Raw genomic sequence first — 243,793 nt, 5'->3', positions numbered from 1 at the left:
CAATTTAGAAAAGCACATCTGCACACTGGACTCTTGTTGCACCTTGTAAAGTAGTTTGGAAACCCAACCCCGGTTTCACGTACGTAGAGAAATTTGGAATGCCTAAGATTTTGAGTATTTTCAGTTACAGGAAAACAGGACTCTTCCTTATGCCCAATTCTGACATTGTCAAAGGAAAACTGGTTGGCTGAGTTTGAGACTTATATAATTTATGTAATGAGGCCTTTGAATTTATATAGAAAGAGCCTGCACTTTTATTAAACTGGCTTTGCACAGCTACTAAAGGAGTGATGGCTTTTAAAATCTCTTCTGAAATGGCTTGATAGAATTTAGGGTAGAATTATTCTTCTACGCTTGGAATAATGTTCTTTTGTCTCTAATACTCAGGCCTTGGAGAATTAGAATATGGCAGTTCAGTAGGCTGTGGTAGGAGGACCCTTGATCTGGGTGCCTGGCAATCACTAACAGTGATGTGTACTCAGAAACAGTCATTGGGAGAGCAGGCTGACAGTCGACCTGCTAAACACTAGTTTGATACAAAATGTTAATTGAAAGTTACAATATATTTTATAATATATCAATATATTTCATATTTAAAATAAACTGTTATGCTTTCTCCTATCATTAAAAAATAGCAAGCAGTACAGAGGCAAGATGCAAATTCATATTAAAGCTCATCTGATTCTGAATATAAACACTTCAGTTTCTGAGCTTGCCATGAAAATGTTTCCTCCATTAACATCCTGTCATTATCTTTTGTTGTTCTCGTGGCCAGTGCAGAATGGAGAGTCTGGGACCAAAATTGAGTTGTTGCGCCATTAAAAAACGTATCTGATGAAGGTGGATCAGTCTTGGGTCAGATTCAAAAATTGAGACAATATGACACAGCTAGAGAATGTTGTTTATTCCTTGTCCTTCTTGTGTGAAGCTGGACGTTGGCTGCTTCGATCCGATTCAGATATATATTTGTACTTTTTCTTTTTGGCTACAAATGTCAGCATCTCTTTGGGATCCTAACTGCAGGTTGGTGTTGAATTTTGTGCTTTTCCTCCACCAGTTTGGTTGGTCACGATATCTCTTTTGCTTGTTTCAACACATAGCCCAGGCCCAAGATTACAGCTTCCAGGATACATTTTTCAGGTGTGTAAACAACTGTCACAGGGCACTTGGCACCTAGATTTGGAGGTCATATGTTGAAGATTTGACAATGGTTTTGTTCAGAGGGAACTCCAGTTCATGTTTGGGTGTTTCCAGTAATGGCGTAAGACAAAAAGATCACAGTTATATTTCTTCTATCTGTATATATGTATATACCATTGCGCTGAGTACTTTTTAATAAGCTGTGGTCTGTTTCAATAAAAATCTACATATTACTTGTTTAACAGGAGTTTAACGTTAATTTCTATTCATGCAGCCTGACACAAGCTTTCTACTACCACAAGCAGACAGTTACTATTGCTATCCCTGTAAACTTCTTTCTCAGTGGTGTTAATGATCCCATTTCCCTAATGTTGATTTTGGCGGCAGTAGAGAAGGAAAGGATACTGTCTGGGGCATCATCAAGCCCACTGACTGCAAGGGGAGAGAAAGGGCTGTTCGTGCCTACTGGGAAGTCACCAGATAGCTGTCTAAGGTACTGAAATCAAGCCCTGCAGAGTCAATAGGGATCCTTCCTCTGCTTCTAGCAACTCTTGGGGAAGAAGAATGAATGTAGAAAACTGAGAACATATTTTAGGATTTAAAAACAGTAACTTAAAAATAGTAGTAACCTACTGGTAGTGCAATGACTTCACAGTATCTCAGTTGTGGTACTGTGATGGGAGCAACACCGTTTGTCCTGGGATGAAACACTGATTCTTAATTTGGAGTGTACTGTTTGTTGAGTTGCACTCTGGAGGAGGAGGAAGGTTCTGGAACTATGTGCTAATCCCATATTTCTCCCTGCTGATTTTACCACTATTTAATATGCACTAATTACTTTTTGGTAACAATTGATTGCATTCAAACGTAACATCGAGGTGTGAACTAGACACAATCAGTCTGGGTGGCTGTTGATGACAAAGGTGATTTCATTTGTTCTGTATTGAATACTTTGTACTTAAGAATATTAACTATTCTCTTCGTTTTAAGTACAGAGAAATTGATGTATGAGGTGCTTATATGAATTGGCCAAAGATGTGGATCCAGTCTTAGATTTTTATTTATTCTGATTTTGTATGACTAGGTTTCTTCTTTTCCATGATTGTTTATTCATAAGGAAATTATAAAAATTTAAGGGGGAAATCCCCCAATATATTAAAATCATTACTTCTTCAATGCTCTTCCTTCTTGGCTTTTAATAATAAAAATAGCTTGTACATGCTCAGCGCTTGGAATTTACTTTTGCATGCATTTTCTATGTCTCCTAATTCACAAGATTGTTGTTCTACCACTGGCCCCTGCTGAGGTCGGTCAGTGGTGACTTGGGGCCTTCCCCCTCTTGTTCTTTTGGATTGTATTAAGCACTTCTAGAGACATGATATCATGAAGTTACGTATTAGGAAGATGGCAAGAGCGGTTTGTAGACACTTTATGACAATTTATTATGATGATCATATATATGTGGCCTTTGATCCAAAGGTGAAGACTTTTATTTGGACTTCAATCTAAGGAGGAGTGAGCCCCTAGTCTGGTGTAATTTACCAACTAATGCTATGTCCTGAAATTCCACTGAGTTTAGTGGTCTTAAAGTATCACAGTACATCCCTGACTTTACAGTACATGAAGCTAAAATATGGCTTAAGCAATGGCGGGGGTGGGGGTGGCTCCATATTTCTAATTCAAGTGTCTAGATATTTTAGGGAATATTAGAGTGATTTTACCTGTCACTGAGTTGTCAGAAAGATTATAGTAGGGGATCTGCCATTGGGTCAGTCATCTAGGAGTGGGCAGATCTTGATCGGTACAGTATTGGAGTGAGGTTACCATAATTAATAGTTTTTACATATAGCTGATTTTTTTTTTTCGAGATGGAGTCTTGCTCAGTCACCCAGGCTGGAATGCAATGGCACGATCTCGGCTCACTGCAACCTCCTTCTCCGGGGTTCAAGTGATTCTCCTGCCACAGCCTCCCAAGTAGCTGGGACTACAGGTGCCCACCACCACAGCCAGCTAATTTTTGTATTTTTAGTAGAGATGGGTTTTTGCTATGTTGGCCAGGCTGGTCTTGAACTCCTGACCTCAGGTGATCCTCTCACCTTGCCCAAAGTCCTGGGATTACAGGCGTGAGCCACCGCACCTGGCTATGTATACCCAGTTCTTGAGCAGATAATTAAATCTCCTCCACCACAAAATGTGAAAATAAGGTACCAGAAGGCATGACATGAGAATCCACCTGCCCCTTTTCCCATCTGACTGTGATGCTGAGGTGTGGTGGAATTAGCCAAAAGATGTAGGAAGAAAACTTGGGTGAGCTACACCCAGAATAATTAATACTTAAGTCATCAAGGGTTGATTGTACTTGCAGGAGAACAGGTAACTTTCCCACATAAAGCTAAAATGCTAATACAGAGAAATAGCCTTCCATTTGCTGTTACAGGATCAATGTGCAGGTTCGATCACTTTTTTTTGGAAGCATAAGTATTCTTTTGCCAAGAATAAAAATCATGTATAGCTATTGCACTACCAATAGGTCAATTCATGCTACAAATGTCCATGTGTTTCTAGGATGCCAGTGGCCACTGCTACCAGAAATAACTCCAATCACTCCCTTGACTAGTGTTGCTAGTTTGGTCTTTAGGGTTTAGCTAAGTGAGAGTATCAATGATGGGTTAAAGAAGAATTATTTGCAGACCACAATGAATAAATCACAGTCGATGCGCACTTTTGGCCAGGAAGAATGGCAGTGGAATCTTGCATGTCATCTGGTTGAAATTAAGACTAAATCTCTATATGTGCACACACCCACACTCACACCCCCACACACACATATCACAGGGTTACAGCAGAATGAAAACGGTGAATAGGAATCACTAGTTGAAGGCTGCCGGTTTAAATCATCAGGATTGGCATACTCAGATCAGCCCACCAGTGGTCTTCACTTTGTGAAATGGAACTAATGCCACAAGGAAACTGCATGGTTATTTCATCTGTTTACACATCTGCTTATATGTTCAGCTGAACTGTCACTGAAAACAAGAGCACCATTCTTGGGACATAAAACGAGGAGGGGAAACGTTCAGATAATCAACAGTTAAAAGAACAAGTAAAAAAATAAGCCAACAGCAGGTGTGGCATCTCTGGTATGCAAAACAACTAATGAAAGTGTTCAAAGGAATTATCAAGGCAAGCCATTAAGACTATAAACCATCAAAGGAGCAGCAGCAATAGCAAGAGACGGAAGAAGAAGGTGAGCAACAGACTAGATCTTCCTGAAAGAGTGGCCTTGGCTCGACAGTTGTCTACCTTGTGCTGTCCTTAGAAGAACAGGCCCAGTGCTACAGAAGAAAAATCTCCATGCCAAGCCACTGCCTTCAGAATGGTGATGATGTCTTCTTACAAAGGTAAACCCAAGATGACAACCACAAGCAAAAAAACCACTCTTTTGTTTTACCTTCAACAGATGAAATACTCCATACAGTGCCATTCAATTTCCCATAGGCAGAAACCAAAGACCTCAGAATGAGAAAGTGATGGTTTTCACATCACAAATGTTACATGTGGTCAGATTATGGAGCATTGAAAACATTTTTCAGTGCCTCTCGCTACACTGAATCTTGATGTTTCTGAAGTCTCTTGGAGTTTGAGATGTATTGGAATAGTTTTTCGCACCAAGATTAACATGGCACAGTAGGAACAGTCTACTGACAAATCCATGTGCTCTTACCTTACCCATAAGGTTCCCTAAGGGTTCCCTTCATTCTCACAATATTTCATTTTGAGATGACTTAAGGTCAGGTAGAAGGGACCACATGGGCCACTCTTCATCACTTCTCCTCCTAGCTCAGAGGCTCACAAGTGAGGCACTTGGCCCTTTTGCACTTCTAACATCTGGGGCTGGAAACCTGTTGCTGGATAAATACAGCTCAGCAAATCCCCAAACCATACTTCTATTCACTAAGGTGTTATGGGGTTGCTCCTGTTTGTGCATGTCTGCACACACACGCACAATTTCTTGTCCTCTCCCTCCACACATACAGACATACACCTAGTCATTGTGGTCCATCAAAACACAGCTTGTTTGGATGGAAGAAGAAAACTCTGCAGATGCTGTTATTTTTAGAAGCTTGCTTATCCCTCCTGAATGCCAACAATTTTGGCTTGGCATCCATTTCAAATCAAGCAAGGTGCATATCCAGGACAAAGCAATGTGCATTATGTCTGAAGGGACCCACATCTTCAGTGAGACTCAGAATGTGGCCAGAACTAGCTAACTACCTGAACTGAAAGCACCCCATGTTCAGATTCAAACCAACTCAACACACATGTAAGGGGTGCCTATTGTGTGTAGGGTAAGGTGTCAAGTCCTTTTTTATTTGGATTAAGCTCAAATAAGAAAGGACGTGAACCGAATGTGGGATGTGTATGTGTGTACATGTACATGTTTGCAAACACACAGGTTTATGTGGGTATTAATATTGAGTGGAAAATCTGGCTTTTTATTTGTCTGTGTCTTTTTTTTTTTTCTTTCTCAGTCTGATTTGGGTATATCTGTTTTGGCAAGTTGTGGGCAGCTCTCTTTTACTTTTGTCACCCAGAGGCTTCCGTAGACAAAAGGAAAGGAGAGAGGTGTGTTCAAAGACCCCCATGGTGAAGAGCCCATCCCCCAAGCCTGACACGACCCCCTCTCCCAGGGGACCCCTCTTCTGGACTGGCTTCACTGTTGGCTACTTCAGTGCATCTGACCCCCACCCCCCGCGTGAAGACCTGAGATTGTGCGTGGATTTCTGTTCTCCACCAACTCTGCAGCAAGGGCCCTGCCAGAGGCGTCGCTTCCTGTCATCTCCTCTTCCCGCTCCTAAGTAGAGGCACCTAAACAGAGATTAGATTTCTGGTTTCAAGGCATGTCGGACCAAGCACGCTGAATGAACATGAGTTAGTTAATTAGCTCGGTCTCTCTTCTTTCCGTTCCCTGGTCTGAATGTTCCTTGATGGCAAAGCGACCAGGAGAGAGTTGGTTTGCATCTTAAGACCTATGGGTAATGCTTCTGGAGTGGGGAGATTTATTTAGCAACTGCTTGAACTTGTGTATGGGGTCGGGAAGGAGGTGGAGCTGACCCCAATGGGGCTATCGGAGATTGGGGTGTGGGTGGTGCCCACTGCCACGCTGACACCCCGGGCCTCGATGATGGCAGACAGGAGCTGCTGCTGCTGCTGGCGCAGGGTGTCGGCGATGAGCAGAGGCAGGGAGTTGAAGCTGGCGGTGAGATGCTCCAGCTTCGACTCCAGGCTGCCAATCTGCTTCTCCAGGTCTTCGCTCCGGTCATTGAGTTCCGTGATTAAGTCATACATGACATTCTGCATCTGTGTGGAGAGAGAGAGGCGAGAGACAGGGAGATGACAGGTCATCACAGAGGAATCTGCAATGGGAGAAATGAAATGCCCTCCACAGTATGACAGGAGCCACTTCCACACCAGTTGATCTGGTCAAGGAAGGATACAGGCTTCTTTCCTGGGGACAGGGAGGCTGAAGTGTGCACATTTGCGTTTTCTTATTACAAAAATAATGAGTATTAATGACAGCATTTTATTAGAAAATATGCACCGAGAGGGAACAAAGTGGCCCCTTTTTTTCTTAAATAAAGTCTCTAAATTGTCTCTTTAGAGACAGGGCCACAACCTCTCAGCTCACGTGGCTGCTGGCATCTAATGATTGCAGAGAAGACACTGGTGGGGAATGGACAGTGCAATGGGTGTCTAATTAGTAGGCCAGGGCTCAAGTACACATCTGCAGCTCACTAACAATGTGCCCTCTGCCAGGCGCCTGGCCTCTCTCAATCTCGACTGCTTTATACAATTGGAGTTAATAATAACTATACACAGTTAGGAGTTATTGCACATCTCCCAACCTCTATTTTAACACAGCAGCCAGGAAGTAAAGTGAATTAACTCTCAAGCACAGTGCTTAGCCAAAGGGGCTGCCTTGCTAAGGTGTGGCCCTTCCCCTGTCTGATCCACAATGCCTCAGGGTGGGACATCCCTGAAGGGCCACTCTGAAGGGCTGAGGTCTTTGTTGACTGTATCCCAGTTCAAACCCTCCCTCTGACCGATCCTGCTTCCCTCACTCCTTGGCAGGGGTCCTGAGGGTGCTCCCCGCAGAGCTCCCCAGTACCCCTCCTGCATTCAGCACTGACTCTCCGTGTTCCAGGGGTGCCGACCGATTACCAGTGCTCCTTCCCCAACATCTCGTGGCCCCCTTGTTGGTCTGCAGGGTCTCAGTCTATGCAACAGATATTTTTCTCCCCGCAAATTAGCAAATGCCACCTTGGCTGTGTACATCAGACTTGGGAACAAGATTCATGGGCGTCTTCAGCCTCCCACGTGTCAGGGAGTGAGGCTCCTAGGGCGGCAATGCAGAGGGCCAGGCTGGTGGTCGCCTAGTCATCCCTGAGGTACTGTGGCTCTTTGGGTTTCTGGTGATCTGCCGGTGAAACCCCAGTCCTATTTCACCTGAAATTTCAGGTTACTCTAGGAAGACGTGGAAACGACTTATGCCCCAGGGACCAAAGCAGCAGCAAGTAAGGTGAGAGGAAAAAAGAGGAGTGAAAGAAGATGTGAGAAGCTAGAGAAGAATGAAGGGGAGCAGGGATGCAAAATGCAGTGAGGCCTCCCCAGCAGACTCCAGGCCCCACGGGGAAATCACTGGGGCAGCATAAGGAAAGGTCACGAGGTGGCATGGAGATGGCCCTGCCCCCATGAGCTCCGCTGTGACCAGAGCAGGACACCGTGTTGTGGATGCCCTTGGAGGGCAGGACGACTTTAGAAGTGAAAGTACTCCCTTTATTAATCAACATGACAGAACCTCTTCGAGGCGCACATTCTTCCCGGAATGTGCAAAATCACCCATTTCATTTGACCACAGGGGTACCCTGATGAGCTCTGGACTCAGAGTCCAAGCCTCTGGGTCGTGGCCCCTGCGCTGGTGCTCACCAACTGCCTGTCTGTGGGATGGTCACTTTGTTCGTTTGGATCTTGGTTTCCTTATCTATATTGATAATCAGAACTACCATTTGCAAAACCTTTATAGTTTACAAAGCATTTTCACAGATATCATCCTATTCGATCACCTGAGCCTCCGATGGTAGGAATTATTTTTATATTTCAGCTGAAGTAATTGAAGCAATCGGGGAAAGACTCCAAGCCCTCGCAGCTCTGCCAGCCTATAGGACAGCAATTCAATACAGACATAATATGTGGAGGCCACATGCCATATTCTTAATTTAGAGAGGACCAAAGGGCAGGAGTGGGAAGGCGCTGAGTTGGGAGGCTACAGCACAAAGACAGAAAAGAGAGAGAACACGGCGTTATCGTCTCCCCCTGTTCCGTTGCTTGGTGACAGGATGCCAGGGGGAATATGGACCAGTGTGAAGTGTGCTAAGCTGCCGCCAGGACCTTGGGTGAGTCTCCTGGGAGGAAAAGACAAAGACTGGGCGAATGTCAGAGTTCACCTCCTCCCCAGATCTCCCCATGGGGGTTCTGCAGATTTTTTCCCTTAATCCTTTCCTGCACACTCTTTCTTTCCAGGTAACTTGCTCCTGGGTTATTTACAGCTTAGTTCCCCCACCCAACTCACAGGAGTGTCTTTCCAGTTCCCTGAGGGGTTCGCTTCACCCAGTCTGCTCTGTGGGCCCCATCTCTCCGAGAGGCCATGGGTGGCACTGCAGAAATGCAGGTTTGAAAGTTGGGTTTGCCCGATGTCCCCAGGGAACATCAGTCACAGTGTGTCCTGCAAGGTGAGAGGAGAGACAGGAAACACTGCTCCTCATAGAAGAAACATCCTGGGGCATCTTGTTGGGCTGTTCCTGAAGCTCACAGGTGGGCCTCTAGCCCTGTTTGCTCCATATGACCCTCTTCCTGGCCAATGCTGATTGGTCCCAGGGTGGATACATGGCCCAAACTGGCCAATCATTTCTTCTCTTCTGAGAATTTAGAATTAAGACTAGTAGGGGGCCAATTAGTCTTTACCTGTGGCTAAAACTATCATATGTACTCTCTGAATTGGAGCCTGTTACAGTCTGTTGTGGGGACGGGAGGCATAGAGGGAGAGAAAGAGAGGGAGAGAGAGGGAGAGGAAGAGAGAGACAGGGAGAGGGAGAGAGAACTGAAGCAGCCACTTGTACAGAAAGAGACAGAAGCGATGGTGAGAGACCTCCTGGTTGTGGGGGCTTCCCAGGTCTGGTTCAAGTCAGTTCCTTCCTGCAGTCTGGCCACATGTCTCCTTTGAGGTTCTGCCTGGAATGAGACTCCCTTATATCCTTAGAATAGATTTCTCCATTTTTAAACCTAGTCCCTGCAGGTTTCTGATATTAAAACCAACACACCCAAAAACCTGAGGGAGTTCTCTCCTGCATGCCCACGTTCCACTCCCACCGCAGGCTCCTAGGAACCACCCTGCACTCCACGTGAATGCCCTCCTCCAAAGGCACGCAGGCCTGGAGGCTTCTCCCCAACTGTGCCAAGCCGCTTACTCCCCGACTGAAGTCCTCACAGGTTTAGGAGGCCCTTTCTTTTGTTCAATCCCTTTATTAAACAAGGCGCCTGCACGTGGCCCGACAACTAGTGATTTCTCTGATTGCACTCTTTTCAAAGGGTGCTTAATGTGCCTGAGGGAGTTTCTCTTGCTTACCCAGGGAATGTGTTCCATTATGATAATTGACATCTGCTGGAATGTTCTGCCAGCCTGGCCCTGGGCTGTCCGCTTAATATACAATTCCTATCAAGAGGCAATGAGGAGAGTGGGCTGAGGTGGGGGAAGCCCTTTCTTCAGTGGCACCCACTCTCAGCTCTGCCAGCAGTGTGGCCTTCAGCTCCCTCACCTGGGTGATTTGCAAGAGGACAGAGTTTCTTTACAGTATTTATGGCAGCTCAGGGCCAGAAACAGAGTGGCAGAGTGATGGCGAGCCTCACGCCCTAGGACTCTCAAAGGAGGGTTCTCTCTTTGGGTATCTTCATGTTCCTTGTAGGCTATCTGCCTCTTGAGAAGTAAAGAAATGCACCCCGCCACACACACCACTGCCACCAATTTGAGGCCAGAAAAACTGGTTGTTAAGGATTGGAGGATGCACAAAAATGAAGTTCCAAGTATCACAGCAAACCGGTGTGACCTGGGCAGTCAGCATGGCTATCGTCGCCGTCTGGTCCTTGCTAGCATGCTTCACAGCCGTGCAAACTCAAGCCCAACCTCAGGAGTCCCTCAGTGTGCAGCTCATAAAATGACACGGGAAAGGTTCGGTCAGCTCATTAATTCCACGCAAAGACACACCTGAGCGATTTCACTTAAAAAACAAATGCCAAGTTTTAAAAGACCACAAGACATACCGGTAGATTGCAAATGGAACAAACTGGAGCATAGGTATTTTTGAACCAGGCAGAAATTTGTCTTTGCTTGCCTGGTCCTGCTCTGTCCAGTGCAAACCCAGGCAGGACTCACAGGTGAGCCTGAGAAGACTCGGTGTCTGCACGTTCTAGGGGATGTCTCCAGACACTGCCACTCACCTTGGAAAGGTCCACCAGGGTGTTGGCTTGGTCACTTAGCTTCCTCTGCTCCATCTTGACGCTCCTCAACCTGTGGGGAAGAGTGATAACAGGCAAGCCCTTCAAATTCATGCAAAGGCTTCGCCTCACCAGCAGATCCTCTAGCCCTTCCGCTGCCTCTGATTTTGGAACCCAGCATGGGGACCGTGAACCTGGGGAAGAACTGAGGCTTTTACTTTCCAGGGGCTTGTCACATCCCCCCAGGGGTCCCAACGCATGCTCACCTTCAGTCACTGGTTTCTTGCTATTCCCAGATCATTTCCCTGCCTCTATGCCTGGGCTGTGCCTTCCATCTTGAGTGCCTTCTTCTCAATTTTTCAGGGGTTCCCCAAACCTCTCCATCAGAATAAATGTTTTCATCCTTTGCTTTTCCACTTTTAAAAACTCCCCCATCACAGAAAGCATCAGCCACAGTTTGTTTTGATTTGAGTTGCAATGCATGGGGTGTGTGTGTGTGTGTGTGTGTGTGCGCGCGCTGTGTGTGGTGTGTGTTCTGTGTGTGTGTGTGGCATGTGTGTGTATTTTGTGTGTGGTTTGTGTGGTGAGTGTGTGTTATGTGTGTTGTGTGTGTGCTGTGTGTGGGGGCGTGTGTGTGGTGTGTGTTTGGGGGCATGTGGTGTGTGTGTGGTTTGTGTGTGTGTGGTGTGTGTGGGGGGGCATGTGGTGTGTGGTTTGTCTGTGTGGTATGGTGTTTGTATGTGTTGTGTATGGTGTGTGGGGGCGTGTGTGTGATGTGTGTTGTGTGTTGTGTGTGTATGGGGTGTGCGTGGTGTGTGTGGTGTGTGTATGGGTGTGTTTGTGGCATGTGTTTGTGGTGTGTGTCGTATGTGTGGTGTGTGTGTGTGGTGCGTGTAATGTGTGTGGTGTGTGTGGGGTGTATGGTGTGTGTGGTGTGTGTGTGTGTGTGGCGTGTTTGGTGTGTGGTTTGTGTGTGTGGGTGTGTGTGTGGTTATGTGGTATGTGTGGGGGCATGTGTGTGTGTGGTGTGTTTGGTGTGTGTATGGGGTGTGTGTGCGGTGTGTGTGGTGAGTATGTGTTATGTGTGTTGTGTTTGTGTGGTGTGTGGGGGCGTGTGTGTGGTATGTGTATTGTGTGTGGTGTGTGTATGGGGTATGTGGTGTGTGTGGTGTGTGTATGCGGTGTGTGTGTGGTTTGTGTGTGGTTTGTGTATGTGGTTTGTGTGGTTTGTGTGCTGTGTGCATGCTGTGTGCGGTGTGTGGTGTGGGGGTGTGTGTGTGTAGTGTGTGGTGTGTATGTGTGTGGTGTGTGTGTTGTGTTTGTTTGTGTCATATGTGTGGTGTGTGTGGTGTGTGGTGTGTGTGGTGTGTATGAAATGTGTGGGGGTGTGTGTGGTGTTTGTGTGTGGTGTATATGGTGTGTGTGATGTGTGGTGTGTGGTGTGTGTGGTGTGTGTGGTGTGGTGTGTGTGTGTGGTGTGGGGTGTGTGTGTGGTGTATATGGTGTGTGTGATGTGTGGTGTGTGGTGTGTGTGAGGTGTGTGTGGGGGGTGTGTGTGGTGTTTGTGTGTGGTGTGTGTGGTGTGTGGTGTGTGTGGTGTGTGGTGTGTGTGGTGTGTGTGTGGTGTGGTGTTTATGTGTGGTGTATATGGTGTGTGTGATGTGTGGTGTGTGGTGTATGTGGTGTGTATGGTGTGTGTGGGGTGTGTGTGTGGTGTTTGTGTGTGGTGTGTGGTGTGTGTGGTGTGTGGTGTGTGTGAGGTGTGTGTGGTGTGTATGGTGTGTGGTGTGTGTGGTATGTGGTGTGTGTGGTGTGTGTGAGGTGTGTGTGGTGTGTATGGTGTGAGGTGTGTGTAGTGTGTGGTGTGTGTGGTGTGTGGTGTGTGTGGTGTGTGTGTGTGGTGTGTGTGTGTGGTTTGTGTGTGGTGTATATGGTGTGTGTGATGTGTGGTGTGTGGTGTGTGTGGTGTGTGTGGTGTGTATGGTGTGTGTGAGGTGTGTGTGGGGTGTGTGTGGTGTTTGTGTGTGGTGTGTATGGTGTGTGGGGTGTATGGTGTGTGGTGTGTATGGTGTGTGGGGTGTATGGTGTGTGGTGTGTGTGGTGTGTGTGTGGTGCAGTGTTTGTGTGTGGTGTATATGGTGTGTGTGATGTGTGGTGTGTGGTGTGTGTGGTGTGTATGGTGTGTGTGAGGTGTGTGTGGTGTTTGTGTGTGGTGTGTATGGTGTGTGGGGTGTATGGTGTGTGGTGTGTATGGTGTGTGGGGTGTATGGTGTGTGGTGTGTGTGGTGTGTGTGTGGTGCAGTGTTTGTGTGTGGTGTATATGGTGTGTGTGATGTGTGGTGTGTGGTGTGTGTGGTGTGTATGGTGTGTGTGAGGTGTGTGTGGTGTTTGTGTGTGGTGTGTATGGTGTGTGGGGTGTATGGTGTGTGGTGTGTATGGTGTGTGGGGTGTATGGTGTGTGGTGTGTGTGGTGTGTGTGTGGTGCAGTGTTTGTGTGTGCTGTATATGGTGTGTGTGATGTGTGGTGTGTGGTGTGTGTGGTGTGTGGTGTGTATGGTGTGTGTGAGGTGTGTGTGGTGTTTGTGTGTGGTGTTTATGGTGTGTGTGATGTGTGTGGGGGTGTGTGTGTAGAATGTAGAAGCCCTTAGAGGTTCTTACTCTAGTTTTTACCTTCCATAACAGCCTGCCCAATTTCTGGCATGTGGCTGGTGCAGTGAGTGAGTGATCAGACCCACTTCACCACTCCACTTGTTGAGTGGAACAGAATGGATTTCTTCTGTGCCTCCGAAGTATATGAGAAGCTACTGACAGAGTTGTAGGAGTCCCACTGCTCCCAATCTGGTTATCTGATGGCTGAACCACTCTGGCATACTCACTGGTGGATAGCTTGGAGGAACTTCCTCTGGTGTTTCCTGACTTTGGCATGGTCAATCTTCTTTAGCAGCTTTGTGTGTTTATAGATTAACCATGTTTCCCGAAGGACATTGGCTGCAGCATTCTTGATCTAAGGAAGAATAAATAAAGTAGGCTGCTATCAGGTTCATTTTCTTAGGTTCACATAATATTTTGTGTGTGTGTGGTTGCTACTGTAGTCTACCTCATAAGGAAACGATTTTGCAATGATCTATTTTCTTAACCAAAATCACGAAACTCCTAGAAAAGATGATTAAGGCCGGGCACGGTGGCTCCCGCCTGTAATCTCAGAACTTTGGAGGCCAAGGCAGGTGGATCACCTGAGGTCAGGAGTTCGAGACCAGCCTGAACAACATGGTCAAAGCTGTCTCTACAAAAAATACAAAATTCGCCAGGTATGGTGGCTCATGCCTGTAATACTAGTTACTTGGGAGACTGAGGCAGGAGACTCGCTTGAACCTGGAAGGCGGAGGTTGCAATGAGCTGAGATCGTGCCATACTCCAGCCTAGGAAACAAGAGTGAAACTCCGTCTCAAGAAAAAAAAAGGAAAGAAAAGAAAGGAAAGAAAAGATGATTAAAATTCATCTGCTATTAATCTTGTGTTGGACACTGCAGACTAGAGCTAAATTGAAGGGTTCTTTCTTTCTTTCTTTTTCTTTCTTTCTCTCTTTCTTCCTTCCTTCCTTTTCTTTTTTCTTTTCTTTTTTCTCTTTTCTCTTCTTTCTCTTTCTTTCTTTCTTTCTCTCTTTCTTTCTTTCTTTCTTTCTTTCTTTTTCTTGATTATTTCAGTACTGTCTCTTGAGTGCTGTTGCTGATGCTATATTTAGACAGGTTGCATGAGCAAGACCTTGAGTCCCGGGGTCCCCTCGGAAAATAGCTAGCAAGATACCACTGCTGCCCTTACATGCAGACTTCCGAGTTTCACCTGAGATTGCCACTTAGTGTATATGGTACATTGCTTGGATTCAGAGAGTAAACAGATTTCCTATCAGCTGGAGATTTTAAAAGACTTCTTTGAGAAAATGTCTTTCCCACTAATTGGAACTATAGGTACCAATAAGCCCATTGTCTCCTTTCCCAAATGGCCAAAAACATTTGCGCTGCAATTTTACATGTAAATGTAATTGGCACAAAACGGAAATAATTTCAAAGCAATGTCTGAAAATCAGTGAAGATATTTAGGTGTGAAACCAGAGCTTCCTCTTTCCCAAAGCTGGCTCCTTCACTGTGCACTGCAATCACACGTTTCAACATATGACGCTGTCATCTGTTGACATGGAAACCACTGATATCACCAGGCTCACGACTGAGCTGAGACATATCAATGGCATCCAGATGGCAGGGGACAAAGTTTTAATCCAAACACAGACATCCTCAGCAATTAGTAACAAGAGCAAGAGAAAACATTCCTTATTAAGCACACGCTAAACAGATTTTTGATTAACCATCCCCATTTCTGTCAGTCATGCAGATTGGCACAGGTCCACAGGCCTGGGGCCTGGAAATAAGTAGGCCAGCCTAATAGAAATCAGGTTACTAGCCAGAAAGGATTTTAATAAAATTAGAGACTATAGACCTGCTTCTTCAGACTGACATCAACAGATGGGACGTTGTTAAAATACTGAGACGTGTGGGAAGGCTAGGAAACATTGTTTTGCAGGCTGATAAATTTTGTGTGTGTATGTTTTAAAAATTTATTACTAAGGCTGGATTATATTTTTCATTGGCGCTGAAGTGATGTTTTTAAAAGAACAGCTAAGTCTTCTCAGAAATGTCTAAGGGACATAAATATTGCTTTTTTAAAAATGCAGTAAAGATCCACCATGAAAATAGTTATAAATGACTTAATTGCCCGCCTCTAGTACTTTCTTGCCTGAAAGGAAGCAGGTTGTGGTGAGAAGTTGGAAACGGTGGATGTCCAGGAGAGGACACTGTGGTCTCTGGGGTTCTGCTCAGGGAACTAGAGTGAACAGCAGCCTCCTGGGAAAAAAGGCGGCGTGCGAGGGAAGCCTCGCTCTCTGCAGAGCACACACATTGAATACCACTGCCCTCCTCTTGCGGGGAGAGGGGCAATTGGATGTGTCATTTCTTCAGTTTCCCCAGGCACTTAGCCTCTTAGGAAAGCCTCGAGGAAACGGGAAAGTCTGCAGGTGAATCCCTGCTCTGTCAATTATTAAGCAGTTTAGGAGCAAATGCTTCATTATCTGTAAGATGGGAAAAATAAAGAGGGCTGCTATGAGGCAGTGATGATGGTGCTGGGGGCAACAGCTAACATCTACCAGGCGCAGCCACAGGTCTGAGTACTTCATATGTCTAAGCTCCTTTAATCCTTACCACAACCCCATCGGGGAGGTGCTAACATTATCCACATTTTTCAGACAAAGAAACCGAGACACAGACCAAGACTAGACAATTATAAATGGCAAACTGAGTCAGTGTGGGTTTGAATGCTGCATAAAATGTAAAGCACCGTACAGATATTAGTTAATATCATCTAGCTCAAACCCCTCATTGAACATATGAGGAAACCACTTCAGAGATGGGATGTGAGAGCCAGAATCACACAGCTAGCTAATGGCAAAGTCAAAACAAGAGCCAGGTCCAGGAAGAGCAGAAGGTTTTCATGTGGACTGAAGGAAAGACAAACAAAATCATTTCCTGTTTTCCAGGATCAAGGAATTGGAAAGAACATTGGATTTTTTTTCTTTTTTTAATCATCATGGCCCTTACTTAGCAATGTGACAGAACACGGAGTCCAGGTCCTGCACTTAAAGTCAGCCCAAATGTAAGATACTGAAGTCACAGCACAGTCCGGGTAGCTGACAGAGGCAGTCACATCATCTTTATGAGTTTGGAGGGAGGCCGCTGTGCATTCGGGAAAGTGATGTTAACTGCCAGCCCTTGCACTGACTCTGAAATTAATTACCAGCAAACAGTCTGGCACAAAGCTAAGTAGATCAATATCTGCGAGAGAAAAAGAAATAGGCTTTTAACTGCACTGGGCTTTCCCAGGTGGACGGTAAATGCTATTGTGGCCAGGGTCTCCCTCCAGTTCACCTGGCTGATTGATCTACGCATTGCTGGGGTCAGGAGCAGATGAGGTCATGTGCCTTTCCTCAGATTTGCCGAGTCTCCGAAGGGCTTCATGCACCCTTCCTTGATGGAGGCTTGGGTACCTCCTGACCTCTCCTGGTGGGCAGAGGCACCAGGGCCAAAAGACGCTCTTAGGGTGCAGCAGTGCGAGGGGGCAGGGCTTAAGATGAAAGCAGCAAGCCAGAAAGAGTGGCTCAACGTTGGCCACAATCGGGTGGGTTTGGGGATGGTTAGGAGAGGAAGTGAATGGCAGTCCAGCTGTCCTGCCTCCAAAATGGGCTGATTGTTTTCTGCAAGCCCAGAAACTCTCCACCAAAACAATTGCTTTCACTCTGAGTGGGACCAGAGAATGGGCTCTATGATCCACTTTAGGAAGGGCTCTAAAATTAATGGGCCTGGACAAGAAAGTGGTCCAATGAAGACCTTGAAAATTATTGTGACAGCTAACATATACTGAGTGCTTATTATGTGCCAGGATCTGTGCTAAGCATGTATGTCTGCATGGTTTCATTGACCCTCAGAAAAACTTGACAAATAGATGTGATCATGAGCTCTATCTTGGACCCACTACTGAACTCTATGAGACTCTCTTTATTCATACATTTGAGGAACAATTAATGAGCACCTATGATGGGCCAGGCATTGTACTAGCAAGTAAGGGTACCACAGTGAACAGATCAATAACATTCCTGCCCTTATGGAACTTACAATCTTGTGGAGAAGATGGTATGCAGTTTATATTATAGCATCAGGTAACAAGCATTTAAAAAACCACAACAACAAAGCAGGGTCCGGAGCTAGAGAGTGATGCAAGTGCTACCTGCATCTGTGAAACAGGATTACTGTGTTGACTAAATGAGAATATACTTAAAACATTAGCACAGACCCCGGCCATATGCCTCAATACATGGTATCTTTGTTAATATTCTCCTCTTCCGATAAACATCAGCTTCCTTCCCTCTAATTTCCCCAGCCCACAAGAAAACATACAACATAACACACATCACTTCCTTGAGCTCTTGGCCATAGCATCCCATGTCAATGACTTGCTCTGGCCACCTCTCTGCCCAGGTAATCTGCTACTTGCTATTACAGAGGGGCTGTCGGTTGCGGCAAGAATGCTTGGGGCAGGAGTACAAGGGGGATGAAAGGAGCACCTTTCTTGGGCACCCTAAACCTCCAGCAGCCCCAGGAGTCCTGGGAAATTCCAGGAGTCCCATTAGCAGAGCCCCCCCAGAGAAGAAATCACTAGCATGCCCTTTACGCTGCCAGGAACCCTTGCCAGAGAAGTATTCTACTTGGAGATTGGAGACGGGGAAAGGGAGGCCCGGCCGGTGGGTGTGATTTAAATACATGCATCTTGGACAATTTCTTCACTGTGTGAACATCACAGACTGTACTTAAACAAACCTAGATGGTACAGCCTACTACACCCCTAGGCTGTATGGTGTAGCCTATCGCTCTTAGGCTACAAGCCTGTATGGCACATTTCTGCACTGTAGACAACGGTAACACAAATCACTAGGGGAGAGGAATTTTTCAGCTCTGTTAGAGGCTTCTGAGACCACCTTGGTATATGTGCTCCATCATTGACTGAAACGTTGTTATGCAGTGCATGACTGTAACTTGAAGGAGTTACACAGGTTGAAACTAGGCTGAGTGAGGATCAGATCACTATCGGAGAACCTGCAAGCCGGCCCTTGACTGAAGGTGTCCTTTACACACAGGACTAGAGAAGGGGGCCGGTTCCTCTTTCCCATTTGCCAAGCCCACTCTCCCCTCATCACCACCCCACAGACTTGCTCTGGCTTCCCCGGTTGCCCTCTCATCGCCCGGCTTGTACCTCCTCTTTTTCCCCCCTCTGTTCTATTCCACACTCCCTTTGCAGGCTTCTCTGCCTGCCTGACCCGGAGGCCCTCACTGACCACTTAGAACTGGGAGCTCCACCTCTCTGGCTGGCAGGAAATTGGGTGGAGCGAGAGGAGATGTATTTCCGTTGTTCAAAGTTGGAGCTTGAGGTTCTCCCTGTAGCAATATGGTAATGGGTGGTGGATAATTCAATAATGCTATTTATGTGATACTCAGTTAGGGTAGAGTTAAGCTGGCTTTTCTCTTCAGCAGGCCTGGGACCCTAACCCCACGCTAAGGAACTAACCACCCTTAAGCTGCCTGCCTGATGGTCTGAGAGCAAACTGGATCTTGCATAGGCCCGGGGCCCCCTCACCCCTTTCTGGGCCTTCGTCTTCTCATCTGTGTTGGAGTGGCTCTTCCCTGAGGGTCCTTCCGGCTTAAACACACAATATTTCTGTGACTGTTGCTAAAAAAGAAAACCTGTACCCACTCTGTTTGGAACAGAATCTTGTGTGTGATGTAATTTATAATCCTCTTCTGGGGAGAATTAACATTCCTGATAACTGCCCTATTGATTATCCGATCAATTATAAAGAGATAAAGACTTGTTCTGGAAATCCACTCTTAAGCCCAACCAGCTGTCCATTAGCAGTCCTTTAGCTAAACCTTCTATATCTGGCATAACAATGGCTACCATTGTTTTTCCTATGAAATACCACTACTAAGAGTAATCTCTGAATTAGGCTGCTGAAGAAAATTTTCTTCTAGCAAGATGATGATCAAACTTTGGCATATGCCTGTAATTAAAGAAAAGTTGTCTTTAGTGTCATTCAGGAGATTGTAGGTGGGGGAATTACTTAAAGGTTTTTGAGCAGGAAGTAATATGTAGGTAAGCCCGAGAGTCTAAGGAGATCCATGGGGAAGCAGAGTGCAGGATGACTGGGGAGAGGGAGGCCCAAGTGAGGAGAGCAGGTAGCAGGCTGCTGTGATAGTGCAAGACAGAAGATGGCGGCTTCAAGAGTGACGGGGCAGAGGCCCTGGAGAGGCGCGCATGCGTGAACAGCCACGGCAAGGTCGAATCAGACACAGAAAGTGCTCAGACCCCTGTGGGGTTCACGGCCCAGAGGAGTCAGAAATGGGGCTAAGTTTTTATGCCTGGAGTCTGGAAGAACACCATGTCAGGAGCACACTAGGGAAGTTAGGAGAAGGAACTAGTTTAGGGAAGTTGTGGGTTTCGTTTTGGTCTTACTCATAGAATTCATGGGGAAGTGTACTTGGATGAGCTACTTGGGGCAAGAAACCCTTGCAGCAAGGAGATATGATCCTCAGCACACTGTGCTGTCTGAAGGTTCTGCTTACTGTGGCTTGATGTGGAGAGTAGGTACCACAAAGAAAATATCTCCGGTCCATGGTGCCTCTCAAGCCAAGGGTGTCCATAGCAGCCCACTCTGCTTTTTTTTTTTTTTTTTGAGATGGAGTCTCGCTCTGTCGCCCAGGCTGGAGTGCAGTGGCGCGATCTCAGCTCACCATAACCTCCGCCTCGTGGGTTCAAGCAATTCTCCTGCCTCAGCCTTCCGAGAAGCTGGGATTACAGGCGCCCACCACCACGCTTGGCTAATTTTTTGTATTTTTAGTAGAGATGGGGTTTCACCATGGTCGCCAGGCTAGTCTTGAACTCCTGACCTCAAGTGATCTGCCCACGTCAGCCTTGCAAAGTGCTGGGATTACAGGCGTGAGCCACCGCACCCGGCCCACTCTACCTCTTATAAGAAGTGCTCTCTGAGGGCAGTCAGCCACCAGAGGTTAAGGATGGAGGTAAGGACCACCTCTTACCCATCTTGGTGCCCCCAGAGTACAGAGTGTGGCACCCAGGAGTGACCTCTGTGATGGACCTGTTTAGTTACATAAAACAGAATGTTGGGGACATGGAAGCACTGAGTGGCAGAAAAAATGGGGCTCTAGTATCTTTCTTCCAGTCCCTCTGTGAATCATGTACTTAAATATATTTATCTAGTAGCCCAGAGGTTAGCAATAAGTTATAATTATAGAATAACAATGGCAGCGACACTGCGAAGTCAGTGTGGGAAGATCTGATTGAATTAAATACAGAAATGACGTTGCTGCCAGAGTTGATACAAGGAAAGAAGATAAGCACAGGATTCAAGAAAACCAGAAACTGAGTTCTTACCCAATGCTGTCAGACCCTCTTCCCTCCCCACAAATAAATAAATAAATAAAAATAGTGCTGGCTCTCATGGCAAAGGCTAGGCTGCAGCCTTTAGAGCAAGACAGGATGAATAAATACTAGAACAATGTGGGTATTTTTTTATGATTAATACCTACAATTCCTTTTTCATTTTGCTTAGGTGTTTGAAGCATCAAGGTTGCATATACCAGTAAGAGGCTGCTTTTATCTGTCTGTCAAATCTGTGAATTGTCCACTCCGAAGAGGTTGAAATTATGCCACAGTAAACTCCTTCATGTTGGATCTTTCTCTGAGAATTCACTGAGATGTTATGAATAGACTGAGCTTAGCATCTCTTTTTTTTTTTTTTTTTTTTGAGATGGAGTCTCACTCAGTTGCCCAGGCTGGAGTGCAGTGGCGCGATCTCGGCTCACTGCAACCTCTGCCTCCCGGGTTGAAGCAATTCTCCTGCCTCAGCCTTCCAAGTACCTGGGACTACAGGCACGTGCCACTACGCCTGGCTAATTTTTTTTTTTTTTTTTTTTTTTTGTAGAAACGGGGTTTCACCGTGTTAGCCAGGAAGGTCTCATCTCCTGACCTCGTGATCTATCTGCCTCAGCCTCCCAAAGTGCTGGCATTACAGGTGTGAGCCACCGTGCCCGGCCAAGAGTTTCTAAGGATCATGTCTGATCTGAGAGTATTTCTTTTTTTTTTTTTTTTTGACAGAGTCTTGCTCTGTTGCCCAGTCTGGAGCACAGTGGCAGGATCTTGGCTCACTGTAACTTCCACCTCCCAGATTCAAGTGATTCTCCTGTCTCAGCCTCCTGAGTAGCTGGGATTACAGGTGCGCACCACCACGCCCTGCTAATTTTTGTATTTTTCGTAGAGACAGGGCTTCACCATGTTGGTCAGGCTGGTCTCGAACTCCTGACCTTGTGATCCACCTGCCTCGGCCTCCCAAAGTGCTGGGATTACAGGCGTGAGCCACCGCGCCCAGTTGTTTAGCATCTTCTTGACCAATGAGCCACTCCAGCTGGACACAATGGGCCATTTGGAGAGGACAGAGGGCAGGCCAGGCATCCCCAGGGGAAGAAAGGTGGGGTTCTCTTGGGAGCAGTTCAAAGTCAGCTCAAACCAGAGCAGGCCAAGGATGCACACATCCAGTTTCGTTTCAATTAAGGTTATGTAAAAGAACCTTCAGAAGTTCTAGTCCTGCCAGCTTTGAAAATCTTCTCTCTGTAAGAACCATCCCTCCTGTGTTGTTTATTTCCTTGAGAAAAGATATTAGATATTAAAGGGACATTTCAACAGATTTAAGTGTTCTCAGAAAAAGGAGATGTTATTCAATTAAAAAGCTACCTTACATTCATGGATGAGCAATAAATATTTGTTGATTTGATTTTCAGTCCTACTTTTCAAGAAGTAAGTGGAATTGAGGAGGATGTTAGGGAATCATTTTTGAAAGATTAAAATTAGCAACCACAGTCTCATCTTCTACAATTATATTGCAGAAAAATTGTTTATTTTCCTGGCATACAAAGGAGCTGGCTTTCCTCAGCTTTATTTTCCTTTAGCGTCTGATTTACTTGGTGAAAAATGGAGAGGACAAAGGAATAACACCAAATACAAAGAATATACTTGGCTTCAAAAAGAAAACCAGAATAAACAGAGAAACTGCTAATGTCTCTACTCTTGGTAAACAGCTTATGAGAAGGCTTTGGAGGCAGAACAGCTCCCTGCCCTCACTCCAGCATGTAGTTTCAATTCAGTGAAACCTCAGTAAATTGCTTCAGGAAAATAGATGCAAGTGGATTTGCATTTGGGTGTTTCAATAACTTGAGTAATTTCCTCAATACTGAGCATGACTTTTGCACCCATTATTAGAGGGGGCTGAAAGAGAGTGGCCAAGTGGCAGAGTTCCCGGCAGGCCTTACTGTGGTAACAGCCTTCAATCACTGCCATCGTGATGTGACAAATCATGGCTTTTTTTGGTGCAGCTGATAGCTCGGGGCCGTGATGTACCAAGTACGAACACTTGAATGTCAACAACATAAGAATATTTGCCTGTACCAGTTCCTTTTAACATCTGTGAAGGCTCTTTACAAAATCCAATAAATGTAATCAAAGACCAAACAATCAAACACCATAAATCATTCTGCTGAGAAACTGGAGAGGCCTTGGCCACTGCACACTCTCCCACTGCCTTCCCCGAGAGCTCACTCGCGGCTCCCTCTGTCATTCTCTCTCTCTCTCTCTCTCTTTTTGTTCTTCCTTCCTGCCTTTGTCTCTATTTCTAACACATTGTTGCTGCGATGCAACATTAATCACTGAATATTTTCTGTAGCTTTCAAAAACCCAAAGCAACATTTGGTTGCTCATGGGTTCCTTAACCTACTTTAGTCCTAAATGAAAAAGACTATGGAGGCCAAGACACGGACACAGGGTTTTAACTCTGCCTCGTCTCAGAAAGAGGACAGTCTTGCAGGAAATCATCTTACTCACCTTCCTTCAGGCTGTAGTTCTAAAGAATTTTCCATAAAAGCTGTCCTTGAATAAACAACTCCTGCCTTGCCCATTTGGCCTGCTGTTATTCTGGAAGGCTTGTATCTGTCTCTTCTAAATGGGCCTTTTCGTCTCTGACATTTCAGTGGGGTATCCAACTTTCAGCAGCAAATTGGTCTACCCATTCCTGCATATTTTCAGATTTTCATCTTCCATAACTACTTTCGTAATGGTTCAAGTGAGAAACGTTACCCGGAAAACCCAAAAGGGAAAAATTGGATGATGACGTTTTGATGAACAATTTTATTTAGGAATGTGGGCTCTACTAGAATGATTTCTTTTTTTTTTTTTTTTTTTTTGAGATGGAGTCTTGCTCTGTCGCCCAGGCTGGAGTGCAGTGGTATGATCTCGGCTCACTGCAACCTCCACTTCCTGGGTTCAAGTGATTCTCCTGCCTCAGCCTCCTGAGTAGCTGGGACTACAGGTGCCTGCCACCATGCCCAGCTAATGTTTGTATTTTTAGTAGAGACGGCATTTCACCATGTTGGCCAGGATGGTCTCAATCTCTTGACCTCGTGATCTACCTGCCTCAGCCTCCCAAAGTGCTGGGATTACAGGCGTGAGCTGCTGCACCTGGCCTAGAATGATTCTTTAAATGATTTTTTTTAAAGGATGAGACTTAGGTACATTTTCAATATACTTTTATAGTTTTAGGTACATTTTCAATATAGTTTTGCCCTTCCTAATGAGAATCCTGAAAATATTTGAGCATAAACAAAAAACATTGCCTCATACTGGCTGATTTTCATCAGGCAAAGGGGCAGGTTATACCATTGTAGGCTATTAATTAAATTACCAGGAAAATTATTTGGCTGCCTGAACCATGCACAGCGATCGAACAGAAGGCAGGAACCCATCGTGTGAAGATGCTGTTTCCATTTTGTGTCTGGGGCTCCCTCAAACATGCCCTTTAAAAGCCTGGTGCAAACCCATACGACATGACCATTTTCTTTCTCTTTTTCTTTCTTTTCTCTCTTTCTCTCACTTCCTTTCTGTCTTTCTTCCTTTCTTTTTGAGATGGAATCTCACTCTGTTATCCAGGCTGGAGTTCAGTGGTGAACTGAATTTAATCTTGGCTCACTGCAACCTCCGCCTCCCGGGTTCAAGCAATTCTCTTGCCTCAGCCTCCTGAGTAGCTGGGACTACAGGCACCCGCCACCATGTCCAGCTAATTTTTTGTAGTTTTAGTAGAGATGGGGTTTCAGCGTGTTAGCCAGGATGGTCTTGATCTCCTGACCTTGTGATCGACCCACCTCGGCCTCCTAAAGTGCTGGGATTACAGGCGTGAGCACCTGGCGGACCATTTGCTTTCTCATTGGCTTCCACTGTGGTGTTAAGTCCCCCATAAGACATGGCTGTGTAGCATCTTACCCGCTTGGTGAGCTGAGTGTCCATCATGAAGTTATGAACGTGCTTCTCTGCTTTGGTGAGTTCCAGCTTTCGGGCCACCACGGCCACCACAAGGGCAGTGCAGCCTGCACCCTGTGGGGGGACATCAAGAGGACCAGAGGGGAAAGAACACATCATTAAGAGGCAAGACGAGAGACTCAACACGCCTGGCGCCCACAGGGGTAGTTTCCTGGGAGTGGAGTGGGAACTCAAGCTCTCTGGCTGGTCATGACCAAGCCACAAAATCTGTCGAAATCTGTCAGGACTCTGATGTCCTGACCCACAGAGAGGTCGGCAGTGCCCCTTGGGTTGTGCTCTGCAGCTGACTTCTGGGAGGCTGAGCTAGCCAGTTTCAATGGAGAAGGATGCTGGGTGGTGCTGAGACTTTGGGGGGTTTAACCAACAGATAAGCACCTGGCCACCTGCCAAGCTGTGTAGCGGAAGACAGAGGGGCCAGCACACACGGGCCCTCTCTCCCTCAGGCAGGTCTCCATCCCACTGCCAGCTCTAGACCAGCGGGCCCGGGAGGAAGGCAGGCAGGACATCAGCTGGGTGCAGATGGAACACCTGTCAGTGGCTGAGAGTGTTCCTGAAAACAATCTAATGAAGAGCCAATACCTTTCCCCAGGGCTTGTTTCACAGAGGGTACCCAGGTTGGCACGAACACATGCACTCAGTGACTGTGCTTGCTCTACGGTTGGGCTTTTTCACCTGAGGGTTTACGCTATGACTCAGCACAAGGAATCGGTTCCTTCCTGCCTTCACCAGGAGGCTCATGAATTCACCACCATGCAGAGATTTTAAACACAACACCACTTCTGCTAGATCAAAACCAGGATTTTAAGTGAGCCCGCAGCAGACCCTTGGGATTTTCCGGAACAGCGATCCTAGTCTGCTCGGTAGGTCCATGCCAGGGGAGCCCGGGAAAGGGTGGGCAAGGAAGCAGGCTCTGCTGAGCCCCAAGAATGGTGAGACTCACTTTTTCTGTCCTAATCTTCTGGGTGCATGCTTGACTGTCTGGGAAATAAGCAGGGAATTCCCTGCACATTCCAACATTCTCCCGACACATTTTAAAATCATCTTCGCTGGGCTTCTTGGTTGGCTTGTGAGCACAGGGGGACGTCGAAGACTCACTACTCCCCTGGCTCTTTGGCAGGCAGCTGGAATCAGCCCCCTCCTTCTGCGAGCGGACTCTCATCAGAGACCATCGCCCTCTACCTGCACGCTGTGCCCTGCGCTGCCCTGACCACCACTCATGGAAAGAGATGATGAACTTACTAAAGCCAACAACTGAATCCTAGATGTCAAACAGTAATTCTAGTTGCTACAGAACCCAGTCTAGCAGATGAGGTCCCAGACTGGAAGGAATCTGTCAGTAACATTTTTGGCTCATCAGGTCTTACAAAATGTGTGAGAAGCAGAAAAGAATGTTTTTCAAAGGTACTATAATCTATAACCGACTTGGAAGGAATGCATATGGGTGGATCCATTCCCTACTCTCTCTTTTAGAATCTCTTTCTCTCTTTATCCCACAGGCTGACAAAGGCTAGCCTGTGTGAAGTTTCGATGTGGTTGAAGTTCACAATGCTTTCTCCTCGTTTCCCGCAAGGGTCCCCATTAAAACAATCTAGTGTTTCTCAGTACATTGGTTGGCCTTTTCACAAAGTGAAAAGAACCAAGTCTGTGTGAACTTTCCTTTTCTGACCTCATTTTCCTCTTTTGTTCAAGGACGGCTGTGTTTTTTCAGCTTCTGTGACTTACAGGAGACTCTGTGCCCAGTTTTCAAAGGATCTGGGCAGTTGCACAGCCTGGTCTGTAGCTGTAATCAATCTAGCCAGGCCTCCAAAAGCAAAAAATAGCTTAAAAGAAGCCATCCTAGAGGGAAGATGTGTGCTCCCTTCCCCTCGACCGGACAGAGTGTCATCCCTCTCCTTTATATGGAGTTCCAAAAGTACTTTGGGCTGAAAGCCTAAAAAGAGGGCTATATCATAGCATTAAAAATGGAACATCAGATGGAGAGGGTTCTCCCCAGGCTCCATTCTCCCTCCTCTTGCTGGGCCCAAGCAAAACTCTACTTAAATCATCCCTGAAAGCTGAGGTCCAATGGGCCTGAAGAGGGAGCTTCCCTGCACCATGCTACTTTGAGAATGTAATCACAACAATCAATCATCCACCATTCCAAATTTCCAGGGTCTAGATGGGGTGTTTCACAGCTCCTGCCATGGCCCGCACTTTAACTGGCTGAATGCAGGGGGCTTTTAATTAGAAACTACAGTGTTTTATCTAAGGAACCATCTGTCTCACACGAGGAAGATAAATTTCTCTCTGGAGGCAGGACAGTGGACTAGATGGCACTTCCCAGTTTCTTTCAACATAAAGATGTCATGACTCCCTTGTGAGTACCTCTGTAGAGGATGCTGCATTCTTAACCCTTAATTCCAACTTAAATGGATGCTCTCAGCTTCATTTTTCCATTGACTGGATGTAATTGGGGCAGTCACCAGTAATGACACCTAACCTGGATTAAGAGGCAACCTCATAAAGATGGGGCCAGACATCAGCAGCCTTCAGAAAGTCGTGGAGGAATGCTGAAGCCTACACTGCTGAGCCTCTGCAGACTGTGCGGCGTGTGGAGAGGGAAAATGAAGAAGGGAGAGAAGACAATGGGAACATGAGAGAAGAGGAGGGGAGGGGAGGGAAGGAGAGAGGAGAGAGAAGAGAAGGGGAGGGGAGGGGAAGGGAGGGGAGGGAAGGGAAGGGAAGGGAAGGGAAGGGAAGGGAAGGGAAGGGAAGGGAAGGGAAAGGAAGGGAAGGAAAGGGAAGGGAAGGAGAGGGGAGAAGAGAAGGAAGGTGGCTGCAGGGAGAGGTCAAGCTGGGCAGAGAATGAGATGGGGAACAAGTTGTGTTGCATCCTAAACAGCAAGGGTCAGGGGGGTAAAGAGAGAAGGAGGAGGCTGAGGAATAAGAAAAAATGATGGGCTGATGGGATTGAGAGAGGAAGGAAGAACAAGGAGCCTAAGGCTTGAGCCAGAAGTCAATGGTCCATTTTGGCCCTTTAGAGGACATGAAGGAAGTGCCAAGGGATCCCACCCTGCTGTGTCCATCTTCAATTGGTATAAGACTCGCCTGTCCCCTGGGTCCCCTTTGGGATGCTGGGCCCTTTCACTTAGGTGAGTTAATAGTCTGACAGGCCACAGGGGCAGCCTGGCAGTGCTGTGTCACGTGGCAGTGATGCAGGTTAGTTTTAAGAGACAAATCGCTGAGGGCCTGGCTAACCGTGGAATCTTGGAAATGGCTGGTGGGCAGAGGGGGTGTGTGAGGAGGGAGGAAGCAGGACGGGAAAGGGTAAACAGCTGCTGCTATGACTTCCCTGGGGTCAGACTCGGGGGAAGAGCCATGACTCAGCCTTTTGCTTTCAGATATGCCAAGTCCTGAACCACAGGGGACAACACTAGAGTCCCTGGATCTGCGCTGTCCGACTTCCAGTTCTGTGGGGAGAGGGGAGGAGATGGGGTCTACTTCTGATGAGCTGGAACTTCCCAAGGCACGTGGGCGAGCAGGGAGCACCGAGTGCACGGAGGGAGGGTGGCTGGGACGGGGTGAACACGCCTAACTCTAGAGATTCGGACCCAAATCGGGACCGAGACTCCTCCACACCGGTCCTCCCACCTCTTGTTTTCAAGAAACATTTTCCAGCTGGAAAACCTTAGAAGCTGGAAAAACAAGTATCCCAAGGGGAAAAGTATGAGGTGTTCTTAACTAAAGAAGCATAAAATAAAATAAAACACAAATGAAAGTGACAAATGGAGGAGGGAAGCCTGGAGGATTTACAGTTGGATTCTGTTTCTGCAACAGATTCCATGCAACAACTAAAATAACATCAATTGGTTTGAAACCAAGGTGTTTCGGGAGAAGCTCATCTTCTAAAACTGACATTAAGCAGATGTCTTGCTGAGCCCTCTTTTTGCCTCCTCCCAAAATGACTCAATTTGTGCTACCTTTTACTTCATCATCACTTTCCCTTGGCAGTTCAGACGCATCTCTCATGAGGCCACTGGGGAAAAGCTCAGCGTCCCCGCAGACATTGGAAGCTTTTGCCTGTTTGTCCATAACTCATGAAGGGTCTACAGAGTGAGTCCAGCTTTAGAAAGAGGCTAGATTGAAACAAAGTTATGCCAAGCAGCCTTGAGGGGCTCTGGGGTCTTCCAGATGCCTGCAGAACCAGAAGGTCAGCATTGCACATATTTTACGTTGCATTGTCATTTCCAATTCTGGATACTAAATATTGACAGCTTTCTCTCTACTGTGTTGTCACTGTGATCATGAAAAATCCTTATGGAAAGATGCTGGACTTTAATGTAGCTGCTTTTGTGGGTGAAATCTCTCAAACACACCAGGTCTGTGCCAGCCACGGCAAGTTGTTCAGACAATTATATACCCTGCTTAATGGCTGATAATTACATCGTTACTGGGATTGCCAAGAGAAAACAATGATTAAGACTATTTACAGGCCACACACACACACACACACACACACACAAATTCTTCCTTTCCCTTCCCAAGCAGGCCTTGCCTTGGCCTTCATGGTGTCCATGGTAACCAAACAGGAAGCCCTACCTTTAGTAAAGGCACTTGCAATAATAATTGGGAGCTATACATAGTGTTGGGAGGTTGGGAGGAGGAGGGGAAAGGATCCTCAGCAAAGTGAAACCCTGGCTAGGAGTGACTCAGCTAGAAAAATCACATTTGCTAGAAAAATGCCACCAGGGTTCCTCACTGTGGCTGACCCCAGAGTGAGGCGACTGACTTTAATTTGGGTGAAAAACACTGACAATGAATAGAGGAAACCTCCCTGTTCCCGTATATAGAAAGGTATATATTTATGCACAGGGTTTTGTACAAAAAGAGATGAAAGGCCTGGGCTGTATTTTTCATATGGAAGGTGGGGATTGGATTGGGTCCTCCTCATCCATTTGTTCTTTCCACTTTGATCACACCTCAATCCACAGGGAACGGAACACTCCCTCTGGGGGAGCGCTGCAGAGCCAGACAGCAAAAGGGGGTGCTGAAAGACAAGCAGCCCCCGGACCCCAAGGAGAGGCAGGGGTCGGGCAAGGGTCTCGCCTGTTCCGCTCAGCTGTGCCAGAGTAGAGCCAGGAGATGCGAAGTCCAGGAACCAGGAAGCCGGGTCCTTAGGGTGCTGCTTCTTGGATGGGGCACAGCTATGTGCTGAGAGGGAGAAAGTCTGGTATTTTAAAATAACAGAGGCTCCCCGCAGGGCCCATCCGTCTATTGGCAACCCTGTTCTGTACCAGCCCTGGCTGACAGCTGGTTCTGAGGCACAAAGCCCACACCCCAGGAGTGGCTCTAAGAAGGAAAGCTTTGGCCTTTGGTGGCATTTCATTCTTTTCTGGTAAGAAGCATCTTTCCCTGGTTTCCTCATGACAGTTGGTGCTATGCCAAGACAAGCTCCTACTAACCGATGGAAGATATTTGTTCTAAAGCCTTGCACTTACCCATGATTTATCACAACCCCAGCGCTAAGCTTTTTGTCATTAGCTGCTGTCGTAGGACCTGCTTGCTAATAGGGACCTGCCCTGGACTGGAGTCAGAAAGGAGGAGAGAGCCTGGCCCCTCTTGCTCAGCAGGCCGACTGCCCCAAGCCTTGGTCTGACTGTCTGGTCCACCAATATCAGCCCCAGGAAACCAACGAGGCAGACTGGGGTGGGGAGTGTGGGCAGCCCCCAGACCTGCGGCCCTCCCTTTCCACTGCAGAAAGCGGTCACTGCCCTTCCAGAAAGAGGGTCTTCATCTCTCTGGGAGCAATGGGGGTGACGAATGGAATCTGAGGGATCACTGCAAGGAAGGATTTTCACAAAGGTGTGAGGGGGGCTGTGGAGCGGGGGTTGTCCTTGGGAGGGCTGCAGTCTCCAGCCATGGAGACCCAAAGCCACGCCACCAATGGCCTGTCCACTTCTCACCCCGCCACCTCCCCCAGCACTACCCAGGCTTAGATGTGCTTTCCTCTTTCAGCCTCAGTTTCCGCCTCTGAAAAAAGTGTCCAACCCTGCTCTGACACTGTTCTAGGATTCCAGGATGAAGGCCAAAGAGCAGTAGCTGCCTGTCCTGGACCCGAAGTGCAACAAGACCAAGGGAACACTTCACTAATTTGCAACTGAAGGACACTGAGGACACCACCAACACTGACCGGTGTGTGACCGCTTCTCGTTTTCAAAGCACTTGAACATAAATCATTGCATTTGGTCCTTGCACAAGTGGGGAGGGCAGGGCAAGCCCTCCATCTCTACTTTCCCTGGAAGATGCTCAGGCCCAATAGGCAGAGTGCCTGGCCCAGGGACCACAGTGAGCAGAAACTCAGACCCCACATCCCTCTCATAAGGCACACTGTGGTGGCCATGTGACAGGCGAGAGCGTGTGCCTCTGCGAGAGTGTCGAGTGTGGGTCGTAGGGCACTGGGCAAGAGAGATACACCTTGAAAGGGCACAGCACACCTGCTGGGCACCTGGGGATGGGATCACAGCCTTGCCGAATGCCAGTCCTGCAAAGCACTTGGCACTTAAAGCCCAGCCCCACCATAGGCAGAAGTGGAAGCAGAAGCCTGGGAAAGGCAAGAGCCAGCCCAGAGCCACATGGCCAGCCCCGTCCAGGACACAGGTCCCAAAAGCCAACTCAGTGCTCTTTCCCCAGTCCCTGCTTCTGTGAGTTCCAGCTAAATATGATCAGAAATGGTGCCAAGGTCTGTGGGACCAAGGGAACAGGAAGGAGGACAATAAACTGCAAGCCCCAATGCTCACTGGAGGTGAGCAAACTGGGGGGCTGCACAGCAGTGCAGTGGGCATCAGAGCATCGGGCCAGGACCAGCTTCACCCAGCTGATTTTGAGGGAGCTGTGAATAGACCATTAACTGCCAGGAGTCCAGGTCTCATTCTTACCTTAGAAAAGTCAACTGAAAAGTGAGAAACCATTGCAGATTTCCCACCTGCCTTTTTATGTATAGGGGACACACACGCAGGTTGGTTAACTAACAGCCGCCCCCCACGCTGTGGCTAGGAAGGCCCCTACGTGCTTGCAAGAAAGAGTTCTGCTCTTTGCCACATTTTGAGGGTAGGGAATGGGCAGAGGCGGGTACTCACCATAATGCCAGTAAGGAGACAGACACCTTTCCCACAGTATGTGTGGGGCACCATGTCCCCATAACCAATGGAAAGGAATGTGATGGAGATGAGCCACATGGCACCCAGAAAGTTACTAGTTACGTCCTGCTGGTCATGGTACCTGCCGAGGGGAAGACAGGAGTTAGTTGATGAACAGCCATTCCCGGGAGTAAGGGCTGTGGGCAAACCTAGAGGGGGGAAGGAAATGAGATATTTGGCTGAGGAAGAGGCAGCAGTGACAGTGGCTCACACAGAGCTCTTTAGGCTACTGAAGGGGCTGCGACTGTGCCCACCCAGGTCCCACCTGCAGCCCCCCCATCCCGTTGGCCTCCTGCCATGAGCTTGGTCCCAGAGATAAAATGTTTTGTCATGATTTGCACCTCATTGTAGACACCCTTTTAGTGTTGGTAAGATAGCTTTGGATGAAATCATGCAGTAATAAAATTCAAATTTTCCCTTCCAAGCCGACAGTCTAAATGTATGTGGATGTGATTAATCTGAAATCACAAGCTCCTGAACAGGGAAAATGTCAAAAAAAATTATCAAACATACTCAGCGATTTCCTCTAAGAAAGTTGAAGCATTTCAAAGACTGGTATCTCCCGGGGGGTCTAGAGGGAAGCTGTGGCGGCTGGGGCTCTCGTGGAGCTATCTCTAGAGGGGGCCCTGGGGTGTCCACAGAGACCTGCCTTTCTGAGTCTGACAGGGACTTGTACTTGCCCCACCCTGAGACGAACCAGCTGGAAACATCAGCACCATTTCCTCTCCGGATGCCTATTCCACCTCATCCCCTTCCTCCCTCCCTTCAACCCCAACACCAAGGCCTGCTGCATGTCAGGCTCTGTGCCAAGTACTGAAATACAAAAATGAACACCATACAGCCCCTGCCCTCAGAGACTCAGCCCAGGAGAGGGGTTTGTCAAGGAGGCAGGCATCTGCAGAGGGGTGCAATCAGGGGGTGGACAAGGTGCCCTGGGGATAGAGGCAGAGGGCAATGACCTTGACCCAAACACATGAGGGTCCACAGAGGTGCCACAGAAGAGCAAGGCTTGCATTTTCCAGGCAGGCCCAGAGGAATGGGTGCTCTGGGCAGAAGACCCTAATGAAAGCCCAGGGCTTATACAAAGTGCAGCAAGGGAGCTGGTTGCAGGCTGGGTGGCAGGGCTGGTGAAGGTGGATCCTCTTCCAAACCGTTCTCTAATGGGATCAGCCTGAACAACACACAATAGACTCTTCATTTTATAATGTAGGGCTTCACTTCTTGATAAAATCTCCTCTTAGCCACTTGGAGGCCACTGGACGGGCAAGCTAAAAACAAAGGGCCAGGGAGACCAAACCAACTAGGTTGGATAGAGTAGAAAGTCATTTAGGAACCTGAATCTATGGAAGTCAGTTACCATCAGGGCTTCCATGAGTTAATGAACACAATGTGCCGGGACAGGCCTAGCACAAGGAGGCCCCTAGAAGGATTCGCTGCCATCATCAGGGATCTCCACGCCCCCACAGGGTCTGTGCCCAGCGAGTGATAGGCAAACGCTGCTTTTCCTTCCCTTGCCACCTTAAGTGAGGCGTGCAGGGCAGGCTGCATGTATAGGTGCATCGAGAGATGGACCTGGAAGGAGGCAGGAGTTCAGCCAGTCAGAAAGGAGACAGGGCCATCAAGTCAGGGAGCAGCAAGAGCACAGTATGATGGATACTGTGCATGTGTTGAGCACCTGCTGTGTGGCTGGCACTTTGTACGCGAACATTCTAATCTCACAACAGCCTTTAAAGTATTTCCCAGGTAAGCAGCAGGAGGCACAGAGACACTGGGTGACTTGCCCAAGGACACACAGGAAGCAAAGCCCATGCTCCTCTCACTGTTTCACTCAATATCAGAGGCAAAAGCGACTGGCATGTGTCTTGGGGATAATGAGGAAGCTTCGGTGAGAGGAGATTGCCTGGGCTCTAGTAGCAGGCGACCAGGGGGCTTCAGAGACCAGGGGTCAGATTTAGGAAGGCCTGGAATTCTGGGATAAGCAGCTTGGATTTTGCCTTAGAGGCCTTAGAAGAGACTCTGGGTTCTTGAGCACAGGAATGACAAGATGACACAGCTTGCTGGGAAGAGTGGTCTGCGGGTGGCGAGCAGGGTATTTGAAGAGACAGGACACAGAGGTGGGGTGGCCAGGCAAGAAACAGGTGTGCAAAGCTGGGACAGAGACGCAGGCCACAGCCTTTCTCACCCACCAGAGCCTGGCCCCAGCAGATCCCTGTGAGCACATCAGTGGTGGGCTCTCCAGCCCACTTGAGCCCTTGGCCAGCAACTGGGGACCCGGCGGGTGGCATGGCATTAGCCTTTTTGTGGCTGTCTGCACAAGGACATAGGTGTCTGGTACTTCTGGGGACATCTGAAGGAAAGATACCCCCTCCCCAAAGCTCTGCTGATGAGATGGCCTTGCCTGCCCTCTCCATCTGCTACACTTGCTCCCCAGGGATGCTCTGTTACCACCCTGAGGGCCCCTGGCTGGCTGCATGGGCCTCATGTCCCCTGGCGGGGCCTGCCTTTGCTCCCCTGGCTATCTTTGAGTAGCACAGGCTGGTGGCTCCCAACTCGGATTCCCGGGATTCATCTACCCCTGACTGTGGCCCAGCGTGGCAGCCCCTCCCAGCTCTGCTGTGGCCTTCGACAGACAGCTGCCTCCCTGCCTGCTCGCTCTGCCCGCTAGGCCTTCAGGTCAATGCAACCCCTCCCCTCCCAGCAGGCTGCTCTCTGGCTGGAGGGATGGCGGCAGACGCTGACCCTCAGACCCTGTGCTGAGACAGTGGTGAAAACATCAGACTTTAGCTTTTCTAAAGCAAGACTTCAGTGACTGTGGGAGGGGACACAGAAGGGAGAAGACGTAAAGGCAGCTCCATGCCACAAGCCGGCAACACATAAATGTAGTAGAGTCACAGCCAGGGTCCTCAGTTCTTCCAAAAAACATTTTCTGGAAGACAAGTCTTGGGTAAGGTCTGAGGAAGCGTGGTTGAGGCAGTTTAGCAGTGAGGAGTTGAGCTGAGCCAGTGATCTTGGGCTGGGCTGGGCTTGCCTGGCTTGGAGCTCCAGCTCCAACGTTTAGTAGCTCCATGGCTGTGGGCAAGTGACGTACCCTCTCTGTCACTCAATTTCCTTATCCGCTGATGGGAGGATTAAGTAAAATAACCCACAAGCAATACCAGCACAGTGGCTGGCCCAAAGTAAGTGCTCACTAAATGTCGGCCATTATCGTTGCTGAGAGGGCGCAGGTGTTATCAGTCTGAGAAACAACAGACAGAAAAATACAGGGGCATGGATTTACACGTGCAGTGGAGTGGTGAGGCATTCATGAAGATGTCTTGAAGTTTAGGCTGGAGAACTATTTGATACAGATACAAAATAAATCAACTGTAAGTTCTTGGACAAAGAAAGGACATGAGACACTTGGTATCTGAAAATTCTTCTACATGCAAGACTGACTACAGAGGTCAGGCCCCAGATAAGGAACGCTGCTAGAAGCTTTGCAGGTGTCCAGGGAGAAGCAATGGAGAGCCTTGAATACCTAACTATGAAGTTAGGGTTTAATCTGTAGCCCATGCTCTGTCACATCATGGGTTTTGTTGTGCACACGGGTCTCCACAGTCCTCTTTTCCCTGCAAACCCTGAGGATTAAATTCGCGCTCCCTGGCTGTTTGACTGCCCTTAGGATCATGGAGCATCCTATTCATATGTGGGAGGATGCCAAGGTAAAGAGATTAGAGACCAAAGTGGAATTACATATAAATTATATTCTTGTGGGTTTCTTTTTTCATTCACCGTAATAAATTTCTGTGGGTGCTAACTGTGTGTGCTAAGCAGAGGAGATGAAGGTCTTGAGAGTGTCCTTCGTTGTTTGTCAGCCTTCAGTGATCGCTCCTCTGGTGGGGGCTACAGAAGACGCTGAGATGAATTGGACATGCACCCTGCTCTCCAGTGGCTTGGAGCATCGTCATGGAGATAAGACATGCATGTAACTCACCAAGCAGGAAGTGATGAGCCAGAAGGCTGGGCTGGTGATTCAGGACTGTGGGAGTAGAGAGGAGGGAGAAAAGGTTTCTAAACCTATTCACAATTTTAGAGCGGTTTACACATGTCACAAATTCACATACTAATCTCGTGCTATTTTTTGCAATCGAAAATTGGGGGGCAGGGATAGCTCCATGTTTTTCTTTAAAGGCTGAGGAGGAAAAGATACAATTTTTCTTTGAGCTCAAGGATAGTTATTACAGTTACTGATTTATCTTTCAGGGTGTGGACTATGGATTTTTTTTTCACCTCTTAACATGAAATAAATGAGAGATACAAATGACTATATGACTTGGCAAAGATGGTAGAGACGTATGTCTACTTTTGCTCCCTCAAATCCCTTACAGCTCAAAATTGTTAGTCCCCTACTTTTAAAAATAAACAGGCAACCAGGAATCCCCAGACAGCCAGGAGTCTCTAACATTAAAGACACAGATCAAACCAGTCAATTAAACAAACAAAAAGAAGGAACTCTGGATCAAATACAGACCATTCACAGAGAGAACTCTTGAAAGAAAAACCCTATAATTAACGTAAGAGAGATAAAATAAGATACTAGACCCACGAGACAAGAATGGAATGCTGTATGAAAAAAGTCTTCCTAGAGGGGCTAGAAGATAAATCGAGGAAGTCTCCCAAAAAGCAGAAAAAGACAAAGAATGAAAATGAAAGAAAATATGAAGTTGGGCATTGTGGTGCGTGCCTGTATCCCCCAGCTGCTTGGAGGCTGAGGCCGGAGAATTGCTTGTGCCCAGGAGGTTGAGGCTGCAGTGAGCTAAGATTGCGCCCCTGCACTCCAGGCTGGGGACACAGCGAGACCCCCCACCATCTGTTAAAAGGAGAGAAAGGGAAAGAAAATATGAGAAAATCAGTGAATCAGTCTCCCAATTCAAATAGTAGGAGTTACAGAAAGAAACAACTGGGGGGAAAAGAAGGAGAGAAGTAATTATTTTAAAAATCATTCAAAAATAAAAATCCCCAGAACTTAAGGGCATGAGTTTCTAGAGCAAAGGCTCACTGTCCCCAGCACAGCAGATGAAAATAGATGCACACCAAGGCACATTATTGTGAAATTTCAGAACACCAGGGGAAAGGAGACAATCCCACAGAGCTTTAGGGGTTTTGAGGGAAGGTATAAAAGAGGCCAGATACGAAGAACCAGAAATTACAACAGCTTTGGACTTTTTGACAGCAACACTGGAAGCTAGAAGGCCATGGAATAAAGCCTTCAAAATTCTGGAGGAAAATTATTTCCAAATCAGAATTCCAAACCAGAGACCAGAAATCTGAATCGGCCAAAGTATGAGTTCAGTCTGAGGGTGGAAGGAAGACATTTTCAGATATGCAAGGTTGTCACGGGTTTGCCTCCCAGGCACCCTCTCTCAGGAAGCCACAGGAGGTATGCTTCACCAAAACAAAGAAGTAAACCAAGGAGGAAGACAAGGGATAAAGGCAATGAGCTCAGGGTGATGGTACCGGGAGGTCCCTGTAGGACAGGTGCACACCAGGCGCGGAGGACAACCCGTCCAGGCTGGAGCAGGTCGAGAGGCTCTGGGAGACACTTCCAAGGAGATGAAATTGATAGAAAATCTAATGTGCCTGAACATCCTGAAGAGAGATTTAGACAACTGCCAGGGTTTGCACTTGATTTAATGACAAATACATAGAAAACTAAGCAAACGCACAAACATGATCATTAACAACTCCACGAAAAATGAAAAGTTCCGCAGGAAGGGAAAAGTTATATTTTACTACAAGGCGGCTCAACTATGAATAGAGTCAAATTAGTGTTGACTGACTAATGTAAACACTGATTACTGCTTTAACCAAAATTATGATATAATTATAAAAGGAAGATGAAGGGTGAGGAAGAGTTGGAGAAGAGGAAAGGGAGCTGAATTTTCATCTCTCAGAGTGGGAAGGGAATAGGTAATACCTAAACAAACCAAAGCATCAGAGGATAGCAATACACACATATTACTCACAGACATGGAGGCAAATACTAAAACTAATTAGCAAAAGGAGGTAAAAGTAGCTGCCTCTGGAGAAGGGTAAATGGGAAGAGCTGGTGGAAGACAGCAAATACCACAGAAGGACTGACTCTGCAGTGTATGCACATGTAACTTTGATCATATCAACAGAAAACCAAACCAAAGAGAAAAAAACAAAACTACACACAACACTAAATGACATTAAGAAACACAAAAAGAAAATAAGCACCATGAACTCACCATCCAACTCCAACCTGTGGAATCTACTTGTGTGTTCTCTCTATTCTCAGCGCCCCCCACCCCAGGATCAACATTACCCTGAATGTCATGTTTATCATTTCCTCTTTTTCTTCATAGTGCTTCCACATAGGTAGGATTGCCTAAGCAATATGTAATTTCATTTGTCCTATTTCTGACCTTCATAAGGATGAAATCATACTACAAGAGTATGGTAGGAAGCTTCTCAAATGGCCTCGATATCCCCCCTCCTCTTGAGGTCTTCACACACTTTTGCAATCCTTTCCTTTTGAGTGTGGGCTGGACCCAGTAACTGGTTTTTAACACATAGAGTGTGGCAGAAGTGATAGACTTTCATTTCTGAAGTTAGGTTATGGTACGATCATGGTTTTTGTCTTGGGTGATCTCTCACTAGTTCTCTTTTGGATTGCTCTCCCTGGGAGAAGCCACTGGCCATGTCGTGGAGGCAATCCCGTGGAGTGCCACATGGCAAGGGACACAGCCTGCCAATCACCACATGAGTAGCTTAGAAGCAGGTGCTCTTTAAGTGAATCCTTGAGGTGAGATGATAGCCCTGGCTGACAGCCTGACAATCTCATGAGAGACCTTGAGCCAGAGGTACCCATTTAAGCTGCACCTGAATTCCTGACCCACAGCAACTGTGAGATAGTAAATGTCTGTTGTTTTTAGCTGCTAAATTTTGGAGCAAGTTGTTATGCAGCAACAGATAATTAATACAGTGAACCCTTCTATGAATTGCTTCCTTTCTGTTCAACATATATATTATACTGACATATGTGGCTATAGGGTATTTTTATTCCTGTATTGTATTTCATCGTATGAATATGCCATGATTTATTTATTCATTCATCTATTGATGGACATTGGGATAGCTTACAGGTTTTTCCTCTAATCATAAATACTGCTACAAACATTGTTTTTATTGACTTATTGTTATTATGTTTTTAGAGACAGGGTCTTGCTCTGTTGCCCAGGCTGGACTGCAGTGGTACAATCATAGCTCACTGTAGCCTCGAACTCTGAGGCTCAAGAGATTCTCCTGCCTCGACTTCCTGAAATGTTGGGATTACAGCTATGAGCCACCTCACCCAGCCCAAACATTCTTAGTCATAGCTCCTGGTACACTGCATAAGAGTTTCTCTAGGACACATACCTAAGACTGGGTTTGCTGGTTTGTAGGATATGTACATATTTTACTTCATTAGAAAATGCCAAGTTGTTTTCTAAGATGCCAGTGCCAATTAGGCTTCCACCAGTGGTGGAGAAGAATTCCTGTTGCTCCATATCCTCATTAATACTTGCCATGATCTGACTTTAGTCTTCGCCAAACTCGTGGGTGAATCGGGATCTCATCGAGATTTGACTTCACATTTCCATGATAAAAGCTTAAGTAGCCTTTCATATATTTCTGTGTCATTCATACTTTCTCTTCTGTGGCATGTCATTCATGACTTTTGTCCACTTTTCTATTGGCTTGTTTGTGTCTTGTTCTCATTTTAAAAGTTATATATTCTAGATAACAAGAATTTCATCAGTTTGTGTGTTGCAAATATCTACTTCCAGTGTGTGCCTTGCCTTTTTATTTTCTCTACGGTATTTTTGATGAATAGAAGTTTTAAATTTTACTGTAGGTGACTTTATCATCCTTTAATTTATAATTAGCAGTTATTTGGTTTCTGCAATAATGGTTCCCCCCCAAGATTGTAACATTTTTACATGTTTTAAAATGTTGCCTTTCTAAGTCTTTAATTTGCCTGGAATTGATTTTGCATATGGTGCGAAGCAGGGATACAACTTCATTTTTTTTCACATGGGTAAGCAATTATCTCAGTTTCACTTAATATGCAGACCATCCTTTCCCCCACTAGCTTTCAATGCTTCCTCTGTCTCATGAATTATATGTGGAAGTGGTACAATTTCTTGGTTCTCTATTCTGTTCCATTGGTCTATTTGTCTAACCCTGAAGTTATATTACAGTATTCTCTGTAGCCTTTCCTTGGTACATTCTCAGGGTCTAGCACATAATAGGTACTCACTAAAATGCTTGTGGGCTGAATAAGGCCTGCATGCTGCTTTTCCTGTCCCCCTACACAAGTGAGGCTTGCTTCAGTAATTCAGCGAATCATGTTAAAATGACTTCAGCTGTTCTCTTCGGCAGACTAAACCTTTGTCAAAGTGGCTGCCAAATTCCTTGAGCTTGGAGTCAGTTCTCACTATTAATAAGAACTCAGCTTCGTGACACTAGCTGTGATCTGTTACAGCACTAGGGTGACAGAAAATAAGCCAAAGTGAAATGACTGCCTCTTCTTCCTTCTTCTCCAAAAGAGTTTGAACACTTTTTAAAACCAGTTTTGTTAAAAAAATAAAATAAAATAAAATAAAATAAAATAAAAAGGATTATTTTCACATGGATCTACATGATATGATGGCTCTAGCCATTTGTCCTGGGTCTGATTTGTTGGAAATTTGCAGGCATTGAACCAGACCCTCTGCAGAACTCCAAAGCAGCCAAACGGACTGCTTTGTCCTTGCCTTCCAGTCAATCCTCAGAGCCACACAGTCAGACCTGCCCACTGAGCTGTGAACCCTGTGCTTGAGAATTTCTCCAATGAAGAAGCCAACAACACATACCTGGCTTGGCCCCCTGGTGGCCTCTGACCCCCACCGGTGCCTCCCTCCTCGGAACACGGCCCTCCTCTGGCATCTGCAGCGGCTCACCGGCCTGCTTTCCTCCCACTTCGACTGTGCCTTCTTGGCTTCCTGCTCTGACTGCCGCTTCAGCGTTGCTGTGCTCCAAGCTTGCCTTGCACACACAGCTCTCTTGCTCCTGTCACCCTGCCCTGTCCTCCCTGATGTCTTCTAACTGGCCCTTCAGGGCCCACTTCAAATCCCATCCTGACCCACCCAGCCAACCAGAGCTCTTTGCCTGTGTCTCACACACCACGTGGCATCAGCAGTATCTGCCTGCTGCCCGCACACCAGCTTGCGGAGAGGTCGCCTGGCTGGCTGGGGTCACGGCTGAACTCACAGGTTCCAGGGCCAGAACACCTGTTTGAATCCCGGCTTTGCACCTTAATGTCTACATGAACTTATCCTCAGTCTTCCTACCTGTAAAAGAGGATAATACTTGTACCACCTCACAGAGAGTTACCGTGAGGGTTAAAGGAGCTGATATGTCTAAAATGATTAGAGCAGTGCCAGGCACATAGGTGCACTAAAAAAAAGTGCTATTTTCATCTTGTGTGTCTATGGTTAGCCTTGGCATAGCAGAAAGAACACAAGATCTGGAGCCCAGAGACTGCCTTTCATGCCAAATGGCTCTGTGACCTTCAGCAGATCACTCCACGGACTCGGGGCCTGCTGCTTCTCCGGGAAGCAGAGTGTAATGATGCCGTCCTGCCTGCCTCACGAGGCTGTGGTGAGGAGTGAATGTGCACGGGCTCCATCAGCCTTCAGCGAGTGATACAGACAGAGGCGTGTCACGGCCTCTGCAGGAGCCTCACACCTGGGGCTTCGTCCTAGCGACAAGGGCAGCCGCACGGAAAGAACAGGCAGCAGATGCTGCTGTGTAGGAAAACAGAAACTCCTCCCGGCTTCTCCTTTTAATCGTCGCTGTTCTTCTGGGTGGCTGCAGCCCCTTCTCTTCACATGGTGACTCGCAGCTTAAACCCCTTATCTCCATTAAATTGTCACCTCTGCTTTCAAAATATCTCCAGAATTGGAGCGCCTGTCATCCCTGGTCTGTGGCCACCCTGGACCAGCCCCACCCTCTCACCTCATCCAAACCCGCCCTCTCACCTGGACCAGCCCCGCCCCCTCACCTGGACCAACCCCGCCCTCTCACCTGGACCAGCTCCGCCCCCTCACCTGGACCAACCCCGCCCTCTCACCTGCTCCAGCCCCCCCCTCTCAGCTGGACCAGCCCCACCCTCTCACCTGGTCCAACCCCGCCCTCTCACCTGGACCAACCCCGCCCTCTCAACTGGACCAACCCCGCCCTCTCACCTGCTCCAGCCCCGCCCTCTCACCTGGACCAACCCCGCCCTCTCACCTGGTCCAACCCCGCCCTCTCACCTGGACCAACCCCGCCCTCTCACCTGCTCCAGCCCCACCATCTCACCTGGACCAGCCCCGCCCTCTCACCTGGACCAGCCCCTCCCTCTCACCTGGACCACTGCAGTAGTTGCCTCACTGGCCTTCCTGCTTCTGCCTGGGCGACCCTTGCCCCAAGCTAGTCCCGTTACAGCAGCCAGAGAGGCCCTCTAAAAAAAGTAAGACAAAAGTTCCTGTATCCCTCAGAAAAAAAGCCAAAGTCTCCTGGGGTCCCCAACCTGGGGGCCTCTCTGAGTCCATCTCACCTTCGCCCACTGGCCCTGCCACCTGGGGTTTCTGCAGCTCGTTCACCCAGCCAGCTTTACTCCTGCCTCAGAGCCCCTCACCTGCTGTTCTTTCCAGAGATGGCCCTGACTTACAATGGTGCCACTTTACAACAGTGCAAAAGCAATACACAGTCGGTGGAAAGTGTACCTCAAATTCTGAATGTTGATATTTTCCCAGGAATCTGTGATGCAACTCTCCCTCCCCATGCTGGGCAGCTCGCAGTTAACCAGGTGATCACCAGTACTCTACAAGGTCCTCTACAGGGCACTGTGCTGCCGGGTGATTTTGCTCAGCGGCAGGCTGACGTAAGCGTTCCCAGTACGTTTAAGGTAGGCTGGGCTAAGCTATGATGATCAGTAGGTTAGGTACATTCAGTGCATTTTCAACTTATTATTTTTTCAACTTACTGTGGGTTTATTGTGAAGTAAGTCACGGGACATCTGTACTTAGAAGGCTCTTATCCCAGATAATTTCAGGCCTTTGCACAAATGTCAGCTTCTCAGTAAGGTGTTCCCCGCCCACCCTGTCTCCAAGTGCACTACTGCCCCACACCCACCAGGCCAGCTTTCACCGAGTCATTCTTCTCCACAGCACTTATCACCACCTGACATAATAGATATGTGGCCTATTTTTGTATTTATTGACTGTCAACCCCTATTAAAATATCAGGTTCATGGAGGAAAGGACTTTTTCTGTTTTGTTTACTGCTATATCCCTAGTGCTCAATAAATATTTGTCCAGTGAATGAATGAATGAATGGCCCCACTTCGTCTTTCTCACAAGCCAGTGGGACAAGACCAGCAGGATAAGAGCTGTTACCCGATTTTACAGTGAATCAATGCAAAGCTCCAGTGTGTAACTGACCTAACTAACTTCTCACAGCAACTAAGTGAAAAGACTGGGACTGAAACCTGTATTTTCTCGGCTGCCAAAAATGGCAGTTGCAGTGAGCTGGGCACAGGGTGGGGCATGGAGGCAGCACCTGTGTGCCTGGGCAGGGACCATTCCAGCTTGGCAAAGTACCCGCTCAGCCACTGCCAGTAGGTGATGGCCGGGAGGCTGTGTGTGTGACTGGCATTCGAAGCTATTAGAAGCCTGAATTAGAAGCTATTATGAAAGGAAAGAGATTTTCATGGAGTCCTGGGTTTTATTCCCATTCCCAGCTCTGCCTTTGTCCAGGTCCCCAGTATAATCAACTTCTAATTATCAAATACCCTCAGCATGCTAGGGCATGTGATTCCAGCTTTATGGAGAAAATGGGGTAAAATCACCATTTCTTAAGGGTATTATGAGCTCCTTTAGGAGCATTTCAGAAATGCTTGAGGTGTGTGAAAGAATCCCATTGAAATTCAAAGCAGCTGAGGAATAAATGGCTTAAGGTGACTTCAGGGCTATTACTGCTTGTGCCAGTTGGTGAATTCACATCAAGGCAAAAACAAAAAAAAACAACAAAAAAAAACCAGTTCGTTCTTTTCTCAAAAACAATTTCCCTTATAAACATCTTAAAATATAAAATGAATGGCTTTGAAGACTCAGGGCTGATCACAAGACTATCGAACCACGTGCCCAGGACACCATATGCATATATAAAGTCACCCCTCCATCCACTTCACCTCTGTGTCCTATTTTTCAAGAATTGGCTTTGAATTTAGGAAAATAATGACGTTTTCCTCTACCAGGTAATTCAAGTTAACAGCCCTGGATCTTTCCAAGGCAACTCTAAATCTAGTCTTTTATTTCCAGCGCTAAGAACTAACAGCATGGTGCAAGGCCTCCAGTTATTTTTAAAAGGAGAGAAAACCAGCACCACCAGAGCACAACGGCTCCAACAAACAAATGCGACTTGCCGCCAAACAACCGCAGCTTGCTCTTGCTCTGTGAACACACGGGTTTGGTTGGTGTGGCTTTTTTTCACTGAGGTGGTGGCATCTCTGTCTCCATTAGTGGTTTTCTGTAGAAGCTTCTGAGCAACTCTGGAAGAGGTGGGACAGCTGGCTGGTGTCACACAGCTGGATGCAACCTCCGCGGGCCTGGGTGGGGAAGCTTCAACACCAGCATCGGCCAAGCTTTTCTTGGAGTGTGTTTCTCTTCTCTTGGGTCTCTTGGTCTTGCTCAACTTCTCCACCTTGCAAATGGATGCACCACTTGAGGGAAGCCAGCTGCCATTCCTTCCATGGTCCATTTTCTTCTTAGAGGGAAGCACTGTCAACCTCTTTGAATGGTTATTAAATTAAAAACCAGATGGCTCATCTGGCAAATCCTTCTGAGTCAGTTTCTCAATTTGCAATGTTTCCTTTATTCTTATTAAAAAATATTTCCATGTTTCCTGATTTGGAAATGTTTAATAAAATGCATGAAAATAGAGAAAAACAATATGCTCGGAAGCAGCACTGTTCCCATGGGAAGCATGTCTTCCACGGTATTTGGAGGTGGCGTGGCAGAGAGGGCACGGGCGGAGAGTCCAACAGATGGGGGTCTGGATCCCAGCCCTGCCACCTGTTAGCTGTGTGGCCTAGGGAAGGCGCTTACCTCTCTCTGTCTCGGGCTTCACTTCTGTAAAATGAAGCAGTAAAACCTTGTACAGGACCACGTGGATGATTACATGGATGAAAAACATAAAACTCTGCACAGTGCCTGGCACAAATTTTGGAACTTAGTAAATGAGTTCATTTGGTCAGCAATAGAAATGAGCCCCCTACTGTGTGCCTGGCTTGGTGCCTACTTGGGAACTTAAGAGTTCTAGAAAGGAGGCAGACACCAAAGAACACCAAGGCAAAAAAGGGCCGCATTACAACGGAGACAAGTGATGCCAAGTTGAGGCGGGGGGCCACTGCGCAGGGGACACAGAGCCATCTCAGAGGAGCAGGTATGGGCTGGGATGACAGTGCTGCGGGTGGAGTGGCAGGCTCAGGAGAAGGCTGAGGTGAGTTGGAGGGAGAAGCAGGGCGGGGAAGGAACTCTGAGCAACTTCTCAAAGTTGCCAGTGCTGGGGTTTAATAAGCAGAACCCCGTGAACTCACGGGCACAGCTGGCCTGCACCATTACCCTCACCCCAAACCCCTCCGTCTTCATCCTCCTCCTCTATTTTTCCTGCCTTTGCCCCTCTCTGTTCTTTCTTCTTCTCTCTCACGCTTCTTTTTCTTTTTTTCTCCTTTGAAGCACTGTCTCCACCTCCTTCTCGTCTCTCCTCTTGTTTTCCCTTTCACTCGTTCAGTCTCTCTCCCACCCGCCCCTGTGAGGACCCACAGAGGAAGCTCTGCCCTAGAGGGAAAGGGTTTCTGCCTCCAAGGAGCTGGTCATCCCTTGGGGACACCAGTCTTTGTTTGCTTCGGTTTGATTTTGCTTATTCAGCAAACTTGCATTTGGCACCCACTGGGTGGCCAGATACAGATGGCATCAAATGTCGCCAGGCAGAATCCTGTGCTGTGAAGTGGGGACGGTAACATCTGGAATAGGTGCATGGGTCCCCCCAATGTGGGACATCTCTGGAGGGAGGTAAACTAAGCTCAACTGATCCCCAACTCTGCTCATTACCTGCCATCTCCCTGCTGCCCAGGTGCCCTGCAACCCCGGCCCCCTTCATCCTGCACCTCCTATTTGTGGGCAGTCCCACCAGCTATCCATCCAGCCATACTAGGACACCAGGCACTGTTCCTGAGCTTCCTCCCCATCACTCCACATCCAGTGAGTCAGTCCGGTGGGCGCTGGCTCCTCCAGCTCTCTCAAAACTGCCCTTGCTCTCCATCCCAGCCACCACTGTCCCGGGCGGTGCGGGGAGAGCATCCTGTCACAGCTCTGTTACTACAGCAGTTTCCACAACTGGTGTCCCGTCTTCCCCTCAAATCCCCCTTCCACACTGCAGCCAGGGAGATCTTTCCGAAATTCCAGACCCTCCCCTGCTCCCAATCTACCAGTGGCTCCCCCGGGCCTAGGTGTGGGAAGAGAAGAGGGGACGTTCTCAGCCTCTGCGCAGTGACACACTGGGGTACACAAACAATCTCTCTGGGCCTTATGGTAGTTGAAGGATTGACATTTTGAACAATTTATTTTTTTGTTATGGCAGTTTCAAGGCTATCCTGTGATAATACCACTCTCGCTGTCTTGTACTCTGATTTGCTTTCTTCAGTGGAAAGGAAGGGCCAGGACTCCAGCTAGCCTGATGAAAATGATTTATAACCTAGGGCACACCCACAGCAGAAGTCGGGTGTCTGAATACCATCTCTCCTGCGTCGCTGGAATCAAAGAAACAAGTACATAAATAAGGTTGGAAACTGTCGGCTGATAGAGGAGTCATTCCAAAATCTTTAGGCTGGTGAAAAAGCCCCTGCCTGCTCCTGCAGCCTTGGGTGCACTGCGGCATCTTACGACACCCAGGCAAGCAACTGCTTATTCTCTCCTGCAATCCATGCTCCCCCATCTCTGAGCTTCGCTTATGCTGGCCCCTCTGCCTGGAGGCCCCTTAGGCCTAGGAAATCACCTCCTCCAGAAAGCCGTCCTGGATCAAGTGCCCTCCGTGGAGCCCCTTTTTCCCCACTCTCCCTTACTTGTTACCATGGGCTGTTGGCCATCTCCACCCCCAGCACCAGCCTCCATTGGTCAGTTGGTTTGTCGGTCAGCAGGTGCTGAGAAAGCTGGTCAGAGCTACTGAAGGAAGCTGTGAATGAATAAGAACTTAGGGGAAAGTGACATTTAAACCTGGTCTCATCTCACTCCCTGCTGCGGGCCTCTGCTTTCTGTTTAAAGCCATACTGGGTCTCTGCTTTCTCTCACGGTTGCTGTCTGTCTGTGGTTTTCATTCAGCTCCACCTGCCCGGGGCCCTCAGTCTGCCGCCCGTGTCTGTAAGCTTTCTCTCTCCTGGTTGAGCCTTTCCCGACATCTCCCATCAGTCACAGAGCATGACTCGGAAGCAAAGGGGCTTCACAGCTCTTCGTTTTTTATATACAGAGAGAAGAACAACAGTAGTTGGGATTCTTGCAAAATACTTCCTCAAAGATCTTAGAGATGATCTACTTCTCACTCATTTTATTTCTGGGGCTATCTCTGTGAGGTAGGTAGGACTCGATGCTCATCTTATTTGAAGAGATAAGAATAGTCCCTATCATTTCTCAAGTGCCAGTCACATGCCATGTGGGCCAAAGCTTTATGTGCATTACTTAATTTAATCCTCAAAAAACAAGACTCATAACTGTCACTTCCCATTTTATTGAGTTGGAAAATTAGACCAGGTGCAATGGCTCATGCCTGTAATCCAAGCACTTTGGGAGGCTGAGACAGAAGGATCCCTTGAGCCCAGGAGTTCAAGACCAGACTGGGCAACAAGTGAGATGATGTCTCTACAAAAAATGAATAAAATTAGCAGGGCATAGTGGTATGTACCTATAGTCCCAGCTACTCTGGAGGTTGAGGTGGGAGGATCACTTGATTAATTACTAGATTAGGAAACTTGCACAAAATAAAACATCAATTGAGTGGCAGGGCCCGAGTGCGTGCTTGGACTTGCCTGCATCCACAGCCCTGTCTTTGACCATATTACACCTTGGAGGAAGTAGAGGCCTAAAAAGAGAGGGGAGATGAGTGGAGAGACTGCTGGGGATTCTCTCTTTCTCAGGTATCTGATCCTGGATCTGTGTTATAATGAGCCATGCTTCCCAGGACAGTAAGACAGAGCCAGGGCTGCCCTGTTCAGCAGCGTAGGTTGTGCACTGTGCAACTCCCAGGAGTGCCAGTCACGAAGACTTCGATGTGAATGGCACCCCCTGGAGGGAAGTGCTGCATAGGCAGTGCTCCTGGCAAGAGCCCTAAAGAAAAGAAGGGTGTCTTGCTCTTCTCAGCTATGCTTTCCAAAGATAATTAAAGGCAGGCAGCTCCCTAGGCAAGCAAATGTTGTGGAAGGCACACAAAGCTGCAGCCTCACCTGGGCAGGGTTAGTGTGGGAAGGAGGTGGGAATCACCCTGTGACCAAGAACAAAGAGGAACAACACAGGAAAAGTACCCTGGGAAGGAATTTTCTTGGTTTTGTTTCCCAGAGCAGTGGGGTTCCCAGGGCAGGACGTGGGAGCTCTGGTTGGGCGTCTTTCCCTGCCACAGATAAGACAGGGTGCCAAGGAGGAGCCTGGGACGTCAGGGCGAGTGGGAAGAATTCTGACTCAGCAGAGGTTGCAAAGTAGCCCCCCGGGAATCAGAGAGAGAGGAAGATAGAGAAAGAGAGAGAGAGACAGGGATGGAGACAGAGACAGAGGCTGGAGGGAGAGGAGTCTGAGGGCAAGGGCACCTGGGTGAGCGTCTGGCCTGAACATGAGGGGCCTGAGGACGGGGATAAGCACAATAATGCCCTGACCCGGGACCCCCATGGCCATGGGGCTTGGGGAGACTGCGTGATGCTCCCGGACCATAAGCAGCCTGCCCAGGGAACGCAGCTGCCCCTGACCTCTCCACAGGCCTGGGCTACCCAGAAAGGCACATTGCCGTGCTTTCTGGGAGTGGGCTCTGGCCAAGTGAAGCATGACAAAGTCTAGGATGGGGGTAGTTTCTCAGGGGTTGGTCCGGGCCCACCTGCCCCACAGCCAAGTCACCTGAGCCTTGGTTTACATGATTAACTGAAAATTCCGGTACACATCAGAAATAAGCTAATTCTGAAGCTCAACACTATATGAAGAAAGGAATGGAGACAGCCAGTCACACACACACCTCTTCCCTCAAAAGGGCCTTTCTTGCTGGAGAAACTTTTAAAGTCTCGAAGCTGGTGCACCCCAAGCTCTGGAGAGCAGCGGCTGGAAGGGAAGGCTCCAGGCCTGGTGCTCAGGCCAAGGGCCTCCTGCACCCCTCCTCACCCATCTCCTCAGCCCCAGGAGGAGAATGAAAGAGATGTGAAGAGACAGATTGCCTTCAACAATCCTTCTCTCTGCCTCTTGAACTGAGAGATTCTTACTTGAGGAAAGGACGGAGCAGGATAAAGAGATGACCCGTCTGGAGATGCCTTCTCCTCTGTGGGGTCTGAAGGGAATAGAGCAAAACCCCCTTCGCATCAACCCTCAAAGCTTTGGGCCTCCCTCTCCTCATCTGGGAAGGGTGGGGGGCTGGGTCCACATGCATTAGGGCCTCTTCCAGCTCCAAAGAGCCGTAATTCTCAGAGAACGTTTTCTTATGCATTTTCCCACACAAGATGGAGAACTGGTTAGGTAGGGGAGTGGACAGCTGCAGCCCTCATCAAGGATGAGGGTCTTAAGAGAACATCTTTGAAGACACAGATGCCCAGGAGGCTTGCCCTAAATCAGCCTGATGGTGACAAGTGTCGTGGCTGTGCTCTGGGTCTCTGCACACAGTGGGATTCTCCCGGGGAGCATCAGCTCAGAGGCCCAGGACCCTCTCAGCTTCTGGGCTTTCCTAGGGCGGCGCCAGCAGCCCTGGACACGTGGCTGAAGACCTGGGCAGCAGGGGCCTGCCTGCTGGGTCAGCTTTGCCATCAGAGTCACTGAGTCTTGGGGCTCCCTCTAGCCCAGTGCACCTCATTCTTCTCAGATACGCAAATGGAGGCCAGAAAGCAGAGGACTGGGCATCTGGTGTACTTCTCACCACACGCTGCCTCTTTCCAGCCATGGGGCATCAGATCTGTGAGCTCGGCAGAGTCCAGTCCCAGGAGAGAGACCCTTGGCTGGGAGCTTAGACCCACCCAACTCGTGGTGTAACTCTGGGCAAGTTGCTTGTCTTCTTTGGGCCTTGGTTTCCTCATGTGTACAACGTGAGGATTTGGCTAAAGAAGCTCTAGGGCTCCCTCCAGCTCTAAGTCAGGTTTTTAATGTTTTTTTTTGGATCACACTCTGTCCCCCTTCTCTCTCCCACTCCCATCCTCGGGAGGACGAGCAGCCGGGCTGACCGCAGAGGAAAAAGCCAGGTGTCTTTCCAGACAGGAGGCCTGTGGCATCTCGTGCGTACAAGATAAAGCAAGAGTCAGCACCAGCGGAAACCACCTAGCAGCCTTCGCCCAGGCTGGCCACGCCTCAGGGAGCTGCGGCAGGTGCCTTTCAAGTTACGCAGAACTTCTGATGGCTCCTAACCCAAGGCTTTTCACCACTGGACCTTTTCACAGGACCTGGGATACCAGAAATGGGGCAGGAGAGGGCGTGCCGGTGCCAAGACTATTATAAAAGAGTAAGAATGGCAACACTCAGAGTCACCATGGACTGTATGTCTGTCTGTCCCCCTCCCCTAACTCCTCCCCATGACCCCAGAGAAGCTCCCAGAGACTCCTTCGTCCACCACATCCGCAGCCTGGCTCTGTTTTAGGGGAAGCAGCCACCACCGAAGATGCTTGTTACACGTTGCCAGGCAACAAAAATGCTGCCTGAAAACTACAACCCACCTCTGACTCTTCATAGGACTGGAAACTGGCAGATGAGAGGAGCCTGCCAGGGAACAAAGGAGAAGCATCGAGAGGGAAACGATGGAGTTGAGCAACCACAGAAGGCAAAATGAAAGAGCCCAGACAGTTGTGTAAAGTGCCAGAAAGCAAACAGATGGGGAGGAAAAACTGACTCACTGAAATTAGGGAGACAGACAGAGAGAGGAGGCATGGAGGAAAGTCCTCCCAGTGTTAAGTCCTCGAAAGGCCTCCTTTATTTTTTTTCCTTTTGGCCAAATCTGTCATGACTAGAGACGAGGCTGTTGATAAGGAAGATGATGGTAGTGATGACGATGATGATTCCTTAGGTGAACGCTGGTCTACTGCTGACTTCTACTTTTACCCGATGGGTGATTTTTATTAGCTACCCCTCAAGCAATGGCACAATTCTCCGCAGACTTTCAGAAAACATAATTATCTTCTAAAATGAAGATCTACACTGCCATTAGCACCATCAGCTCACCCAAATATAGAGCCACCGGCTTGTTAGCTGAAGTGACCTTGGGCTCTGGCATCTTCAAGCACTGAGCACATGAAGGAAGGAAGGAGTGTGATCAGGCTGGACAGTCCTGGCCAGCTGGCAAGGGGACCTCGGAGAATGGGAGTGCTCCAGGTGGAGGACTCTCCGGGCAGCAGCCCTGGGCCAGCGGTGAGACCCTGGCTCACTTACCTCCCAAAGCCTCTATTTCCTAATTTCTAAAATGGGAAAATTGCTCCTGCCCTGTTTACTTCACAGAGTGCTGGGCCACAGAGGAGAACCTGTGTAGAATGAATGGCCATGAACAAAGATGGTGCTCCTTATTTATTAAAAAAAAAATTCCTAGCCTCCTACAGAGGCTGAGCACTGTAGCAGATATTATCATTCAGATGTGCCCTCTGCTGGGGGCGAGGCAATAAAGCAACTCCACACCATGGTGGGGGAGTTAGCCCACTGCTCTTGGCCTCAGTTTTTCCATCAGGGAAATGGAGATAACACCACAAAGCATTTCTGTGAGGATGCTGCAAGTCAGAAGTTTCTCCTCCCTCGGCCTGTGGTCACCCTTGACTAGGCTCCAAGCACCCAGCTCAGACCCATCTTCCTTCAGTTCTGCATCATGTGGCCTCAGGCACAGGCCGGGCACCTCAGGAATCTATCGTCTAATGTCTGAAATAACGAAAAGCCTCCAGACACATTTACTCTCTAAATAAAATCCACAGTTTAAGTTATAAACAAGACAAGACAATTTAAGAATACTGGTAACTAAGTGGGAACAATTTCACGTGTTAAGCTTGACAAAATAATTATAAAGCTACTACCCAGTTAACTATATTCACATCTACTTAACTCAGTAAGTTTGACAACATAGATGTTTGCTTTATTAAGTTTGTTTTATATATATATATATATATATATATATATATATATATATATATGTTTGTTTGTTTGTTTGTTTGTTTTGAGACGGAGTCTCGCTCTGTTGCCCAGGCTGGAGTGCAATAGCACGATCTCGGCTCACTGCAAGCTCCACCTCCCGGGTTCACGCCATTCTCCTGCCTCAGCCTCCCGAGTAGCTGGGACTACATGCGCCCACCACCTCGCCCGGCTAGTTTTTTTTGTATTTTTAGTAGAGACGGGGTTTCACCATGTTAGTCAGGATGGTCTCAATCTCCGCCCGTCTTGGCCTCCCAGAGTGTTGGGATTGCAGGCGTGAGCCACCGCGCCCGGCCAAGTTTGTTATATGTTTTCTCCAAAAAGGTCTAGCCAGTCACCAGACCCCACCCCACCCCTCGAAAACAGACATCGTGGCATTCAAGGACAATGGGCCACTTCTGCCTGTACTTGCTAATAGGCAGTGGCTTCCCACTAAAAATTGCTGTTTTTCTAGAATACCAATCACAATTCCTTTCCTAGGTACCAAACAGCATGACCTCCAAGAAATTCGAAAATGACTGCACAGACCAAACTGAAAGAAAAACTTTGCATCTTATGTTCTTTCTCCTTTTGTCCCAACACAGCCTCACTCCGTGACACACCTCCCCAGTGGAACACATACCCCAAGAGCCCTGCCACAGGTGATCAGAGTCCCAAGGGCCCAGGCCTCCTCCACTGCCCTGCAAGTCAGGGCCAGGGCAGATCATCAGCCTCCTTGAGTCACCACATCCTCATTCACGAAATGGGGACCGTAGGTTCCCTGTCCTGCCTGCTCACTTCATAGGGTCGTGGTGAAAAACAGAAGAGGATGTCCTATGTTTTATGTTTCCCCCAGCTGTTCAGGTCTCCTCTTGTTTGAACTTCATAATCCCCTGGGAAGTAGGTAGACCAGGCTTACCTCCAATCTACAGATCCCAAGAAAGAGGCCCAGGAAAGGAAAGGGCTCAGGGTTTATTAGGAACCAGCCACAGTCACAGGTGCTTATTTAATAGAGGGCAGGTGACTTGCCCAGGATTGCACAGCTGGTCCATTGTTAAGCCAGGCTATGAGCGCACGTTTCTGACTCCAGGTGCCATGTGCTGTCCCTTCTGTGAGCAATGAAACCTTACATGTAGGAATGCAAAGTAGCATTATTACCGTTGTTGCTGATGACTAAAATTGAACCAAACTGATTTTATCATGGGTTGACTGGAAGTGCATGATGAAGGACCTTGGTCACTAAATTTAAAAATATGGACTTAATCTTCTAGGGGGAGCAATTGAAGGTTTTTGAGGGGCAGTAGTAGGAAGGGTAACTGGAAGCCAGAAAAGCTACTTCTGTGAACTGGTGTAAGATGACAGGGATCTGTGTCAGGGAGGTAGCAGGAATGACTTTGAGCGACATCGCAGAATAAGAACCATAGAGCTTGGTGCCTAAATAGAGGGCTAGAAATGGGACTGGGCATGGGCACAAGCATGGGGGAATGATTTGAGCCTAAGAGATGGGCGTAGCCCAACAGCGCTTCTCCTCTTCTTCATTAGTAAGCGCACCCAGGAATGAGCAAAGATAACCAACAATAAAGACTACGTTTTCCAGCCATGTGAAAGACCAACAGGTATAAATAAAAGTGACATGTGTTACTTCCAGAAAATGTCCTTAACAAGAAAGAAACAACCTTATTTTGTCCATTTCTCTTTCCTGCTGGCTAAAAGGTAGGTGGGATGGCTGGAGCTCCAGCAGCTTTCTTGAAGTATGAGAAAGAAGCCATGTACCAAGGATGTCAGGGCAACAAGCAAGAAGGAGCCTGCATCCCTGATGATGCCAGAGAGCAGCATACCTGCTATAGACACCTTTCCGGACTTCTTTGGCATCAGAGACAACTTCTATTTTGTTTAAGCTATTGTTGTTTTGGGTTTCCCAACCCTTGCAGCCTAAAATGAACACTAACAGATAAAGTTCCTGAGAAAAAGAAGACACAAACAGAGAAGCAGAGAGAGAATTTAGGGGCAACATGATGAGTTTGATCACAGATTTGATGTGTGGGACATCAGTACATGCGAAGATGTATATGAAACTTGGCCTGGTGCAGGGATGTATTCAAGAACTCTACACTGTCACCACCGCCCTTCCAAGTCACTTTTTTCTCTTGCCTTGCCTGCTACAGTAGCCTCTTTGGTCCTCCTAGTAGTTTTCTTGCCACCGCCAATTTACTCACAAAGATGCCAAAGTAATATTTTTAGAATGAACCATATTGCATTACTCTCCTATTTAAAATCCTTCAAAAGCACCAGGCATGGTGGCTCACACCTGTAATCCTACCTACTTGGGAACCTGAGGTGGGAGGATTGCTTGAGGCTGGGAGTTTAAGACCAGCCTGGGCAACATAGAGAGACTCTGTCGCCATAAAATTTTTCTATTTGGCCAGGCATGGTGGCTTATATCTGTCCCAGCTACTCAGGGGGCTGAAGTGGGAGGACTGCTTGAGACCAGGAGTTAAAGGCTGCAGTGAGCTGTGATCATGCTATTGCTTTCCAGCCTGGGTGCCAAAGTGAGATAGAAGAAAGAAAAGAAGAAAGAAAAGAAAAGAAAAGAAAAGAAAAGAAAGAGGGAGGGAGGGAGGAAGGGAAGGAAGGAAGGAAGGAAGGAAGGAAGGAAGGAAGGAAGGAAGGAAGGAAGGAAGGAAGGAAAGAGAGAGAGAAGAAGAAGAGGAGGAGGAGGAAGAAGAAGAAGAGGAGGAAGAAGAAGAAGAGGAGGAAGAAGAAGAAGAAGAAGAAGAAGAAGAAGAAGAAGAAGAAGAAGAAGAAGAAGAAGAAGAAGAAGAAGAAGAAGAAGAAAAAGAAGAAGAAGAAGAAGGATGAAGGGAAGAAGAAGTGGTGGAGGAGGGGGAGGGGAGGAGGAGGAGGAAGGGAAGGGGAGGTGGAGGAGAAGAAGAACAAGAAGGCAAAGGCAAGAAGAAGATGAAAAAGAAGAACAAGAAGAAGGAGGAGGAGGAGGAAAGAAGGAAGAAGGAAGAAGAAGAAGAGGAGGAGGAAGAATAAGAAGAAGAAGGAGGAGGAGGAGGAGGAGGAGGAGAAACAAGTAAATGAAAAGATAAAAAGAAGAAGAAGAAGAAACAAGTAAATAAAAAGATAAAACTCTTTAAAGGCTTTCCACTGCACTTAGGTTCAACCCTATAACATGGTCCTTGGGGCCCTTCACTATCAGCCTCCTGCCCCCTTCTGCAGCTCAGTCCCTGCCACACCCCCCACTTCATCTATTTACTCTCCTTTCAGTGACCCCTTCTTCCCCCAGGCTCCTTGTGAGCTCAGGGCCTTGGTGCAGTCTCCTCTCTCTTCTCAGAAAGCTCACCTTCTTGGTCTCTGAAGGGCTTATTTCCTCTCATCCTTCAGAGCCCAGCTGAAGCATCACCTCCCCAGAGAGACCTCCAAGCAGGTCCCAGATGAGTAGGATCCCTCTCCAATGCCATAACATTTTTTTTTTTTTTTTTTTGAGACGGAGTCTCGCTCTGTCGCCCAGGCTGGAGTGCAGTGGCGCAATCTCGGCTCACTGCAAGCTCCGTCTCCCGGGTTCACGCCATTCTCCTGCCTCAGCCTCCCGAGTAGCTGGGACTACAGGCGCCCGCCCCTGCGCCCGGCTAATTTTTTCTATTTTTAGTAGAGACGGGGTTTCACCATGGTCTCGATCTCCTGACCTTGTGATCCGCCCACCTCGGCCTCCCAAAGTGCTGGGATTACAGGCGTGAGCCACCACGCCCGGCCACATTTTTTTTAAAGAAACTTATTTTTTCCTCTTTCACGGTGTATATCATAGATTTGAAGTTACCTACTTTTTGTTTCCTTACTTATTACCTGTCTTCCCTGGTAGACTATAAGCCCATGAGGGAAAAAATCATCTGTGTTTTATGCTTTAAGATATATTTAATTCCTAGCACAGTGGCTGGTGAATAGCAGAGCTCCATACCTATACAAAACAGTATTATTATTTAGCAAGTCACTCATGAGAGCACTGCAGCTCAGAGAGAGGCGTGGCTCAATGCTCCACTTGGGATGCATGGATGCATTCCTGTGAGAGGGCCTGCATTCTCCGGGAGCAAGCATGATGAAGGGAAATGGCAGAGGAGGGAGAATGTCCAGGTAAAGGACAGATCTGCGTAGGAAATAGGGTATGGGGGGAATCAGTAGGAGATGTGTCCAGAGAACAGGGGAGATCTCAACATTCCGGGCTCAAACAATCTCTGTTGAGAAATCAGTGCGAGCCTGAGAAACTAACTATTGCTTTTATCAGCAGGAAAACCAAGGCAGAGAGAAACGGACTTCAGGCCAGCCCTCAACTCTCTTGCTAAAGCTGGAAACAGGACAGGAGCCTCTTGTCCCTTTGAGTCCTAGCTGGTTCCCACATGGCTGAACCACCCTTCTGGCCTTACTGAGCTGTGGCTCTTATCTGGTAGTGGCCACGTGGAACAGGGGTGTAAGTTGCTCCCTGCAGGATTCAGACTAAACAAGGCCCTTGCAATTGTATTGAAGAAAAGTTAACAGTAGAGCACGGGGCACAGAATGGAACTGTCAAGAGTGCCCAACCTAAACAGACATGTGCCATGGGTCTTGCTCCCTGATTCCCAGACCATTATGCCTGGGAGCCCTTTGCCCTAAGAATATGGGCTACTCTCAGGCTGCTTTTCTTTTATTTCCCTTAAAAGGAAAATAATGCTGAGGAAACGGGAGGATGCCTAACACTTGGGGCACTATGTTCATTCTGGGGCCTTCACTTCATGAGGACACTGACGACCAGAGAGGAGAGTGAGCAAGAGGGTGGAGTCTGACCAGAAGTCCTGTGACAATGGTTGAGGGGACTGGAGACCACTGGGTTGGAGCAGAGAAGATTCAACCTGACTTTGGATACTCAAGGGACCTTCAATGGAAAAAGAAATACCCGGCTGCTTCACCGGGTGCTCACAGTGTGCTAAATGCTCTACCCTGTGCTACCTTTTTGTGAATTACCTCCTTTCCTGGCCTAATGTCACCTGCTAGTAAGAGCATGAGCAAGGCTCCAAGCCCACATCTGCCCAGATGTCAATGGCTTAACTGCCAGCCTATGGTGCTTGAACTTCTTTTGTGTGGACCCAGAGAACTGATTTAGGACCCAAGGCAGAAACTACAAGTTTTAACCAATATTAACCAATAATAGGAAGATACTTCTAAGTCAGAGCTGTCTGCAAATGGATTGGATAGTCTTTTAAAAAAGTAGTGTCCCAGAGGGCGTTCAGAAGAGGCTGCATGACTGTGGTCAGGTTAAGTACATGTGCAAGGTTAATGGTAGAACCAGGGGTCAAACCTGGTTTTTCCACCCTGAGTTCAGGCAGTCCTGATCACAGGATGGAACCCGTGCTGGTGCAATTGCTACTGTGTACTAGGTGTTTTCCCCTTGGCTCAGTTGAAACATGTTTAAGATATTTAAAAGGAGTTTTACTAAGTTCTGTGCCCCCTCTATTGTGGGAGTGTCAGAGCCCATTTGGGTCCATTGCAGCATGTCTGGCCCTGTCTCAGAGGGCCCGCAGGGGCTGTGTTACCAGGGCAGCTCCCACTGCCTTTTGGGAAAACAAAATGACCAGGTGTGTTAGGGCCAGAGGCTTCTAGGACCACTACTCCAAGGCAGCCAGGGGACTTTGGATGCCCCTTGAACTCTCTTTGCAGTGGGGGTAAGCAGGCATCCAGATCTAATGGAACGAGGTGGGGTACTCAAGGAATATGGCATGTCTCACCCGTATCCCCTCTCAGCTCAGCCTCTGGGGGACTGGGGCCAAGTCTCAGGGAACAGAGGAGTCTGTATTAAATGGAAGGAGAAAATTGTTCTTTTTTTTTTTTGAGACGGAGTCTCGCTGTGTCTCCCAGGCTGGAGTGCAGTGGCGTGATCTCGGCTCATTGCAAGCTCCGCCTCCTGGGTTCACGCCATTCTCCCGCCTCAGCCTCCCAAGTAGCTGGGACTACAGGCGCCCGCCACCACACCCGGCTAGTTTTTTTTTTTTTTTTTTTTTTTGTATTTTTAGTAGAGACGGGGTTTCACCATGTTAGCCAGGATACTTTCTTTTTTTTTTTTTCTGAGATGGAGTCTTGCTCTGTCGGCCAGGCTGAAGTGCGATGGTGATCTCGCCTCACTGCATCCTCGACCTCCCGGGTTCAAGCGATTCTCCTGCCTCAGCCTCCTGAGTAGCTGGGATTACAGGCGCGCGCCACCACGCCCGGCTAATTTTTGTATTTTTAGTAGAGACAATGTTTCGCCATGTTGGCCAGGGTGGTCTCAAACTCCTGACCTCAGGTGATCCACCCACCTCGGCCTCCCAAAGTGCTAGGATTACAGATGTGAGTCACCATGCCCGGCCAAAAAAAATCACATTTTTAAAAACCCTTCCAGCAGCTGCGCTATGTGAGCCAGGAATGCTGGCCTTTACCTGAGCCTGGGCAGGGGCCCCCAGCTGGCAGTGGAGGACAGGGGAAACACAGCAGGGTGAAGAGCCACGCTCCTGAGGGCCAGCCTAGGACACCAAACTCACGCAGAAGGGGCCCTGAGGAGCTGAGGTGCCCGTCCTTTGAGGGAGAGGTCTGCACCAGAAATGTAGGGCACAATGGGATCACGAGGGGCAAACAAAACAACCCCAAAGTTGAAGGATGGAAAAGCAGACAGAATATGGATTTCCTGCTTGACTAATGTCAGCCCACAAATAGATGTGGCTGACGTCACTTACAGGAACCCCTTCCTTTTCCTTACCTCAGCCCCTCCGAGGAGTGGGTGGGGGAGCGGGTGAGAACCAAGCCCCATGCCCTTAGACATCCGCTGTAGGAAAGGAAGTCACTTCTCTCCTACACACCTAGCATGGCGCTAACAGTCGCTGTGTACCGTCTTTGGCAGACTTGGGAAGGAATTCATTCCAGTGACAAAGGTCGGATGGTCCTCCCCAGTTGGAGAAGGAACCCTGGCATTTAACTGGGTCTCCCTAAAGAAAAAATCCTGGAGACAAAAGACATTAGTGACTTCCCAGCAGAAGAGAGTGGAGGGAAACCCAGGTTTGGTGTAATGCAGCAAATAATTTGGAATAATTTGGGGGTTGACTTGACTGAAAAAATGGAATGGTTTCTCAATGCAATATGGATTTCACTTTGCACGCACAGCCCTAAACTTAGTGCTGCAGAATGCAAATTTTATGGAAATTTTCCTTGTTTTACCAGTTTCTTTTTTCTTTTATTTTCTCTCTTTCTCTCTCTTTCTTTCTCCTCTCTTTCTTTTCCTTCTTTCTTTCTTTTTGAGACGGAGTCTCACTCTGTCTCCCAGGTTGGAGTGCAATGGTGGGATCTAGGCTCACTGCAACCTCTGCTTTTCAGGTACAAGCGATTCTTCTGCCTCAGCCTCCCGAGTAGCTGGGATTACAGGTGCGCACCACCACTCTGGCTAATAATTTCCCTATTTCTTGATTCTCTTTTCTAAGAGATATCATCCATTACTTATAATAGCTAAGTGATGTATAATTATTTAATATAAAAGTACGAAAAAACTAGCCACAAATTAGCAGTTTAAGTGTCACAGGGCACAAAAACACTGCCAATGAGGAAGAGGAAAGGACGGCTGAATGCGAGATCACAGAACGAGAAAGCGGCCGCGGAGTGGGACTGGAGACTGTGAAGCACGCAGGTGAAATCTGAATGGGATCCCACTTGAGACAGGAGACAGGAGCCAGGAGCTAGCAGCAGCCGTGAAGCCGCTCTGGCTGTCGCCACAGCGAGAGGGAACCTGAACGCTCTGTTCCTCCGCGGCAAGTCCCTGCAGGTGGGGACACCGCCCACCCGGCCCGCCCTGCGACCCGCGCCCCCTGGCGGAGCGAGCCTCTCCCCGGCCCCGGCCGCGCCAGAACCACCCGCGGACTCGCGGCCTCTCCACACCGGACCCAGCAGCACCGCTGGGCCGCAGATCCCGGCCGGCCCGGGAGGCTACTGAAGAGCCAGTGGAGCCTGCCTCGATCACACGTCCCCTGTGGAGCTCCACCTTCCCGCACGCCGGCTCAGGCGCTCCCATAAGCGGCCGGCCCCAGAGGGGCTCCAAGGGAGGTGCCCGCCCGCGAAGAAGCACTCCGGCCCGGCAAAGGCGCCCCGCACGCGGCCCTGTCCCCCAAGGCCACTGGCCGATGGGTCGGAAGAGAGCCCTTCAAGAAGGAACTTGCATTGCGCTTATTAGAAAAAATTATATGTAAAAACTGAGCCATTCAGCTTTACTCCACCCCGCGTTGATGTAAAACCTGAGTTCCTATGGAAGATGAGGGGCTTTGTCAAGTGTGTAAAAACAAATGCTACCTCTTTCCATTAAAAAATTATATATGTATATGCATTCTCATTGTTGAAAATATAATTAAAAAGTAATGAAAAAATCACATGTAACATCATGAGAAATCAGCTTAATATTTACATGTATGAAAATCACATGCACCTTGGGAGGTTGAGGCGGGAGATCACCTGAGACCAGGAGTTGCAGACCAGCCTGGCCAACATGGCGAAAACCCATCTCTACTAAAAATACAAAATTAGCCGGGCGTGGTGGCGCACGCCTGTAATCCCAGCTACTTAGGAGGGTGAGGCATGAGAATAGTTTGAACCCGGGAAGCAGAGGTTGCAGTGAGCCGACATTGCGCCACTGCACTCCAGCCTGGACAACAGAGTGAGGCTCTATCTCATAAATAAATAAATATTACATATAACCCAAAGAAATCAACTTAATGTTTCTATGTATTTTCCAATTATTTCTGCATCTATCTATAAATCGGTAACATCCTACATAATGCTATTTTGTATGCTCCTTTTTCAAATATTACATCATGAATATTTTCCTACCTTACTGTAATTTTCAAAAGGTTGATTTTTAGGCTGGGCGCGGTGGCTCGCGCCTATAATCCCAACACTTTGAGAGGCTGAGGCAGGTGGATCACTTGAGGTCAGGAGTTCAAGACCAGCCTGGCCAATATGGAGAAACTCCGTCTCTACTAAAAATACAAAAACTTAGCCAGGTGTTGTGGCAGGTGCCTGTAATTTCAGCTACTCGGCAGGCTGAGGCAAGATAATTGCTTGAACCTGGGAGATGGTGGCTGCAGTGAGCCGAGATGGTGCCACTACACTCCAGCCTGGGTGACAGAACGACACTCCGTATCAAAAACAAACAAACAAACAAAGAAAACAAACACGTTGATTAGATTTTTTAAGATTCTTGCTAACTACCCATCATATGGATGTGCCATACTTGTTTAACCATTTAAATCCTAGATGTTTACTTGGTTTCTCATCCTTTTCTGTTATAAACTGCACCATGCAGAAGCGGTTTGATGTAAATTGATTACTCTATTAAAATAGCTTCCTAGAAAGAGAATTCCTGGATCAAAGTTACCAACTCAAGGCTCCTGTGACAAATTGTTAAATTGTTTTCCAGAAAGGTGGTCTAATTTCCTTCTTGCCCTCAGCATAAGACAACCCCGTCCACCCTCAACACCAACAATAAGAAGATTCTCCAGCCCTAAGTTCTATTTATTTAAAATTTTGTCAACTCCAGAGGAGAAAAAGTAATTCTCCCTGTAGTTATAATTTTCAGTTCTTTGATTAGCGGGACTGAACATGTGTTGTGTGTTTCATTTTATTGACTTTTTGTATTTCTTCCTTTGTAGTTGGCCTTATCGTCAGCCTGTTTTTTTCACTGGGGAGATGAGTTCTTCTGATTGGTTTCTAAGACTGCCTTGTATAATAGGGATATTTACTTCTTGTCATGTTTGCTGCAAATATTTTTTCTAGTGTAACATTTGCTTTTTAAATAAGTTCATATTTTTCGAAGGACTGAAATGTAAAATCGTGTGTATGACGTAATCAAACACACCAGTTTTTTCCTTCATGTTTCTTCTGAGATTTTATGCTTAACAGTTCTTTCTCCTCTCAGGGTTGATTAAATATTCACTTTGTTTTCTGGAGCTTGTTCATGGTTTCTTCTTTTACATCTGACTTTTTAATCCACCTGGAATTTATTTTGGTGGCTGGTGAGAGCTAGGGTTCCAATTTGATTTTTCATCTAAGCTTCCAATTTCCCCATTACCATTTAGTGAATAATCTGTTGCTTCCCAGTTGGTTTTCTTTCTCATATATTGGGTTCTAACATAGTAGGGTTTATTTCAGGGTTTTCCATTAGGTTTCATTGATCTGTCATTATTGATTTTTCAGTAATGCCAGAGGGACTTAATTACTTTTAGTTTTGTAATACATTTTAATATCTAGTAGAGAAATCCCCCTCAATGGTCTTCTGTTTCAAAAAAAAGTTAAGCTATTCTCACTCATTTATTAAAACATCCTCAGAATCAGTAGTTATTCTCCATTACAATTTCTAACTTTGTGTTTTCTTTCTTCACAATTAAATTTATATTTTAGAAGTTGGTGTCTTTTGGATTTATAAATTATGTTTTCCTGGTTTTTAAATTCATTAATTCCTATCTTTGCCTTTGTTCTAAACTTAATCTTCTCTCCTGAGGTTTGTTTTATTCTTCTAATGGATTCAATTATTTTATCTGTTCATTTTTTTCTCTTTTTATTATTAAAAATGGGGTCTCCCTATGTTGCCCAGGCTGAGGCAGTGGCTATCCACAGGCACAATCGTAGTCCACTACTGGCTGGAACTCCCAGGCTCAAGCGATCCTCGCACCTCAGCCTCCCAAGTAGCTGGGGCTATCAGTGCACACCATCGTGCCTGAAAAACTTTAAAGATATTTTTCATCTGAGTACAACTTTGGTCACATCCTGAGTTTTTATATATAGGGTCGTCATTGTCATAATTTTCTAATAGCCTTTAATGGCAGTTTTGAATTCTCTGTTGTAATTGAGGAGATTGCTTTAAAAGTCCCACCCAAAAGTTTTCCTTTAATTGGAGTTTTATGGGCTTGTGGTCAGAGAATACAGCCCGCGCAATTTTTCTGATGTTTTGAAATGTGTGACCAAGAAGTTGATCGATTTTTTAAAGTGTTCCCTGGATGCTTAAAAAGATTTGTTTGTAGGTTACAAAGTGCTCAATTAATTTAAACATTTAACAATTCAGATTCTCAATCTCATTTTTTTTGTATAAAATTCACAGTTTTACTGTATATGGCACTTTTATCCATATTAAATGGTTCTTTTGGACAATTTAATGATTTCTGTTTTGAATTCATCTTGGTTTAAAATGAGAACTTCTATTCATTTGCCATCTGATTTGTACTTACCTAATAAATCTTTGCTCTTCATTTATTTTTGTGTCCTTCTGTTCTAGGTACTTCTTTTGTAAACTGCATGCATTAAATTTTCCTTTTAAATTTCATCTAAGAGACATTTACTTTTAACAAGGAGGTAAACACAATTATGTTGATTGTTACAAATTTTAAGTTTGCTTTTCTCTGATCTTCTTTCATACTTTGTATTGAAATTCTTTCTTCCCGCTTCCTTTATTTTTTCTGTCTTAGCTATGTGGGCTCTGATGTGGCATGGGAGGCACATGTTTCCAGGGTAGGGAAAAGGCTCTCAGGCTGGTGTTGGAGTCTCAGGTCTGCTGACTTTGTGGCCTGAGGCACATCGCTCAACCTCTCTGTGTCTCAACATCCTCATATATAGAATGGAGATACAATCTCATAGGGCTGTGGTATGGATTAAATGAAACAATACATGGCTGATGCGATTGTTATTCTTGTTATACTTATAAAATTTTGCCTGTGGCCCTTTAGGTTTAAAAAAATATTTCTCTGATTGCTAAAACTGAGTAATAGGGCTTTATTTTAAAATTATTCTCTACATAAGACAACGCATCTGGCATGCTTTTACTAATCCCTTCTAGCCTTCTCCTCTCAAATTTTTAATCTGAGGATTTGCAGCCCTCTAATTATTATTGAATTATTGCTTTAATTTCATACATCTACTCTTTCCAGAATCTAGTTTTTCTTTGACATTAGAATTTGGAGTTTTGCAACCATTCGTAAGTTTAGTCTTGATTTCGTGTTTGCCTGTGTGAACCAATGTCTACCTGTCTTTCTTTACAACATTTCATCATTAAGCTCTTAATTGTGATTCATTCTTTGGTCAACTGGCAAACGAGTTCCCCGCAAAAGTGTAGGTGATTTACCTTCTGAGGCCAGAAAACTCCAAGAATGACTTTTGTTCCTCTTTGGTTGCCTCACTCAAATGACAGGGTGGATCCAAATTTAAAATGCCGTGGATGTGTTCTCATGACTCTGAATTTAGGGTTCCTGAGGGAGAGTGAGCTCCGGGATGCCTGTGTGCCTCTAGGATTGTTTCACCTTATGATTCAATAAATTTTCCAGAAAAGGAATGAATCAGGGTATGTCTAGGGGTGGCTCCTCCTGTCCCCCACATTCTAACTGGAAAAGAGGAATCCTTTTTGATCTGCCTACTCTGATCGACCATCCCCACACACAACATCCCCTTACCTAGGCCAATTCCGAAAACCTTTACTTTGTGTATATCTCTGATGATGCTTTTATCCAAATTATTATCATTTCTTCCTCTGAAATAACTCTAATTCTTAGATTTCACCTGGATCCTATAGCCTCCAGTTCTGTCCTACTCATCCTTTCTCTTATCTCTTTTACATTCTGAAAGAACTTTAAATTTTTTAAGTTTGTCTCCACATTCCACATTTTAAAAAATGTAATACCATCAATGTGGATTTTCTTTTTGCTAAAACAATTTTAGTTTTCTAGACCTCTATGCTTATGTGAACCAGATACATTTTCATTTCACATCTGCCCACTCTTCTCTGTCATAAGGATCATATATATTCTGGCACCCTATTAGAGATGCCCAAGACTCTTCTTTCTTTTCCTTTTTTTTTTTTTTTTTTTTTTTGAGACAGGGTCTCACTCTGTCACCCAGGCTGGAGTGCAGTGGCACAATCTCTGCTCACTGCATCCTTGACTTCTCAGGCTAGGTGATCCCCCCACCTCAGCCTCCTGAGTAACTGGGACTACAGGTGCACCACCACTCTCGGCTAATTTTTTTTTTCCCCCAGAGATCGGGTTTCGCTATGTTGGTCAGGCTGGTCTCGAACTCCTGACCTCAGGTGATCCGCCTGGTTTAACCTCCCAAAGTGCTGGGATTACAGGCGTGAGCCACTGTGCCTGGCCACCCAAGACTTTTCTACTGTTGCTTTTTGTTTCTCACAATTAAACAGTTTTCAGGAATCTTCAGGATTATTTTCCTCTTCCTTAATGCTGCAGGTTTTTCTCAAAGGCCTCCAGCAGGATCCCTGTCGCCTCCCTACCTTTCCTCCTGAGCCATCCATCTCTCCGCCTGGCACCAGCAGGGGATTGCCACAGGCTGCTCCTTCCCTACCGGAGGCTAACTTCTCACTTCTCCAGCTAGAGGGCAGGGTTCCTGGGTCTAGCAGGCTTCATCCCATGTGGTAGGCTACTTTCCTATCCTCTCTAACTAGTCCTCTGATACCATAAACCAGTGGTTTGCAAACTTTTAAAATCATGAGCTCCTACCAGTTAAAAATTTTTTTAGCACGCCCTCCTCCATTATACACATATTTATTATAAACTACAGACATGTATTGCTCTCTACCCATTTATTAAATGTTAGCTAGGCTTATTATATATATCCATATATATACCCATATATACCCATATATATACATGGGTAGAAGTTCTGATCACTTCTTCCCATAGTCCCATGGATCACTGTGCGTGTGCCCACATTGGAGGTTATAACTCAAACCAAAGCAGCCCATGAGGAAGCACAGCGCCCGGCCCCACTGTTCCCAGGCTTTGCTCAGTTCTGCTCAGCCTACAGGGTTTAGCTTGCAGGTTTTCATCAACCCCATGTAGGGTGCTTCATCCCTGTAACGACCACCTTCCTACTGTTTTGTTTTTGGGTTTTTTTTTTTTTTGAAAGGGAGTGTCACTCTGTTGCCCAGGCTGGAGTGCAGTGGCGGGATCTCGGCTCACTGAAAGCCTCGCCTCCCGGGTTCAAGTGATTCTCCTGTCTCAGCCTCCCAAGTAGCTGGGACTACAGGTGCATGCCACCACGCCTGGCTAATTTTTCTGTACTTTTAGTAGAGACGGAGTTTCACCATGTTAGCCAGGATGGTCTCGATCTCCTGACCTCATGATCCCCCTGCCTCAGCCTCCCAAAGTGCTGGGATTACTGGCGCGAGCCACAGTGCCCGGCCATTCCTACTGTTCCCTTGGAGTGGAAGTACCCCTTCTTGGAGGGGGTAGGAGGTCGTGGGAAGGTGATCGAAGGAGGAGGGAACTCTGGTCTTGCTTCCTGCTGCCGGCAAGTGCAGACCTGGGTGTCTGAGGCACGGGCAGAAGAGGGCACAGGAAGGAAGCCTCTTTTTACCTCCTTACAATGGGAGTGGTGGCTCTTTTAATGAGAGAAAGAACGGACCACAAATTGTTTTTCTCCTGCTTTAGGAGCTAGGTCTCCAGAATAAAATTTCTCATTAAAATATCAGTATGCCAAAAGTTAACCACCACAATCAAAAACCTGTTGACAGACTGAAGACCTGGGACACTGAGACAGCCTGTTGCAGAATTTGGAGCCTCAGGAGGGACCAAAGCAAAGGGTCCAAAGGGTCCGAAGGGAATCCGCTCAAGAGGCCAGGAAGGTCATTTACAAAGCATGGCTCTGACGGCAAAGCTTACCCCACTTCATCAACGCTATGGGAAGCCTTGTTGCTCCTCCCAAGGACATAAGCATATGAAGGTGAGCTGGCAGGCCACTGCTCAAGGCACGCTAGGAAAGCTGGCTTCTCCAACCTGCTGCCGCAGTGAGGACCTGGGGCCTCAGATGGTCTCTCCACCAGTAAGGCTGCTTAGCGCTTGACAGTGTATAATCAGGAGGTTCCTCCCTGAGAGGCCTGTGGGAGGTGGGCAGGCAGCCAGGAGAATCCCAGAGAATGCGGAGTGCCACAACTGTCAGGCCTCAGAACCCATGATGTAATGCCTCTCCGGGGGCAAGGAAAACAAGCCCGCTGTTGTCACTGCCCTCCCAGCAACCAGGCACTGCCCTCCCCATGGCACGGCTGTTCTGCATAATTACGATCCCACTCTCTCTCCTTGGGAGGAGGAAATATGAAAAACCTTTGCTGTCACATAAAAACCAACCCAAGATATGAGAACTGTCTTTTAAAATACATCTTGCTGTAGAAAGATTTCCATAGCAACTTCAGAAGTGTGTGTATACAACTAGAGATAAGTCTAGGCTGATGAAAGCCACCTGGAATGTGAACAGGCTCTGGGCATCAGCAGCTGTGGATTTTTCTAGAACCTGTCATGTTGCTGTGTGACCCTGGGCAAGTCACTTACCCTCTCTGATGCCTAAGGTGATAGAATCATCATTAGATCAAGCTGAGAGAGATCAAGTTCATCTTGTCCACACTACCTGGTCTGATGCATCAGTTCCCCAAGGCTTCCCCTGCTTTCAGCTTCTGTCCAGTCTCTGGCTGAATAAGTCCTGGCTGAAGGCCTCTGCCAATATTACTTATTATTTGATATTGGGAAAGACAATGGTCATTTAAGCTTGATTCTAAAAATATTGCTCAGTGTTTGTAAGAGAAGTGCTTTGCCTGTTTAGGAAACAATGTATTAATAGGGCAGATTCCTGGGACAGAGTCTGTGAGCTGCTGAGATTTGGGGGTGGGAGTTTGACTGGGGCTGCTCTCAGGATCAACACCTCTGGGGTGTAGGGGAAGCTCCCAGGTGCAGTGGTAACAGAGGCCTTAGGCGATCCCTCAGGGACCCTGGAGCCCGGTTGAGTGTGCTACTAGAAGCAATCAGGGTTGGGCCTTTGAACTCCCACACTGACAAATCCCCTCGGGAGCTTGCTGCTCCCAAGCAAGGGGCTTGACCTTAAGAGAGGGACTCAGTCACAACCCCAGCTAAGGGAATGAGAGCCCGGGTCCTGGAGGGGCATCCGGGTGAAGCAATATGCCATCCACTACATGGTTGTGTTTGAATTGGATATGAAGGCAGCCCGGGAGGCTTAAGTATGATAACATGGTCAAGACCATAGGCAGCGGAGGCAGGGAAAACAGCAAGACTGGGATTCACATGTCAGTCTCAGTGGCCTTGAGACTCTGAGATTGGGAAAGTTGCCAGGAGAGTCGAGGCCATGATTTCCTCGTATGTGCAGGATTCAGCCTGGATTGGTGACACACACATGGAAGTTCAGAGTCAGAAACGAGTCCAGATTCTGGCTCCATGCTTACTATTAAGAGCTCGGTGACCTCGGGGCCAGTTACTTTCTATCAGTTTCCTCGATTCTGCCATGAGGCTTCATGTCCAATTCAAACACATCCATGTAGTGGATGACAGGTTGCTTCACCCAGATGCCCCTCCAGAACCTGGGTTCTCCTCCCCTCAGGCAAGGTACCTCTCTCATAGATCTATTGTGAGGGTAAGCTGGGATGGCATATGGATTTTACACAGAACTAGCACAGGGGAGTAACAATAACATCTACCATGCTTTAATACACCTCATGTTATACCTAAGTCTTTGTTCAAATGGCCTTTTTGCAAGAGAAGGGAACTTTCAGAGAATTTCCGATTTGCTCATTGATCCTCCGTGCCTTGGTCTTAGCGGGGGCTTATGACCCATGTCTGTAGAAAGAGAGAGAGAGACCCAGTGGCCCACCAGGGGCCAGGCTACTCCAGCCTCAGCTTGGAAGTTATGGAAGGCCATGCAATATCAAATGAGATGCATCATCTAAGTACTCTGCAAACTACATTCTTTAAAACAAGCTTATTTTCCAGTGAAAAATAGTCACCCCTTCTTGTGACAGGTTCAATAAATTATGAAACTCACTTGCAGGTACTTTGTTGCATGTTCAGCCTGTTTGCTCATCTGAAGTACATGCCAGGGATCATCCGAGGACATGAAAGACTTCAAATAGCTTAAAGGGCTGCACAAATTCAATTACTATTGTTGATAGACAACGCGGCTTCCATCATTTAGAAAGGAAAAGAGGAAGAATATAGGCCAATGTATGGTAGAAGTTGGGCTGTTCTAATTATAAGAAGGCAGCACAAAATTCCCAAGAGTTATCAAGGGATCTACACTATTATTACTAATTTTCACCATCACTGGATCGCAATACACAGTGCATATATACTACCTTGTTTGACTCTAACAGTAAATCCTGTATCCAGCTTTCAGATCAGAAAATTGAGGTCCAGAGAGGTGAAGCAACCAGCACAATGTTGCTCAGCTAACAGTACCATGAGGAGTTTGGGGTTGAAACCCAAGCACATGCTTTCTCCATTGGGCAAAGAGCGTCTGCTTACCGGAGAAGGCTCATGAAGCCCCGTGCAGTGTGGTCCCACTCAGAGCGGATGTTGCAATGTCAGCTGCTGAGTAATGGCGAGGTTCTGAATAGGTGAGCATGGTGTGTCCCTGAGGCTCTGTGTGTGAGAAAGGTCTTCCAACACTGCACTGGCTCTCACAGCCTGAACCTGCATCCCGGAGCCTGAACCCTTGTTCTGCGGCAGCAGAATGCCCTCTCAGTTTGACCGTGTGTCTGCTGGCCAAAACGCTGAAAGAAATATCTGCAAACAGAACGTCTCAAAAATAGGTAGGAGATATGGTTCAAGGTACCCATGTGGGGTGTGTTTAGGCTAACTCTTCCCCAGACTTCTTTGTCTTGTTTGATCTCTGCTAGGACACTGGTGCATGGAAGGTGTGGCAATATAATTGTAAGTGTTGACGAATTAAGGATGACTACCAGGATCTGTGTAAATTACATAGGATGCTTCACCATACCTCCCAACATACTGAAAATAATCTCTCTCAAGTAAACATAGCTTCGTTCTATTTCAAGTGATCCTCAATTTAAAATGAGGAAACTGTATTCCGGAGAGGTTAAGTAACTTGCCCCAGGTGTCACAGCTACTTAGGGGCAGAATCACGGTTTCTAACCTAGATTTGGACTCCCCATATCAAATCAGATTAAAATGAATATCCAGGGCTGGGTGCAGTGGCTCACGCCTGTAATCCCAGAATTTTGGGAGGCCAAGGTAGGAGGAACACTTGAAGCCAGGAGTTCAAGACCAGCCTGACCAACATGGTGAAACCCCATCTCTACTAAAAATACAAAAATTAGCCTAGCATGGTGGTGTATGCCTGTAATCCCAGCTACATGGGAGGCTGAGGCAGGAGAATTGCTTGAAGTTGGGAGGCAGAGATTGCAGTGAGCAGAGACTGTGCCACTGCACTCCAGCCTTGGTGAGAGGATGAGACTCCATCTCAAATAAATAAATAAATAAATAAATAAATAAATAAATAAATAAGATGAATATCCAGGACCCCTTGCAAGGGAGAAGAGTCATGAAAGGCAGCTCAAGGGTGGTGGAAGGAGGTGGTCTCAGTCCTGCCCTTGTGCCTTGATGATGGCTGTTCCAAGGAGCTGGCATTTTGTTCTACAGCCCTGGATCTCTATCAGGACACATCTCCCTTCTATCTCATGAGTAGCTCCTCTGAATGACTCCCAACCACCAGCCTCCTAAAACGTTTCCCAAAGTATGTTCCATCAGTACAGTGCTTCTCAAAGTAAGGTGCATATGAATCACCAGGTGACCTTGCTAAATGCAAATCCTAATTCAGTCATTCTGGGCTAAGGCCTGAGATTCTGGGAATTGTTCTAACAAGTTCCCAGTGATGCCAATGCTGCTGGTCTGTGAACCAAACTTTGAGTAGCAAGGTACCAATAGTGCTTTATAATAAAAAGGGTCTGAGGGCAAATACAATTGAGAAAGTTTGAACTAAACGAAAATAAATGGTTTCATTACTGCAGGACTTCTCAGAGCCTTTAAAATGCTAATAAGCATTATTAATACCCAAGAGGAAGAAATTGCAATGTGTTATATGTGAGTTACTGATGTAACCAGAATGATATATCGGTTTGCAAAGAAGCAACGGAAAATCAGGAAAATTCTGTGCCTTTTTCCCACCTTACCTTGGTTCCAAAGCTGCAATTACAGCTCATACTCAACCCCAACTCAGCACTCCCCTCTTTCCCACTGTCTCCTTTCAGGTGTCTGGGTACATGCCTGTCTCCTCCATCAGACCACATACCTCCTGGCACCCCTGCTCGTCCTCCCTTCCCTGTCCCAGCACAGACTCTGCACTCAGACGGCCCCAGGTGGAATACCTTTCGCAGACACGGACGGTCCAGGCAGCAATGATCCACAGAGAGATGCTGAACACGAGCAGCACAGTGCCAGGGCAGATGGTCATGAGCGTCTTCATGACGAAGCGGGTGTTGAAGTTGATCTTGTTGAGGGCCCCGATGCTGCGGGACGAGGCATCGGTGAAGAGCTTGCTATGCAGCAGCATGACTCGGGCGATCAGGTACAGGCGCAGGAACATGGGGATAGACAGGATGATGTCCACATCGGCCTCCGCCCGGGAGGGTGTGTAGGAGAAGGCCAGGCGTGCTGTCCAGAAGAACTTGTACTCGCCAGGAATGGGGTGGATGGCGCACACCAGCATCTCCAGGCTGATGTAGAGGATGCGCTCGTAGGTCATGGCTATCCGCCAGTCATCCGCGCCATTGTCGATCACGAAGAGCTGGTGGGGGCAGAGAGTCCATTAGTGTGGCCAGGACCAGGAATTGCACAGCAGGGCCCAGACAGGACAGGTGGGGCAGGCTGGGGCAGGCTCCTGGGCTCAGGTCAGCCTGACCCCCTCAGCCTGCTCTTTAGGGGCCTTGCTGTGTGGCAAGAGCCCTGGATGGGGAGTAGGGAGACCTGGATTCAGGTCCAGCTGGGAGGCCCTGGCTAAGACACTTTGACTCTCTAGGCCTCACTTTCCTCCTCTGCAAATCCCTTCCTGAGATATAGTGATTTATAATAAGAAATCATATAATTGGTCTTTATCCTGGTTTAGGCACAGTTCCTAAAACCTTAGGAATTTCCAAAGTGATAAGTGTCGTTTGTATGCTAATGAGATGACTAGTGGCTGGGGTGGGAGGTGGGGATCCAGGGTAGCCTCAGGATGGGTGCTGGTTGCCAGGGGAACCAATCTGGTGATGAGACGGCTGGAAATTTCAGCCCCACCCCAACACCTCCTGGGAGGGAAGAGGGGCCCGAAGGTTGAGTTGATCACCAATGGCCAATGATGTCATCAATTATGTCTGTGTAATGAAACCTCCATAAAATCCCAAAAAGACTGTGTGTGTGTGTGTGTGTGTGTGTTTTAACTTTTATTTTAGGTTCAGGGGTACATATGCAGGTTTACTATATAGGTAAACTTGTGTTACAGAGGCTTGTTGTACAGATGATTTTGTCAACCAGGTACTAAGCCTAGTACCCAATAGTTATTTTTTCTGATCCTCTCCCTCCCACTCTCCACCCTCAGTGTCTATCGTTCCCCTCTTTGTGTTTCGATGAGCTTCTAGATAGCTGGACACATGGAGGTCCCTGGACACGTGGAGGGTTCCGTGCCCAGAGACGGCATGGAAGCTCCACCCCTTCCCATGCGCCCTGCCCTTTGCTTCGCTCCCATATGGCTGCTCATCTGAATCCTTTGTAAGGTCCTTTATAATAAACCAGTAAATGTGTTTCCCTGAGTTCAGTGAGCTGCTCTAGAAAATTAATGAAAACCTGAGAAGGGCGTCCTGGGAACCCCTGATTTATAGCCACTTGGTCAGAGGCTCAGGTAAAACAGCCTGGGGCTGGTGACTGGCGTCACAAGTGGGGTCAATGTGGTGGGACTGAGCCCTCAACCCATGGGAGCCAACACTAACTCCAGGCAGACAGTCAGGGTTGAGTTATATTGCAGGACACTCAGCCAGTGGCCACTGGAGAACTGCTTGGTGTGTGGGAACCACCCCCTCCTTTTTGCTGACCACAAGTGTTCTATATTGAGCCACTTCCCAAGGTCCCTTCCAGCACACAGGTGCCAAATTGGCTCTTTCACGATGGTGAGAAAGATCAACTCATTTGTATTAAAAACACATCCCTGAGCCCCTGCCAGACCTGAGCTGAGCCCTGGAAGGGGATGCGAAGATGAAAAAGTCATGTTTCCCGCATGAGTGAACTCGCAAGGGCTGGCACAGATTCCTTCTCCCCACTCAGAGAAGGGAGCACAAGTGTTTGCTGGTAGCACTGCGCTCTCAGACAGTGCAGTGAAGCATTCACGACACGGACTCTGGAGCCAGACTGCCTGATCCTAACACTACTGGCTCCACGATCTTGGGCAAGTTACCGAACCGCCCTATGCCTCAGTGACCTCATCTGGGGATGATGATAATAGCTGCTGCACAGAGGCCGCTGTGAGGCTGCAGTGGGTTCGTATATGCAGCATGCATGGAATCCTGCCTAGCACCCAGCATGCTATGTAACTATTAGCTATTCTTAGTTTTAGCATTATTAATGGATCTGGTCTGTCTTTCTGTAAAATGACAGTTGGACTCAGTGATGTCTAAGCTTCCTTCTAGCCCTAACCTTTCACGAAGATGCTTCCTGCTGTCACCTCATGAGGATGGCTGTTCACACAAGAATTGACTGAGCACCAGCTGTGTGCCCAGCCTTTGTCTTCGGGTAAGTCCCACTGTGGAGTCCCACCATGTTTGATGACTGTGAAACGGAGTTCACATCTTTCCCCTCTGTGGCCTCAGTCTTCATCTGAGACTGAAATGAGAAGCCTGTAAGGTCTCATCCAGCTCAGATGATTTGATTCTTGGAGGGTGAGGCCTGAGATCCGCGCATATGTTCGGTGTGGGCCTCCTGTGCAGGCACCTCACTTCTGGGAGGTAGTGGAGTGTTTATCATCACACTATGCCCTCTCTCTACTGGGCCCTTGGCCCTCCAGCAGATCTGGCTGATGCCTGTCCCAGCTCATCCACAAACACATCCCACTCAAGACTCCAGCCTCATATGCTGCCTGCTCCACCGATAGCCACAGAGAGCTGCTGCTCTCCAAAGCTGCTTATGTTTGCCTTTAAACAGGAGACAGGCAGGGTCCTGTGGCCTAACATGAGCTCAGGATGAAGGGCACCAACACCAGCACCTCCTGGCCAGGAGAGCAGCCCACGCATGCATCCTGGGAAGGCCTGAGCTGCAAGGCTGGAAGAAACTAGGCTGGGTTAGGAGAAATTAATGTTGAGGCCAGGGTTGGGTGGAGGTTTTACTTAACGTGGAAATACACCCTCAGCACAGAAAGAGTAACAGAGAGACTGGATCAGCGTGGATTTGTGGGGTCTGGCTGAAAGCCAAGTGAAGCCTTCCTTTCCTCCCTTGCACAGGGAGATCAGGGAATGAAGGGCTCTTTATTCTGTCCATCCAACTGTCTCCTTGATGGTCTGGGCTGAAGGAAGCTTCTGCTCTGTTTCAAAGTTAGTCACCAAGCAGCTTTCTCTCCCCATTTTGCTGCCTTCCTTAGTTCAGCAGGAACCGAGGACCCAGGAGAGGACCTATGGTACCAGGCCTGGTGTGGGGTGGGCGGGCAATGCTTGCCTTGCTTTTAGCATCTACCTGTGATATGTTTCAGCAGCAAGGGGAACCTACCAGGCAAATCAGTGGGCCCTGAGAGGCATGGGCGGGGGAGGCAGCACTAGGAGGCAAGTCTCACCTTGCTGAGCCTCAGTTTCTCTTTCTCCCTGCTGTGTACCCTTACAAAGCCATAATGGAGAGCAGAGGAGACAATGGGTTGACAGGGCTTAATAAACTACAAAGGATCATTTGTTCATTCATTCATTCATTCAACAAACATGTGTTGAAGGCCCTATGAGCAGCCCCCCACCGACCCACCCATAAGGATCCTGAAGGGAAACTAGAGGGGACTGTGGGAGCAACTGGCTGAGAGGCTCACCTGGTGGCTCTAATCAGGGAGCTGTCATTTCTGAACAGGAGACAGTACCCAGCACAGCACCAGCTGGAGACTCACCCTCCTCCTTCCCCAGTGCAGCTGAGCCTGGGTTTTTCCAGACACAGGTTTCCCCCAGCAATTGGAAAGCCCTAATGGCTGTTCAAAGGGTTCCCTCTGCTTCTAACTGCCGCCCGACAGGCCAAGCCATGGCAACGTGACTGCCTGGCCAAATTCTTCAAATGCAAAATTAAAACCATCTACTCTGTAATAAAGAATTGCATCTGGTTACTATAGTAACTGGGTTCACTCTGGGCAGGAAGGGAAGCAACAAGTAACAGATTCCTTTGATTGCCTGATGAGGAGCGGGATTGTAAGCCGTCACAGCTGAAGGGGAGAACGCACCAGCAGCTCTGCCCAGCGTGACGGAAAGGTGCTGGTCCCCAGCTGCCTCTCGGGTGCCCTGCCTCAGTTGCAGCTTGCTGGTGCAGGGAAGGTGGGGGCCGCATGGGGTAGTGGAGCTGGAGGCCAGAGAGCTAGCCTGAAGTCCTCCACATCCAGGTATTAGCCATGTGATCTCAGGCCCTGTGTGACTTCTCTGAGCTTGTTTCCACATCTCCAACAGGGGAACATTGACCTTGGCCCTGCCTGCCTCATGAGGTTAGTGTTAGGATCCAATAATACAGATAAAAAGTTGGTGGCTGGGGTTGGTGGCCCACGCGGTGGCTCACGCCTATAATCCCAGCACTTTGGGAGGCCGAGGCAGGCAGATTGCCTGAGCTCAGGAGTTCGCAAACAGCCTGGGCAACACAGTGAAACCGTCTCTACTAAAACACAAAAAAATTAGCCGGGTGTGGTGGCGGGCGCCTGTAGTCCCAGCTACTCGGGAGGCTGAGGCAGGAGAATCGCTTGAACCCGGAAGGCAGAGCTTGCAGTGAGCGAAGATTGCGCCACCGCACTCCAGTCTGGGCGACAGAGCAAGACTCAGTCTCAAAATAAATAAATAAATAAATAAGTCCGACAATGCTTTACTAACTGTCTAAAAATGTGAGGGATTTTTAAGCTGGAGGGCCTGGGGGGCACTCATAAACACTGTGTGTAAAGAGGCGGTGTTTTGAGTAGGCGGTTGGGGGAGTTTTCAGGCTGCAGGTTAAAAGCCTCTGCTAGACAGGGCTCCACTGCAGGGTTTTCTGCATCTGCAGGGTGCGACGTGGCCCAGAAGATCCCATTGCTGTCCCACATGAGGACACTCTATGCTTCCTTCCTTCCTTCTGACCCCTGGAATCACAGTTCTCCAAGTGTGGTCTCGCTCCCTCCCGTTTCAGAGCAAGTAGCAGATACCCCACTCCGCTGGTTCCTCACTCTGCATCCCATTCATTCCTAACAAAGCACAATCCCAATTATTGGTTTGCGTTTGTGAGATTTTTGCTGTCTCACCCCTTAGACGTGGTTCTCAACCTACTCACATCGCACATTAGAATAACTTGGAGAGCTTGTTCAAAAATACCCATGCCCAGGCCCACCCCAGGCCAAGTAAATCAGAATCTCTGGGGGTGGAGCCCTGGCACGGGGGTTCTTCTTAAGGCTCCAAGGTGAGTCTAAAATGTAACCAGGATTGGGACCCCCCCCCCCCCACCAGTCACAGTTGGAGCTCCAAAGAGACAAGGGCTGTGTCTTCCTTGTTCCCTGTGGCATCTCCAGAGCCTAGCTCAGATCTTAGTGCTTAGTAGGTGTTCAATAAATGCTTGTTTAGTGAATTAATAATTCCCACATGTGTGCCCCTGGACTAATCTTCCCTCTCTTGGGCTCAGCTTCCTCCTCTGAGGAATGAGGGAATAGACTAGACAATCCCCAAGGTACCTCCTGCCTTAAGAAGCCATAATTCTGTGGTTCTACACAGACCCTCTTGCTGGCGGCTCCCACCTCATCTGTGTTCTCAGTGCACCTGAGCTCTCCAGGGACAGGAACCATGCCTGGCTCATCTCACCCCACTCCCATGCCTGAGACGTTGCCTGGCACAGAGTGGGCAGTCAGTAGAATTTTGGTGAATAAAAAGTGTGTAGGCAGATGACTGTGTCATATGAAGAAAAGGACAGATTGCCCGTGGCCCTTGTTAACCACCCAGAATGGAAATTCCTGTTGAAAATCCATTCCTAAGCCTGTGACTCACAAAGGACTTGACAATTCATCTCACACCATGGGAAGGGACACCCTCTTATTCTCAAAGGGTGGTTCAACCTCGAATAAACTGTCCCAGGTGACCTCCAAGCCTTAGAAAGTTCTAGAGCAAGTCTGAAACCAGGATATTGAGTAGCGCTGGACCAGAGGGGCAGGAGGAGTGTGTATGTGGCTCCACAAAGGACTATCTTCCCCTAGGGCTTAGTCTCAGTCATCCAGCCGTGACTCTAGACCAGCTTGACTGTTGGCCTCTGACGGATTCTGGAAAAGTACTGAGGTGATGTGGACACAATGTGGCATGGGGCAGGGAGCACTGTGGGCCCTCGAGTGGTCTGTTCTGGGCTGTTCCAGAGCAGGAGAAGCCACAGAGGCCCAGGGCTGATGAACGAGTCCCTTCCTGACCAAACGTGGGTTTGCTCCTCGCATGCTGGCCTCCCTGAATGGGGAAAGGAAAGCCACATTCTCCGAGTCACTGAATCTTTCTGCCTCCTAAGCCTAAAAAAGTGATTTCACTCATTGAGGGTGCAACTGGCCTGAAGATGTAATGTGTCAGTACCACAGTCTCTGGTATCCTGAAAGTTCCACTCTTTCCTCAGATAGTTGCTCTGTCCAGAGGTGGCTCTAGGCCTAATCCCTCTACCACTTAACTGGTGGTTCTGAGGACTTGTAGGATTTTCAGCCGTTAGTATAATTCTGAGAGCTCTGGGAGAGAGACTGTATGCAACAGTGATTCCAAACTTTCCTTTAAGGAGCTTGTAATTAGAGAAAAAGGAGAACTAACTCAACTCAGTTCAGTATAATAATTATTAAGAATCAACAAGGTTAGGCTACTGTGGGTATATAAATATGAATCAAACACATGTCCCATGAATCAGTTCACAATCTCAAGTAGCTCTAGCAAAAGACATGCATGATTCGGATGCAATTTGAAAAGCTTCTTGGGCTAGACAGGGCTTCAGCAGTGCCTGGAAGGCATGTATCAGACACACCGGAGGGGGCAGCTTGCAGAAATGGCCACAAATTCCTCCCATCCCATTCACTTACTTCTGTACATGTGACTTTGCCTCTCTTCCAGTCAAGAAGTACAGCCTATTTCTCTCTCTCTTTTTTTTGAGACAGTTTCACTCTTGTCAACCAGGCTAGAGTGCAATGGCGCCATCTGCCTCCCGGGTTCAAGCGATTCTCCTGCCTCAGCCTCCTGAGTAGCTGCGATAACAGGCACCCACAACCACACTTGGCTAATGTTTGTATTTTTAGTAGACATGGGGTTTCACCATGTTGGCCGGGCTGGTCTCGAACTCCTCACCTCCAGTGATATGCCCACCTCAGCCTCCCAAAGTGCTGGGATTACAGGTGTGAGCCACCACACCTGGCCAGTACAGCCTATTTCTCAATCTCTTCAGTCTGAATTTAGCCATGTACCTTGCTTTGGCCAGTGGAACAGTAGAAAGAGTGATACAGCAGAGGTTTGAAAAGTGTCAGCACCGTGAGGCTCACTATAGACACATGGCCTCACTATCCCTTTCAGCCCAGCCTACAGCCAGCACCAGCTGCCAGCCATCAGAAGCCATCCTAGACCAGCTGCATGACAGAAGCTCACCCCAGGTAAGACCAGCAGAAGAACCACCAAGCTGAGCCCAGCCCAAATGACTAATCCACAGAAATGTGACCTAAATTCTTATTTTAAGCCGTTATGTTTTGAGGTGCTTTGTTATGCCACAAAACTAATATATAACAAAACTAATTCTTACATTTGGCACATATTAGAAAAGCCAGGTCATGTGCCTACTGTGCCCAACATTTTCCTTTTAGATTCTTATGCCACAGCCCCTAGAAGGAACCCTCACCTGTCCCCACCTTCCCACTCCACTCAGTTATATCTGCTGGCCAGTTTTTCTCAAGCAACTGGGTTACTGGATGGGGAGGAGATCAGGGTCAAGGGCCATTCCAGCTTCCCCCATCCCCACTCCCACCATGGATGCATCATTTGAGATATCAAAGAATAACTCAGGGCATTTAAAAAGTTATTTTGCAAGCAGTTTGGTTGTTTTGCATACAAAGTGTTTTCTCAGATGTGAGGAAGTCAGCTGGTAGACTGAATCACAGAACAAAGGCAAAACGGAATTAATGGGGGGGGGCACTGGAGAAAAACAGCATGGAGTCTGGGAACAGTGGACCTTGTTGGCAAATGCTGAGGCTAAACGGATTCGCTGGCAGCTAACGAAGAGGTCAGCATGGTATTCCATCCTTGGATGGCCAGTGAGGGATAGTACAGAAAGCACTTTTAGTTATTCAGGGATTCTTCAGAAGCCCTCAGCTTTCAGCTGTGGGCGTGTCACAGGCCCTCTCCCTTGTCACCTGCACCTCAGGGAGTCCAGGTCTGAGCTTTCCCTGGTTACAGTGTCTCACCAAGCAAAGATGTAATCGCCAGCTCACCACAAGGCCAATGCTGAAGGCCATCTGGCCACCTCAGGACAGGGCCATTCAGCTGCAATCTCTGTAGGGCCTGGGACAGGTTGCCTTGACAGGGAAACAAGGACACTACCCAGTGTCTCCAGCAGCCACATGGCACAGCCTGAGCTTCAGGCTTGTGAGGCCTTCCCACACTTCCTGCAGGGGGTAGGCATGCAGGGAAGCTTGCCTTTTTTCTTTTTTTTTTTTTTAGGATAAGTTTAGAGTCCATTCATTGGATTCACTCGTTTTCCCCTCATTCTATTTTGAAAGGCTTGAGACCTTTCTGATTTTTTATTTAAGCAAAATCTGTCATTAAAATATTGTCAGCGATCAGGAAGGAGAGCATATTCCTGCTTAGACACTTTCTGACCAAACTGAAAAACTTTCACTCTTGCACAACTATGAATTTCTCTAAATTAAAGGAGACAAAATGGAAAAAGCCTTTTTGTGTACTGTTCCCTCTCTGTGGGGAAAAAAACTTCAGGGAAAATTTCCATCATTTAAAAAAAATACACAGAAACAAAGCAAGAGGAAAAAATTACAGATTTTCTTAAGATATATTATTTATATATAATATATTTTATATTTTATATATATACATATATAAATTTAAACACCCTGGAGCACATATTCTGCATGTACACCATTACTAGGGGGGTTACCATGGAAGCAACATCAAAAGTCCTGTAGTACCTAATTAGCTTTCCCTGAGGACAGGAGCTGATTGCCAGTGATGAAATGAACTTCTGGGTTTGCAGCAATGGTTCGTAAAATTTCCAGTCAGCAAATGCTCCATGGAACTAGAGGAAGAAAGGGAGGAAGGTGGGGGGTGGGAAGCAAAGGTAGAAAAAAGGTGGCTCTAAAACAGGCCAGCCAGTGAATGGGCCTTGTCAGGGAAGTCTATGATTCTACCATAAACATGATGCTTAGGGCGAAGGGGTCCATGCTACCCGGCTCTGTATCTAAGAAGAAATTGTTCTCATCTGAAACCGTCCCACTCCCTGGGCCATGTGTGATGTCCCACAGTGGCTCTTTGGTCCGGCCAGGACAGGCTTCTCCTGAGTGCCTCACCAGAGCTCGCTTTTGGTCTGTTGCAGTGTATAATGACTACCCATGGGCGTTATGGAGCCTGAAGTTTGTTTGGGACTAACAGAGGCCAGTGGTGATCATAAATCCTTTCCCCTGTCCTCAGTTCTCAGAGAAAGAAAGCCAAGTTACAGCATTTAAGGGAGCCATTATATTTCACTCACATAGCAGGAATTTCTTGATCCCTGACCACGGCACCACTGGGGATAAAGCATCCCACCTCTGGCCATCTGTGTGTGGCAAGTCTCTGGACCTGAGATTCATCAGTGTAATGTGAAGACTTGGATGCAATTTGTAGTTTTCCATTTTCTCCAGGCTGTGGGGCCATTTCTTTTACAAGATTGTTCATGTACGCCCAACATGGGAAACACAAATTCAGAGCTGTTGTAGTTGAAAGGGTAGAGAAGAACATTCAAAGATCAACTCACTCACCTCCTCCTCCAGTCTAGATCTCTGTAGTGGACCCCATGCTCTCCATAGAACCCTTTGATTGGAAATCCTTTGGATGGACCGACTGGTCTCTAGTTGTAATGAGAGACAAGGTGTGATGCTGGAAATCAAGTGTTTGGGGTCTGGTTCAAGAGGTGCTGGATGCACAGGCATGGAGCTTTGCCCTGATCAGCTTATTCACTCATTCATTCATTGAGTATGAGTTGAGCCCCTATTATGTGACTTGGTAAGCTCTAGGGATATAGGAAGACAAATAGACAAGGCCCCTGTCCCCACAGAGCTTACATTTCAGGGGAGGAAAACAGATATTAAACCGGTAAACCATTTAATTTTAGACAGTGACACCTGCCAGGAAGAGAATAAGACAGGGCAAAGGAAATGGGAGAAGTCCCAGACAGCCAGGACAGGGCTCTCTATGGAGGGGTCCTCTGAATCCAAAGTGAGCCTTGCAAAGGTATGCATTACAGAGGGGACAACCATGTGCAAAAACCCCAAGGCAGGATGGAGTTTAGAGAGTTGCAGAGACAGAAGAAAGAAGACCAATGTGAAAAAGAAGTGAGGGATGGTACCAGATGAGGCCAAGAAGGTAGCAGGACCCAGATCACTGGGACCTTGGAGGTCACAGAATGAGCTTTATCAAAGGATAGGAGACCACAGACCCACTCCCACCAGGGCCATGTGCACCATGTCACCACTTTCTGAAGACAGACTGCCCACAGGTTAAATATGCACCTGCGGTAGTCAGTTCGGGTCTCCAAAACAAAATACCATAGACTGGGTAACTTAAAAAACAGAAATGTATTTTTTCACAGTGCTGGAGGCTGGAAGTCTGAGATCAGGGTGCCAACACAGTCAGGCTCTCTTCCTGGCTTGCAGGTGGCCGCCAGCTCACTGTGTCCTCACATGGCAGAGAGATGGAGAGAGACCTCTCTTTTTCTCTTCTCCTAGAGCCTCAGTGCTATAGGATTAGGCCCCATCCTTATAACCTTATTTAAACTTAATTACCTCCCACAGACCCTATCTCCAAGGCAGTTACATTGGAGGTTAGGGCCTCAACAAATGTGTTTTGGGGAGACACAATTCAGTTCATAGCTATTTCCTTTTGTGTGAAAATTACCCAAAAGCCAGACTGTGGGCCAAGCCACGTGACTTTGCACATACCATTTCATTGCAATCTCATAATGTCCCTGTAAGGGAGTAATATGCCCATTTAGCAGATGAAGAAATCCAAACCAAGAGAAGTTCAATCAATTGACTGCGGCCTTCAGCATTCTGTGTCTTCCAAATCCCACGCCCTTTCACCTGCCAGCCTGCTAAGCAGGCCTTCTATTTGGGGGCTGGCCAGTTTGGGGTATACGTTGTCTTCTAAAGAAAACTCAGCCAGGCACGGTGGCTCAAGCCTGTAATCCCAGCACTTTGGGAGGCCGAGGCGGGCGGATCACGAGATCGAGACCATCCTGGCTAACACGGTGAAAACCCGTCTCTACTAAAAATAAAAAAAATTAGCCAGGAATGGTGGTGGGCACCTGTAGTCCCACCTACTCAGGAGGCTGAGGCAGGAGAATGGCCTGAACCCAGGAGGCAAAGCTTGCAGTGAGCCGAGACTGCGCCATTGTACTCCAGCCTGGATGACAGAGCGAGACTCTGTCTCAAAAAAAAAAAGAAAACTCAAGTCCACACTTTAAATGCTCATTCTCAGAAGAATCTTTGCTGACCAGAGAATCAATATACAATTAAAATAAACTGGGTTCCATCCCTGGTGACTGCACCACCTTGGAAACCCACATTGTTACCTGCAATCTAGACTGGGCTATGTTTGTGGAACTAAGACCACAGCTTTCATTTCCACAGATAGAATATCCATTTATCATCTTTCCCTTCCTCCTCTTCCCACCAGTGAACAGACCTCTATGAAGACCTGGTGATGGGGTCCCTAGCGAGGAAGAGACCATCTTAGTTTAGGAGCCCACTTACACACCCCAGCATGTTTGCTAATGAAGAAGATTCCTCTGGATAGGGCTGGGGTGGGGTCAGAGGAGACCAACACAGGGCTTAATGTATGTGCCCTAGAAATGAACAGAACATTGGAGGTGGGAGATTGTGAGCTATGGGACTGGAAGGAGAGGGCAGGTGGCTAAGCAGCACCTTGGGCCAGTCCCATGAGAGGGGGAAGCCGGAGCCCACTGAGGACTAACTGCTGCTGACCACCCATGAGACACGGACAGTGCTGAGACTGTAAGATCAGGCGCATGTGGCGTTCAGCACTGTCCCGTTTGTTGTGCCCCCACCACCTCACCCCTTCCCCTTGCTCCAGATCCATGGAAATGTCGGCTAACCTAGAGGCCTTGGTCATGGGCCCCTCGAGGAGCAATGGGAACAGGAAGGGTGCCTTAAGGGGTCACTAAGCACAGGATAGAGGTGGAGAATTCAGCAGAAAGAGTTTGACATCAGATGAGCTGTCAAGTGAGAAGTGGAAGTTTCCGAGCCCCCAGAGACCAGTGGAAAGACACTGGGTCCCCTCCTGTGTGGGGTGGGAGTTTGTAACCAATTCTATTTGAAGCAGTAAGGCCAAGTGTCCCCAGTCAATCCTTGGGCTGCAGTGGCCACACCTCGGTCTCATCATGTGCCCCGCGCCCCAGCCATCTTTACGTTGCTGCCAGAGCGAATGTTCCAAAATACAAACCAAATCATGTCACCTCCCCCTCTGGAACCTTTCAGTGGCAACCCAGACTGTCCAACCTCCTAACTGCATTTGGCCAAAAGGGCCTTTTCCCACCTGGCACCAGCTGGCCCCTCCATCCCCATCACCTGCCACACCTGGTGTCTCATCCCAGCCAAACCAAGTTACCAGTAACCCCTGAGCTTGCGCCCCTCCATCTTCTGTACAAGCACTCCCTCTTCTCAGCTTCTTCACCAGAGACCTCCAGATCAAGCGTCCCTCCCTTCCACAGGTCTAAGCTGGTCCCTTCCAACTCCCAGGTGGGGCTGGGTGCCTTCCTCCAATATTCCCCAGGCCCTGTGCCCCCTGCTTGTCACAGAGCCAATCCCCAAATGGCAGCTGGAGAATGATGGCCAGACAGTTGGGGAGTGCTAGCCCGCGTTTCAGGGGACCAGACCTTACAGGCACCATTTCATTTAGTCCTTAACAGTGTTCTGAGATAGGTATTCTTATTTCTATTTTACAGACAGGGAAACTGAGGGTCGGAGAGATTAAGTAATTTACTAAAGGTCACACAGTTAATAAGGGGCAGACCTAGGCTCTAGAGCCGGGGCAGGCAGCCTCCAAAGTTCACTCTCTCCACTACTGTGTGTGCTGCCCCAGGCTGTACTAGGAGGGCTTGTTGGACTGAACCCGGATGTTTGCTTGTCCCAGGCCAGGCCAATACATGTTTCTGGTTCTCTGTGTGCCTTGGCAGATCCAGGAGTCAAAGGTTTCTGTGCATCTGCTAAGTCTGGGGTAAGAGGAATCGTTTTCTCAACAGGAAGTTTCTGGTAAGTTTCTTTCCTTTTGACACATGAAAGGATCCTGCTAAATGTTTGGGGGTAGGGGAGCAACAGCATCATCACTGGGGCTGCTGGGCCCTGATTGGTTCTAAGTCACCTGTTTACCACTCAGGGAGAAATTCTTTAACCCTGGCTTAGGGGGTATTTTTAGCAACTAAAAATAAAGAGGTTTTTGGATCTTTGAACAGGGTAGGGAGCTGAAGAACTGAGGTCACGACCAGGTGTTGGTGGTGGGCAGGGAGTGTTTGTTTTTTCCCCAACTTACTAAAAGGCCTTCAACTCCTTCTCAAGGGCCAGCTGCACCGTCACCCCTTCAGGGGGAGCTTTTCCTGATCTCCCAGTGGCGGGGGCAGCACTTCAAACAGTAACAATCCATTTGGTGTTTCCAACTTGCTGGCTGGGTCCTGAGCACGTTTCTTTTTCTTTTCTTTTCTTTTTTTTTTTTTTTTTTGAGACAAGAGTCTCACTCTGTTGTCCAGGCTGGAGAACAGTGGTACGATCATGGCTCACTACAACCTCTGCCTCCTGGATTCAAGCAATTCTCCTGCCTCAGCCTCCCGAGTAGCTGTGCACCACCACACCTGGCTAATTTTTGTATTTTTAGTAGAGGCAGGGTTTTGCGATGTTGGCCAGACTGGTCTCAAACTCCTAGCCTCATGTGATCAGCCGTCCTCGGCCTCCCAAAGTGCTGGGATTACAGGCATGAGCCACCACACCTGGCCTCCTAAGCACTTTTCTTTACATTAACTCTTTGAGTCTCACAATAGCCCCATAAGAAAAGTGAACTTCCCCCAGACCTCCTATCAACTAAGTGGTAGAGACAGGATTTAAACCAAGAGGCCACACTCTCATCTATTAAGTTTCCATTCTGGCCAAAACCTCCCTCTTGATCTCCCATCTGAGCCATGTTCCTGTCCAGCTGCTTGTCAGCAGCCTCACTAAAGCAGGGGTCCTTGAGGACAGACGTCTCCTTGGTCACTGTCCACAGTGCCAGGCACAGCACCCAGGAAATATGGGCTGCCCAAACCAATACATAAAGGGCTTAAGGTGTCAAAACTATATCAATGTGACTCCAAAGAAATATTTTAATTGTTCACCATTTTTATAATTCTCCCAAGGCAAAAGAGTCTCTTGCAACATATGCACAAGATAAAGAAATCAAAGAATATTTTTAAAAGAACTGCTTATTATACTTAAAAAAAAAAAAAAACCCTGGAAACAAACTTGAATATACATCAATAGGGAAACAGCTGAATACATTATGGTACTCATACTGGGGAACATTATGTAGCTGTTTTTAAAAATGAAGTGGATCTATATGTATTGACTTAGAAAATGTTCATGATATATTGCTAAGTAAAAAGAGAAACTTACGGCATAATAGGTATAGTGGGATTCCTCTTTTTTAAAAGAGCAAACACCAACACATAAAACCAAAAATGCCCATATATGTGTATGCATGTTGGTACATTTTTGTATAAGCACACACAAAAGGTGCGTTAATCACCTCTGGCTAAACTAAACACTAAATTGTTAACACTGGTACCACTGGGGACGTAGGGAGATGGGAATCAGGGAACCTATTGACTTTTTTCCTTTTGATAATCAGAACACACCTCTGTGTCAAAACAAGCCTATATTGCTTTTGTAATTTAAAAAAACCCAATAAAGTATTTTTTAAAAGAACTGTCCTGGAGAAAGCCACTTGTGGCGCCTAATGGTGATGTTTTAAGCATGGCCATTCTTGGAGGAAAAATAATTGCCAGGTCCTTTCCTGCCCTGTAATTTTCTGTGTAGAGCTTCAAATCCCCCGGGGGCCCCCAGGATTTTATGAACACAGCCCTGCTAGAAGTGTTTATAGCTGAGCTCCTCTTACAAGGCTCCCCCTCCAAGGCCAGCCTCATTACCAGATCCACAGCCCCTCTAACTAAACCACCTTGTGAAAAATAGTTCCAGGGCATGAAGATTAAACAAAGGCACTTATTTCAAGGCCACCTCTCCATGGGCATTCCCATCGCAGGCACTGAAAGCCGCATTAGTCAGTGGCCCACCCTGCTCCCCTACTGACGGCAGAGGCCTGGGCTCCCTGTGGGAAGTGGTGGCCCTCCCCATGGTTGAGAACTGAAACCTGCTCCACTGTTCCCTCCATTCGGGAGGAGGGGGCCAAGGGCCAGGGCATGCGGCAGCCACCATCGCCACAGTGACTGCTGCTGGTGAGAGCTCGCTGCGGACCTGGCCTCAGTGTGCCAGGTACAGTGCCAAGCCCCGTGGGGTACAGTGGATGTCAGGATGCAACTTCCTGACGAACCAGGAGCTTCGAACTGCGTGTCTCCTAGAGATGTGCAGAAGCAAACAAAGATATGGCTATGGAGAGGGCCGGTTTGGTGACTGGGGCACTATTTGCAATTCAGGGTCTGTGCTGCTGCCCTGGATCCAGACACCTGGGGCTCTGGCTCTGGGTCCCCCACACTAGAGGGCCCTGCTTGACCACTCCTCAAGTCACACCACACCCCCTGGAGCCAAAAGCCCACAGGGCCCAGAGGCCTTGTCTGCCTCCACCTTCTATACCCCACTTTGGATATCCAGACCCCCAGAGTCCCTTGTCCAAAAAGGCCCCAGGCCTGCTTCCAGGGCCCACACTGCCACTTTCTCCATCTGTCCTCCCATAGGCTGATGCTGGCTGCTGGTAGATACATCCCTAAGCCTGAGAAGCAGCCAAGGGGCAGCTGGAGGAGGGGGCGGGATGAAGTTTAGACCTGAGGGCTGTGGCATCCACGGTGCCCTCAGGGTCTCGGATTGCGTCAGGAGGGAGGCAAGAGAGGGGCATGCTAGGGTCTGGGGCCTCAGGGTCTAGGTGCCTCCACTGGCCCTAAAGGAAACAGGGATAGATGGGCCTGTCGGTAACCCTTTCTGACTGTCTGGGATATGAATGACAGGATCAGCAGCAGCTACATATTCTAGTTAGTTCTGAGGTCAGGTAAACAGGCCCCTGACACTGCCTCTCAGACGGGTTGTCCCACCTTCACACACCTCTGCAGCAGCCACAGGCATCCAGGCTTGCTCTGAGGTGCCTTCTGCAGAGTGCTGGCCACGCTGGAAGCACCATACAAAGTGACTGAGTGGCCAAATATTTAAAAAATGCTTCTCAGAGATTCATCAGGCTCATTAGCATATGAAAGCTTCTGAGACTTCTAAAGAAAAGAAAACTGGTCGGCTTTGAAATGCAGTTTCTCAAACTTATTTGACCTTGACTCTTGTTTTGAAGTAACAGCTATTAATATTTCAAGGAACACTGGGAAATGCAGGGTGTGAGGCATTCAGTGTAACAGACAATGAAGGGTTCATTCCTTCAAGCATCTATGGTTCATTTTAACGAAGACTACCACAGTCTTCCTGAGAGGCACCAAATACTCCCCTGCCTTCCTGAACTGACTCCACGGAGCACAGCCCATGCCGCCAAACCCGTCAGCATCCACTCGCGTCACCCCACAGCCTCCTGTGAGCCAGCCACCTTCACGTGCTTTTTAGTTATTTTATTTAACAAATACTTATACAGCGCTTACCAGGTTTCAGGTGCTATTCTCAATGACTTAGAAATACTAGCTTCTTTACTCCTCATAGCAGCCCTTTTGTGGTGGGTCTTATTATTGAAAGATGAGGAAACTGAGGCATGAAGAGATTAAATGACATGCCCAAGGTCACACAGCTGGTAAGTGGTTTACTCAGATCAAACCCAGGCAGTCTGGCCCCAGAGTCCATGTGTATTCATTTCTTATTGCTGCTGTAACACATTACTTAAAACAACACAGATTTATTCTATTACAGCTCCGGAGGCCAGATGTGTGGAATCAGTTTCACTAGACTAACATGGAGGTTGTCCGCAGGGCTGGCTCCTTCCAGAAGATCTGGCAGGGGAATCCGTTTCCTTGCTTTTCCAGCTTCCAGAGGGGGCCTACCTTCCCTGCCTTGTAGCCTTTTCTCCCACCACTCCAGCCTTCTGTTTCACCATCACTCATCCTGCTTCTTCTTCGGTAGTCAGATCTCCCTCTGCCTCCCTTTTCACAAGAACAGTTGTGATTACATTTAGATCCCACCTGGATAACCCAGGATAATCTCCTTCATCTCAAGATTCTCCATTTAACCACATTCTGCAAAGTCCCTTTTGCCAGGATATCAAGGGATTAGGAGCTGGATATTTTGGCAGGGTCTGTGCCAAAATATGGTTGGGGTTGGGGCATTAGGATTGGGGGAGGGGCATTATGATTCAGCCTACCACATTATGCTTTTAACCATGGTGCTAAATCTAGTTTAGTGTTCCTAACAATCCTAGGAAGATGTTATCATTATTTCTATTTTACAGATTTGAAGACTAGGGCTCCAAGACGTCAGCTGAACTGCCAAGTGTCACCCAGGTAGTAAATGGCACAGCTGGGACGGGAACCAAGATGTGAATGACTTGCTCCCTCCTTCACACCTGCCCTGCCACCGGACAGGCGGCACTCAGGACACGCGGGGCCTCGGGGGATTCTGAAGGAGGTGCTGCTTTTGTTACTCACTAGACTGAGCCCTCCTGGTATCCTAACCCCACTGAAAACCTGATGCGAGCTATGAATTTGCTTTCCCTAGAACAAGAAGCATTTCTGGAACACACCATGTATTGCAGCTAGTTTCTGGGAGTTCACGGGCCCCAGGTTAAGAACGCTTGCTTTTTTGTGTGGTTTTTTTTTTTTTTTTTTTTTTTTTTTTGAGAGACAGAGTCTTGCTCTGTTGCCCAGGCTGGAGGGGTGCAGTGGTGTGATCTTGGCTCACTGCAACCTCTGCCTCCTGGGTTCAAGCATTTCTCCTGCCTCAGCTTCCCAAGTGGCTGGGACTACAGGCATGCACCGCCGCACCCAGCTAATTTTTTGTATTTTTAGTAGAGAAATGAGGCTTCACTATATGTTGCCCAGGCTGGTCTCGAACACCTGACCTCAGGTGATCTCACCGCCTCGGCCTCCCAAAGTGTTGGGATTATAGGTATGAGCCACCATGCCCGGCCAAGAACACTTGGTTTTAAAAGCAGAGTATTAGAGGGATATTTGCACACCCATGTTCATTGCAGCATTACAGATACCCCTTAGCTTATGATGGGTCACGGCCTGATAAACCCATTGTAAATTGAAAATATTTTAAGTAGAAAATGCATTTAATACACCTAACCTACCGAATGTCACAGCTTAACCTAGCCTGCCTTGTGTGCTCCAAACACTTACATTAGCCTACATTTGAGCAAAATCATCTATCACAAAGCCTATTTTATAATAAACCATTGAATATCTCATGTGATTTACTGAACGCAGTAAACTGTAGAGTACTGTATTAGTTGCTGACCCTCGTGATCACAGGGCTGACTAGGGCTCTCTGCCGCTGCCCAACATCACAAGAGAATATCATGCCACATACCACTAGCCCAGGAAAAGATCAAAATTCAAAATTCAAAGTACAGTTCCTGCTGAATGTGTATTGCTTTCACACCATCATAAAGTCAACAAATCTTAAGTCAAACCATCATTAAATCTGGGACTATCTTTCTCTATAGGATTCGGTACTATCTGCAGTTTTAGACATCCACCAGGGGTCTTGGAACATATCCCCCATGTATATACTGTACAGAATTTCAGGTTTGCAGGAGACAAGAGTTCAGGATTGTTCACACATCAATGTGAGTAAACTTAACATCACTGAACTATACACTTAAAAATGGTTAGGATGAGGGCAGGTGGCTCATGCCTGTAACCCCAGCACTTTGGGAGGCCGAGGTGGGTGGATCACCTGAGGTCAGGAGTTCGAGACCAGCCTGGCCAACATGGTGAAACCCTGTCTCTACTAAAATACAAAAATTAGCTGGGCATGGTCGTGCATGCCTGTAATCCCAGCTACTAGGGAGGCTGAGGCAAGAGAATCGATTGAACCTGGGAGGCAGAGGTTGCAGCAAGTCAAGATCGCACCACCGCACTCCAGCCTGGGTGACAAGAGTGAGATTCCATCTCAAAAAAAAAAGGTTAGGATGGTATTTTATATTACGTGTATCGTACCACTTTTTTTTTTTTTTTTTTCCAAAAAGACTGCTCTAAACTGAGAGCTCTTGCAGAGCAGGGACCACATCTAGTACATTCTTGTGGCTGGTGCTGGGGAGGAGCTCAACAGATGTCTGCCCGTGAGGGCTCAGCAGGTGGGATGGGTGATCTGCTAACACTTCTAGAAGCCCTGCACACTGGAGAGTAAGCAACCAGCCCAAGCCTGGCTAAAACCAAAAACAATAAAAGCCTCGAGAACTGAGAATGGGGAGGAGGAAGACAGGACAAAAATAAATCCAGTCACTGTTGTGGTCAAGAAGAGGTGGCTTTCACCCGCTCCTCAAAGGAACCTCGAAAGGGAACAAAAGGCCCCGATGTTAATTTTAGATACAGCTTGAAGCCCTGTCCAACTTGAGAGTGACTCTGTGCCTCTCCCACGGCTGAAAGTACCTGGGCTTTTTGACAGTTGTGCTCCTCTGCTGCCAAATGAATGGGGGTTGTAATCCACTTGAGGATCTTTTAAACTTCACTGCTGTTTGTATGAATTTGGAAGGAAAAACCAAACCTCCTCTGAGAGCTGACTCACGTTCCTTTGGGCATCGTGCCAGTCCCTCAGAAATCACCTCATCTGCCAACCCATCTATAATACCCCGTCTGTAAAAGCATCCTTCTGCTTCCACTGGCCAGGAAGATCGCAAAGGAAACCATGTAATTGCAAGAAAAGCCAAGTCGGAGAGGCAGGTGACACCTGTTTTATGACCAATGAGGGGCAAAGCCATAGACAGTTCAGAACTGAGAGTGGGTGGAAGCATAAATCCTGTTGCCACTGTGGTAAAAATGGGTGGCACTCACTGTGGGAACCTTGGAAGGGAACAAAGTGCCACGATGCTGCTTTGCAGAGGGTCAGGTGGTCACGCAGCATCCTGGGGTGGTTCATTCCCTCCGGGTCCCCCCCATCTGCCATGTTTCAACAACCATCCCAGATCCTCCTCCCTCTAACTGGGATCATATTAAATAGCCTTTCCACCAGTGACAGAAGGAGGTGGGCTCTTGATGGAGCCCACTCTGTAAATATAGAGCAACAACAGGAATCAGAATGTTCCACGGGAAATGGGTGGGACTTTCCCTCCCCATACCGAGTACAGAAGATGTTTACAGGACTTTCTGCAACCATCCTCATCAAGTATAATCCCAGAACAGTAACAGCAAGCTGATGGGTTTATTCAGGTAATATCCAGGAGACATATTGCTCTTTAAAAGGAAAGGGAATTTGCATGTTTTGTTATGGCCATCCCTTATTCCAGCTTAACTGGTCCCTAAGAGGCTCTGACTACAGCAAGAGGGATTTTGGTTGGAGAGACTGTCAAACCTTGAAGAAGGGTAGAGATGGAAAGAGAGAGAAGTTGAGGGAAGATTCCCCCCAGGGAAATGTTTTCAAAATGAAATCTGGACCTATTCATGTGGGAGAGAATGCCCACCCCAGAAGCAGGGGATTGACCTATATGGGCTCCAAAGCTCTTTCCATGCTGTTTCCATTGAACTACCTTCCCTTGCGTGTGATGCAGGCAGAAGTTCGATTTTTTTTTTTTTCCTATCACTGAAGGTGTTGGTAAAACAGCAAGTTTTTCTGCACCCGCACTCTCCTTCAGCCAGGTCTCAGGCAACTTCTAGTGTGTATTTCCCCACCCTTTTCATTTCCCAGCCAGAAAAAGGGGAGTTCCTTTGGTTGTGGTCCTCAGTTCTGTACCAAGAGCAGGAAGCCCCTAACCCCAAACCATTGCACTCAGGAATATTCTCACCACAAACACCTAGAAGCCAATCTTTCCACTCCAAATGGAGACGGACAGGTCAATCCAGACAGAACGGGCTATTGAAAAGCTGTAATAAATCATGTGCCAAGTGAGGTGTCAGACATGCAAACCAGGGAATACAAAGTCAGAGAGTTGTAAACGAAGTAGTGGGTTGAAGAGCTAGCGGTGGCCTGGTTCTCTCTGCCTACAGCAAAGGCCCAGAGCCACCTTGTGCACCACCCCTCCTCTTAGCTGGGGAGGTACCCAAATGTCTGTTCCTTGGTAAGAGGCTGACCCTGAAAAGTTTACACCTGGAGTTTCATCCCTGTATCTTAAAGCAAAGGGGGTGGCCGGGCGCGGTTTCTCAAGCCTGTAATCCCAGCACTTTAGGAGGCCGAGACGGGCGGATCATGAGGTCAGGAGATCGAGACCATCCTGGCTAACACGGTGAAACCCCATCTCTACTAAAAATACAAAAAACTAGCCGGGCGAGGTGGCGGGCGCCTGTAGTCCCAGCTACTCGGGAGGCTGAGGCAGGAGAATGGCGTAAACCCGGGAGGCGGAGCTTGCAGTGAGCTGAGATCCGTCCACTGCACTCCAGCCTGGGTGACAGAGCGAGACTCCATCTCAAAAAAAAAAAAAAAAAAAAAAGGGGTGATGGGTAGGGATGTGGGGGGCAAGGGAGGGTGGCAGACCCCAATGCAGCCTAGAGACAAAACCACCAGGCTTGGGAACTAACAGACCCCATTTAAAAGTTATAAACCACCTAGGACGGGCGCGATGGCTCAAGCCTGTAATCCCAGCACTTTGGGAGGCCGAGATGGGCGGATCACGAGGTCAGGAGATCGAGACCATCCTGGCTAACACGGTGAAACTCCGTCTCTACTAAAAAATACAAAAAACTAGCCGGGCGAGGTGGTGGGTGCCTGTAGTCCCAGCTACTCGGGAGGCTGAGGCAGGAAAATGGCGTGAACCTGGGAGGCGGAACTTGCAGTGAGCCGAGATCTGGCCACTGCACTCCAGCCTGGGCAACAGAGCGAGACTCCGTCTCAAAAAAAAAAAAAAGTTATAAACCACCTAAAATGATTACCATTAATGACAGTGATTAATGTAAACTGCAAGCTATCAATAAATCATTAATTATGCTTTTAATTTTTAAAAACTCCAACAAATCAATATTAAATCTTATATAACTTAGTCACGATGCTGGGGACTGTTACCCAAGTTGGGGGGGAAAGGCAGAAATAGCACACAAAAAGCCTGCAGTGAAATACCTCTAAGAATGGCTGGAGTAGTTAACTTAGCTTGACTTGACCTAGTTAACGTAGTTGACTAAGCTGACTTAGTCAAGGAATACTAAAGACCTGCAGCTGGAAACCAGACCTGCCCCAGATCTCCAAAGTCAGTGTGGAGGCGGATTCATTCCAGGGTTTGCACATACTCTGGGTGGGAGAGCATCCGTCATTCCATCACACAGGATCCTTCCCCAATGCATGCCTTCATTCCTCACTGATGCATCCAGCCCTCGCATGTGCACAGCACTGCCCTGGGGCTAGAGGTTCTGCCTGGTGGTTTCCTGTTGTGCGTAGAATGTAGACAAATCCTCTTCTCGGGACCAGCAAGGCTGTTGTGCTCATCTCCTTCTTGACACACGGTCTTTGTGAATGCTGTTCCCTCTGCCTAGAATGTTCTTCCCTTCACTCTCTGTCAAGTTAACGCCTATTCATCCTCTGACTGCATCAATCTAGGCTCCTTGGAGTACTTACTACAGTTGTAATTTTACAGTCATTTGTGCAATTATCTGACGAATGTCTGGCCTGTTCTGAGGCTATAGGTTATAAGCTGCTTGAGGACAGAGACCATGTCTGTTTCTACGTCCATGTTTTCCCCAGAGCTTGTCCTTAATCACAGATGCTTAATAAACACTTGATGAGTGAAAAAATGAGGCACACCACAAAGCAGCTCAAGGTCCTGGTGGGAGAGACTGTCTTTGGCTCTCCATGTAAATGACTCCATCAGCCCTCTGCTGCAAGATCAGTCTTGCTTGTGAAGAACTGAGTCCTCTGATGGGATCAGGGACCCTCTGAGAGGAGAAAAAACTTGGACTATAGAGGGCAGACTATAGTTATGCTCTTTATTATCTTTGACTATTGTCTTTCTGGTCTCCCTTTGAATTAACAGATTATTCAGCTGTCTTGAGACCCACAAGAAATAGGCATTTTGGTCCATGGTTGATCCATGGACCAAAGGTGGACCTCTGTGGAGGGCCCATTCACAGAAGTGCAGGAGCAGCAGTATGCCTGAGGTTAGGCATTGGGCATGGAGGTGGCACTGGAGGGAGGAAGCACTTTGAGCCTATGTAGAAAGAATGCTGGGATCGACTGGTTATGTCTGCTATGGGTGCAGCATGGGAACCCAGTGGCGAGCCTGTCACACGTTGACCAGGCATACTCTGAGGAGGCAGGGAGCTCATTTTCACTGACTTCCTAGAGAGCTCTTTTTCATCCAATCCCTGAGGATGTCTGCTCTGTGTAATAAGGGGGGCTATTTCTTCACAGTTAGTTGTCATGGCTGGATTTCCCATAGCTGGGTGGTTCCATAAGTAGCTGATACTTGGTTACTGAGGCAGGCATAAATTTAGGTCTTTCACATTTACACGGAAAATTCTCTGAAACGAGTCGTGTGAGAGAATGACATCCTAACAGGCCCAGGGAAGCAGAGGGACCACCATGCCCAAGTCCCCCAACCCCTGTGGTCTGTGACACTTCTGCAGCCACTGGCTAAACAAAAACTGAAGGTCTGGGATTAGATTGCCTTTGAGTAATCTGGGAAGCCAAGTCCCTTTTCTGACTGGCTTCTGAAGAAAAAAACCTACCGTTGGTAGGCTGACTGCCTGAAAGAACGCACTTTTCAAACATAAGAGGGCACACAGGGGCCACCCCACAGAGCCACCTCGGTAGTGGTAGTGTCGAGTCCCCTGTCTACTCATCACAACATGCTAAGGCTTCTCTGAAGGTTTCAGGACCTCCAATTCATGTCCGGAAGTATGGTGGAAGCTGCACGTCATTCACGCCTGTGCCGCCCACTCCTTGAGCCACCCTTCTGTCAGATGCTGTACAAGGCACAGGGACTCAAAGAGGCATGGGCCTGGACCACCCTCAAATAACTCAGTAAATGAGCGGTCATGTGAACAGAGGAACATATTGCATGTAAGAGGTGCAGCAAGAGATGTCTGTATGCATGAGGCTCCATGGGGACACTGAAAGTCAGTGGGGGTGGGTCAGGGGGCACACACAGCTCAGGCTTAAGAGATGAGAACAGGCCGGGCGCGGTGGCTCAAGCCTGTAATCCCAGCACTTTGGGAGGCCGAGACGGGCGGATCACGAGGTCAGGAGATCGAGACCATCCTGGCGAACACGGTGAAACCCCGTCTGTACTAAAAAAATATATAAAAAAAAACTAGCCGGGCGAGGTGGCGGGCGCCTGTAGTCCCAGCTACTCCAGAGGCTGAGGCAGGAGAATGGCGTAAACCCGGGAGGCGGAGCTTGCAGTGAGCTGAGATCCGGCCACTGCACTCCAGCCTGGGCGACAGAGCGAGACTCCATCTCAAAAAAAAAAACAAAAAAACAAACAAAAAAAAGAGATGAGAACAGCATTTGGAAGGAGGAGTGGTACCTGCAGAGGCCCAGAGACATGGACCTGTGGGGCACGGGGGACTCCAGGGTAACGGGCACAGGGGACTCCAGGTTGACTGGCACAGTGTTCCAGGAGGAAATGGCACAGATATGGCCACAGAGCAGGGCAGGGCCAATTCTGGAGGGCTCTATCTGCCCCCCTGGGGAGTCTAAACTGTATTCTAAGGACAAGGAGGAGTCGCCAAAGGTTTTCAGACAAGGACAAGGTCCAGTGTGTGTGTCTGTTGGATTCCTCACAGCTGTGACGATGGGGGGAGGTGCTGCAGAAAGGGTGAGGAGGCGGGGTACAAGTTAGAGGCTTCCCTAACGGTCTACTTAAGACCTGGTGTAGGGGGATGAGTGGAGGTATCGAATACTGCAGTCAAAAGGTAATTTATGCCCATTGGAAAATACCTTGGAAGATACACACTCAGCAGTGACTGAGAAAGAGCTCATAAATTCTTATTGCCGGGTCCACATTCCTCCAAGAGTCTGGCCTCCCAGGACACTTTTCCTGGTCTCCACTCCAGATCTGAATTCTTGCCCTTCCCCTGGTCTCCATAGCTCTTTGTTATTAGTCTGTCTGGTTTGAGTTACAGTCCACAGAATATCATCTCCCACCCGTCTGGGAACAGGTCGAGGGCAGAGCTGGCATTCCACGTCTCTGTATTTCCCATTGGTGCCAAACACACACACATACGTACAGACATGCTTTCATGCACACAGAGATGTCTAGATATCATTTTTTATTGGGTTAAAAAAAAATTAGGGGCCGGGCGCGGTGGCTCAAGCCTGTAATCCCAGCACTTTGGGAGTCCGAGACGGGCGGATCACGAGGTCAGGAGATCGAGACCATCCTGGCTAACACGGTGAAACCCCGTCTCTACTAAAAAATACAAAAAACTAGCCGGGCGAGGTGGCGGGCGCCTGTAGTCCCAGCTACTCGGGAGGCTGAGGCAGGAGAATGGCGTAAACCCGGGAGGCGGAGCTTGCAGTGAGCTGAGATCCGGCCACTGCACTCCAGCCCGGGCGACAGAGGGAGACTCTGTCTCAAAAAAATAATAATAAATAAAAATAAATTAGGTGCAGGGACTGCCCAAGTTACAATTCATCTGGCTGCACAGGCTCACAGTGAACTAGTTACAAATTTGTGGTTCGGGAGACAAGTCATGATTCAAGAACTGACTGTGTCCATAAAGCAGCTGGGTTTAGAAGTGCCTGAGGCTGGGGGCCCCTGCAGCTGTCAGCATGCCAGCTCACTGGTCGACGTGCACAGCAAACGCTGGCCAAGGTGTACAAGGCACTCCGGTGGCACTGGTCAATAACGGGGCAGGCAACGAGGCAGCGCCCAGAGGACAAGACACATCTTTTTTTGATTGTGTGGCTTGCTTTCATGATGAATGAAAAGGTTTTCCAAATGAAGATAATAGAATGGAAACAAATGCAACACCAGAAATGAAAAAGGCGTTTGGGTTCTAGGACTCAAGTGTATCGAATCCGGTGTGCTTGTGGACATGGGGGTGCTCTGCTTAGCTTCATAAGGAGTCTGCGACAACTAGTGGTCTAAAAAAAACTAGACCCACGACAGTATCATCTCACTCCCAATGAGGCCAGTCTCCGAAGGTGAGCAGAGGGTAAGACCATCTAGATTATTCACCTCGTCCCTTCCCCTAGAACAGGAGGCAGAGATAGCAGTGAGGGGGAGCTCACAGGCCTGGCCTTGGGATCCCTTAATGCTCATACTAATGGCTACCACATTACCTGACATTCTGGAGCAGGTTGTCCTAATTCCTGTAGACAAGCAAAGATGATGGAAAAAACCTGGACTTTGGAGTCAAGCAGAGTAGGGTTCAAATTCTGACTCCTCCACTGACTGGCTGTGTGATCTTGGGCAAGTTAATTAACCTCTCTGAACCTCACTTTCCTGAGGAGATTATACAGTAGTACATAGGGTAAGGAGCTATTAATAGAAGGAAATCTCACAATACCAAAATCACTTTCAGAGGTCGCCCTTGAAACCACAACCCTAATTCATTTCTTCCTCCACGACTTTCCATCACTGCCACATTCTGTTCTTTGTCTGCATCTGAATTTGCATGGATTTATTTGATTGATTCCTTGTTATTGCCTGTCCCTGTGCCTTCCCAGTAGCCTGGAGGCTCTATGAGGGTAGGGATCATATCTGTCCTGTTCATTATTGTGTCCCCAGTACCAGGAACGGTGTAAGCACTCTTTCAGTTTTCGGTAAATGAATGGAATGAGAAACACAAAGCTTGGTATGTAGAAGATGCTGGAGGAATGCTAATCAGTATGACTCCAGAGACTAGAAGGACCAGAGGCGTGGACACAGGGGTGTGGCTCTGCCTGAGAAAGTCTCTGTAACTTGCTGTGTGGACTTCTAAGTGTCTTGTCTCTCTAGGCCTCTGTTTCCTCATCTGTTCAATAAGAAGGATGGTCTGATGATGATCACTGAGGCCTTCTCCAGCACTCTCTGGCTCTAACTGACTTGGATTCCCCACATGGGCTCTGGACTGAACAAGAGAACAGGAAATCCAGCTCCATCACTGGAGCCTCCATGTGTAACTTTCAGCTCCACGACTGCCATACTAAATCATCCCGAGAGGCCAGCGTACAACTCCTGGGACAGGGTAGATATTGCAAATTGCCAGCTGCAACTGGTAGCCCCACTTCTCCACTCCCCAACCCTTATGGCCCAGCATTGAGCACCCTCTTGGACTCGCCAAGACACATCTGTTAGCCTCAGACCTGGTTTGAACAAATAGGAAGACAGGAAGGACAGAAAATAGGTGGGCATTGACCTGTACCAGGCCCTATGCCAGGTGTTCTGACACACACTGCTTGCCTGGTCCTCTCCATAGCTCAGGAACATCATTATCCTCATTCACAGATAAGGAGAAGGTACATTAGTTATACCCATGAAGGCAGCAAAAAGCGAGGCAGGACATTCGCCAAGCCTTCTAACTCGAAGCCTCCCACACCGAACATTTTGGTGGAGTTTACACCCTAGGCCTCTTTTCTCCGACTATTAATCAGGCTGTTCCCAAGTGTAATTTATGGCAAGAATACACTACTAATTCAGGAGCAGCCTCTATGGGAGACATTGTTTAAACTAATGTAGTAATAAGAGCAAAGAAAAGAGCTGACATTTCCTAAGGATAAGGGGGACCACAGTGACAAACACATGACAAGCACTCTCCGGTTTTGGCCCCACAAAAACTCAATGAGTAGGCACTGACGCTGTACCTACTTTGCAGATGAGGGGCCCGAGACTTAGAGAGTGTGTGAAGTTACACAACTAGGAAGTGGTAGAGCCAAAATTCAAATCCTAGTCTCCAGTTGCAGGCCTTCCATCCTACCACTTCAACACTTACTGCGTTTTTGTTGTTGTTGTTGTTGTTTTTAGACAGAGTCCACTCTGTCACCCAGGCTGGAGTGCAGTGGCACAATCTTGGCTCACTGCAACCTCTGCCTCTTGGGTTCAAGCCATTCTCCTGCCTTACCCTCCCAAGTAGCTGGGTTTACAGGTGTGCACCACCATGCCTGGCTAATTTTTGTAATTTTAGTAGAGATGGGGTTTCACCATGTTGGCCAGGCTGGTCTCGAACTCCTGACCTCAAGTGATCTGCCTGCCTCAGCCTCCCAAAGTGCTGGGATTACAAGCGTGTGCCACTATGCCTGGCCTAAAGTACACTTTAAATAATGATTTATACTAACACAGTTCTTATTACATGATCAAACTGAAAGGAAAATATGTCAGTGGTCTCCAGTCTCAGCCAGCATTAACGCCAAATGGATTGGGTCACACTGTGGGATTAGGTCAAGGGCTCAAGGTCACTGTCACTCATCGGGTGAGTGCCAGGCATCTCCGTGTTCTAGCCAGGGCACCTCCAGAGATCGTCCCTGTGAACTGTCCAAAGAGCGTAGCCAGAGTCTCTGGAAAACGAGGGCAGGTTGACCTGCTTTTGGAACCCACAGAGACTTTCAACCCATAAAGTGAAGCCACCAGGGTTGTGTCCCCTCCCCTGCATAGGGTCGTGTCCCCTCCCCTGCATAGGGTCATGTAGGAATTTGCTGGAAATGCCCTAGAGTGCAGTTGAAAGGGCTTAGTTCCTACTGAAAGCAAGGAGAGCCTCCACTGCCTCTCTCCTGAATCCGCAAGTGCCCTGGGGTAGGGAGACCTGTGCCCCTGGTGGACAGCCAGCTGATCGTGGTCTGGAGCTTCTTGGTCAGCATGGTGGCCTCATCCAACAGGAGATCCGCAGCAGAGCACGGGACCCAGGAAAGGTCACTGAGATTCGTTCTGTCTCTGAACGTGAAACCGACTTTGTGCTGGGGCAAATGCAGCTCTGCAACCCATGTTGGGAGGCAGCCACCCCACCTTTTACTGCCTGCACAGTCCAGGGCAGGTCCCTTGACCTGTCAGCACCTCAGCTGCCTCACCTGTAAACAGAGGCCACATCCATCCACTCACATGCCGGCGAAGGGTGCAACGCATGCATGGGAAACAGCCTCGTTGAACCGTAGAGTCCTGAACAAATGTAAGGGAGTTTGATTTTCTTATTTTGAGTCCCAAAGTCATCATTGTCATTGTGCTGTTTTGATGATTCATTGGCTGTGTTCTTACAGAATGGGATGTATAAGCAGCTCACTTGGAAACGAAGGGGAGAGCTTGTCCCAGATCACAGCCACGGTCTGGAATCATGAGGGCCACCTGCCCCTGCTTGAGAAGCTGTAAGTTGCTTCCTTCACCCATCCATTCTATCGCAGATGGATTTCCATTGCTTTCCCACCAGGAACAGGCTCCCGTGCTGATATTGGTGCACGCCGTGGCCCCCTAGCTTTGCTCTGTCCTCACAGAGCTGTTGCTCTACCATACGACACAGATAAGGAGTCCAGAATTGGCTCAGGGGATCTTTCTGGCCCAAAACCTCACCCAGGAGATCAGTGCTCAGGGCCGGTAATTGTTAAGATATCCCAGTACAGAGCTCCAAGCTGGTCTTGTTATAACCTGGTGAGGATGCTAGACCCACAGGAAAAGCAGACACCACCCCACCCTGAGCAGACTGACACTGGCGCCTCCTACCTGGGCACCAGTTCTGATGCCAGCCAGCCTGAGAAAGGGACTTCCTGGGGGCCCATTAAGCAGAAGTTCCTTCCCTAGACTCAGTCTTCACCGGGAGATGCCTATTAGGGGGAAATAGATTAGCACTCTATCCACCACCAGATGTGGTGCCTCACGCCTGTAATCCCAGCACTTTGGGAGACCAAGGCAGGCAGATGGCTTGAGCTCACGAGTTTGAGACCAGGCTGGGCAACACAGCAAAACCCCATCTCTACAAAAAAATGCAAAGATTAGCCGGGCATGATTGTGCGTGCCTATAGTCCCAGCTACTCAGGAAGCTGAAGTGGGAAGATGGCTTGAACCTGGGAGGTGGAGGTTGCAGTGAGCCAAGATGGTGCCACTGCCCTCCAACCAGACCCTATCCTCCGCTCAAAAAAAGAAAGAAAAAGACTCTATACACCAAGCTGGCCAGTGGCCTCCAGCCTCCAGCCACCTTTTTTTTAGGATTCTGGGGCAGATGAGGAAAGGAGGTGAGGGGAGAGCCTCACCCCCAACACAGGAGGCCCTTCAATTTTACCTGGAAAGCCCTGCTTCTTTTCTCACTGTCCCCGGCTAAAGAGAACCATTTATCCCAGCAAAGTGGAAGAAGGCCGTTTGCATTCTGAAATGAAGTGTCAGCGTGCAATGACAGTTAAGGTCCCAAGATACCCCCGGAGTCACTTTTTATTCTTTTCTATCCACAATCATTAGGGGAAAATCTCTCTGCAGTTTCTGTAAAACCCATTCACTAGAGAGAAATAGATCAATGAGAAAGCCAGAGCCCAGAGAGCCTGTGCCGGCGGCTCTGACGCGAGAACATTCATTCTTCCCCACGAGCCCACGCCAAAAGGACAAAGGATGCTCGCTCCCACCCCCTGAAAGAAGAGCTAGCCAAAAAAGTTCTTTAACTAGGAATCTATTTCTTATCCTTTATTCGGTAAGAACAAAATCTCTTTCTGAGAGTGGCATATCTTACACTTCAAACAAGTGCAACTTTGGCCACTTATTTTTAAGTGCACTTGCCTGCCAAAGGGATAGCAGGAATCCAGGGGGAGGAAGAGGCAAGATGGTGGAGGCACAGCTGCTTCCATAGCTGGCATCTCTAGCCAACAGCTGCAGGACCTGGAAGAACCTGAAGAGCTGACACCCCCAAAGGATGCGCAACCCCAGAGTGAAAGACTTGGCCTCCGGGGCTCTGTTTGCTGATGTCAGCACCAAGTCGGGGCGCACCAGGAACGCTCTCAGCTGCCTGATGGGAGGAGTGGGCATGCAGGCAGCAGAAGAGGAGGGGGCCAACTCACAAGAGCAAGGGAATAAGAACATGGCCTTCATTCACTTATTTCTTGATTGGACAATTATTAGCACCTACTGCATGCGGGGCACTGGCAGTAGGGGTGAGATGAAATAATAATAGTAACAAAAACAATAACAGCTACCTTTCTGAATTCCTATCCTGTACCAGTGCTTTCTGAGCATTATTTCATGTAATGGGCACAGCAACCCCTTTAGGAAGGTACTAATATTAGATGAAGAAACTGAGGCAGACAGGTTTAAGCAACTAGTCCAATAGCTAATAAAAGGCAGAGCTGGGATTTAGATGTGAATTGATTTGACTCTTGGCTAGAGAAAGACAAATGGTTGATGTGGGCTTACTGAGCTTCTCGGTATGAGCAAGACATTAAACGTGCATGGAGCTCAAGCCACTACCTCACACCCAGGAGCTGCCTCTAGAGCCAGGAAGGAGGGAAGTTTGAAAAAACACAGGGAGCAGGGGTGGGTAAGATATATTCTCACTCCAAGTGTTCAGTGATTACAGGGCAGCTGGCCAGGAGCAGGGCCCAGGGAAGTATGGAGCCCAGCCCTGCTGTAGAGCCTTGATGTCCAAGCTCAGGGGCTCAGCATTATCTGGAAATCACCAAACGGTAAGAAATCACCAGTGGTGAACAGAGGATGACGTACTCAGTCATGGTTTAGGAAGACCAACAGCTGCAGACTAATATGGATAACCCAAGAATATGAGGGAAAATACAGTATCTACACTATTAAAAAAAAAAAAAAAGATCCATTCATCAAAACCCTCCAGCCAGGACTAGGCATGAGACTCAACCCCAGGGACCTGCATGTCCCCACACAGCTCCACCTGCTAATACGGGCGTGCACGGAGCCCCATCCAAGAGGCAGACCCACACAGGCCCAGTATAGCTTCGGCCTGCGTTTCCTCTAGCTGTCACAGTGAGGCTCCTTTCCTGGCCATATTCTCCAGCTGCACCAGTCTTTCTACTTAGTTGTTCTGCCTGGTTGGAGGGGAGAGGCTGTCTGTCTTTGTGAGGGCCCTTTTCATGCTGTGCATGACACCTTCCTACTCTGGCCTCTCTCGTACCTCACTGAGGCTGTGCCAAATGCCTTTTGTTGGGTATGGCGAAATTCACCATGGAGTCACTTGGGCTGCAGCTGTATGTACTGGGATTCGGGCTGTGACCAGGCTTTGTGAAGTGGCTCAAAAATCCCCCCAGGCCCTGGCCACCAATGACCCCGAGGGCCCTCCTTCCCTGCCCAGAGTCCTAGAGATTCTGACAGCCTAGAAACAAGAACAGACATTTCTGACCACCATCAGGGCACATAGATGGGTTAGCAGAGCTTTCACTCAAGCCCCAGGCTACACAAACATTTTGCCACAAGCCACACCAGGCTGCGGGTGAAAAAGGCCAGCAGTATGGAGCAGGTTGCTCCGACAGAGGCAGTGACACCCTCTGAGTTATAAGTCAGCATGGACAACTGTCATTTGGGGAATAATCTAGTGTCATTATTAGCTCAGTACGCCCTTCATAAACAAACACATTCATCAACATCTGTCTGCTTTGAGACAGTTGTTTTTCTTCAAAACACAAAAACTCACAAGCCCATCAAACATTTGCCTGCCCCACTGTAGTCCCCAGGCAGACAGGAGTTTGCATCCTTCACGTGGCATATTTTACAGTTAGAAACCAAGGAGCGTTGAGTCCTGTTTTTAAGTGTGTTCGACCAAGAGGGATTGGGAAACATGCCAGGGCATGATGTGGCCCCGGGCAGTGCACAGCTGTTCCCACAGCTGGCGGAGATTCCCACAGCTGTCCACCATGCCAGCCAGCAAGCTGACAATCTGAGTGAGAGATGTGTGACCATTTGGCTGGAGGGGACAGGAAGGACACATCTGCCCAGGCAGCAACCATTCTCTCTACAGAGCCTCACACACCAAGGATTCGCCCCTCCCTCCTTTCCCACTCACCCATGGCCACCTTACCACATGAGTATTCCCAGATGGGCATTTTCCATCCCTTCCTGTGTGGGCTTTTAAGACCCCCTCTCCCCGTGCAACTCTGCATTTTCCTTGGATGTCCCTTTTGATTGCTGCCATGGCTCCCTTGTTGGCATGACATGTCCTTCTTCACCATCCTCTGCAGTGGACTCCAGCCGCTCTCTGGGATGCACCTTGAAAGGAGGGTAGGGCTAGAATTTGAGGAGACTGGCTGTTTTCTTGGAGAAAGCCACCCGCTTCCTCTCACTGTGAGGGGCATTTGCAGCAGGAACTGGGATGCCACTGACACCTTTTGGATTAATGCATTCACTCACAAACACTAACACAATTGACTCAAATTCACAACTCACAAAATTAGTCTAAGGGGCTTGACAGGGTGTTACAGCCCACAGCTTCGCAAATGTGGAAGGATGGCAGGACCAAACCCACTAAGATTTTTTTATTAGTGCTTAGAATTCATGATACGCCTCCAAAACCATGGTGAATTCCCACATCATGAAGTCCCCATCTTTATTATTCCACAGCAACGTGGTTCCAGGTCAACACTGTATTATACTAATAATTAGCTGTTCACCTATTTGACTCCTTCCCTCCTCCTTAACAGCCCTCTCCCTTCCAAGACCACGAACTATTTGAAGGCAGAGAACACATCTTATTCTTTCCCATCCTGGCGCTGAGTAGGGAATCAGTGTCTGCTGAAATTAACTGAATCCCACAGGTCTCGGTTAAGACAACAGTAGTAGCAATAGTAGTAACACGAGCAAATACACAGTCCTAATCCCTTTTACATATATGAAAGCATTAGTTCTCACACCAACCCTAGGTAAGGGCTATTCTGATCCCTATTTTATAGATGAGGAAACTGAGGCACAGAAAGCTAGAATCGCTCACCCCAAGTTCAGTCAGGAACTGGCAGGGTTGGGCTTTGCACCCAGGCAGTCTGGCTTCAGAGTCAGACTTCCAACCCTCTGCACACACTGCCTCTCAAGCCGAACCAATGCAGACGCCTAAAACATAGTGAATTACGTTTTCAAGGAGAGACTATTTGTAGAAATATAGCATGTACAAAGAGGACATTAAAACAATTCTATTCTGTAGACAGCCGTGCAAGAAGGGCATGACAGATGCCAGAGGAGAGAATACGCCCCGTTTCCCATGGGAGGGTCCTCTGTACACATCTGATGCTGCTCAGCACGCAGTCGGGGTTCGAGTGAGGCGGCAAAGAGGAAACGGGGGGACCTGGGCGTTCAGGGAAAAGGCCCAAAAGGTGGGAGGGGTGTGTTCTGGGCATGGTCTAATCAGACTATGGACACAATTGTCAGGCAGGGGGAATGGCTGTGGCCATGTCGGTTAGTTCCGGGCAATGATTCTCACATTCTGATGCACTTTCAAATCACCTGGGGAGCTTGGAAAAATCCCCTATATCCAATGCTTCCCCTGAGCAATCGAGCAATGAAATCAGAATCCCTAGGGGGTGGGACTCAGGCACCAGTATTATTTTAAAGCTCCAAGACAATTATTTTAAAGCTCCTAGGGCAATTACAAACTACTTTTTCTCAATCCAAATTTGAGAACCACTGGTTCAGAGTCTATGCAGTATTATTCACCAGTCTCTTCTCTGCATTATGAACTAAGATGGTGTGTGGGGATTCCGATGGGTGGGCTCTTGTGATCTCTACTTCTCCCGCTGTGGTTGGCTGTTTGGGGCCATTCTGTGGGAATGTGTTTTCTCTGGGTTTCTAGGCGGCCCTTTAGGGTAGTGGTAGACTTCAGACTGTGCAGCTCCAGTTCAAATTTTCCAACCTGGCCACTTACCGGCTGCGTGACCTTGGGTATGTGACCTGATACCCTAGCCTCAGTTTCCTCCTCTACAAATACAGGATTGTGGTAGGCAGAATAATCGCCCCCCAAAATGTCTGTGTCCAAATCACCAGAACCTGTGACTATGTTACAAGCAGGAATTAAGGGTGCAGATAGAATTAAGGCCGCTAATCAGTTGACTTTAAAATAGGGAGATTACCCTGGATTATCTAGATGGGCACAGCATAATGACAGGGATCCTTAAATACGGAAAAGAGAAGCAGGAGAGTCAGTGTCAGAGTGATGTGATGTGAGGCTCCCTAGAGCCCCGTGATGCCCGTGAACACGGCACCAACTAGTGTTTTTACTTCCTGACTCTATTCATGAGAAACAACAGGAAATGGGGCCGTTGGGGGGTGTGGGTAGGGAGAAGTGGAGGGTTGGGAAGGGAGGCCCCTAGGGAGTGTTCCTGGTCATCAGCTAAGAAGGGACCATGGACATGGTCAGCAAGGACTTTGGAGACCTCATCTCAAGGTGCCGAGTACCCCACCTGCTGCCAAAAGCAGGCAAGAGCTGCACCGCTGTGCACCAGCAAAGGGTTGGATTTGCAGTGGTGATTTCCTTAGCAAGGAGAGTCCAAAATTAAAGTCACCAAAGTCTCTTGTTTGTGCCAGGCCCTGGTGGGCCCTTTTACCCAGCTCTCTTAGCTGATGCTCACAACATCGGTGTGTGGCCAGCATTATAATCTGTTTATACAGAGGAGGAAACAGACTCGGGAAAATTCAGTGATTTGCCTGAGGTCACGCATTAGACGGCAGCAGAGCTGAGATTAGAACTCTTGATTCTAAATCTAGAATCTTCCATGTCATACCATATTTCATTTTCTTTTCATAAAGGCCTAATTAATATTTCAGTCATTATTGATTCAATCCTGAGAGCATGAGAACACAGCCAGTACAGACTATTAATCTGCATTTCCTCCTTGAGATGTGCCAGCCATAAAAAATGTAGCAGCTTCAAAAACTACAAACGAGAAAGGGGCCTGGAGGAAATTTGGCGCCCAGTGAATAAATCTTATGTCAGCTCAGGGTTGTTGTAATTGCAGTTCTGCACAATGTTCATAAGGCCTGGGTTTCCTGCGGTCCCTGAAATCAACCAGGCAGGTGAGGAAAGAAGCAGCCATTCCCCACGGGGGTGCCCAAGGACTCCCACCAAATTAGAATGTGGTCCCAGCCCCGGGAACTAAATTTATCCTGAAAGGACATTTGGATCAGAATGTTCTCTGCTACAAGAGATCCTGTCCCTCATCGTCCCCCTCTTTCTCTTCTTCTAGAGCCAGGCGGTATTGGCTGTAAAACTCAGCCCTGTCAGTCCAGCTTGAAAACCACACATACACATGCAGTCAACCCGCAGCAACAGACACCACATGTTTAGATTTGAAAGATGGGAAAGACTGAGGCAAGCAGGAAAGGAGAGGCCGAGGACACACGGAGAAGGTGGGACAAGGTGGTTTTGGTGAGGCTGAGTGCAGGGTCAAAGAGGAACTGAGAAGAGGAAAAAACGTCCCCGGTGACTGGGGACAAGCTCCAGCCCTGTAACCCAACAGCAGCTGGGGCAAGTCATTCCCTCTCCAGCGCCAGCTGCTCCTTCCCAAGCCACGCGGCTCCTCCTACCTGTCCCCACTCTTCAACCTTTTGAGCCCACTTAAAACTCAGAAGCCCCACCACCACAATGTCGGCTTTGGGTGATGTCACTGCTGCTGCGGGTGACAGCCAGGCCCTGGGGAAAGAGGCCTGCTCTGGGATGGTGGCAGTTTCCAGCCACCCCACCAAACCTGCAAGGTTGAATTCTGCAGGCAAAGGAAGGATGTAAACTCCCTGCCTGGGGGAGAAGCTAAGTCCCCGAGGCTGCTGGAGAAGAGTGTATTTTTAGGCGTAGGCTTGATTTGTGAACAATAAGGGAAGAGCAAAATTGCAAAATCCTAAGGTTCTTGTGAAGTCTGATCAGTGTTAGCTCCTGCTAAACATCCAAAAAGATCTGACAGAGCAAGACAAACTCGGGCTGCCCGTGAGCCCGGGCTCCTAGTGGGGTGGTGTTCAGTCAGTGAGATCAGAACCTCGGCATTCTGGGGTAGGAGGGGTGTTTCTCCCTTCCTTTGACTCTTAAGCAAGAGTTTACCGGGTGGCTCTCATCTTTAATCCTAACAGTCTCCCAAGGAGGGAGATTCAGCCACCATTCCTCTAGCCCAACCCTGCACTCTAAGGTCAGAGCAGGTCCCAGTGATTGAGGGGGGTTCAACCTGTACCATAATCTACACCCATCTCCCACCCCCATTCTTCCCTCTCAGTCTTTGATACAGACTACTGACGTTCTCTCCATCTTACATAAAATGCTTTGCCGGTGCAACTTGAAGACAAATTCCCTGGCTTCCCTCTCCCGCCGTCAGATCGCCATCCCCCAACCCCTTCTCATAGAGAGAGAATGGGGCTACTACCATTTTAGACCTGGGTGCCTCATCTCTCCAGCTGTTGCTCACCAGGATCTGGCTCCAGGCCCTCTGTCTATTCTCACCTTCCAACATTCCCTTTATGATCAGCTGCATGCCTCCCATTCCCCAGAGCCCTGCACTTCTGTACTCTTCACAGCTGCTGGAGCTGGTCCCTTCCCCTAAAGGACCTCGCACCACCTGCACCTGCTAGAACTGTGTCCAGCCCCCATGACCGCCTCTGATGCCCTGCACGACAGTGTCCTCATTCCCGTCTAGGTGGAACTGCGCACCGTGCCCTCCACACCCTTGTCCTCAGCACCAGCAGCCAAGGCGTGTGAGTGTCTGCGTGCTTATCTCTCCATTAGATCACAAGCCTGTTTCGGGCAGGGACCTTGCTGTCCCCACGGTGCCTGGCTCAGAACAGCCCTTCAATAGCTCTGTGCTGAATGAATTAATCACCTTTTGTCCAGTCCTCAGGGGAGGGAGAGAATAGTTGCTATTTCTAACAGCAGCAGGAAGACAAATATTGCCCTGCCCACTCCCTCGCCTCCCATTCCACACACACACCCACTGGTGGCAATTTCTCTTTGCTCTCAAATCGATATGGTTTCTAGCACATTCTAGCAAGAAGCACCACAAAGAGCTGAGAGGGACCTTGGAGAGCCCTTAGCTTCCTCCCCAGATGCACAAGTGAGGGATCTGAGGGCAGTGAGGAGCAGAGAGTGTTGGCGATCACACAGCAGGCAGGTGTAGGGGACATACCTGACTCCCTGCCCGGTGCTCCCACAGAGCCGCCGCGTGGCTCTGAGTTCAGAGGCGGCGGCTGCTCTGCGCCCGATGGATGGCTCCGCCGTGTCTGGTTACTGATCTCTGGTTTGTGGCTGTGCCTGCTGTAGTCACAGGTCAGTGGTCATAGCCAAGCCCAGCTGCTGTGGCTGAGCAGTGTCTCTGAGAACGTCCAGCCATGGTGGCCGTGCCTCAGCACTCTCCTGTGACACAACACGATCTCACCGAGTGACCAGGCGTATGGCTTCACCCTTCCATTTCACAGACTCAACACTCAGCCCCAGCAGCCAAGCCCCAGCACCAGCAGCCACCCTTTCATGTCACAGACCGTGAGTAACACGAGACCAGGTCCAGTCTGTAGTTCACAGCTCTGTCCCATCCCAAGCGCCATGCCCCTCACAGAGCATGGCTCAATGAACACGTGTTTTATGAATGCAGAACAGGCTTATTTGGGGGCTGGGGTGGGAGGGCACATAAAACCACAACCTCATGGGAGGCCACAAAACTTTTAAGATGAAAAAGATGTGCAAATCCTTGAATTTTCTTCTTTACTTCTCCTGTCTTTGGTCCAACCAAAGAAAGTTTACTTCCCAGATTCGACTTCTGGTTCGACATTTGTAGCAATGGTGTAGATGAAGCTATTATACTCAGGCTCATCAAATGTGGGAGCTCAGGAGGCTGGGAGGCCCCCACATACATGTTGCTGAGTGAGATGCTGAAAGGCCTGGACAGACTAGAACGAAGGGCTGAGACAGCTGCAGGGAAACATTAACAGAAGCAAACGAAAGGTACAGTCCTCACCTAAAAAGCCAACCGTATTAGCAAGGATGGGAGATGGAGGGGGCAGAGGGTGGGGAGCTGATGGCTTAGCAGCTCATGAGAAGACAGTGGGGTTTTAATAAATATTCAGTTCAATATAAACTAATAGGCTACCATGAAAGCTAAAAGTCACTGGCTGTCTTTGACTGCAGTAACAAAATGAGAAAGCCGGTCGGTGCCCTCTGTACTGACCTGATCCCAGCGGTGTGTGAGGGTCAGTGTGTCACCAGACCCCTGGGCTGCTATGGACCAAGCAGGTCCTGTTCAGAGTAGCAAGATCAGGGTGGAAACAGGATTATTGACATGATTATGCCAGGGAAGCGGGGGCATTTAATCTAGGAAAGTCCTGGATCCAGCTCAGGGGAGCTTGGGTGGGAGGCTGCTGGCACCTTACCATAGGAACGGGCAGAAGGAGGAGAAAATATGGGCAGGGAAACAGGAGAGCTGCTGAAGCCTGACCCACCCAGGCCACTGGCAGCCCAAGGCACAGTGTCTAAGGGAAAGACCAGACTCAGCCCAGGCAGACGATGGCTTGGGGGCAGAGGCAGGTCTGATCCTGAGGGCCTGGGGACTCTCAGGGACACTGTGGCTCCAGGCAAGCAGAAGTAGAAGCCAGCCTCTCAGAAGGCAGGGAGGCAAGAAAGAACAAGACCCAGTATGGGACTCAACCAGGCTTGAAGGAAGACCCTAGCCTAGTCAGGATCAGAAGGGAAGGCAGAGAAACTGAAGCGGGTCCCAGTTCTGATGGCTGGGCATGTAACCCTGAGATAGCTGCCCTTCTACCTCCCCAAGGGTGCTGGGCCTCATCCTTGAGGCAAGCCTGGGACCCAAGGGGAGGACAATAGGGAAATCAGGAGAAGGAAGGGATTTTAATAGGCAAAGGAGCCACCATAGGGCACAGCCAAGGTGGAGGTGTGGCTGGGATGAGGGCCTCCAGAGCTGCTGCAAGGTTGGACCAACACTGGGTTGCTGTTCAGCCCTAGGCTTCCTAATATTCACCCTTGTTGGAGGGAAGTCCCCATGACTCAGCCCACCTTCTAGGCTGCTTCTAGCCATTATAAGAACCAGGGGTAGAAGAGGTAATTTGAGGACAGGCCTCTCTCCCCCAGGCAGGGCAACCTGGCTAGCTTTGGAGGTGGTCAACTCAAACAGTTGACCTCAAAGCCCTCTGCCCTCACCAGCCACATGACTGTGGATACATCTCTTACCTTCTCTGCCTCAGTTGCCTTATCTATAAAGGGGGGATGATAACAGAGCCTAACTACAGGACTGTCACCAGGAATCACTGAGATGATAAAGTAAAGGCACAGTCCCCAGAGCATGAGAGATCAACAGATGGAGGCACCACTATTACCACCTGTGGGATTACCAACGACTTCCCCAATCTAAACTTGGAATCAGAACCCCGGCCTGTGATGCTAGGGCGATGGGACAGGGTAAAGGTAAGTTTAGGGGCTGACAAAGTGGGGGATGCTTGTGGAGATGATGTGCAAAGAGAGCTCACCACATGCTTTGCTGGGGGCACATAAGGCCACATAGAAAATGACAGTCAGTTCTTGAGATGGATGGTGGTAACAATTATACAATAATAAGGATATTCTTAATGTCACTGAACCATATACTTAAAAATGGCTAAAATGCTAAATTTTAGGTTATGTATATTTTACCACAAGTTTTAAAAAGTTTTTTTGTTTTTTTTGTTTTTTTTTTTTTGAGATGGAGTCTGGCTCTGTTGCCCAGGCTGGAGTGCGGTGGTGCGATCTCAGCTCACTACAAGCTCCGCCTCCCGGGTTCACGCCATTCTCCTGCCTCAGCCTCCCGAGTATCTGGGACTATAAGCGCCCGCCACCGCGCCCAGCTAATTTTTTTTTTTTTTTTTTGTATTTTTAGTAGAGACGGGGTTTCACCATGTTAGCCAAGATGGTCTCGATCTCCTGACCTCATGATCCGCCCGCCTCAGCCTCCCAAAGTGCTGGGATTATAGGCATGAGCCACTGTGCACAGCCTAAAAAGTGTTTTAAATGACCAAGTCTCAACTTGGACCCAGGTCTGCGGACCACAAGCCCGGTGTCTCTCTCACCGTCATGCTAACGGGACAGGTTTGCGTGGGAGATGGCTTTGGAGGAAACAAACTGCTCAACTGAATTGCATCGAATTCTTTAATTTAAAGATAAATCTCTTTTCCTCGTCCAATTGTTGGGGTTTGGAGAATTTGAGCAGCAGTGATTTTGCCATTTTTTTCTCTTAAAAACAGGAAAATGTCATTTCACTAGATTCCTACTCAACAGGAAACTAGAATTATCAGAATTTTCTTGATAGCACGATGCAACAACACTTGTGTAGAAGCCTCCAAACACTAAAGATTCGACGGCGCCTTCCAACTTTACAAATCCTCGGAGAGTCAATGGTCCTTACCCGAGGAGTCACTGAGTCCCACTATGCACAGTGCTCTTTGTTAGGCACAGCAGGGGCGGCTGCAGGGATCACTGGGAAGACGCTGGCCTACCTGAGCTTAACTGAGTGCCAAGTTACAGGAGTGTGCACCGCACCCCCTGCGGTGCTGTCAAAACACACATTCCCAGGCAGTGGGGTTCACCTGCCTGTGCAGGACCCAGACATGACACAGGGGATCTGAGGCACACCCCTGATTGAGAACTGCTGCCACAGGGGAAAAGATCATCATTGAAAAATGGTAACAAGAAAACCAAATAGAACAGATTAACTTTGAAAAGTCATGGATGACACACATTGGCAGTCTCAGAGAAACGGAATATTCTGTTAAGCTGAGCACTTGTTCCCCATGACTTTGGAGAAGTGGGAGTCTGCGTTCACTGAAGGAGGTTGGAATGGAGTGCTAAGGCAGGGGACTCGGCCACTTACTCTATTATCCTGAAAACTTGAAGCTGTCTGACCAGCTCCTATGTGTAAGAGGCTCAAGAGGAGTCACCTTTAAACTTTCAGATGTTGGAGCCCAAGAGCTGTCTTTATTATTGGTTTCTACGTCAAGTTTGAGGCTGCGTTTAGGGGACAGCCAGCTCTGTGACTGGGCAGAGGCAAGGCTATTAAAAGAAGGGACAGAAGTTGTTTGGACAGTCCCACAAAGGGCCTCCTGAACACAAACCAGGTCAGTCATTGTTACCAAAAACTGCCCCCAGCCACTCTCGTAACATTTTCCTCTCCTTGTCACGCAGTGTCCCTCAGACATGGAATCCTGGCTACAATCAGAGTTCTCAGAGATCATCTGGCCTAATCTGCCCACTTTACAGACAACACAACTGAGGTTGAGCTAGAACAAGTCGCTTGTCCTAGCTCACAAGTGATCAGCATCCCAGACAAACTGGCTCTGACCTCTCGTCCCATGTAGAACAGGCAGAAGGTTGCTGGGGAAGGAGCCCCTTGGGCGGAGCAGGTGTTTGGCTGTTTTTTTTTTTCTGGGAATATTTTCATTCTCTCAGCTGCCCAGGCTGGGACTGTGATTTTTTGTATCCTGAATTACACTGGAAGCTTCCTGAGAAGCGTGTCCACGGCCCCCTCACTTCACATGGCCTAGGGCGAGGACAAGTGTGTGGTTTCCAAGGTAACACATAGCTGGGTGGATTCAGCCTCCCAGGCCGCCTCCTCTTCCCGGGAGGCTTCATCCTGAGCCCGCAGGGGAGGAGGCGTGGGAGGCGAGGCGACACACCGCCTTCCCATTCACAAACACGGACTCTTCCCGAAACCAGTCTCCCCTCTGTCCTCCTGCCAGGGTTCAAGGGCAGATGACTCCCCCAGTCCTGAACTCCTGGAGCTAAGGAAGCTCCTGGAGGACTTGGCAAGAGGCATTTGTCTGGAAGTCAACAGAACCCCAGCTGACAGGGAGGTCAAGCCTTAACGTGCCCGGGGCAGGGCTTTTCACACCTGTTCACGGACACAGCACCGCCCAGTGAGAGCACGATCCAGGATGACATTCCCCAGAGACAAAACAGAAAGTCAATACAGGCAGCCAAGAAACAAGCCTTGCTGCCACCGTGAGCACACCCACCCCACTGGAGATGCCAGCCAGGGCCAGGGAGAGCAGCAGGGGGGCCTCACACCTAAGGGACGGGGAGCAGCAGGAAAGCCCCCTCTGAAGCAGAAAGGGTTAAGCCCGAGTGTTTAAATATTTAGCAAATAAAACCAAAATGTCACACAGAGACTGCCAGGGCTGGTGTAGTAACCATGGCAATCCATGGCCAGCGGCCGATCCAAGTGAAAAGGTGCTGGGACCCAGGTGGGCCTCCCAGAGAGTGCCAGGGAGGGCAGCCCGCTGGGACCTGCAGCCCCTTAGGATGCAGAAAGCACAGGTCAGATGTCAGGGCTGTGGGCTTCAGGTCAAGCTCTCAGCCTGTTAGAGTCTCCGCTTTCTCCTTAGAATGAGGAGAGAGCAAATCTGCCATGCCTACCCCGGCTTTGTCGTTCATTCATTCATTCGTTCAACCTACACTCATTGAGCACCTACTAGGTGCTAGGCACTCTCATGGCTTTGGGGATCCAACAGTGAATCCAATACAGTCACCACTGCCATGGAGCCCACAGTCAGGGAAGGGAGTTGCAGGCAAGAGATTGTATCCACAACCAACATAAGACACACAGGGACAAGTAAGAGCCGGTGCTAGGTCTACTCCTAAAAGGGGCACCCTGGGGTCAGGGAAGGGGGATGATGGCCGGAGAGAGTTCCTGGAGGAGGAAATAACTATGCTGAAACCTAAAAGGCAAAAAGGTAAAGGCAGCCAGGCCAAAGGTCTGGTAGATGTGAAAACCCTCTAAAACATACAAAGTACTAGACAAGATGTGGCCACACCATCGTCTCTGAGGCGCTTGCTAATGTATCAGCCTCTGAGTTTTCTGTCTTCAAAGTGTAGTCTGACAAGGATTTATTCCATGGTGTTCTGACTTCTCGGGCCCAGTTGGCGGCGTAGCATCCTCTCTGTCTTTCTTCCTCTCTTTCTAGCCCCACTGTGCACAGCTGGGCCAGGTAGGAGGACGAGGCCCAGAGAAGAGCAGCACTCCAGTGAATCCCCGTCGCCGGGCACTGTTCCCTGGAACACATTCCCCATTTTCAACTTTCCTTGTGTGCTGTGATCAACCAGGGGCGCATTTATGAAAGTGGAACAGGAGAGGGATGTACACCTGGCGGAGGAGGCCCCCATGTGGAATTTCCTGTCAAGGTCTCCTCCCCTTCAGGACGAGTGACCCCAGCTCCCTCCTTCCATCTGCTCATCACGTCTGAGTTAAGGAGTTGACATGCTCAGACGTAGCCAGGCTGAGAAGTCTGTCTGGAGGTCTCAAGATCACGGAGGTTCAATTAAGGTATTTCTAGTCCATCAACCAACCAGCCAGAGACACCCTTAGGAAACCTCTACCAGGTATCTGAAGAAGGATGGGGACTCTAGCCCCAACCTTGGGGGGTTTGGGCAACCTCCACCTTCCCTCGGAGGACAGGCACAGCTTCCTTCTCTTTTTTTCCTCTCCTAAAACACTCTGGGCCAGCTCTGTCCTGAGCATACAAGGTTTCTGCTCCTGGCAAATACAGGGCACAGCATCATCTCCCCGTGAAACCTGCCCAGCCTCTCTGGGAGAAATGCATCACTCCCTCCTCCGTGGCCACTTGGCGTTTCACAGACCCTCATATTATGGCACTTATGACCCTGGGTCACAGTGGATCAAGGTCTAGGACAAACCAATTTCCAAAGGCAGGAATCAGGTCTGTTTTATTTCTGGATTCTGAATGCCTAGCACAAAGTAGTCCTACAATAAATGTTTGTTGAATAAATAAACAAATGAATGGACTCACCATTTTTATAGACTGTACTAGGGTTGGAAAATTTATAGAGGTCAGTACATGCTCTGCTATTATACCTTGTCTCTCAGTGCCAGGACACCTTACAGGTTACGTTCAGGATGTGACTTGAGTCTGCTTTCTTTTACAGGGAGAAGGGAGAGTGAGGGCACAGAGCAAGATACAGTGTGAGTTCTTCTCTCTGTTCCATCAGGGGAGGACACCACTAACTCCTTTAGTGGTGGGACCCCAAAGCACCTGGACCAACAACACCTCCTGCATTACAGACACCCATGTCCCTGTGACAGTACATTACACGCACCTAGGAGGACACTCCCATCCACAGAGCAATCATGCCACAGGGAGTGAGGCTTCCTATAATTTATGTCCTGTAATTTCAAGTAATTTCCTTGTCTGCTCAGAACTCTATCGGTATTTAATGAAAATATCCCCTTTTATATACCTAATAAATTAAAAGCCTCCCTTTTTTTTTTTTGGTCCCTTGTATTTCAAATTCATGAGGTTGAAGGCCTTCACTGACTACCTGCTATGTGCCCGGCATTGGCCTGGGTGTAGGGACCGCACCTCCCATCCCTGCAACTTTATTAAGGATGCCAGGCTCTGCTCCACGCCTCTGGACATGAATGTGTCTGCACCCCACCCCTTATTCCATGCCCGGGGCTCTGAGCCAGGCACTTCCTCCCTGGGGCACTGCATCCCTCCCATTCTCCCTTCCTCACTCTTGCCCCAGCTCTGGGCATTATCACCCCTCACCTGGCCCATGATGACATGCTTCCCACTGTCCTCCTGCCTCTGAAATTGGCCTTTCCTACATTTGCATGCTGCAGATGAAGAGTGCTGTCTAAAATGTAAATCTGATCATCTTGAAACCTTCTCATAGTTTCTGCTGCTGCCTACAGGACATTTCAAAACCCTTCAGCAAGGCAAACAAGCCCCTACAGGTCCTGCCCACCATCCATAGTGAATTCGCCCCCCTACCCAGGACCCTGTCCTTGACACATTCCCAGTGTGCTCTGCAGTTCCCCATCTCAGAGCCTTTGTTTGCTCTGAGACTGCTGTCCGGGGTATCCTTTCCACTCTGTCAGCCAGACAAACAGCATTCTCACTTCAGTGAAGGAGTTCTGCTTATATTATCTAATTTAATCTGTACAATAACCCTTTCTGGTAGGTACTGGTTCCGGGTGGGTAGGCATATGCAAACCTACCCCCAAAGGCTGAGGAAGCCGAGAGGTTGAAGAAAGGGGCTGACATATCCAGTTTCTCAGCAAGAAACATTTGATAGGGACTTATGAACAAAAGCCACAGTCTCCGGCGGCAGTAAGACAAGATGGTAGATCCTGCACCATGACCCCCTAGAACCAGGGATTAGATACCAGAGGGAAGGGGTATATGTGCTTCAGAAGCAATTTGCCTAAGGGCAGGACTTACAGTAAACAGTAGATAAAGGAGAAATCTTAGAGGCTTTCCCAAAACTGGGTTAATCGGAAGTCAATATGGAGGATCAGCATCCAAGATGGAGTTGCTGTGGCCTCCACAGTATGGTTATTCGTCCCATTTTACAGAAAAGAAATAGACTAAGAAGGATTAAGTAACTTGTTAAAGGCCACTTACACACTAAAATGTGACAAACAGCATGATTTGCACCCAAGCTGGGCTGCTCTGAAGTCTATGTTCTCAGTCACCTGCTAGCCTGCCTTCCAGGATGGCACCAGGGCCATTCATTAGAGCCATAGGTTCACTCAAAGTTGGTGACCCCTGGGAGAAGCATGGTGAATTCCAAGTTTCTCCTCTAGAGAACTGGGCTCCTGTCCCGGGCTCTGCACCTAGAAGATTATTAAATAGATGCTGAACCAATGACTGCCCTTGGTGGGTCATCAAGAGCATGGGAGGAGAGGATACTGGGGAGCAAGAGGAGTTCAGTGTTTTGCGTGTGGAGCCAGGGGCTGCTGGTGGCATCTAAAACGTGAGTTTGCAGCCTGGGGAGGGGGTTGGCATGGTCTGAGAGCTGTTGGTGAGAGCTAAACCACAGAAGTAAATGGACTCTCCAAGGGAGAGCACAGTTTTCAGTCAGAGTTTTGGTAAATAAACAAAATGCATTGATTCTTGTATTTTCATTTCTCTCCCAGACACACCGGCCTGAGGAAAAGAGATGCCTGAGTCTTTGAAGGTCTGTGCTCCAAAACGCCAACAGAGAAGGAGACTGAGGAGAGATGGGGTGGGGTGCCATCTTCAAACGATGGAGGCTACCACGCGGGAAACACAGCCCCTTCTTTTCCCTGCTCCAGAAGCAGAACCAGGCCTGGGGGCAAGTTCCAAGGAGGCTGCCTCACCTCGGCAGAAGGGCGGGCTTTCTAAAGACACTGGTAGGGCAGCCTCTCCCAGGGGGGCTGGCAGCTCTGCCACAGCAGCACCCACAGAGGCCCTGGGGTTCCTGCACTAGGTGGGCACTACGATTTAAACGTGTCCCCTCCAAAATTCAGGTGTTGCCAATGTGGCAGTGCTAAGAGATGGGGCCTTTCAGAGGTGTTGAGGCCACGAGGGCTCCTCCCTTGTGAATGGGATTAAGGCCCTTATCAAAGAGGCCCTATGCAGTGTTCAGTCCCCCAGCCTCCTGCCTTCCCTGCCTGAGGACGCAGCAATGCAGCGCCATCTTGGAAGCAGAGAGCAGCCCTCACCAGACAACTGAAGCTGCTGGCACCCTAATCTTGGTCTTCCCAACCTCCAGAATTGTGAGAAATACATTTATGTTCCTTATAAATTACCCAGTTTGGATGAGAGTTACCCAACAATGTTGCAGAATTCTTCTTCCTGAAAAACTCAAGCCATCTAAATGAACAAATAAGAATAGTGTTCTAAAAGGTACTCCCCCAGCCTCACGTATGTGCCGGGCAGGGCCTGGGGCCTGGGTGTGAGCTTTTGGGGCAAGGTTGGGGAAGACGGGGACATGGTCTTCTGGTCCCTGCTAAAATTTAGTCATGTGACCAGGAACCATTGTGGATGAGGAAAGTTGTGAGCAGATTCCTAGCAAAGGTCCTGAATCACCCCAAGGGGAGATGCAGCAGCCACCCCCTGCCCTGACTGCTTCACAACAGATGGGCAGCAGCTGGCCTTTCCCTGTGGAAGCTGCTTGCTAAGCACTCCCCTCTGCGTAAGTTCATCAGTCACACTTGGGATAGCTCCTTCCTCCACTCGCAGGAAGTAGGTTCCGCAGCTGGCTGAGCAGCCAGACCTAAACCAGAGAATTACAAGATTGGGGGGCTAAGTAACAGATGAGGACACTGAGCTCCAAGACCAAAAAGCTAAGTCATGGCATGACCAGCTTTGGAAAATAGCTACCTTGAACTCAGCACGCTTTCCATTCAAAGAACGTGCTACAAACGCCTGCTTTTTGTCAGACACTATAGGTCTCTGGAAATGTAAAGGTTAATGCAAAGATAATTGCCTCTGAGGTTGGGGAGAAAGACGCCTAACAGAAAACTGCAATATGGCCCAGTGAGGTATATACAAGGGCATTCTGTAGGAGCCGCCCTCCTGCTGACTCTCTGGGCCCAAACTGTTCCCATTTCCCTCTGGCAAGAGAAGGTCCAGCTGGGCACAGAAAGAACTTTACTGGAAAGGTAAGAGGCACAGAGGAAGCCGGTGTTGGTGACTTTCCTCAAGTGATGGAGGCTGCAGGGAGGATAAGGGGCTGGGTGGCAGGAGCTCAGGGTACAGGAAGGGCTGAGCCAGAGCAGGAGGAAGCCCAGCCACCTGCCAGTACCAGGCGGTCATGACAGTGACCACCTGGTGGACCCAGCTGGTAAGTGACAAGGCCCAGCTAGAAGCAGTGGGACAAAGGTCACAGGAAAGGAACCAAAGTTTCCACTCTGTGAAAGCCCACTCTGTACTCTACACTGTTCCCAACCCCTGCAAGAGTTCAGCAAAGTGGCTGATGTGGTTCCCATACTTCAGATGGGGAAACTGAGCCCCAGGGTCAGGATTCAACACAACTGATTTTACTTTGTTTCTCCAAATTGTGTCGGGCCAAAATGAATGACCCCCAATAGCATCATCTACTGCCCATGATTAGGGCTGAAACAGAGATTGGCCATGAGCTGGACATGGGACAATGGGTGCCCAGCCAGGTTCTGGGCTGTCAGCAACATGACCCTGCCACCAGGCCAGAACTGAGTCAAGCGGCAGCTGGACCAGAACAGGCCGAGAGCTAGGGCTGCAGGCCCTGGACTGGGAACAAGGACCTCAGGAGCATCAGAGGGAGGGATACCTGGCTCTACCCACACCAATGCCTGGAGCAGAAAGAGGAAGTAGTCAGGCTTAGCACCAACATAGTGTGGGGTTGAGGCTAAGAACAGCTCCTCTTCTTCCCCTTCCTCAAGCCTAGGTCATAACTGAGTTTTATGATTCTGCCTTTTTTCTTTGGTGTGTGTGACACCTCCCCACACAGGTCAGGGGGACATATAATAATACAGCCTCCCTACAGATGAGGACATGGACCCTGAGGGACTGCCTGGGTCCCACAGCTGGCTTTGGGTGGGGTGGAACCAGGCCCGGAGCCCAGACTGTCAACTTCTGTCCTATCTCGGTTCCGTGGCCCTGTTCCTCCCTGCCTGTACTCCTGGCTCCTTTCTGGGGCTGACTGGACAATGTCTGAGTTAAAGTCCACCACTGCGTCCAATTCAGACTCCATGAAGGAAGCTGCCTGGTGGCATTCGGCACAAGCACAGCCCCTGTCCAAGCACGTGCAACCCTTTAGAGGCTGAAGAGTCCCAGCATCCAGGTCAGTATCCTCTAGTCATCGACAGAATGCAGCCCTGCCAAGGTGGCCTGGAGCTGAGGCTTCCATGTCCCAGTCAGCCACAGTGGCCCCTGACCTTTAGACAAAAAGCCAAGGCTCTCTAGGAGGAGGAGGCACTCCCACCTGCATCTGCACAGCTGCTCCACCCTGAAACTGCCGAGTAACGAAAGGGACTGGATTCGAACAGTGTTGTTCAATAGCGCTTCACAAAGCACTCTCCCATGCACTCCTCATCCCATCCTCACGACAGCTCAGCAGAGCTGGAATAAAGGCCCCATGTTCTAGATGAGAAGATCGAGACCCAGGAAGGTCACAGGGCTGGCCAAAGACACTCCGAGAAAAAAGGTCACGGCCGAGCCTTGGCCCCAGTTTTTCTGACTCTGACTCTGGTCTTCGTCAGTCTCTCGCCTGCTGCCCAGATGTGAATCTATCTGTGCTCCTCCGGCCAAAGGACTGGGATGGTTTCCAGATTCACATGCACATGAGGAAAAACATCTGGAGAGTTTAGAACTGCTCAGGTCCACAGCAGTGCAGGTCAGCCTGAAAGGCCGGGGGCTGGGGGAGGCTCGTCCCCAGAAGATGCCTCAGATCTGTTCCCTCCTGTCTCATCCTCCTGGCCCGGGTTGAACCATCCTCCCTATGTCAGCCAAACTGGAAGTGCACCCTGGAGGCCCAGCCAATGTTTCTCTGGGTACCAACTCACTCCTGGGTAGCAAGAAACAGGGGCCTTCTCAGCCACAGCAGACTCTTATTCTTTCTAGAAAATGACACCCCCCAGCCTGGCACCCACAAGGGTGAAGCCCACATCATTCACAAAAAGCAGACTCCTTGGTGGAGTTCAGTGCAGCATATGTGGGGGTACACGAGGCAGGTCTGCCTCACTGAGGGGATCAGCTCAGTGGCCCAAGTTCATAAAGGATCCAACAACAGACAGAAAAGGCAGAGCAATGCATCAGGGGCTCTCCCAGCCTGATGGTGCTCAGTGAGGGTCCCGAATACAGCAACCTCGCTCAGCGTGAGGCCCTACGTTTGTCTCTGGGATCCACACTTCGAAGACAACTTAACAGTTATTCGAAAGCCATGGGGCAGCCTTGCAGTTTCCTCTCCCATTTGGGTCCAAACCAGAAGAGAAGAGCCAAGATCTTGGGCACCGTCTTGTAAAATCACCCAAGTAGCTGCTCGGGGAGTGGGTTTTGGGGGTGGGGATGGGCTCGGCTCAGAGCAAGGCCAAAGGATCAGCCGCTGCATGAAGGAGTAAGGCGGGGGCACCTACCTGGACTTCACGTGTGTGGTAGGCGATGATCAAGCCCAAAAGGATGATGGTGGACAGACTGATAAGGCATTTCAGGGCCAACGAAAACATGGAGTCCTGCAGGAACAATGGAGAGAGAGAATTAGGGAGTGCAGGGAAAGGAGCGTCTCACTTTATTCTGCGGCTGTGTAAAAGAGAAGGGGTGGGGACACAGGAGGGACTGTTACCAGCCACTCCTAGGAGCAGGTGTAGCACAAAGTCAGCCTGAGCCACACAAAAGCCTTGGGCTGTGCCTGGGCTGGCTCTGTTTCAGCAGCTGCCCCCTCTGAGCCTCTGTTTTCTTGGGCTAAGTCATATTTGCATTCCTGGGATGAACGCTACTTGGGCATGATGTATTATGTTTGTTATACATGGCTAGATTCAGTTTGCTGATGTGTTATTTAGAATTTGTACTTCCATGCTCGTAAGTCATATGAACATCGTTCTTTATTGTGCCGCTATTACACGGTTTGGGCATCAATATTACGCCAGCTTGGGCCTCTGTTTTCTCTTAAACCCAAACCAGAGGACTTCGGAGGCAGAATTCTTTCAGGACTGAATCTGAATGTCCCAGCAGCTGCTCTCATCTCCTGGCTTAGGCCAAGGGCAGGGGAGGAGGCAGGGACAGCAGAGGAGCTACTGGAGAAAGAAGTGGGTGAGCACAGGAGCAGAGAGGGGTCCTGGCAGGAGAAGGACTCTGAGGGTCCCTCCTGCTAGGGATTAGGTGGGGGAGGTGAGCCCTGTGTTCTCCACCACAGCCTTTCAGCCCCAGGGCAGCTTAGAGAACCTGAGGTGTGTGGTTAAGAACATGACCTCTGCGGCCACACTGCTGGGTCCCAGTCCTACAACAGCCACTTAGGGCTACATGACCTTAGAACGCCCACTCCACCTCTCTGCACCAGCATGCCTCCTGTGTCAGATGCGGATAATATTGGGGCCTACCTCACAGGGCTGTTGTGAAAATAAAGGAGTTAATTTAGGTAAAGTGCCCAAAACAGTGCCTGGCCAAGTAAGTGTTAACTACCCTTATCATTTACTTTGCATCCTCTACAAATCAGGGTGTCTGGGTTGGAATTTGGTGCACCTCTGGGCATTTCGAAGCTGTAAGTAGAGATAGCTCCCAGTTCCAAAGGAAGGTGGGAACACAGCCCTGAGCGAAGGCAGCGGATGAGATCCAGGAAGCATTTCCAAGCAGCGACTGTGTGTGGCGGCCCTGCACTTGGTCCGGAGTGGTGCACGCCACAAAAGAAACAGCCCCTGTCCTCAGGGAGTTGGTCATTAGAAGAATGATGCCCAATTTCTGGAAGGCACCTTACAGTTTACAAGGTAGTTTCACGTATTTGTTCTCATCCTTCCTCAGAACAGCCCTCGGCCTTTTACCTTATAGATATTACAGGCTGAGGCCCAGAGGGGTGGGTGGCTTGTGCCAGAATTCAAAGCCAAGGCCTCTGACTCGCAGTACAGAGCACGCCCGCAAGCCCTCGGGCACACTCTCCAGTGGCAAACAATGTAGAAACATGGGAAGCATTCATTTAAGTAGACCTAAATGACACCTTAAGACAACAAGGTAAGGGAGAATATGATCAACTGGCAGAGTGAGATCTACGGTAGAGCTAGGGGAGCTCGAGGGAGGGAGGCCACTGTGGATGGGTCCGAGGCAGCTTTCAGAGGCGGATGTGAGGGCAGCTGAGATCTATGGAGTGAGGCGGTAAGTCCAATATGGCTACCACAAGAATGAGAGGAGGGCTTGGGACTCGAACCCAGGACTTCCAAGTGCCCAGGTCCATGCTCTCGGCCACCCTCTGTGGGCTAAAACAGAATGAAAGCGCTCTCCCTGATGTCTGTTAATCTCCCCATTCATTTCATTGGTACACTTCTTGAGGCCCACTGGAGATATAAAGAAAACTAATAAAGTAACTCATTCATTCACTCTTTCACAACAATTTCAACCACTTCTCATTTGCTGGGCACTTGCTAGATATCCACCAGTGTGCTAGATTCTATACATACAGTGATACACACCAGAAGCTTCTGATCTGGCTTATTCACTAACTCTGACTTTCTACATTGTATGGGGTCGTCCAACTACGGGAAAAGATCTCCATTATTTGCTATACATAAGATGATCTACACATAAGCAAGTCTTCTTTTAGCCTCTTCATGTTCCACGGTTCCGTGAAGAGCAGCCTGCAATCATTTACTGAGCACACATGTATGGGGGCCTAAGGAGGGTTGGTGCTGTTCTGGTCCAATGTCAACACAGAGAAGGACAGAACACAGTGCTGGCCCTCAAAAACGTTCTGATCTTCGCAAGCACTGCCTGATGCCTGAAACGCTACCCAACCACAAGACCCAGATGGAACTGAAAAGAGCAAACGGCGAATTCAGGAACACTCAGACTGTATTAGGGTAAGACAAACCTCCCTGCACGAATCAACTGGGGACAGCTCACAATGTTTGCCAGCCAGAAATGACCATAACTTTCTTTTCAAAGGGGTCTGAAACCATCTGGGAGCTTCACACCTCCCCGGGAAGGATTTGGGATCAGTTGCACATTTCAGCCTCTCATTTATTTCTTTTGGCAGAAATGAATTGACATCAGAATCCAAGTCTATTTCCATCATTTTAAAGGAAGCAGTGAAGGGAAATGGGCCAGATGCTGTCTCTCCCCTTTGAGCCTCTTCCTTTTGTCCTAAAGCTCAAAACCTTTACATGAACAGGCAACTCCCACCTGCTTCTTGGTTTTGGCCAGTACAACCTCCCTGGCCAGTTCCAGCCCCATCTGCGGGATGACCAAGCTGTGTGCTGGATCAACAGGGACTCTCAATATCTTACAGATTTCTTTGCATTCTCCATCAAGTCAATAAAAAAAATTAACCAACCACTTTTAATAGCTGGAAAACATGTTAAAGAAGTCTGGCTAAACTAGGAATGTTTTCTATTTGGTAGAATGTTGAATTAGCATCTTCTCTTTGCTGCCTGAACATCAATGAAGTTTGAAATTGATATGGTTCCTTGGGGGACAGCAGTGACACAGGGCTGCCATACACCCCAGGATGGGGTACCTGCCACACCCATTGCCCCTACTCACTCCCATCTGAGGGCCAATAAGGGGCTCGTAGAACAGAGGGAATCCAGTGGTCAACTGGTCAACCCTTCTGCCCCATGACTCAGAACTTTTCAACACGGAGTAACAATCCTTAACACACAGGAATACTCAGGAATTATATCTCATTTCATGAGAGTCATTTTTAAAGCCATTTATTCCTAAATGCCCACAAATGTTCAAGTGGTTAAGTAGATTTGAGATCAGGCAGTGATGGAACACCATGCAGTCACTAAAAAACACTTCTGCAGAGAATATCTGAAGACATGGAGAATGGTTGATGATAGAATATTAAGTGAAAAACTCAGATCCCAACACGATATGTAGTATATTTCCAATTATTTAGTTTTTAAGCTTTTTTTAGTGTAGAAAAAGACTGAAAATACGTCAACAGAATTCCTAAGAGCTGCCTCCATCCATGTGGTCCCTGTTCTGCTCCAGGCCACAAGCCAGCCCTTCACAGATCTGTGATTTCTCACCGATGACAATAATCTGTAATAAAGCACGTCTATTGGGGCCTACCATGCAAGGACGGCATCATCAACCCACTCTTACAGAGGAGAAAACGGAAGCTCTCAGAAGTTAAGTAAGTTGTTCAAGGGCAGGGCTCACCATGGCAAAGCCAGGATTTGCAGAAGCCAGGTTTTACACCCAGATCTGTCTGCCTCCAGGTTCCATACCCTGCCTGTGCCCCAGCACCCCACCTGCTCCTGCGGCCACGCCTTGCTGGCCCTCCAATACCTGCAGTGAGGCTTCTTAGAGCTGCTCCAGCCTTTCCTCCCCTGAGGCTGTGCAGAGGGTGATGGATTGTGTTCCCCAGCTTCTGAGCCAGCCACAGAAATTGCTCTCCTGGCCTGCCTTGTAGCTTCCAAAAACAGGCCAGAACTGTAATGATTATGGTAGATTCTTCCCAGAGACTTTGAAGTTCTAAATGCGTTTTATTGTTTGGAACGTCACAAAAAAGAGAAAGCTATGCTTACAGACAGAGTCCTGGAGGGGCACTGAACCAAAATGAAATATTAGCTTAACTCGGATAATGATGGGCAGGCTCCTTCCCCAACCAAGCTGCTACCCACAAAGAGTGTATGTGTATGGCTGTGTGCGTGTGTGTGCTTATACACACATGTGGTCCATTCATGATTTCTGTCACTGGCTGAAACCCCCAAAGGGAAAAGGTGACAGCGTCTGAAGTTCGTATTTACTGAATTAAGGTCTGATGTGCCTGTCTAACATCACTATGTTTTGTGCATTCAGTCTGGGAAATAATTGATTTAGAAATCTTTTCTGTCTAATAAGGTCAACTTTTCCTTCAATTTCATGGAGAGGTCCAAAATTGATTGATATTCAACATCGGCTTATGACTGTGGTTCTGTAATGGTTGTCCTAATTAGATAGTCTTGCTAATTAATGCTATGCAAATTAAACCAGCCCCTCTTCTGCTGGCAGGGAAGACCGCATCACTAGTCGCTGTTCTCCAGGGAGACCTGAGGCTCCTTTCCCTCCATATCAGCACCAAGCCCTGGCCTTCTTCCTTCCTCAATCTCATGCTGCCCAGTTCTTGGGATCTCTCATGCTGCCCAGTTCTTGGGATCTTTCATTCTTTTTTTTTTTTTTTTTTTTATTTGAGACAGAGTCTTGCTCCATCGCCAGGCTGGAGTGCAGTGGTACAATCTCGGCTCACTACAACCTCCGCCTCCCGGGTTCAAGCGATTCTCCTGCCTCAGCTTCCCGAGTAGCTGGGATTACAGGCACATGCCACCATGCCCAGTTGTATTTTTAGTAGAGACGGGGTTTCACCTGTTAGCCAGGATGGTCTCGATCTCTTGACATCATGATCCGCCAGTCTTGGCCTCCCAAAGTGCTGGGATTACAGGCATGAGCCACCGTGCCCGGCGGGATCTTTCATTCTTATCCATCATCCTCAGCTCCTATCTTAGCACAGCCTCCTCCTTCCAGGTGGAGCACCCTAATTTAATTGCAAGCCCAGGCGTGGTGGCTCACGCCTGTAAGTCCAACACTTTGGGAGGCCAAGGCAGGTGGATCACTTGAGGCTGGGAGTTCAAGACCAGCCTGGCCATCATGGTGAAACCCCATCTCTACTAAAAATACAAAAATTAACTGGGCGTGGTGGCGCATGCCTATAATCTCAGCTTCTCAGGAGGCTGAGGCAGGAGAATGACTTGAACCCGGGAGATAGAAGTTCTCGGCAGTGAGCCGAGATCACTCCACTATACTCCAGCCTGGGTGACAGAGCAAGACTCTGTCTCAAAAATAATAATAATAATAATAATAATAATAATAATAATAATAATTGCAGCTGTTGGTCCTCCCAGCATTCTCAGAGCGGCTTCCCAGCCTGGCTCCTACCAGAAGTCAGCTAACAGAATCCTGTTTCAGTTACTAATGAATGAAGTGACAGAATGAAGTCACTCAGACCCTCTGCCTCCCAGGACTGTTCAACCTGAGACCAGGAGAGACAGCCGATGCTGTCACAGTGGGAAGGGAGACTCTGGGGACTCCAGAGGGCAGCTGGACCTCTGACCAGCCTGAGAAGGGAGAAGGGCCAAGACCCTGATGCTTGCTAGCCAAGAGAGCTCTGGAAGAGAGGCCCACGGTATGGATCCAAGGGCACAGGGGTCTCAGCCTCCTCCGTAGCAAACGCCTGGCCTGGACAAGTTGCTTCCTTCTCCTAAGCCTCAGCCCCCAGTAAAATGAGACTCCTGGACAAAACCATCTCCAAAGTTCAGTTAAGCCTGATGACCAAGACGCCAGGCACACATGCCATGACAAACAGGTCACAGGGACATATCCAACACTCATTCCTTTTTTTTTTTTTTTCAGGAGTTTTCTTTTCCTAGGCATTTTGTAGATGATGAAATGCTGGGTGTGAAATGGTCAGCCACAAAACCCACTCACACCATCTTCTCCTCAAACACAACAAGGCAAGCTTCCTATTTTTAGTCATGGGGGCTAACGAAGATGTTCATTGTCTCTTTCTAAATAACATAGGATTTGAAACCAAAAGGCCAGAGTTCAAGTCATGTCTTTGCTACTAACTAGCTGTGTGACATTGGATCAGTCCTTTAACCTCTCTGGGCCTCTGGTTTCTTCTCTGCAAACCAGAACTACCCTTACTTTTCTCACAGCTGTTAGGGGATGAGATAAGATGATGCATATGAAAAATCTCATTCTGTTTTCACACAAAGAGAAGCATGCATTCTCTTGTAGCCAAACACCTCTTCTCTTGCCATGCAGATGTCAGTGCAGGTAAATGCAGCTGATCCTCAGTCTGGAGCTGCTCACTGCACCCCCAATATCAGCATTTTATGGCTGCAACAATTTATAAAGATATCCCCGAGGCATTTCAGAAAGACACCTTTGCAATCTGCATAGCCAAACATTCATTCACTCGTGCATTCATACGACATATATTCACTGAGCACTTACCATGCCCAGGCACTGTGCTGGACACTTGCCAAATGCCAGGGATTCCCTACCCCCTCCAACCCCAACCCACTGAGCCTAAATGCCATCCAAGAGCTCCCAGGAGCTCATCCCAAGGGCAGCCCTCTGCACAATCATCACCCCGTCACCTTGACATCCCATCCTCTCCCTCTTGGACTCTCTCCCTGACTTCTCCGTCCTGCCCACAGTGCAAGGTCAAGAAGAGATGGGCCAAGGGTCAGGTTAGGGGACCCTGGAGGACACATCAGGCTAGGACAGCCAAGAATGGGCAGGAAGCCCGGACTGAGGGAGAAGGCCTACAAGTGGTTCCTTTGTGCCCGAGTGACCAGTGCTCTCCACGGCAGAGCTCAAGCATGGATACTAGTTGCCAAGCTCCAGGAAACTTTCCTGCCTGCCTGAGCCCACTATGTGGGTGAGGACGTCTTTACCACAGGTCCCAGGGGCTGGAGATGGGGCTAAACCTCACTGCCACCTTTTCTCCAGCCCCGTCACCTTCTTACATGAAGTTTCTGTTCTGGGCCCACGCCCGAACCCCACAGCCAGGGGATGCTTGAGGTGGATCCCCAGTGGGTAGAAAGCTGAGATGAGACCATCCACACTCTCCTCTCAGTCCCAGGAGCCAACCAGGCATCATGAGCCAGCTGACCCGCATCAGGAAGTGGGGTCTGACCCAGACCCGAGAGCAGGTGGCTCCTCGGAGCCCTGTCCTCAGTCCTCCTGTGCCCTCCTCAGCCCCCATCCCTGAACGGGGTCCATATACCCACCATCGAAGCTGGGAGCCATTACCTGCTTTAATTCTACACAGGGTAACCTCAGCACCAGGAACCCCGCTAGTCTGCCCTGGGCCCCACACCCTCCCTGAGGCTGGCCATGCCTGGTGCCCCCGTCAGCACTGCCCAGCTGGGGTGACCAGAGCACCTTTCACCATCTGACCCCATTTTCCCATGGATGTTGTTCTCTCACCCCCACCAGAATGTCAGCCCAGAGGGCGGGGAATTTTTACATTGCATTTGTTCACTCCTACAGCCCCATGCCTAGAACACTGGCACATAGTAAGTCAATAAATATTAGTTGAACGTTGAATATTTGAATGAAGGGAGCAAAATTTTTGAGATATGTCAAGCAGGTAGACACTTCCATCCTGAATTTCCAAATTCATCAGAACTAAAGAGAGGTGATGAAAGTAACAGCTAACATTTATTATTCACTTACCACAGGCCAGGCACTGTGCTAACTTCGTTAGGTCCTCAGAACAACCCATGGCCCCATTCTAGAGATGAGGGATCTGAAGCCTGGAAAGGGTCACATTCCCACCGTCTCTGGATGAGGAAGAGGTGGGGGCCAGATTCAAACCTGTGCTCTCACCACTGACCCAGAGGGAACCTCACGAAGACAGGATGGCAATTGCCGGAACATCACCCCTGCAGGCCCTGCCCTCACCAGTCCCACCTGCTCTCTGAAGAAGCCCCCAGTGGTGTGGCTTTAGTGGTGTGATAGACAGTGAACAGACTGAGGTCAGGGCTTGGGGTCTGCACCGTCTCTGCAGACTGGGCCTGGCCACGGGGACACTAGGCAAATAATACTTGTGGAGTGAAGGAAGCCAGTGGTCTCGACACAAAACTCATAAAGTCAAGTTGCCCCTGGGGCATGTCCCTGGACCTCTAAATTGTCACTCCCGGAAAGAGATGGAACCTGATGTCTGAGGGACATCATGCAGTTAATAACAAGGGCATTCAGGTCTCAGCAGAGGGTGGCCTGCTCATGTTTAGTGAAGCCAGCGTGACGACCAGGACACCAATTAAGAGAAAATGATCCTCCCCAGGCCCTGGCTCTCCCGCTGTGCGATGCCCCAAGGAAGGCAGAAAAAGGTTATTTAGGAGACCACGCTCCCAAAATATCAAGTCAGACGGGTCACCCCCTTCAGGCCACAAACATAATTCCAATTAAGGAGACAGTTTCCTTTATAAGGTCTGGGCAGAGGGGAACTGGCATATCATGAATTCTCTACTGCATGCTTGCTTATAATTTATTTTCCTGCCCCACTTACAATATTGGCAAAGATTCCACATGATTCAATCAAACTTTTTTATTACATGTTTCCATGTGCCAGGCACAGTGCTACGTGCGGGAGGTGGAAACATACATGATGAGGCCTTTTTAAAGGCAGTTTGGTCCTTGCTGCTCCTAAGGTAGCCAAAAGCTGGCCCACCTAGGATTCTTACAGACACAAAGCAAGCACTTAACAAATGTTTGTTGGGTAAATGAATATGGAACGGTAAATACAGATTTAAACCTTCGAGCTCCATGCAGAGGCAGAATGGGAGCAGAACGGTTTGTAACTCCCCGCCCCTACAGGGAGGATGGAGGTGGGATGGAAGCCCATGAAGCACCAATAGCCCAGGTCCTTGTGGAACTGAGGGGCTTGGCACTACCCCAGAGCAATTAAATCGGAATCTCTGCAAGTGAGGTCTCGGCACTAACTTTTAAAAAAAGATCTCAGTGAATCTAATGTGCGGGCCAGAAATGAGAATTGCTGCTCTGGGGCAGAAAGAAAGAAACCAGGAGGCTGGGGTTGCCATCATAGCCCTTCCAAGCTCCCCAAGCAACGGAGCTTAGAAGCCATCTAGTTCAGTACCCCATGAGTCTCTTCTCTAAGATTCCTGGCACATGGCCATCCAGTCTCTGCTTGATTATCTCCAGGGACTGGAAACTCACTTCCTCTCAATGTAGCCCTGGAGAGACTCTATTCTGGATGGCTCTTTTTCAAAGATCTGCCTGCAGTGCTTGGTCCCAGTGAAACAAATGCCTCTGTGAAGTCCTGCTCTGACTTTAGCATCATGACGTCTATGTCAATGTCTTTGACAAGTGAGCCTCTCGCTGGGACACACACCATTAACATACAGAACACCAGGAGATCCGCTAGTTCCCCAACTCTCATTCTCCACGAGGACACTGAGGCTGCCTTGCCCCCATCATACAGCATCCTGTGTTGGAGAAAACTTTAGAACCCAGGTGTTGGGACTCCCGCCCTATGCTCACAGGAGCAGACAGCCAGGCCCACCCTGCTTTTCCTACTAATGGAAATATAACAACCAGTCCCTGAACTCATCTGTTCTCCAAAAGCCTGTATCCCTATCCTGGAAGTCACCTCCAAGCCTGTCACCTAGTCACTGTTTCCTTCTCCAATAAAAAATGGAGTCCTGATTAGCTTTTAGCCTCCACTGCTTGTGGAATGTGAGTGCTCTTGGCCAGTTAGCAATTACATTACTCTTGTGGTGTCAAGAAGTCCCTACAGCCTCCTCCGGCTTTGATGAATGCGTACCTGCCACTGCGCATCAGGTTCTGAAGGTTCTGACACCATACCTTTATCTCAGGAGAACTGCATAGCACACTGAAGGTCCCTAGTCCCAGCACCCAAATCTGTCCTGGCATCTGGGGTGTACAGAGTTACAGTGAAACACCTAACCTTGATTCACCCTCCCAGAGCCTCCCGGAGCGCTGCTTAATTTGCTATCACCATGAGGGGTTCACCTAGCAAATATTTACTGCCCCACCTGCCAAGGATCTGGCCCCCCTATTTCATCCAGATGGCAGGAACCCCATTTTCTTAAATGTTCTAGAATATTTGAAACAAATAAATGTGCTTTCTGGATGGCTTGCTTTGAAGTAGTTTTGTTTTCTCTTAATAAAACCTATCTGGCCCCCAAATGAATAAAACAGCAGGAAATCACTTTGCTCTGCAGAAAGCTGTGCGCTCCCTGCTAGACTGGGTTGCTCACTAGAACCAAATCAGCCTAGCTGGGCTTGTCCCAGGCCTGGGCTTCCCTTTCCCCATCCTGACCCAGCCATCGCTGACCAGACGCACAACAGATTCCCAGATTCTCTGCAGGAGCTGTGGTCAGCTAGTTACAAGGAACTGGTACATTCACTTCAGGTAGCTGTAACTTGAAATGATGTTGATTCGCATCACCTGATAGCCACAGAGAAGTATGTGGGTTTTAAAGACACAAAGCAAGGCCTACAGATGACTCCCCACCCTGGGTCTCTCAGCCTTATCACCCTCCAATTAGCCCTTTCCTCCCTCCAGCCCTTGCCTCTGTCTGCACCAGAGGCTGCTGCAACACTAGGGCCCCAGCTGAACCTTCCAACTTCGTCAGAGAATTCCAAAATGGAGAAAACCACCACTCCCCACCTGAAGCTCAGAGGCAAAAACCCATTTCCATCCCCACACTGGGCAAAATCATCCCCCAACCCCGACAATGTTTGGGCCAAACGAAAATTTTTAAGACACCCAGAAATCACATATGGTGAGAAAAACAACCGCCTGCAGGCTCCACAGACATCTCTGGAGGCTGTTCTGGAGTTTCCCAGATAAAGAACAGCCGCGTCCGTGTTTCCCAGCCATGCTTCCAGGCTTCCTGGAGTTGCCAGCACTCTGAGGGCAGCATCACCTTCCTTCCACTTCCACACCTACAGCCTTGCCAACAAACGTGAGACAGTGAGTCCTCCACCCAACACTCGACTTAGCTGGAAGAGGCCTTCTAAGCCATCAAGTCTCACTCCCCGATCCTACAGGCAAGCAAATTAAGGCCGGGAGAGGGGCTCTGGACGACCCAAGGCCACACACCAGTAACAGAAAGGGCTGATAATGCCCTAAGCCTTCCAAGGGTGGGGCTGGTGTTCTGCCACATCCTCACTCTGCCCATCCACCAGCTTGAACACTGTCTGAAAGGGACGGGCCCCTGTCTCAGTCCTCTCTCCACCCCTCCGCAGCTCCTCAATTCAGGTTTGGGGAGTGAACGTTTCCTCCATGCCTCATTCAAGGACAAATTGGGAGAAATAACAATTACCTACTCCAGGTTCTCTATCTTCTTTTGGCTTAACAATACAAAAGCTTAAACATAAATAAAGGGAAATGGTCTGGAAAAATAACCAGTTGGCATGGAACTATTGGCATCTCAGTGTGGCATAAGAAGTAGAAATGCTGTTTTTTAGAAACAGCACAGCCGCGAGTTTCCTAACCATTTGGCACAGGTTTTTCAATTGTTTGGATGTGATGGACGATGTTGATAGAAGTGGTGGAGACCAAACACAGGCTATTAATAGACCAAACATGGTACTTTTATAATTCTTTCTCTCTCTCTAATTAGCTCTCTGGCACCAAACTGTTGCCGACCTGCCTACCTTTTACTTTGAGGTGCCATGAATTCCAGCAACGGGGCACCACACGAGCCCTGCTGCCTGCCCATGTCCAAGCATGCTCATCTGAGAGCCTGAGAGCCTGGAGGAAGGCTGGAAGCCACACACCAACGTGGGCCACCGGCCTGTACAGGGCTTCAAGGAAACTGCAAAATGCAAAGACTCCTTGGGTGCTGGTCCTGCCTATCATGGGGCATACAGTAGAGTCTAACAAGCAGACTATCCATGGTCTAGGGGGGTCAGGGAATCTCCCAATTCCTCCATGTATTTATTTCCTCCATTTCTTTCTCCAAGAATGTGAGGCAGCCCCATCTCAAGGCAGGAGCTCATTCCACCCTAATTGGTTCAAGTTAGAGCCATTTCAAGGCAGAAGGATCTCCATGGTTCCCCTATAGGTGTTGCCTCTGGGAACTCTCCTCAGATTCAAACTCTACGAGGACTTACTGAGTACTTGTTATATGACAGGCTCTGAGTCTACCCATCCATCTTCACATAAGCTCTCATTTAATCCTTATAGGAAGGAACTGTCCCCACTTGACAAATGAGAAACTGAGGCATGGAATGATTATACAATTTGCCAAGATCACACAGCTGGAAGTGTGGGAGCCAGACTTGAAACACACAGCTTCTGATTCCAAGCCCAGGATCGGTGAGGGCCGCGGCACAGTCCCCGCTGAGACCTATGCCCTGAGCTCTTCATGGAGGAGGTTGCTTGTTCCTGCTCCACTGAAGCCAGATCTGCTACTTCTTTGCCCCTGAGCTGCACTTGTTTCCACATCCACAGAACTCCCAGTCCTGACCAGCTGTCCTCTACCTGCATGGGGTCAGCCACCAAGGAAACCAGGCCAAAGACTAGAGCTGGACCATTTGACACCATCATCATCTTTAACATCTATTCAATGAGACTAAAAATCCTTTCTTCCTTCCAGGGTTGTTGTGAGGAAGAGCAGATAATGAACGTGAAAACACTCTCCCAGTTGAGGGTTCCCACGGGCTTAAAACAGCCTATGCATAGGGTGGCGATACATTCGGGTTTACCCGGGAGAGTCCAGTGTATGCCTGTTATCTGGCATAATTATTACTATGAGTGGTAATCATTAATATAATAATCTCGAAAGTGTCCCGGTTTAGACAATGAATCATATGATCACCCCATATATGTAGCATTTGCTGCCACAGGGTCTGAGAGAATTGGGGCCCCCTTCCCACCCTCTGCCCTCATGCCTCCAGCTTCCGCACCCACTCTGTGTAGCAGGAGGGTGGGGTGCAGGGTCTCCATCAGCAGACACTTTGCCAGGCTCATGGGCAGGCATCATTCTGTTAGATCAAAGCAATTATTAGTAGACACTATTTTTAGCAAGGTGGTGTCACAGTGCCTGGATTAATTGCAATTAATTATATGTCACTCCTTTAAGGTTTATTTCATCAATTATGGACAATCACGGCCATGTGCCTAACTTGCTTTAACCCTTGGTGACTGGAATCTCTCGGCACAGAGGAGGCTGTAACCATGGAGAAGGCTGAATATCAGAAGATATTTGCTACTGAGACACTGTGTCCTGGATGTCAGTTTAGGGCTTTCCTGTTTTACAAAGCATTTTCTTGCACAGTTTCCTATTTGATGCTGGGAGGTAGAGAGAGCCACTCCTAACCCACAGATGGAAAAACTAAGGCTCGGAGGATTTAAGCAATTACCCAAAGCCATACAGTCAGGGAAACCCCACTCTTCTAACGCGGGGTTGCCAAAACATTTCCAGTATAGACTGATGAGTGTGACCTGCATGAGAGCTCTTTAGAATGTGACCCTCTGGCGGCCGGGCGCGCTGGCTCAAGCCTGTAATCCCAGCACTTTGGGAGGCCAAGACGGGCAGATCACAAGGTCAGGAGATCGAGACCATCCTGGCTAACATGGTGAAACCCTGTCTCTACTAAAAAAATACCAAAAATTAGCCGGGCGTGGTGGCGGGCACCTGTAGTCCCAGCTACTCGGGAGGCTGAGGCGGGAGAATGGCGTAAACTCGAGAGGCGGAGCTTGCAGTGAGCCGAGATCGCGCCACTGCACTCCTGGGCGACAGAGCGAGACGCCGTCTCGAAAAAAGAAAAAGAAGAATGTGACCCTCTGGCATCAGTGGTCAGACAGCCCCATGGCCAGGCACAGGGACAGGATCTGAGGGCACCTGGAGGCAGACTTGCCAAGGAGGAGCCAAAGGCACCCGACGCATGTCTGCCAGGCAGAGCAGCCCTTACCTTGGGCGTTTCAAGTGCCCCTACTGTCAAGAGACTCCAAGAAGAATGTGTCCACGCCAGAAAAACATGCAAACAAGGACACCCAGTACCTTCCTTCTTTCAGTGTTGAGCAGCCCGAAGAGCAGCCAGAAGGTACCTCGTACAAGCGAGGAGATGGTAGGACTCCCACAGTACCCCTGGGTCCCTCTCGCTGTTGTGATAGGAGGAGCCGGAGGAACACCCCATCTGGTACTTGACTGGCCTTAATTTGGGCTCCTGCCCTCATCTGTTTTGCCCTGCACCAGTTACAGAATATTAGTTCTAAACAGATCTCTGAGCTCCCCTAGTCCAGAGCCTCATTTTACAGATGGAGAGACTGAGACCCCACTGGGAATGCCCTGTCTCCAACCCCGCTTGCCAGGGCAGAGCTGAGCGGGGACACAGGCCTCCCCTCCTGTGGGTTCTTGCTGACTGTGGCTGGGAGTCTCAGCTGGGAACTGGGGCACTTTCTAGAGTCTCACACAAACTTTCTCACAGGAAAGTTTGCTGCATCTTTTGTTCCATCCCTCTTTCTTACCTCCACCCTCGTCTCACTCTCCTCACCCACATTTCATCCCTCTTGCACTATTCCTGTTTTCCAGGACCAGGCTTTAAGATTGTCAGCTAAAAGGGCTAGGTCTGAAGGAAACTCGGCTGGAGCCCGAGAGCTGCCGCCGCTGGGCTCCCTCTGAGTGGCCCCTCTCCAGACTCGGGGCTGCTTCATGGCACAGTCTGGGTCCTTTCTGTCTCTCTGCTCCATCACCTCACACAGGACTTGTCACACAGTAGGCACTCAATAAATACTTGCTGAGTGAATGAAGGGATGCTACCCCATGGCCTATTCCCAAGAAGAGGAGAATCACACAAAACCACTTCCCTGCAGGCCCCATCACCCAGGTGGGGAACGACACTTCCAATGGCGGGGAGAACTCCATTAACTTTCATTTCCTCGTTCCACTGACTAAACAGATACTTATTTGCTTAGAACCCATTATTTAAGACCCCCTTTTTTTTTTTCTTTTTTTGAGACAGTCTTGCTCTGTTGCTAAGCTGGAGTGCAGTGGCATGATCTTGGCTCACTGCAACCTCCGCCACCCAGGTTCAAGCGATTCCCCTGCCTCAGCCCCCTGAGTAGCTGGGACTACAGGCACACGCCACCACCATGCCCAGCTAGTGTTTTTTGTTTGTTTGTTTTTGTTTTTTGTATTTTAGTAGAGACAGAGTTTGACCATATTGGCCAGGATGGTCTCAATCTCCTGACCTCGTGATCTGCCTGCCTCAGCCTCCCAAATGCTGGTATTACAGGCGTGAGCCACTGCGCCCGGCCTATTTAAGCCTTTACATGTAACAGCTGTGATCCAAGACCTAGGAAAACAGCCAACCCAGCCAACCCCTCCTCCCAGTTCCTCACCCTGGAGGAGCTGTGGACCCGGGAGCACAGAAGCTGGGAAGGTGGCAGAACAAGTGATGCTTATGGGGGAAAGCCTGGCTTTCCACCCACAGCTGTTTCAAGGCGTCCTGCAGAAGTGGCTCTGGGGGTCCCTGGGCAGGAAGAGCCAGTCTGGGGCTCCCAGGCATCCACTGCCAATGATGACACGCTGAGCTATCGAAGCTTGGGTCAGAGCAAAGGAAAAAGCTCGTGCCGGCCAAATGCACAGACATCTCACAGATGTCACGGGCTACCAGGTGGCAACCCCGAAGCAGCTGCCTCTTGTCATGTGGGGGCCAGGTGGATGGGGATTTTGGCCCAAGGGGGTGAACTGTCTCACTGAAGAGACACAGCGGGGCCCAGCCCGGGCTGTGTGCTGCGGGGAGCCGGGTGTGCTGAGGTCAGAGGCGAGGAAGGCGCTCTTGCAGGACTGGAAGAGGAGAGGCCAGGCAGGCTGTGTACGAGGGCAGGAGTGCACATGCTTCCTGGAGGACTTGCCCCTCTCCCTCCAGCTGCCACCAACTGCTGACCACGGTGGGACAGCCAGGTGACAGGGGTCAGGCGGCCAGAGGTGGATGGACAAGTACAGAACAGAGAGTGTGGGGGCCAAACAGGAATGTGGCCACGGGTGTGGAGAACGTCAGGGCTAGGACAGACCTTAGAGTCTTCACATCTTACAGGCCAGGACACTGAGGCCTCAACTTGGCCAAAGTCACCCATCTGCTACATCCAGATCTACAACCTAGAGCTAGAGCCCAGCTCCTTCCCCTGTTCCGGGGCTCCTTCTGCTATCCCATGTAGATTCCATAGCAAGTAATTTAAGACACAAATCGTGCCATCCCACTCCTTAAATCCCTTCTGCGGCTCCCCACAGCCTCTGCGATGAAGGCAGACCCCCTAAGCAAGGCATGATCTGACCCCTGCCTGCCTCTATAGCCCCATATCTCATACTCACACCATAAACTCCAGCCATACCAAGTTGCTCACACTCCGTCAAAATGCACTAAGCTTTCGCTTTCCTCAACCTTTCCATGTGCTTGCTGTGCCAGGAACGACCTCCCCCTTAGCCTTTCCGGTTCCCAGTCAACCTTCAGGACCAGCTCCGCTCTCACCACTCCCACCACCCTACCCTCCAGAGCTGTCTCCGCCTCTGCACTTCCTCCACCCTGTCCCTTCAGTCCTCTTCGGGAGATAATTCTAAGTGCATTAAGCATCTGCTTACCAGGCTGTGAGCTCTTTGAGTGTGGGAACCAAGTCTTTGTCATCTTTCTGTTTCTCCCCCACCCCCAGCACCTTGCATAGTGCCTGGAATGTGAGAAAAACTCCATTAATGTTTGTGGAATTAATTGTCAAATTAAGGAGTGAATGAAGCCCAAGCAGCTTTGATGGTACCTTGTTTCTCCTGAAGCTACTTTACCCACAGAAAGGCCAGTGCCACTCAGGACATCTCGAACTACTGATCTGCCCTCTGCTCTCCCTCCCTCCCCATGTTGGAGGGCGGTCGGGTCACTCCATGGGAGAAACAGCAACTGAGATACAGGGGACCCAAGTAACACTCCAGTTGTGGTGCTGATACAGGTCACTGTGTAGTGAAGGCAAAGCAGCTGAGCTAGTGACTGAGTTCACTTATCCATGAAATGAGTGCATAACCACGTGCCCACCACCTTCGAGTGACCTGCAATCCTCAGACCTCAGGAAGCAGGGCGCGGTTGTGCCCCCTTCACCCCCATCACTGCTCCAAGGCTCTGGGTACCCACACCAGAAGGGGAACAGATCCCATAGCCCAAAGGAGCACTGAGCCTCCAGGAGACCCTCTGGGGGCTCTGGTAATGTGATTTTAGAGAGCATCTGTCTTCCAAATTCTGTTTCCCTGTACAAAACACAAACAAGGTATGAAACGTGGTTTACATCCCCTGAGCACCACCAGCTGGTAGGGAGGAAAGGTCCCCACACAATGACACAGCAGCAGGGATGAACATGACCTGGGTTTGAAAAAGACACCACAGGCAATCCACAAAGTGGGTAATCCACACCTGGCTGACAAAGGTTTGGCCCAGGCACAGAGAGTGCTCCACAGGGAAGGTTGCTGGACTCAGACCCCCACTCAGCTCTCACTCGACAAGGCTGAGGACCCTCTGCCACTTGCCTGGGGCAGACTCAGCCACAGAGCATCTGAGCCTTTCCAAAGCACTCCTCAGTCACCCCCAAGAGCCCTTCTGGGGGCCCTGGCCACTGGTGGAAGTGTTTTGAATGATGGAGCGCAGAGACAAACACAGACGGAACAGGGTGCCGGGAGCCACAGAGCAGAGCTGCTTCTCAGAGCTCCAAATGGCTCTCGGAGGACACCCCAGCTACTAGCTCCTTGCCAGGGGCAGGGTGGGCAGAGAGGCCTGCAGGGCAGGGGCTAGGTCACAGAGCTGAGGGGAGGGGCACAGGGAGTCAGGGATTTCTAAGACTCAGCCTGGGAACCTAGCAGGAAAGGCACTGGAAATTGTACTTACTCCATTTGGTTTGTCTATTTGTCTCTTGCAATTTATCTAGTATTTCCTAAAAGGTCACTGGGTGGTGATTTCAATACTGTAAAATTTGTAGAGATGCTCTAAAAGAAATGTACAAATTTCACAGGTTTACACTGGCTTAAAAGCAATATATTTTATTAAAAATGTCTATTCTAAGTGCACTTTGGATAGGATTTGGAGACTGATTGGTTAGAGATTCAAAAGGCCTTGTGCTATTAAAAGATCCACTGTGTTTTTGGGGTGGTAAAAAGAAATAGAAATCAAAGGCATTTGCAAAGGTATGGTTGGTGGATGGAGGAAAAAGCGGTGTGTGAGATCACAAAATCCTTTGTCACCTTACAGTCCCCGAAGCAGGGAGCTGGGAAAGAAAGGTGCTGATTACAAGCAGAGGGCCAGGTTTCCTGCGAAGGCTTCCATGTCCCGAAATCTCACAGGCCCCTTCTCACTTTCCTCTCACCGCTCCTCATTAACTGAAGCCAATCCTTGTCATTCAAAGGAAAATAAACAGGGAGCAACTGCCTGCGGAGACAGAGTCCTCATATCGGGACAAAACGGCTTCTCCAAGCAGACACCTTTTCCCTCAGCCCCAGTCAGAATTCTCTATTTCTTTCCAAACAGCAGAGCCATTTCCTTCCTGTCAGCCCAGTGATGCACAACTTCCTGTCAGGACAGCTGAGGAATCTGGGGAAATGTGTCTTCCCTCACAGACTCTGCTCAGGTTTGCAGGGCCTCAGACAGTATCAAGGAGCAGAGTGGAGAGCTTCAAAGAAGCAGCCTCTCTCACGCCTCTGCCCCCACCAACACCCTCCCCAGATCCCCCGGGTCAGGCCACTGAATCCAGACTGAGTGTGTGCACCGCACCCAGGCATCTTAGGCCTCTGTCTCCCAGAAGCCTTTGTGGGAACCAGCATTTCCATTCCCAGAGGCACCAGGTGGAGACCAGGCGGCGGCCTGACCCTGCGGGGTCAAGCCCAGCCTAATCAGGACCCTGGGGCCTGTAAGACAGACTGAGGCCTGCCCTAGGGCGGCAGAGATGGTGAGGGGGCAAGGGAGGGGCTTTTCAGGGTAAAGACAGGCCGCCGACAGCCCCCTCAGGGTCAGCACTCAGGGCAAACCCACTGTGGTACAAATATGAAAACCTCAGTCCTGCAGACCCATTAAATGGAATGAGAGGCAGGGAGATGAACACTGAAATAATCGCCTCCATTAGTGAGCGCTCTCCACGTGTCTGCATTCTTCCTTTAACCCCCAACAAACCCTGGGACAGTGGTTCCCAAACCTTGCTGCACATTAGCATCACCCAGGGAGCTTTTTAAAATCCCCACACACAGGTTGCCCTCGGGGCAGTGACATCAGGTCAGAAGCTGGGAGCCAGGCATCAGCATTTTTTAAAAATCCCCAAGAGATTCCAAAAATGTAGCCAAGTTTGGGGACCACTGAGTAAGGCACTATTCATACTTGTTTTATTAATAAGCAGATTGAAATTCAGAGGGGTTAAGTCACTTGCCTAAAGCCACACAGCTTCTAAGCAATAGAATTAGGCTTCTGGTTCACGCCTGGTATTCCATCATGGAGCCCCCCCCTCACTCCAAACTTTGTGCATAAAGTTGTTCAGCTCTATCTACCAGGTACTGTCTCCCTACTACATCCCCATCCCCAAATGAGAGCACCTGCAGGCATCTTTGCTTGCTAGCAAAGGAGTAAGGAAGAGATGTGCCAGCCGAAGGGCCTGTGCGGGGCTGGAGAGAGTGGGCTGAGTGTGTGCGGAGGGCCTGTCGGGAGGTCATGGGATTGGCAGGCTCTGCTCCTTCCTCATCTGACAACGCCATTTAATTTCTCTCCAGAGCGAAGCCTTGGCCTGGCCTAAGAGGATGACCAGGTGTGAGGGAAACACGAGTGAGAGTGTAGCCACGTGGGTGAGTGAGGGCACGGCAGAGGTGGTGAGGATGGCACACAGAGCCTGGAGAGGGCAGAGCCCAGGGTGAGGGGTGAGAGGAGACCCCCGGGAGTGCTCCAAACCAGAAGCCTGGTGATTGACCCACTTCTTGCTGTGTGACTTGCAGCAAATCACTTCCAGTCTCTGGGTCTCAGATCCCCTCTCTGTGCTGCAATGGGGTGGGACTACATGGTCCAGAGGGCCCTCCCACCCTGGCCTCCACAGTGATGATGGCAGCCCCCTTCTTGGGTGTGAGCAGGTACAGGTGTGGGAACAGCTGTGGCCTCATTGCAGGCAGGCAGGGTCCACACACTGTTCAGGCACCCCCAGAGCCCCGGCTCTCAGAGCTGTCTGGCCAAGACAAGGAGCCCAGTGCACCTGTTGAACATACGGGCCGAGGAGAGGGGCCCCAGGGCAGCACCCCACACTTGACCTTCCTGCACATCCCAGCCATGACCTCCTGAGCTCCACATCACCTGGTCGCACCCCAAACGTGGGGCAGAAGGGGGCTATAAGCATCTGGGATTTAAAGTCCCTACCCCTCACCCCAGCCCACTGACCTGCAGCCTCCACTGGCTGCTTCCCCAAGTGCCAGACAGAATCTGGTTTCCCTCCTGTGGCGCATTCAGGGACCCCACACCTCCCCTGTGAGCTTTCCCCGCCCTCCCTGACACAATTAAATGCTCGGTGCTACTTCTGTGCCTGGTTCCAACCTCTCCTCTTGCATATATTACACTACACTGTGCTCACCATCTGTTTACACTGCTGTTACCATCAGGGCCTCAAGGGAAGAGTCCAGTTTGACTCAACAGAGGCAGCAAAGCATCACAGTCTGGAGAAGGGGCTTTGGAGTCCAAAGACCTCACTTAGAGCCCCACTTTGCCACTTCCTGGTCGTGTGACCAACCCTCAACTTACTCGTCTATAAAATGGGGCAGTAAGAGTAGTGACCTCATAAAGTTGTCATACACATTATATGAGACGACACGTGTAAATAAGTGGCTTAGCAAAGGACCTGACACTTATAATAGGAGCTCAATAAATGACAGCTATGAGTGCCTTTATATCTCTGTGACACCTAGGGCCTAGCACAAGCCCAGCCCATAGACCTAGGTGCTGAAGAAGTATGTTGAAATAAGGTGAACCCCACCCTGTTTGTAGCCTTGACAGTCTGCTTGGCCTCTCCAGGAGCTAGATATGGTCCCTGTCCCTCCCACCCCGCAACCAGGGATGGCTCCTTGCATCCATCCACCCTGCAGAATAGTTCCCCTCCTCAGAACAAGAAGCTGCCCCATCCAGGTTCTAGACAAAAAAGTCAGCTGCCTGACTCTCCACAGCCGGTTCCCAGCGCTCCTTCAGCCTGAGCCCCCACATCCCTAGGCTTTCAGGCAGCACCCACTGAGCTCAAGCCTCAAGTATCCTCAGTCCCAAGCTCAGCCCTCATCAAATCTTTTTTTTTTTTAAATAGAGATGGGGTCTCGCTATGTTGTCCTGTCCCCAAGCAATTCTCCCACCTCAGCCTCCCCAAGTGCAGGGATTACAGGTGTGAGCCACTGCACCTGGCCCCTCATCAAATCTAAAGTCCCAAGATTAGCAAGTATGCAAGGAGGCTGGGAGAGAAAAGCAGGAGGCCCCTTACAGCAGAGGCTGAAACCTTTCAAAGCAACAGTGAGAAATGCCCGGAGAGAAACCAGGCGGGGCAGGTGGGGAGTTCTCTCCTGGAGACACCTTCTCACCCTCGCTTCCCACAGAACCCGAGAAACAGGCACTTGGCAATAGTTACAATTCCAGACGGCACTTAACGAAGTCCAATGCCTCAGCAAGACAGACGTTTGGAGAAATAATGACCCAGGGGACTTTCAGGGAAGGCTGTCTGTACATGGAGGGATGGCTGTGAGATTTAATGAAGCCAGTTCTACATGAGAGTCCAGCACAGGGCGCCGTGCCCCTGCCTCGATGACTGTCCGAAAGTAGGAGGGGCGGCTGCACAGCCAGGCCACAAAAGGCAGACACCAGGTCAGCAGGGGAAGGCCAAAGAACACACCCTCAGGACCAGCGGGGGCTTGCAGAAGGGGACTCCTCCTGGGGGAGCAAATGAATGTCCCCTGTTACACACAGATCTGGGCAGACGCCCTCACCCTCACTCCTTCCCCTCCCCAACCCTCCTCCAGCCCCTCCATTATGCAAATCAAGTGACTACACAGATTTGCATAATTCATGCATTATTAGTACTCGTTCTTGTCAGGCTTTTAGACTTTATAAAGCAATTTTGCTACCTTTAATGGAGAGTAAGAGACAAGGTTCTAGAGAGAGATTTTCTGTCCTTCTTTCATTAGACACAAAAACAGTCTCTAAATCTTAAGCCAGGGAGGGAGTCAGACAGAAATGAAGTGACTTAGATTTGGAAACATGACCAAGCACTTCGTTGACACTTGGCCAAGGGTGTATCAAAGGCCTGGGTGCCAGGCACTGCACCGGTCACACGTTCTGTCAACCTCTCAGGCACTCAAGACCATGGAGTGGTCCCCAGTGGGGCAGACATTATTACTGGGAAGTCACTCCAGGTTCCTGGGAGACTCAGTTACAACAAAACTCCCACTCTGGATTTCTATCGCTTTTTTATATTATATAAAGGGCTTTCGCTCTGCTATCTTACGCAGCACCCACCATAAGCCTATCAGGTTGGAAGGGCAATATTTTTACCCTCATGTTAGAAATGAAACTGGGGGCCAGTTCCAGTGGCTCGTGCCTATAATCTCAGCACTTTGGGAGGCCGAGGCAGATGGATCACCTGAGGTTAGGGGTTCAAGACCAGCCTGACCAACATAGTGAAACCCCGCCTCTACTAAAAACACAAAAATTAGCTGGGCGTGGTGGCAGGCGTCTGTAGTCCCAGCTACTTAGGAGGCTGAGGTGGGAGGATGGCTTGAGCCCAGGAGGTGGAGGTTGCAATGAACTGAAATTGTGCCATGGCACTCCAGCCTGGGCAACACAGCCAGACCCTGTCTCAAAAAAAAAAAAAAAAAAAAAAAAAAAAGAGAGAGAGAGAGAGAAAACTGGGGCCACTCACTTAAGATCAAATCTAGGCTCTCTGTATTTTTTCCACTACACCAGGGATGGCAAACCCCTTGCCACTCTTCCATTTCTCCTGCCCAGGATAGACCTCGTGAATCAATCAGGGCACTCTTCCCACTGAGCTCAGACAACACCTCAGAATCCTTCTCAACACAGCCCTCGTGGCAGCTGGTACCAATTGTTTCAACTTGACACCCAGATAAAACCTATTTGCTGTTCCTGCACTGTATCCTGCCAACTCCTCAGCATCCAGCCAATACTGTGACAGTGCCACCAGCTTCTGGGAAGTGCCTGTGGGCTAAGCTTAGCCTGGCTGCTCAGCCCCAGGAGCCCCAGACAGCCACCATCAGCCGGCTCACTGGCTCCAAATGGAACCAGATGCACCTGCATTTGGGAGCAGATCAGGAAGAGTGACTCCTACACCCCTGGGCCCAAGAGGGCTCTGCTCTTCTCACTGCAGAGGCCCCACTATCCAGGACCACTGAGGCCACCTTGACTAATGCACACCTGCTTCCGACACAGCAGGAGCCAAAGGTGTCTGCCTCTGCAATGGACCCCAGCATTGCTGTGTGGCATCTGCCTCTGCAACAGACGCAGCATTGCTGTGTGGCATGGGGCCCTGCAAGGGGTTCAGTCAGGGAAGGGACCACATGATTAGACCACCCCACCAAACACACACACACTTCCCTAGGGCTGTGCCCCAGCCAGTCCCAAGGACACAACTCCTTCCCTTGTACACATGCGGAGCCTCCTCCTCTAGACAGATCCTTCCTCGGGGGCCCCTTCCACAACCCTGCAAGGAAACTTGTTTAATAAATAATAGTAATAAAACCCTAAAAGTGCTCATTTTGATCCTCACACACATGCTTGTTGTCCAGGCTAGAGAAATGTGGATCCTGCCCTCCCCAACCCCCTACCAGCCCCCAAGCCCATAGGGCAGCCCTGGCTCCTTTCCTACCCTTGTCAAGAGGCCAGTCCCCTTTGGAAGATGGCAAGCAGCCTGCCTGTCCAAAAGAGCGGGGTGGCACAGCACCCATGCCAGCCAACACCAGCTGGCAGCAGCTGCCCTGGCTGGGGGGCTTTCCTTCTGGAACCCATCAGTGCTGGCTTCCTGCCAGGCCCAAGGGAGATGAAGTACACCCTCTTCCTGACCACATCTAAAGGGCTTAGACGATGCCTCTCCCGGCCGGAGCCCACAGAGGTTACCTCCACTCTCTTGCCTTACCCTCACTTCACGGTGTGGCACCCTCCCCTTCCCAGTCTCCTGAGCCCCAAATCCACACTGCCATTGCAATCATCAATGGGCTTATTCTCCAAATCATCTCTGGCTTCCTCTGTCAGGTCTTGATGAGTTCCTTCCTGATATTTACAGCCACGGAGGCTCCTTTCTGGAGGGCCCTTAGGCAGAGGGGGAGCCAGGAGCGCCTGCCCCGAGGGGGAGTGTTTTATCACTGACCTTGTTTCGAAGTGCCGGTACACGGCAATAACAAAAACCAGACTGACTTTTTGTTGGCTTTATTTATTTTTCTACATCCTCTACAGACAACGTACCCCTCATTGTCTGCACCAGGAGCCGATTGCTCCCCTGCCCTTTGGTACCCCACTGCCATTAGGTGTCTGCAGTCAGTTTGCTGGGTAGATTTCAGGAGATGAAAGAGCGAAAGAATACACAAAATTGAGCAGAGAAAGCGCTGGCTCCAGAAGCTCCCCTTCTCGCTGTACTCCACAGTTGGGGTAATCAAGGCCTTTGGGGACTGCCCTCTAGGGACTTACTATACTTACCAGAGGAGGAACGAAGGTTTATTCAGCACTCTCAGGCCCTGGTGCTGTGTATCCATCTACACCTATCACTATGCTGTGAGGCAGGCATTAGAGTGGCCCCCAAGGCCGACCTCCCATTGCCACCACCCACACATGGATGTGACCAAAGCAGGCACCAGACACAGAGTCTTCCTGTTAGTACGTGGCAGAGCCAGGAGTTGAGCCGGCTCCACCTGACCCCTCACGCCCCTCCCTGAGCCCTGGGCCCCTCCCAGGCCTGCCTCACTGAATCCTCTCTGCCCCCTGCCCTGCCTGCCCTCACTTGTCCACCAAACATCTGCCGGGGCCCCTGTGTGCCAGGCCCGTGCTGCTGCTTTCACATCCCCCATCTCCTGGAGCCCTCCTCACTACCCCCACTGCCCTCAGGGAGCTTGCGTGTCTCTCCAGGCCACACCGAGAGGGAAGGGGCAGAGCCAGCGTGAATATCAGGTCACTGGCCCCAGATCCAGGACTCTCCTCTCTGGAGTCTGAGCTGGGCTGGCACCCAGCTGGATCCCTGGGCAGAGGCCCAGCCAACCAATGGGAAATGCCATCATGGAGGAAGGCACCGCGGACCAAGGGGAGTCACCAATGACACAAGCAAGGCCAGAGGCTGGGCTGACCTTGCTGACCCATGACCCCACTCTCCTGATGCCACACTGTGGTTGCCTGCAGGGAGGCTGGTGTTTTGAAAAGTTGACTCTGAGATAGGTATTACAGTAGGGGTCATTTATGTGAACCACATGATTAGAAGACCCTAGATTTCTTCTGAATATCCTAGGATTTTCCCCAGTCCCTCAAAGCCAACACGCCCAAGATAGAATTCACCATTCCAACCGCTTCCCAGGTCTTCAACTCCTTTAAAGACAAGGAGGTCTTGCCTCTCCCCACCCATTAAGTCAAGTCCATCATCATATCTTGCCAATTATTGAGCTAAGAACATGACACCTGCGTAATTACTCCTGTGTGATGCCCTTACAGCCACCTGTGGGCCGAGCATCATGATGCCCACTTTACAAACACAGACACTGAAGTTCAGGGAGACCAGGCAACTCGCCCAACCGCACAGCCAGTCACTCCCCCAGCTCCGACATGAACCCGAGAGTAGCCGGCTCCAGCACGCTGCTGCTGTCCTCCATACCTACTCCTCCCAAATCTCCGAAAACGAGCAGGAAGAGGGTGTATTCCACCTCCTTTGGGCCTGGCCAGAAGCCAGCGCTGATGGGTTCCAGAAGGAGGCCTCCCCACCCCCCAGCCAGAGTGGCTGGTGCCGGCTGGTGTGGGCACTGTGCCATCCTGTTCTCTGGGACCAGCAGGCTGCCTGATGCTCGCTGCTTGTCATTCTCCAAGAAAAGGCTGAGCTTTGAGCAGAGCAATGTAGTGAGCGGGCCACGGCAGTCACTTCGAGCCTCACACACAACCCAGATATCCAGGGTGGAGAAAGGTGAAGCCCAACGTGCTGCCTGCCTCCCCAGACCTCCCCCCATATCTTCCCTTCCCACTGCCCCCAGCCGGGTTCAAGCCTTCATTCCCCCTTCTCTAGAACTATTGCAGTAACACTGCTTCCAGCTCCCTCTCTCTATAACCCATCCTCCATGCTGTGGCGGGAGCACGCCACTGCCCTGCTCACATACCTTCCACTGTTCCCTGTGCCTTTAGACAAAGATGCAAATTCATCAGCCTAGTTCATGAAGTCCCCATTACTCCACGAGCTTCACGGGGAGGGGCTCCATGTCCCTCTCCAGTCTTCTCTTCCCAGCCCTTCTAGGAAAGCCTACCTCCCCAACCCTCCCTAAGAACACGTGGCACTCTCTAACTTTGAGCCTCTGCCCCTACTGTTGCCTCGGCTCAGAACATGCATTCCCTTTTGCCTCATGAAGCCCTACCTTCCTTCAAAACCCAGCTCAACCCCCACTTCTTCTAAGAAGACTCCAGACATTAATATTCGCAGCAGGCCCTTAACGCGATGCAGAGCCTCTCTACCGCACTTAGCACAGTCTGCCTTGCCTCAGAGTTACGGCAGCCCGAACACCCCCTCAGCCTCATCTATCTCTGTGTCCCCCAACGTCCCTGGGGCCAGTGCCTGCCACAGAACGGGGCCTCAGTGAAAGTTTGCCGAGCAGAATGTTCTCAGAGCTTCAATATATTGGTACCGACCTTTCCCCGACAGCAAGCCCCATCTTTCCCTGGGGCTGGTCCTGAGCTCAGAACAAACGTTTGCTTCCCGAGGTGGCCACTGGGGAATCCTGGCCCACTCACCTCCAGAGGATTCTAGCGATGCCTGGGCTGGCACACTTAGCTGTTTCTCCCCCTGCCAGGAAATCTGCCACTCAACCAGCTCTGTCTCCCACTCACACAGCACAGAAATAATAGCCCTGCATTTTCCTGCAAATTCCATCTTCCCCAAATGGAGACTAGCTCCACCTGTTCAAGGAAATACAAGGCAAGAAGCAAGATGGAGCAGGCCTGGGAAAGCAGCCATGTGGCCTCCCAGAGGCCAACGGGGGTTCCTGGGCAATGCCCCCCAAGGCTATTATTCACTGCTGGACTAGAAAGCGGATTGGCCTGCTGCCTCCCTTTGCCAGCACATCACAGCTGACTAAGCATGCTTCCCATCCGGGCTCCCACTCGGTCCACACCACAGCCCTATTACTGTGTAGACACCACTGCCCCACTCAAGACAAGATTTCCAAGGATGAAATGACATGGAGACTAGAAACTAAGGAAAAACTCCACTGAGGCATGAGGAGTCAGGACTTGAATTCAGGTCTATGACTCCTGGACCAGGCTCCTTGATGACAGAGGCAGCCCCCTTGGGAAAGGGTGAGGGAACAAGAGGACCTGGAAGGGCAGGCTGCAATGAGAAATGCAGTCTCCATTTTTGCATTCATCCTCGTAACAAGCTGCTGAGAATGAGTCATCGAAAGCAGGGTTTCTCAGCCTCAGTACCACTGACATTGTGGGCTGCGTAATTCTTTGTTGTAGGGGGCATCCCTGGCCTCTCCACATTAAAGGACTGTAATATCCCTCTCCTGGCGGTGACAACCAAAAATGTCTCTAGGCATTGCTAAATGTCCCCTGAGGAGCAAAACTGCCCCAGTTGAGGAGCCCTGGTCTACAGGCACAGTCAGATCCCAGGTCTCTTGAAAGGGAGGGGAGCCCCCACTGTTCTCGCTCCCTCCCATTCTGGCAGGTGCTTCTTTCTCCCCTACTCACACTACTCGCCGGGCATCCGCAGCCCACACTAGTTCTGCTGTTCCCTCTGCACTGTCTCCCTCCACTCTAGGGGCAGAGCCAGGCAGCCCCACAGGCATTCCTTATGTTGGACATGTGTCGAGTCACTGGGCTAAGCTCCTTCATTAACATCACTTTGCAAAACTCCTGCAAGGCAGGCACCATCACCCCCATGAAACAGACAAACTCAAAGACTGAATCACTGAAGTCATGCAACCAACAAGCGTCAGGGTCCAGCTTTGAAACTAAGTCAGAAGGCCCATGTCCAGCAGGCCTGGGTTGCCCAAGTGAGGTGGCCTTGGTCTACAGGTCCCAAGACTCTCACCCTCCAAGCCCAGGTGCCAGCATCAGACACCAGTTGGGCTAGGAGAAGACCTCAAAAGCCATACCTGCTGCCTTTCCCCACTCTCCTCCCAGCCTTAAAAGGAACAAGAGCAGTGGCTTCCCTGTGTGGTCCGTGAGAGCCCTGGGCCCTCTGCAGGCTTTGGACATTTGGCGACATGGTTGACGCACGTGAGGCTGGTGATTCTCAGCATCCAGTGCTTACCTTCCCCCAGCTGCGAGACCTTGAGGAGGTTATTCCACCTCTCCAAGCTCATTAATCCCTTCCCCCAACATCCCTGTGGAGTTGAAAGTGCTAGAAAATTAGGAATGCATATCTTTAGCGTTTTGTACCATTTCAGTAAGTTTCCATAAAATCAGGCTTCCGGGCCATGCTGGGGGAACTTCTGTGCATTTATGACGTGTTTTATTCATCAGCCCAGAGCAGGGAGATTTGACCTTGAAACGTGGACTGACTCAGAAAGACCCTAGCAACTTCCAATGACCATCAGGGAGTCAACACCCATGTCACTGGAGGCACGGATAACTTAGTTGTTTTTTTTTTTTTTTTGAGACAGAGTCTCGCTCTGTCACCCAGGCTGGAGTGCAGTAGCACAATCTCAGCTCACCACAACCTCTGCCTTCCCGGGTTCAAGCGATTCTCCTGCCTCAGCCTCCCGAGTACCTGGGATTACAGGTGTGCACCACCATGCCCGGCTAGTTTTTGTATTTTTAGTAGAGACGGGGTTTCACCATGTTGTCCAGGTTGGTCTTGAACTCCTGACCTCGTGATCCACAGCCTCGGCCTCCCAAAGTGCTGGGATTACAGGCGTGAGCCACCGTGCCTGGCCGAATGTTGTTTTAATGTTGCCAGCCATGCCTGGAACAGACCTCTGGAAGGTGAGAGGAGTCATCTGTTCTGGGTCAGGAGCCCAGGCAGCTTTCCACAGCCTCAAGCACCATCCTGTGACCTCTTACAACCCCTGGGGCATGTGCTACCCTCATTACATCGAAATCGATACACCTCAAACCTAACAAGTCCAACCACAAACTCCCTGTCTTCCCGAAAAAAATTGCTTCTCCCACAGTCTTCTCCATTCAATTAACAGAAATTCCATCCTCCCAGTTGCTTGGGCCAAAAGTCTCAGGCTCATCCTTGACATCCCCTTTCTCTCACCACTGCCTGCCCTGCACACCATGACCTTTCATCCAATTCATCAGAATGCCCTCCTTTTAAATAGCCCTAGGGCCCAGCCACTTTTTACCAACTCAATACCACCACCCAGGTCCAAACCGTCACCACCCTCACCTGAGATGTCCCCATCGCCTCTCAAGAGGGCTCCCTGGCCCTGGCTTGCCCCCTCCCTGTCTGTTCCAAACACTGCAGTCAGAGTGATACTATTAAAATGTAAGTCAGATCTTGTCACTTCTCTACTCCAAGCCCTCCTCTTGCTCCCGTTTCACCCAGGGTAAAGGCCACAGTCCTCAGGACAGTCTACAAACCCCTGCAGAGCCAGCCCCGCCTCCCCTGTGACCTCATAACCCCCTCATAACTCCCTCCACTCACTGAATCAGCCTCACAGGCGTCCTTTCTACTCCCAGACCTGCACTGTCCAATGTGGCGACACCAGCCACGTGTGTCCACTGAGCCCCTGCAACATGACCAGTGCAACTGGATTTTAAGTCCATTACATTTAAAATTACATATAAAAAGACACTCTTTTTTTTTTTTTTTTTTTTTTGAGACGGAGTCTCGCTCTGTCGCCCAGGTTGGAGTGCAGTGTCCGGATCTCAGTTCACTGCAAGCTCTGCCTCCCGGGTTCACGCCATTCTCCTGTCTCAGCCTCCCGTACACTCCATTCTTTTATTGGAAAAATTTCAAGTACACCTTCAACAACTTGAGTGTGTGAATCTATTCTTTTCTTTTCTTTTTTTTTTTTGCAGACAGGGAGTCAGGATCTTACTCTGTTGCCCAGGCTGGAGTGCAGTGGCACACTGATGGCTCACCACAGCCTCAACAGCAAGCTATCCCCCTACCTCAACCTCCCAAGTAGCTAGAACCACAGACATATGCCACACACCCAGCTAATTTTTTTTTTTTTTTTTTTTAGAGATAGAGTCTTACTATGTTACATTACCTAGCTGGACTCGAACTCCTGGCCTTAAGCAATCCACCTGCCTCAGCCTCCCAAAGTGCTGGGATTACAGGTGTCAGCCACCATGCCCAGCAAATCTGTTCTTTTAATTGTAAATTTTATAAACTCTGAATACAGATCAAGTATCTCCAATGAAGACTTAATGTCTGATTGAGATATGCTGTGTCAGAGACACACCAGATTTCAAAGACTTAGTACAAAAAATAGAGCGTAAAAGATCTCAATAATTTTTTACATCGCTTGCACATTCAAATAATAATATTCTGGCTATGTTGGGTTGAATTAAAAATATTATTAACATGTATAATTCTACTTTTCTCTTTTCACTATTTTTAATATGGCTACTCAGAAATGTAAAATGACAGTGGTAGCTCCCATTTCATGTCCACTGGACAGTGCTGTCTACACCACACCAGGCATGATCCCCACCCAGGGCCTTCACCTTGCTATTCCTCTTCCCCCAGGTGGCTGGCTCCCTCACCAACTTCAGATCCTCCAACAGACATCACCTTTTTAGTAAGGCCTTCCCTGAGCACTCATTTAATTTATTTATTTATGTGTTTATTTTTAGAGACAGGGTCTCACCTGTCGCCCAGGCTGGAGCACAGTGGCGTAATCATAGCTCACTGCATCCTAGAATTCCTGGGCTTAAGCGATCTTCCCACCTCAGCCACATGAGTAGCTAGGACTACAGGCACACACACCAATATACCCAGGCTTTTTTTTTTTTTTTTTTTTTTTTAATAAAGATGAGAGTCTTGCCATATTGTCCTGGCTGGTCTCAAACTCCTGGCTTCAAGCAAGCCTCTTGCCTTGGCCTTCCAAAGTGCTAAGATTACAGGTGTGAGCTACCATGCCTGGCCCTGAGCACTTAGCACTTATTTATTTGTTTTGTTCGTGGGTTTTGTTTTTTGTTTTTTGTTTTTTTTTTTTTGAGACAGGGTCTCACTCTATTCCCCAGGCTGGAGTGCAGTGGCACAATCACAGCTCACTACAGCCTTGACCTCCTGGGCTCAAGCGATCCTCCCACCTCAGCCTCCCAAGTAGCTGGGACCACAGGCATGCACTACCATGCCCAGCTAATTTTTTGTTTTGTTTAGAAGGGGTCTCACTATATGGCCCAGGCTGGTCTCAAACTCCTGAGCTGAAGCGATCCTCCTGCCTCGGCCTCTCAAAGTGCTAGAATTACAGGCATGAGCCACTGCACCTGGCTCTGAGCACTTATTTAAAATGACCACTCTTGGCTGGGCATGGTGGCTCATGCCTGTAATCCCAGTACTTCGGGAGGCCGAGGCAGGCAGATCACTTGAAGTCAGGGGTTCAAGACCAGCCTGACCAAGATGGTGAAACCCTGTATCTACTAAAAATACAGAAATTAGCTGGGTGTGGTGGTGTGTGCCTGTAATCCCAGCTACTCAGGAGGCTGAGGCAGGAGAATCCCTCGAATCTGGGAGGCGGAAGTTGCAGTGAGCCAAGATCGTGCCTGGGCAAGAGTAAGGGAGACTCTGTCTTAAAAAAAAAAAAAAAAAAAAAAAAGGCTGGGTGCAGTGGCTTATGCCTGTAATCCCAGCACTTTGCACTTTGGGAGGCCGAGGCAGGCGGATCACGAGGTCAGGAGATTGAGACCATCCTGGCTAACACGGTGAAACCCCATATCTACTAAAAATACAAAAAATTAGCCAGGCGTTGTGGTGGGCACCTGTAGTCCCAGATACTCGGGAGGCTGAGGCAGAAGAATGGAGTGAACCTGGGAGGCAGAGCCTGCAGTGAGCCGAGATTGTGCCACTGCACTCCAGCCTGGGCGAGTGAGTCTCCGTCTCAAAAATAATAATAATAATAAATTAATTAAAAAATAAATAAAATAGGCCGGGCGCGGTGGCTCAAGCCTGTAATCCCAGCACTTTGGGAGGCCGAGGCGGGCGGATCACAAGGTCAGGAGATCGAGACCACAGTGAAACCCCGTCTCTACTAAAAATACAAAAAATTAGCCGGGCGCGGTGGCGGCGCCTGTAGTCCCAGCTACTCAGGAGGCTGAGGCAGGAGAATGGCGGGAACCCAGGAGGCGGAGCTTGCAGTGAGCCGAGATCGCGCCACTGCACTCCAGCCTGGGCAACAGCGTGAGACTCCGTCTCAAAAAAATAAATAAATAAATAAATAAATAAATAAATAAATAAATAAATAAAATAATATGACCATTCTCCTCTCAGAAGCCCCTGCACTCCCATCCAGAATGGTCCTAACAATTGTGATTGTTATTGATGATGACAATGATGAAAGGAAAAGAGATGTCGTTTTCCTGTTATCTAACTCTGGCTGTAAAGTGAGTTGGGGCCTTAACAGATTGGGATCTAAGACTTATCAATGCAGTGAGAAGTTGTATCTGGGAGGGAAGAAGCTCTTCATAATGCTCATCATAGCACTTATCACCATCAAATATAATACAGAATTAACTTACATAGTTTACTATCAGGTTTACCTATTAAAATGTAAATTCCTGACAGCAAAGATTTTTCTCTTTTGTGGGTTTTTTCTACCATATCATGCGTCACATAATAACATTTCAGTCAAGGTCCTGTACAATTATAATGAAACTGAAAAAATTCCTGTCACTTTGTGACATCTTGATGATCCCAAACCTGTGTCAGCCCAGGCTAATGTGTGTTTGTGTCTCAGTTTTTAACCAAAAAAAAAAATTTTGTAAGTAAAAATACATCTTTTTAAACAAATATTTCTAAAATGGAAAAAAGCTTATAGAGTAAGAATATAAAGAAAATACTTTTGTGCAATTGTATAATGTGCTTGTGTTATTACAAAAGAGTATAAAAATCTTATAAAGTGAAAAATTTGGCCAGGCACAGTGGCTCATGCCTGTCATCCCAGCACTTTGGGAGGCCAAGGCGGGTGGATCACTTGAGGTCAGGAGTTTGAGACCAGCCCGGCCTACATGGAGAAACCCCATCTCTACTAAAAATACAAAAATTAGCCGGGTGTGATGGCGCATGCCTGTAATCCCAGGTACTCAGGGGGGCTGAGGCAGGAGAATTCCTTGAACCTGGGAGGTTGAAGTTGCAGTGAGCCAAGATCGTGCCACTGCACTCCATCCTGGGCTACAGAGTGAGACTCTGTCTCAAACAAAACAAACAAACAAAAATTATAGTAAGGTAAGGTTAACTTGTTATTGAAGAAAAAACTATTTGAAATAAATGTAGTTAGCCTAAGTGAACAGTGTTTACAAAGCCTACGCTAGTGTACAGTCATGTCCTAGACCCTCACATTCACTCTCCACTCACTGGCTGACTCACCCACAGCAATCTCCAGTCCTGCAAGCTCCATTCATGGTAAGTGCCCTATACAGATAGAGTATTTTGTATCCATTGTACAGTATTTCTACTGTACCTTTTCTGTGTTCAGATACATACTTGCCATTGTGTTATGACTGCCTACAGTATTCAGTACAGTAACGGGCTGTACAGGTCTGTGGCCTGGGAGCAGTAGGCTCCACCATACGGCCTTGTGTGCCGAAGGCCATGCCACCTAGTCTGTGTAAGCGCACTGCATGATGTTCGCACGATGATGAAATCGCCTAATGACACATTTCTTAGACTGTGCAACGCATGACTGTATATCCGTGGTGCCTAGAACAATACACTGGCACATAACAGGCATTCAATAACTTTGTCAAATGAATAAAATTATTTTTCCGCCTGGGCTCGCTACTCAGCTGGAAGTTTCGAAGTGCCTAGCATATGGTAGGTGCTTGACAGATGCCTACTGAACGTCAGGCTGATCTGTTAGCAGGGTCATTGGGGAAACAGAGGCAGCTTAGCTGAGTCATCCCACAGAAAGCAAAAGCAAGCGCCAAGGGTCCTTGAGTCAGACGTGGCGCCTCCTCCTGCTGCCACCCATGCTCCCTCTCCCTGCCCTGAGGGAAGCTCCCCTGAGACCAACAGCCTCAGGTACCTCGGGGAAAAGTACATTTCTTTTCCTTTCCATAGACTTTTATTCTCCTAGTGAGAAGACAAATCTGTTTCCCCTCCACCAGAAGGCCTCAAGCCACAGCTACTTACATTATAGTAATTAAATCCCTGCTGCTAGGAGGGTTCAGGAGACAAGCAGGCCTCGTGCCAAGGGCTGGCCTGCAGGGAGGAGGCAGCAGGGAGGGAGGCTGGCCAGAAGGGCCTGTCTCTCCGCTGTCTCCTGAGAGTGAGAAAATCCCCTTAGCCACTACGTCTTCACAGGCTTTCGCTTGTGGGACAGGACGATAACGCCCCCCACAGCCCACCCTGCCAACATGCACCATCCACGAGGCCCCCCTCCAGCTGGAATAGCACAGCTTTCTTCCAGTTTTCTCTGTAACTCCATCTGGTGCTCACGACCTTCCGCAGATGGCCAATGCAGGAAACATCCCCTCCTCAGGCTCCTTCTCTCACTCTCTAGATGACAAAACAGAGGCCCAGAAACCAAGCTGCCCACACCTAGCCCAGGACGCTTCTCCTCAGCTGCAACTCAGCTGGCCTTCACAGAGCGCTCCATGTGTGCCAGAAACCATGTCCCATGCCTTACAAACAGCAATCTCATTAACTCTCATGACAGCCCCAGCGGCCAGGTCAGGATTCACCCCCATGGAAACTGCGAATCAAAGCACCGAGACAGCTTCCCAAAGCCCCACGGCCTACAGTGAGTGACACAGCCAGCGCTGTACCGGAGATCTGCCCGGCGCTAAAGCCTGTTCTCCTAATGCCAGGCTAGATGGCCGGTACAGAAGAATCAGAGGATGGCCTGGGAGACAGATACGAGGGAGGATGGAAGAAGTGAGGGTGAGATGGACCTTCAGGAAACAGGAGGGAGGGGAGCAGACAGACGCATGGGACATCAAGTCTCAGGCTTGTGGGTCAAACCCAAGCCTTATGTGTGTGGCCTTGTCTCTCGCAAAGCTTACATCAGACCTGTTGCTACTTGTTCAGTGCCTGCCTCCCCCACCAGTCTGTGAGCTCCACGTCTATTTGGTGCTGAACCTCCAGAGCCAACCAGAACACGCCAGGGGATGCCCTCGTCTCATTTATTCCTCATGACACCCATTCTCATGAGAGGGAGAAAACACTGTTAACCCCATTCACAGACCTGGAGACTGAGGCTCAAAGAGGTCAGTTTTCTCAATGAGGTTGCACAGCTGGGAAGCCACAGAGCTGCGGCAAGAACACTAGGACACATGCTACTGAGGGCTCGGCTGGCCCCTCCAGGGCCCACAGGAGACTTTCCTCAGCCCCAGAGCCCAGACGGCACCTACAGCTTCAGCAAACCCCTGTATCTAAACTGACAGCACCCTCCTCCCCTCCTCCACTCCTCCCCTCCTCCCTCCAAGAGCACAAAACATCCCCTGAGGCTCTGGGGGAGGCTGGAAGGGCAGTGAGGGTGGCACAGTAAGGGGCAGGGTGGGCAGGAGTGGAGAGCTCAGGGAGGCAAGGAGAAGCTTTTTGGCTTGGAAGAGCCCAGTCTAGGGTGTGATATGCAAAAGTGTGTCTGCTGCACAGTGTGCGGGCATCAGAGACACTCCCCTATGTGCAAATCCGAACTCCACCACCTCCCAGCTGTGAGACCCTGGGAAAGTCACTTAACCTCTCTGAGTCTTGGATCTGTCATCTGTAAAATGGGGAGAATTATATCTACCTCACAGGGTTGCTGTGAGGGCTTAATGAGATGAGGTGTGTAAACGCACATAGTAGGTCCTTAACAAATATTCTCTTCTCCTCCGCTGCCTGTCACCTCTTCACTCCTGAATAAGACCTGGTGTTGCTTTGGAGTCATTCTTATGAAAGGAAAAATAAGTTCCCATTTTATGAAAGCGGTGCATTTCCCCCAAGCTGCTGTGGACACAAGCATTATATATGATCCCATCCACCCACGAGGAAACCCTCATGACTCAACTCCATCCTAGACGTGCTCTCAGTTTGCATCAATTTCATTTCACTCTTGAGGGATCTTTCCATCGCTGGCACGTAGTGTGCACCCCGTCAGGTGTCTTCTGCCAAAATGCCCTCCTACCAGGCTCAGCACCATTACTCTCCCAGAGTAGAGGAAAGCATCTTGGCAGAGCTTAACACCAGGTCCAGCCCAGAGCAGGAGGGGCTGGGAACCCTGGGCCCAGCTGTGAGGGACCTTGTATGATCCCAAGGCCACTGAGCTCTCAGAAGAAACAACCAAAGGCAAAACCCACCACTGCCTAGCACGGACAAGAGCCCCCTGGGTGCCAGCTCTGCTCCACGTTGAATTCTCCACCTCTCCACCCACAAGAGAATTAAAATTCCACCTCCCAGATAAACAGGCCGCCGTGCAAGGCCACACAGCTGAATAGCCAGGGTTTGAATCCAGGTCTACGGGGAAAGCCTGTGTTCTCTTAGGAAGAGCTGGTGGAGAACAACACATCTGGCTGGGGAGAGACCCCCCCCCAGAGTCTGTAAGGCACAGATTCTCTGCACTCCTGCCGCCTGGAGCAGGGCTTGCCACACAGTGGGTGTTCAGGATAAGTTTCCAGAAGAGGGATGGGAAAAAGAAAAAGAGAGGAAGAACTAAAACCAGGAATTCTTAGATTCCAGCTATACCCCTGCCACTAACAATGCTGAGTAGCCTTGGACAAGTCACGTAACTTTTTTTTTTTTGAGACAAGGTCTCACTATGTTGTCCAGGCTGGTCTCGAGCTCCTGGGCTCAACCGATCCTCCTACCTTGGCCTCCCAAAGTGCTGGATTACAGGTGTGAGCCACCACATAACTTCTATGGGCCTTGGGGTCCTATAAGGAGGAGGATGGTCCTTTCCCTGCCTTCCTCACAGGGCTGGGAGGCATATGCAGAGATCATGCCCACCCAGGCTAGCACACCTGTCTGGCCAACAGAGCTTGGCCATCCAGGACAGGTATGGTGCCTCCCTGAGGAGGCCTCCCCTGCATCCTCCACCAATGCCATCCAGCTCTGAACTCCTCCAAAGGCGGTGGCTCAGCCCTGAGCAACATGCCTACCCCAAGCCCTCACCCTGGGAGAAGGTAACATCACCCATGCTGGCCGCTCCAGGCATTCCCATGTATGGGAGCTTTTTGGGGGCCAACATCTTACCCACTGGAAGACAGAAAAGAAAGAAAATAGCTAAACTCCAATTTGTTAAAATCAGAAATCTCAAAAGGGGTTTTGCTCTGCAAAACTCCCTGCTAGTGGAAGCTTGTGAGGAGACAAGCAGGTGCCAACTCAGGCAAAGGGGCTAGGAGGAGCCACCATTTGCTGGCAGCCCAGGAGCGCCCACTGCCGGACTGGCCACTTGACCAACCATTAGCAAGTGTCATCCTCCCCAGGCTAGTGGATGTCAGTCTCCACACATCCATTACAAACAGGGACAATGAGGCTCAGAGAGTTTGAGGCACAGAGCTTAAGGAAAACCAACAGTGGCAGATGGCCAGAATGAGCAAAGGCAGCCTGTCCCTGCCTCCCTGCAGGGCCCCCTCAGTTCAAAGCCACTGACAGGTCAGCAAGGTTCGATGGCTCAGGCCAGGCAACAGGTCATCTGCTTCCCCCTCCCTACATACTGGGTAACCCTGGGCAGGGCACCCACCTTTATAGGTCTCTCCATCTATAACCTGAAGCAAAACACCAAACAACTGTCTTTATAGATGTTGTCTGGCAGGCCTGGTATGAGCAAGCTCTAAGGAGTAGGTGCCAGCTCAGCCCCTGCAAGGAGTGTCCTTTAAGCTGACTTTCCTGTTCATTTGACACTGAGCATCACTCCTGTCCTGTAAGAAAAATGCCCAACAAGCTGACTCAAAAATAACAGATGCCAATTTGCATATTATTTCACACATCATTTGCATGCTGTTCATTTAGTATCATCAAGGCTCTGCTCAGAATACAACTCTGGTTACCCTGCCACCAGGGCTTGTGAAAAAAATATGGCTTCCACGAAGGGCAAGCCCTAGGCACGTCCTTCCCCTGCCCAGCTGCTCTTGCTGCCTGCCCCCTGGCACCTGGCTGGGAACGTCACCCAATGCCGCAGCCCTGGCGCTCCAAGCAGGGTGAAGGGGCAGAAAGGACCTTTGGAATTCTAGGATGCACCCTGACTCGAGTCTTGAAGGGGAAATTGTGTTCTCTTGGTGACGCATCAAGCAAGCTGTAGCAATGCTTTTCTTCCCTGCTTCTGTCACAGGCCAGCTTGCCGGTTCAGCTCTTCCCAGGGCCCTGCTCTCTCAGCCTTTTTCTGCCTGGTCATCGTGTGTCCCCCTGACCTTCCTCCAGGCCTCTCAGCCTCTGGCCTGGCCCCACGGGTTTATTTTTGTTCTCTCTCCACCTGTCCGATTTGCATGTCCACACCCGGTTAGCTCTGCCCAGACCACAAATTGCTGACTGAGTGTAGAATAACTGGGCCCCATGGGGTAAGAAGGCTCCAGAAGTCCAGCCTAGGCCACCACTACAGCCCCACCCTCCAGGGAACAGCCCACTTCCTTTCTACTCACAGATTCACCCAGCAAGATCTATCCAGAAACATGACTGGGGAGCTGGTCATGGTTGGGAGGCCATTTGACCTCATGAGAAAAGGGGCATGTTCCACACGTGCTCTCCAGGCAGGGACACCAGCTCGTCTATGGCCACCTGCAGACAGTGGAGGGGTGATGTGGGCGCACATGCCCCTCCAGTCTTGATGCTCCAGGTGGCATCTTCTAACCACCACTCTAATAAAGGCAACAGTTGCCAGCTGCTGAGACCCAGTGTGTGGCTGGCTCTGTGCTGGCTGCTTTGCTATAGCCAGTAGTTGTGATTCCCTCTTAACATTGAGGAAATACGCTTTGGGTTCACTAAGTTCCCAGAGGACACATCACTGGTGTGCCACCCAAGTCTTTTTTTTTTTTTTTGAGACAGAGTATCGCTCGGTCGCCCAGGCTGGAGTGCAGTGGTGTGATCTCAGCTTACTGCAACCTCCGCCTCCCAGGTTCAAGTGATTCTCCAGCCTCAGCCTCCTGAGTAACTGGGATTACAGGTGTGCGCCACCACGTCAGGCTAATTTTCGTATTTTTAGTAGAGATGGGATTTTGCCATGTTGGCCAGGCTGGTCTCGAGCTTCTGACCTCAGGTGATTCACCTGCCTTGGCCTCCCAAAGTGCTGGGATTACAGGAATGAGCCACCGTGCCCGGCTCCAAGAACTTAACTACCAGGCCCGGCCACCTCTGAGAAAGGATATCAGGTCTTCAGGGCCTGAGTGTGCGGAACTCTGCAGCCCTGGCAGTTACCGATGCTACCAAATATTCCATCCATCACTGTGCCCTCGCCCTGGGCCTGTGTTCACTGCCGCCCAAAGCCTCTCGTGACGAGACAGTCTCTTCTGTCCTCCCTACATGCCCCTGTGCGCGCCACACAGCAGCAATCCCAAGCCGTCCTCACGCCCGCTCTGTTCCTTACACACTCGGCCCCCTCTCCCCGGACTTCTCACACTCAGAATTGAGCCCCTGCCCGGGCCCCTCCCATCCTGGCTGGTCTAGTCTTTCAGGGACCCCCCAACCCCTTACAGGGAATCCACCCAGCATCCCCAGTCTGAGTCACTGTCTCCTTCCTCAGTCCTCCCAAGCACCAACACCATAAACCACCACCCGCCTGGGATGGATGCCATCTGGGTGCTGCCTGACACCCCTGAGAACAGGACTCTCGGGACTGTGGCTGCTCATCCTTGTGATGAAACATGATCTGGAATCGGATTGCAAAGCCTCAGCACAGGAAGGGAGTTCAGCTCCTGCTTTAAGGCCAGAGAAACGAGACCCAAAGAGGAGAAGGGACTTGACAAAAGATCACACAACAAGCTGGAAGCAAGAGGCAGAAGCACCTCCTGAGGGGCTCAAAGCAGAGACAGGCCTTTTCCCAGCACTCAGTGCCCACGACAGAGCTCAACAGAGGCATGAGGCACAGACAGGGACGCAGGAAAATGGGACTCAAGAATGAAGAAGAAACTTCTAGAACCAGGAATGGAGAAACCCTTCAAGGTCCCTCACTCAAATCCCCAGCAGAAGTTTGTGGTGGGATTTGGAATAAGGAAACCAGAGGTGCACTGAGACCTGAGCTCTCATTCTAGAACCATCTCTCCTGAGATGGGCACCTGGAGCGAGTCACTGAACCCTGGGACCCCTGTGCAGCCGAGTTTTCTCATCCCTGAGATAGTTGGTCATCATGAGCCCTGGGCCAGCCATCGTGAGGGTCATGAAGGACCCAGGGATGAAAATGCCTTGTAAGATGTAAAATGCTGAGCTCATGTGACTGTCCCCTGATAAACAGCCACACAGCCAGTGCTGGAGGAAAAGGGCAGCCTAAAAGAAGAGCAAAGCAGAGGTGAGGGGTGAGAGAGCTGTGTATGGACATGTCCAGTCAGGTCTAGGGGTCCTGCTGGCCCTCCAGGGGTGGAGGGTGGGAGTGCTAGGGGCTGTGGCAGGAGCTTTTGCAGGATGGGCTTTCATTTTCCCTGTAATCCCCACACCTACCCACCTCACAGCCTGCCCGGTATCACCCTGAGGGCAGCAGCACCAGACTCCAGAGAGGAGGCATCAAGAACTGACCTTGGGCCAGTCCACAATCTCACCCTGATCCTAGGCTACCCCGGGGGCCCACACTTGCCCTTGTCACCCCTCCAGCACTGTCTTCTCCAGGTCCTGCGCTGGCATCTCCTGCCCTCCATCGAGCCCTTCCTGCCCAGCTCGTGGTAAAGTTCCTCCTGTCCCAACATTTTGCATCACAGGTCTCAGGGCCATAAACTCAATTTGTCTGTTTTAAGGATATGGGCAATCTAACCAGCAGCAGCAGGCACGGGAAAGGATATGACCTTGGGAGCTAAACGGGCCTGGGTTCTTATCTCAGCGCCACCACCACCAGCGTGTCAGCGTGGCCCGGTGACTTCATCTACACAGGGGGCGGTGAGCACGACCTGCTCCTCGTACTCCCAGCGCTCAGCAAATGGTCCTTGCCTTCCCCTCTCCAGTCACTCAGCAACATCCCGGCCAGCCCAGCTGAAGTGCTGGGCGACCAGAAAGTAGCGTGGTCCCTGCCCCCAGCCGCTCCTCCCCTCCTTTCCCTCAGATCCCAGCTGAGCACCTGGGGGTGGAATGACAAGGTCGGGGGAGGGGACACTTAAAAACCCATTCGCCTCCTCCGGACTTTCCTCACCTGAAGAAAAGGCACTAGAATTTTCCTCCCCACAGCTCCTGGGAACAGCACAGTCTCAGAATTCCCCACCCTCATTATTTAAAGAGGAATACGTGGCTTGCTTTCTTGCTCTCCCTTTGGGGTTTTGAAAGAAAGAGAAGAAAAAGAACTACGAATGAACGTGCTGGTCTCCCTGTCACTGAGCTGAGTAAAGTGGTATTTCATCAATATATAGCCGCCCCTCACAACCCCCGCACACACTCATTTTCTCCCCCAAATGTGCTTCACAAATAACTGCAACAGAACTGAAGCACTCTATTCTGATCTTACATTTCCGTCCAGGCCCCGGATTCTCTACAGAGGTTACTCAAATTTCTTTTCATTTTGATTTTCTGTACCTTACATTTTTTAAAGCAGATCTTTTGGCCATGGCCTTACAAATCCCTCTTCCTGAAAGCGCAATAAGAGAAATGCGAGGCCATCAGATGGCTTTCTAGTTAGGCTATGCAGGAGATAAATGCCCCAGTCAGAATGCCCCTGGCCAAGCACCCGGGTAACGCTGCCTGTGGGGAAGGGAAGTCCGGATGTGTGATGAAGTCTTTCCCCAGGGCAGTTATAAATAGTGTGATGACACGCAAAGGAGAAGCATATATAAAAAGTTAGCTGTCTCCCTGTGGGTTACAAATGTTTGACTCATTTACAGACTGTCCACAAAGATTATAAATAAAGTCACCACCACCCTGGGGCGGGCGGCAGAGAAGGCCATTTTCACGCTGTCAGAGGCCATTTTCACGCTCGCCCTCCTGTGGGCCGACACACTCAGTGTGACCTGTGAAGTCAAAATGTGTGCCTAGGGCCCTCAGCAGCGGGCTCACAGGCTCTCAACCAGTCTCCTGCCTTCTGCATCCTGGTCCTGCAGGTCACCCCACAGGGAGGGTCCATGGAAAGGGCTGGAAAGGATTTATCCTACTCCTACTTTTCCACCATGGCCTGAAACGCAGGCACCAGTACCCAGAGGTATCTTCTCAAAACTACCAGGACACTGTGACAGCCAACAACCTATCCCAAAACAGCACCTGGGTCCAAAGAGAAGGTGCAGAGCCACTTGGCCAGCCACGCCTGGGCTGCTGCTCTGCCCTTCTGCAGACGGGGCTTCTGTGACCAGGGAGAGCAGAGGATCAGAACTGGAACCAGTGATACTACTCAGCCATTTGGTCTGGAGGCTGGGGATGGACTCCCGGACCTCTTTGAGGTCTGCAAAGAGACAGACAAGTTGGCCTTGGCCTAAGAGAATAGCCTTGGCCATTCTCTTTAAAGAGTGAACGGCCGGCCGGGCGCGGTGGCTCAAGCCTGTAATCCCAGCACTTTGGGAGGCCGAGACGGGTGGATCACGAGGTCAGGAGATCGAGACCATCCTGGCTAACACGGTGAAACCCCGTCTCTACTAAGAAATACAAAAAACTAGCCGGGCGAGGTGGCGGGCGCCTGTAGTCCCAGCTACTCTGGAGGCTGAGGCCGGAGAATGGCGTGAACCCGGGAGGCGGAGCTTGCAGTGAGCCGAGATCCGGCCACTGCACTCCAGCCTGGGCGACAGAGCGAGACTCCGTCTCAAAAAAAAAAAAAAAAAAAAAAAAAAAAAAAGAGTGAACGGCCAGAGGACCAGGCTCCCCTGGGCATGCGGAGAAGCCTGTGCCACCAGGGCGGCCTCCCATGAGGTTGTCTGAAGAAAGAGTAACTAGAGGTGGGTAAAGAAGCCACCATGGGAGCAGACAGGGCAACCCAGATAAGCACCTTCACACCAGCTCCTCTCTGCCACCTGGGTTACCCCAGCAACGAGACCAGGCAGGGGCAGCAGAGAGGAGCAGAGGGGCAGGACGTCGGTGGGGCAGGCGAGACAGGGCCATGGTGGGGGAGCGGGCAGAGGACTGGTTCTGCCTGGGAGGAGAGATGCAGACTAGCTTCGAGGCCAGGCATGGGGAAGTGGCTGGAGGTTGTACAGACTGGTGGGAAAGAAGAGCTGCGCTGCCGCACCAGCACCCTCCAGCCTCCCTGAGATGATCCCGCAGTCCAACGCCTGAGGTCCTGAGAAATGAGGCCCATGGGTGCCTTGCCAGCCACACAGAGGTACCAGCTCAGCCACCAACATGATGTCAGAGCCAGGGTGGTAAAGTCACAGCCTGGGGAAAGGGGAGGGCAGCCAGGCCTTTCCCCTCCCTAATTCTTTCTGAACCCAGGGAAGAGAGCATAGAGGTAATTTAATGCAATGGAGTGGGTGTGTCCCAAACCAGCTCTAAAAGAAAATAAAGAACACCAAGAAGGACTTCACAGGTCCTTGCTGCTCTATCCGGGTGGCACGGATAGGTAGAGATGGCGTGACTAAGACTCTCAACAGAATCTCTAGACCAGGCCTCGTCACAATGTCTAAGCCTTCAGAGAGTAAACCTGCCTATTAAAAAAAAAAAAAAAAAAAAGGGACTCCTCATTTGGTTCAAGGGTCACCTGGTACCTTTAGGAGCCTATTGGGGCCATCTCAGGCATCTCTCTGCCATTTGATCTCATGTCCCAGGCATAATAATGAGAAGCTCCCCTCTTATCTGAGCTCACCCAGGAATCAAGCCCCACCTCCCTGCTCCATGCTGATGCCTCCTAGCAGAGCTTCCTTCCAACATCAGCACCTACAGGCCTGTGAGGCGGGAGCTGGGGATGTTCTGTCCCGGTTGCTCAACCCCCTCACACTGGCTCCCATTTGCATTAACTGAACATGCTCGGGGCACATGCCACCCTCCTTTTCAAGAGACCCAGGCCTGCATGATAAGTTGCTCCCCCAGCAACAGGCACCCACCAAACATAGGTAAACAGCAAGGCCACAACCCCACGGGAAAAAAGGCAGAGAACTTCAGAAAGCAGCAGCTCAGGCACAAGGTTAGTTAATCTTCAATCACTTGGGGAAAAATCCCCTCCCAAGAGCCTTTGAGTGGGAGCTGCCATTGGCAGGGCAGAATTACCTAATCTGCCTGGTACCCCTGAGGCTGCCTCATCCATCCGCCTGCCCCCAGACTCGTCAGCAGGGCCAACCAGGCACACAAAACTCTCCAGCAAAAGACTGTCACCCATCCCTCCCCAGGATCCACTGAATATCGCTGAGCTCTCCTGGGCTGTGACTCCTCATCTTACCCAGACTATGGAGGAAAAGAGACCAGTTCCTCCATGAAACTGGGACACAGATATTCATCTCCCCCCAAGAACAGACCATGTTTAAAGGTGGTCTCTAGTCAGACCCAGTCCCTTCTCAGAACTTCTTCGCTCCCAGATACAACTTCTCACTCCATTGACAAGTCTTAGATCCCAATCTGTTAAGGCCCCAACTCATTTTATAGCCAGAATTAGATAACAGGAAAAAGACATCTCCTTTCCTCTCATCATTGTCATCATCAATAACAATCACCATAGGTCCCATTTGTTGAGCAGGCAGATACGTGCCTTACATGTCTCTAATTTCATTCTCCCTCCTCGACAGCTGGGGAAACAGGCTCGCTAAAGCTCCATGACTTACCCAAGATCACACAAATAGTAGTGGCAGAGCTGGGATTCCAACTCTGGCCCAGTTCCTTGAAACCATCCCATTTGCCACCAGGAGAGAGGGTGTCTACAGGGCCTGGTACAGAGGAGACACCCAGAAAATACTTGTTCCATAAATGACTCAAAACCTGGATGGCCAGTGCAGGGATGGGTGAGTGGGTGAGCAAGTTCAATGAACTCTGCTTATCTCAGGAGCAGCTCCAAGGCACACAGGAAGTGGCAACTGAGGCAAGAAGGACCTCTCAGCTGCTGTCCCCTCGGTGCACGCCACTGCTGCTATGAGGGTCCGTGATTCAGAAATGGGGGAAGCCAGGCACCTCAGGTGGCCTCCCCCTTCATTCACCTAAAATCTGCCTTCCACATCTCTGGGAAAGCCCCTTTCCCTGAGTTCCCCCTCAGGGTTGGCACCTGCCTCAGGCAGGGAAGAGGGGCCGATCCTGAAGAGTGGTGACCCTCCCGTCACATTAAGACAAATGTGCATAGATCCTGTGCACAGCCACTGCCTCTGGGAAGAGCCATTTCCTTAAGAACTCTGACCACGGTGTCACTGAAAGAGAAGATGCTGGGGTTGCCCCTTCCCCACACCCCCCTTGCATTGGGGCCTTCATCAGTTTTCCCCAGCAAGGGCCCCTGATCTCCAAGGGAGGACTGGAGAGAGCCAGGGCTGTGACCAGGGCAGCTGCCAGCCCTGGCGAGGCTGCCGGCCCCATCTCCTGGAGCGCCCAGCAGGAAAGGCGGTTCTGAGAAGGCAGCGAGCAGAAGGACCCGCAGACGCAAAGGCTCATTACAGGGAATGACTAAGTGAGCTGCGATTCCAGGGGAAACCCCACTCGCTTCTGCTCGCTGAGACGCTCATCCTTGAGCTATTTTGACTAAGGCGGCTTCCAGGTGCTGCCCTCCGCTGGGGCAGCCCACTGACAGCAACCGGGTTGCTGGAGGACCCTCTGCCTGGAAGTCTTGGTCCTGGCTATTCAGGTCGTCTGACAGGTCTGCCCCACCCGTTTCCAGGGCGGGAAAGTCTGCCCATCCCCGGTTAAAGCGAGATGCTGGGAATGGGGGAAATCCGATCAGCACCTCCTAGGTTTTTGCGGCTGGATTTCAATAAGGAATGTGACAGTCTCGCAGCAGCTGTGCCCTGCCTGAAACAAGCTCTATTTGAAACCTCCAACAGCTGAACCCCTCCCAGCTACGCGCTGGCCAGCCCGGCCAGCCACCCCCTGCCCCAAATGACAAATAAATAGAAAAATCCAAGCAACAAGCAGGCGCATGCATACGTACACACATTACACACATATACACACACACACACCAACAAATTGGGGGTGGGGGTATCGTGGAGCCACTTGTCCACTGATTCCCAGGTCTCCAAGCCTTCCAGCCCACAGCAGGAGAGCTCCCCGGCAAGCAGAGCATCGGCAGAAACCCACCTTCCTCCATCTCCATTCCCTCTGGGAGGGAAACCCCCTCCTCCGTCTTGGGGCTGGACTGAGAGGCTGGAGCAGTGGGGCCAGCTCCCCCCTAAAGCCAGTGCCTGCTGTTCTCCATCCGGGCGCGCACTCACACACACACTCATCTTTATTTATCCCAAGGAGAAGGAGTTGAGGTGGGAGGGGAGAACTGGGGCTGAGCTGGGGCGCGGGCTCGCGGGGACCGCCTGGCAAGCCCTGTCATCCCATCCCAAGGAGAGGTGCTCCCCCAGCTGATGCCAAGGCGGCGCCCAGCTGCTCTGCCCAGGTAACACCTGTAGCCATTTTATCAGGAGATGTTTACAAAGCAGCAGCAGGTTTATTCTGAGTCCTCTCTCCTGAGGGAAAGGACCACTGATTTCCTCCACCTATATTTTTACCCCATGCCCTCAGGAGACACAGGTCATGAATGGTTTTCTGTTTTGCCTGAGTGTTTCTGAGAAGAGGAGGGAAACAGAAACTTGGGAAGAGAGGAAGAAGACAGGGAGAGAAGGGACTTGGGCAATGGTATGGAATCCCCACCCCCCACCCAGACATTTATTTCTTTTTTATCCTCAGGAAAATGGAGTGGAGCAGGGAGGGGAGGAAAGAAGGGGAAGTCGCAGGAACTGGCAAACACATCAAGGCGGAGTGTAATTAATTGGTGCGTTAAGCTGCTGGGTTATGCTTTAGTACCAGTGAGCCAGGAGGAAAAGGGATTTCTCAGAAGGGATTATTTAATCCTCCCTAACAGAAAGTCTGCAAATTAGACACAGTGTGTGGGGATGTCCCCTACCCCCCAAAGGAAGCGAGGAATGAATTCTCCCGGGATCAAGAAGGAAAACCACGGGAAGTTAGAGTGTTCAATATAACTGAGCAAGCGCCTCTCACCACCACCACCACCTCTCTCTCCCAGTCTCCCTCCCAATCTCTCTCAATCTCTCTCTCTCTCTCTCAATCTCTCTCTTTCAATCCCCCTCTCTCAATCCCTCTCTTGCTACCTACATGTTCCTTTTGTTCAAGGTATAAAGAGAAACCACAGCCCCTACCTTTGAGTACAAACCCCAAGAGAGCTCGGTCTCTATCACCATAACAACAATTCCAAACATCCCAAAAATCAGAGCATAGTCACTCAGTCGCTTTCTCTTTTCAAACAGGGCCCTCCTGTGTCCCAGCTTATAGCCAATGTTTTGGTTTTTCCGCTTGTTGGCTTTGGGGAAGGTGGTGCTGCTGGCGGTGGTGCCGGCATGCTGGTGGTTGTGGGTGGCATTAGGGTGATGGAGCAGGGTCTGGTGGGCATGGTTGTCCTCCCGGGAGGAGATGACGATCTCCGGGGGGTTGCTAGGACTGAAAAGCTGGAGGGGTTGGCCCTCAGTCTCCGCCTCGATGAGGTTCCTCCGGGAGGCGCTGAGGCGGCTGAGGGGCTTCATGACCCCACCGCTATACTTGCAGGAGCTCATGGCGATCTCCGTGAAGGGGTTGCTGTCCCGCCGGTGCACCAGGGGGCTGGCCTGCCGGTGCCGGCTGCCTCCGCCAGGCCCACTTGTAGCTGTGGAACTTGGAGAGTGGCCAAGCAAGTGGTCATTGAGATTGAGCTGGCTGCCTTGCCTGGAGGAAGGGTGGAGGATGGCGGTGGAGTTGGACGAAGGGGGGGGCCTGAAAGCGGTGGGAGAGGAGTGCAGCAGGCCAGGGTGGACGGGCTGGCTCTGGAGTTGGGCGAGCTGAGACAGGGGATGCGGTGGCTGCTGCTGCTGCTGCTGCTGCTGCTGCTGCTGAAGCTGCGGAGGCTGAGGCTGCAGCGAGGGTCCCAGGGGCTGCTGGGGGGCTGCTGGTGGCGCTGGCGGTGGTGGCTGCTGCTGCTGCTGTTGCTGCTGCTGCTGCTGCTCATCCCCAGAGGATGGACAGGGGCACTTGGGGTCTTCATCCAGGTCCCCCACCCCAGAGTCATGGAAGTGCCCAGAAGTGTCCATCTTGGGGCCTGGCTGTATTCCCTGCAGCACAAGCCCCCACCCCAAAGCCACCCTCGCTCCAAAGATGTCCTCAAAGAAAGCCAGGCATCCAATCTCCCCCACCAGTGTCTTGGCTCCAGTCCTCTCTCTTTGGCTTGCTTCGGTTCTCTGGGGCTGCCTGGAGTCCAGACGCTGCCACTCAAGAATGCATTGTATTGGGCAGGGAGGGAGAGCAGGAGGGGAGCTTGGAGAAAGAAGAGGGGGTGAAAGAACTCTCCCAGGAGGTGGTCCTCTAGGAGCGTGTGAGGCCAGGATCAGCTTCACTCCTCGCTGGCTCAATAGCTTCGCTCGCCTCCTCCTGCCACTGTTACATTGTAAGCCAAGCCCACTTATTAGCAGCTGGTCTCATTGGCTTGGCTTAACTCTCCAACCTCCTCCTAGCTCCGCCCCCCGCATAGGCTCCTCCCCAGAGGAGGGGCCTGGCGTCCTCGTCTCCGGCCCCAGTGGCTGCGCAGCGAGGGCTGGGAACTGTAGTTTTTGCTCCCCGACCCCGGAGCTGAGCCACTGTCCTCTTTCCTCTGACAGGTATGGCCACAACCCGCAAGCCCACGGCGATAAGGGATGTTCGCTCACGCTGGGCGATGGGGAGGAGGGACAGAAGGCCTCCGAAGGAAGGGAGGTGTGCACCCTGATGAGGGGGCAGACGGAGGGGAAGGCAAACATTTATTAACCACCAGGGTTTACGATAGGTTGTTTCACATATATTATCCGGATACATTCTTCAAACACCCAAGGAGGTGGGCAGTATGGTCTCATTTACAAAGCCTCATGCTTAGAGATGTTGAGTAACAACGTCAAGGTCACAGAAGCAGGGGGGATCCACGCCTCCTAACACTGGGTGGATAAACTCACCTACCATTGATTGAGTGCCTACGCCGCGTGTTCAGGCACCTCTCTGTTATTTCCAACCCTCACATCAACCCCACGAAAATGATGTCATCACTCTCCTTTTACAGATGAAAATTGGAAGAAGAAGAAGGAGGAGGAGGAGGAGAAGAAGGAGAGAAAGGAAAGGGGAAAAAACACTCAAACACTCAAACATAGATACGTAACTTGTCAGATGTCACCCCGCTTGTAATTAAAGGTGCTGGGATTTGAACTTAGTCAGTCTGACCCTACAGATCCTATACTGTCTCCCAGGATGCATTTCCACTATGATACTCAGTACAAAGTGGTTGTTCAATAAATATTGTTCAAATGTTGGATAGGGGAAAAACCAGAGAAGCTGCTGAGGAAGAACTGGCCTCTCCAAAGCAGGGTGTGTGAAGCGGACCATGGCTCCAGCCCTTTCCCTAACAGCTGGGCATGGAGTCACAGGGCGATCTGGCAGGAAGACTGAAGATTCCCCCCCCATGGTCGTTCCCTGCCTGATTTGTCCCATGGGTCTCTGAGAGTCAGAGCTAGGAACAGCTGCTGGCTTCCCAGGTTCAGCATCATCATCAAGTATTTATTAAGCTCCCACTGTGTGCAGAGGGGGTTCCAAAGGATGGGACCAGAGCTGAATTCATTTTCATTTCTAACCACAGCAGCATTAGGAATCAGAAAGGAAGTCACCAAGAGGGAATTCCCCAGCACACCTGGGGTTTTAAAAGGCAGGCCTCTTCCTCTCTGGCTCTTGATTCCCCATCACCCTTTGGCCTCTGTGCAGCTCCCTCCCTAGATGGGAAGAGGAAAGGGTAGGAGATCCATGCACACATACACAGACACACACTCAGAAAACATGTAAGCAAGTGGACACACATGCACGTGTGTACATGGTTGTGTGCACACACTAGCCCATGCACACACACATGCACACATATACACATAGGAAACTTCTAAAGCAGCTCTCCTGACTGGTAAGCAGCAAGTGTCCAGGTCAGGGAGGGACAGAGCTCCCCCCAGATGAGCCCAGAGTCCCCTCTGTATATCAGTTCTCACCTCTTCAATCCCCCATTAACCCTGAGATTGAGAGCCAAATATTACTTGTAATACAAGCCACAACCCCAGATACCTGACAATTGCTCTTGCACAATAATCTTGATTCTGGTCAGGCGTGGTGGCTCATGCTTATAATCCCAGCACTTTGGGAGCCCAAGGCATGAGGATTGATTGAAGCCAGGAGTTCAAGACCAGCCTGGACAACATAGCAAAACCCAGACACTACAAAAATTTTTAAATTAGCTGGACACGGTGGCGAGTGCCTGTAGTCCAGCTACCCAGGAGGCTGAGGGAGGAGGACTGCTTGAGCCCAAGAGTTTGAGGCTACAGTGAGCTGTGATAGTGCCACCACATTTCAGCCCAGGTGGCAGAGCATTACCCTGTCTCTAAAAAAAAATAAAATATAAAATAATAATCTTGATTCTTATTATTATCAATGACATAGTCATTCCCCCTGGCCTCAGATGCAAGCCTGGGGTCTCATGTGTTTTCCCATGACCAGGCCCTCTAGCACCCACCCCCAACCCCTTCAGCATCCTCTGCCTTCCCTGCCCTTCCCTTCTGTATTCCTGATTTCCCTCCCACTCCTCCATCCCCAAACAGAGCCACCTGCTTGGTTCAAGGCTCCAGATCGCATACTTAGATTTAATTATCTTCTAATAAATTATCATGAATATGTTGTTAGTAGCAAAAATGTGCTGTTCTTGTTGGTTTTTTAGTGCTGGATACAGTTTCTGGGCTGTGAAAAATCAATTTTGGAGAACAGACTCCAGGCCTGGGTATTTCTGTACTCACTCCACCCCCATAAGCTGCCTTCTGCCTCAGCTAACCTTTCTGGCCAGACTCTTGCCTCCAGTTCTCCTGGCGGTGCCAGTGGGATCCAAATGGGACCTATCAGAACATGTCCTGCCATCATGGATGAGGATGAGAGATAGCTTGGGTAGAGCCCTAACTATGCCAGCACCAAAGATCAGTGGTTATCTGCAAATGGGCTGCAACTTGACAGCTGATGCCACTGAGCCAGCTCATGCCCCTTGTTACGGCTATCCTGTCATGAACAGGAGGAGGAGGAGGAAGACAGTCATGTTTAAAGCTTGGGCTCAAGTGTCAGACTGCCCAGGCTGGACCCCTTCTCTGCCACAGGGATGGCTGTGTGACCACAGGCAAGATGACCTTCTGATCATCCATATACATCTCTTCCTAACTCCACAGTGACGTCACATTAGCAGCTTGAAATCAGTCACGATCAGAGTATTTACACCACAGAAATCGGCTAACACTGTAAATTAGATCTTATGTTTTCCTGGAAGCCGCTTGCTACACCTTTTCCTAGCTGTTCAACATTTATTGGCACATTACTGCTTCCTATATCCTTATATACAGGTTGTGCACTCCACCCTCTGCCTTCCTTCTCACCGGCACAAGCTTTGCCACTCGCCCACTATGTGACCAATTGCTTATCTTCTCAGGCCTTCAATTTCCTTAGTTCCAGTGAGAGCACCGGCCAAGTACTTTGTAACTGTCAAGCACCAACAGGTTAGTGAATAAGCTGGGAGCTCTCAACCACAGGGCCTGATCACGTCAGGTTTTCCACACTGCCCTCCTCTTGCACCGCACTCAGGCGTCTTCCCGCTGTTGCTGCCTGTTCAAAGCCCCACTGTTGAAAAGCCCTCAATGCTTCCCTTGGCCCCCAGCCACAACCGTGTCTTCACAGCAGCCTGTGAGTTGAGGCCATTACCCATTTTATAGATGAAAAAACTGAGGCATTAAACAGATTTTAAAACTTGCCCAGAGTTACTAATTAGTAACCAGTCATAAAGCTGGAATCAAACCCAGGCTTGTCCAACCTCAAAGCTCAAACACTCGCCATATGTCCTGAAACCCAAATTTAAAGGAATCATTCTTACTGGTATTTATTAAACATTACCATGTGACTCACGTACCCAACCCTCAGGAACTTAAAGTCTCACTGTAGAGACGAGTTACACTCACATGGGGTGACAAAAAACAGCAATGAAGATCCCAAAGTGTGGTCGAGACAGTAGAGTTCATTGAAGGCAGAGGGTTGTCAAGGGTGGCTTCCTGGAGGTGGTGGGACGTAAGCCACACATTAAAGAATGGGGAGCAACTCCTTATGCTGCCTTAAGATGAGAGGCTGACAAATTAGGCCTCTTTAGTCTGCAAAGGGGGGTGTGGAGGAGCTTCTTACCTCAGAGAGACAGAGAGAGCAGACAAGGAAAGTACAGGTGGCCTTGGCCATACTGGCTCCACATCAAGCGTGCTGGAGCTGGGTTTCTGCCCTCCTTTCCAGGCTCATTCCTCACCACCTTCCTCCTTAAGCCCCAGCATCACCAACCTATTGTAGCTCTCCCATAAGTCATGCTATTTCACATCTGCATGCCCTCTGCCTGGCATGCCCTTCCCCCAGATTTCCATCTAACACATTTCTCTTTGCCTTTCAAGACATGGCTCAAAGGTCTTCTTTCTGAGAAGCTTCCCCTGAACTCCCCAAACCCAAATCAGAAGCTCCTTCTGTATTTTCAGTCCCCTATGCTAACAGGGCCTCTACAGAGCAACACAGCTATATCTCCATATGTGTCCTTTGCCCCTAGACCATGACCTCCTTGAGGGCAGGGATGATGTCTTCTTCACAGCTGTACTGCAGCTCTTCCGAAGAGCCGCTTACAACAGATGCTTAGTAAAGATTAATCGAACTGACTAAACTTGAAACCTGGGTGAGGTCATTTGAAGGCAAGTAAGAGAAAGTCACAGCACTTTTCACAAGAAATCATAAACACAATTTCCTCGTCAGTAAAATAGTGAGATAAAAAAGATAATTTCTAAGATCACTCAGCTTTAAAATTTCATAATCTATTGTCTGTAGAACTTGTTATCCTCGAAAGGTAAGACTAACTGAAAATAGGTTTAAGAAAAGTAATGGTTCATGGTTCATATGGCTGTCCACAAGCTGTGACCTGCATAAAAGGGCTCTAAATTTTTTCTGTATCCCCAGCACTGATCAGGGTGCCTGGCTATGAATTACTCATTAAAGATTTATTGGTCGGATGTGGTGGCTCACGCCTGTAATCCCAGCACTTTGGGAGGCCGAGGTGGGAACATCACAAGGTCAGGAGTTCAAGAGCAGCCTGGCCAACATGGTGAAACCTCGTCTTTACTAAAAAAAAAAAAATACAAAAATTAGCCAGGCATGGTGGCGAGCGCCTGTAATCCCAGCTACTCAGGAGGCTGAGGCAGGAGAATTGCTTGAACCCGGGAGGCGGAGGTTGCAGTGAGCCAAGACCATACCATTGCCCTCCAGCCTGGGCAACACAGCAAGACTCCATCACAAAAAAAAAAGAAAAGAAGAGAAAAGATTTATTAGACCGATGGATAGATGGATGGATGGACAGACAGATGGACATGTGGATGGGTGGATAGGTGGGTGGACGGATGGATGGACAAACAGACAGATGAATGGCAGGATAGATGGGTGGATGGATGGATGGATGGATGGATGGATGGATGGATGGATGGATGATGGATGGATGGATGGATGGAGGGAGGGAGTTTAGACACAATGACAGATAATGGCAGGTTTTCTAAAAAAGCCAGTGGTGTTGGACGGATACCCTTAACCTCCTAAGGATAGGGTCATAAAGATCAACCACCCCCTTTATCAGACTCTGAGTGGTTGGACAGCTTTAGGCTTTAGCTTGAAGGCATTACTGTGTTCTTATCTAGGCGCTTCATTACTGGATTGATTAATGCTCTAATAATAAAAACAAACCCTGTGTTTGCAGAGCACTTTATAGTTTTCCAACTGCTTTTATGTAAAATACTTCATTTGCAACTCTTGGCAGCCCTGGAAGTCTGGTTGGGAAGGTTCTATTGCCCCATCGTTGCCACTCTTCCTCCCACGAACTAGAGTTTAGAAAGGTTTCAGTAGTTTGCTCAAGGTCACCAGTTAGGCATGGATTTGAACCTGGGTCTGTCTGTGCTCTTTGCCATCCATTCTGCCTGGAAAGCCCTTCCAGCCCACTTCTTGCTCTGTGTCCTGTCCTGTGAGAATTTAGGGAGCAGCACAAGTGTCACCCCTGCCCAGAGCTTTCCCCGACCTCCCCTCCTCTGCTCCCTCAATTTGACATTATCTCCCTCTTCCAAATTCCCTTGGCACTTTATTGTATCTCTCTGGAGGCACTGTTCACCTCTTGCTTTGTACTGGTGTTGTCTATATACATGTTTTCTCTCCCCTGATTTTATTATATATATATATAGAGAGAGAGAGAGAGAGAGAAACAGAGAGAGAGAATCTGTTGCCCAGGCTGGAGTGCAGCGACGCGATCTCAATCTTGGCTCACTGGAACCTCCGTCTCCCAGGTTCAAGCGATTCTCGTGCCTCAGCCTCCCGGGCAGCTGGGATTACAGGCGCCCGCCACCACACCTGGCTAATTTCCCTGATTTTAATTGACACCATAAGCTCCTTGGTGACAGGAGTTTATGGTATAAATTGTAAAACACACACACACAAAACACTGCACTTCACGCTGCACCCAAATTGTGTGTTGAATACATAAGCAGATAAGAGGGTGAGTGAGTTTAGTCTGACTGAGAGTTTGGGCACTTTGAACCAGGACACATTACTTGCCCCTTACTTGCCCGGCTGGCCACCAGGAATGCCAACTGGTAAGTGTAGGCCTTCTGTCCACACTTCTTTCCTCTGAGTCCCTGGATGTCTAGACACTGGCTGAAGCCTCTTATAATGAATGCACACCTAACCCCTGGCCCCACAAGCCATGATCTGAGGATCGAGGTAGGACTACAGCATGTCACCTGTCCCCAGGCCATGCACCAACAACTCTCAGCCACCTACGGGTGCCAAGGGAGCCTTCAGCTTCACACAGGCTCCTCCCCACACTCTGCTTTGCTAAAGAAAAACTGGAGCTCTTTTGCATCATCTGAGTGCCAAGGTAAAGGGGACATATGGCCTGACTCCCTACACTTGGAGCATTTACTGAGGGCCAACTCTGGGCGTTCGTGGTTCCAACATGCCAGGGGTAAGGTTAGCATCCCCATTCCATAGATGAAGAAACTGAGTCAAGTTTCAGAGAAGGTTAACTGGCCTGCTCTTGTTCACAGTGGAGGGGAGAGTCCAAGCCATGAGCCACACAGGTCTATGCACTCTGCAAGGTCACACCCTCTCCACTCAGCCTCTGCTACTGAACTCATCCTTTCCAGAGAAAGTATACCTCCTGCCCTCCACTCCTGCCCGGGTCCTCCAGGAAACAGCCTCTAACAACAGGAGTGGTGAAAGGTTTCAAAAGAGCAGCTCCGTGGAGATCTGTCTGGACAAAGGTTCATGATTCTGCTTCTAAAACTCTGCAGAGGCCAGGCTGGCCCTAACATGGAGAGAAGACAGTGGAGCAGCCAGGCCAGGCACCAGAGAAGTCTTGGGCTGGGAATCGGCCCATCTGATTCTGAGCTGCCATTTTCCTGCCAGGGACCGTGACGAGCAAGGTGTGCCCCTCTGAGCCTGTGAAACTGGGATCGTTCACACCTCCTGCACAGCTGTCTTGTGAAAACTGAGATACATTTTAAAATGTGTCTCCTGACCCCTTCTCTGAGGCTTTGGTGTGGGAACTTGTTGTTCTAACCAGATGAGTCAGTCCGGATGAGAAGGTTTATTTACTTGAGGGAGTCAAAGGTCGAATGGAAGGTGCTGATACCGTGTCTGGAAAGAAGGCATGGGAAATGGGCACAGGGTGCCAACATTCTGTCACCAAGATGCCTGCTGGGCTCACAGGGAGCCAGTGGAGGCGCACACTTTGCACACGGTGAAGTGCTGCCGACATGCACTGGCCAGTACAAGGGAGGGCCTGTAGAGACCCAGATTGACAAGGGCTCGGCATGGAAGCCTCGGCCCCAGAGTCTGGGTGGGTCCAGTGTCTGGCTGCATGGGGCTGAGTCGGTAGAGAGAGCCATCACGTACCATCCTGGGTGTGTGTGTCCTGCCCAGCCCCACACAGTGGCATAGGTGATGACACCCACCCCCACTGGAGACTTGGCTCCGCAGGGCGGGATTTGTGCCTGTTTTATTCACTGCTATAACCCCAGTGCCCAAAACAGGGCCTGTCATAGAGCGTGTTCTCAATTCAGATTTGCTGAATCAATCAGCTTCCTGGCCCCAGTCTCAAACGGCTCATAGAAAACAAAAACTCGGCCGGGCGCGGTGGCTCAAGCCTGTAATCCCAGCACTTTGGGAGGCCGAGACGGGCGGATCACGAGGTCAGGAGATCGAGACCATCCTGGCTAACACGGTGAAACCCCGTCTCTACTTAAAAATACAAAAAACTAGCCGGGCGAGGTGGCGGGCGCCTGTAGTCCCAGCTACTCGGGAGGCTGAGGCAGGAGAATGGCGTGAACCCGGGAGGCGGAGCTTGCAGTGAGCTGAGATCCGGCCATTGCACTCCAGCCTGGGCGGCAGAGCGAGACTCCGTCTCAAAAAAAAAAAAAAAAAAGAAAACAAAAACTCTAACAGTTTCCCAAATGCAGAACAGGTGCCTGAGCAGCAGCCCAAGGGAGAGCCCAGACGGGAGCAGCCCATGGGTTCCCAGCAGGGAAGAAGGCGGCCAGTGTCCCTTGGGCCTGGATGGATGTCTCTCCTACAGGGAGGGGAGTGAGGGATCAGCAGGGCCGGCTGCAGTTGAGTCCACAGCCCCCTAAGCCAGCCCCTCCCTGGACCCCAGGCGGCCAGTAGCAGCTCCCGCCCCGCCCCGGCTCTGAGATTGCCATCCCAGCTGGTCAGTGCTCACCCATGGGGGTGGGGACAGAGCAACCTGTGGCAGGTTTGTGAGGAGTGTGGCGGCCTCTGCTGGTGGCGTATGCACATAGCTTCACACTCCAGGCACCTTGGGAGATGCGAGGGAGACCCCAGACAGAACCTGAACCCCGGCCTCAGCTTTCTGCTTCCTTCTATGGAGGCCCAGGGACTGGATCTGGTGCCAGAATCAACTTCTGTGAATATTTTGCAAAAGTCACTCTTATTTCCCAGGCTTCCTTGGGTTTTTTTCACCACTGGCGAAGAAGAAACCATCTGTTGTCTGTCCTGGGTGAGGGCACCATAAAGCCTTTGAATGAGAGGGCTGGACAGGATGCTAGAGGCACCTCCGGGCCCACCCTATTAGCAAGAGAAGACCTCCAGAGATGGGAGGGGACTTGCCGCCACTCATTCGTGAGTCAGGCACAAAGCCGGGACTCGAGCCCGGCCTCCATGATGGTCCCCTTCCACGAGCCCATCATCTCTCGGTTGCTATGGGGCATCTACCAGCACAGCTCCACTCTGGGCTGCTGCTGTGAAACGAGGGAAGAAGCCCCCTCTCCCCTCAGCACAGCCACCAGGGACAGTCAGGAGCTGCAGCCTGGGGGCCCAGCCCTCTGACATGAATCCTGCAGAAGGCCAGGCCCCTCGCCTGCCTCCCGCCCTTGTTTTGCCTCCCTTCGCTCCTGGGAAAGGTGGCAGCCGGAGGGTTGCTATGGACACTGCAGTTGGGCTCTCCCTCCGCAGTAATAATCCTAAGATGCCCTCCCTGCAGGAGTCCAAGTCTCTAATTGCCGAGCCTCGGAGGCAGTGATGCTGCCTCACAGGAAGTACTGGGCAGCCTGAGAGCCCGAGGATGAGATGGGCTGAGAAGGGAAGGAGAGAGTGACAAGATGGAAATCACCTGAAATTGGAAGCAACAAGCTCGACCTATGTAGGTAGATTGACAAAACCAATGTCGATTTAGCCAGAATTAGAAAAGCCATAGTGTCTTAACAGGCCCCCATCAAATCGGACACCTAATGACTGTGGCCAGTGTCTCTCAGGTGGGATGCTGAGTGGAAAAGGAGGGAGAGAAGAAGCGCCACAGCTGTGTACATGCGCAGTGACTGCAGGAAAGACCTTGACAGCCATTTTGCTCTAATTTGAGAACCACAGGTTCAGGACTTTTCTGAGCTGGATTCCCGGCCACTCTGCTGCCTTGAGGCAGAAGCACCCTGACTCCCCACTGCCACACAGGCCCCCTTGTTTGTCCCCACTAGGAAACCAGATCATTATCACCACTGCTAGTCTCCCCACCATGAAAACAGAGCAAGCTCCTCACCAGGGTCTCTGCCATGAGACCAGGGCATACCACCTCCATGAGCAGCCTCTCCAGGGGATCAGGACACTGTCACTGCTGTTCTTGTCCCCACCATGAGACCAGAACTTTTCCTTCACCACTGGGTTCCCCACCTTGAAATCAGAACGTTGTCACCTCTATTCATGTGACACCCCACCTACCCACCTACACATCAGACCAAGTCACCAAGGCCACAAGACTTCACGCAGCCACGGACATAGGTCCAATGTGGAGCATCTGAACCAAAGACCACACGCTGCTGGGCAGGGCACAGTTGGTCTCACCTCCAGAGCCCGCGGGGCCACACGAACCTTTATAGAGAGGGCACAGAGAAAAGTGCACTAGGCCCTGCAAGTCACCCAACGCGTCTGTGGCCGCTGGGGTGGCCTTCTGGAGGCTGTGCTTGTCTCACGCAGACCCCAATGCCTGGTGACATTGGGGCATAGCCATGAGGAAGACAAAGTTAGATTTGCTCCTCCCTATCTGCCATCAGAGAATCCCCCTGCATCAACCCTGGAGGAAATGTGAATGAACTAGGGAAGCCCACCTCCATCCCAGAGATCCTTGGGATAGATATAAACCCATATAGACACACACACACGTATATAAATATAGACACACATACATACACATACATATATATACATACACACATATGTGTGCATATCCATGTGGACACATATAGATATATATTTATATATATTTATACATAAACAGAGAGGGAGAGATGGAGGGCAGGATGGAAGTCTTCTCCAAATCCCTCAATCTACCACTATCTCTCTCGGTGAGGCAGTTCTTATCATCCCCATTTTACAAAGAAAAACTGACCCAGAGAGGCCTAGGGACTTGCCCAGGGTAAAATAACCGAGCTTCAGACTCCAAGGCTCAGCACCCTCATCTTGGCTCTCTTCCCATCTGGTGTTTGAAAGTCACGCCTCAGAATGGGAATGGATGAGGCTGCACACCCCAGAGAGAATGGATGCCACATAGAAGCCATTATTCTAACCAGGGAGCTTTGTCCTACAATTTAAGAAACCTTGCCTCCTCTGATTGTTTCTGGAATTGTGTTCCCAGGGCCAATTTTATGACAGAGTGCTGCTGGGGCAATCCTTGTGGCCCATCACGGGAGCTCCTGGGAGGCCTGGTGAGCGCTAATCCTTTCTTAGCACACTGTCTTCTCCTCCTGCAAACCCAGTGATTAAGCCTCCTGGTAGCCCCAGGAACTGGCACATGTCAGCATCAGAGAGTAAGAAAGGCTAGTGGCTTCCTACTTACTTCTTGCTACTTCCATCAGAGAAGCTTCTGAGCCCGCCAGGAGGGCTAGAGAAGGAAAAGGAAAAAGGGTGGGAGCCCGCCCTCGCAGCCCCTAACATCTTACTACCACAGCTCCTGGCAGTGTGAGCTTTAACTGTGATCAGCAGAGCGCATGCTTCTGCATCTCCTGACTAGGGCTTAGAAAGCTGTCGACTCCCCCTTGCCCAACGGAGAAGTTTTGGGTCATCCAGTGTCCTCAGACCCAAGTATCTCAGCTGATCGAACGAGCTTCTGCTGTAGAGAGAAAGGACAAGACAGCAAGAAATCCTGAGAGACCTGGGTCTGAGACAGAAGGAATTTGATTTGTGTGGTATTGGTACCAAGGCAGAAACTGTCCAGAAGAACAGATTGCCAGAGACAAGCAGGCAGCCAGTGTCTCCCACTCCAGGTTAGACAAGTTCTAACTGAAAGATCTGCTCTCCCTGTGAAGTGTAGATGTGAAGGGGTTGGCATGGTGCTGGGCAGATGCCTGCCGAAGGCCCATTTCCTTCTCTCACTTTTCATCCCTCTCATATGAAGGGGTTTCACTGACCGAGAAGGGGTCTTGGATCAGAACTCTAAAAGCTTTAAATTCAAGGAGTACAATTAACCTTAGTCCAGCCATTGCTCAGGAGAGGGAGAGGGAGGCACCCTGGTTTCCAGGAATGTGTGGCATGTAGGAAGGAGCTCTGGCTCACGTGAAGCCAGCCACGCACTGGCTGGCCTGGGCAGGGCCCATCTGAGGACAGGAGCCCAGCGTCTCTGGTGCTCACTACCACCTGCGGGATCCTGCGCCTTCTTGTCTTTGACCTCCTGAAGAGCTTGGAGCAATTAAAGTCAAACTAACCTAAGGGATGAACAGAACCCACTCCAAGGCCAAGCCCAGTGGTGTAGCTTCCAGGCTGTTCTTGGCTGGGGAGGTGGTGTTCAGCCCCCTGGCTTCTCCTGTCATCCCGGACTTGGAGGTTTTGAAGTGGATAAGCAGCTTTGCCAAGTGATCCACCAAAAGAGAGAGAAGAAACGTGCATGCGTGTGGCATTTTGTCAGCTGCACCAGAAAAGTGATGATGGGGGAGGCAGTGGAAGTCAGTGACTCAAAGCAGGTTCGGGGATTATCTGCTGTTTTCAATTATCCACATTCCTCATCACCATGGAGAATTGAGAATTGGGTGTATTTGCCTCCCCCTCAACACTGGTGCTGGCATTAGAGACGTGATTTGTACTTGGAGCAACTGTGGGTAAAGGACTCAGAATGGTCTCTGTGTAAAATTTCCCCAGCACTGAAATGTCATTAAATAGCTCTCTGTACCTGGCACCTCTTGGTCCCATTTAAAATAACTGGAAGAGGCCTGGTACGGTGGTTCACGCCTGTAATCCCAGCACTTTGGGAGGCTGAGGCAGGTGGATCACCTGACGTCAGGAGTTCCAGACCAGCCTGACCAACACGGTGAAACCCCGTCTCTACTAAAAATACAAAAATTAGCTGGGCATGTTAGTAGGCACCTGTAATCCCAGCTACTCGGGAGGCTGAGGCAGGAGAATGGCATGAACCCAGGAGGCGGAGGTTGCAGTGAGCCGAGATCGCGCCACTGCACTCTAGCCTGGGAGACAGAGCGAGACTCGGTCTCAAAAAATAATAATAATAATAACTGGAAGATAAGCATACCTGAGGAGAAGAGAGCTGATGATTATTGAGTGTCTGTGAGGTATTCAACACTCATTTTGAGCCAAGGAAACTTCAACTCAGAGAGGTTGCCTTGCCCGTGGTTTGTCATAGTGTGGAACGACAAACTGCTCCAATGCGGGACCTTTGATTCCAAGGCTTGTCCCCACCCTACCCTTCTCTCAGTGAGCTCAGACCTCTCTTAGAAGACATGGGAGCCCATTTTGGACCTCCCTGTCTGTGTCTACTAAGATGCTTTCAATTGCCAGTCAAAAAAAAAAAAAAAAAAGCCTCAAGGAAATTTGTTATTTCACACACTAAGAACTCAAGAGGTAGAACAGTCCCAGGGGTCCTTAATTTGGCAGCGCATGTCACCATGAGCATTGGCCCTTCCTGACTTTCTGCTCTGTCATCCTCAGCATGTTGATCACAAGGTAGCCGCAGCACACTGAGGCATCCCACTGCCAACCTTCAAGTCCAACAGCAATGAAGGGAAGCCCCCCTGCTGTGGATCTCTTTAATAATGAGAACACTTGTCCCAGAAGTCTCTAGACTTTTCTTTGCATCCCACTGGTCAAAGAATGGGTTAGGCTGGGCATGGTGCCTCATGCCTGTAATTCCAGCACTTTGGAAGGCCAAGGCGGGCAGATTGCCTGAGGTCAGGAGTTCAAGACCAGCATGGCCAACATGTTGAAACCCTGTCTCTACTAAAAATACAAAAATTAGCTGGGCATGGTGGTGCGCACCTGTAATCCCAGCTACTCTCGGGAGGCTGAGGCAAGAGAACCACTTCAACCCAGAAGGCAGAGGTTGCAGTGAGCTGAGATCGTGCCATTGCACTCCAGCCTGGACGACAGAGCAAGACTCAGTCAAAAAAAAAAAAAAAAAAAGATTAAATGCTCAGATCTAAACCAATCACCAAGTAAAGGGAAGAGGAGTACTATCTTGGCTAGACTGGGGCCTGACTTCCTCTGAAGCAGGTGCTAACCAGAGTTAGCCAATCCAACAAGAGGTCTGAATGCACCTACTTCTAGGGGTTCGTGTCCCCGGGGCAGCTCCCAGTGTGGACTCTGAAGACATGTGCCAGCTCCGTGTCCTTGTGGCTTAGATAAGAAGGGGTGAGGCACCAGCTCATGCCAAAATGGGGACCTGCCGGCCTTATTGTGAGCTTATCTAGAGGACACACACCACCGACTTCATTAGAAAAATTGGGGAAAAAATCTTATTAAAGATTTGTTCTATCACATACCAGGGAAGCAAAGCCTTTCATGAAACCTAATGGGCAATGCGGGTGATTTGAACAGCTACATGGTACTGAGGTCTTTAATTTCCTGTAGGAAACCTGATGATTATCTGTCTGGAAATGCTTCAGCTCAAGTAGGGATATGTGCGAGTCAGAATGAAAAAGCCCTTTATATTTTCACACTTTAAAGCCAGACCCTGTGAAAAGAGATCCTTGTCACGGGAGGCCAATCAAGTTCAGAGAGTCCGACTAACTTTGCCCTCCCCAAATGCCATCAAAAGCAAGTTGGGGCTCCGTTAAATGGAGAAAACCAAGGGGGTGACCCCAAGGTCAGCAAGAGATACAAGAAAAAGAAAGACAGAGAGAGAAAGGTAGCAAAGCAAGAGAGACAGAAAAATGCTCCGAGAGACAGAAAGAGACAAAGAGTGAGAACAAGAGACTAGAGAAAAGAAAAACAGACGGGAAGGAAAGAGGCAGACAGCTGTGGCAAAGGAGGAGAAAGACACAGGGGAGAGAGAAAAACTGAGAAAAGGACAGAGGAAAGAAAAGCAACAGAACTCGACAGACAAGAGATGGCTAATAATCACCTTTGCAAGATTTCTTAGTGATACTAATATTTGCCCGTTGGAATTTCCAGTTGCGAGTCCCCTTCTGAAAGCTGTCCTTGCTTTCTGTGTGAGGATAGAGATCTAGGGGTCACACATGTTTTTCTAGCCCAGCAGGATCCAGATGTTTCCAGTTCCTGAACTTGGGTCAAGATCCTGGGTTGAGAGGGTCATTATTCAAAGAGGCCTTGAACACACATGATGTTTAGTTAAACATGGGGTAAGAAAACAGCCAGGACACAAATGAGTTATTCTAATTTTGTGAGTTCAGACCTTTGAACTCAACTCCTCATTCTGGTCTCCTGGTTGGAATGAAAACAACAGTCTATAAACAATCCACATATTCTATCTTTCCTCATAGCACATGTAGGCATCTCTAAAAATAATTCCCAAAGTAGCTTAGGCTCCATGTCCCTCTATTTGTTGCCTAGAGAACTCTTATTCATCCCTCAAGGCCTTGTTCAAACGATCCTCCTGATCCCCAACATCCTCAAACAGAGTTAGCCATGCTGTATTCCCCTAATATTCTGTCGGGACCTCTGCTGAGGCCCTTCTCACATCACATTGTGATGATGTGTTTACATTCTCCAGCATCTGGGACAATGCCGGGAACAAAGGAGGAACTCCATAAACACTTGTTGAATGAATGGTTGAGTAAATAAATAAATCTGCCTCCCTGACAGGATTGTAAGCTGTTCAACTTGTATGGAATTAAGTTGAATCCCAGCACTTCAGAGCAAAGGTGCATTTAGTGTCTACCTAGTTCAGCTCTCAGTGATTGGTGTGTGGTTCATTACAAATACGAACAACTGAACCTAGCGCTCACCAAACTCTTCTTACATCCTTGGAAATGTGGGGGGGGGGGGTTGTTTGTTTGTTTGTTTTTTGTTTTCTGAGACAGACTATTGCTCTGTCGCCCAGGCTGGAGCACAATGGCGTGATCTCAGCTCATTGCAACCTCTGCCTCCTGGGTTCAAGTGATTCTCCCACCTCAGCCTCCCGAGTAGCTGAGATTGCAGGCACGCACCACCACGCCCAGCTAACATCCCTGGAAATACTTTTCTGACCTATGCCAATGTGTAAACATAGGAGGGTCTTAATGTATTTACTTTTCTGAATTTTCACAGTAAATGCTTTCTGATTATTAAAAGTTTGGGAAAAAAATAGAAAACAACAAAGAAGCAGAAATGTCACATGTAATTCCTCTACCAAAGTAGGTATTGTTAAGATTTGGCATATTTCAGTCTTTTGCTATGCATTGTGTTTTCCTTATGCAATTGAGATGACAATGTGTGTACATAGGTTTTTGAGCAGTTGTGATGTAATTAGTGTGTACCTGATATCTTATGTTCTTGTTTCATTAAAGACAGTCTCATAGAGACAATAAATCCCATCTCATTAACATATCAACATAACCCCACGTTTTTATTAGATAATGTCACCCTCCCCCATCGTATGTCTAGAATTTGCTTAGCCATTCACTCTTCTTAGGCAGTTGGGTGGTTTTCAGTTTTAGTTTCTGATGATTTTAAGGATCATTGCTCTGAACCTCCAGGAAGTAGGTACATGTGGTTAGAGATAAAACTCCCAATAACATCATCATCCACAGACTCTGGAAGGGCTGCAGCTCAGCCAGCTTAGATGGAAGTGAGGATAATGTGCTCCGGATCTTGCTAGCTGACTCCAGAGGTGGTTCTAGTGACAGTGGCACCCCTGTATCTGAATGTGCATAAAGCATGTGAGCTCAAGGAGGCTGGGAGAGGCCTGTCTTGTTGCCCTCAGATTCCCTGAGACTGGCACAGTGCCTGGCACGTGACAAATGAATGAACAAATGGTGCACGCTTGGACGGACGGATGCACCGTTATGCTCAGACACCTCAGTGGTGTGGCTGGAGCCTCAGCCTTCTGTATGTTATACTCTCTGGAACCCCAGGCCTCTGGGGAAATCTAGGAATGTTCCATGTTAGTGATGGGAAAGTGTTCTGAGTCTTTGGGCTAAAAGCACTGCCCTGTAGCCAGAGCATGCTCCCAGCTGAGTAGTAAATGTGAACGAATGGTCATGAGATGCTAAGGACAATGCTCCCCCAACTCCCAGTGGCCCTTTCTCCCACACTCGCACACATACCCACGTGCTGCCCACATGTGCCTCTCTCTGCTGTCATCTGGGGTCACCTTCAGAGCGCCTATTTAGGCAGATAACCCACCAAGTTAGAAACAACATAGCAGACACTTCCCTTTGTCATCTGAGGAGCAGCACTACACGCTGGCCAGCAAGACAGACCAGCAAGCCCAAGAGTGGCTTTCCAATCATTTATTCCACAAGCATTTCTTGGGCCCCTGCCGTGCCCAACCGGAGAATTCGAGATGAATTATATGTGTGTCAATTCTTGAGGAGTTCACCCTTATATGCCAAATAGATTTGGCCGTGCCTCCAAAATCATCTCCTGGTCCAGTGTCTCCCCACCTCAGGCAGATCCCTAGCATCCCCCAGAAGATGAGAGCCGTCCTTGGCACCCAATCCTGTGGACCCAGCCTTGAAGGTAGCTCTCAGCATCGCTTTCCTTCTCTCTCTACCTCCCCAGTCAGACTTAGTACCCAACACCTTCCTAACTGGTCCCACTCCCACCCCTCCAGCCCTCAAATCCATTCTCCACAGGGCAACAGAAAAGTCTTTTGAAAATGCAAATCTGGCCGGCGAGCACAGTGGTTCATGCCTCCAATCCCAGCACTTTAGGAGGCCAACGTGGGCGGATCATTTGAGGTCAGAAGGTAGAGACCAGCCTGGCCAACATAGCAAAACCTTGTCTCTACTGAAAATACAAAAATTAGCCAGGCGTGGTGACATCCACCTTTAATCCCAGCTACTGGGGAGGTTGAGGCAGGAGAATCGCTTGAACCCAGGAGGCAGAGGTTGCAGTAAACCGAGATTATACTACTGCACTACTCCAGCCTGGGTGACAGAGTGAGACTCTGCCTAAAAAATAAAAAAATAAAAAAATTTAAAAAAAACCAAATCTGATCATATTGCTTCTCTGCTTAAAACCCCATAATGGCTTCCCAGAGCTCTCAGGATAAAACCCAAAGTCCTCCTTTATGTCGCTCCTTTATGTGGCTCCATGGCCCCACAGGGGCGGCTGACCCCACTCCCCCAACCTTGCACGCCCCTGTGTCATCCTTCCCTACTCCCAGCTGCTTCTGCATCCAGCCACACCAGTTCCCTCCAGTTTCTCAAAGAGCCACGTCTCCCACCACTCAGGGCCTCCCATGTGATGTTCCTCTGCCTGGAAAACCACCAACACCTGCTCCTGCCGTCTTCTTCAGCAGGCCACCAACTCCTCCTCATCCCTAGAGTCCCCAGGTAAGCATCACTTCCTCGGGAAAGCCGTCCTGACTCCTCCGCAAGAGCAGGCCCCCTATTACTTACTCCACGAGTCCCCTGTACCGCTCTTCTCTGGCACTGTCTTGGCTGTAATCCAAGAGTGTGTGTTTCGTGTCAGAGCCCCTCCACTCTGTCTCCTACTAAAACCTGGCTGCGAGCTAGGAGCAGTGACAGTGGCAGCAACACGGGATCAACCTGGGAAAGCAGCTGGGGATGGGGGAGCTTCCCAGGGCAGTAAAGCTACCTCTGAGTCCTGAAGGACGAGGACTCTGAGTCAACGATGGGGAGAAGTGAGGAGATTCACACTCAGGCAGAGAAAAAAACTTCAGGGAATTACTTTGGAGAAATTGGAAATAATCCCATATGGCTTGAGTTCACCTGAGTGTGAGAGCATGATAAGAGATATGGCTAAAGAATTAAATAGGAGCCAGACTGGAAGGGTCTTACAACCAAGAAAAATAGTTTGATAAGGAAATAGAGAGCATCGAAGGATTTAAACACTAGAGTGACCTTCTTAAAAAGTACACTCTGGCCACAGAGTGGAGAAAGGACAGCATAGGATAGAGACAAGGACATCAGTTTGGAGCCAGCTGCAATGACCCAGGGAGATGATCAGGGGTTGAATTAAGGCAATGAGAAGAAAAACGAGGGAAATTAGGGAGGCATTTGAAGATAAGAGGGACAGGGCTTGGTGACAAAATGGATATGAGGTTAAGAGAGGGAAAGGGTAGTTCCCAAATTCCTGCCTTGGCAGCTTGATGGAAGTACATTCTCCAAGATAAGGAATGCAGGGGGAAGAAATGATCAGGGCCAGATAAGGATATGACACTTATTGGGCATGTTGGGATTCAGGTGACTAGGACAAACCAAGTACACATGTCAAGTAGGCCTGGAGCCTCAGGAGAGAGGTTGGCAGGGGTGCAGTTCTGTTCAGAAAAGGTTTATTCAGCAGGTGGTGCTTAGAAATGTCAATATCATAGAGGACTAAGAGAGAAGAATGGATGCACAGGGTGCTATGGGGACCCAAAGAGAGGTACGTGGATCACCTGGAAGTTCTGGGAAGCCTTCTGGAGGAAACAATGCCCGGGCTGAGCATTGAAGGCTAATGGTGTGGCCTGGCATGGGTGGGAAACACGGACTATCTTGGGTTGATGCAGTATTAATGTGCAAGGTGGGAGCAGTGGAAGAAAAGACTGGAGAAGTAGATAAAGGCCTGGTCATGGACACCTGGACCACCATGGTAGGAACTTGGGATTTAATCAGAAGTTATTAATCAGAAGTCATTGCAGGATGTAATCAAAGCATTGACATGGTCAGACATCTGACCACATTGGAAGACAGAGTCAAACAGAAGGAAACAGACACAGTTGCCTCCTCAGTAGCCACTGCCCCCCTTCTTTCTTGTAACAGAACGCAAGATTTGTTTAGGTACTTTATTGCCCATGTGGCCATGTATCTTGGAAAATGAAGGCCACAGCTCCAGTCCCAGGGGTTGAATCATAACTGGTTTAAGACTACCATTGTAGTCCCACTCCCCTCAACAGTGACTGGTTTAGGCACAGGCAAGCAATGGCCAATTAAATGAGAAGGGAAAAGTCTGTAAAAGGCTTCTGATTCTGGATGTCGTAGGGTCTATACGAGTTGCCTGAACCCATGGCAGCTATCTTGGGACCAGGAAGGGAGTTAGCTTGAAGAGAACTCAATGAGGATGGCAGGGCAGAAAGATTAAAATAAGCCAGGTGCTAGATAACGTTACTGAGTTGTGGAATCAACCAACACCGGAGTCTTCCAGCCTTTTTTATTATGCAATCTTCTTAGTATGTGACTCCATATGTTGAAGCCAACTTGAATTGGTTTTCTATTGTGTACAGCCAAAATCATCATAATCAACCTAGACTACAAGAACGGAAGCCATACAATAAAAACGGTCCGGGTGCAGTGGCTCATGACTGTAATCCCAGCACTTTGGGGGGCCAAGGTAGGGGAGGATTCCCTGAGCCCGGGAGTTCAAGATCAGCCTGGACAACATGGCAAGACCCTATCTCTAAAAAGGAAAAAATATAAAAATAAAAAATAATCATGAAAAGTTTTGAAAGAAAGTACAGTTAATAGGGTATTCATGATTCTTTTCTTATAACTCAGTTGCTAAAGAGGAAAGACTTACACATAGAGAAGTTAGAGGAAAATTCAAAGACGATGGATTAGTTATCTATGGCTCCACAGCAAACTGTACCAAAACTTAGCAGCTTAAACCACAAACATTTATTATCTATTTATTTATTTTAAGACAGGTTCTCACTGTGTCACCCAGGCCAGAGTACAGGGGTGCAACCATGGCTCACTGCAGCCTTGACCTCCAGAGCTCAAGCAATCCTCCAATCTTAGCCCCCCACAACCCCCAGTAGCTGGGACGACAGGTGCGCATCACCATGCCTGGCTAATATTTGTATTTGTTGTAGAGATGGGGTTTCACCATGTTGCCCAGGTTGGTCTCGAACTCCTAGGCTCAAGCGATTTGCCCACCTTGGCCTCCCAAAATCCCTTGCCCACCTTGGCTGGGATTAACAAACATGTATTGCCTCAAAGCTTTTTTGGGTCAGGAATTAGGATGCAGCATAGCTGGGTGATTCTGACTCATAGTCTCTCATGGAGTTGCAGTGAAAATGTCAGCTGGGTTCATTTTTTTAGTCTTTTTTCTCTCTGTTTCATGTTGGGTATTTCTATTTATATGTTTTCAAGTTTACCAGTATGTTCTTCCACAATGTCTATCTGCTGTTAAACCCATCCAATATACTTTTCTCAGAGCATCAGTGAGCTTCAAATAGCCTAACATATGTGTAATTGGAATCCCAGGGAATAAAGGAAGCTGGGTGGGAGAGGGGAACAGAAAAAGTATTTGAAGAAATAATGGTCAAAATTATTCAAAATTTTATGAAGCTGTAAATTCACAGAACCAAGAACCTCAATAAACCCTAAGCACAAGAAACATAAAACTATACTAAGGCACAGAACAATCAGATGGCTCAAAGCCAATGATAAAGAGAAAAATTTTTAAAGCAACCAGGGACATTATATACACAGAAACAAAGATAAGCATGACAAAAAACTTCCTGTCATAAATAATGCAAACTGGAAAATAATGGAACAGTATCTCTAAATACTGAAAGAAAAAAACACTGCCAAATTTTAATTATATCTTTTGAATATATCTTAGATGTATATTATATCTTTGAAAACATTTTTTGAGACTGAAGGTAAGATAAGACTTTTTTAGCCATGCAAAAGCTAAAATAATTTATCACCTGAAATACAACAAATGTTAAAGGAGATCCTTGAAGCAAAAAGAAAAGGATAACAGATATATAAATCTACACAAAGGAATGAAAATCACCAACAATGGCAACTATGTGGATACAAAAAGGATAAATTAAATGGAATTATTTAAAATATTCAATTAATTCAAAAGTATGCAGAAAAAGAGGGGGAGAGGAAAAAGGAATAGAGGAGACAAACAAAAAAACAAGGCCATAGAAGCTTTAAGCGACACAATCAGCCAAGTTGACCTAATTGATGCTTATAAAACCCTCCACCTAACAACAGTAGAATACACATTATTTACAAGTGCACATGGAACGTGTTTACCAAAATAGGCCATATTCAGGGCCATAAAGCAAGTCTCAAAGAATTTTAAAAGTTTCAGGTCATACAAAGTATGTTCTTTGAACATAATGGAATTAAATTAGAAACCAATAACCAAAAGGGCTTTACAAAATCCTAAAACATTTAGGAATACAATGACACACTTCCAAATAACCCATGGTTCAGAGAAGAAATCAAAGGGGAAAACAGGAAGTATTCTAAGTTGAATGAAAAATAAAACAAATTTGAGAGAAGCCACAAAAGCAGTACTTAGGAGGAATTTATAGCACCAAATACCTATATTAGAAAAGAAGAAACATCTCAAGTAAATGACATCAGCTGGTACTGTAAGAAATTAGGAGGAGAGCAATTAAATCTTAAGTAAACTAAAGAAAAGAAATAATAAAGATCATAGTGGAAATCAATGAGATATAAAACAGAAAAACAGAAAAAAAAAATCTGTAAGCCAAAAACTGCACTCTGAAAAGATCATTGACATCAATAAATCTCTAACCAGGCTTATCATGAAAAAAGAAAAAAGTCAAAAATTAATCAATAATGAGGAATGAGAGAGGTGATATCCCTACCAATTCTTAAATAGTAAAAGGATTATAAGAAAATATTGTAAACAACCCTATGCCAATAAATTTGACAACTTATATGAAATGAACAAATTCCTTGAAGGACACAAACTACCAAGGTGCACACAAGAGGAAATAAATAACATGACTAGTCCTATATATGTTTAAAAAAATTAAATTTATAGCTCAAAAGTTTCTCATAAAGAAAGCCCCAGCCTCAGATAGTTTCACTAGTCAATTCAACCAAGGATTTAATGAAGAAATAATAATAGTTTTATACAAACCCTTCCAGAAAATTGAAGAGGAAAAAATGTTCCTAAATCATTATATGAGGCCAGCATTACCCTCAACCTGATAAATAGTGTCTATTAAAAAAATCTACAACTGGCCTGGCGCGGTGGCTCACGCCTGTAATCCCAGCACTTTGGGAGGCCGAGGCGGGCGGATCATGAGGTCAGGAGATCGAGACCATCCTGGCTAACATGGTGAAACCCCATCTCCACTAAAAATACAAAAAATTAGCCAGGCGTGGTGGCAGGCGCCTGTAGTCCCAGCTACTCATGAGGCTGAGGCAGGAGAATGGCTTCAACCCAGGAGGCGGAGCTTGCAGTGAGCCGAGATCACACCACTGCACTCCAGCCTGGGCAACAGAGCGAGACTCCATCTCAAAAAAAAACAAAAACAAACAAACAAACAAAAAATCTACAACTAACAGCATGGTTGATGGTGAACAGTATACTAAGTGATTTCCCCCTAAGACTGGGAACAAGGCATGTCCTCTCTCACCACCTATTCAACATTACACTGGAGGTTCTAGCTAGTGCAATAGGATAAGAAAAAGAAATAAAAGGCAAACAAATTGAAAAAGAAGAAATAAAATATCTTTATTCAGAGATGACATGATCACCTATGTAGAAAATTTGATGGAATCTCCAAAAAAAGCTACTAGGACTGATATATGAGCACAGCATGGTTACAGGGTACAAGATTAATGTACAAAAATCCACTGTATTTCTATTACTTACCAATAAACAATCCAAAATTGAAATAAACAATGCTATGTGTTATACAATAGCATCACAATTTTGAAGTAGGGGCCAGGCATGGTGGCTCACCCCTGTAATCCCAGCATTTTGGAAGGCCAAGGTGGGTGGATCACTTGAGGCCAGGAGTTTGAGAACAGTCTGGCCAACATGATGAAACCTCTTCTCTACTAAAAATACAAATATTAGCTAGGCGTGGTGCTGCACGCCTGTAATCCCAGCACTTTGGGAGGCTGAGGCAGGTGGATTGTCTGAGCTCAGGAGTTTGAGATCAGCCTAGGCAACATGGCAAAACCCTGCCTCTACTAAAAATACAGCAACAACAACAACAACAAAATTAGCTGGGCATGGTGGTGCATGCCTATAGTCCCAGCTACTCAGGAGACTGAGGCATGAGAATCACTTGAACCAGGGAGGCAGAGGTTGCAGTGAGCCAAGATCACACCACTGCACTCCAGCCTGGGCGACAGAGCAAGACTCTACCACAAATTTTTTTTTTTTTTAAATTGAAATAGGGATAAACCTAATAAAAGACCTAATGTTAGACCTGTACACTGAAAAGTACAAAACACTGCTGAGATAAATTAAAGAAAATTTAAACAGAGAAGTATATACCATGTTCACGGGTTAGACACTCAATATTGTTGTTATCAATTCTCCCCATATTTATGGATTCAGTGCAATCCCAATCAAAATCACATCAGGCTTTTTCTGTAGAGTTACAAGCTGATTCTAAAGTTTATGTAGGCTGGGCACAGTGGCTCATGCCTGTAATCCCAACACTCTGGGAGTCCAAGGTAGGCAGGTCACTTGAGGCCAGGAGTTCAAGATCAGCCTGGCCAACACGGTGAAACCCCACCTCTACTGAAAATACAAAAATTAGCTGGGCGTGGTGGCATACCTGTAGTCCCAGGTACTCAGGAGGCTGAAGCAGGAGAATTGCTTGAACTCAGGAGGCAGAAGTTGCAGTGAGCCGACATCATGCAACTGCACTCCAGCCTGGGCATCAGAGCAAGACTTCGTCTCAAAAAATAAATAAATAAAGTTTATGTGGAAACCCAAATGACCTAAAAAAAAGTCAAAATAATTTTGAAAAAGAAAGTTAGAGGGTTTACACTACCTGATTTCAAGACATGATCAAGCTACAATAATTGAGAGTGTGGTATTGGCATCAAAAAGAGAAAAATATTAGTGGAACAGAATAGAGTCTAGAAATAGACCTACACATATTGGCAACTGATTTTCAACAGAGGTACAAAGGCAATTCAGTGGAGAAAGGATAGTCTTTTCAACAAATGATGCCAAAACAATTGAATATACATATGCAAAAATGTAACTTTGATCCATACCGCATATCATATATAGAAATTAACTCAAAATGGATCAATGACTTAAATGTAAAACTTAAACCTATAAAACTTCTAGAAAAGAACATAAGAGAAAATCTTTGTGACTTTGTGCTAGGCAAAGTTATCTTAGATATGATACTAAAAGCACAATCCATAAAAGAAAACATAATACATTGGACCTCACCAAAATTAAGAATTGGAGTGCCAAACGTAAGTGTCCATGAGTTTAGTATACCAAATACCACAAGAGTACAGAGGGCAACTGCTGGTTGTACCACCAGCAACAATTTCTCTCTTCTCCATAAAATATTTTCCTTTAGGAACCACCTACATGTATTTTATAGCAGCCACATGTTTGAGTGAAATTGATTCCATCCCAGATCCAAGGTGGCCCCTGCCTGGCATAATTTCATCTTTTCTACCACACACTGACTAATTCAAGAAGAGGAGATAATGCTGACCTAAGTCAGTCGGTGTATGGATTATCTTGGCCAGTTCAGGTCTAAACCCAGTAAGTCTTAGGGCTTTTGATCTATGGCTGGGAAAGAAGACATTCTTTCCTTCTGCCTATAAATAAGCGAGCAATTTAGTCTCCATTGCTGTTGACAGTCATATCACCTCCATAGGAGAGGCTAGCAGAGGACAAAGCCAACACATCAGAGGAGGGTGAGGTCTAGAGAACTAACAAGAAACAGAGCCAGCATCCTGATCAAACCATGCCTGAAGCTAACATTACTTCTGAAATGTACAGCTATGTAAGATAATAAATTCTCTTTAATTGTTTAAAACTATTTAAATTGATCTTCCTCTGTTCCTTGCAACTAAAAGCTTCCTTAATGATATAGGAGCACAAAAAAGGGCCGATTAATTTTGTCTAGTGATGTTGGAGAAGTCTTCCCAGAGGGGAAATCACTTGAGCTTTGACTTATAGGACGAGTAAGAGTTCATCAGGAAAAAAGAGAAGTAAAAATGATGAGCACTGCATCTGTCAGGCAGCTGCATGGCCCTCCATGACCCTCAGGTGACTTCGAGGGAGGCCTGACTTCCCTCCAGCACTATTGCTGAGATCCCATCACTCTGGTCCTCCCTCCCCCGTGGATCCGCAGGTTCTCATCTCCATTCTCCAGGCAGCAGTTTATTGCTAGTGAGGAGAGATATTAAAGCTACTCCGTCTGGCCAGGAAATGGAAAGAACCCAGGAGAATTAGCTGGAGAAAACCTATTAAGCAACAAAGAACATACCCAGCTGTCGAGACATCTTTGGAATTTTAAATCATACAAGTTTCCTTCGGAGTGGCTTTCCCAGCCTAGTGCTCTCCTCTTCAACAGGGCCTTGGAGACCAGTGGGGTTCAGAATTTTACCAGCCTGGGCAACACCTCATCCATCTGCCTGTGTGCCTTCCTCTAACTTGGTCACAAGACTTTAACAACAAAATCCACCGCCATGAAACTCCTAAATAACTACCACGAGCCCTCTTTCCTTTTGTAAAGCAATCCTTTCCCTCTTGAGCCGAGATAAAATCCGGCCTTTGCTTTAGACTGTTAGCTTCACATCAATGGGAGTCCCTGCTTCCATGCAAGCCTTTTCCTTTGCGTTATCTCACGGGAGCTCACAGCAGCCGGCAGGGGTGACCGGCCCCAGGGAGCAGATGAGGACCCAGAGGCTCCAAGAGATTAAATGGCTTGCTCAAGGTCACAGGGCTAACACCTAGAGGGGTCAAGATTTGAATACAGGCCTTTGGGGCCCATTTCTAGACCCCCATGCTAGCTCTGTTCTTATATAACAATTCTAAGAAAAAAATCTTTGTTGTGCCTACCCAGGCTGCCATGTGAACAGGAGCAAACCTCACCAGAAGCACAAAGTATTCTGTCCTTCTGGAAACCTAAGAACCCACCAGGGGATCATGAGAGAACTCAGCTACCAAAGGGAGGCTTTAGGCAAGTCATTCAGCAAGTGAGTCTCCAATCCCTGCATGTGAAATGGCAATTAGCAGCCTCGCTGGCAGTTGAAAGAATCAAACAAGTTCACTGTGTTCCCATGATAGGCTGGCATTCACCCTTTGTCCAGCTCGAAAGCTGGGCGGGGGAAACAGCCCCCAGCACTGCTGGCGTGGGAGCTGAGGGGTCCAGCCGACCCCACGCTCTGCTGGGACAATGGAAAAGCCACTCATAGAGGAAGAGGTGAGAGGAAGGGCAACTTCCTACCTGCTTCATGGGAACCAGAGCAGAACCTCCCTGGGGCCGAAACCTGCACACCAGGCTCACAGTTTCCATCCTTCTCGCATGGCGACAGCAGCCACGCTTCCTTTCCCACACTGGGTATCCCCGCCTGAAACCACCTCCCCTACCGCCCAGCCTCACCCAGAACAATAGAACCAGGAGGCCTCCTAAACTTAGTCAGTCTGCCTCCAACCCTGCCAGGCAGGCGGGCTAGGTCTCCTGCCAGCATCCAGGGTTGCGGTGGGACCTCCTGAGCTGGGCTGCCTGGGGTTGTGGTGGGACTTCATGAGCTGAGCTGCCCGCAGTTGTGATGGGACGTTGTGAGCTGAGCTGCCCCGGATTGTGGTGGGACCTTCTGAGCTGGGTTGCCCCGGATTGTGGTGGGACCTTCTGAGCTGGGTTGCCCCGGATTGTGGTGGGACCCCCTGAGCTGGGCTGCCCGGGGTTGTGGTGGGACCCCCTGAGCTGGGCTGCCCGGGGTTGTGGTGGGACCCCCTGAGCTGGGCTGCCCGGGGTTGTGGTGGGACCCCCTGAGCTGGGCTGCCCGGGGTTGTGGTGGGACCCCCTGAGCTGCACACAGGGAACTCTGTCTGGCCTCTCTCTCTGCCAGCCTCCTCCTTTCATCCCTCTGGCTCAGATTCCACCTAGTAAACCCCAGTGAAGAAATGAATGAGCACAGTTATGGGGGTGGGAAAGCTGGGCCAGGAAGCACAGAAGACTTCCCTCTGAGGAAAAAGCTGGGGATATTTATAAGTCAATCTAAAGTGAGCACCCAAAGCTGGGCGCAGTGGCTCCTACCTGTAATCCCAGTTCCTCAAGAGGCTGAGGCAGTAGGATCACTTGAGCCCAGGAGCTCGAGGCCAGCCTGGGCAACACAGCAAGACTGTCTCAAATAATACAATAAAATGAGTACCCAATAATCCCACCACACTTCCTTGGAATGGATATTTCCCCAGTCTCCAATATAATGAGTTCATTCCTTCTCCTCGGTCCCCAGATGGCCTGCATCCTCCTCCCCACCACTCCCACACCACCATGCCAGTAACCTTGCCTTGTCATTCCTTGGGCAAAACCTGATGCAGGAACCCCCTCATCCCTGCACACCACAAAACTTACAGGCCACCTGTGTCAAGACCCCTCTCTGTTACATATATATTTAGAATAGTTAAGTTTAAAAAAAAAAAAAAAAAAAAAAAAGGCCACTCTCTCTGCTCCTCCTGTGAGGAGAGATAGTGTCCCTGCAGCCCCGCACCCATTCCTGTATTGAACCCCCTCTCTCTCCTGTCTCAAGGACAGACTTCTGCTCATCTTCTCTCTCCTGCACGTTAACTTACCCTTTTCTACCCAATCCACCCTGCAGTGTGTACAATATAGTGTCCTAGTATCTCTTATTTTAAAATCCTCCCTCTTGTGAACTTAACCTGGAATCGTTTTATCAAATCCTCCCTCAGTCTCATCTCCCCTCCCTCTGCTCCTTTGTTCCTTTCCTCCTTATCCACAGCAAAACCTTCTTCCGTTTATTTATTTATTTATTTATTTATTGAGATAGAGTTGCGCTCTGTCACCCAGGCTGGATTGCAATGGCACGATCTCTGCTCCCTGCAACCTCTGCCTCCCAGGTTCAAGTGATTCTTCCCCCTCAGCCCCCTGAATAGCTGGGATTATAGGCGCATGCCACCACACCCGGCTAATTTTTGTATTTTTGTAAAGGCAGGGGTTTCACCATGTTGACCAGGCTGGTCTTGAACTCCTGACCTCAGGTAATCCACCCTCCTCGGCCTCCCAAAGTGCTGGGATTACAAGCATGAGCCACCGCGCCCAGTCCACAGCAAAACTTCTGTAGAAGGCCAGATGAGGCGGCTCACGCCAGCAATCCCAGTACCTTGGGAGGCCAAGGTGGGAAAATCACTTGAGCCCAGGAGTTTGAGACCAGCCTGGCCAACATAATGAGACTCCGTCTCTACAAAATATTTAGACATTAGCCAGGTGTAGTGGCACACCCCTGAGTAATCCCAGCTACTCAGGAGGCTGAGGTGGGAAGATCACTTGAACCCGGGAGGTCAAGGCTGCAGGGAGCCGTGATTGCACCACTGCACTCCAGCCCGGGTGACAGAGCAAGTCCCTGTCTCTAAAAAAAATAAATAAATAAAAAATAAAACCAAATAAAATAAATATCCAACTGCCTACATGACATCTCCATGGAAATGTCTAGTAAGCATCTCACATTTACTCCTGGATAGAGCAGGATTAGCCTTCCCTTAGTCTTCCCCTTCTCAGTAAATAACACCACCACCTACCTCGTTACTCCATCCAAATTCTGTTCACTTCTGTCTGCACTGCCTTCCTCATGCCAGGCCACCACAGTCTCTCCTACAGGGTGTCCCTGCTGACCCTCTTGCCCATTTACAATTTATGTTCCACACCCAGTGAGAGTGATCTTCTGAAAACATAACTCAGATCAGGCCACATTCAAAATTTGAATTGTTGAGGCCAGGCGCAGTGGCTCACGCCTGTAATCCCAGCACTTTGAGAGGCTGAGACAAGAGGATCGCTTGAGGCCAGGAGTTCAAGACCAGCCTGGGCAACATAGGGAAACCCTCCCCATCTCTACTAAAAATACAAAAAAATTAACCAGGCATGGTGGTCCACGCCTATAATCCCAGCTACATGGGAGGCTGAGGCAGGAGAATCGCTTGAACCAGGAGGCGGAGGTTGCAGTGAGCCAAGATCACGTCACTGCACTCCAGCCTGGGCAACAGAGTGAGACTCCATCTCAAAAACAAAAACAAAAACAAAAAAACAGAATTGCTCAGTGGCTTCTCATCACACTTAAAATTCAATCTCCTTGCCCTGGTTCAAAAAACTGTGCCAATCCAGACCCTGGCTAAGCCTCTACTCTCATCACATCCCATTCTACCCCCATGTCCTCCCCATCCTAGCCAATCTGACTTCTTTCAACTCCTTACATGCCAAGCTCCTTCCTATTTTCTGGCCTTAGCACATTCTGTTCCCTCTGCGTAGCATGCTATTCCCTGCAACTTTGCTCTTATCACTCAGGACTCAGTTTAAGTGTTTCCTCCTCAGAAATTTTCTTCTTGTCCACCCAACCTCCTAGTAACCATCACCACCGACCCATATTAATTCTCATGATTACACGTATAACAGTCTGATAATTTTTTGCTTCTTCAGTGTTTGTGATTTGTCTCCCACCATGGTAATTAAACTCTGCAACAGCAGAGACCTTATCATTCCCATTCAACGCTGCGCCTCCAGCGCTTAGCACGGTGCCTGGAACATTGGTCAGAGTCAATAACTATCTGTTGATTGCATGAAGAAAAGTGTCCTGCACAGGCCTATTGCAATTTTTCAAAAGGGTTTTTAGAGTTGGCAAAGTCATAATTAGAACCATGTATTGGGCAGATTAATATACAAAAGGAGAGAACTGGGGCCAGGCACTGTGGCTCATGCCTGTAATCCCAGCACTTTGGGAGGCCGAGGTGGGTGGATCACTTGAGGCCAGAAGTTCAAGACCAACCTGGCCAACATGGTGAAATCCTGTCTCTACTAAAAATACAAAAATTAGCCAGGCATGGTGGTGGGTGCCTGTAATCCCAGCTACTCAGGAGGCTGAGGCAGGAGAATAGCTTGAACCCAGGAGGTGGAGGTTGCAGTGAGCCGAGATGGCACCACTGCACTCTCTAGCCTGGGCAACAGAGTGAAACTCCGTCTAAAAACAAAAAAACAAAAATCAAAAACAAAAGGAGAGAACTGGGCATAGAGGGACCTTTTAGGGGCTGGGATGATATGTCAAGGGAGGTAAGAAGACGTACTGCCACCGGGTGCAGTGGCTCACGCCTGTAATCCCAGAACTTTGAGAGGCTGAGGCAAGTGGGTCACGAGGTCAGGAGTTCGAGACCAGCCTGAGTGAAATCCTGTCTCTACTAAAAATACAAAAATTAGCCAGGTATGGTGGCACGCACCTGTAATCCCAGCTACTCAGGAGGTTGAGGTAAGAGAATCACTTGAACCCAGGAGGCAGAGGTTGTCACGAGCCCAGATCATGCCACTGCACTCTAGCCTGGTGACAGAGCGAGACTCCATCTAAAAAAAAAAAAAAAAAAAAAATACTGCCAAGATTGATAAAAATGACAAAAATCAATAATATCCAGCCCTCCAAAAGGCAGGGAAACAAGCATTCTCGTGAACTGCTTTTGTTGTTGTTGTTGTTGTTTTGGAGATGGAGTCTCTCTCTGATGCCCAGGCTGGAGTGCAGTGGTGCGATCTCGGCTCACTGCAACCTCCACCTCCTGGGTTCGAGCAATTCTCCTGCCTCAGCCTCCCGAGTAGCTGGGACTACAGGCGCCCACCACCACGCCTGGCTAATTTTTTGTATTTTTAGTAGAGACGGGGTTTCACCATTGTTGCCCAGGCTGGTCTTGAACTCCTGAGCTCAGGCAATCCACCTGCCTCAGCCTCCCAAAGTGCTAGGATTACAGGCGTGAGCCACCGCGCCCGGCAGGAACTGTTAATGATAATATAAACTGTATAATGTTTTCAGAGGAAAATGTAGTAGTATTTATTTAAAATATTTAATGTTTATATTTTCTGACCCAACATTTCCATTTCTTGGAGTTTATCCTACAGAAAAACTCCCACAAATGCAGAAAGGATATGTATACAGAAACACTGTTGCAGCATTGTTTATAATGGTGGAAACTTGGAAACAATCCAAATATCCACAAACAGGGGGCTGGTTACATAAACCACCATCTAGCCACACTATAGACTGCATATCACTATTTGAAAGAATGATGCGGGCCTCTGTGTATTTTCATGGGAAGATGTCTAATATATTTTGATAGGGGGGAAAACATAAGGATGAACAGTATACACGGTTCTATTTTTGTTTTAAAACAGAAATAATGTTAGAATATGTATAAAAATTTCAGAAGAGAATGCACTAAATTGTTGATGATAGCTATTTCTGGGGGAGTCAGTATGGGGAGGGCTCTGCTTTCTACATTTTGTATTTCTGCAATGTTTTGGGTTTGTGTATCTGTGCATTACTTCTGTGATCAGAAAACACAAAGAGCAAACAAGAGGTAATGAACCACGTGAGGCCAAACTAGGATGGTGGAGAGAAGGGGCAGATGCGAGAGTTATTGATGATGACACAGACAAAATGTATACCATGAAACTAATACCCAAATGTGTGTCATGAAATTTAAGGCTGGGTGACTGGGAAGGTGATGGCCCTATAACCAGTATGTTAGCACAGAATAGCCACATTTCAGTTAAATGCCCAGATTATAATTGGGCATCTCTCACAAGTGACAGTCACCATTCTGGTTCTACCCTTTTCTGGCCACTCAGCCCAGTGTGACAAAAGCCCTTTCCTTCATTCCCCAAAGCATAGCAGAGAATGGGCTGCCAATACCACCCTTAAACTTAAGCAAAAGGACCCTTCCCTGAACCCACACACACGCACACATGCACTCATACATACACACAAGCATTGTTAATGAACACAGGTGACTTGGCAATTCCACTCCTAGGTATATCCCCAAAAGAACTGAAAATATGGCCAGGTGCAGTGGCTCATGCCTGTAATCCCAGCACTTTGGGAGGCCGAGGCAGTGAGATCACTTGAGGTCAGAAGTTCAAGACCAGCCTGGCCAACATGGTGAAACCCCGTCTCTACTTAAATACAAAAAAAAAAAAAATTAGCCAGGCATGGTGGTGCATGCCTATAATCCCAGCTACTCAGGAGGCTGAGAGAGGAGAATCACTTGAATCCAGGCGGTGGAGGTTGCAGAGAGCCAAGATCACACCACGCTCCCCAGCCTGAGCAGCACAGTGAGACTCTATCTCAAAAAAAAAAAAAAAAAAAAAAAAAAAACCTGAAAATATATGCCCACACAAAAACGTGTACGTGAATGTTCGTGGCAGCATTATTCATAATAGCTAGAACCCTAATGGCCATCAGCTGATGAATGGATAAACAAAATGTGGTGTATCCATACACTGGAATCACATTCAGCCATGAGGTACTGACACCTGCTACAATATGGGGGATCCGTGAAAATATTGTGCTAAGTGAAAGACATCAGTCACAAAGGACACATATTCTACAATTCCATTTCTATTAAATGTCCAGAATAGGCAAATCCATAGAGGTAGAACGTAGATCACTGGCTGCCAGGGGGTTGGGGAGGGGAGAATGGGAAATGACTGCTAATGGGTACTGGGTTTCTCTTGTGCTGATGAAAACGTTCTGGAATTGGTGGTGATGGTTGCACAACTCTGAATGTACTAGAAACCACTGAAGTATTCTCTTTAAACGGGTGAATTGTATGGTATGTGAAAATGTTACGATAAATCAAACACACATGGCTGGGAGCGGTGACGCACGCCTGTAACCGCAGCACCTTAGGAGGCCAAGGTGGGAGGATCGTTTGAGCTGGGGAGGTTGAGGCTGCAGAGAGCTGTGATCATGCCACTGCACTCCAGCCTCGGTGACAGAGTGAGTGAGACCTTGTCTCACACACACACACGTGCAGGTACCTCATTCTCTCAGGAGCTGAACTCAGTGCTGGCACAGGGCACCACATAATCCTAACATCCTCTTTTGTGACTAACATTTCTCACATTCTCCACATCTCTTGTCTTATGTCTTCAAAACAAAGGCAACGAAATCCGAACGCTGAAAAGGTGTGTGGGCTGCCGCACAACCAGTGTTGCTGATGAACCCTGCTTTAGAGTACAGGGAAGATTTCAGCGGAGAATTGCTTCAGTAAAAGAAAAGACAAATGAATTAATTTGTCATACTCTTTTATATAAGCACAACATACCTTTCACCAGGACGCTGAGTGTTCGTTTTCTTCCTTCCCTTCCTGTTTCAAACACGACTATGGAAGTATTCGTCGACTACCAGAGCGTTCTTAACTGTTGTGCATAGTAGTTGAGGAATATTTTCAATATCGAATAACTTGTATTATGGAGCCAGGCATGCTGGCACATGCCTATAATCCCAGCTACTTGGGAGGCTGAGATGGGAGGATCATTTGAGACCAGAAATTTCAGACCAGCCTGGGCACAGTGAATAGTGAGACCCTGTATGAAATTTAAAAATAATAACAAAGAGTATGGTGCTAGCAAAATACCTAAAAATAAATAAATAATTCTTATTACTCTTAAATTAGTAAATATGTCGGCCTAGACGTAAATGCATAAAGCTCAGTTATTGATTCTTTACATTGGCTGCGAGGTAAACACTAGATATTGAATACTAGAATTGGAAATAGTTTTATTTTTGTAAAAACATGTAATAAAACTTAAATTTTTGTAAAATAAAGTTTAAAATAATTGTTTTTATTCAAAAAATTTGCTTTCAATTTTTTATATTCATTTATTTAAACCAATTATTTTGCCTTTTATTTAATAGATAAGTTGATGCCTTTGGCCCTTCAGATTGTTATAACAAATTATCTTGGATTGGGTAATTTATAAACAACAGAAATGTATTGCTCACAGCTCTGGAGGCTGAGAAGTTCCAGACCGAGGCACCTCTAGATTCAGTGTCTGATGAGGGCCTATTCCTCATAGCTGGTGCCTTCTGTGTGTCCTCAAGTGATGGAAGAGGGGAACAGGCTCCCTTGGGCCTCTTTTTGCCTCTCTCTTTTTAATCTTTTTTTAATTTTTAATTTTTCTGGGTACATAGTGGGTGTACATATTTGTGGGTTATAAGAGCTGAGTGATACATGCATGCCGTACACAATAATCACATCAGGGTAAATGGGGTATCCATCACCTCAAGCATTTATCCTTTGTGTTACAAACAATCCAATTACATTGTTTCATTGTTTTAGGCTTTTTTGTTGTTCCCTTTTTTTTTTTTTTTTTTTTTTTTGAGACAGGGTCACCCAGGCTGGAGTGCAGTGGAGCAATCTCAGCTCACTGCAGCCTCGACCTCCCGGGCTCACGCGATCCTCCCACCTCTCAGCCCCCTGCGTAGCTAGGACTATAGACACGCACTGCCACACCCTGCTAATTTTTGTGTGCTTTTGTAGAAACAGGGTTTTGCCATGTTGCCTAGGTTTTGTTATTTTTAAATGTACAATTATTTTTTACTATATTCGCCCTGTCGTGCTAGCAAATACTAGATCTTATTCATTCTTTTTCTTTTTTTTTTTTTTTTTTGAGATGGAGTCTCACTCTGTCACCCAGGTTGGAGTGCAGTGGTGCAATCTCGGCTCACTGCAATCTCCACCTCCCGGGTTCAAGCGATTCTCATGCCTCAGCCTCCTAAGTAGCTGGGACTACAGGCGCCCGCCACCACGCCTGGCTAATTTTTGTATTTTTAGTAGAGACGGGGTTTTGCCTTGTTGGTCAGGCTTGTCCCAAACTCCTGACTTCAGGTGATCCACCAGCCTTGGCCTCCCAAAGTGCTGGGATTACAGGAGTGAGCCACATCACCCAGCCTTAATTTTTTAATGTTTTACATTTATTTCAATGTATATTTTAATGAAAAAATATTCAGACGCTATACTTTTTAGAAAATGACTTTTATCCTTTTATCTAGATCATTGCTATCAACAGCACACAAATTAGGTGAAGATCTTGACCAAATTAATATAATTTATGATTTTCTAAAATAAAGGCAAGAAAAATAAATGTTATGGAAAAATAGAATAATTTATAAGTGACACCTTCATTACTCATGCAATCATCTCTGGCACATTAATAGAACATCTAGACATATACAACAATAATTAAATTCAATTAATTTCGATATGTTAGCAAATTTGAGTTACATATTTTTAGCTTTGTCATTATAAAGGTATATTTGTCAAAGGAGGTTAGAATATATATACATATGTATGAATATATATATATATATATATTTTTTTTTTTTTTTCTCTGAGACAGAGCCTCACTTTGTTGCCCAGACTGGACTGCAGTGTCACAATCTTGGTTCACTGCAACTTCTACCACCCCAGTTCAAGTGATTCTCCTGCCTCAGCCTCCCGAGCAGCTGAGATTACAGGTATGAGCCACCATGCCCAGCTAATTTTTGTATTTTCAGTAAAGATGGGGTTTTACCACGTTGGCCAGGCTGGTCTCGAACTCCTGACCTCAGGCGATCCACCTGCCTCGGCCTCCCAAAGTGCTGGGATTATAGGCATGAGCCACTGCACCCAGCCATATTTTATTTATTTAACAGTTTGTTAGTTTTATTTATAACTTTTTTTTTTTTTTTTTTTTGAGACAAGGTCTCACTAGGTTTTTCAGGCTGAACTCAAACACTTGGGCTCAAGCTACCCTCCCACCTCAGCCTTCCCAGTAGCTAAGACTACAGGCGTGAGCCTGGCTTATTTATAATTTTTGAATGTTTAGACATCTAGTACATAGGCCTCTTGCTCCAGCGCCACAAATGTGAGGGGCAGGTCCGCAGACCACACCTCAGACTCTTACGAAGGGTCACGGAAGGAAAGCACAAGACCGAAGAGAAACAGCTCCAGCTACTAGAGATGGCGCTACTCTCAGGGCCTCAGGCCCACCACCACGATGAGCTCCCAGCCAGCCCACAAGGAAATAAAGAGGTTCCCCAGCAGCCAGGGAGAACCCACCTTCCCCATTGAAGAGCATTCTTTTACCAGGATTATGGATCCTTCTGGAGAAACCCCAGCCCTACCAAGAGAGGGTGCTGTTGCTCTATGGCCCCAAGTACAGCAGCCCACAATATTCATTCATCTTTCATTCAATGGGCAGGGATTGGCCAGGTGCTGTGTGAGCTAGATACTGGAGAAGCATGGTGCTTGCCCTCATGCCGCCTACAGTCCAGTGGGAGACAGACAACATGGGCACAAACGGGCCACCTGCAGCCCATCCCATCCAGGCGCAACTGTACTGGGTCCAGACAGCTCTGGCTTTGGTCTGTTCTCCAAGACAAAGTATGAGCACATCCATGGGTCCTGCCAGCAGTTCTTATCCACCTCAGCTCTGGACACCCCACAAACCACTGGTCTACAAGAACACTCAGTCCCACAAGACAAACAGCAGTCTGCAGCTCAGTGTCCTCTAAATTCCTACAGATTCAAGAAATAGTTTTCCTTCCCCTGACTCCCCAAAAGTGAGGATGGGCCGGGTGTGGTGGCTCACGCCTATGATCTCAGCACTTTGGGAGGCCAAAGTGGACAGATCACTTGAGGACAGGAGTTTGAGACCAACCTAGTCAACATGGGGAAACCCCATCTCTAAAAAACACAAAAAAAGTAGCCAGGCGTGGTGGCGCATGGTAATCCCAGCTACTCAGGAGGCTTAGGGAGGAGAATCGCTTGAACCCAGGAGGTGGAGATTGCAGTGAGCCAAGATCATGCCACTGCACTCCGGCCTGGACAAACTCTGTCCCTCACTAAAAAAAAAAAAGTGAGAAAGGCTCAGAGGCAGAGCTCTGGCTCGGTTATGGCCAAGAGCTGATGTTGCCAAACAGAGTGGTTGACTCAAAGCTATGCACTCACGTATTCTGGGACTGCGTTCTGCCCAAGCACTGGGTAAGTGCTTACTTCATATGTGTATAATGAAAGGGCTCCTTTGGGCAATTTTTCTGAAACGAAGAGACTCCCTGATCCTAAAGGGAATTGATCTCACCACCTCTCAATATAAAAATTCCTTGCAACTTTTCCATAGCAGTTTTTCCCTTTTCAGTTTACCAAGTTTTCAAAAATCTGAAGGTTGGGTCTCGGCCAGGCACCCTGTTCCAGTCTGAGTGATGGAAGGGAGCCCGTTAGGGAAGAAGCATGCTTCAAGAGCCAACATGAAGCCACTCCGAATACAGCGCATGGGACGCCCATGTGAAGACAGGAAAACTTCAGAGTCATCCATATCAAGGTGATCTCATCAAGGGAGGAGGCAAAAGACAGAACAGAAGGCAGGGCCTGAGAAGAACCTGTATTTCTAGGACAAGAAGAGAGGATGTTGGGAAAAGCTGAGTGTTGGGAAAAGCTGAGGCAGGGCTTGCATGTCTGACATAATGTAAAGAGTCTTGGAACATGTCCGGGGTCCAGAGTCTAAGACCCCTTGTGGCCTTTGGAACACCAAGCTCTGTGCTAAAGGGTGGAAGGCTACCCTGACGCACCATAATCTAAGCCCAGGGCATAAAATCCCTCGTGGCTTGGATAGAATCCAGGGCTCGTGGCTCTGGAATGTGTCTAGACTTGCTGGCTCCTTGCTCCTTGCTCTCCCAGGATCAACTGTATCTTGAGTTGAAAGAAACTGCTCCCCATTATCTCAAGTAGCAGAAAATGTTCCTTATAAATGCTAAACTGTCACAGCTGTAGATCATGTGCCTGCCCTTTTGACCTCCACATTCTCACCACCTGTTTCTTTGTTCAATTACCAGTAAATACTGTGGGCTCCCAGAGCTTGGGGCCTTCGCAGCCTCCACAATTGCCATGGCCCCCTGGTCCCACCTTTCTCTCTCAAACTGTCTTTTTCTCAATCCTTTGACTCTGCCGGACTTCGTCAGCCCCACGACCTTGTGTTGGGTCTGATCACCCCAACAAGAGGAGGAGTCAGAAATAGAAAAGGCAGGAGCAGAAAGGCAAGAGAACCAAAGAAGTGAATTCAAGAGAGAGGGAGTGGAGTGGGTGAGTAGGCTGATGCAGACTGGTCACAAGGGAGAACTAAAGACAGCTGTCGATGGTGGGTGACCTTCAAGAAGCAGTTTCAGTAGAGACAGGAGCAGAGGTCAAAATGCAAAGTGTTCAGGAGTAAAGGGGACAAAATAACTGAGATAGTACTGGAGGGGTCCGCAGAAGGAAAGCTGTTTCAGGACAGGGGAGGATGGAGAAACTGGAAAACCTGAGAGAGAGGGGCTAGTTAATGCGGCAGAGCCGTAGATGGGGGTGGGCACTAGTGGGCAGCTAAGCATGGAAAGACCCACCACCAAGACAGGAGGAAGGGATGGGAGGAGGAGAATGGGGTTGAGGAGATAAGGTGGGGACACAGGCTAGGACTCAGCCACTCTGGCTTTCATCACCTGCTCAGCTTCCTGATGCCTGGAAAAGAGAGAACATCAATGTGGCCACACCACCACTGTGTGTCTGGGACCTGAGCTAATGGACCCACGTGCCCCAGAGCCCAGGCTCTTTCATGATCCTAATTATGGCCTCCTGACCAGTCATGAATTCACTCTCTTATTCACTTTTTCAACATTTACTGCCCACCTGCCACATGAGAAATGCTAGGAGTTGCATCAGTAAGAGGGACCAGAGAGCTCAGAGGGTTGCAGGGAAGACAGTTACATAGACTTTCCCAGGGGATGGTGAGGCTAGACAGAGTGTGCTGTAGAATTCCAGAGCAAGGACACCTCACCTTGGGGAAGGAGTAGCAAAGCCAAAGAATGAAGTGACACGGAACCAAAGCAAGAGGAAGAGTTGGCCAGGAGAGCAGAAGGGGCCAGAGCGTTCCAGGAGAGAAACAGTACACACAAAGGCACAAAGGTAAGCAAAGATGAGCAGGAGCCTGGCAAGCCCCAGGAAGTGGGAGCAAAATGTTCAGAATGCTAATCGGGGGCTGAGGTGGGAGGACCCCTGAGCCCAGGAGTTTGAGACCAGCCTGGGCAACACAGGAAGACGCAGAACCCCTCTCAAAAAAAATTCAGAATGGAGAGCACAGCACCAAAATGGTCATCCAAGGGGTGAGACCAAAGCCATAGTAAAAGGGCCTGCCCAGGCTATTCAACAAAAAGTACCAAATAACATGAAATAAGAACCTAATTATGGGCAGACAACCATAGGTCACTATATCCTAAGACCAAAACTGTGTACATTGTGTACTGAACAAAATCCATAACCCTTGCCAGGAGTTGGGGCAGGGGGTGACTGCAGTGGCTAAATCAGTGACCAGCAGAAACATGGACTCCTGGAAGCAAAGGTGGCTCCTAGGAACTCACAGCATCAAGATATGGAGCCGCCCGTCCATCCAGCCAGCACTAGGCGAGGTCAAGCCCGTCCCTGAGATGTACGTAGAGGAAACCCAGGCTCAGGTGAGTCAAACTACCCCAAGAAAGAGGATGGAAGAATGAAGGCCTACATGAGGTGGCGCTGCTATGTGCCCCAAGCTCCCTTCATCTCCCATCACACCTGGGTGGGTCCCGATGGCAGCAACTGTGAAGAGAAGGGTCACAATGCCCTGCTTGGCTTGCAGGAGTCAGCTTGTCTAATTCCATAGACTCTGCAAGTCACTGTCACATCACTTCACCCTCCCTCCTCCTGAAGGTATTATCATCCATGTTATCACACGGTTGTATTTTCTTGTCTGTTACCCCTACAGATCTGTGAGCTCCCCAAAGGCAAGGGCTGGGTTTTGTTCAACCTTATATGTCCTGATTCATGTATAATGAGCAATTGATACTCCTTGGTTAAATGAATGAATGAATGAATGAATGGGCTCCGAGCTCCATACCAGGTTTGGTTTAATGGAAGTTGACCATAACTGACAATACCAATTTTTGAGCTGGTCAAGTTCAATCCCACCAGATGTCATTAAAATGGAGCCCATGAAGAGTGATTGACAGAAGGAAACCAGGTATGACCAAAGCTTAAGTTGCACCTCACTCATGCTTACATGGCCTATACATCCTGAGTGTGGACCTTCCAGATTCACCTCTGCTGTCAAACAAAAAACTACCTGTGGCCATGGTAGGAAGGGGTTCGAGTCCTGAGGTGTGCTGAGGAGCCACTCACTCAGGGCTCCAGGGCCACCAAAGGACACACTGAACCTGTGCAGGGCTGATTTTGGTTGCCACACTCCCAGTTCAAGGTAGGCTCAGACCATTCATCGTTAATCCCATTCATAGGGCCCACACCCAGAGCAGGTGGGAGAAGCTTCTGGGAGGGTCCCTGGAACCCTGGAGGACCTGCCTATAGGGCATATTGCAAGTCTGGTCCAGCCAGACATGCTGAGAGGAGACAAAAGAGCAGGGGTGGAGGTGGGAGAGCCCTGGGCACACCAGCCTGAGCTCCACATTACACAGACATGGCGTCAGCATTTTGCCCTTTGTTCACACCTTCATGTCTATTTCTGTGTTTCCCCTTTATTTCTTAATAAGAATTCCTTTTCCAAAACTGCCAGCTTTATCTCACATGTACCAAAGAGTAAGGGGTAGAAGACACTAAAAATGGAATAGAAGTTCAATCCCAGGCCCAACTCCACTGTCTTGGGCTGTGTGATTTGAGGTCGGGGAAAAGGAAAAAGTCAGAGTCCCTGGCCTCTTGCTCCAGGCAAGTGCTGTGCCGCCTAAACAAACCTTCATGTGAGCAGCATTATCCGCTTTGTACAGGCAGGAACCAAGGCTCAGAAAGGTAACCTAACTTGCTCAAGATCCCACAGGTGGATAGTGACAGGTGAGATTCAAATCTGACTCCAAAGTGTGCTGGGCAAAGTCATTTCATCTTTCTGTGTCCCCATTTCTTCAGTTTTAAAATGGAAACAACAATAGGACTATTGCAAGTATTAGACGAAATAATATATGGGAAAACACGTGGTAAACCATGAAGCATGCCACCATGTTATCTTCCCTTGACCCACGACTTCCCCACTGACCCTCCCCAGGCAAAGTTCTGAGCCCCCGTCTCTTTAGTGCTCTCTCCAAGAGGTGCTGAGAGTAACTTTGCCAAATGGATCCGAGTCCTTGGCCCCCTGCCCTTCCTGGCACACTCAGCCAATACTCAACAGGATTTATAGTGCAGTTCCTGGAACATCCCAGATCTGCTAGAACAACGCCCAATCCAAGCCAGCTGTCCTGAGGACAGCCAGCCACTGCAGCAGAAGAGCTGAGGAGCCAAAGCTACCACTGGCTCAGTTCTAATGTGCCTGGAAATTCACCAAAGGTGTCACGGCAGAAGGACATTGCTGGGCATGTCCCATTTAGCAGACACAGTCAATACCCAGATGGAAAGCAGCCATGGTGAAGGGCAGGGCCTCCCCCACCTCAGGAATCTCAGCCTCAGCACCCTAGGAACAGCAAGTCCAAGTCTGTTCCCATCTCTCCCACCCCATCGTCCTCTAGCACACAGAATTATTCCCTTCTGGGAAGTGACTCTGTGGCTTCCTCATCCTGGTACAGCTTGATTCACCTAAGCAGGACATGCCAGGTGGAATAGGCAGGTGGCCTGGCCTCTTCAGAGAAGGCTGGACAAACCCAGGAAGCAGGGAACTGGGCTGAGCACCCACGGGCTCAGGCTGAGCTGTCTCTGCCCTCCTCCGATAAAGGGCACAGGTTCATGCTTCTCAGAGACACTTAGGGTAAGGGAAGGGCACAGACTGGGGAGTCAGAAGCCCTGGGGCCAACTTTTGGCATTGCCACTCATTGCTGCTCGACCTTGAGCAAACCACTTCCCCTCTCTGAGTCTCAGTTTCCTCGTCTGTAAGCAACAGGTTTCGAGCTAGATCACCGAGGTCCATTACAATACTCACTTTGTGTGACATCACATATCTAGGTGGTGATCTCTCAGAAAGTCTCACACAGTCCCTAACATAGGCCTTCAACAAGCCCAGAAACTGGAAACTGTTAAAGACAAAATAACGTAGCAGGAAGCGGACAGCAGGTTCACCTCTCATCTCCTGGGGGAGCTGTCACCGCCATGAGCTTGGGCTCCCAAAGAACTTGCCTTTGGCTGGATGTTCCTGGGACTCACCTGGAAGAAAATAATTAAAATCCTAAACTGTAGAGGGGGACTCATCACTGCACTTGGCTGTCAGACAACAAGACACTGTCCAGATCCTGAATTAGGCCGTGAGAGTGAGAGCTGATCCCCGTCTAATGAAAGTTGTTAAACTCCCTATCACCTGTTTATCGGGTAGCAAGTGAACAAGACAAATGCCAGCATTCATCACAGTTCAGCTGCCAGCAGGGATGTCCTGGGCGTGAGAGCTGGTGGCAATCACGGTGTGCTTGGGTCCTTCCCTCAACACCAGAGAAAAGAAAACTGGGCGAAGAAGACATTTCTCTAGTCCCTTGCAATGTCGGGCTCCAGGCAGGGAGCTACAGTGAGAAACCGAACCCAGGAATAGACGGGAAAGCTTTACTACCTTGGACAAGTCCCTTTGTCTCTGGGCCTCATTTTACTACCTGTAAAATGAAGATAAAAATAGTATCAGATAGATGCAAGGAATAAAATATAGTCACAGACATGTGACTGTATAAAGGGCATGCAAATGAACTGGGTGATGATGGAAAAAAAAGAGGTATAGAATGTGTACAGTGGTACATTGGAGCCAGCTTCAGCCACCTCCTACTGGCTTGCAAGAGCCAACATTTTGCACGTTCAGGGATTTTGCTAGCCAGTTGACATCCCATTGGAAGATTGAAATCAGCCACAGTGGGAATATTTACACTACAGAAATGGTCAAACACTACAAATCAGGGCTGTTTTTCCCCTTCCAGGGAGCTGATTGTTAAACATTTGCCAGCACACGACTGTGTATAATAAATAAGAGTAATGCAATGGGAGGCAATTTGTTCTTGCTTCAAACACATTCGCCATAACTTTCTACATCCAAATAACTGTTAATTGCTTCATGACAATAAGCTTAGGAGGTCATATTGTTTTCTAACACATAAATTTTCTTCATTGTCACAAACATGTATTGAGACCTACTGATATGGTTTGGATGTTTATCCCCTCCAAATCTCATGTTGAAATGTGATCCCCAGTGTTGGAGGTGGGGCCTGATGGGACGTGTTTGGGTCATGGGGCCAGAACCCTCATGAATGGCTTGGTGCCATCCCTGTGGTAATGAGTGAGTTCTCTCTCCATTAGTTCACAGGAGAGCTGGTTGTTTCAAGGAGCCTGGCACCTCCTCCTGTGTCTCTTGTTCCCTCTCTCGCCATGTGACATGCCTGCTCCCCGTTTGCCTTCAGCCATGAGCAGAGGCTTCCTGAGGCCTCATCAGAAGCAGAACAGATGCTGGCGCCATGCTTGTATAGCCTGCAGAACTCTTTTCTTTATAAATTACTCAGTCTCAGGCACTCCTTTATAGCAATGCAAAACTGACTAATATACCTCTACTATGTGCAATGCACCAAAGACTCAAAAGAAAAAAAACCTTTCCTTACTTGCTCACAGCATGGTGGAGGAGTAAGAAAGTGTACACTGTGGAGCATTCTGGGAATGGAAGTGGAGTGCCCCTTGCTCTGCTCAAGTTGTAGTGGTCCAAGCCCAAGCAACTAGGAAGGGTACTTTAGGCAGCGTGAATGGCACATGCAAAGATACAGAGGCTTGATTGCTAAGGCAACTTTTAAAAATTTCTCTCTGAGAATTAACCTTGGTAAGTTTTAGAATTATTACATTACAGGACTATTTTTCCTGGCCATAAGATGTCTCCTTCACCAGAGTTTAGTACCAAATTCCCTTTGGTTGTTTCCAAAACTCAAATCCACTTTGGGGTACGAGAATTTAGCATAGTTGAGGGCAGGTCCTCAAAGCAAAGAGGAGCTCCCAAAGCCATTTGATAAAGGCAACAGCCCTGAAGTGTCTCAGCCCAAACGCCCAAGGTGACTACTTTAGGTTGCAGCAGACAGTTGGATGTACAAGACCATTTGTTCCCATCTCATTATTCAATAATGCTTTACCAGGAACAATAAAATGCCAGCTTTCTTCTGTTAAGACACATCCATATCTCTGCCTTGGAGAATGCCAGGATTTGAATTTCAAAAATGAAGACAAAAAGAAGAAAGAAAATATCCAAAAGCATCCAGGAAAAAAAAAAGGAGGTTACCTTCAAAGGAACAAAAGTCAAGGTGACCTCATACTCTCCAGACAGTGGAACCAGGTCATGAAACTTATGCCAACCAAGTCACTGTCCAAATATAGAGGCAAGAGAATGTCATTCTCTCATACGTATAGGTTCAGAAAGTAGATCATGGCCAGGCGCAGTGGCTCACACCTCTAATCCCAGCACTTTAGGAGGCCAAGGCAGGCCGATAACTTGAGGTCAGAAGTTCGAGACCAGCCTGGCCAACATGGTGAAACTTCATCTCTACTAAAATACAAAAATTAGCTGGGTGTGGTGGCAAATGCCTGTAATCCTAGCTACTCAGGAGGCTGAGGCAGGAGAATCACTTGAACCTGGGAGCCAGAGGTTGCAGTGGGCCAAGAGCATGCTGCTGCACTCCAGTTTGGGTGACAGAGTGAGACTCTGTCTCAAAAAAAAAAAAAAGAAAAATCATCTACATACCATTTTCAAAAAAATTTTTGAGACACATCAACTATCTGGAGAGGAATCAAAATACAAAATTCAAAAATGGGGAAGTTGAGGTACTATAAAAGTATTGAAAGTGAGCAATAAACCAGTGAAGTCTAAATTATAAATTGTTGTAAATTTGGTTTAAAGGTGGATGTTAGTCATTTTTATGAAATTCTAGAACAGGCAAAACTAATCTATGGTGAAAGAATTCAAAACAATTGTTTCCGGGAGAGCAGGGATTGAGTAGGAAGAGTTGAAAGGAAACCTTCTGAAATAATGAAAATGTGTTCTATCATCATAAGGGTTTGTGTTATACAGATGTGCTCATTTGTCAAAACTCATTGTACTGCACTCTTAAGATCAGTACATTTCACTGTATGTGATTATACCTGAATTTAAAAAAATAAATACCTTAACAATATTGAGCCAGGTGTGGTGGCTCATGCCTGTAATCTCAGCACTTTGGGAGGCTGAGGTGGATGGATCACTTGAGGTCAGGAGTTTGAGATCAGCCCGGCCAACATGGTGAAACCCCATCTCTACTAAAAATACAAAAATTAGCCTGGTGTAGTGGCATGTGCCTGTAATCCCAGCTACATGGGAGGCTGAGGCACAAGAATTGGTTGAACCTGGGAGGCAGAGGTTGCAGTGAGCCGAGATCACACCACTGCACTCCAGCCCAGCAACTGAGTGAGACTCCATCTCAAAAAAATAAACAATATTGAGTCTTCCAATATAGGAATATGGTATAATCTCTTTGCTTATTTAGTCTTTTAATTTCTCTTAGCAATGTTTTTTCACTTTCAATGTACAGATTTTATGTCTTTTATCAGATTTATCCCTATTTTGTATTTTGATGGTATTGTAATTGGCATTATTTATCTCAATTTGACTGCTCATTGCTAAGAAATAGAAATATTGACTTTTGTATATTGATCTTGCAACTTTATTGAACTCACTTACAAGTTCTAGTAGCTTTTTTGGATAATCTATCCAGTTTTCTACATAGATGATCATGTCATCTATGAATAAAAGGAGTTTTATATCTTCCTTCCCAATTTAGATGCTTTTTTTTTTTTTTTTCTTCTCTTATTGCACTGGCTAGAACCTCCAGTAGAATGTCGAACAGGTGATGAGAATAGACATCACTGCCTTATTCCCAGTCTTAGGGAGAAGACATTTAGTATTTCACCATTAAGTGTGTTGTTAGCAGTAGGGCTTTTATAGATATTCTTTATGAGGCTGAGTATATTCCATCTACATTAAGCCATTTTCTCATTGCTATAAATACTTGAGACTGGGTCATTTATAAAGAAAAGAGGTTTGATTGGCTCACTGTTCTGCAGACTTTACAGGAAGCATGGTGCTGGCATCTGCTCAGTTTCTGGGGAGGCCTCAGGAAGCTTACAATCATGGCAGAAGGCAAAGGAGGAACAGGCATGTCACATGGCAAGAGTGAGTAGGAGCAAGAGAGAGGGAGAATGTGGGGAAGGTGCCATACACTTCTTTTATTTTTTTAATGAATTCAGACAAGTTCTCACTATGTTGCCCAGGCTAGGCTGGTCTTGAACTCCTGGGCTCAAGTGATCTTCCTACCTTGGCCTCTGCCACACACTTTTAAACAAACAGATCTCACGTGAACTCAGAGCAAGAGCTCACTTATGACTAAGCTGATGGCCCAAGCCATTCAAAAGGGATCTGCGCCCATGATCCAAACACCTCCCACAAGGCCCCAGCTCCAACACTGGGGATTACATTTCAACATGAGATTTGGGCGAGGACAAATATCCAAACTATATCACCATCCTAGTTCAAGCTTGCTGACAGATTTTATCAAATGTGAATACAGGGTTTGTACCAAATTAGTCATTAGGAAAATGCAAATAAAATGCCAATGAGGGCCAGGCACCATGGCTCACACCTGAAATCCCACCACTTTGGGAGGCCAAGGCAGGCAGATCACTTGAGGTCAGGAGTTCGAGACCAGCCTGGCCAACATGGTAAGACCCCATCTCTACTAAAAATACAAAAATTAGCCCAGCATGGTGGCATGTATCTGTAGTTCCAGCTACTCAGGAGGCTGAGGCAGGAGAATCACTTGAACCTAGGAGGTGGAGGTTTCAGTGAGCTGAGATCATGGTACTGCACTCCAGCCTGGGTGACAGAGTAAGACTCTGTCTCAAAAAAAAAAAAAGTCAATGACATACCACTACATACCTTTATAACAGCTAAAAGGTAAAAGACTGATCATATAAAGTATTGGTAAGAATGCACACCAACTGCAACTCTCATTTGCTATTTGTGGGAATGTGGTACAACCACTTTGGAAAACAATTTGGCAGGGATTTCTTAAAAAGTTAAAAAAGTAAGCCAGGAGCAGTGGCACACACCTGTAATCCCAGCACTTTGGGAGGCTGAGGCGGGTGGGTCATCTGAGGTCAGGAGTTCAAGACCAACCTGGCCAACATGACAAAACCTTGTCTCTACTAAAAATACAAAAAGTAGCTGAGCATGGTGGCACAAGCCTGTAATTCCAGCTACTTGGGAGGCTGAGGCAGGAGAATCACCTGAACGTGGGAGGCAGATGTTGCAGTGAGCCAAGATCGTGCCATTGCACTTCTGCCTGAGCAGCAAGAGTGAAACACTGACTCAAAAAAAAAAAAGAAGTTGTTAAAAAGGTAGGCCGGTCACAGTGGCCTGTAATCGCAACACTTTGGGAGACCAAGGTGGATGGATCACCTGAGGTCCGGAGTTTGAGACCAGCCTGACCAACATGGTGAAACCCCGTCTCTACTAAATACAAAAAATTAGCCAGGCATGGTAGCGTGTGCCTGTAATCCCAGCTACTTAGGAGGCTGAGGCAGGAGAATCACTTGAACCCGGGAGGCAGAGGTCACAGTGAGCTGAGATTACACCATTGACTCCAGCCTGGGCAACAAGAGCAAAACTCCGTCTCAAAAAAAAAAGTCAAGGCTGGCCACGGTGGCTCACACCTGTAATCCCAGCACTTTGGGAGGCCAAGGTGGGCGGATCACCTGAGGCCAGGGGTTCAAGATCAGCCTGACAACATGGTGAAACCCCATCTCTACTAAAAATACAGAAATTAGCCGGGTGTGGTGGCACATGCCTGTAATCCCAGCTACTCGGGAGGCTGAGGCAGGAGAATCATTTGAACCCGGGAGGCAGAGGTTGCAGTGAGCCGCGATCACGCCATCACACTCCAGCCTGGGCAAAAAGACCAAAACTCCGTCTCAAAAAAAAAAAAAAGAAAAGTTAAAAAGATGGCTGGGCATAGGGACTCATGCCTATAATCCCAGCACTTTGGGAGGATGAGGCAGGCCTCAGTCTGGCAAACTCCTGGGCTCAGGAATGCTTGAGCCCAGAAGTTTGAGACCAGTCTGAGCAACATGGAGACACCCTGTCTACAAAATACAAAAAAATTTAGCCGGGCATGGTGGTTTATGCCTGTAGTACCAGCTACTCGGGAGGCTGAGATGGGAGGATCACTTGAGCCCAGGGGCGTCGAGGCTGCAGTGAGCCATGATCATGCCACTGCACTCCATCCTGAGCAACAGAGTGAGACACAGTCTCCAAAATTAAAGTTAAGCCAGGCCTGGTGGCTCATGCCTGTGGTCCCAGCACTTTAGGAGGCTAAGGCAGGCAGATTGCTTGAGCCGAGGAGTTGAAGGTCACCCTGGGCAAACAAGGCAAAACCCAGTCTCTACAAAAAAACACAAAAAGTAGCTGGGCATGGTGGCAGGCACCTGTAGTCCCAGCTACTCAGGAGGCTGAGGCAGAAGAATCGCTTGAGCCCAGGAGGTGGAGGTTGCAGTGAACTGAGATCCTGTCACTGCATTCCAGCCTGGGCGACAGAGCAAGACTGTCTCAAAAACAAAAGTCAGCTGGGCGCAGTGGCTCACGCCTGTAATCCCAACACTTTGGGAGGCTGAGGTGAGTGGATCACCTTAGGTCAGGAGTTTGAGACCAGCCTGACCAACATGGAGAAGCCCCGTCTCTACTAAAACTACAAAATTAGCCGGGCTTCGTGGTGCATGCCTGTAATCCAAGCTACTCAGGAGGCTGAGGCGGGAGAATTGTGTGAACCCGGGAGGCAGAGGTTGCGGTGAGCCGAGATCGCATCATTGCACTCCAGCCTGGGCAATAAGAGCGAAACTCCATCTTAAAAAAAAAAAAGTTGAAAAGATATTTACCTGAGAGAAATGAAAGCACATGTCCACACAAAGACTTATACATGTTGTACATGAATGTGTATAGTTGCTTTATTTGTCATATCCAAACACTAGAAACAACCCAAATATTCATCAACAGGTGAACTGGTAAACAACTGTGGTATATTCATACCACATACCAATAAGAAAAAGGAATGAACTACTGATACCATTAATTTGAGGTAGATGAACCTCAAAATAATTATGTTCAATGAAAGACACCAGACAATAAAGAATATATACTGTTCTTTGTATACAACTTTATTAATCTTTTTTTTTTTTTTTTTTTAAGATGCAGTATGGCTCTGTCACTCAGGCTGGAGTGCAGTGGCACGATCTCAGTCCACTGCAACCTCTGCCTCCCTGGTTCAAGCAATTCTCCCACCTCAGCCTCCCACGTAGCTGGGACTACAGGCATTAGCCACCACACCTGGCTAATTTTTTTTATTATTGTTTTTAGTAGAGACGGGGTTTCACCATGTTAGCCAGGCTAGTCTTGAATTCCCGACCTCAGGTGATCTGCCTGCCTTGGCCTCCCAAAGGGATTACAGGCATGAGCCACTGCATCCAGCCAAATTTTATTATTCTTTATATAAAATCCTTGAAAATATGAACATCCATAGAGACAGAAAGCAGACCAGTGGTTTCTTGGAGGTGAGGGTGGAGAATCAGGGAGAGGTGAGAAGAGGAATTACAAGGGACATGAGGAAATGTTTGAGAGTGATGAATATGTCCATGGTGATTGTACTGTGGTTTCACATATGTATACATATGTCAAAACTCAGTAAACTGTACTTTTTTTTTTTTTTTTTTTTGAGACGGAGTCTTACTCTGTTGTCCAGGCTAGAGTGCAGTGGGGCCATCTTGGCTCACTGCAACCTCCACCTCCTGACTCAAGTGATATGCCTGCCTCAGCCACCCAAGTAGCTGCAATTACAGGCACACATCACCACACCCAGCTAATTTTTGTATTTTAGTAGAGACAGGGTTTCACCGTGTTAGCCAGGCTGGTCTCGAATTCCTGATCTCAAGTGATCCACCCACCTCAGCCTCCCAAAGTGCTGGGATTACAGGTGTTAGCCACCGTGCCCCACCTAAATTGTACATTTTAAATATATGTAGTTATTATATTTTAATTATAGTTCAATGAAGTTGTTTAGAAATATAATGATAAATTCTTAGGCTGTTAGTGTTACAAATCATGATTAAAATAACATCTACATTCATGGGTGGGTAATAAATTAAAAAAAAAAAAAGAAGTAGTAAAATAACAGACACATAATATTAAAAATAACTTGGCCAGGCATGGTGGCCCATGCCTGTAATCCCAGTAGTTTGGGAGGCCAAAGTGGAAGCTTCGTTTGAAGCTAGAAGTTCAAGACCAGCCCTGGCAACATACCAAGACCCCATCTCTACAAAAAAAATTTAAAATTAGCCAAGCATGGTGGCGCGTATCTTAGTCCTAGCTACTCCAGAGGCTAAGGCGGGAGGATCACTTGAGTCCAGGATTTGGAGGCTGCAGTGAGCTATAATCATGCCACTGCATTCCAGCCTGGGTGACAGAGGGAGACCCTGTCTTAAAGAAGAAAATAGGCCGGGTGCGATGGCTCAAGCCTGTAATCCCAGCATTTTGGGAGGCCGAGACGGGTGGATCACGAGGTCAGGAGATCGAGACCATCCTGGCTAACACAGTGAAACCTCGTCTCTACTAAAAAATACAAAAATATAGCCGGGCGAGGTGGTGGGCGCCTGTAGTCCCAGCTACTCGGGAGGCTGAGGCAGGAGAATGGCATAAACCCGGAAGGTGGAGCTTGCAGTGAACTGAGATCCGGCCACTGCACTCCATCCCGGGCGGCAGAGTGAGACTCCGTCTCAAAAAAAAAAAAAAAGAAAAAGATAAATAAGTAGCTTAATACTCTGAGATTATAACCACAAAGTTAGCAAAGACTATAGGTTGAGTATCCCTTATCCAAAATGCTGGGGACCAGAAGTGTTTTGAATTTCTGATTTTTATTTTAAAATATTTGCATTATACTTGCCAGCTGAGCATCCCAAATACAAAAATACAAAATACAAAATGCTCCACTGATCGTTTCCTTTGGGTGTCATGTCAAGGCTCAAAAAGTTTTGGACTTTGGAGCATCTCAGGTTTCAGATTTTTGGACTCGGAATGGTCAACCTGTAGCAGTAAGGTGGGGAGAATGTCTTGAAATAAAAAGCAGCTAAGGCTCTCGCCATAACATACGGTGTCAAAAGTCAGGGTTATTCTTGGTTTTTATATTTAGGGAAATATCAGTTAAAAAAAAATATGGGCTGGGCGCAGTGGCTCATGCCTGTAATCCTAGCACTTTGGGAGGCCAAAGCAGAAGGATCACTTGGGCCCAAAATTTCAAGACCAGCCTGGGCAACACAGCGAGACCCCATCTCTACCAAAAAAAATTTTTTTTTTAATTAGCTGGGCATGGTGGTACACACCTGTGGTTCCAGATACTCAAGAAGCTGAGATAGTAAGATCACCTAGGCCCAGGAGGTTGGGGCTGCAATGAGCTGTGATTGCACCACTGCACTCCAATCCAGGCGACAGAGCAAGACCTTGCTTAAAAAAAAAAAAAAGGGCCGGGCGCGGTGGCTCAAGCCTGTAATCCAGCACTTTGGGAGGCCGAGACGGGCGGATCACGAGGTCAGGAGATCGAGACCATCCTGGCTAACACGGTGAAACCCCGTCTCTACTAAAAAATACAAAAAAACTAGCCGGGCAAGGTGGCGGGCGCCTGTAGTCCCAGCTACTCAGGAGGCTGAGGCAGGAGAATGGCGTGAACCCGGGAGGCAGAGCTTGCAGTGAGCTGAGATCCAGCCACTGCACTCCAGCCTGGGCGACAGAGCGAGACTCCGTCTCAAAAAAAAAAAAAAAGAAAAAGAAAAAAAAAAGAAGCCGGGCGCGGTGGCTCACGCCTGTAATCCCAGCACTTTGGGAGGCCAAGGCGGGTGGATCACAAGGTCAGGAGATCGAGACCATGGTGAAACCCCATCTCTACTAAAAATACAAAAAATTAGCCGGGCACGGTGGCGGGTGCCTGTAGTCCAGCTACTCAGGAGGCTGAGGCGGGAGAATGGTGTAAACCCGGGAGGCGGAGCTTGCAGTGAGCTGAGATCTGGCCACTGCACTCCAGCCTGGGGGACAGAGCAAGACTCCGTCTCAAAAAAAAAAAAAAAGAAAAGAAAAAATTATGAGGCTGGTGCAGTGGCTCACGCCTGTAATCCCAGCACTTTGGGGGGCCAAGATGGGTGGATCATCTGAGGTCAGGAGTTCGAGACCAGCCTGGCCAACATGGTGAAACCTCATCTCCACCAAAAATACAAAAATTAGCTGGACATGGTGGCGGGAGCCTGTAATCCCAGCTACTTGGGAGACTGAAGCAGGAGAATCGCTTGAACCCAGGAGGTGGAGGTTACAGTGAGCTGAGATTATGCCACTGCACTCCAGCCTGGTCCAGCCTGGGTGACAGAGTGAGACTCCATCTCCAAAAAAAAAAAAAAAAATTATGAACTTCGAATCCGGCAGACAGTGGGCTTCCTATTTTAAGAGGCATCAGTACCAACCTGTCACAACGTAGACAGACCCACTGGTTTCCCAAGTCATAATCCTGTGACTCCTCTAAATACCCAGAGCCAAGAAAGCAGGGCAGCACCCCTCCCGGAGGACACAGGAGACCCACCAGTCCCTAACCCCCTGTCTGCATCAACCCTAGTACCACACTTGATAGGTTCACATCCATCCAGAGCTTTGACCCTCATCGCCTATGAAGGCAGGGATTCACTGGCTTCCAAACTGAGAAGGTGCCACCACATTCCCACATGCTGAAGACACCCCCCTCAGGGAAGGTGACAAAACCCAGGGTTTCTGGCACAAGTTTGAACTCCTCCATCTCCCCAGCTGCTGTGGCTAATCGGTCCCCAAGTTCTGTGGAATCCACCCTGTCTAGGATTCTTTCTGAAAGGTAAACTCTGTGATTGCAGGGCCCGTGTCTCTCTTATAGCTGTGTCCCTAGCTCTGAGAGCCACAGCAGGTGCTCAGGAAGTGGAGGTGGTTGAATGCGTGGTGAGACAGGACCACAGAAGACATGCTGGAATCAAGCAGGTAATGATGCCATGCAGTAGGTGTTTCCTCACCTCCAACCCGGAGGTTCTGACTGGGCTCCTGTGCCCGGGACCTCTGCTCCCCTTCAGGCAGTGAGCCAGTATCACTGATGGGAATATGCCCGGTATCAGGTGGGTTGGGTCCGAAACAAGGTTGAATGCCACCACTGACCCATCTGCTTTCCAGTGACCCTCTCTCCATCAGCCTGTGCTGCTTCTTGCTTGGAATATTGCAGAAGCCTCTTAGCTGGCTCCATGGACTCTACATTCTCCCTGGTTTGATTGTGTCCTTCCTGCCCTTCTTTTTTTCTCAGAGACAGTCTCACTCTGTTGCCCAGGCTGGAGTGCAGTGGCAAGATCTCTGCCTCCCAGGTTCAAGCAATTCTCCTGCCTCAGCCTCCTGAGTAGCTAGGATTACAGGCACCTGCCACCATGCCCAGCTAATTTTTGTATTTTTGGTAGAGGCGGGGTTTTACCATGTTGGCCAGGTTGGTCTTGAACGCCTGACCTCAATGATCCACCCTCCTTGGCCTCCCAAAGTGCTGGGATTACAGGCATGAGCCACCCCACCCCGGCCCCCATTTGACTTCTTTATACTCGTTAAGGTTTGTAACCCAAAAACTTTGCCTCCCACATTCATCAGAGTTGGCCTCAGTGACTTTTGGACGTTTTCATGACTGGGATTGTTCACAATCATCTGCTCCCAGCTCCAGAGAGGGATTTCCAAGCAGCAACGGCAGTGGCCCTGGGACAAGGGGTCAGTGCTCACCCTGGCACGGCAGGCCTGGGGTGTCATGGAAGCGCCCCCTCCTTCCCAAAGAACTGAAGTTGTCTTTGGCACGGCCTTCAGGTTCCTGGGCACCTGGGGGGTGTCTGTTTCTGATCGAGATCAAGAGCTCCTTAAGGAACAGTCCTGTGACCTGTTCATCTTTATGTCCCCAGTGCCTGGCACCCAGCAAGGATTCAGTTTGGGTCACACTGAAACTGTAATTTCTTTGGCTGTCCCCTTATCTGTGAGAACATAATTTGTGGGAGGATTACGAAGCCAGGGCCAGAGTTGGAGGACTTAGGCTTGACCTGGGGACAGCAAGGAGCCTTGGGACTTTGTACCACACCCATAGGAATGTGCAGAAGGGGCCTGGTCAGGAGTCTAGTGGCCTGGGTTCCACGCAGCACTGACACTTACTAAGCCCTCTAACCCTGGAGAAGTTGTTTCACTTCTCTGAGTTCTTGGCATCTGCTAAATGCAGATGAAAATCCTATCCTCACCCATTTCAGGGGGTGGCTATGAAGAATCTAGAAGAAATTTGGAAATTATAAAAGGCTATATAAATTACAAGGGCAGGGTCGGGCATGGTGGCTCACACTTGTAATCCCACCACTTTAGGAGGCCAAGGTGGGAGCATTGCTTAAGTTCAGGAGTTCAAGACCAGCCTGGGCAGCAGAGCAAAACCTTGTCTCCACTAAAAATGAAAAAAATTAGCCGAATGTAGTGGTGTGTGCCTGTAGACCCAGCTACTTAGCAGGCTGAGGCAGGATTGCTTGAGCCCAGGAGGTCAAGGCTGTAATGAGCTATGATCACGCCACTGCATGCCAGCCTGGGTGACAGAATAAGACCCCGTCTCAAAGAAAAAAAGAGGCGGGGAGGGAGCACTTGCTGGTGGCACTTTCTGTGGATCACAGCCTTTCATGGGGCTATCCCAGAGGGTAAGGCCCTCAACCCAATCCCACCTCCAACATAAACAGGCCTATTGCCTGTGAGGTGCAGCATAGGTCAACCTGTGCAGGATACATTCTAGCCAGGTGGGAGGTGGAACAGGGACCCCCTCCCAGCCACCATGACACCCTAAGGCCTTCTAAACCCCACCCAAGCCAGGCTGGCATCAGGGAAATGAGAGATAAGCAGCTCTGAGAGTGTGCTCCAAAGAGGTTTATTAGTAAACACACTGGGGAGCCCTGGGTTCTTTCCCAGAACAAGGGGCTGAGAACATCCAGTCAGGGTGCCAGGCTGCCACAGGCTGAGGGGACTGGCGCTGGGGAGACAGCAGGGTTTCTCCTTCAAGCACAGCCAAGTCACCCTCCTTTGCCCTTGGAGTCTCCTCCTGAAGAGCATGGCTGTCTTCCCCATGGAGAAAATGAGGTCTCCAGACGTTTCCTGCTTTGCCCAACATCCACCAACCCCTTCAGAATCTAGACCCCCCTCTGTCTGTTCCTCACCTTGGCCAGGATCAGGGGACCCCTCATCTTGCAGAGTCAGCCCCACCCCCACCGCAGCAGGCCCCAGCTGACTCCTAGAACCTAGCGACTACAGTCTGGAGCGGATAAATTCTATCAGGTTCTCCAACTGCTCCTCCAGGAGCTGTTCATCTCCATGGTTCTCGATGACCCAGTCAAAGCCCCCAAAGTTGTCCAGGCCACATTCTGACTCAGCGTCGTCCACCCCTGTGAAGGAAGCATGGCAAGGTCAGGCCCCAGCCCTCCAGACAGACACCAGTCTTCAAGGCCTGCTAGCCCCAGCTGGAGTGGGCCCTCCCGGCCTCTCCTCTGCTACCCCAGAGCTAAGGACTACCCACCCAGAAGGCACTTCCCTACCCCTGAAACACTGCGATGGCAGGTTCAGCAGCCCACAGCCACCTGGGCCCCCCAGCTGATCCCTCCTGACTTAATTCTTACTTGCTACTGCCTACAGAGGGTGAATCCGGACATCTAAAACCACACACAACTGTGTTTTCATTTTCTGTCAAGGTGGTTGTGTCCTTTTCTATCCCTAAATCTGTCCAATTCAGTCCCCTCAGGAGGCAGCATGTGCCAGAGTTAGAAGCAGAGGGTCAGGAGGCCAGCTCCTCCTCTCACTCTTTGTGATCCTGGGAAAGAGACTTAACCTTTCAGGCCAGGGCCTCATCAGACCACGGGTAAACTAATAACAGCATCTACCTGCTGAATCTGTTTTGATGGTACAGTGAGACAGTGCATGTAAAATGCTTAGCACAGGCCTGGACCATGTGAGTGCCCCAGAAATGAGTAGCATTAGCAGTGGTCATACCCATTGGATCTGAACTGCTCCAAGTCACAGTGATCTAGGGCAGGAAGGAAGCCTGAGTTGTGTTTCAGAAGCCCACAGAGCGGGTCCTGGGCTTGCACCATTGAAGCTCCCAGCAGAACTTCCTCTCCACTACTAACTTCTAACTCCACTACTGTGTTAAAAAGAAGTGAGCTTTGTCAGGTTTGCCCTTGACCACTGTCAGCCCCTACAGGGCTGGAAAGCAAAGGTGAAGAACCATGGGGGTGGGTCCCAGCCAGACTACCAAAGCAGCCCACTGGCCATGAGAAGATAGCCTAGGTTAAACCAAGAGAACCTTGACCCCCAGGACCTCCTCCACCATGATACTCCCTAATCAGGAGGCCTCAGATTCTCCTTTATCATCCCTCACTCACTTTCCCCAGGCCTGCCAGGGAGACAAACCACAGGGTGGGTAGCCTGTGTCCTCCTGTGCCCTACACATGGAGTGGCTCACCTGGCGTGAACACCCAGCCCCGCTGCTGTCGGCTCTGCTCCAACGCTACAACGCGGACGGTCTGCGTCATGGCCCCATAGGCCTCCCGAAACCACTGGATGTCAGACACTCTCCGTGTGTCACTCACCAACTGCAGGGGAGGGACACAGGTGACCAACAGGACAGGATGCTAGAAGAGAGGGGAGGTGGGGGACTCCAGAACCCAGGGCAGTGTGGGGTGTGGCTCTACCCCACATCTTCATGAGCAAGTCAGCAGCTAGACTCACTATTCACGGATTCACTCATTCATTGAACATACGCCACTGAGTGCTGACTACATGTCAGGCAGTGCTGCTGACAGGTTCATTCATCCAATTAAGCAAGTATTATAGCAAGTACCTACTGTGTGCTAGGCACTGTGCTAGGTGCTAAGACTAGAGTGGTAAGCAAAACAGACCCTGTGCCCGCCCTCTCAGAGCTTACAGTCTAGTGGGAGACACTGAACAGATGTTTAGTGATCAAATAACCGTGTGATTAAAGTGTATGTCAACAAGTGTCTCAACCTCAACACGGCTGAAACTCAACTCCTGATTTCCTCTCCAATCCTGTTCCTCCCAACCTTCCCTGTCTTAGAAAATGGTAATTCTATATTTGTCCACCTGCTCAGAACAAAATCCTTGGTATAGTCTCCCACACCCCACAGCCAACCCATGGGCAAATCCTGTTGGTTTTCTCTTCAAAATACATGCAAAATCGACTCCTTATTTCCACTCTACCTTCACTCCCCTCTGCGCCCCAACCATAGTCATTTTGTCTGTTACAGAAAGGTCCTGGCCAGGCGTGGTGGCTCACGCCTATAATCCCAGCACCTTGGGAGGCCGAGGTGGGTGGATCACTTGAGGTCAGGAGTTTGAATTTTGCCATATGGAAAAACCCCGTCTCAACTAAAAATACACAAAAATTAGTTGGGCATGATGGCACATGCCTGTAATCCCAGCTACTCAAGAGGCTGAGGCATGAGAATCGCTTAAACCCATGAGGCATAGGGTACAGTGAGCCGAGATCGCGTCACTGCACTCCAGCCTGGGTGATGGAGTGAGACTCTGTCTCAAAAAAAAAAGAAAAAAAAAAATACTCCACCCGGTCCCTGTGCTTCTGCTCCCATCTTCCCCACAGCAGCTAGGGCCAGCCTTCTCAATCTTAAATCAGGTCATGTCTCTCCTCTGCTAAGAACCCTGTAGTGACTCCCCATCTCACTCAGAATAAAATCCCAGCTCTCCCAAAGGTCCTCCCTGGGAAGTCCGACCTGACCTCCCACCACTCACCCTCACCCACTCTGGCCACCTGGCTTGTCCTCAGACACACCAGGCACACTCACCACTCAAGCCTCTGCACTTCCTCCTCTCTCTGGAAAGCTACTTCCCCAAATATCCATTCAGTTATCCCTTATTTCCTTCAGGTCTTCCTCAAACATCATCATATCAGTGTGGCCTTCCCAGGCACCCTTAATAAAACATCAGCACTTCCCTATCTCTCCTCATATCCTAGGCCTACTTTATTTTACTCCTTAGTATTTACCTCCGCCTGATATATTCTGTATTTATTCTGTGCCTATCTCCCCACCACCCTCAGCTGTAATGTAAGCTCCCTGAAGGAAGAGACTTCATTGCATTTTTGCACCAATATACCTGGCAGAAGTGGATACTCAATATTCACTGGCAGAACCTGCAACCATACCTGGCAGAAGTGGATACTCAATATTCACTGGCAGAATGAATGAGGAAGAAAAGGGTAGGGTGATATAGGAGCACCTGCCAGGGAGCACCAGTTAAGACTTGAATATTATGGAAGGCTTCCCTGTGGAGGTGTCATGTCAACTGAGCTGAAGCTAACCAGGGAAAGAGAGAAAGAAAGGGCAGTCCAGACAGGTGGAAGGGCATGTGCAAAGGCCCTGAGTCCAGAAGGAGTTCGACTGACTTGAGGACCAAGGCGGCCAGTGTTGCTGCAGCTCAAGGAGTAAGGAGGCTAAAAAGGTAGCAGAAACTGGATCACACAAGGCCAAGAAGTTCATGTGAAGGATTTTCATTTTGTTCATGAGAACAACGGGAAGCCACCAAACTATTCTAAACAGAACATGAGAACGAGAAGCCACCAAAGTATTCTAAACAGAAGAGTGACGTCACTTGGTTCATGTTTTTAAAAGGTCAGTCTGGGCTGCACGCAGTGGCTCACATCTGTAATCCCAGCATTTTGGGAGGCTGAGGTGGGTGGATCACCTGAGGTCAAAAGTTCGAGACCAGCATGACCAACATGGTGAAAACCCATCTCTACTAAAAATACAAAAAAAACTGCAATCCCAGCTGCTTGGGAGGCTGAGGCAGAAGAATCACTTGAACCCAGGAGGCGGAGGCTGCAATGAGCCAAGACTGCGCCACTGCACTCCAGCCTGGGCGACAAGAGTGAGACTCCATCTCAAAAATAAATAAATAAATAAATAAATATATAATAAAATGTCGGTCTGGCTGCTGTGTAATGAATAGAACACAGACGGCAAGAGCCACAGCTACAGACCAGTGTGGAGGCTACTGCGATTGTCCAGGCCAGAAATGGTGGGGGCTTGGGCCAGGACGGTGGCAGTGGAGACAGAGAGAGATAGACACAGCAAAGAGCTCGGGAAACAGGTGTTCTTCATGCTGCCATGGAGCCCTCTTACCCAGATGGGCTGAGAGATGCCCTCCACAATCTTCCTGCAAAAGAAGCCTGGGTCAGCCTGGCGTTTCTCCTCTCCCCAGCGGATCATGTCCTTCCGAAAGGCCTCCTTGTAGGTGCTGGCGTCCAGGAGTCTCTGGAAGTTCAAGCCATGCTCCTGCCCAAAGGACATTATGTCTATGTCACCAGCCTTTCAACCTCAGTGGTCTCTCCTAAAACAGCAGAAGAGCCATCCCTCACCCTCACCTGCCTCTCCCAAGGCTGATGCAAGGATTAATGAGGTTTCAGCCAGAACAAAGGTCTGCAAGGGAAAGAACCCCAGCAACTAAGAAATCCCAATCACTGGTAGACAGAAGAAAGGTCTGGGGATAATCCAGAAATTGTTTCAATTTGTCTTTGAAATGTGTGACGTGGTTTCTCTTTTGCAAGTTTTACCTTCCCAATTATTTCTGGCTTAAAGTAATCCTGAAATTAGTTTGCATCCCCTGGGCAAAGGTTTAGCCTTCAACTAAAGTGGGAAATCTGAGGGGGAAAAAAAACTCCTGCACTCCATGTCCTCCCACTAGCATTGTTTGCCCCCATCCCAAATCCCACGGAGATTGTGTCTCCTTCCTCTCCCCCTTATCCCTTCCCATCCCCAAATTCCTGGCGCCTTTGCTGAAACAGCAACACTCCATTTAGCTGTGGGCACTTATGTGCAAGGCTTCCCACACCCAGAGGACCCCCCAGGCAGGAGAGGCTACTCTGACCACCTGGGGAGCTCCTTTCTCCCCCCTCAAGCAGAGGGGTCCATCTAAAGGGATCCAGGATAGGAGGGGTCTGAGAAGCATCACCCAGTTCAGGTTCTGGCTCCTCCATGAGCTCACTGCAGCAAGACCTTCTCCCCTCAGGCTCTCAATTTCTTGATCACCCACCTGCTCCCCTTGCTGCAAGAGGAGGTCAGTAGCCACCTCCTGCTCCTGAACTGGTTTCCCTCCAGGAATATCGTGGTCTGCTTGTCGTTTATATTTCCCCTTGTGACTTAGGAAATCAATGCATGAACATTTCATTTTGGTTTTGCTTTTTAATGGGAGTGGGGGATAGAGTGGTGCTGGACTTCCACAGAGCAAGGGCAGTCTGGCCTATCAGAATCTTCCATGGAGGTTTTAAAAATGCAAATTGGGGCCGGGCGCGGTGGCTCACGCCTGTAATCCCAGCACTTTGGGAGGCCAAGGCGAGGGGATCTTGAGGTCAGAAGATAGAGACTATCCTGGCTAACACGGTGAAACCCTGTCTCCACCAAAAATACAAAAAAATTAGCTAGGCGTGGTGGCGGGTGCCTGTAGTCCCAGCTACTCAGGAGGCTGAGGCAGGAGAATGGCATGAACCCAGGAGGCAGAGCTTGCAGTGAGCTGAGATCGCGCCACTGCACTCCAGCCTGAGCAACAGTGAGACTCCAACTCAAAAAAAAAAGCAAATTGGCCAGGCGTGGTGGCTCACGCCTGTAATCCCAGCACTCTGGGAGGCCGAAGTGGGCAGATCACAAGGTCAGCAGTTCGAGACCAGCCTGACCAATATGGTGAAACCATGTCTCTACTAAAAATACAAAAAAATTACTCTGGCGTGATGGCGCATGGCTATAATCCCAGCTACTCAGGAAGCTAAAGCAGTAGAAGTGCTTGAACCCAGGAGGTGGATGTTGCAGTGAGCCAAGATGGCGCCACTGCACTCCAGCCTGGGTGACAGAGCAAGACTCCATCTCAAATAAATAAATAAAATAAATAAATAAATAAAAATGCAAACTCCTGCTCCTTCCTCCTCCCGCCCCCAACCAACCCCACCAGTCTGACTCAGAAGGACAGAAGCAAGACCTGTCTGGGAATTTTGGAAGATCGGTTTTGAAAGTGATCCTGGGAGGCCTTTGGAAGTGCCTAGGCCCCACTAGGGAAGGCTCAGTGCCTTTCCCTTCGCCCCTTCCTTCCTCCCATCTCCCCACCACCAACCCACCACCCCGCAGAGTCACTTCCAGTCTGTCTCCTGGATGCAAAGAAATTCTGTGTCCAGTTTCATTTGGGAAAGAATCCTGCTTAAAATTTTTGTAAACCAGGCCAGGCAAAGTAGCTCGCACCCAAATCCTAGCACTTTGGGAGGCCACAGTGGGAGGATCGCTTGAGCCCAGGAGTTGGAGACCAGCTTGGGCAACATAATGAGACTCCCATCTCTACAAAACAAAAAAAATTTAAACTTAGCTAGTCATAGTGGCATGCACCTGTATTCCTAGCTACTTGGGAAGCTGAAGTGGGAGGATCACTTGAGTCCAGGAGGTCAAGGCTGCAGTGAGCCATTATGCGCCACTGCACTCCAGCCTGCACTACAGAGCAAGACCTTGTCTCAAAAGGAAAAAAAATTAAATGACTTAATTTAGTTATTCTTACAATTCCTCAGGCTGCCACCCTATGAATGGGTCTGTTCAGCTGGTGAGAGATGACCCAATGCTTCCCATGGAGGCAGAGCTGGCACACAGAAGGGGGGACAATTCATTTTATGTGGTTCTGGAGGCCACACTCAGGCCAACGGAGGGGCCAGAGCACATGTCCCAGAAGGGTGCACCTAGAGGCCAAGGGCAAAATGTGGGCAACAAGAGGGCTCTTCACCATGTGGGAGGCTGATCTTGCCTTCCAGGTTCTCTTTCCGAAGTCTAAGATTCTGAGAGTTCCCATTGACTTATTTTTTTTTTATTCTATTTTAACGATCCTATTTTTTTTTAACTCACGTGGTTCAAAATTCAAAGATACACATTAATTTACAGTGAAAAATCTCTCTCTCACCCTGTCCCCTCCTTGGGGGCAACCAATGGTACAGTTTCTTTTTTTTTTGTTTTTTTTTTTTTTTTTTGAGGCGGAGTCTCCCTCTGTCGCCCAGGTTGGAGTGCGGTGGCTCGATCTTGGCTCACTGCAAGCTCCGCCTCCCGGGTTCACGTCATTCTCCTGCCTCAGCCTCCCGAGTAGCTGGGACTACAGGCGCTCGCCACCGCGCCCGGCTAATTTTTTATACTTTTAGTAGAGACGAGGTTTCACCGTGTTAGCCAGGATTGTCTCGATCTCCTGACCTTGTGATCCGCCCGCCTCGGCCTCCCAAAGTGCTGGGATTACAGGCGTGAGCCACAGCGCCCGGCCCAATGGTACAGTTTCTAACGTGTCTTTCCCGCGCAGTGCAGGAACACATCCCAGGCACCTGAAACAGTGCTGAACATGAGACAGGCACCCCGTAAATATTTGTTAAATAGCCGAATATATGAGCAGATACACTTAGAATTCCTTTACAATTCTTGGTCACAAAGTGCCTCTTCAGTTTTAGACAAATGTAACATTCTCTACACACTGTTCTACATCTTGGTATTGGCTTTTTTTTCCCCCACTTAATGATATATTTTGACAACTTATGGGACTAAATTTCTTCTTTGTGTGTTGTTGTTTACTTTAAAAAAATTTTTTTTAAAGAAACAGAGATGAGGTTTCACCGTGTTGGCCAGGCTGGTCTCTAACTCCTGGACTCAAGCAATCCACCTGCCTTGGCCTCCCAAAGTGCTGGGATTACAGGCGTGTGCCACTGTGCTCAGCCTGTACTAAATTTCTAGGAACAAAGTTCCAGGGGCTGTGTCAGGCCAGCTGAGTGAGAGGGTGGTGTGAGGAGGCACAGTCAGGTCCTTACTAACCACACAGAATCAGAGCCACCAACTCGAGTGTCGACAGCCTTTCCTGGGCACACCTTCCTGAACTCACTCTGAAGGGAGGGAGGCTATTAGGAAAGAAATATAAGCTGAAAATGCCCCCACAACGTCCACTCACAGAAAACCAAGAGCTGGCCACCGCCCTGCCAGCAGTGGTGACGAGGATCATGCCAGTGACTCAGGCAGCAGCCACAGCTGCAAAGTCCTGGAGCCGGCCCCGCCCAACACACCGGATGCCACAGAGCACCACCTACCTGAGCATACTGCTCCTTGAGTGGACCCGAGAGCCGCAGAACAGCACAGACATCAGCTCCGAGTCTGAGGGACAGGGAGATCAGAATCCAGTTAGCCTAGAATTTCCAGGAGCTTCCAGGTCCCAGAAAGACAGTCAAGAGGCCTGTGCTGAAGTCCCATTTCTACTACTGGTATTATGTAACTTTGGTAGGTCTCAGTGTCCCTGATCCTATTTCTTCATCGGAAAATGATGATAATACTTTCTGTTCTGTCTCCCACACAGGATTATTATGAAACTCTAATGAATATAAAAGAGCCCTGAAACTAACAGGTAAAATCTATAAAGTGATAATTACAGTGTGAACACGCATGCAATATTCTGGCTGGATTAGGTTATTGCCCAGACCCTAAACTAATTATCTCACAGCCAGAGGTACCTGTCTCTACTGACCTGGTCACCATAACACATATCATTTATTCATTCACTGGTTGGGCGTGGTGGCTCACACCTGTAATCCCAACACTTTGGGAGGCCAAGGCAGAAGGAATGCTTGAGGCCAGGAGTTCAAGACCAGCCTGGGCAACACAGTAAGACCCAGAGATACTATCTCCACAAAAAAGTTTAAAAATCACCTGAGCATGGCAGCATGTGCCTGTACTCCAAGCTACTCCAGAGGCTGAGGTGGGAGCGTTCCTGAGCCCAGGAGTTCCAGGCTACAGTGAGCCACGATTGTACCACTGTATGCCAGCCTGAGAGACAGAGTGAAACCCTGTCTCAAAAAAATGAACTAAGAAAAGCAAATGTAAAAAACTGAAACAAAAGCCAGGTGCGGTGGCTCACACCTGTAATCTCAGCACTTTGGAAGGCTGAGGCAGGTGGATCACCTGAGGTCAGGAGTTTGAGACCAGCCTGACTAATATGGTGAAACCCTGTGTCTAAAAGTACAAAATTAGCCGAATATGATGGCGCATGCCTGTAATCCCAGCTGCTTGGGAGGCCGAGGCAGGAGAATCGCTCAAACCCGGGAGGCGGAGATTGCAGTGAGCCGAGAGCCGAGATCGTGCCATTTCACTCCAGCCTGGGCAACAAGCGTGAAACTCCATCTCAAAAAAATAAATTAAATAAATTAAATAAAATGAAAAATAAATAAAAATAACTTATTCATTATTTAATTTACTTAACCAACTTTTTTTTTTTTTTTTTTTTGAGACAGCATCTTGCTCCGTTGCCCAGGCTGGACAGGCTGGAGTGCAATGGCACGATCTTGGCTCACTGCAAGGCGATCTCAGCCTCACGAAGTGGTGGGATTACAGAAGTGAGCCACCGCACCTGGCCCTTTTTTTTTTTTTCTCTTTTTTGAGACAGAGTCTCACTCTGTCGCCCAGGCTGGAGTACAGTGGCGCCATCTCATCTCACCGCAACCTCCACCTCCACCTCCCTGCTTAACCAGTGCTTTATTGGGTACCATATTTGGATCTAGGTGATACACATGTGAATGATACATGCTTCCTGTCCTAGCCTCAAGATGCTCACAGATACACTTAATGCACGGGAAGACAAGTGTTTTTTGTTTTTGTTGTTTTTTTGAGACTCACTCTGTAGCCCAGGCTGGGTGCAGTGGCACTACCTCGGGTCACTGCAACCTCCACCTCCTGGGTTTAAGCTATTCTCCTACCTCAGCCTCCCAAGTAGCTGAGACTACCGGCCCCCGCCACCACGTCCAGCTAATTTTTGTATTTTTAGTAGAGAAAGGTTTGACCTTGGCCGGGCGCGGTGGCTCAAGCCTGTAATCCCAGCACTTTGGGAGGCCGAGACGGGCGGATCACGAGGTCAGGAGATCGAGACCATCCTGGCTAACACCGTGAAACCCCGTCTCTACTAAAAATACAAAAAACTAGCCGGGCGAGGTGGCGGGCGCCTGTAGTCCCAGCTACTCCGGAGGCTGAGGCAGGAGAATGGCCTAAATCCGGGAGGCGGAGCTTGCAGTGAGCTGAGATCCGGCCACTGCACTCCAGCCCGGGCTACAGAGCAAGACTCCGTCTCAAAAAAAAAAAAAAAAAAAAAAGAAAGGTTTGACCATGTTGGTCAGGCTGGTCTTGAACTCCTGAGCTCAAGTGATCCACCTTTCTCAGCCTCCCAAAGTGTTATGATTACAGGTGTGAGCCACCGCGCCCGGCGATAAGTGTTCTTTGTTTTGGTTTTTTAAGAGTCAGGGTCGGCTGGGCACGGTGGCTCAAGCCTGTAATCCCAGCACTTTGGGAGGCCGAGACGGGTGGATCACGAGGTCAGGAGATCGAGACCATCCTGGTGAACACAGTGAAACCCCGTCTCTACTAAAACTACAAAAAACTAGCCGGGCGAGGTGGCGGGCGCCTGTAGTCCCAGCTACTCGGGAGGCTGAGGCAGGAGAATGGAGTGAACCCGGGAGGCGGAGCTTGCAGTGAGCTGAGATCCGGCCACTGCACTCCAGCCTGGGCGACAGAGCGAGACTCCGTCTCAAAAAAAAAAAAAAAAAAAAAAAAAAAGAGTCAGGGTCTTGCTGTCACCCAGGCTAGAGTGCTGTGGTATGATCACAGCTCACTACAATCTTGAACTCCTGAGTTCAGGCAATCCTCCCACCTCAGCCTCCTGAGTATCAGGGATTACTGGCATGCACCACCACACCCAGCTAATTTTTTTATCTTTTGTAGAGATGGGGTCTCACTATGTTGCCCTGGCTGTAAGTGTTCTTATTTTCATGTTTCAGATGAGGAAGCTGAGGTTGTGAAAGGAGGATTGACTTCCTCAAAGCAACACTGTAAGTAGTGAAGCCAGGATTGGTAAAATAAATATAAAAACATTTAGTTCCTGCACCTCTGCTAGGTGCCAATAATTATTCTAAGCCCTTCACGCACATTATCTCCTTTAATCCCTACAACCACCCTATTATTATCCCCATTTTACAAATGACAAAACTGAGACACAGGCCGGTGCAGTGGTTCACGTCTGTAATCCCAGCACTCTGGGAGGCCGAGGCAGGCAGATCACTTGAGGTCAGGAGTTTGAGACTAGCCTGGCCAACATGGTGAAACCTGTCTCTACTAAAAATACAAAAGTTAGCTGGGTGCGGTGGCTCACACCTGTAATCCCAGCTACTCTGGAGGGTGAGACAGGAGAATAGCTTGAACCCAGGAGGCAGAGGTTGCAGTGAGCCGCAACCTGGGTGCGCTCCAGCCTGGGTGACAGAGCAAGACTCCCTCTCAAAAAAAAAAAAAAAAACAACTAAGGCACAGAGTGAATGAGAGATGTGTACAAGATCACACACTAATCAACAGTGAGCCACGGTTTGCATCCCAGCAGTCTAATTCCACAACCTGTGCTTCTGACCACTATTTGACATCAGAGTTTGAAGGTGAGGAGAAATGCAACTTAGGAAAAGGTAGTGAGATACTTAGTGGTGAAAAATTCAGGTGGTGACCTCTGCTCTGGGCTCTCCCACACCTTTGTAGAACCCCTGTGATATCCAAAAGCAGCTTCCTGGTACCCCCACCACACTGGCCTTCAAGAGGAGAGGAGCCCCACTCCAGTTTCTCCCCATCCTCTGCTCTCCTAGCCCAGGTCTCAGCAAAATGCTCCCGCACAGAAGATCTTGCTTTGACAGAAAACACTGTGCAAAAGGTATTATTATTTGGGGAGGCAGTCAGATAAAACAGAAAGAAACCAGTCCTTGGCGCAAGACAAAGCTGAATTTGTTTGGGTTTTTTTTTCTTTTTGTTTCAATTATATATTAATTGCTGAGATGCCCATCATGAACCACAAAACTGAATTTGAATCCTGAATTTGCCACTTACTTTGCGACCAGCAAGGGTTTTTTTTTTTTTTTTTTTTTGAGACGGAGTCTCGCTCTGCCGCCCAGGCTGGAGTGCAGTGGCCGGATCTCAGCTCACTGCAGGCTCCGCCTCCCGGGTTCACGCAATTCTCCTGCCTCAGCCTCCCCAGTAGCTGGGACTACAGGCGCCCGCCACCTCGCCCGGCTAGTTTTTTGTATTTTTTAGTAGAGACGGGGTTTCACCGTGTCAGCCAGGATGGTCTCGATCTCCTGACCTCGTGATCCGCCCGCCTCGGCCTCCCAAAGTGCTGGGATTACAGGCTTGAGCCACCGCGCCCGGCCAAGGGTTTTTTATTGTTGTTAGCTTTGTACGTTATTTTACTTCGAGACAGGGTCTCAGGCTCTGCTGCACGGACTGGAGGACAATAGCATGATTACAACTCACTGCAGCCCCCAGGCTCAAGCGATCCTCCCACCTCAGCCTCCTGAGTAGCTGGGACTAGAGGTGCTTGCCATCGCACTAGGCTAACTTTTCAATTTTTTTGTAGAGAGTAGGGTCTTACTGTATTGCCCAGGCTGGTCTCCAACTACCGGGCTCTCAAGTGATCCTCGCACCTCTGTCACGCATGACCACCACACCCAGCCTGTTTAACTTTTTAAGAACCTCAGTTTCTTCACCTGTGAAATGCAGATGCTAATAATGGCACACAGTACCTAACAAAGAAGTGAAGAGGGTTTTTTTGGTTTTGTTTTTGTTTTTAAGACAGGGCCTTGCTCTGTCGCCCAGGCTGGAGTGCAGTGGCGCGATCTCGCCTTACTGCAACCTCCGCCTCCCTGGCTCAAGCAATTCTTCTGCCTCAAGCTCCCGAAGAGCTGGGACCACAGGCGCGCGCCACCACGCCCAGCTACTTTTTGGATTTTTCGTAGATGCGGGGTCTCGCCATGTTGCCCAGGCTGGTATCCAACTCCTGGTACATAGAAAGTGCCTTCGTAGGAACCATTATTAATACTTCTTAGACCTGTAGCTGAAGGTCTTTGGAGAGATGGTCACCTGGTTCTTTGAGGCTCCCGTGTGTAGATTGCTGTTTTATGTAATGGTGACATTCCACCTTCCCCAACCCAGTGCTCCTCCTGCCTTGCAAACGGAGGACCCCTACTCCAAAGCTCACTCGGTGACACCCAAAAGCACTCCTCGTGTCACGTGATGCGGAGAGCTCCCCCTTCCACCTTTCCCGCCCCACGGACACCTGCTCTGCAGCGCCTCGGTCACGAAGTCCTTCCCGGATTTCCTCTTGCCGCTGAACAGCAGCACCAGCCGCGGGGCGCCTCCCAGCGGGGCCATGGGCCGCCACGCCTCGCGATGCCTGAAGCTGACACTTCTCCCTACCCCTAAACTCCGGACACCGCGCGGAATGGACGCGGCCACTGAGCGGAGCAGCAACACGGAGCAATCCCGCCCCTCCTCGCCATAGCTGCGAACAGGGCTGACCGTCCGCGACTGTGCGCTCAATTCATGTCCAAACAGATACCAGGAGAAAAGGGTGAGACCCGCGGAGAGAAAGGCGGTTCTTTCACACGGCAGCCTCCCCTCGTGAAGCTCCCCCACCCGAACTCACTTAGAACAGTCCAGCCCCGCCCAGAACCTTTACTCACAGCCGGGACTGCTTAACTGACACCCGGGGAGTAACCGGACGCGACTACCTTCCTCCGAGGGGGGTGGCGTCTGAAATTTCCTAAGGTGAACACCATGTTCCCTTCCGCGCAGCCCTAAAAACTTTAGGAAAAGAAACTCTCTGGAGCGCGATCACTGGGAGACGTTTTGGAAACTGCCTTTTTGCCTGTGCGTTATAGTGCATGTGCCTCAGCAAATCTGCGGGTGCCCCAGAGTGGGAATGGGTCTTCCTGGGGGTGTAAGGCAGCCCTGACGCCAGCGGCGTGTGTGGTCACGTCATGTCGGGGGAGGAGCGGAATCGCTCACACGATATTTTATTGCCAAGCAGACTTTATAACCCGAGCCGTCACTAAGATGTGGCCCGTTAAGCCCGGCAAGAAACCTTTGGTTGCTTTTCTAGCCGCAGCCTCCGGATCAAAGGTTTTCGGAAGCAAGAGCACTTGAAACGGCGTGGGTGACATCGATAGTAAGGGAGCGTTGAATCCCTTGATGAGATTGCCTGGTTTCATCCGAAGTACGTCTCCCAGCCAGGAGTTTGAGAGGCAGAATAAGAATAATCTGTCCTTTCCCTGAATCCCCGGTTCTGCCTCTGCCCGCAGTAGCTGACGGGTAGCCCCAGCTGAGTACGTGGAGTTGTTTTTGGCTATGACTTGCAGTCCTGCATTTTTCTGAGCATGTCAGAACAGAGCCTGCAACTCATTACTGCCTCCACTAGAGAAAAAGTGTAGTGTGGAGACTTAGGGAGAAACCTTAATTTCCTGAATGAAAAGAGGCACAGGAGAGTGGTCAGATGCAAAAAGAACAGACTTCAGTAGGGTGTGTGTGTGTGTGTGTGTGTGTGTGTGTGTGTGTGGTTTTTTTGTTTTGTTTTGTTTTTTTACAACCCAGAAAGCACTGCACTCATCAACGCACTAGAAGGCAGCACAGAGTGGCTTTTCAGTCCCAGCTTGAACACTTAGCAAGTCACTCTGAGTTTACCACTGATAACGCCCACTTCCCAGGGTTATAATAAGAAAGGAATGAAGAAAATAAATGACAAGGTACAAAAAATACTTTGTAAGTTCTCAAGTATCATCCAGATGTAAGGGTTTGTTATTTATTCCTAGCACTTTGTCATTCAACGCAGAATCAGATTTTCCAGCTCATCTTCAATAAACATGTATTTGGGCCTCCACGGAAAGTGCAAATCTCCTGCTTTACCTGAGTCACATGGAAGGAGTCAGAACTTACTCCCGGAGTCTCTTTCCTCACCTGACCCAATGCACACCCCTTACCTCCCTCCCGGACTCTGAGATCCAGCTGCCTGAATACCTAGTGAGCGATCAGAAAACTTCCCCCAGGCCAGGCACAGTGGCTCACACCTGTAATCCCTGGCCTCGTCCCCCCGCACTTTGGGAGGCAGAGGCGGATCACCTGAGGGCAGGAATTCGAGACCAGCCTGGCCAACATGGCGAAACCCCATCTCTACTAAAAATATAAAAATTAACTGGACGTGGTGGTGGGCGCCTGTAATCCAGCTACTCAGGAGGCTGAGGCACGAGAATCACTGGAACCTGGGAGGAAGAGGTTGCAATAAGCCAAGATTGCACCACTGTGCTCCAGCCTAGACAACAGAGAAAGACTCTGTCTCAAAAAATAAAAATAAAAATAAAAATAAACACTTCCCCCAACTAGTTCCCCCAACTAGTCTCAGAAGTCCCCCTCCCCCTGCTGCCTCAACTGAACTCCACTGTCCCTTACCGCAGTCTCAAGTGGTGGCTTTTGTCTCCCAGCCCTCATTCCTCAGCATCCGCTTTGAGTCTGTGGCCTCCCTTCCTCCCCATTTTAATTTCCACACCGTTACTCATCCTGCCTCTTGGAAAACTATGGTTCCTCTAAGGCTCATGCCACCTGCCTGTGCTACCCTTCTGCTTTCCTCAGTACTGGCAGCCCAGCAATCCTGGTGGTTCATTTTCATTTTCTTTTGTTTCTTGATATGGAGATGGGGTTTTGCTATATTGGCCAGGCTAGTCTGGAATTCCTGAGCTCAAGCATCCTCTGGCCTCAGCCTGCCAAAGTGCTGGGATTATAAGTGTAAGCCACTGCACCTGGCCTCATTCTCATTTTCTGAGACTCGGCCACTGGCTCCCAGTCTCCTTTTCTACACAGTTGCTGTCATTATCCTCAGTGACTTCACTGTCATGGCCAGCCCATCCAACACCCCACTGCTCAATCCCTTGACTCTGGCTGTTCAAAGCCTTTTTCCCCCTCTCCTCCTCAGAGGCCAGCTCCTGTGGACACAACCTGGGCTTTGTCATCACCAGAAGCTGCTCAGCCTGCAAATTCACATGCTCATCAACCCAACCCTTCAAGGTCACTTGCTCAAATACTCCCCAAAGTAGCACTTCCCTCCCAAGTCCACTAGCTGGTGGAACTGGTTACGTTATATAATATGCTCTGCCTGCCTTCCACAACCCAGGGAAAAAAGTTAAATGTGGCTGGGCGTGGTGGCTCATGCCTGTAATCCCAACACTTTGGGAGGCCAAGCAGAGTGGATCACAAGGTCAGGAGATCAAGACCATCCTGGCTAACATGGTGAAACCCTATTTCTACTAAAAATACAAAAAAAAAAATTAGCCAGGCGTGGTGGTGGGCGACTGTAGTCCTAGCTACACTTGGGAGGCTGAGGCAGGAGAATGTCGTGAACCCAGGAGGTGGAGGTTGCAGTGAGTGGAGATCGCGCCACTGCACTCCAGCCTGGGCAACAGAGCAAGACTCCATCTCCAAAAAAAAAAAAAAAAAGTAAATGTGTGGAAATCCTTTGTGAGCTGCAGAGCACTGCACAGATGTGAGGCACTATTTGAAAGCTGGGCACTAGTGAGGGTGAAGCCAGAAAGAGGAGAGGAGCAACACTGTCTGACAAGAGCAGAGACGACTGGGCAAGTGAGTCAGAGAACACGGGGACTCAAATTGGAAGCCAAGGGTGTCTGACACCATGGCCTCATGGAGGGTTCGGGAATATGATGCTTGAGGAAGCCGGTGTTGGCCTCAGACAAAAGAGAGGTACCCCCCAGAGCTCGGGAACACAACTACCCTGAAATCACTCTTCTGCAAAAGGACAGAGCAATGAAAGGTCTACCTCACTGGTGGAGAGGACAGCTTGGAAGTCAAATCTAGGCCTATTT

The 243,793-nt window shown here is 48.9% G+C and overlaps 2 protein-coding genes across 5 annotated transcripts; both read right to left on the bottom strand.

Moving 5' to 3' along the window:
• Positions 1–4,057: 4,057 nt before the first annotated feature.
• KCNN3 (potassium calcium-activated channel subfamily N member 3) lies at positions 4,058–171,616 on the bottom strand. 3 transcript variants are annotated; one of them, XM_005541654.5, is made up of 8 exons: positions 170,336–171,616; positions 122,584–122,679; positions 71,540–71,958; positions 31,838–31,979; positions 24,666–24,776; positions 13,566–13,693; positions 10,693–10,762; positions 4,058–6,501 (listed from the first exon to the last, which is right to left on the bottom strand). In XM_005541654.5, exons 1-8 carry the CDS (start codon positions 171,254–171,256, stop codon positions 6,205–6,207), a joined length of 2,184 nt encoding a protein of 727 aa, XP_005541711.3. In that variant the 5' UTR covers positions 171,257–171,616; the 3' UTR covers positions 4,058–6,204. The 3 variants fall into 3 exon arrangements, with proteins under 3 accessions (XP_005541711.3, XP_065401249.1, XP_005541712.1); XM_065545177.2 differs by lacking the exon at positions 170,336–171,616 and adding an exon at positions 169,269–169,408; XM_005541655.5 differs by lacking the exons at positions 71,540–71,958; positions 122,584–122,679; positions 170,336–171,616 and adding an exon at positions 67,038–67,219.
• A 55,301-nt stretch (positions 171,617–226,917) lies between these two features.
• On the bottom strand, positions 226,918–240,571 carry PMVK (phosphomevalonate kinase). Of its 2 annotated transcripts, none has more exons than XM_005541650.4 (5): positions 240,205–240,571; positions 235,169–235,232; positions 231,210–231,362; positions 228,518–228,686; positions 226,918–227,444 (listed from the first exon to the last, which is right to left on the bottom strand). In XM_005541650.4, exons 1-5 carry the CDS (start codon positions 240,297–240,299, stop codon positions 227,308–227,310), a joined length of 618 nt encoding a protein of 205 aa, XP_005541707.1. In that variant the 5' UTR covers positions 240,300–240,571; the 3' UTR covers positions 226,918–227,307. The 2 variants fall into 2 exon arrangements, with proteins under 2 accessions (XP_005541707.1, XP_005541709.1); XM_005541652.4 differs by having other exon boundaries at positions 228,518–228,647.
• Between the last annotated feature and the right edge of the window lie 3,222 nt (positions 240,572–243,793).

The sequence above is a fragment of the Macaca fascicularis genome, chromosome 1 (genome assembly GCF_037993035.2).
Source record: "Macaca fascicularis isolate 582-1 chromosome 1, T2T-MFA8v1.1".
In the NCBI taxonomy this organism is placed as follows: domain Eukaryota; kingdom Metazoa; phylum Chordata; class Mammalia; order Primates; family Cercopithecidae; genus Macaca; species Macaca fascicularis.
The sequence above is the reverse complement of the archived record's forward strand: the minus strand, read 5'-3'. Positions and strand labels throughout refer to the sequence as shown.

Coding starts and splice junctions, on each gene's coding strand:
- PMVK (XM_005541650.4), bottom strand. CDS start 240,299: ATGGCCCCGCTGGGAGGCGCCCCGCGGCTGGTGCTGCTGTTCAGCGGC. Junction 235,233..240,204: donor ACCGAGGCGCTGCAGAGCAG/GTGTCCGTGGGG, acceptor CCTGTCCCTCAG/ACTCGGAGCTGATGTCTGTG. Junction 231,363..235,168: donor TCAAGGAGCAGTATGCTCAG/GTAGGTGGTGCT, acceptor TCCTTTGGGCAG/GAGCATGGCTTGAACTTCCA.
- KCNN3 (XM_005541654.5), bottom strand. CDS start 171,256: ATGGACACTTCTGGGCACTTCCATGACTCTGGGGTGGGGGACCTGGAT. Junction 71,959..122,583: donor ACCACACACGTGAAGTCCAG/GTAGGTGCCCCC, acceptor TGCCCCCACCAG/CTCTTCGTGATCGACAATGG. Junction 6,502..10,692: donor CCCTGGTGGACCTTTCCAAG/GTGAGTGGCAGT, acceptor CTCTCCACACAG/ATGCAGAATGTCATGTATGA.